The sequence below is a fragment of the Heterodontus francisci genome, chromosome 4 (assembly GCF_036365525.1).
Source record: "Heterodontus francisci isolate sHetFra1 chromosome 4, sHetFra1.hap1, whole genome shotgun sequence".
Classification (NCBI taxonomy): Eukaryota; Metazoa; Chordata; class Chondrichthyes; order Heterodontiformes; family Heterodontidae; genus Heterodontus; species Heterodontus francisci.
In genome coordinates this window covers 30,589,173-30,877,530 of record NC_090374.1, presented here as the reverse complement: position 1 = coordinate 30,877,530, position 288,358 = coordinate 30,589,173, and the positions used below count along the sequence as shown (strand labels likewise).

The 288,358-nt window shown below is 43.3% G+C and overlaps 1 protein-coding gene and 1 pseudogene across 1 annotated transcript; one reads left to right on the top strand and one right to left on the bottom strand.

Annotated features, from left to right (window-relative positions):
- The first annotated feature begins 59,352 nt into the window (after window positions 1–59,352).
- vegfc (vascular endothelial growth factor c) lies at window positions 59,353–280,839 on the top strand. The gene is made up of 7 exons (XM_068029324.1): window positions 59,353–60,023; window positions 188,892–189,099; window positions 210,972–211,162; window positions 231,494–231,645; window positions 255,004–255,116; window positions 262,099–262,432; window positions 280,268–280,839. Exons 1-7 carry the CDS (start codon window positions 59,886–59,888, stop codon window positions 280,386–280,388), a joined length of 1,257 nt encoding a protein of 418 aa, XP_067885425.1. The 5' UTR covers window positions 59,353–59,885; the 3' UTR covers window positions 280,389–280,839.
- LOC137369500 (U6 spliceosomal RNA) lies at window positions 125,055–125,154 on the bottom strand (annotated as a pseudogene).
- Window positions 280,840–288,358: the final 7,519 nt, after the last annotated feature.

The window sequence follows — 288,358 nt, the reverse complement described above, 5'->3', positions numbered from 1 at the left end:
TACAGGAATTTCACACAAACACTTTTTATTATTAATATGGTGCATTATCAACCTATACATCTCTCCAGTGCTTAACATAGGAAACTCATATTCACAGCAGGAATCTTGCTTTCTTTGCCAGAACAAATTTCTGCAGAATAATTCATGCAATGTACAAAATAAGCTAATTTTCTATCTTAAAAATGGTGTTTTTGGGCGATGCGGTCAACATTTTCTGTCCTCTCTTGGTAATGAAGCCCACTATAAAAATGAAAGCTTTATTTCACATACACTAACTTGGATTATCTGATCAGCGTTGTTTTAAACACATTGGTAACCCAATTGCCTTACCGCCTAATGTTACAATAACTCCAAACAAGCCACTAGCCTCAAAATTCCCAGGCAGTAGTGAGCCTCTGGAATACATTACCAGCTGGTGAGGTGGGTGCTGGCAAGAGCTAGGCCGATTCTTGACTGGGATAGGGATTGCATCATATAGAAGGTAAGTGTTTTTACAGATAATATTTGGTCCATGTGATCTGCTGGAGTGGTTGCAATCACCTGAAGTGAACGTGGAGAGGAATTTTCACTGTTTTGTTTCTCTTATTGACCAGCTCTGGGTTTTTTCTCTTTTTTTGCCTCTTCCAGGAGATTCCATGTCCATCAGTTTCATGTATTCATAAATGAATTTAAGCACTGCAAAATGAAATGTGCTACATTACAGACAAGTTGATAATTAGGTCTCTCACTATCATCTATTACGTTTGCTAACAGTATGTGCAGTATGTTGAAGTGCAAATTCAGAACACTACAGTTCACCATATAGCATGCCAGTGATACCTGCGGTGGAGGACCCCATGCCAGAAGTTCTAAAGAGAGTATAAGCGATATCTATGGATGATCAAAAAGAAAATTACCTGGTTCTTTGAAGACTTAAGCAAATTCATGCCTTTTTCAGATTACAGATCCCCAACACCAGTTTTACACTCTGGTGGCAAATTGAAAATCTATTCCATTAAGTTCCTTCTCCAACCTGTCGGACAAACAGTCAAACAGCACTGTTAACATCTCAACAACTCTCTGTCCCCTTTTTTAACAGGTAGCAATCCAGTTTTGTGGCACTGTTGTATACTATATACAACCAATTCACAATGAAGTCAGCAGTGGAGCACCCAACAATAACTGGTTCACCTTGTCCAGGTGGAACAGTGGAAATTCCCTTATTTCTACAACTATCAGTTCTTTCAAGATCTCTTTCTGTTACTGCCCTGGCTTACCAGTTAAACACAGTATTCTCCTCGCTGCTTGCCTTTGTGTCGTTTTTCTCACCTCTTGGCTTTACTGAGATGTCAAACCAAGGCACAAATTTTTAACTAAACAATAATTTAAGTCACAGGAGATGTTCACCTTACAATGGTTAATTTCAGGTGGATGTTAAGTATCCTATGGCATTATTCCACCAAGAAGTTTCACAGTGTCTAGGTCAACATTTAGATCTCAATGAACATCACTAAAGTATCCTAGGAAAAGCAGACTGCTTGATCGCAACCCATCAACCAACTTAAATGGTCACTTCATCCATCACCAGCGTTCTATCGTTGCAGTGTGTCCTCTATGCAGATGCACAGCACCAAGTCATCAAGGCTTCTTTGTCCAGTTCACGGCAGGCTCTCCCTCTCCCTCTGCAGGCCCAGAGTAGCACAAAGAAGAAGCACACAAACACTTTATGAGCACACTGTCCACCAGCACAGATACTCTCACCTCAGTGAGTCCTTGTGTCCTTGTGCACATGTAGATATGGTGGCACAGGGTGACGATCACGGCACTAGTGTGCAGGTGGTGGTGCCGGAGGCACAGGGGGCTCTAGTTAGTTCCCCTTGGAAAAGAGAGTGGACAGACACAGCCCTGCTCAACTGGTCACAGGTGCAGGGCCTCAAAAGTCACTGGAAAGAAGGCTCTACCTTGAACAGCAGCAGGAGATGTCCTCCTGCATGTCAGAGTTCCCTGAGGCTGTGTAGGTTCTTGGGCAGAGGATGGAGGAGTCCATGCAGCATATGTGCATCACAATGGCTGAGGGCTACGTGCACATAAGCTCCTCCATACAAAGAGTGGCCAACCTCTTGGAAAGCCATATGTGGCAGGACCTGCGCACTGACGTCCACAGGATGCGTGAGACCAATCAATGGCGTGGTGGTGCAGAGATCTTCGGCGGGGAGGCCAGCTGTGCCTCAGCTGGTGTCCTCTGCTAGGTATCTGGAACACCCAGCAAGGGCTGAGGATGTCACGGAGGAGGATGAAGGTTCCACCCCTCATAGGGTGCCCTCACCATCCTCGGCCACCTTGGCCCTTTTGACTGAGGACCAGCTGTGCAGGAGGACCAATTGACGGAGGCAGCCCCTGCAATGATACAGGTGCAGCACCCTCTGAAGACATCCCCACAGGCACCTCCACAATGAGGACGACCGCCACATGCATCTCAGCTGCAAGCCAAGGCAAGTGAGCAGGCTGGCTCCACCTCTTTGGAGGCCATGAGGGGAACACCACATAGAAGTAGCTGAGCACAGTGCTCACCATGTTATGTAGAGCACTAGGTCACTGGTGTATCTTCTTACTGTCTCTGTCAACTGTTTTCCTCTCTTTGCACTGTATAAGTGATGACACTTTAAGGCACATGTCTGTGACTCCTTTTATTGCTAACATGAAAGGAAAAGTGGTATAAGGTGGTGAAGGAGATAGCAGGATCTCCCATGGTGAGGGAAAAGTCTCTGGGCAGATGCGCTTCCTCATTTGACGGTAAGTTCCAGGCTGTGTTTTCCATGCATGTGTCAGCACAGGTATCTCAGGCTCCCTTCCATGCCGTGCCCCTCAGTCTGGGTTAGAGATGCTCACCTGAAACTTTCTGGAATCAGGAGACCCCTGACATTCTTTCCATCATGAGCTCTTTGCGCCCCAAGTCATGCCCGGCGACCTGTTTGTGCAGGCTGTTCAGCGTCATCTCTCTCTGCCTCCAATTCCTCCTCCCCTTTCACACCCTGCTACTGCTCCTCCCCCAATGAGCTGTCTCCTTCCAGGCCCTCACTATCCTCAAAGTTCACACCTCTCTGGAGACTCTTGTTATGGAGAGTGCAGCAGACCACCACAATGACTGAGACCCTTGCAGGAGGGTATTGGAGGGTGCCACCTGACAAGTTTAGGTACTGACTGCCTGCTCAATGGTGGTCTTAGTGAGTAGGTGGCTTTGGTTGTATTACCTCTGTGCCTTCGTCTGGGGCCCCCATTGAGGGGTGAGTAGCCATCTCTTCAAGGGATATCGCTTTTCCCCTAGGATTCATCCACAGAGTTTGGGGGTTGGAGTGAAGCTCTGAGGCAGCGTGAGCCGGGGGAGGATGAAGAGGTCATGGCAGCTCCCAGGAAAAGCGAGCACACACATGGAGGAAGCTCTTGTTGTGGTCTTAGACCAGCTGAACATTGAGGGAGTGGAATCCCTTCCTGTTGTTGAACTTGATTGGGGGTTTGCTGGATGCCTTGATGGCCGCATGTGTACAATCGATAATATCCTGAATATGGGGGTTTCCTGGGGTGGCATATGTCGTGAAATGAATTTACAGCCCAGATCTGAGGGCATCTGTAACCTGTGAGACTCAGTGGTGTGCTGCCATCTGCGAGATGCCACCAAGGTCCACAGCTGATCTTTGGACAGTGCCAGAAGCAAAGTTCAAGGCCACAATGACTTTGACAGCTACTGGCAGGACATGGCGAGCAGTGCTGTGAGGTGTGAGCAATGAAGCCACAGATGTCTGTGACCATCTTCCTGGAGAGTTACAGTCTCCTGCGGCACTAGGTCTTGGTCATCTCCAGGTAGCTCTGTCTTTGGCTATAGATTCTGTGTTGCCTTCCTGCCCCTCTTTCCCATGCCCTCCTGCTGCTCAGAATTCCATCCTTCTTGTGAAGGGTGTTGCCCTTCATCAACACTGAGTCCAAAATCTGACAGTCGTGGCCCCAATGCCAGCTTCAGCCTTCCTTTTGGATAGGTGGCTGCCCTATTGTGACTGGTAGCCTTGGCCTCCACAATGCCAGGGGGGTGACGATGCTTGAGTGCTGAGTGCCCACTCTCCCCGTCACCTGCGCAATGCCAAAGGCCCCTCCTTTGCAAATGCTGAGACCCCTTTGCCCCGCTGACCCTCTTATGGGGCTGGAGTGATCCCCTGAGGCAGCTGTGCCTGGCTCCCCACTCTGTACCCACCTCCTTTCTGCTGGTCATCAATGAACAGTGCGTGAAACCTGTGCACCCCCTGCAAAATTCGAACCACCTCCTCTAACAAGCTCTTAATGAAATGTTTAAGTACTGTAATTGGCTCAATCAGGAGGCGGATGGGATCACTGTCCTGCTCTCTCCCTGCACTGGTGAACATTGCAGGCACTGGGAACAGCATCTCAAAAGTGACATTTGCAAGCCTCACCCACCTCTGTTCCGGACCTTGGGGTGGCCTGCAAAATCAACACATATCTCTGGATTATTAATCCAGATTTCTGAAATACTAGTCCAGTAACGTAATCACTATGCTACCATATCCCTGGTTTTTATTATTCCTTCAGATGGCATTCAACCTCCCAGTTTTCTTTCCTGGTATTGTGTTCAGGGAACGTAGGATGCTTCTGAAAACTATTGTCTTCCTAGGCGATGTCTTCTGCACAAAGACACCTCCTGCTCCGTGAAACAAATGTTACAGCTCCCCTCAACATTCTGAATATATTCTATTGGAACCAATGTGTAACTGCTGTCCACCAACTTATGGGGTCAAGTGTCTCATTTACTGCTCAACTATGATTATTGCCAGTGTCAGCTGACTGTGCATCTTAAATTAACACCGCTGGCAAGTTCTAAAGTTATGTCTTTTGCATTGTACAGCATTGTTGCCTGACAGGAAAGCATGTACTGCTGGAAACGGCCTAATTACCCCATTCAGGATATGACCCATTTTGCACTCACGTGAATGTGCTGTTAACAAAATATGCAACTGGATTTCTTTTTACTGTAAAATGTGAAATTTTTCATGTTATGAAACTATTGAATTGTCTCTAATTATTTTGTTGATTGGGTTTCCCCTCAGAAATAAAAGGTAGGATTTTGACATGGGCTTCAGGACCCCGACATCCAAACCAAAAAGATGTCCCGAGCCCACACTTGCCAGGAGCCAGTCTGGCATTGCAATGTTCCTGGAGGCGGCCTCCTAATTGGCAGCCTCTGACTCACCGTCCAGTTAAGGATGGTGGGTGGGTTACTGATGCCACTGCTGGCCAAGCAGAGGGCCGGCAGCTCTGGAGCCTTGGCAGCCCCTCAACATGGAGGCATTCACGTAAATAAAAAATGCAGAGAGGCGAAGTCATTAGGCCCCACAGAGCAGAGGGGAAACCCGTCCAGCTGCACTGTTTGGGCCGCGGGTGTGGCCTTTATTGCGCCCGGCCGTCATTGGGTCATGGAGCCACCAGCTCTGATGGCACCCCCCCAACCTGCCTCCATTGAGTTGGGTGACCTCCGCACGTGGCAGCCGGACGGGGGGTGAGGGGGTGGAGACGGGACTGGAGGGTCGTTCCGCCGGGGATGCCACAAAATCACTCTAATTGGGACCTTAACAATGTTAATTGACTTCCCGCCTCCATGGACTGGGCAACTGATCTGCTTCCCAGGCCACCTCTGGGAAACTTCCCCGTAGGCCGGAATGCATCGGGGAGTTCTCCTGAAGCGGCTCCCTGCTATTTTCTCGGCCCCCTTGCCTCCAAGCCCTCCACCACGCGGTCAGGAAAATTCAGACCAAAGATTTGTAGTAAACACTTAAATTGCCCGTGTATGCAGATACAAAAACACTGATTGTTACAAGTTAAATCAGCAACTCCTTTTTTTTGGAAATGTGCCAAGTTATAGCTTTTTAAAGTGAGCCAATGTTGATAAATTAAATGCTACACCTTTCCTGTCGGCACTTTGCTGATTATGGAGCCGAAAGTTGGCCAGCACCAGTTTGTTACTTGCTGTTACACAGATATTAAAACAGAAGAGAACTGTTAAGCCTTTATTTTAAACTGACAGCAAGTTCATCTCAAGAAACGTCATTGATGGCATAGTAATCATTTGAACACTATCAAACACTGACTGTAAACAACAATGTAATAATAACAGCATAATAAACACAGTCGACGCTGCATTTAATTGTGAATAGTAAGCTGTGGATCATGTGGTTTCAATAAAAACTTTGCAGGAGAGATTCAAGCTATTATCTGCATGGTGGTTTATGAAGAACGAAAGGATCCCCACCTCATAGATCACACAGCATTCTTTCTGAGAAATAACAATTGTGTCATCGTCCCGTGGGTCGCTGTTGCAACCCGGTGAGAAAAGGGTCTAGGGTTCCCTCTGAGCCTTCACCTGGTTTTACCGTAACAGGGTTTAATTTTAACCACACTGTTTTTTTAGCTCACCCTTAGTGAATCCTTGTTCACTGCTTTCCAATTGTAAGGCAAAGAAACCAACCAAACAGGTTTTCTTAGGTTTAAAGAAGAAAGGTTGTACTTTGTTAAACTTAAACTCCAATTCGGTTAACACCTATGGATACATAATACTCCCATGCTAGCATACATATGCGATACATACATACAGATAGAAACAGAAAAGAGCTGAAGAAATAAAGCGGAAAAGTTTGAGGCAATATCTGAAGCTGGCTTTGGCTAATGTTCTTCGAGCTCGCTGTAGAGTCCTTGATTGTAGGTAGGTCTTGCTTTCTGTTGGGGCCCAGTATTCTTCTTAAATCTCGTTCAATGTAGGAGACTTTTCTCTCTTGAGGTTCATGTGTTCTCAGTGGATTTGGAGTTCCAAGAGAAAGGAATGGGAGCAGACAGGAGAGAGGTCTTCTCAGTCCAGGAGAAAACATTCTTTCTCAGTTCAAACTTTTAGTACAATTCAGAAAAACCCAGGTTGCTAAGCAGGTTAGTCATGTGACTAGCTGGTTTAACCAGCCCTAGCTTTTGTGGTTTGTATCACCTTAGCAGTCTCTGGAATGTTCTTCCTTACACCTTTAATGCCTGGTGATCAAAATCCATTGTGGGTGAAGTGGACCAGGAAATAGCCCTTTGTCTCCACAAGCACTGTCTGTTCGTATGCAAATGTCCTTCCAGCCAAGTGTCTGGTGACTTTTTAACAAGTCCTTTCTTCATTTCAGCAGCAGTTTAAAATCAATGTTCATCGGCCAAAAATAATATGCCTCATTCTTGGCAGGTGGTGGCCTGCATGACAGTCACTAATAAAATATTATAACTTCTATTGTCTCATCTTCACATTGGTGGAACTTCCCATCCACACCTGCCAGTATAGCTTAGTTTTTGACTCAAACATGTTTAAAAAGCACAGGTAATCTAGTCATTTATGTCATTGCTGTTTGTGGAATGTTTAGTTTAGTTTAGAAATACAGCACTGAAACAGGCTCTTCGGCCCACCGAGTCTGTGCCGACCATCAACCACCCATTTATACTAATCCTACACTAATCCCATATTCCTACCACATCCCCACCTGTCCCTATATTTCCCTACCACCTACCTATACTAGGGGAAATTTATAATGGCCAATTAACCTATCAACCTGCAAGTCTTTGGCATGTGGGAGGAAACCGGAGCACCCGGAGGAAACCCACGCAGACACAGGGAGAACTTGCAAACTCCACACAGGCAGTACCCAGAATTGAACCCGGGTCACTGGAACTGTGAGGCTGCGGTGCTAACCACTGCGCCACTGTGCCGAATCTTTTTATGGGCTAGTTGGCTGCCGCATTTCCTACATCACAATAGTGACTACACTTCAAAAGTACTTCATTAGCTGTAAAATGCTTTTGGATGTCCTGAGGTCATAAAAGGCACTATATAAATGCAAGTCCTTTCCTTTCCTAAAATCAATCCAGTTGTTCTGTATTCCACACAAGCAGCACTTCTCAGTCCATAACGTATCTCAAAGCTGCTTCGTATCCACAGCATCGAGCTGCAGTATGCTGACCACACTTGTGTACGCACACACTCAAAGGCTGTGTTTCAAACCCCTGTCGATGTGTTCATGGAGGCGTGTGAAAGAATGGGCCTTAAGCTAAACATCCAGAAGACAAAAGTCCTCAACCAGCCTGCTCCCGCAGTGCAACACTGCTACACGACTATAAAGATCCATGGCGAACTAGTGGACAATGTGGATCACTTCTCATACCTTGCTGAGCAAGGGCAGACATCAACGATGAAACTCAGCATCGCCTTCAGGCTGCCAGTGCAGTCTTTGTGCATCTGAGGAAAAGAGTGTTTGATGACAAAGACCTCAAACCTTGCACCAAGCTCATGGTCTACTGTGCCGCAGTGTTACCTGCCCTCCTGAATGTGGCAGGAACATGGACACTGTACAGCAGACATCTCAAAGCCCTGGAGAGGTATTACCAGATCCTGCAAATTCAGTGGCAGGACAGGTGCTCCAATATCAGTGTCCTCTCTCAGGCCAACATCCCACTGGCCATGGCTAATCAGTTACACTGGGAAGGCCACATCATCTACATACATGACACAAGACTCCTAAAACAGGCTTTCTACTCTGATCTCAGGAGGATAGAGGAAATGCTACAAGGATGTCCTTAAAGCCTCTCTGAAAAAATGCGATATCTCCATGACTCGTGAGAATCTCTTGCCCGAGACCACCCAAAATGGAGAAGAAGCATCCGCGAAGGTGCCAGCCAGTTCGAACAATGTCGACATGCCCAGGCGGTGACCAAGCGCAAACAGCGGAAGGAGCGTTCGGAAATTCAAACATCCCAATCTCTCACCTCACCAAACACTACCTGCCCAACCTGTGGCAGAGTATGTCGATACAGAATTGGACTATTCAGTCACCTAAAGACCCACAACCCTGGAGCGGACGAAGGTCATCCTCATTCCCGAGGGACTGCCGAAGGAGACTGTTACCCTTATATCAAACTAGAAAGAGTATTATTGAAACTACTAAAGCTGTAAGATAGTGGATTGGAACTGCACTGACTGGCATTTTGTTAGAACAAAAAAGAGGCATCCTTTACCCATGCCTGAAGCAGGCATTAGGCCTTTTGCATTTAATTAAGTTTTTTAGGATATTCCATTTACCACATACTGGACTATCCCTATTATTTCATTCAACAGCTAACAACTTTAATGATCTCATCATCGAAATTGATGGCAGGGAGTTGTTGGATAATTTTTCTTCCAGTCAATAAACTCAAATACCATATGAATAATGCATTTTCAAATGAAATTTAATGCTGGCTCCACTGGGTTCATTATTACATTAAACTAGTCACTGCTGGGTTTCTGAAATAAAAACAGAAAGTGCTGGAAATACTCAGCAGGTCTGGCAGCATCTGTGGAGAGAGAGACAGAGTTAATGGGGTGGATTCTATAGAGGACTCGACATCGGGATCTGTGGCAGAGGGTGGGGGGCATGAAGATTGCCCCGGATGAGGCCCACCACGGACCTTGACACCGGCAGGGCCCAGCCCGATATTGCTGGCAGCAGCGAGGCCTAGTGGCAGCACCCCCTGCCGCTCGGGTGTGCCATTTAAATATTTAAATAAATTAAATCACCCAAATTAATGAGTCTCCCGTCGCATCCTGAAAAGTGATGATTACTTATCGACATTAAATTTTGCTGGTGTCCGCACTTATTTCACAGATAAATAAATTTCTTTCCAGTTGAGACAGTTTCTTCTATAGCAGCCGGGTATAAAATAAAAAAAATGCAGAACCATGGAATTTCTGGAACAGTATCTGACAGAAAGTTGGTCAAGTAAAAAATGATTGATTTGATGACATGCTTAGATAAGTTAGACAAAGAAAAGCTGTTCCCATTAACTGTTGGTACAAAGACTAGGAGAAACCGATTGAAGGTTTTGGGTGAGAGTTACAGGGAAATGTGAGGAGGAAATTTTTTACCCAGCGAGTGGTAATGACCTGGAACTCGCTGCCCATGAGGGTGGCAGAAGCGGAGACGCTTAATGATTTTAAAAGGAAATTGGATGGGCGCTGGATGGAAATAAACTTGTAAAGCTAGGGGATCAAATGGAGGAATGGGACTGACTGGATTGCTCCACGCAGAGCTGGCATGGAATGGATGGGCAAAATGGCCTCCTCCTATGCTGTAAATGATTCTATGATAATAAAGACTTTATGATAATGAAGTACCGCCCTGATCTTCACCCTGGTGGACGGCACTGCTGCACCTTAGGATCCTCATCCGAGGAAATGAGGGGCAACACTGATGAGGGGGAGGGGGAAGGAGGTAAGTTTATCAGTGGGGGGGAGGGGTGGGGGACGGGTCAAATGAAAGTCATGCGTGTAGGGGATGGTGGGAAGAGTTGTGGTTTAAAGTTTGTGCAGTTTTGCGGGGGGTAGGTCAGATTGTGAAGGTAAGTGTATTGGGGGAAAAGGGCAAAATAATTAATTTAATTGATATGGGGGGGGGAGAGGGGCAAAAGATATGTATTTATTTACTTTAATTCAATTTTACTTTAAACATTTAAATGTCCCGGTAGGGCTGACAGTCCTTTAAAAATAAAAACAAGAAATGCTGGAACCACTCAGCAGGTCTGGCAGCATCTATGGAAAGAGAAGCAGAGTTAACGTTTCGGGTCAGTGACCCTTCTTCGGAACTAGCAAATATTAGAAATGTCAAAGGTTCTAAGCAAGTGAGCCAGGGGTGGGGCAAGCGATACCAAAGGAGAAGGTGTAGATTGGACAAGGTCACATAGCTGACCAAGAGGTCATGGAGCAAAGGCAAACAATATGTTAATGGTGTGCTGAAAGACAAAGCATTAGTACAGATAGGGTGTTAACGAACTGAAGATTAAGCAGCAGCAAGTACAAACATGAAAAAAAAAACCGTGGGTAAGCTAACTGAACAAACTACAATGAAATGAAATAAACAAAAGAAAAAAAATTGTAAAAAAATATAAAGAGGAAAAAGAAAAAATAAAAGTAAAATGGGGGGCCCGTCATGCTCTGAAATTATTGAACTCAATGTTCAGTCCGGCAGGCTGTAGTGTGCCTATTCGGCAAATGAGATGCTGTTCCTCGAGCTTGCGTTGATGTTCAGTGGAACACTGCAGCAAGCCCAGGATAGAGATGTGAGCATGAGAGCAGGGGGGAGTGTTAAAGTGGCAAGCAACCGGAAGCTCAGGGTCCTTTAAAAATGGTGTCAACCGCTGCGCACAGGCAGCTGACGCCATTGCCGGGGACGGACAGCCCACCCCCTCCACTTGATCAGGGGAGCAACCCGCCCAGCTATTTAAATGAGCAGCCACGTTTGGAATCACGTTGGCTCTCTGGCATATGGCCCGCATGATGTGCCGTCATTTTTTCAGCAGTGGGCTTATAGGATTCAGCCCAATGTTTCAGGTCTGTGGCCTGTCATCAGAACTGGCAAAGGTTAGAAATGAAATAAGTTTTAAGCAAGTGAAAGATGTGGGCAAGAGAACAAAAGCAAAGGTGTGTGATAGGACAGAGGGCAAGAGGGATTGAATGACAAAGATGTCATGGGACAAAGGCAAAGACAATGGTTGTGGTGAAAGACACAACATTAGTCCAGAGAGAGTGTTAATGGCCGAATAATGAACAGCTCTGTCCAAAATCACAAACACGAAAAAACAGGCACACGGGGAACCCTGTTGCGGTTTTGGGAGGGTGGGGAAGGGCTGAGGGCAGAAGTGCGGGAAATGGGTCGGACACGGTTCAGAGCCCTGTCAACCACAGTGAGGGGGAATCCTCAGTTGAGGAAAAAGAATACATATCAGAAGCATTGTTGTGGAAGGTTGCATCATCAGAACAGATGTGTCAGAGAAGGAGAAACAGGGAGAATGGAATGGGTGTGAGGAAGTTTAGTCAAGGCAGCCATGGGAGTCGTTGGGCTTATAATGAATATTAGTGGACAGCCTAACCCCAGAGATGGAGACAGAGAAGTCGAGAAAGGGAAGGGAAGTGTTGGAGATAAACCTTGTAAAGGTGAGAGAACCGCAACAGCGTTACCCTTGCCCTCACTTTCCATCCCACCAGCCTACACATCCAAATGATCATCCTCTGCCATTTCCACCACCTCCAGCGTGATGCCACCAAACATATCTCCCCCTCCCCTCCCCTGTCAGAATTCTGAAGGGATCGTTCCCTCCGTGACACCTTGGTCCACTCCTCCATTATCCCTGACACCTCGTCCACTTCCCACGGCACCTTCCCATGCAATTGGAGGTGTAATATCTGCTCTTTTACCTCCTCTCTCCTCACCATCCAAGGCCCCAAACACTCCTTCCAGGTGAAGCAGCAATATGCTTGTACGTCCTTCAATTTAGGAAACTATATTCGCTGCTCACAATGCAGTTGCCTCTACATTGAGGAGACAAAACATAGATTGAGTGATCGCTTTGCAGAACACCTTCTCTCAGTCCACAAACATGACCCTGAGCTTCTGGTTGCTTGCCATTTCAATTCACCATCCTGTTCCCATGCCCATATTTCTGTCCTTGGTCTGCTGCAGTGTTCCAGTGAACATCAGCTCAAACTCGAGGAACAGTTCTTCATCTTTCGATTAGGCACTCTACAGCCTTTTGGACTCAACATTGAGTTCAACAATTTCAGAGCCCTTTTTTATTATTATTTTATTTTATTTTATATTTTAACCATGTGTCTGCCTAAACTTGTTTTCTCATGTTTGTGCATTTGGACAGAGCTGTTCATAATTCTGCCATTGACACTCTTTTTGGACTCAGGTTTTTCTTTCACTACAAGCATTAGCACTCCTTTTGCCTTTGTCCTATGACATCTTTGTTATTTAATCTCTCCTGTCCTCTGCCCAATCACACACCTTGCCTTTAGTTCTCCTTCTACTGCGCCCCCCACCCCTGTCTTCACTTACTTAAAACCTATTACATTTCTAACCTTTGCCAGTTCTGCTGAAAGGTCACAGACCTGAAACGTTAACTCTGCTTCTCTTTCGATAGATGCTGCCTGACCTGCTGAGTATTTCCAGCATTTTTTTTTTTATTTCCGATTTCCAGCATCTGTAGTATTTTGCTTTTATTTTATTGCTGGGTTTCTGATTGATTTCTGATGAATATTCTGGTGCTACAAATAATTTAAAATCTAGGATATACTAATTTACCAGCAAAATGGATTGAAAGATGAAGAGGAGATTAAGCACCAGAAAAGAAAGTAGACCTTGAATTTACATAGCACCTTTCATGAGCTCAGGACATTAAAAAGTGCTTTACCATCACTGTTGTGTAGGGAATACGACAGACAATTTGCACTGCAATGTGATAATGAACAGATATGTTGTCATTGAGTCATTATGGCACAGAAGGAGGCCATTTGGCCCATCAAGTTCATGACGGCTCTTTGTAGAGCAATCCAATCAGTCCCATTCCCCCGGTCTATCTTTGTAGCTCTGCAAATCTATTTCTCTCAAGTGCTCATCCAGTTTCCTTTCAGAATCAAAAACAAGAAATGCTGGATTCACTCAGCAGGTCTGGCAGCATCTGTGGAAAGAGAAGCAGAGTTAACGTTTCGGGTCAGTGACCCTTCTTCGGAAGGGTTCCGAAGAAGGGTCACTGACCCGAAACGTTAACTCTGCTTCTCTTTCCACAGATGCTGCCAGACCTGCTGAGTGAATCCAGCATTTCTTGTTTTTGTTTCAGATTTCCAGCATCCGCAGTATTTTGCTTTCCTTTCAGAATCATTGATCGGCTCTGCTTCCACCACCCTCATAGGCAGTGAGTTCCAGGTCAATACCACTCGTTGCGTAAAAAAGATCTTCCTCAAATTGCATGCATTTCTTGCCCAAAATCTTAAAATCTGTGTCTTCTAGTCCAGATCCAATCAGCTAATGGGAACAGCATTTTTGTTCTAAACCTGTCATAATCTTATACACCTCTATCAAAGCTCTCCTCGATCTCCTTTGCTTCAAGGAGAACAACCCCAGCTTCTCCAACCAAACTGTGAAGCTAAAATCCTTCATTCCTGGAACCATTCTGATTAATTTCCTCAGCAACTGTAGTTGCCATCTAACCAGAGTGTTTTATAAAGGTTTAGCATAGCTTCCCTACTTTTGTACTCAATACTTCTATTTATGAAGCCCAAGAATGCCATATGCTTTGCTCATCACTTTCTCAATATGTCCAGCCACCTTCACAGATCGATGCACATGCATCTCCAGGTCCCTCTGTTCCTGCACGGTCTTTAGAACTGTGCCATTACGTTTAGATTGCCTTTCCCTATCCCATTTGTCAAAATGTATCACCACACTTATCTGTATTCAATTCCATCTGCCACTTCTCTGCTCATTCTGCAAGCCTATGTTTTGTGTAGTCAATTGATATCATCCTCACTGTTTACCACATCTCCAAGTTTAATATAAAAGCAAAATACTGCAGAAGCTGGAAATCTGAAATAAAAACAAGAAATGCTGGAAATACCCAGCAGGTCTGGCAGCATCTGTGGAGAGAGAAGCAGAGTTAACGTATCAGGCCAGTGACCCTTCGTCAGAACTGGCAAATATTAGAAATGTAAAAGGTTGTAAGCAAGTAAAGCGGGGGTGGGACAAGAGATAACAAAGGGGAAGGTGTAGATAGGACAAGGTCACAGAATAGCTGACCAGAAGGTCGTGGAGCAAAGGCAAACAATATGTTAATGGTGTGTTGAAAGACAAAGCATTAGTACAGATAAGGTGTTAATGGACTATCCTCACTACCCTCACTATCCCAGGCCCCAAACACTCCTTTCAGTGAAGCAGCGATTTGCTTGTACTTCTTTTAATGTAGTATGCTGTATTCGCTGCTCACAAAGTGGTCTCCTCTACACTGGGGAGACCAAACGCAGACTGGGTGACCGCATTGTGGAACACCTCCGCTCAGTCCGCAAGCAGGACCCCGAGCTTCCGGTTGCTTGTCATTTCAACACTCCCCCCTGCTCTCATGCTCACGTCTCTGTTCTGGGATTGCTGCAGTGTTCCAGTGAACATCAACGCAAGCTCGAGGAACAGCATCTCATTTACCGATTAGGCACACTACAGCATGCCAGACTGAACATTGAGTTCAATAATTTCAGAGCATGACTGGCCCTCATTTTACTTTTACTTTTAGTTATTTTTTCTTTTCTTTTTTTAATATTTTTTTGTATTTATTTTATTTTATTTCATCTTAGTTTGTTCAGTTTGCTTACCCACTGTTTTTTTTCATGTTTGTACTTACGGCAGTTCAATTTTCAGGCCGTTAACACCCTATTTGTATTAATGCTTTGTCTTTCAACACACCATTAACATATTGTTTGCCTTTGCTCCATGACCTTCTGGTCGATTATTCTCTGTGACTTTATCCTATCTACACCTTCTTCTTTGTTATCTCTTGCTCCACCCCCGCTTTACTTGCTTATCACCTTTTACATTTCTAATATTTGCCAGTTCTGAAGAAGGGTCACTGAACTGAAACGTTAACTCTGCTTCTCTCTCCACAGATGCTGCCAGACCTGCTGAGTATTTCCAGCATTTCTTGTTTTTGTTCCAAGTTTAATATCATTGGCAAATTTTGAAATGTTACTCCATATTGCAATATCCAAGTGTTCTGAGCACTCTACCTTGTGACATAATTGTGTCTTAAAGATTGTGATTTTTTAAAAGTTCAAGATGGAGTCCAGAAGGTCAGCTGACCTCACCTCCACTCTGAAAAATGTTACCAGAACAACAGAGAACAGGTCAAAGACTGTCTTTTGAAGTACAGAGACACCAACACTAACACCTGAAGAACAAAGGGTTTCACCCTCCCAGACTTTTGGATCGTAAAACAAGGAGTCAGCCATTGAGAAAATGCAAAAGAACCAGGCAGGTGATAACACCTGGAGACAATGGAAAGGCTGAGTAGCTTTGTGGAACTCACATTACTGGTCTCTGCATTTTGGTGCAGAACAATAAACTACAAATTCTAAGTCCAGATAAATTTCACAGACTTTCTGAAGAAAACAGGCTGTAAGGAAGGAACCATCAGGCTGTGACCTCAAAACAGGCTGTAGGAAGAGAAACATCAGGTTGTGGCCTTAGGGCAAGCTGTAAAAGAAGACACCCAGCAGTGGCAGCTGGAAGGAAGCGGTTGGTGGAGGGAAACGGCTGCTCTCTGAGGGTACACAGCGAAAGGCTATGGGAACTTGAAGCTAGTATTGAGAGTCAAAGCTTGCGGAGGAGTAAATGATCCACAGGATCACCAAAATCACATTATCCACGGATGTCCAGGTTGGAAGTGCTCAGAGAAGGGAGTGAATTTTGAAAAGTCTGGGAGATCCAATCCATTGCAACTGGGAGGAGTTTGGGACTTTTAACTACAAACGATTTCATCATCAAAAAGGGCTGTGTATCGTATAAGTGTGATGCAAGTTTTTAAGTGCTGAATAAGTAAAGAAAACACCTTTGTTTGTAATTTGGGGTATCAGCTACTTACTAAGTACTATTTAATTAATTGTGGATTTCTTTTACTTTAGTTACTGTAATAAAAGTCTTCAACTGTGAAATCTTGTGTAATTCGTTAAATTAGTCTGGGGGTTCATATTTCATATTTTTCATGTTAACAAACTCTGAAGTCATGACACAAGCCATTTATAGATGTCAGAAAAAACTGTGGTCCACTTTGGGAACATCATGCTATGCTTCAGAAAGCTTGTTATTGAAGGATTATGCTGGAGGCAATCTTTACTCAGTCTTATATTTACTTTACAAAGTAAAAAGATTACAAACATGCAGCTCCTCACACAACCTCAAGAGTCTCCTATATCCTAGGTAAGACCCTAATTAATGCCATCCACTTGCATATGATTAAACACAATTAACAGATCCCCTTCTTTTTCTTTCAATAAAACTATAAAACTTAGCGTTTAACATGTACAAACATTTCAAAACAAATCAAAATAAATTCCATATTCAGTACAAAGCATTACATTGTGAGACAGCCCTCCTCAAGGGCCCTAGCAATTTCTTTGTACAAGCATTTCTTTTCATAAAACAATCAGATAGTTGATGACTTGCATGTACCCATTTAATTTTGGAGATTTCCATTCCCCCCAGCGTTTGCTCAATCCAGCAAGGTCACACTTTTTGTAGAGTGTATATTATCCCACAAGGAACGATTATCTACATAACATTCAATGGGTATCCTATCTTCAGTATGCTCCTTGTACAGAATCTCACCTAAAATATTTGGCAAGTAGATCCATATTGACTGCCTTTCCAAGAGCCAGTGTTGCTGCAGCTAAAGTACTTTTAACAACCCTTTTTATTTTCTTAGCTTCCCAAGCGATAGGACAGCATTTCTCATTTTGACCCATCAAAAATATTATGAAATCACCTGCATTTAAATACCCATTATCAAGATTAGCATGTGAAGCATCACTAAAAGTCGCTAGTTTTATATTCTTTCGGCCACCTAAGGATGGGAACTTAAGTATTCATTTCTCCAGATTTATTTTCTTTAAAGTTTTATCTGCCTTTAAAACATTCTCAACATTTGGGTGCTTCATCATTGTACTTAAGTCCTCTTCTTCTTTGGCCTCCTTGTCTCGAGAGACAATGGGTAAGCACCTAGAGGTGGTCAGTGGTTTGTGAAGCAGCGCCTGGAGTGGCTATAAAGGCCAATTCTAGAGTGACAGATTCTTCCATAGGCGCTGCAGATAAAATTGGTTGCTGGGACTGTTACACAGTTGGCTCTCTCCTTGCGCTTCTGTCTTTTATCCTGCCAACTGCTAAGTCTCTTCGACTCGCACTCTTTAGCCCCGCCTTTATGGCTGACCACCAACTCAGTGATCACTGGCAACTGACTCCCAGGACTTGTGGCCAATGTCAGAGGACTTCATGTCGCGTTTGCAGAAGTCTTTAAAGCGGGGACATGGAATGCCGGTGGGTCTGATACCAGTGACGAGCTCTCTGTACAATGTGTCCTTAGGGATCCTGCCATCTTCCATGCAGCTCACATGGCCAAGCCATCTCAAGCGCCCGCTGGCTCAGTAGTGTGTATATGCTGGGGATGTTGGCTGCCTCGAGGACTTCTGCGTTGGAGGTACGGTCCTGCCACCTGATGCCAAGGATTCTCCGGAGTCAGTGAAGATGGAATGAATTGAGACGTCGCTCTTGACTGACATACGTTGTCCAGGCCTCGCTGCCGTAGAGCTAGGTACTGAGGACACAGGCTTGATACACTCAGGCATTTGTGTTCTGTGTCAGTGTGCCATTTTCCCACACTAACTTAGCCAGTCTGAACATAGCAGCGGACGCCTTTCCCATGCGCTTGTTGATTTCTGCATTGAGAGACAGGTTACTGGTGATAGTTGAGTCTAGGTAGGTGAACTCTTGAATCACTTCCAGAGCGTGGACGCCGATTTTGATGGATGGAGCATTTCTGGCGTCCTGTCCCATGATGTTCGTTTTCTTGAGGCTGATGGTTAGGCCAAATACGTTGCAGGCAGCCGCAATCCTGTCGATGAGTCTCTGCCGACACTCTTCTGTGTGGGATGTTAATGCAGCATCGTCAGCAAAGAGGAGTTCCCTGATGAGGACTTTCCATACTTTGGTTTTCACTCTAAGACGGGCAAGCTTGAACAACCTGCCATCTGATCTTGTGTGGAGGAAAATTCCTTCTTCTGAAGACTCCAACACATCAAAAACTATCATCAGATGTAGTCTGATTGGACAACCAGTTTAATTGATTAATCAAGCTTCGCCACTGCTCTATATCTTCTTTAGATAAAACATTATCTTTCTGTGATGACCTAGCACGATAAGGTGGGATGGGAGTAACACCCTAAATAGGATTGTTGATTTAAGGTTATTCCAGATCTGCTCTGCTTAATATCTAAACCAACACATTTAAAAGACTACGAGCCTGACTCCCAATCTTAAATTTTACTCTAATTTTATTGATAAGACATTTCCCACGTTCTGCAGTACCACCCCATAAGAAATCACCAACATGCATCATGAAGATGCCGGAAAGTTCCCTTTATGATACCAATAAAGCATTGTGGGATCTGCTTTTAGTTGAACACAGCCAATTTTCAGAAAACATATTTCACTGAGAAAAGCCACATGCAAGGAGAGATAGTGGCATAGTGGTTATATCACTGGACTGGTAATCTACAGACTCAGACTAATACTTTAAGAACATAGGTTCAAATCTCACCATGGCAGCTGGTGGAATTTCAATACAATTAATTAATAAAAACCTCAAACTGAAAGCTAGTCTTTGTAATGGTGACCATGAAACTACCATTAATTATCATAAAAACCTATAAGGTTCACTAATGTCCGTTCGGGAAGGAAATCTGCCTTCCTTGCCTGGTCTGGCCTACATGCAACTCCAGAATCACAGCAATGTGGTTGACTCTTGCCTGCCTCTGAAGTGGCCTAGCAGGCCTTTAAGTTATACAAAATTGCTACCCCAACGTTCAAGAGATGGACAACAAATGCTGGCAATGCCCATATCCCATGAAATGAATAATTTTAAAAAGTCATTAAGGCCATGGATACATTTGTTTAGTTTTCATATTTTTCTTTCTGCATCTGCTGCCTCTTTAGATGGTTTCAGAAACACTTCTCTCTGAAAAGTATCACCATGCAGAAACATAGCTTTTGTGTCAATTGATCTGCACTCCCATGATTATCTGGCCAGAAGAGCCAAAAAGATTTCAAGATTACTTTTACGGCTGTGGGAGAGTCCACTCTAACATCTGTATCACTCAGTCACTCTTCAAAGCCCCTCACAACTAGCTTCGCTTTAGCCTTATAAGTTCCAACTGCATGGACTTTTTCATTACAATTCCATCTATGTGACAAGGCTGGCTGTTCCTTATCTGGTACCTCAGAATAAACGCCAAACTCTCCAACTCTGTAACTCCTTTTGTTTTGCCTCTCTTATTAGTTTATCCTCACCATGGAGGACTTCTGCTTCTAGTTCTATTGCGAGACTGTTCTTCAGCCTTCATTCCATTGTGTAACCTTTTCAAACTATGACCTCTACTAGCACTTTGATTTCTTTCTTGACTACTACTGTAAGATCTCCTTCTCGCACTATCAGAGGCTCTTTTTCCAGTATGTGATCATTTCCTGATGCAAGAGTCACTTCCAGACCTACTATTAGAACTTGCACTGTGCTTCCTTTCTCTCCACTCTTTCACCCCATGGTGCCAATCCATGGACCTCACTTCTTGGACATTACCCTGAACATTCAACTAATATTTAAACTTGCCAGTAGATTTTCCTGCACATCCCACAATTGCTGCACCTCTCCACTCACTGGACCCCCTCTGGAATATCTGTCACCCGAATACCTACTCGGGGCAACTGTCCTTTGGATATGATAGCTCTGTCCTGCACATCATGATCGCTCACATTATCACGATCCAACACTTAATCTACTATATTCTGTTCCTCAGGACATTCATTACAAAACACATGAGCAGTTGAGGTACAAGGTGCCTTGGTTCCTTCTATCAGCTGTTCAGATTCTGAGATTTTGTCATCAACTCCGATGAATTATGAGGAATGAACCGTAACTGTTTGATTTCCATGTTTGAGGAGTACTGTCTTACCATCACAACCTATTATCTTAGCAGGGCCTTTCCACTCCCTATGACACTCTCTTTTATAATACACCAAGTATCCTGAATTAAATTCTGCCTCAGATGGCCTTATATGATGCCTCGTAGCTCTCTGAGTTTTCTCAGAGACTTCAGCCTTGATGAAAGCCCTGCATGTAAAACATTCAAATGAGCAGAAAAAATTGAACTAATTATAGTACCTTCTAGAGCAGGAGGAATGTTGCACAGCACTGAAGGCAATTTGGGATTTCACCCATCGTGCAATTGATAGGGACTATACCCTCCAACTATCTGAAGTGAATTCTTTGCATGAACCACCCAAGCAAGAATGGTAGTTAACATGCAGTTCGATTGGCCAGCTAAGATTTTATGCAGCATTTCATTGCGTGATTCCTTTCACAGAGCCCATTGCTGAAAGGACTTTTAACTGCAGTATTCATTATTTTTTTACACATGTATCTGAACTCATCATTGGCAAATTCCCCCGTATTATCAGTCAGAAATTTAGCTGGTGCCCCAAATCCAATCTCTATTCTTACAACCACACGAGAAGGGGTCCAGGGGTTCCCGCTCAGCCTTTGCCTGGTTTAACCGTAACAGGGTTTAATTTTTAAAACACCGTGTTTTCAGTGAATCCCTGCTCTAATTGTAAGGCAAAGAAATCAGACAGGTTTCCTTAGATTTAAACAAGAAAGGTAGAAGTTTATTAATCTTAAACTCTAATCCAGTTAACGACTACAAATATGTGACGTGACCACGCTAGCATGTATACGCGATAAACACACATGCAGATAGAGACGCAGTGGTTAGCACTGCAGCCTCACAGCTCCAGGGACCCGGGTTCGATTCCGGGTACTGCCTGTGTGGAGTTTGCAAGTTCTCCCTGTGTCTGCGTGGGTTTTCTCCGGGTGCTCCGGTTTCCTCCCACAAGCCAAAAGACTTGCAGGTTGATAGGTAAATTGGCCATTATAAATTGTCACCAGTATAGGTAGGTGGTAGGGAAATATAGGGACAGGTGGGGATGTTTGTTGGGAATATGGGATTAGTGTAGGATTAGTATAAATGGGTGGTTGATGTTCGGCACAGACTCGGTGGGCCGAAGGGCCTGTTTCAGTGCTGTATCCTCTAATCTAAAAAAAAAGTAGAAAGAATAAAGGGGAAAGGTTTGAGGCAATCTCGGGATTATGATTACAGTCCTTTAAGATCAATGTGGAGTCTTTGGTTGCCGGTAAGTCCTGCTGTTTGTTGGGGCCCAGTTCACACTTCGACTTGTTTCGATGCCAGTGTTTTCTCTCTTGAGGTTTACGTGTCTTCCATGGGTCCAGTGGCTTGGGAGAAAGTGAGAGAGAGACAGCCAGGAGAGAAGCTTGCTTGTTCCAGCTTCAGTTGCAAACTGCCTTCTGTTCCTTTCTGTGTGGCACAATTTAAAAAACAAACCAAGGTTGCCCAGCAGGTTAGTCATGTGACTAGCTCCTTATTTGGAACAGTCCCTCCTGCAAGGTTTTTGGATTGTATTATCTTAGCAGTCCCTGGAATGTGCTTCCTTATACCTTCATTGTCTGGTGATCAAAATCCATTTGGGTTAATTGGAGCAGGGAATAGTCCTTTGGCTCCATAAGAAGCGTCTCTTGGTATGCAAATGTCCTTCCAGCCCAAATGTCTGGTGATCTCTCTAACAAGTCATTTCGTCACTCCAGCGACAGTTTAAAAATTAATGTTCATATGGCAAAATTAATATGCCTCATTCTTGACAGGTGGAGGTCTGCATGACACTATCCATTTCTCCATGATTTTACCTATAATCACCCTTTTGTCCTTGCTATGGATTATTGCAGAAAGTCTGGTTGCCAGGTCTATAAAATGTAGAATGAAAATACTTCTATCTTTGTCACATACATTTAAATCCATGGCAACCACCTCATTAAAGTCATGTGTCAATGGAAGGCTTACAATAGGATGTGACAGCGTCCTCCGACACTTTTTACAGATTTCACTCTCTGCACTAATCTCCATTATCCTCGTATACTCTTCATCAATCTCACCTGCATCCTTTAGCAGGGTTTTTAATCTTTGACAAGAAGGGTGAGCAAATTGTCTGTGTAACTTTAAGACAATTTGCTTTTTTCTTTCTGATTCACAACACATGTGCCATTAATATATCTCGAATATTCTGACTAGAAATATCAGGTTTTGTAAAAGGGATACAATAATGCCCTGACTGGGTAAACTGAAAATCCACTAACTTCTCAAAAACAATTGCCTTATTATACTCCATATCAAGTTTCATTTGTGCCCTTTCCTAGAAGGTTTACTCAACAGTAAGGGTATCTCACTAGAGATTATATCAGTAGCTTACTTCAGCTACTTTACATGGAATTACAACTCTCATTAGTTACTTGAATGTGTTATCAGAAAACCTAAAGTAAGTAGTACTTTTATACTCCTTAACCTTGCATCAATCCAGTGTATCCAGATAACATTTTAACCAATCTACTCTACATACTGTTGACACGCAAGCACTATCTAACACAGCACAGCTGAATCAATGCACAACTAACGCATTCATCACAGGACTAAAATGCCTTGTGACTAGTACAATTCATTCAGATTCATCATTATCTTCCTCTTCTCCCTCAGAATTCTCTGTCATTTCGAGGAAGCTGCCTCTTTGCTTTGGGCAGTTCATTGCCTAATGAAACTTCAAGTCTCACCTGAAGCACCTATTAACTGTTCTTGAGCATTCCTGAGATCCAGTCGCCTATTCTTGCTTGTACAATTCTGTCTTCTGTTGTAATAGCCAGACCTGCTAAAGGGGTTTTCATCCTCATTCCTCCTGTCTTTAACTTTTCCATTGCACTGAAGTCTGCATCCAGTATCTGGATCATTTTGAAATCCACAATCATTAAGTCCTCCATTCTTTGTGTCATTGCAGGATGTCCCATTTGTTTTACCAAGGCTGCAGGAAACGATTGTTTCTCCCCAAATTTTGATGGCAACAGACATCTGATCCAACAGGGAGTCTTTTTTCCAAGAACAGAACCCTAGTTAGAACCAGGAGCCTGTCCATATGCAACACCCTAGCACAAATTAGCAATTTAAATACTAGCACTAAACCAGGGATCTCCAAGTTGAATTTCCTCAATCTTCAATGCAGTCTGTTAAAGTCCATGATAGATTCCTCCATTGAATAATCATCTGTTTTCTGAAATCTATCAAAGTCTGACTATGCCTCATAGGCACTTAATAGATCATCTTTCTTGTAAATCTCATCCAAGAATTCTAACAGAAAATCCAAATCTACATCAGTATCCAACTGACGATCATCCAGTTCACAAAATACTTTACTTCTGACTTTACTTTCAGTGGGGAGTATTATGAAGTTGCTTCCATTATGAATAATTTTTGAGGACTTATGTTTAAAAGACTGTGAGGTGATGCCGGACTTGGATTTTTTTAAAGGGTCACTGGAAGGACACTTGGGACTTTGTTTAAAAACAAACACTTACTGGAAGAGGCAATGAAGGTAAAGCAATCTAAGGAGCCTTGCTGGCTATTGGAGTTGATTACAGAGAAGTCACATGTCTGGCTTTTTGTTTTTGGATATTGTTTGAGTTCAGTTGGGGTGCAATCCTGCTCAGAGAAAGAGGCAACTAGCTCAACCTTTTCTACCTCTATGAGAAACCCTGAGAATCCAATGTGACAACTGAAGAAATTGATGCAGAATTTCTCCAGAAAAACCTGCCAAACTAATCATGAGTGTTGTTGGAGTTGCATTCATCCGGGCAAGTGGAGAGTATTCCATCACACTCCTGACTTGTGCCTTATAGATGGTAGACAGGCTTTGGGGAGTGAGGAGGTCAGTTACTTGCCACAGAATTCCAAGCCTCTGATCTGCTCTTGTAGCCACTGTATTTAGATGACTGGTCCCATTAGGTTTCTGGTCAATGGTAACCCCCAGGATGTTAATGTTGGGGGATGCAATGATGGTAATGCCATTGAATGTCATTGTTGGAGATGGTCATTGCCTAGAACTTGTGACAAACAAGAGTGCCACATTTGCCACTCTCCATCTTGTGGCACATCTCCTCATATCTAGGGAATATTGGCTGATTATGGCAAGCCCTTCCACTACCTTCACTCCAACATCCTTTAGCAAGCTAGGATGCAAGGCATCTGGACCAGGCAACTTATCCGCTCTGAGACTAGCCAGCGTTTCCAGTACATCCTGCCTATCAATTTTCACCCCTTCCATGACCTTTACCTTCCCCACTTCTGCAGATATTTTGTTAGCATCCTGTTCCTTAGTAAACACCGATACAAAGTACTCACTAAATGTTCTAGCTTTGCCCTGCGCCTCTAAGCATATATCACCCTCTTTGTCCCTAATAGGACTCACCCTACCTCTTACTATCTGCTACCTATTTACATGTTGGTAGAAGATTTTTGGGTTCCCTTATATGTTAACTGCCATTCTATTCTCATATTCTCTCCTTGTCAGTCATATTTTCCTTTTCACTTCCCCTCTCAACTTATTAAATTGGCATGGTTCTCGGTTGAATAAATCACCTAACACACAAGAACACAAGAAATAGGAGCAGAAGTAGACCATATGGTCCATCAAGCCTGCTCCGCCATTTGATACGATCATGGCTGATCTTGGGCTTAATTCCATGTTCCTGCCCACTCCCCATATCCCTTGATTACCTGCAAGACTAAAAATCTATCCCGGCCTTAAATGTATTCAATGATGGAGCATCCACAACCATCTGGGGTGCAGAATTCCAAAGATTCACAATGCTTTGAGTGTCGTAATTTCTCCTCATTTCAGTCCTGAATGATTGGCCCCTTATCCTGAGATTGTGTCCCTGTGTTCTAGATTCCCTGACCAGTGGGAACAATCTCTCAGCTTCTACCCTATCAAGCACTTTCATAAGCTTGTATGTCTCTATTACATCGTCTCTCATTCTTCTAAACTCCAGAGAATATAGGTCCAATTTACTCAGCCTCTCATCATAGGACAACCCCCTCATCTTAGGACCAATTTAGTGAATCTCAGCTGCACCGCTTCTAGTGCAAGAATATCCTTTCTAAAATGTGGAGACCAAAACTGCACACTGTTTTCTAGGTGGGGTCTCACTAAAGCCCTGTACAATTTTAGTAACACTTCTTTATTCTTGTACTCTAATCCCCTTGCAATAAAGGCCAACATGTCATTTGCTTTCCTAATAGCCTGCTACATCTGCATGTTAACTTTGTGCGTTCCCTGTACGAGTACCTCCAAGTCTCTCTGAACATCAACACTTACCAGTTTCACACCTTTTAAAAAATATTCTGCTTTTCTATTTTTACGACCAAAGTGAGCAACTTCACATTTCCCTACATTATACTCCATTTGCCATCTTGCTGCCTACTCGCTTAACCTGTCTATATCTCTTTACAGCCTCTCTACATCCTCCCCACAGCTTACCTAGCAGCACCCCATTTATTCCCACTCTCTGTTTCCTGTCTGTTAACCAATCCTCTATCCAAGCTAATATATTACCCCCAACACCATAAGCCCTAATCTTGCCTATTAATATTTTATGTGGCAGCTTATCGAATGCCTTTTGAAAATCCAGGTACACGACATCTACTGGTTCCCCTTTATCTACCCTACTAGTTACATCCTCAAAAAACTCTAATAAATTTGTCAAACAGGATCTCTCTTTAGTAAAACTATGCTTTTCCAAGTGCAATGTTAAGATTTCTTTAGAAATATTTTCCAGCATCTTCCAATGACTAATGTTAGGCTAACTGGCCTGTAGTACCTGTTTTCTCTTTACCTCCTTTCTTGAAAGGCGTAACATTTGCCAACTTCCAATCTGATGGGACCATTCTTGAATCTAAGGAATTCTGTAAATCATGGCTAGCGCATCCACTATCTCTTCAGCTATCTCTTTTAGAACCCTAGGATGTAGGCCATCTGGTCCGGGGGTTTGTCAGATTTTAGTCCCTCAAGTTTCTCCAATAATTTTTCTCAGCTGATATCAATATCCTTAATTTCATCACTCTTTTTAGCCCCTAGGTTAGTGCCTATTTCTGGTATGGAACTTGTGTCTTCCACTGTGAAGACAGACACAAAAAATTTGCTCAATGCCTCTGCCATTTTCTCATTCCCCATGATGATTTTTCCTGTCTTTGCCTCCAAGGGACCAATATCTACTTTAGCTACTCTCTTCCTTTTTATGTACTTATAAAAGCTCTTACAATCTGTTTTAATTTTGCTGACTTGTTTAGTCTCATGTTCTATTTTTTCCTTTTTTATCAACTTTTTGGTGGTCCTTTGCTGGTTTCTAAAACATTCCCAATCCTCAGATTTGCTTCTATTTTTTTGCAACATTGTAAGCCTCTTCTTTTAGTTCAATACTCTCCTTAACCTCCTGAGTGAAGCACGGATGGGTCTTTCTTGATGACTTTTTGTTTTTGAATGAAAGTACTTTTGTTGAACTCTTTGAATTGTTTCTTTAAATGTTTCCCACTGTTCATTTACTGCCATACCTTCCAGTCTATTTACCCAATCAACCTTAGCCAGTTCTCCCCTCATACCTTTGTAATTGGTTTTGTTTAAGTTTAAGATTCTTGTTTGTGATTGAAATGTGCCATTTTCAAACTTAATATGAAATTCAATGGTATTATGATCACTATTTCCCAGTGGATCTTTTACTATGACATTGCTTATTAACCCTGCTTCATTACACAATACGAGATCTAAGATAGCTTTATCCCTAGTCGGTTCTACAATGTATTTCTCCAAGAAACTATCACAAAAGTATTCTACAAATTCATCTTTTAGACCACAGTTGCCAATTTGATTGTCCCGGTATATGCAGATTAAAGTTCCCCACAATTAATACATTACCTTCTTTACATGCTCCAATAATTTCCTGTTTAATGTTCTGTCCAATAATATAACTACTGTTAGAGACCTGTAAACTACTCCCACCAGTGTTTTTTGACTCCTGCTATTCCTAATTTCCACCCAAACTGATTCTACTTCATGATCTTCTGAGGCCAGATCCCTTCTTATTAATGTCCTTATGCCATCCTTTACTATCAGGGCTACCCCTCCTCCTTTGCTATTCTATCTGTCTCTCCGAAATATTGTGTACCCTGGAATGTTAATTTCCCAACATTAATCTCCTTGTAACCATGTCTCGGTAATGGCAATTAGATCATATACCTCTATTCGTGCCACTAGCTCATCTATCTTATTACATCTTGCATTCTTGCATTCATATAAAGGAACTTTAATTTCATTTTTTTACCTATATTCACTGCAATGACCTTATTTGCCATTGTACAATTTTTGTTTAACTCTCTGTCTCTTCCGTCCCATTCTGTTTGGAGTTACCCACACCACGATCCTGCTCTCTCTTTGGATTTCTAAATTTCCCTTAACACAAACCCTCCCCCCATCACACCCCCGTTAGTTTAAAGCCCAGTCCACAGCCCTAGTTATGCGATTGGCCAGGACACTGGTTCCAGCCCGGTTCAAGTGAAACCCATCCCAACGGAATAGCTCCCTCTTCCCTGAGTACTGATGCCAGTGTCTGAAGAATCGAAACCCCTCTTTGAGCGTTTAGTTCTCTAATCTGCTTGACACTGTACCAATTTGCACATGGCTCAGGTAACAATCCGGAGATGATTACCTTTGATGTTCTGCATTTTAGTTTGGACCCTAACTCCTCAAATTCTCGAAGGAGGACATCATTGCTGGTTCTACCTACATCAAACACCCTCTTTTTTGTTTCATCATATTCTCTATCTCACTCATCATCCAAGGAGGCCTGGCTTTGGCTCCCCTATCTTCTCCCCTTGTTGAAATATACCAAGCCTGAGACATCGCTGCCTTAAAGTTTACCCATTGTTCCGTTAACAGTTTTTCCTGTCAGTCTTTGGTTCCATTTTATCTAGGCTAGATCCTCTCTCATCCCACTCAAATTAGCCCTCTTCCAATTTAGAAGTTCTACTTTTGATTGTTCCTAGCTCTTCTCCATTACTAATCTAAACCTTATGATGTTGGTCAAGGGATAAGTATTGGCCAGGCCTATAAAGTGGAAAGCTTTTACTTTTTAACTGTAAAAACAATCTTAATATTTAAAATAGTTGACTTTTGGGACAATGATCTTTTTATAAATTCATTAGTCGGAAAAATATAAAAGCAATAGCATATCTTGTGTACAGTTTAAATGACCTGACCCATTTTTTACAAGGACACTTCTATCTCTTAGTCCATTTCAATCTTCAGAGAAGCTTACTACAAAGAAATTGGATCAGACCGAGCAAACAAACACATCACAGTCAAAGCAGGACTTTACCTCTCTTGTAGGGGAGATCAGTAATTCGTTGTCTGGCTTTGCTCGGGTTTCTGAGCTTTCAGTGTTAGAAAACACTTGTTGACATGAAGGAAGTCTTTGAAGGCAAATAAATACGGATGTGGTATGGTCCCTCAAGCCTACATTTAAGATAGCTTGTCAGAAATGCTTTTTACCTTCAAAATATGAAATTGCACTTGCAAACATATCTAATTCTGTATATTTTATCTCAGATCTCATAACTATATTGAAAATATATTGCACAGCATTCAGAGATCAGTTTAAAAATTCAAGTACTCAATTTGACAGACATTCAAAATAGGATGAGATGCCAGTCGAAAGGGGTCTTGTTCTTCTTGTTCCTGATAAAGTGATATAAATAGATTGTTTAACTTAATCTATAGTCACAGGACTGAAGGACACAGTACAAAGTTAGTAAGTCTCAAGTGAAACTGGAGAGAAAAAAGATCCTTTTTTCCCACAGTCTGGTACTTATGTTGAATCAAGTGTAACAATTGCTATGCTAACTAAATATTTTAAAATAAAGTTGGATGGCATTGAGGTTTCTAAGGATAAATATGAACACTGATGATCAATTAACCTACCAACACTATGACTTCTATTGACCTGTGAAAAGCAACAGTTCAGAGTTGGATACAATAATGTTGTTATGATAATGGAACATAGGAAAATAGGAAAAGGAGAAGGCCATTCAGCCTTTCAGCCTTTTCTACCATTCAGTTAGATCATTACTGATCTGTATGTTAGATATCGTAATTTACTCAATTGCCTTGGGAAGCAAGGAGGAGCGTCACATTTACTGTTTTCAGAACTTTTCCTTCTTGTTACTTGCCTTATTTTTAAGAGATGAAACTAACTAGTTAGAGGTTCAATCAGAAACAGCTAACCTATCTTTCTCTCTTGAGTCTTGGCTGATCTGCATACATTTCCAGAAATTTTCTAGGGTGGATTTTATACCTTAAGCATTTAGGCGTAACACAATGAGAGGATCTCTTGCCAGTATTGGAGCCCAACTAATTTTCCTTCCATTCATGTAAATGTAATGAAAATTGGAGAAGCTCTGTTATCAATGTGCAATATTCACCACTGATTCTGCTCCCTGCACTCTGCCCAGGCGATGCTTTATAAAAGTCTGTCCCTCTGATTTATCTTTCAGTTATGACATTTCTTTTTTTTATTTTCTTCTCCAACAACTTGAACATGCTCAGAAAGAAAGAAAGTGAGCGAAGTCGCTGATATGAATCACGTTTAATGTACAGCCTTTTCTTCTTCCATATTCCCCATGTTGGGGGTCGGTTAGCTTAGATGGCTAGATTGTGATGCAGAAAGATGTCAACAGTGTGGGTTTAATCCCAGTAGTGGCTGTGGTAGTTCATAGAGGTCTGCCTCATGTTTGAAGAGTGGTGCCCCTCAAGCTATACATTACCAATGGTCTCTCTGTAATGCAGAGAGTCCTTTGGGACTATGGCTAGAACAACAACAATACCCCATGTGGTTATAGTCTGTGTGTGTGTGTGTCTGTGTGTGTGTGTGTCTGTGTGCAGGCAATCTACTCATGCCAAGCACTTGCAGATCAGATAGAATCAGGTTCATAGCAAAGACTCTTTACCTTGTCTCAATAATGTGCCTGAGCCAACAGCCCCAAAATTACATACCTACCGAGTTTGTCCAGCTATTGTTGTGACCTTGCTGAAGGAAATTGACAATTTAATCCCATATTGGACCAACCTGGGATAGTTTTGTGCTGTCGTCATACACCCACTGGGATCCAGGTTGTTCCAATTTACTTCAATATTAACACTATTAAAGCTAACAAAGATAGGAGAGTTCCTTCTGCTCTGTAAGGGCTGGAGCCAAGCCTCGGTCCCAGTGAAGAAAGTAATGCTCAGTAAAATAGATTAGAGAGCTATAAAAGTGTAAGAAGGCAGGAATGAGAACAAAAAACATTCAGCTGATCCAACTTAATCCATCATGCAGGTCCACATTATGGGTCTTCATGGATTATGTTTGGGGTAGGTTTACAACTTGCCACCCAGGTTTAAAACTGTCATTGTGGATTGGCTGCTGGTTACAGAAACTGTTTGATTTTCCTTTCCAAAAAGGAAAGTTGAAAATCTTCCTGGCTTGGGACCAAGCCTGAGGTATTCTACTTCCTGTTCAATTGGAATTTCGAAGATTCCAAATAAACATTCACATTGATAAATGACTGCCTATTTATAATTATACAGATGGAAACAGCTCATTTCTCAAGATGGGGCTTAAATGCCCCCAAGTATCTGCTGATCCCTCACTAAAACTATGGAGGCAGACCAGTGAACCACTCCCCACCACCCCACTACCCCACCATCGCCCACACCCTCCCCCTCCCCCAACCAAGAAACGGCCACGCTATAGTTGCCCCAGGTCTTGGGGTTCTCTGGCTTGCCCTTGTGATGTGTAGAATCTTTGCCTTTACCAAAGCAAATGTCAGCAAGGTAAGTGATTCCTGATGGCGGGAGTTCTCTCTAGCCTGGTTCAGTCGCAACAATAGCAACTTAAATTTATATCGCGTTTTGAGTAAGACGTCCCAAGGTGCTGAATCAGACAAAATTTGACCATGAACCATGTAAGGACATATTAGGACAGACCGTCATAGAGGTAGGTTTTAAGAAGTGTCCTAAAGGAGGAAAAAGGGCTAGAGAGGTAAAAAGGTTTAGGGAGGATATTCCCAAGCTTAGGGCCTAGGTAGGCACAGCCACCAATGGTGGGTAAATTGAGGGGAAATCAACATCTGACATGTGGGAGTCTTTCAAACGTCAGCTGATTAGAATCCAGGACCAGCATGTTCCTATGAGGAAGAAAGACAAGTTTGGCAAGTTTCGGGAAGCTTGGATAACGCGGGATATTGCGAGCCTAGTCAAAAAGAAAAAGGAAGCATTTGTAAGGGCTGGAAGGCTAGGAACAGACGAAGCACTTGAGGAATATAAAGACAGTAGGAAGGAACTTAAGCAAGGAGTTAGGAGGGCTAAAAGGGGTCATGAAAAGTCATTGGCAAACAGGATTAAGGAAAATCCCAAGGCTTTTTATACGTATATAAAGAGCAAGAGGGTAACCAGGGAAAGGGTTGGCCCACTCAAGGACAGAGATGGGAATCTATGTGTGGAGCCAGAGGAAATGGGCAAGGTGATAAATGAGTACTTTGCATCAGTATTCACCAAAGAGAAGGACTTGGTGGATGATGAGCCTAGGGAAGGGAGTGCAGATAGTCTCAGTCATCTCATTATCAAAAAGGAGGAGGTGTTGGGTGTCTTGCAAAGCATTAAGGTAGATAAGTCCCCAGGGTCTGATGGGATCTACCCGAGAATACTGAGGGAGGCAAGGGAGGAAATTGCTGGGGCCTTGACAGAAATCTTTGCATCCTCATTGGCTACAGGTGAGGTCCCAGAGGACTAGAGAATAGCCAATGTTGTTCCTTTGTTTAAGAAGGGTGGCAAGGATAATCCAGGAAATTATAGGCCGGTGAGCCTTACGTCAGTGGTAGGGAAACTATTAGAGAGGATTATTTGAGACAGGATTTACTCCTATTTGGAAACAAACGAACTTATTAGCGAGAGACAGCATGGTTTTGTGAAGGGAGGTCGTGTCTTACTAAGTTGATTGAGTTTTTTGAGGAAGTGACGAAGATGATTGATGAAGGAAGGGCAGTGGATGTTATCTATATAGACTTTAGTAAAGCCTTTGACAAGGTCCCGCATGGCAGACTGGTACAAAAGGTGAAGTCACACGGGATCAGAGGTGAGCTGGCAAGATGGATACAGAACTGGCTCGGTCATAGAAGACAGAGGGTATCAGTGGATGGGTGTTTTTCTGAATGGAGGGATGTGACTAGTGGTGTTCCGCAGGGATCAGTGCTGGGGCCTTTGCTGTTTGTAGTATATATAAAGAATTTTGAGGAAAATGTAGCTGGTCTGATTAGTAAGTTTGCGGACGACACAAAGGTTGGTGGAGTTGCGGATAATGATGAGGATTGTCAGAGAATACAGCAGGATATAGATCGGTTGGAGACTTGGGCGGAGAAATGGCAGATGGTGTTTAATCCGCACAAATGTGAGGTAATGCATTTTGGAAGGTCTAATGCAGGTGGGAGGTATACAGTAAATGGCAGAACCCTTAGGAGTATTGACAGGCACAGAGATCTGGGCGTACAGGTCCACAGGTCACTGAAAGTGGCAACGCAGGTGGATAAGGTAGTCAAGAAGGCATACGGCATGCTTGCCTTCATCGGTCGGGGCATAGAGTATAAAAATTGGCAAGTCATGCTGCAGCTGTACAGAACCTTAGTTAGGCCACACTTCGAATATTGCATGAAATTCTGGTCGCCACACTACCAGAAGGATGTGGAGGCTTTGGAGAGGGTACAGAGGAGGTTTACCAGGATGTTGCCTTGTCTGGAGGGCATTAGCTATGAGGAGAGCTTGGAAAAACTTGGATTGTTTTCACTGGAACGACGGAGGTGGAGGGGCGACATGATAGAAGTTTACAAAGTTATGAGCGGCATGGACAGAGTGGATAGTCAGAAGCTTTTTCCCAGGGTGGAAGAGTCAGTTACTAGGGGACATAGGTTTAAGGTGCGAGGGGCAAAGTTTAGAGGGGATGTGCGAGGCAAGTTGTTTACACAGAGGGTGGTGAGTGCCTGGAACTTGCTGTCAGGGAAGGTGGTGGAAGTAGATACGATAGCGACGTTTAAGAGACATCTTGATAAATACATGAATAGGAAGGGAATAGAGGGATATGGGCCCTGGAAGTGCAGAAGGTGTTAGTTTAGGCAGGCATCAAGATCGGCGCAGGCTTGGAGGGTGAATGGCCTGTTCCTGTGCTGTACTGTTCTTTGTTCTTTGTTTGGAGCAATGAAAATCGGGAATGTGCAAAAGGCCCGAATTGGAGGAGTGCAGATAACTCAGAGAGTTGTAGGGTTACAGGAGGAGGTTACAGAGATAGGGAAGGGAAAGGCCAGCGAGGGATTTGAAATAAAGGATGAGAATTTTAAAAGTGAGTCGTTGCCAGACTGGGAGCCAATGTAGTTCAGTGAGCACAAGAGTGATGAGTGAATGGGACTTGGTGCAAGTTAAAATATGGATAGCAGAGTTTTGGATTAGATCAAATTTATAGAGGGTGGAAAATGGGAAGCAAGCTAGCAAAGAATTGGAATAGTCAAGTCTAGAGGTAACAAGGGCATGGGTGGAGGTTTCAGCAACAGATGAACTAATGCAGGGTGGGAGATGGGCAATGTTATGGAGGTGGAAGTAGATGGTTTTGGGGATAGAGCAGATCTGTGGTTTTTCACAAGTTCAAATAGTATTCCAAGGTTGTGAATGGTCTGGTTCAGCCTCCAACAGTGGCCAGGGAGAGTGATGGAGTTAGTGGCTGTGATGGGGACTGAAGACAATGACTTATTTAGAGGGAATTTCTGCTCATCTAGTACTGGATGTTGGACAATCTGTTTGACAAAACAGAGACAGTGAAGGGGTCGAGAGAGATGGTATAAAGTAGAGCTGGGTGTCATCAGCATACATGTGGAGCCTGATATGTTTTTGGACGATGTCGCCGAGGGACAGCATGGAGATGAGAAATAGTCTGAATTCTAGTCAGAATATAAGTAGAAAATGTGTCTTATTCTAGTCAGACTGTGATCATTTTTCACAAGGGTTATATTTATATTAGTTTTTGGGAAGAACATACTGTGCAGATGCTGTCTCCTGATACTACAGTAATGGAAGATAAATGAAAATGTGGTATGAATTATTTGCAACCTGTTGGCTGAGTGCTGCACATTTTTTTTTCAATTTTTCAGTCTTCAAATTTCTGTGCAACCATTTTCAGCAAAAATGAATTCTGAAAAATGTGAATTATATTTCACAAAATCCCTTGATCTGCATTTCTATTCCTATGCAAAACCAGAATGTAAGAAATTTCTTACTAACCTGTTACTGAGATAAAGACTGGAGCTTTCAGTGCAATTCCACTTCAGCAATCTGATCTATTCTTGTTGAAAAAAGTGTAATTCCTGTTTAAATGGCATATTGGAGGAAATAATGTGCCTTTTTTCTGATAATTAACAACCTATTGATGAAAGTGCATTCTCAGGAATCACAAGCTACAAAGCCATGCACTTCCAACGTGTTATCATTAGGTCATTAAAACAAAAACATACACCTTTTCTCACAAGAACAAGCATTTCCCTTAGTGAGCATTAAATATGTTTGGGGAAATCATATATTCCGAAATAATAATTAGTGATAATCATGTAGCTATTCTTCAGAGCACCTTTTGGCCTAGGAATTCCCTTAGGCTATCTTTAAACTGTCAAATGGGCACAGAAAAAATCCCAGCACCTGAAAACTGGGTTCCGAGAATTTGAATTTGTTCCTCAGATATCATCTAACTATGCAGGATGAGATACTGTCACACCTCCATAGACAGCTCGTACAAGGTGAGACTGCATTTCAGGCTGCCTGCCTCATCAACAGTGGTCCTCAAGTAAATCCTGGGATGGGAGGGGGAGGACAGTGGGGTAGAGGGAGCAGGGAGAGAATGGAGCTATCACGACTGGTGACAGTAATGTGAAGTCAGGAGGAGCACTCCAGCTCCTGTTGCCTCCACAGAAATTAAAAGGATCTTTCACTTGTCTTTTCAGTGGCGACCAATGAGTAGGACACATCCATGTCACAAAAGCAGAACTGAACTAATTAGTCCAGTTTCTGGTTAAGGTCTTAAAACAGGCATTAGGCCTCTCATTAGCCTATGGAAGGGGCTTAATGCCTATTTTAGGTGGCCACCTGAAAAATGGCTTTACCAAATATCAACAAAAAAGTGAAATACTGCGGATGTTGAAAATCTGAAACAACAACCGAAAATGCTGGAAATACTCAGCAGGTCAGGCAGAGAGAAACAAAGTTAATGGGTTTGGAGGTGGGGGGACCATAGAATTGTGTGGGAGGCTGGGGAGGCAGAGGGCCGTAGCCTCACTGTCGCAACGCAATTTTTTCGGGGGTGGGATAGGCCAATGACGGCCTTCCTACCCAGAGACCAATTGAAGCCCTTAAGTGGCCTATTAACGACCTGCCGCCACTGGTCGCCCAATAAAACGAGGTGACCTCCCTGGGGTTTGGGGCAATGGGGGCCTCCTCTGTGGGCAATTTGTGGCCCACGGAGGGACCACACCAGCAAACAAAACACTTTCCTGAACGCCCCTTCCCCCTATTCTAAATGCCCACTCTCCACCTCCCCCTCGTCAGGGCCTGCTGGTCTAGCCCCAGTGACCCCACTTCACTTACCTCGGGTTCAAGGGTTCTGGCGCTTGGCCTGGGTCCTCTAAGACCTCTGCAGTACCGGCAGTGGGCGCCACTCCAGGTGGAGCTGCCAAAACTGCTGAACTGCTGGCCTTCTGATTGGCTGGCAGCTCTTGGAGGCAGGATCCTGGTCTTTAAAGGGACAGGGATCCCAGCGCAACAGCCTCGTTCTGTTTAATCGCTCTGGGGGTTGGGCTCCAGCTGACAGAGGCGGGATTACCCTTGCCTTTTCGGCCTGCTGCTAGGAGCCCCACTATGGGCACAAAATCCAGCCCAATATTTCAGGTCTGTGACCTTTCTTCATTAGTTCTGATGAAAGGTCACAGACCTGAAATGTAGTTTGCGTTTCTCTCTCCACAGATGCTGCCTGACCTGCTGCGTATTGCCAGCAGTTTCTGTTTTTACTACCAAATTTTGATTCAGTTGTTTTTTTTTAGGCATCCTTGAGGCACAGAACATTACTTCCCAGAATTTACCCCTTTTTCTTCTATCGGGCAACTGTAAAATGGATGCAATGAGAGCTAATTTCTACCTTTTTGTTCCTGGGGCCAGATTCTTGATATTCATCTCTACAGTCTATATCACAGGCTTTCTGATTTCCAATAGAGCCTGATATAGCATTCTATATTTTAGTTCAAACTATTGAAGCTTTTGAATAACCTCACTGGCATTGCAGCTCCATCAAATTAGACAATGGACTGATGTTCAAAGCTGACTCGGGTGATATATTTCACAGAATCACAGAACCACAGAATAATACAGTGCAGAAGAGGCCCTTTGGCCCATCGAGTCTGCACCAATGCATTAAAACACCTGACCTCTCTACCTAATCCCATTTGCCAGCACTTGGCCCATAGCCTTGAATGTTATGACGTGCCAAGTGCTCATCCAGGTACTTTTTAAAGGATGTGAGGCAACCTGCCTCTACCACCCTCCCAGGCAGGGCATTCCAGACCGTCACCACCCTCTGGGTAAAAACGTTCTTCCTCAAATCCCCCTTAAACCTCCTGCCCCTCACCTTAAACTTGTGACCCCGCGTAACTGACCCTTCAACTAAGGGGAACAGCTGCTCCCTATCCACTCTGTCCATGCCCCTCATAATCTTGTACACCTCGATCAGGTCACCCCTCAGTCTTCTCTGCTCCAGCGAAAACAACCCAAGCCTATCCAACCTCTCTTCATAACTTAAATGTTCCATCCCGGACAACATCCTGGTGAATCGCCTCTGCACCCCCTCAAATGCAATCACATCCTTCCTATAATGTAGTGACCAGAATTGCACACAATACTCCAGCTGTGGCCTTACCAAAGTTCTGTATAACTCCAACATGACCTCCCTGCTTTTGTAATCTATGCCTCAATTGATAAAGGCAAGTGCCCATATGCCTTTTTCACCACCCTATTAACCTACCCTTCTGCCTTCAGAGATCTATGGACAAACACGCCAAGCTCCCTTTGTTCCTCGTAACTTCCCAGCGTCAGGTCATTCATTGAATACTTCCGTGTCACATTACTCCTTCCAAAGTGTATCACCTCACACCTTTTAGTGTTAAATTCCATCTGCCACTTTTCTGCCCATTTGACCATCCTGTCTATATCTTCCTGTAACCTAAGACACTCCACCTCACTGTTAACCACTCGGCCAATCTTTGTGTCATCCGTGAACTTACTGATCCTACCCCCCACATAGTCATCTATGTCGTTTATATAAATGACAAACAATAGGGGACCCAGCACAGATCCCTGTGGTACGCCACTGGACACTGGCTTCCAGTCACTAAAACAGCCGTCTGTCATCACTCTCTGTCTCCTACAGCTAAGCCAATTTTGAATCCACCTTATCAAGTTACCTTGTATCCCATGTGCATTTGCTTTCTTCATAAATCTCCCATGTGGGACCTTGTCAAAGGCTTTGCTGAAATCCATGTAAACTACATCAACTGCACTACCCTCATCAACACATCTGGTCACATGCTCAAAAAATGCAATCAAATTTGTTAGGCATGACCTCCCTCTGACAAAGCCATGCTGACTATTCCTAATCAAATTGTGCCTCTCCAAGTGGAGATAGATTCTCTCCTTCCGAATTTTCTCCAATAGTTTCCCTACCACTGATGTGAGACTCACTGGTCTGTAGTTCCCTGGCTTATCTCTACAACGTTTCTTAAATAGTGGGACCACATTAGCTGTTCTACAGTCCTCCGGCACCACCCCCGTGGCCAGAGAGGAATTAAAAATTAGGGTCAGAGCCCCTGCAATCTCCACCCTTGCCTCCCACAGCATCCTGGGACACAAGTCGTCCAGACCTGGAGATTTGTCCACTTTTAAGCCTTCCAAAACCTCCAATATCTTGTCACTCCCTATGACAATTTGCTCAAGAACCTCACAGTCTCTCTCTCTAAGTTCCATATCTACATCCTCATTCTCTTGTGTGAAGACAGATGTGAAGTATTCATTCAACACCCTACCAATGTCCTCTGGCTCCACCCACAAATTTCCCCCTTGGTCCCTAATGGGTCCTACTCTTTCCCTGGTTATCCTCTTCCCATTGATATACTTATAGAATATCTTGGGATTTTCCCTACTTTTACCAGCCAGAGCTTTCTCATATCCCCTCTTTGCTCTCCTAATTGCTTTCTTAAGCTCCATCCTACACTTTCTGTACACCACTAATGCTTCCATTGATTTGCTCTCCTTGTATTTGCTAAAAGCCTCTCTTTTCCTTCTCATCATACCCTGAATGTTTCTGTTCATCCATGGTTGTCTGGGCTTGTTGCTCCTACCTATTACCCTAGAGGGAACATGTTGGGCCTGGACCCTCTCCATTTCCTTTTTGAATGCCCCCCACTGCTCTTCTGTAGATTTCCCGACAAGTAACTCTTTCCAGTCTACCTTGGCCAGATCCTGCCTTATTTGACTAAAATTCGCTCTTCCCCAATCCAAAACCTTTTTTTGCAACTTGTCTATTTCTTTCTCCATAACAAGCTTAAATTGTACCATGTTGTGGTCGCTATCACCAAAATGCTCCCTCACCAACACATCAACCACCTGTCCGACTTCATTCCCCAGAATTAGGTCCAGCACTGCACCCTCCCTTGTTGGATCCTCTACATATTGAGCTAAAAAGTTCTCCTGTATACATTTTAAGAACTCCACTCCATCTAAGCCCTTAACACGATGACTATCCCAATTAATGTTGGGAAAGTTGAAATCACCTAATATAATTACCCTATTATTTTTACACACCTCTGCAAATTGTGCACATATTTGCTCCTCAATTTCTCGTTGTCTATCTGGGGGTCTTTAATAAACACCTAGCAATGTGGCTGTCCCTTTTTTATTCCTAAACTCTACCCATAAAGCTTCATTTGATGCCCCCTCCAAGATATCATCTCTCCTTACTGCAGTAACTGACTCCTTAACTAATATTGCAACGCCCCCTCCTCTTTTACCCCCTCCTCTGTCTCGCCTGAAGATTCTATATCCCGGGATATTGAGCTGCCAATCCTGCCCCTCCCTCAACCATGTCTCCGTGATGGCTACTATATCACAATTCCACGTGTCAATCATTGCCCTTAACTCATCCGTTTTACCTGCAATACTCCTGACATTAAAGTAGAGGCCTTCCATCCTGGTCTTACTTCCTTAAAACTTACTTCCACTGTATTCCCTCTGACTTGTTTGCTTTCCTGTGCTTAGCTGTGTCCCTATTCTGCTAGGCATCTGTGACCCCTCCCCCTGCCAAATTAGTTTAAACTTCTCCCAACAGCACTAGCAAATCCGCCAGCAAGGATGTTAGTCCCCCTCTGGTTCAGATGTAGACCGTCCCGCTTGTACAGGTCCCACCTTCCCCAGAAACGGTCCCAGTGGTCCAGGAATCTAAAACCCTCCCTCCTGCACCAACTCTTAAGCCACGCATTCATCTGTGCTATTCTCCTATTTCTATACTCGCTAGCACGTGGCACTGGGAGTAATCCAGAGATTACAACCCAAGAGGTCCTGCTTTTTAGTCTACTGCCTAAGTCCCTGGATTCTTGATGTAAGACCTCATCCCTCTTTCTAACTATGTCATTGGTACCAACATGTACCATGACCTCTGCCTTATCACCCTCCCCATTCAGGATGCCCTGCAGTCGTTTTGAAGCTAAAGCAATGTAAAAGTAATGGTGCAATTCCTTTCGTCACAATCAGGGTGGAAGGTATGCATTTATTAACTCAGAGTTGATCAAATCTGACCCACCATCTCAGGCAACTATTCCTGGATAAATATGATAGTGGCCCTCCCTGCTTTTTTTGGCAGCCTCACAATTAATAACATATTTTGATGACTGACACTCATATCCACAGTCATAATTTCCACGTCCTTCTCAATCTCTTGCTTCCTTTACAAAAGAACCCACCTTTCTGCCTTCTTCTCTTGAAGATGGTGACCTCAGTTTAAGTACAGTTCAAAAGCCTTTGGTCGCCCTCTGGTACCTTGCCCAAGTCACCATTGTTCATGTGTAATTCAACCATTGGCCATCACTGTTAAACATCAACTGACTTCCCCACTAGCACGCCTCCTAGATTGGATTACTGAACAGAAATCAGGAACAGCTGATTTTTTTTTTGCCTTCCTTAGCTCAGGCCACTGATGCCAACTGTAATTTACTTATTCAGAAGCAATGAAAGTACTCCTCTAAATTATCAGGAGAGGTTGAATAGGCTGGGGCTCTTTGCTCTAGCAAAGTGAAGGCTGAGGGGTGTCCTGATAGAAGACTTTAAAATTATGAAGGGCTTTAATAGTATAGAGGAAGAAAAGATGTTTCCACTTGTCGGGGATTCATAAAATAAGATAGTCACTCATAAATCTAATAAAGAACTCAGGAGCAACATCTTTACACAGAGTGGTTACTACCATATAGAATGGTTGCGTCGAATGGCATTGATGCATTTAATGGGAATCTAGTTATGTACAAGAGGGAGAAAGTAATTGAAGGACATGCTGAAAGGGTTAGATGACGTAGGGTAGGAGGCTCACTTGGAGCATAAACAACGACATCTACCTGCTGGGCCGAATGGCCTGCTTTTGTGCTGTAAATCTATGTAATTCTTTGTAAATACTCTCACTTCTGATGCCTAACACCACAACAGACCCCCTAGTCTCACTTTATCTCAGCTGGGTCACGCCAAACAGATTACTCACCCAGTGCACAAACTCGGGTTTTTATAATCTATTTGGCTTAGTTCCAAACCACGTAGTGAGTTACAAGTAGGGTTGCCAGCTCTGCTTGGACATTGCCGGGATGGTTCCAGGGATGAGAGATTTTATTTGTGGGTTTAAGTTGGAAAGGCTGGGGTTGTTCTTCCCGGAGTAAAGGAGATTGAGGGGATATTTGATAGAGTTGTACAAGATTATGACAGGCTTAGATAAGTGAGACAATGAAATACTGTCCCCATTAACTGATGTCGCAAGGACTAGGGGACACAGATTGAAGGTTTTGCGTAAGAGATGCAGGGGGAATGTGAGGAAGAACATTTTTACACAGCAAGTGTTAATGACCTGGAACTCGCTGCCCACGAGGGTGGTGGAAGAGGAGATGATCAATGATTTCAAAAGGAAATTGGATGGGCACTTGAAGGAAATAAGATTGCAGGACTATGGGGATCGAATGGGGGAGTGGGACTGACTGGATTGCCCCATGGAGAGCTGGCATGGACTCGATGGGCCGAATGTCCTCCTTCTATGCTGTAAATGACTCTATGGGCTGGATTTTAAAAGCCCGCCGCCGACCTTGGCAGCAAATTCAAAAAATGGCAGCACTCCTGCACGCCAAAGAGCCGCCACAATCTCAAGCGCGGTGGCTCATTTAAATAGCTGGGGGCGACCCGCATCCCCCATTCCCATGGAGGGGGTGGGCTGTCCGTCCCTGGCAATGGCATCAGCTGCCTGCGCACAGGGGCTGGTGACATTTTTAAACAGCAGCCAGCCCTGCCACACAATTTAAATTTTCTAAGTCCTCACCCCAAAATTAAATAAATACATTTCTAACGCCCCTTTCCCACCCCTCATAACAATTACAATAACTACTTGCCCTTTCCACTCCAAAAAAAACTTACCTTTTACATCTGACCTTACCCCCCAAAACTACACAAAGTTTAAGGTTCAGCCTTTCCCACCATCCTCTACACCTATTATGTATATTTGACCCTGCACTGACAAACTGACCTGCTCCCCCTCCCCACCTGTGTGGCGCTGCATTTCCCCGGACAGGGATCTGAAGGCACAGGAGTGCTGTAGGCCGCTCTGAGGATGGCAGTGGGCCCTCAGATCACAGGTAAGTCTATGTAAATTTATTAATTTTATTAATTTGAATATTTAAATGTGGTCCCATCGCCCAGCAATAGGGGGCCGCCATGGAGCCTTGCTGTCACCAGAAGGATCGGGTTGGGCCCTCCTGGCGTTGAGGTCCATGGCAAGCCTCATCCAGAGCTATCTTCAGGCCCCCCGCCGCAGCCTGGGGGAGAACAAAATCCAGCCCTATGACTCTGTGTTGCCAGACGTTTCATCACATGACCTCCCATTTCCAACTTATCAACTATAACTAATAAACGAAGGTGTTCAAAGAGCCCTATGCTTTCCTGGGTTGCCTTGAAAGGGTGGCAACCCTAGCTAAACCTGATAGCTAGCAGGTCTTTAGCTCAACCTCCCTAGCCCAATTTACATCTATGTTCCAAATATGCCTTTCAAAGTTGTTATCTATGGCTGACATGCTATTTTCTGCTATTTATATCTTCACCATGTGGAACAGTGTCATCTTGCTCCTCCCGGTCTGGTAAATGACCTGCAGAGGAATTTTGATTCGGAATTTATCCTCCATGACGCAGATTTTTGTCATCACGGTTTATGTTGTTGCATAACAGCCATCCTTTGTTAAGGCTGGAAAAGTATTACATATGAACACTATTTTAAAAAGAAGAATGGGAGGAAAAAAACACACAGGAAAAGAAATAGAGTGATCTGTAAAGTCCTTAAGATTTTCAGACGTCGTGGCTTAAGAAACTAGAGGAAAAATTGGAAGTCGTTATTATGCAAAAGTAGAAACAACAGAATAAGCAGATCTGAGCCTCTTCTGCAAATTCCAATTGGAAATTTGGCGGTGTGTGATTTTTACCTCCAAACCTAATCACCCAGTAAAAAAGTTATACAACTCCCAATCTCTTATTATCTGGCAAATAAAATCCATGGCCAGAATCTCTTAGGTTGTGCTTTAGCAGCAATGGGATTGGATAGCAATGCTATCAAGGTAGCAATGTAGGTGGGCTTTCCTATTAATCCCCTCCAGTACCTGCACATGTATGGTCGAAATGACAGAGAGCCAGGCTAACTATGCAATAGCCTAAGAGTTGTTACAGGCTGCAGACAGCCCATATCAAAGCTCAGTTACTGTGAGATTCATTCCCAGGAGGGTCCGATTGTAACACAGCAGCCAGGGTCTTCACAAATCTAGCTATTGAGAAACCAAGACCAGGGCTATGAGGACATTGCACCAAGAGGCAACACAGTGGTAAGAAGCTCAGTAGGAGTTTGCCTTAAAACTAAAGTTGTGCATGCACAGATTTTTCTTGGAAAGGTTTGCAAGTTGCTTCCATCAAGTCATACAAATCATCCCCGCAGAAACGTCTTCACTTCTGTGTGCAAATGCAGGTGTACGGGTATGAGCACAGAGCATCGCTCATGCAGTCTGAGCCACTTAGCATACCTTTACAGTCCTCTTTTTCTTCTTCCAAATAACTTAGCTTAATGCCCTTTGGGGAGCCCATTGGTACCAGTAATGATACTTGAGCAAAATAAAATTAACGTTCAACAGTTAGCACAAAGGTTCAAAGGAACTGATAGGGGAAAAATGAAGGTAAACCGATAAGAAATGGCTGAAATACAATTATTTCAACAATGTTGTGCCCTTTCTGTCAGCTTCTGTGTACTTACTGATGTCTAGCAACCATGCTTACCATTGTGACAGGGATGTAATTTACAGAATTGCAGAACTGTGGGAAATGGAATATTCAGGATCTTCCCATGTGAGTGAGATAGGTCCTTCCCACAGCCATCAGAACTAATGGTGGAAAATGTAGAGGCACTACAAGGGGTGGTGATCTTCTGCAATAAATCTCCAGCCCAGTTCCCACTGCTGTTTGCCCAATTAGTGTCCCAAAATTGGATGAATGTAGGCAAAAAATCTAGGCTATGTTCTCAAAATTTGTAAACAAAGGACAGGATGATAACTCAAACCAAGTGGCATGTCATAGAGAGATACAGCACTGATACAGATACAGCCCTTTGGCCCATCAAGTCTGTGCCACCCATTTGTACTAATCGTACATTAATCCCATATTCCCTACCACATCCCCACCTATCCTCAATTCTCCTACCACCTACCTACACTCGGGGCAATTTACCATGGCCAATTTACCTATCAACCTGCAATTCTTTGGCTGTGGGAGGAAACCAGAGCACCTGGTGGAAACCCACGCGGTCATAGGGAGAACTTGCAAACTTTGCACAGACAGTACCAAGAACTGAACCGGGGTCACTGGAGCTGTGAGGCTGCGGTGCTAACCGCTGTGCCACTGTGCTGCCCTGTAAATGGAATAAACGTCTATGGAATAAATTTTTGCCTTTTAGATTAAATGCCGAAAATCACTCATTAAGAAAGTTTGATAGACTTTTGACTGATTAAAACAGGATAGAACCATAGATCTCTGATATAATAAGCATAGCCAAAGACTACTAATACTGAAAAGGACTTAAATGGTAAAATGAAAATACCTTGAACTATGTGTAGTTGTCTATATCCTGTATTTAATTTTTAGGATAAAATGCAACACGTTAGGTGGCAAAAGGAGGCATTCTGATTTCAGAACTGATGAAAGGTCACAGACCTGAAATGTTAACAGTGCTTCTCTCTCCACAGATACTGCCTGACCTGAATTCATATTATAATAATAGGCAACCATATTTAATCACAGATTTAAATGAACCATTTATTTGGTAATCACTACCAAGTTTAGTGGATATTAAGAATATTGGTGAAAAATAGTTTTTGACAATTCAAATCTCTCAGTTTAATTTTATGGAGATCTCCACCAAGATTATTAATAGAGTTTAATAGCCCAGCAGCAGCTAACTTCAGATATTGTAAAGGAAGAGCATCTTTTCAGCCTTTCTGCCAAATCTGGAGGCTTTTTCAGTGTTCTATAGAAGTTTTAATGGTGTTGAGGATTGATAGTAGTGTGTGATGAGTTCTGTTCTATTAAATATTCTTCATATTTTGTGGAGCCCTCACATTCTTACTGTTTGAACTATTTTTGCTTTGAAAATCCATTGGAGGAGGATATCCAAAATATTAGACTTTCAATGATGTTGTCACTCACACCATTTACAACTGTCCAAGTAGCATTGGCAAAGGGACATAATATGGCATGGATTACAATTTATTTTTCACTCATGGTACCAACTATAATATTGCCCTCCTTTGAAATAGCAACACAGGATCTTTTATGTCCACCTGAGAGAGCTGATAGGACTTTGTTTAATGTCTATCCTGAAAAGCTGCATCTTCGACAGTGCAGCTCTTCCTCAGTACTGAAGTGGAGTATTAGCCTAGATTTTGGAGTTCAATTCTCTAGAGCGGGACTATAAACCCACAACCATCTGATTCAGAGTTGGGAATGCTACCACTGAGCCATGGCTGACTGTAGCTTGTTAGCTAGATGGAGGCAATTGTGCAAAAGTGCGGGAGACTCAGTTTTAAAAAATGGAATGTATTTACATTGCAGGTTCAGCATTTTGTTAGCCTTTCACAGGATGTGGGCATCGCTGGCAAGGCCAGCATTTATTTCCTATCCCTAATTACCCGTAGTTGAGTTTCTTTCTCATCCATTTTTGAGGGTAATTAAGTATCAACCACAATGCTGTGGATCTGGAGATACAAATGGGCCAGACTGGGTAGGGATGGCAGATTTCCTTCCTGTATCACCTGAAGACTTGAACTCCCTGTGGTTGCTGTATTAGTAACCTACTTAGACTATGATCCCTCAGGAGGCCAAACACAACTATGCATAACCTCTGTAGGCCAGTTCTAGCACAAGAACATTTTGTCAGTGGTTATCGAGATTAAAGCAGCATTTAATTTTTAGAAGGCAGGATCTCTTCAAGCAAATGCAGGAGAACTGCCAAAACCTCCAACTTTCAGTGCAAATTGCATCAAGCAGGTCACTGGAGTATTGTTTGCCAAGGCCAATAATTTTATCCGTTTTCCTGTGGGAAGTACTGAGTAGCAGAATGAGCCCGTCAGTTCTACAATATGGTAGGATTCCCACAAGTGCTGGGGCATATATAGAATCATACAACAGTTAGAGCACAGAAGGCCATTCAACCATATTTGTCCCCAACTGCATGCAATAACATTATTCATGAAAAGTGACCATTACATAAATGTGTAAGTGATCAGTAACCATAGAATAGAATCATGCATGGTAACGTTTGGTACCCTGGCAGCTTCCGTGATTCCTTACTTCTGCAGTGTCAGTATTGTTTGTAGGGCAAACACATCTCCTGGAGACCAAGGAAACAAGCTGCGACCATAGCTCCTTGATTCACTGTATCGCCCAGGGAGAAGTGTTGAGGAGAGATACTATGTACACTATGCTTTACCTGGCTCATACTCAGTTTCAACGTTCTCCAACAAAGATTAGATTACTTGTGCAGAGTGTGGGAGCGCTATAGCGTAGCCCAGTTGAGGCCTCAAAAATTAATACTAACTCTTGCGTCCAGTACAACTTCTCTATGCAAAGGAGCCTCCATTGGAGTTGTTTTGAGACTTGTCTCTGTCACCCACTTGTCATCGAAACTAAACTTGCAATACAAATCCAGAGTGAGGACCTGAGCTGATTCTGGCACAAAGATGAGTAAACGTCCATTGGGCCTCATGGGTGTGTTATAGTGCATTTTAAATCCTTACCTCAAGCTGCATGTATAGAGCACCTGTGATTCTTCCCTTGCAGTTTTCTAAATGTTTGCTTTTCGAATTACAAGGAGCCAGCTCTGCGCTAATACATGTATTCAGGCCAATGCTAAATTCTCCTCTTAGCAAGACATTTAAAGTTCCAGCCAGGTATGAGCTAAGAAATGTTGCCAGGATTCTGCCTAGCAGGAAATCAAGAGGCAATTACCAGTCGCAAACCAGTAGCTGCAGTGTAAAATGCACTGCAGAAGAGTATCACCGATTTCATCAGATCTTAAAAATAATAGATTAGCGATTTGGTCCCTATAATGTGTGGGTTTTGGAAAGGGTAAGATGACAAAAGACAATGTGGTGAAACATATAAAGGTTACCAATACAGCCAGATCAGGGGAGGTCAAGTCTTCAGGGGCTATGGTAAGATTTTAATTTGTACTGTTCTGACCACTTTGGAGTATATTTGTACTGGGGGATAAAAAGCACAAGAGCATTTAATGGAATTCTATCAATGCTCACCTATGTGCAGAAGCAATAAAGATCAGGAAACAAAGTTTTAGCAGCAATGGGTCATGCCTCACAAATCTGGTGAAATTCTTGTGGAGGTAATTAAACTTTCTGATAAGGGCATTGCACAGTATCGAATTTATGTGCTCTTCTGGAAGCAAGACTTTTAAGGGAGATTAATACTGATGGAATGAATGGAACATTAGCTTACTAGTTTCAAAACTGGCTTGGCAATAGAAATTAGAAGGTGTGATACATGCAAAATGCTTCAGTGCTGCTCCATAGATGATCTGTTCTGCTATCCACACCCCTTGTCATAACTTGGAAGAGGGTCGTTCCAATATAATTATTGAAATTTTGCTGATGACATCAAAGTTATATGGCCACGTGACAAGTTCTATGCGAAATTAAAAGAAACATCATGACACAAAACTTGGAAGTATTGTGAACTCTGAGGAGGATAGAGATAAACTTCTAAAGGACATAGACAGGCTGGTGGAATGGACGGACATGTGGCAGATGAAATTTAATGCAGAAAAGTGATACTTTTGGGTCGAAAGAATGAGGCCAGGCAATATAAAATAAAGGATGCAATTCTAAAGGGGTTGCAGGAGCAGAGACTTGGGGTGCATGTGTACAAATCATTGAACTTGCCAGGGCGGGTTGATAAAGTGTGTGGGATCCTTTATAAATAGAAGTATAGAGTACAAAAACAAGGGGGTTATCATGAATCTTTGTAAAACTCCATTTGTCCTCAGCTGGAGTTCTGTGTCCAATTCTGGGCACCACTTTAGGAAGGATGTAAAGGCATTAGAGAAGGTGCAGAAAAGATTTATTAGAATGGTTCCAGGGATGAGGGACTTCAGGTACATGGAGAGATTGGAGAAGCTATGGTTGTTCTCCTTTGAGAAGAAAAGTTTGAGAGGAGATTTGATAGAGGTGTTCAAAATCATGAGGAGTCTGGTCAGGGATAAACCATTGGTGGAAGGGTCAAGAACCAGAGGACACTGATTTAAGGCAATGGCCAAAAGAACCAAAGGCAACGTAAGGAAAAACTTCTTTTACACAGCGAGTGGTTGGAATCTGGAATGCACTGCCTGAGTCTGTGCTGGAGGTAGATTCTATCATGGCCTTCAAAAGGGTTTTGGACAATTATCTGAAAGAAAGATTTGCAGGGGAAAATTGGCACCAGCTGAGTTGCTCTTGCACAGAGACGACACAGACATGACAGCGAATGGCCTTTTTCTGTGCTGAAACCATTATATGATTCTATAAATTAAACAGATTGACTAAGTAATGAATATGGATGTATATATAAAGTAGTGAACACAGGAGCAGCAAAAATGAAATGTGTACAAAACAAATACGGACAATTTGAAATTGGACAGTTGAGCCACACGGATAGGTTTAGCCTAGTCTAACAAAGCAAATAGCTGCCTATTCGAAAAAGTTAGCATGCAGGTACAGCAAGTAATTAGGAATGCAAATGGAATGCTAGCACTTATTGCAAGGGAGATGGAGTATAAAAGTAGGGAAGTCTTACTACAATTGTAAAGGGCATTTATGAGACCACACCTAGACTACTGCGTACAGTTTTGGTCTCTTTACTTAAGGAGGGATGTACTTGCATTGGAAACAGTTCAGGGAAGGTTCACTAGGCTGATTCCTGGGATGAAGGAGTTGCTTTATGAGGAAAGGTTGAACAGGTTGGGCCTATGCTCATTGGAGTTTAGAAGAATGAAAAGTAATCTTATTGAAACATATAAGATTCTGAGGGGGCTTGACAGGGTAGATGCTGAGAGGATGTTTGCCCTCAGGGGTAATCTAGAACTAGGGGGCACTGTTTCAAAATAAGGGGTCTCCTTTTTAAGATGGAGAAGAAGAGGAGTTTCTTCTCTCAGAGGGTCATTAATCTTTGGAATTCTTTCTTCCCCAGAGAGCAGTGGAGGATGAGTCATTGAGTATGTTCAAGGCTGAGTTAGACAGATTTTTGATGTAGAAGGGAGTCAAAGGTTATTGCGGGGGAGCGGGGGAGGTGGGGGTGGGGGGAAGGCAGGGAAGTGGAGTTAAGGCCACAATCAGAACTGCCTTGATCATATTGAATGCTGGAGCAGGCTCAAGGGGTTGAATGGCCTACTTCTGCTCCTATTTATTATGTTCTTATTAACTCTTCTCCCTGGGTGTTGCATTAGGTCGTAGCCATCGTCGCAGTGTGGTGCTTGTTCTCCAAAAGTCATTTTAGGAGATATCATAGCCCTGCAAACAATGCTGACACTGCAGAAGGCAGGAAACATGGAAATTGCCAGGGTGCCAAGCATTGTCAGGCATGATTCTATTTTTATGGTCACTGATCACTTACACATTCATGGAACTATTCATGAATGTCATTGCACACAGTTAGGGACAAATATGACCACTTGAGTGCAATGAATTATGTAGCACTTGTGGGAATCCTATCATATGATAGAACTGACGGACACATTCTTGTTACTCGGTACTTCCCACAGGAAAATGGATAAAATTATTGGCCATGGCAAACAATACCCCAATGACCTGCTTGATGCAATTTGCACTGAAGGTTGGAAGTTTTGACAGACCTCTTGCAATTGCCTGAAGAGATCCTGCCTTATAAAAATTAAATACTGCTTTAATTTCGACAGCCACTGACAAAATGTATCTGTGCTAGAACTGGCTTCCAGAGGTTATGCATAGTTCTGTTATGGTCTCCGTGAGGGATCATAGTCTACATAGGCAGGTGTCTTTAGGCAGGTTCTGATGTAAAGGTCTCATCCTATGCACAGAAATGGTGGTGCAATTGCATATTAAAATGGAAGGCAAATTTTGCAATGCATCTGTCTGGTATACCTCCTCTGGTACTCTTCAACAATCTGCAAATAAAGAGTTGGGGATACCCATAACTGCATGGAAATACGCTCTTAAGAATTTCAACTAAAAAAATCAGTACATATTTAAGGATTTGTCAGAAGACGCCAAGATGTTTCCCTAAGGTTTTTTATTTGTCCAGTAAAGAAATAGTGTTACTAAAAGATACAGGAAGTATAACAAGGGTCCAAATGAAAGGGGCAGGACACTCACAGTTTTTTCCATATAGGTGCTTATTCCATCAAGCACTGCTCTACCTTACAGATTGCTTTATGGGGAGGATGTCTCATTTAAATAAAATATGGCCATTTAATGAGTCTTGTTTATGGGCTGTCTGCAGGATTCACATTGCATTGGCATGTGCAGAGTGCATCACATGTGGAGTTAGTGATTCCCTGTGTCAGGAGATCACAGTCGCCTGGTTCAGTCATAACAACAAAAACTTGCATTTATATAGGACCTTTAATGTAATAAAATATCCAAGGTGCTTCACAGGAGCATTATCAAGGCAATTTTGACACCGAGTCACGTAAGGAGATATTGAGACAGGCAACCAAAATCTTGGTTAAAGAGGTAGGTTTCAAGGAGCAACTGAAGGACAAGAGAGGCAGAGAAGCAGAGAGGTTTGAAAAAGGAATTAGGGCCTTGGCTACAAATGGTGGGATGCACAAGAGGCAAGAATTGGAACAGCGCAGAGAGCTCAGAGGGTTGTATGGCTGAAGGAGGTTACAGAGATTGGTGGGGGGAGGAGTGGTGGGTGAGGCCATCGAAAGATTTGGAAGCAAGGATGGGAATTTTAAAATTAAGGTTTTGTTGGTTCATTCTTCATTCATCCATACATTAAATAAGTTATTAAGCCTACTGCACAGAGCTTCAAATTACTTCTGTCCATCATATTGCAGTGAAATGGAATCTCTTTTTGACAGCGTCTGTGACTTTCCCCATTGAGGCTCATGTAAGAATTGCCATATCATTGAAGTGCTGGAAATCTGCCATTATTTGAGTAGCTATATTCAGCATGAGTTACAGCCTTGAAAAAAGGAGTGGGGAATTAAGGAGAACATGTACACATTTCCAGTTACATATTGCTTTGAATGTTGTAAGTATAGACACACAAATTATGCTGCAGCTGCAGCTGTCTGAGAAAATAAAACTTAGCCTTTATTCATTCACCCACTCATCCATCCAAAAATGTAATTGGTTATTTCCTACTTTTGTTATTCATTAATCCTATTGCACAAAGCCAAAAATTATTTCTATCCAGTCACACCGCAAGAAAATAAAAACTCCGCTACACAGCCTCTGTAATTTTCTCCGCCTAGGTTTCAGATGCAGAGGAAAGTTTGCCACTGAACATCAAGCTACTGTCTATAGGACTGTCACTGACCTCATCTCCTCTGGAGATCTTTCCTCTACAACTTCCAAGCTCATAGTCCTGCATCCCTGGACAGCCCGCTTCTACCTCCTTCCCAAAATCCACACACAGGACTGTCCCAGCAGACCCATTGTTTCAACCTGTTCCTGCCCCACTGAACTTATTTCTTCCTATCATGACTCTATCTTTTCTCCCCTGGTCCAGTCTCTTCCCAACTACATCTGTGACTCTTCTGACGCCCGACTTCATTTTGACAATTTCCAGTTTTCTGGCCCTAACCGCCTCCTCTTCACTGTGGACGTCCAATCTCTCCACCTCCACCCCCCATCATGACGGTTTGAGGGCTCTCCGCTTCTTCCTTGAATAGAGGTACAACCAGTCCCCACCCGCCACCACCCTCCTCCGCCTGGCTGAACTTGTTCTCACATTGAACAACTTCTCCTTCAACTCCACTCACTTCCTTCAAGTAAAAGGTGTTGCTATGGGTACCCACATGGGCCCTAGTTATGCCTGTCTTTTTGTGGGATATGTTGAACATTCCTTGTTCCAGTTCTACTCAGGCCTCTTCCCCTAACTCTTTTTCTGGTACATTGATGACTGTATCGGTGCCGTTTCTTGCTCCTGCCTGGAACTAGACAACTTTATCAACTTTGCTTCTAATTTCCACCCTTCTCTCACCTTTACATGGCCCATCTCCAACACTTCCCTTCCCTTCCTCAACTTCTCTGTCTCCATCTCTGGGGATAGGCTGTCTACAAATATTCATTATAAACCCACCAACTCCCACAACTACCTCAACTATACTTCTTCACACTCTGCCTCCTGTAAGGACTCCATTCTATTCTCCCAGTTTCTCCATCTCCGACGCATCTGCTCTGATGATGCTACTTTCCACGACAGTGCTTCTGATATGTCTTCCTTTTTCCTCAACCAAGGATTCCCCCCCACTGTGGTTGACAGGGCCCTCAACCGTGTCCAGCCCATTTCCTGCACCTCTACCCTCACCCCTTCCCCTCCCTCCCAGAACCGGGACAGGGTTCCCCTTGTCCTCACTTTCCACCCCACCAGCCTCCAGATCCAAAAGATCATCCTTCACCACTTCCGCCACATCCAGTGTGATGCCACTACCAAATGCATCTTCCCCTCCCTTCCCCTGTCAGCATTCCGAAGGGATCATTCCCTCCGCGACACCCTGGTCCACTCCTCCATTACCCCACCACCTTGTGCCCTTCCCACAGCACCTTCCCCTGCAATCGCAGGAGGTGTAATACCTGCCCTTTTACCTCCTTTCTCCTCACTATCCAAGGCCCCAAACAGTCCTTTCAGGTGAAGCAGTGAGTTACTTGTACTTCTTTCAATTTAGTATACTGTATTCGCTGCTCACAATGTGGTCTCCTCTACACTGGGGAGACAAAACGCAGACTGGGTGACTGCTTTGCGGAACACCCCTGTTCAGTCCGTAAGCATGACCCCGAGCTTCCAGTTGCTGGCTATTTCAACACCCCCACCACCCCCCACCCCATCGCCCCCCTGCTCACATTTCTGTCCTGGGATTGTTGCAGTGTTCCAGCGAACATTAATGCAAGCTCGAGGAATAGCACCTCATTTACCGATTAGGCACACTGCAGCTTGCCGGAATGAACATTGAGTTCAATAATTTCAGAGCATGACAGACCCCCCTTTTTATGTTTAGTTATTTTTTCATTTTTTCTTTGTCCTTTTTTATTTGGTTATTTTGTTTTAGTTATTTTTTAGTTTGTTTCTACTGTGCCTTCCCACTGTTCTGGTTTTTTAATGTTTGTGCTTGGAGTGCTTTGTGCTTTGCAGTCAATTCACATCCTCTCTGTACTAACGCTTTGTCTTTCAGCACACTATTAACATACTGTTTATCTTTGTTTCATGACCTTCTGGTCAGTTATTCTCTGTGACCCTGTCCTATCAACACCTTCTCCTTTGTTATCTCTTGCCCCACCTCCACTTTACTGGCTTAAAACCTTTTACATTTCTAATATTCGTCAGTTCTGATGAAGGGCCACTGACCTGAAATGTTAACTCTGTTTCTCTCTCCACAGATGCTGCCAGACCTGCTGAGTATTTCCAGAATTTCTTGTTTTTATTTTAAATTTCCATCATCTGCAGTATTTTGCTTTTATTTTATTGTCATATTATAGCTGCTTTGTGGACCCCCTAATTTTCATTGCTGCACAAATGGGTGGCTGTGCCTTCAGTTGCTTAGGCCCTACGTTCTGGAATTCCTTCCCTCAAACTCTCTCCTCCTTTAAGATACTCCTTAAAACCTATCTTTTTGACCAAGCTTTTGGTTACCTGTCCTAATATCTTCTTATGTGACTCGGTGTTATACTTTGCTTGACAACGCTCTTGTGAATGGCCTTGGGATATTTTACAATATTAAAGGTGCTATATAAATACAGGTTGTTGTTGTCATTATTTAAAGGTTATCAATTCTGAGGTGAGTGCATAATTAGAAGCCCTTGCAAGTAAAATGGCAGAGATTATCTGGGCAAACCTGCAACTCTAGTTACAATGTACTGGTATAGAGATGCCCATCATGTGCTTGTAACTTGATTTAGGGCATCTGCGCCCTGCACCAGACTACTGCCACACCTGTCTGCACTCCAAATCCCCAAACCTGCTTGTTCTCCACTCCCAGACCTGATCCTATTTCACCCCTACACCCTTCCTCATACCCTTCCCATGTATGCCCATCCTGAGTGCTCCAACCTCAGTCCTTCCACACTAAGGCTACAGATCACATTCCCTCCCTGCTTGAATCCCAGAGGTTCCACACACTACGCTCAACTATGGTCCCATTAGATTAGACACATAGGGCAGAATTTTCCCAGGCCATTGGACGTGGGTTCAGGGGCGAGCGAGGTTGGAAAGTCCCAGAAAATTACGTCAGGTGGGGATCCCAACACGATCCCATCCTCTTCCACCTTTTCCTGAGGCAACATTGAAGACAAGCAGAGAACCTCTGTGGATCTGTGGGGTAAGTAATTTAGAAGTTGGTCCTCAAGAAGCCAATTATGAGCTGCTTTAGCCCTGAATTCTGGACTCCCCAATCATGAGAACTGTTTCCGGACTTGGCAGGAACTCATAAGGGTGACTGAGGTGACTGCACAGCTGGGAAAGCTTTGATCAGTTACACTGAAGATCTCCAGCCATGGCCAGATCAGAGGCTGCTGTTCAAAACACTTCTTCTCTCAGGGAATGCTTTCACTGCTTGACAGGTGATTGCCATTTTACTTCACCTGTCTAGCACTTCACTCACCTGCAGCAACCCTTCCCTGCTGCCAGCCTTCAGCACGGTATGGGAGCAGCTCATGAAGTTCCACCTTCCACCTCTGCTGAGGGTCAAGGGTTAAGACCATACCATGGCCAACTGCTTCAGCAGCAGCACCAGCTGCCTTCTCCTCAGCTGCATGCCCCTCCACTGGGCAGAGGGGATGGACACTGAGATTCAGCTGGAAGGAGCTGAGACCCCCAATACAGGATCAGCTCTCTCAACTTGTCTGAGCATCAGTGCCTCAGGAAGCTCAGGCTCTCACAGCAGGTTACTGCTGACATCTGCAGCCTCCTGGAACTAGACTTCCTTCCTAATGGACACCAGGTGGACGTGCATTGCCAGTGGCCAATGATGTGCCTGTCACTGGAGACCTACCCCTTACCCCAGATCTCTGCCTCTCGCCAAGCTGTGTGCTCTCTTCTCCTGCAAGGAAAGAAAGGAGAGAGGTGTGAGTATTTGTAACGACTTGTTTGGAGAGGCCAGAAGGACACCGTTTGTGTAAGGTGACTGTGAGACATGGGTGTGAGAGGTCAATAGGCTGAGTGAGTGATGGCTGGAGACAGGAATGAGTAGAGCTGCAGTGTGTGTTGTCCTGAGGAGTGCTGTGCAGGAGAATACGGGGCAAGTCAGAATATGGGGCTTGGCACCTGAAAGTGTTTTTCCTCTCACTTGTCCTGCACTTCTGAGGTCCTGGATCCTCTTGATGCACTGTCTTCAGGTTGGAGGGAGCACATTCCTGCTGACTTCCTCGGTCACTTCCATCTATGACTGCTTAGTTGGAGAGGTTGTACTTTTCCACCTGACCTTGGGAAAGCTTACATCACTGCAGCCCCTCACCTCCCTCAGTAGGACCTCCATGTCTCCTCACCATTCCTGTGATTGCTGCAGCCTGAAAAATCCAAGTGCTTTTCTGAAACATGTCATGGTCTAGGCAGTGACTAGTGGGGTACTACAGAGATCGGTGCTAGGACCCCAGCTATTCACAATATACATTAATGATTTAGATGAGGGAACTAAATATAATACTTCAAATTTGCAGATGACACAAAACTGGGTGGGAGGGTGAGTTGTGAGGAGGATGCAGAGAGGCTTCAGGGTGTTTTGGACAAGTTGAGTGAGTGGGCTAGTGCATGGCAGATGCAGTATAATGTGGATAAATGTGAGGTTATCCACTTTGGTAGCAAAAACAGGAAGGCAGATTATTATCTGAATGGCTATAAACTGAGAGAGGGGAATATGCAGCGAGACCTGGGTGTTCTCGTACACCAGTCACTGAAGGTAAGCATGCAGGTGCAACAGGCGGTAAAAAAGGCAAATGGTTTGTTGGTCTTCATAGCGAGAGAATTCGAGTACAGGAGCAGGGATGTCTTGCTGCAATCTTGCTGCCTTGGTGAGGACACACCTGGAATATTGTGTGCAGTTTTGGTCTCCTTATCTGAGGAAGGCTGTTCTTGCTATAGAGGGGGTGCAGCAAAGGTTTACCAGACTGATTCCTGGGATGGCAGGTCTGACGTATGAGGAGAGATTGAGTCGGTTAGGATTATATTCGCTGAAGTTCAGAAGAGTGAGAGGGGATCTCATAGAAACCTATAAAACTCTAACAGGACTTGACAGGGTAGATGCAGGAAACATGTTCCCGATGGCAGGGGAGTCCAGAACTGGGGGTCATAGTCTAAGGATACGGGGTAAACCTTTCAGGACTGAGATGAGGAGAAATTTCTTCACCTAGAGAGTGGTGAGCCTGTGGAATTCGCTAACACAGAAGGCAGTTGAGGCCAAAACATTGTATGTTTTCAAGAAGTTAGATATAACTCTTGTGTCTAAAGGGATCAAAGGGTATGTGGCGAAAGCAGGAACAGGTTACAGAGTTGGATGATCAGCCATGATCATAATGAATGGCGGAGCAAGCTTGAAGGGCCGAATAGCCTACTCCTGCTCCTATTTTCTATGTTTCTATGTCCCTTTAATTAGAAATCCTTCATTTGGCAGTCATCCAGTCTGCCTTCCATAATTGGTCAGGGAGCCCGAAGGCAGGCTGTTAATTGGTTTGATCTGATAAAGAGCAACTGTCAGCTGTGCTGTGAAAGGGGTTGGGTTCCAAACCCGAAAATGGTCCTGCCGTTGGTAAGATTCCACCCATAGTCCCACCTTGTCCTCATTCTGTGAGTATTGCTGTAGGACATCTTCCAATAGTAAATAATAACATGATGATAAATAAATCTAAGGCATATAAGAGCATAAAGTACTCTTGTCAGTGGCATCGAATGAATATTTTCTAATTGAATGAATACTCTAGTATTTTGACAGGAGTGTCAGCTTATTGAAACAATTAACAATTTCATTCAAAAAATGAATGCAGAAATGTTATCAACTATGTTAATGAAGCATGTTAATCAATATGTGCAGGGTAGTTTCTATCTTTAGGATAGCCCATAGTTTGGCTTCTTCTGAACTCAATTGAAATATGCTTGAGGAATGTGTCTACCTAACAGATCTCAGGCTAGCCCAAATTCAATTCAATGGTAACTTTCAAAAGGGAATTGGATGCATATTTAACAACGAAATGTTCACAGGTCTCTGATGAAAGAGCAAGGGCTGGACTTTAATTGGAAGGTTCTTTCAGAGAGCTGCCAAAGGCTTGATGGCCTTCTGCACGCTGTGATTCAATGAAATGCAACACAAAGTCAGAACATCTTCAGCCAAGGGATGACATCATCAAAAGGCATGAAACATACTGCAGGGCATTCTGCATTCAGAATGCAATGATGAAAATTGCATGTCATTATTCAATACATCATAATAGGACATTTAGAGGACATTTGACAGGAAGATTAAAAGTCATTTAATATCTACATTTTAAAGGGTCAATTTAGAAATATGTGCTTTCACCTGTTTCCAAAGATTAGTCACAATTTTTAAAAAGCTGGAAATAAAAATCTGGTGTCATTAAAAGTGACCAATGAAGCTGTTGAAGTGTTATAAAAACCCAATTAATGTCCTTTAGAAATCTGTCATCCATACCCAGTCTTGTCTATATGTGATTTCAATCCCATACCAGCATGGTTGATTTAACTGCCCTCTGAAGTGCAATATTGAACTGCTATCAGTGCATCTCGGGGATGGGCAACAAATGCTGAGCTCTCCCAGTGACACCCACATCCAAAGAATAATTTTTTTTAAATGATTGCACATTAATGTCTATGCCAGCTTAGTTTAATATATTCAGTCAGATCATTCTTGCTAACTGGTTTAAGTATTTTGTCACTCTATTTTGCAGACTTTTACTCAAACAGAAACACGTAATCTGGGCCAGCACTTCACTGCCAGACTGATGGAGTGCTTCACTGTTGGAGGTGCTGTCCTTCAGATGAAAGGCCCCATCTGCCATTTGAGGTGGGCGTAAAAGATCCCAGGGCACTCTTTTGAGGAAGAGCAATGATGTTCTCCCTGCAACCACCATTACTCATTGGATGACCCCTGTTCTCGTCACTTGTCACAAACTGCTGCTTGTGGGAGCTTGCTGTGCACAAATTGGCTGCCCCCTTTTCTACATCACCCGACAGTGACTCCACTTCACAAAGTGATTCATTGCGCTTTGGAAGGTCCTGAGTTGGTGAAAGTTAGGTGCTTGATGGCCGGCACAGACACGATGGGCCGAATGGCCTGTTTCCGTGCTCTATGACTCTATGAATGTAAGTTTTTTTTCCTTTTATGTTCGATGCTTTAGAGAGCAGCAGAGTAATTCTGGCAATGCTCGGGGTGTATTAGCCGGACTGATAACTTCAAGTAGCCGCAACCAGTGAAAATAAAACACCCCCGTGCAACCTGGAGGGACCTGTCAGAACTTCAGACTGTGGAAGAAGATACAAGCCAGAACTTGACATGTGCATTTTATATTATTTTTGTAGCCACGTGGGGATTGTCAGACCCCGTTTCCTGGTTGTGTACAGCTAAAATGTGCACGTGTCTCCCTCCCTCTCTCTCTCTCTCTCTAGTATTCCTTGCCAAACTCCTTATATAAATAGTGTAGCTGAAGATCAAATCCAACCTCGCCAGTGTGGGGATAGGGCTGCAGTTAAAGGTTGAGGGGGGACTCTGAGTTGACTGCACATTAAACATGCCATACCTCCCTCCTTGGCTCTCTTATACCCAGCAGCCAGAAGTGCTTTTTGACCGGATCGCCAATGTCCTCTCAGTGAAAGCTCCGCTTATTCAGGCAGCACGTGGATAAACTTTATTTTCTACAAAGAAGTGTCACTTTCCGCTGAAATTAACGATCCATCTAGCGCCACCGTCTCAGAGAACATCCGTTTCGTGCGATTTTAAAACCTGTGAAACCTCAAGTGCCTCTTTTTTTTTGAATTCTCACCACCCACCACCACCCCCCCCCCCCCCCTTTCCTTCCACCTTGATCCGTAAAGAAAAGGCGAGAGATCCGAGGATTATTATTATTGCACCGCTTGTAACACCGCCTTATGTTGTATCCCAGCACAAAGATGCTCATTCCGGAGATCGCTCTCTTTCTGATTTACACAGCCTTGTTGCAAAGGGACTCCGCTTACGAATCTAGCCAAGACGATTACGATGATTATCAGGACCTGGGAGAAGCGAAGGTAAGGGGTTTTTTTTTTGCGTGTTGTTACTGTCTCGCTACTGCTCAACAAGGGATCACCTTCACTTTCTAACAGGCGCTGCAGGAGTTTGCGAGCGGTTAGAGAATTGACTGCAACGGCTGTTGCAGGCACGGAATCTGGGGGTAGAGGGAGCTGGGGGCAGTTTACTGAGCTTTCTCTAATATATGTAACTTTTTAATACATAATTATGCATACATATCACGTTTTAATATCTTGTAACACATATATGTAACTTTTAATAAATGTGTAACTTTTTAATACACTTTTATGTAACATTTTAATACATATATGTATTATTTGTATTAAAATTACATATATGTAACTTCTTATATCTGTAACTTTTTAATACACTATGTAATTTTTCAGTACATGTTTGCAACTTTTTAATGCCTATATAACTTTTGATTACATTATACATATATTTACACACTGCATTGACAGAATTTTAGGATTTGCGGAACCGGTCTCTTTTCAGCAGAGAGTGAGAGAGGACAGAGTAGCAAACTGTTTGCAGGCGATGGGGTCTGGAAGCTTTGCTTTGGGTGTTAACACTGAAATCTGCCGCGGGTTTCTGGCAGAGAAGGCGAGTGTTGTCTGTATGGGTGTCCGAGAGAGAGCAGAGACTTCCCTCCTGTCGCTTCACACAGACTGGCAAAGGTTTCAGTTTAAAAAAAAACCCAGACTGCGAACAGACGGGGGCGTGGATCCCGCTTTCACATCGCTTTCGACATTACCATTAGTTCCCGGAGAAATTTATGAAGTGGCAGATCAAATATGTATGGAGAACTCCCTCTTCTTCCCGGCTGAAGTAAGATGATCTGTCACTTAGTTTCGTTTTTACAATGAATTCCCATATTTACAACAATATGCAATATTCAGGAGTGAGGGAAACAAATGTGAAGTATTTATAATTCAGAGCCGGATCAGAAAGGCTTCTCCCATACCCCAGGAGAGGACAGAAGTGGGAGGACCATTTTTTTGTTTCTAAAAAAAAAGAGGGATATTGTGTGTGTCTATGTCGAGAACTGCAGGAGGGCCAGAGGACAGCAACAGAGAAGGAGGAGTTGGGAATCGAGGGACCGAGTGGCCTATTCCTGCTCCTACTTTGTATGTTTGTAATGCACTGAGGAAAAACTCCTCGAGAGATTTACAAATATGAAATCCATTCAGAAAGAATGATGGTTCTGGAGCGAGAAATAACTAAGAAAACCTATGAGTTGGAGAAAAACTGAGGAAATCTGATGGTTCTTGATTGAGAGTTGTATCGGTGTCACTGTCAGGGCAGTGAGTTTGAGATAGAGGGAAGGGGAGTGAGGACAGATACAGAGAGGACACAGATACATAGGGAGCTGGCAGATACAGAGGGGAAGAGAGAAGACAGAGAGGGACGTATAGTGTGAGAGAGAGAATCTGCATGATGTGTAGAGAGGGAGGGAGAATGAACACAGGAAGAGAGGGCACAGATACAAGAGAGAGAAAGAGGGCACAAAGACAGAGCAAGAGGGAGGAAAAAACATAGATATACAGAAACAAATTCCATAGACAGTTTACAAACAGATAGCAGATACATACGCAGATGCAGATCTCACACAGGGAAATCTCGTAAACACACCAAAATACAATGCAGAGACCTCACAGAGAGAGAGAGAGATAGAAAGATAAGTCGGTGAGTGACAAATACACCTCAGTCAAATTCAAACAGCCAAGCAGATGAAGAATGAGAGATGGAATAAAGAGAAAAGGGCACAGAGATCATAATTGCCCACTCAGAGACAGAGAGACAGACACAGAGCCAGACCAAAGGAGACAAACTTGTCAAAACCACATAAACATACGGCCCTGTTAAATTAGTGTGGTACTGTCAATAGCAGGAGACTGCTACTTCTCTGGAATAGTACGCTATATAAAGGAGGTGAACTCTTTCTGTTAACTCTCCATCAGAGATAGATTCACAGTAAAAATGTGAGAGAAATGTTTTGAGGTAGTGCTTCTCTGCTTGAGCACTCGACTGAAGACTGACCAGGAATATCAAAGATCCAAAAGGAGATACACAGAGACAGTCCTGCAACAGACACATACTCACAGGAACAGACAGAGAAAGAAAGTGAGATGCCACAGATACACCATGGCACACAGAAGCAGACAGACAGAGAAATCAGTTGAGCGGAGTAAGTGACAGACAGTAAATGTATAAAAAGTGGGTACAGGATGGCAGGTTTAAACAGCCTAATTACACATTTAGAAAAAGTAGGAGGAGCTGAAGATGTGGTTTTGTACTTTTAAAAGATAGAGTTCTCTCTCTGCTGTCATAGCTGGGGGGCGCTATCACTCACTGAATGGGGCTACTGTAACTCAGTCAAATCTTCTGTGTAGCTGATTAAAACATTATGTTCAGTTTTAAAAACAATTGTGGACTACAGATGTAGTGTTTATGGCATTTTGTAGAATGTGTTACTGCTGAAAACATTTGTCAACACTTCTGTGAAAGCCTTAACCCCTCCCTGCTGATGCTGTTAGCTGACAGCTACGTACTTTTTTCCCCCCATAATTGCCATTCCTCCTCCTGGCTTTTTTCTTGCCAGTCTCAATTTATCCATCTCTCAGTCTCACTTCTCTTATCTTTTCATCCTCCTTTGCTCTCTATTCAATTGTCATTCACAAAACTCTATATTCCACAGTCCAAAAGTTGAGAGGAGTGTTGACTTCATGAAAAGGGTTTGTCAAGCCATTTTTCTTTAAAAGAGGAGGCACAGAAGAATCACATGACATTTTTGCCATGTTAATGTCAGGGGCGAGTGATGTGGTAAATTAATTTGATGTCATTCACACCTTTCGGTTAAACAAATAAGAAAAAGGTTTGCCAAACGATAATTGCACCCCTGGTCAAAAAATTGTAAATGCGCCATAAAAGATCAACAAATTTGGTCATATGTTATGGAACCTAGAATGTAGTGTTCAATCTGAATGTTTTTAAGTACCTGCACAGAGCCTGCAGCACTGAAAGGGTGCGAACATTTGTCCCTCAACCATTCCCATCAAAATAGATTAACTGTCAATTTTTATTTCATTTCTTTTGAGGGACCTTGCTGTGTACAATTTGGCTGCCATGTTTCCTTATATTGCAGCAGTGCCTACATTCAAAATAACTAAATTATTGACTGTGAAGTACTTTGGGATGTCACAATGGCATGAAATGCACTATATGAATGCAAGTACTTTCTTTCTTGCCTTCCTTCTATCTTTTTTAAAGTGCAACAGAATCACGTTGCTGTCTTGTGGCCCATAGAACCAGTGACAGTATCGCATTGCAGCCTCACCATGGGATGCTATACATTTTGACTGCAGCTTGACGTTTGAAACAGGCCGGAAAGTGCAGCACATTATCTTCCCCAGCCATTGTGAAAAATAATGGGAAAAGATGCCACAGTGCTGTATGAAGTTAGGTGCATGTGGATCCAGTGCTGCAAAAATCCTGGCTGAGTATTATAACAGTTTCTGCCACACAGGAATACCTGCAGCCATCTTTGCAAAAACACTTAAGAATTGTGCACCACGAGAGCAGCCAAAGAAGAGAATTACTGACCTTTCAAAGTGGATGATGTTTGCCAAGTTGATGGAAAGCCATTTTTACAAATCTATGATACACTATCCTAGGCAGTTGTGACTATCATGACAATAGCTGCTGTGGGCTTAGTTGCTTCTCGATCATTGGTGATAGCAGGCACTAACATTATCTTGTCGCATGCTGCAATGTGTAAACCTATCTTTTAACTTCAATGAAAAATCAATTTCCTTATTTTTTTTTAAAATGAGGAGTTATAGAAAACATCAATATTTTTGCTGGTGGTGTATATAAACTTTCTTAACTTCATGACAGAAAAAGATAATATGTTCCCCTGACTAAATTTAATAGCTCAGAAATTGCCAGAAAGATAATGGGGAGTAAACAGTACCTGCCATTATTAGTGTGTAAAAAACACCCCAGCAATTTGTGTTTAGGACAAGATAGACCATGAGTTCCTGGCTGATTTTGCTATTAGTCTCACCATAACCACAATAATTACCATCTAGCTGTGAGCCTCCTCATTGTGTGTTCTAGAATTGCTGGATCTGCACTGTTAATATGTATGAATCTCACTGCAGTCATTTAGAGCTGGTATTTCATGTCGTAATGACATGATTAATGGTCCTGACATTAGGAGCAAGAGGATAACTAAGGAAAGGGTACAGCCTATGAGAGATGTGCAAGGGAACTTAGGCGTAGATGCAGAAGATGTGGGCAGGGTTCTTAATGAGTTTTTTGTCTCTGTCTTCAGAAAAGAGAGGGTTGATGTAGACATTATAGTTAAAGAGGAGGAGTGTGAAATATTAGATACAATAAGCATAATGAGAGAGGAAGTACTAGAGGATCTGACATCCTTGAAAGTGGATAAATCGCCAGGGCCGGATGGATTGCATCCCAGGTTGTTAAAGGAAGACAGGGAGGAAATAACGGATGCTCTGAGGATCATCTTCAAATCCTCACTAAATACAGGAGAGGGACCAGACGATTGGAGGTCTGCGAACATTGTACCATTGTTTAAAAAGGGTGTGAGGGATATGCCAAATAATTATAGGCCGGTCAGTCTGACCTCGGTGGTGGGTAAATTGTTAGAATCTATTCTGAGGGACAGGATAAACTGCCACGTAGAAAGGCACAGATTAATCAGGGATAGTCAACATGAATTTTTTAAGAGAAGGTCATATCTTGCTAACTTAATTGAGTTTTTTGAGGAAGTAACAAGAAGGATTGATGAAGGTAGTGCAGTGGACGTGGTCTACATGGACTTTAGTAAGGCATTTGACAAGGTTCGACATGGCAGACAGGTCAGTAAAATGATAACCTATGGGATACAGGGGAATGTGGCAGGTTGGATCCAGAATCAGGGCCAGGAAACAAAGGGTAGTAGTCGACAGATGTTTTTGTGAATGGAAAGCTGTTTCCAGTGGCATTCCGCAGGGTTCAGTGTTGGGTCCCTTGCTGTTTGTGGTATATATTAATGATTTGGTCTTAAATGTGGGAGGCATGATTGGGAAATTTGCTGAAATAGTGAAGAGGATAGTCGTAGACTCCAGAAATATATCAATGGTTTGGTTGACTGGGTGGAGAAGTGGCAAATGGAATTCAATCCAGAAAAGTGGGAGGTAATGCATTTGGGGAGGGCAAATAAAGCGAGGGAATACATACTAAATTTGAGGATATTGAGAGGGGTAGAAGAAGTGAGAGACCTTGGCGTGCATGTCCACAGGTCCCTGAACATAGCAGGACAGGTAGATAAAGTGGTGAAGAAGACATCTAGAATGCTTTCCTTTATTGGCCGAGGTATAGAATTCAAAAGCAGGGATGCAATGCTGGAATTGCATAAAACGCTGGTTAGGCCACAGTTGGAGTAATGCATGCAGTTCTGGTCACCACATTACAGAAAGGACATAATTACTGTGGAGAGAGTACAGAGGAGATTTACAATTATGTTGCCAGGGCTCAGAAAGTTGCAGCTATGAGGAAAGATTGGATAGGCTAGGGTTGTTTTCCTCAGAACAGAGGAGGCTGAGCGGTTACTTAATCTTCTTCTTCTTCTTTGGCCTCCTTGTCTCGAGAGACAATGGGTAAGCGCCGAAAGGTGGTGGTTTGTGGAGCAGCGCCTGGAGTGGCTACAAAGGCCAATCCTAGAGTGACAGATTCTTCCACAGATGCTGCAGATAAAATTGGTTGTCGGGGCTGTTACACAGTTGGCTCTCTCCTACATTTCTGTCTTTTTTCCTGCCAATTGCTAAGTCTCTTTGACTCGCCACTCTTTAGCCCCGCCTTTATGGCTGCCCGCCAGCTCTGGCGATCACTGGCAACTGACTCCCAAACTTGTGGTCAATGTCACAGGACTTCATGTCGCGTTTACAGATGTCTTTAAAGCGGAGACATAGACTGCTGGTGAGTCTGATACCAGTGATGAGTTCACTGTACAATGTGTCCTTGACTTAATAGAGGTGTACAAAATTATGAGAGGCCTAGATAGACAGGAAGGATCTGTTTCCCCTAGCAGAGAGGTCAATTACTGGGGGCACTGATTTAGGTGATTGATAGACGGATTAGAGAGGACATGAGGAAAAACTTTTTCACACAGGAGGTGTCTGGTATTTACTGCCAGGAATGGTTGTGGAGGCAGAAACCCTCAATTCTTTTAAATAAAGGTACCTGGACTTGCACCTTAAGTGCTGTAACCGGCAAGGCTACGGACCAGGTGCTGGAAGGTGGGATTAGATTGGACGGATCGTTTTTTTTTTTGCAGCCAGCACGGACATGACGGGCTGATTGGCCTCCTTCTGTGCTGTAATTTTTCTGTGGTTCTATGGTTCGATGGCATGAAACTGAACCATGGAGGCCCAGAAAAAGATGAAAGGCTCACTCCCACAAGTAGTAAGTTGTACCTAGAGATTTTTAATTTTATGATTTTTTTTTCTCACTTTTCCATTCTGTCTCCTTTCTCTCTCTGTTTATCCTCCCTTCTCTCTTAATTGCTCTTTCTGTATCTAATTTGACATTAATTCACCCTATTTCCTTCTACATTGCCCACTCTGTTTCTTTCTCAATCCTTTTGTTTCATTGGTTAAGGCGATAAACCATGGGATGTGATGTTGAGGAGGTCTCTGATGCCATGATGACCTCCGTGTCAGCTCACTCTTCCACCAATTTGTGCGCAAAAATTATACGATCTGACAGGTGCTTTAAAAATATCCAATTCACTGTGCTGGGTGCAAGATGCCCTGCACTAGTGACGCTGAGACAAAAACACGACAGCATTTGTTTCAGTATGAATGTGCTGTGAATACATCATGGGTGCAGTGAAGGCACTTCTTGGAAATGGATGTATCATCAAAACTACTTTTGTATAAAGTGGTTTGCGGATAAGATTATTTTGATAGTCTATGAGCTTCTTCAATGGACATGGACAATGGACAGTGACACACCTTGCTGTTAAATAGTTGTACTGTTATGCGAGGGACGATTAATGAATGATAAGTTGTATGTTGTAGCCATTTACTTGTAATAGTTCCTACTTTTTTCCCAATCTTTATGTGTTAATAAAGCTGTTTTTTTGCAGTTGATTAATTGCTTTATGACAATGTTAAAATGCATGATGCGGGCAATGTAGTAATTGAATATTTATAGTATCTTCTGGAATAGATGCAATCCTTTCAAAATTAATTTTCAAAAAGGATAAACGTTAAGTAGTCCTAGTATTGCAGAGATCAGTGCAACTTTCCCTGCCAGCAGCAAGAAGATGAAGTGATGAAGTGATATCAATATGTGGATTAAGTATCTTTGGGATATGTGTCAGTCAAATTGATGTAGACCAGCCCATCTAAGGTTAGAAAATACCAAACAGTTTGGACTCCTTGTGCAAGACGCCTTTCTCCTATGGGTACCACTATAGAAGAAACAGCAGGAGACTGGGAGAACAAAATAGGAAATTTAAAGTACAACTCTACCTGCTTGAGTCACGTCAAGAATAAGGACCCAAGTAAATGAGGCTCCAGACATAGCAGGCCAGTCCCCTGTTTGTTACTCCATAGCCATTGTCCCTCTCCACACAGCCAACATCCACAAAACACCCTGATCCAAAAGTAGGCAATAGCCTCATCTTTTCAACATCTGTCCTGCAAATACTGTGGAACTAAAATGTTGTCCAAATACCTAAACCTGTGCAAATTAATGGGATCAAAATGTAATATCCGAGAAGAATTTCAAACACCCTCTGACTCAGAAGTTAGCTCTAACTCTGAAACATTGGGGATAATTTTAACGCAACTTGCCGGGCAGAAATCCCATAGGATCTGATGGAATGCCAGCTTCACACCTCGTCTAATATTACCTCCCATCCATTGGAGAGTAAAACTGGACAGGGTGAATAACCAATGTTCCACCCAATCAGTTTCCCGACGGGTGGGTTAAGTTAAAATTGGGTGCTTAAAGATTATCAAACACTGACAAGAATAATGTAGTTCTGCTGAGTAGTCCAGTTCTGATGAAAGGTCATCGACCTGAAAGATTAGTTAACTTTGTTTCTCTCTCCACAAGTGCTACCTGCTGAGCATTTCCAACATTTTCTGTTTTTATTTCAGATTTCTAGTATTTTGTTTTTGAAAGAATAATGTAATTCTTTTCATCAGACCTGGAAACACTGTGCTGTATTGAGTCAGGTTCTGAGGATAAGGTTTTCTTATAAAATAAGTGGTGCATGGCACTCAATCAACACTATGCTAATGATATTGCATCTATATCTACTAATCTAATTCTGCCATTGCAGCTAAGGTTAAAAAAAATTCATGACGTTTGTCCCATAATTGCTATAACAGCACAAAGAGACACATAAAGCCTCCATTGAATTTTGGGAACACATGGATGCTTTCAATGAAATAAATATTAATAACTCAATAGAAAGAACATTGAGTCACACTAAGAACTTCTGAATCATTGCAACTGGGTGATGAAGTGATTGATAAGCAACTGAGTTAAAGATATTGCCTACATTGACAGACAAATGATTAGGGGCAACTTGATAATATGTACACCAAAATCATTCTATGCATAAATTTGAAGTAGATATTGTAAAACTAAATGGAGAAACACTGGTGCTTTTTAATTGAAGTATTCTTCAAACAAAGGAATATTAGCAAGGAAAGTACTTTTTAAGAATTTGTCTGATCTTTCATTTGCAATTGTAGTACTTGCAGACCTGCCTTTAACAGCCTAGTAAAATTGATCAACATTTCAGTATTTCATGATATTTTAACAGGTTCTCTCTTTTAATTTAGCCACTATATTGGAGTACCTTCCCTAACATAGGCTAACAGTGTTGACCCATGCAGTAAACAAATTTCTACAAATCAATGGCTATTGGGTTGCATGCTCATTTTTTGGGGACAGGCTGCTGTTGTTTATGGCTCTTACAGAGTAGCAGGAGCCTAAAAGCTATAGTTCAGCAAATTCTAGGGCTGTATAACATCTTCTCGTTTGTAGCCATTGACCCTAATTAGTGCATGACCTATGACCGCAGTTAGTATAGGAGATAATGTTTGGTTTACATAATCTGGAGTATGTGTCGTGATTATGTGCCGGCCTCGTTATAGTATCCATGTCCCTGAGTTAATATGCTTGCCCACGTTAACTCATTAGTGTTGGTGAAGTCTCTAAGGATACATTCACATTACTAAATTAGCAGCAGTGCAAAGCTGGAACCATTTTGTACCATTTTGAAACAATATTTAGTCCTCACTAGAACAGATTATGTGTTTATTATCACAATGCTGTTTGCTGTGAGCAAATTGGATGCTGCATTTCCTACATCAGTGACTAAATTTCAAAAGTAGTTAAATGGCTGCAAAGTGCTTTGGGATGTCCTGAGGTCATGAAAGGTGTTACATAAATGCAAGTTTTTTTTTCTCTTTTTCCAACCAGTTTGCTTCCCCACCTCAGCAACTCGAGTCAACACTGAGCAGTAATGGGAAATAAAAATCAGAAACCTTGTCTTATGCCTATCCATCCAACGGGCGGATTAGTTTATCTAAAGTACTGGCAGTCCCAATTACTGCCAGTGAGAAATCATATCATAGGCATTTTGTTATGTTTGATATATATATAATTTTAAATCTGTTAAATGAAAAATGTGTGCATGCATTTACCTAAATTGCTCCACTTCACTGTCAAGCAAGCTATAAAATAAATCTGGTTAAAAAGTCTATATTGACAATAATGTTCCTTTTTTGAGAATGTAATAATTGAGAGAGCCGTTTATAACCAAAAATTACTATTTAGGTTGTGCAATGCTATTTCTTTGGATTGCAGTCTCAACATGCATGCATTAAAGCTTCATATTTACTTGTACAGGAAATTATTTAAAGCAGGTTCTTGCAGAACTATCACAGGCTGTAGGAACGTAGGAACAGGTGTAGGCCACTTAGCCCCTCGAGCCAGTTCTGTCATTCCATTAGATCATGGCTAATCTGTATCTTAACTCCAACTACTCACCTTGGTACCTTAATCCTTAATACCCTTGCCTAACAAAAATCTATCAACCTGCATTTTGAAATTTTCAATTGAACTTGCCTTAACAGCTTGTTGCGCGAGAGAGTTCCTGATTTCCACTACTCTAGCGGACCATAGCGGATGCAGCCAGACTGTCTTGGGGGTGATTGTGAGTTGGTATGTCACCAGGGAATTGAAGGAGGGTGTTACTTTGCTGTCTTTTGTTTGGGCGTCAGCCACGGTTCACCATTATCTATGGAGACAGAAGTTGTGGGTTCAAGGAGACTTCAGCACAAATTCTTGTCTGTCTCTCTAATGCAGTACAGAGGGAGTACTGCACTGCTGTCTTTTGGATGAGATGTTGAAACCTGTCTGCCCAAATACTGGACAAAAAAGATCCCATGGCATTATTTTGAAGAAGAGCAGGGGGACTTGCCCCTGTGTCCTAGCCAATAATTATCACTCAACCAACATCATGAAAACTCATTATTGTTCATTGCTCTTGCTGTGTGCAAATGAGCTGAATATTTCCTACATTACAACAATGGCTACATTTGAGAAGTACTCAATGGCTTTAAAGCACTTTAGGATGTCCTCAAAAGCACTTTATAATTGAAAGTGTTATGCCAGTGTGCTTTGTTGAATGGTAATTGTCTTCAATCCACAGACTGGAGATCTGAATTAATTTTTTTTTTTAAAAGACATTTTTAAATGACCAGTTAAAAGGATGATTTTGCTGGCAGTTTATGTTGGCTACCTAATTTGCTACAGTATATCCTGCACTGCAATGCTTGTGAGGAGGGAGACAAAATGTCTGCTAATTGCCCAGCAAGAACCAAGACCCAGGAAATTTAAAGGAATGACCTGTTCTTTTCAGCAAGCAGAGAAATACTGCTAATTGCTTTGTTTTGAATCACCGAGTGACTGTCATGTGACAATCCCTCCCCATCTGTAGTTTTAAGCTGGTGTTTTCTCTGCAGCAGACTCTATGTGGGGGTCTCTCTCTCTCCCTCTCTCCATTCCAGCTTGAAAGCTTTCAAATCCTGCCTGTTGACTAACCTCCTTTGCATGCTCCAGCTCCAGTCAGAAACCCCATTGGAGGAAATCATCCACATCGCTGTCTCCAAGAGACTCACTGAACCAGTCATCTACCTCTTCAAACTAAAAGTCTCTTTAATTCAGCCAGAAGCCAGTCGAATCACCAAACTCCACAGACTGTATACCCTTTTTTATGGACTCTAACTCAACCAATCTACCTTTCCACACTCTGTAACCTATTTGTGTGTGTGTAAAATTCTAGTGTGTGTGAGAGTGAAAGTTGGTGTGTTGTTTATTATTTTATAGTTGGTTTAGGTATAATAAAGTTATTCTCTTTCCTTGTTAACTCAAGAAAACCTGTCTGATTGGTTCTTGTTATCATCAAAGCAAGTAAGTAATCAAATGCCTACTGAATTGGCCAGTACATCCACTTTAAGAAAGAATTAAACTTGTTGTGGTCTAAGAAGGAGAGGAAAAAGAGGGAAGCCCTTCAACCCCTCCTCACTTGAACATAACAGGAAGTTCTTTCTTTCTAATTTTTATATTGCAATAGTTTTATGGCTACACACATAGACCTAGTTTGTTACATCAATAAGTATACATCACACAAGGTTCAGTCCATGTTGTACACTGTACTAATGTTAGTCTTTCAATATGTCTTGGCATGTGAGTAGCCTTGGGGACTGACTCTTAAATAATTAAAAAGGCATTCTGGCAGGTTAATTGATATTCATAGAAAGTGCACTTGTAGGCGAATTGACACCTGGTGATATCATATCCTGCTGTTTGCAACACAGAACTGTGTTTATGTATGTCATCCGAAGTTCAAAAAGCTCTTTACCTCAGCAGTTTTTAAATAGTTTTAGAATGACAAATCATCTAATTTTTCAGGATCAAGCATTACTTCAGAAAGCCAATTTCAATAGGGCCAATAACGTTGAAAGCACATCGCAGTTTTTGCCAAATCCTGCTTCCCTTGTGGGAAAAATAGCACACTTTGAAAAAGCATAGCTTATTGATGGTTATCCCATCCCTGCATATCATAGTTATACAGTTCAGTAAAAGTCATCATCCCATTTATATAAATTCTTGACCTTCGAAATCTCAGGGCTTTGTCTCTGGAAATAAATTAATTTTCAGAGCAGTGCTGCACATTAATAGGATAAGACTAAAAAATGTGATCAACCTTTCCAGTAGCTCTATTTTGGCAAACTATAAATTCTTTCTATTCTCTTGAGGATCACAGTAGGAGTTTGCCTCCTAAATTGTGAAGAATTTGTATTTCTTTTAGTTTATTAAAAATTACTGTTATCAATGAGGTATTTTGTGATTGTACACATTGTACACAACTGTACTTCAAAAACTTAATGTTGGAATACTTGGATGAAGTGTTAAAAAATATGGGAAAAGGGCTGTGAAATGGGATTACAATTAATAGCTCTGGTCGGAGAGCCAGTATCCATGTGAGCATGATGGATAAAAAGGTCTCCTATGTGCTGAAATTTCAATGATTCTATGTAATGCAACAATACAGTCTACTGTTAATTCACAGTCAACCATTGCACAACAAAGTTTGAATCATCCAGTATTTCAACTAAAGCAATTTATTTAAAACAGCATTTTGCAGGTCTTTTATGCTTGGAAAAATGTAATTAATGGATAATTTGAATGAAATGACTTTCAATTAAAAGGGGTATGTTGTATGGTTAAGATGTTACATTTTAGGAAAAGAGTAACCATATGCTGTAGCAACATCAGCAGAATTGGAGAGCCGCGAGGTGTAGGCAAAGTACAGGAACTACACCTGAAATGAAGGCAGGACATCTGACGAAACTAATTTTTTTGTGAGATAATCTTAAGAGTTAAAGATAATTCTACTTCTCTGATGTACTGCTGCAAAACATTCTGGTGTTGGCCATGAATTTACTTCTGCATCATGGAAACCCCTTAGGATTTCCATAGATCTTGTGCCAAAATTCTGGCAGGTGAGTGGGAGAATCTCTGCAGAAATTCACCCCCTATGATTCCTCTGTCTGTAGGTCTCAAATGCACGAGCCCAAAATCAAGCAATTTGACAATAATTAGCAGTAAATTGGCAATCCCACTCCAGAGACCCCAATGAGCACTGTTGTGTGGGAGATGGAAATGTCACAGAAAAAAAGAAAGACTTCAATTTATAGTCATATCCTTCGAAAATTAAGTACTTTTTTCACTGTTATGATGTGGGGACCAATTTGAGCACGGCAAGGTCCCACAAACAGCAATGAGATTGTTTTTATTCTTTTATGGGATGTGGGCATCACTGGCAGGGCCAGCATTTGTTGCCCATCCCTAATTGCTCTTGATGGATGAGTGACTTGCTGGTCCATTTCAGGGGGCAGTTAAGAGTCAACCACATTGCTGTGGGTCTGGAGTCACATGTAAGCCAGACCAGGTAAGAACAGCAGACTTCCTTCCCTAAAGAGCATTAGTGAACCAGATGGATTTTTACAACAATTGATGATAGTTTCATGGCACAATTACTGAGACTAGTTTTCAATTCCAGATTTTTATTGATTAATTGAACGTATTAATTAATTGAATTTAAATTCCACGAGTTGCCGTGGTCAGATTTGAAGGCATGTCCTGAGGCCAGTAGCCTGGGCCTCTTGATTATTAGTTCAGTGACATTACCACTGCACTGCCATTACTCTAGATAATGACTAGATAATTTGTTTTTAGGTATTGGTTGAGGGATAAATATGGGTCCGATGCAAAAGGTTTGGAAATAAGAGGCACTTTGACTCTGCATATAGCCATGGTACATGGTACCTAGGATTGCATGAAGTGGGATAGCCTCCCATTCTCCTGCATTAACAAACTTCACTCTCAAACACAAATTTTCATCAATACCATATACAAGGTGGAGGTACAAAGAGTTATAGATTATTATTTATATTAAAGCGATATATGATGTATGTTAAAAATCAAGGTTTAACTTTGAAGCAATCATTATCGATAATTGTTGCCTTTAGTCACAATGAAAATGTGAATAAAGCTGTTTAAAGACCATTTAAATTAGAATTAGAATTTAACATGGTATGTGAATGCTGGAGCTATTATTAGCAAGTGTGCATTCATGACTTAAATACAGTGGCAGAATTACAGACACAATTACTGTATCAAACTGTTCTGCCTTGCTTAGAATCGGCTGACTTTTTCCTATTTTCCCACGTTGAATAGCAAGACTGCTTCTGAAGATTTATCCATACATGGATCGGTTTTTAAACACGCAGCCCAATGTGAAACACCAGAAACATGACAGGTTGGATTCCCGAGTGTGGTAGGGCATGAAGAGAGCTGGAATTAGTTTCAGCGCTGCGAGCTAAGGAATGGGAAAAATCAGCCGGGGTTTCCAGGCCCAAAATCTAACCAGTGACCCCTGGATGCCAGGTATGAACAGGATCTGAATATGCTGTGAGGCCCCAATACCCCCAATAATCAAATGACAAAACCCACTGGGGATGGAAGATTTCTAAGTGCATGGCTTTGGTGGGGAACCTTGGCTTTTGGCTGCATTAATTGAGAAATCGCTGGCACACGATCCATGATTTCCCGATAAGATCGGCCACCAGCCAAGGCTCCGTTCTGGGAGTGCAGAACATCGACTCATGACCTGGCAATGAGTGGGAGGCAGCATCTTTCAATCCATATGCCAGCAAGCATCAGCAACGTCTGGATCCAGAATCCAAACTGGATTATATATGACTCTTTTTGCCTTAAAAGTGCACATTACCATATCTCTTAGCAACATCTTATAGCACTTTGCAGATAATGTAGTGCTTTGAAGGGCAGTGACTGTTGTTATGTCGCACAATTTCTAGGTTGCAGAGCGGGAATGGGGAAACCTGACTCCGTTAAAGTTAAAAACCATTGTCAGTGGTATGTCTTCAACTCATGGCCCTCATTTTACTTATAGCAGACTGTCAACACCATAAAAAGGACTGCTACAGTGTGTTGTTGATACAGGCATCAGAATGTAAGATGTCATTGGCAATTGACTTCAGAATGACACTTTAAGTAACGGTTTTACATCAATCAACCTGGCACAAGGTCATTTAGGACATTTTTTCAACCCCTCCGTACACCCAAGTATTTACTTTGTGAACTGATTGACGTGCAGGATTGGTAAATGGGTGGAAGAGACTGATGTATTTTGGAATCTAGTGATAGTAGTCTCAAGGGCTATTTCCGGTATCTAGCATTAAATAATATGGATTGAAACAAATGGGGACTTCAACCTCAACCTCAACCACATGTGCTATATAATGGCTTGAGTTATTATGACTAATTAAAAACGTAACCAGCTATTATTTCAGGACAGATTCGGCGCTCCACAATTGCTACACAATCACTAATTGTTTCCAAGGGAGGATTGAAAGAAGCCGAGGTGACATTTTCCCTGTGCTATTCCCTGCTGCTATGTTGGGAAGCCAATCAATCAAATGGTTAATCCTTTAGCTGTTAGCAGTTTTTCATTCCGTTGTTATGCACTGTGACAATATTGAGGTCAGTTTTTGATTTGTGTGGCTTATAGCCCTTGCATTCTAGCTCTGTACCAGTCAGGATCTGAGGGACAAGGAGCAGAGCTCAGCAGCACATGCATGTTAAAATTAGCATTTGCTCAGTATGTAGCATTCTCATCTCTAAGTCATACAGGTTGGGGGTTCAAGTCCCACTCCAAAGGAATGAGAACAAAAATCAAAGTTGACACTCACAGTGCAGTACTAAGGATGTGTTGCGCTGTCAAACATACCATCTTTTGTTTAAGATGTTTGGGGGAGATGCTGCTGTAGTAGTGTCACTGAACTAGTAACCCAGAGGCCCAGGCTAATGTCCTTGGGATTCCACCATGACAGCTGGTGGAATTTAAATTCAATTAATTAATAAATCAATTCAATTAATTATTAAAAATATGGGATTGAAAGCAAGTCTCAGTAATAGTGCCATGAAGCTATCATTGATTGTCTTAAAAAAAAACAATCTGGTTCACTAATGTTCTTTAGGGAAGAAAATCTGCTATCCTTACCTAGTCTGACCTACATGTGACTTCAGACCCACAGCAACATGATTGATTCTTAACTGCCCTCTGAAATGACCTAGCAAGCCACTCAGCTGTCAAAGGCAATTAGGGATGGGCAGCAAATGTTAGCCTTGCCAGTGACTCTCACATCCCATGAAAGAATTAGAACTGAGGTCCAGTCTCCTCTCCCAGGTGAGAGTAAAAGATCCCATGGTGCTATTTTGAAGAAGAGCATGGGGATTTCTCCCAAGTGTCCTGGCCAATATTTGACCCTGATCCAACATCTCAAAAACAAATTATGTGGTGATTATCAAATTGCTGTTTGTGGGATTTTGCTTTTTGCAAATCAGCTTCTGTATTTTCTACATTACAACAGTGACTACATTTCAAAAAAGTAAACTTGGCTGTTAAGTGCTCTGGAATATTTTGTGGTCAAGTCTTTTTTTCTATAATGCCATGAATGATATAAAATTCTTCAATTCTGACCAGAGTCCTTTTTTGGATAGAAGTAACTATACTGTGGCTTAAAAGTGGCAAAACAGCCCTTCAGAACAGACACCTGTTATGTTGAACAACTTTCACTGATCTTCATACACTTTAAGCACAATTGAGGTTCACTTTCTTGATCAATGTCTTCTTTGGAAGAAAAGTAAAGTTGTTATTGCTGTGAAGATGTTGTCTGAACAGTTGCACACTTTGAAAAGACTACAGGGAAGAACTTTCAATAATTGTAATTTCAGAATCCAAATGATTTTCACAGAGTAGAATATTTAGGATCAGGAAAAGGCCATGAGGTCCAATAACCCTGTCCAATAAATAAACTAACCCCACCTTTAGCCATTGCCCTTAACCCATTCTCACTCCAAAAATGTTTCTAGTTGTCCTATGAATCCATTTGTGCCAGGCACTTCAATAACCTCTTATCGCTCAGTCCACAAGTTGGGTTGCTAACCGTCCAGGATTGTCCTGCTGTCTACAGGAATTAAAGATTAATCTAACTTCCAAATATTAAACTTGTTTCTTTTAATATTTTAACACTTTGCCAGAGTGAGTGACCTGTCTGAATTGACTTTGTTACTTCCCTCGATTATCTTGAATACTTTCAGTTGTGTAGTGCCTGGATGCTGATTGTAGATGTAAGATGAAGGCAAGTTTGGATGAGTTTATTGTGAACTTGTGCTTCTCCCTTGCTGTAATTGTTTGGAAAGTAACAGAGGGAGAGTGTAGATGAATAGTTTGATTTTAAAAGATGAATCATAAGTTGTGAAAACATATTTTTAGGAAAGTTATTTGATGCTTGCTTCCTTCCCTCACTTCAGGAAGCATATGAGGAGGAGTTTGATTTTTCCCCTTTTATCTTCCCCTCTCCCCCTGCGAGGAAGCACCAGGCCCCTGAACATGAATGATGCTTGGAATGGTAGGCAATTCCATAGCAGGTTGTGTTCTCATCATCAGATGCACACAGCACTGCTTATTAAATCAACCATGGGGACACACCATACTGTTTTTTGAGAAAATTGAACTATGATATTTTCAGTAATGCAACATCTCCTCATTGGCATTTTTCCAACCTCTAACTGTACCAATGATGAATTAGACCAAAATCATACTGACAGCGATTTCTTTCACTGGCGGGACCCCCATGATGGCATTGAGTGGGGTCAACCACTACAGCTTGTGCAACTGTAAAGAAATACAGTGGAGTTTTTAACTTATTTTTGTGTTCTCTTCAAATCGGTTAAAATTAGCCTATTAAAAATTTGAGTTTATGAGTATATGTAGCCTCTCTTTCTGCACAGCTCAATTAGGTAATTCTGCTCCTCACCTATCCCAGTATCAGATATGAAATGTTATTTCTATACATTTTAGGAGACCCTCTGATGGCTTAGTGAGGGGTTGAGCCATAAAAAAATAAATACTTGTATTTCTATAGCACCTTTCATGAACTCCCGATGCCCCAAAGTGATTCACAGTCAGTTAGATACTTTTGAAGTATCATCATTGTTGTAATGTAGGAAACATGACAGCCAATCTGCATATAGCAAGTTCCGACAAGCACCCTTGAGATATTCACCAGATCACAAAAATCTATGTTGATACTGTGGTTGAATCTTCCTGGTCCCGCGGGGTCTTGAGGCAAATTAGCAAATCTTGCGTGAGTCAACCACCTGGCATGTTCCTGCCTCTGAGCGATCTTGCTGGAGGGAGGGTCTGACCGGCAGTGGCGGGTAGCCAATTAGTAGCAATTAAGTTCCCACTTGGAGGAAAATTGGTGACACCGCTGGGATCTTCCTAATGGCAGACGGTCCCCGCCCCCTGCTGAGGCCACAGCCTGTCCGTTGCTTGGAGGCGGCCTTCCAGCGGAAGACTGGGGGGGGGGGGGTTCCATCGACGCCTCCTTTAAATAGCCCCCCATCCTGGAGCTGCGGATACCAGAGAGCCTCTGCTGCAGCCCTAGGCCATCCAGTGGAGGGGCTCCTCCTCCACAATGATGGCCTGCTAGCTGTGGCCAAGTTTAATTTATAAACTTGGAGAAACGTTCAGGGGCGGTTCCATCTTGAGGCACCCACATGGGCTACTACCACCTCTCCTGGTGGCGCTGCAATTGGCGCAGTCCGCTGGCCATGCTTAGTTGGATGGCTAACATGGAGGTGGACTATTAATTGACCGCCTCCAGAAAGATCGTACAGCAGTGTGACCTCTAACGCCATCGGGGTTGGGACCCGGAAATGGTCTCAATGTCTGAGAGTCTTCTAAGTCCAGGAGGTTCAACCCTGTGGTGCGTACTGAGGGATGTGCTGCGTTGTTGGAGGTGCTGTCTTTCCAATGATGTCCTGTCTGCCCTCTTGGGTGGATGTAAAAGATTCTTTGGCACTGTTTTGAAGAAAAGCAGGGGAGTTATCTTTATGTCCATTTGAGAAGACTGATGGGGTCTCGGTTTAAAGTCTTATCTGAAAGAAGGTACATCTGACAGTGCAGCACTCCCTCAGGACTGCACTGGAGTATCAGCCTAGATTATGTGCTCAAGTCACTGGAGTGGAACTCGAACCCACGACCTTCAGGTGACAGACCAGGAATAACCCCAATTGTTGAATAAGCTAATCTCAGCCAGAACAACAATAATAACTTGCATTTATATCGCATCTTTAATGTAATAAAACATCCCAACATGCTTCACAGAGGCATTATAAAACAAAATATGGCACCAAGCCACATATGAAGATATTAGGTCACATGACCAAAAGCTTGGTCAAAGAGGTAGGTTTTAAGAAGTGTTTTAAAGTAGGAAAGCAAGACAGAGGTGGAGAGGTTTAGGGAGGAAATTCCAGAGCTTAGGGCCTAGGCAGTTGAAGGTACGGCCACCAATGGTGGAGTGATTAAATTGGGGATTCTCGAGAGGCTGAAATTAGATCAGTGCAGATACCTTGGAGGATTATGGGACTGGAAATGCCAGGATATGGAGGAATTTGAAAACAAGGAAGAGAATTTTAAATTTGAGGTGTTGTTTCACCTGGTGCCAGTGTAGGCCAGTGAGCACAGGGGTGATTGGTGAATGGCATTTGGTGCAAGTTAGGACATGAGCAGCAGAGTTTTGGATGACCTCAAGTTTAGGGAGTGTAGAATGTGGGAGGGGAGTGCATTAGAATTTCAAGTCGGGAGGTAGCAAAGGCATAGATGAGGGTTACAGCAGCAGAAGAGCTGAGGTGGGGCGGAAACGGGCAATGTTATGAAGGTGGAAATAGGCGGTCTTAGTGACGGCACGGGTATGTGTTTGAAAGTTCATCTCCTGTTCAAATATGACACCAATGGTGCAAACAGCCTTAGGAAGTTGCCAGGGACAGGAATGGATTCAGTGGCAAGGGAGCAGAATTATTGGAAGGAACCAAAGAAAATGGCTTGTCTTCCCAACTTCTCCCAAATTTCTGATTGTGTCCAGTACTGGCTATCATAAGCAGTCTGACAAGTTAGAGGTAGGGGAGGGCTCAAGAGAGGTGGTAGTGAGGTTGGGTTGGGTGTTGTCAGCGTACATATGGAAACTGACATTGTTTTTCGGACGATGTCGCCGAGGGGCACCATGTACATAAGAAATAGGAGGAGACCAAGGATAGATCCTTGGGGGACACCAGAGGTAAGAAGGACAGAGTGGTGGTACAGGCTCTGCATTACACCTCAGCGCCACTGGATTAGGGAAGAGAAAAGCAATTGGTGCTGCTCCTGATCACTATCCTGTAACCTCTGCTAGATGTGAGCATCTACTGACTTATGTGTGAAGGCAAGATTTGGCTCTATGGTCGAGTGCCATTGTCAAGTCTCATGTAAAAGGTGATGAGAAAGGTGCTGGCGATGGACTGGCACTTATGGACCACAAGCCTACAATGAATCAATACGTTCAGGAGAAGATGGGAGAAAAGTGGCGAGGAGCAAACTTTTACTTTAATTTTTCAATTCCAATGTTAATATTTATACTTATTAATATTTATACTCTGCACAAGTAAAGGACAGCGTTTGGAAGACACCATCATGTTTGGTGCTTGATCCACTCCATAGCCAAAATGACTAGCTTTGAATCATGAACTTAATTTGTACAACAAAACTGGAGCGTTTTCCGAGGTCTTTGGAAAGTAGACTTGGTGCACGAAAGGTTGCAGTGACCCACAGCGCTCTTGAATCTCTGGCACCACTTCAGTCTGATGGTCGTCTGCCAGAATATCAGTTTCACCACATGAACTGTAAAAATGATTCGGAAACGCTTGGATTCATTGAATCTGACAGCAGCGAGGGAGGGAATTCAGCCCATCATGTCTGTGCCTGCTCTTTGAAAGAGCTATTCATCTAAGTCCAATCCCCCCCACCCCAACATTGCCTTGCAATCTTTTTCTTTTCAAGTGCAGTATTGATCCAATTCTCTTTTGAAAATTAATATTGAATCTCCTTCCATCACCCTTTCAGGCAATGCATTCGTGATTGCAGTCTCCTTTAACTCAATATATACAATTCAACTATTTCCTCTGGTGGGGGAGTCCAGAACAAGGGGATGTAAAATATAAAATTAGTTTTTGGCCGTTCAATGGGTGATGTCAGGAAGCAATTCTTCATACAAAGGGTAGTGGAAATCTAGAACTCTCCCTCCCAAAATCTATTGCAAATGTAAAAGCCGAAATTGATAAATTTGAAGGGGTGTGAAACCAAACTGGGCAGATGGAGTTAAGATACAGATCAGCCATGATCCTATTAAATGGCAGGAGAGGCTCGAGGGGCTGAATGGCCGACACCTGTTTCTGTGTTCCTAATTACCCAAATAGACTGATCTCCAGTGATAGTTATCACCATGCCTAGTACTTAAAGCAATAGCATACAAATGTTTATCTAATTTACCTTTTACATTTAATTGCTGGAATTGTTCAAAGTTGGAACTGTTACAAATAGTGGTTCTTTATTCATTGTAACACCTTTTTGCCTGACCCCCTGTTACTTGAATCCGTGTGTTATACTCTTAAGAAGGTAGGAACAGGAAGGCCATTCAGCACCTCGAGCTCTCTTGGTGCCTGCCAAGTCGGGAAGATGCTTTCTGGTGTTGTGTTTTCCGTTATATGTGCAACTTCATTCAGTTTTATAAAATGGCAACGCAGTGGCAAAACCATGTGGATCGACAGCAGCAACAGAATAACAGTCAGCTCAATAGGGCATAGAACTATAGAATGATACTGCTCAGAAGGAGGCCATTTGGCCCATCATGCCTGTGCTATCTCTTTGAAAGAGCTTTCCAATTAGCCCACTCCCTGCTCTTTTTCCGTAGCCCTGCAATTTTTATTTTCCATTCAAGCATTCATCTAACTCCCCTTTGAAAGCTATCATTGAATCTGCTTCCATGACCCTTTCAGGTAGGCTATTCCAGATCATAGCAACTCGTTGCATAAAATAATTTCTCCTCATCGATCCTCCTTTTTTGCCAATGATCCACTAGAAAAATGCAGTCAAAATTATTTAATTCATTTCCTTGGCACTGTGTCAAATAAAGACCAGAGAGACCTGCATCCACTGAGAACCTCCGAACATATTCTTATTATATTGTTGATAGGAAGTGAAGGTTTGAAGCACTACCCAAATATCTAGATAATATGATGTGGAGATTTTCAGGAACTGTGGAGAGCTTCTAAAACAATGCTATCCAGGATGAGCATGTTTAATTGGAACCCCGTGTGTGTCTGTGTGTGTGTGTCTGTGTGTGTGTCTGTGTGTATTCTGAATCTAGCAGCAATTTGTAATCAGAGAAGGAATCTCAACTTGACAGAATGAATAATAGCTGCATTTAACATTTTGAAAAGTGTTTAACTGGTTGCCTTCTATTCACCACTTCTAACAGTCACTGCACTACCAAATAACTAATTGTGTGACTCATCTTAAGACATTTCAACAAAATAAGGTGCTCTAAATACAGTGCTCAGATTGTGTATTGGCCCCCACCTGCCAAGCACGAGGCAAATTAATTTCATCACATGGACATTAAATTTCAAACTGTTGTTGAAGTGAAGAAAGGACTTGCTTTAAAAAAAATTGCCAGATCTTGGCTGGAAAGATATTTGCATGTTAACAGACAGTGTTTGGAAGGACAAAGCAGCCATTCCCTGACACATTCAACCCACAATGGACCCTTGGCTGGAAAGCTATTTTCACATTAACAGACAATGCTTGGGAAGGACAAAGGACCATTCCCTGACACATTCAACCCACAATGGACTTTTGATCACCAGACGTTGAAGGTGGAGGAGTTTGCATTCCAGGTTGACTACTAAGATGGCCGAATACGCAAACGGACATAGGAACATAGGAGGATAGGAACAAGAGTAGGCCATTCAGCCCCTCGAGCCTGTCCCATCATTCAATGAGATTTTGGCTGATCCGCGGCCTAACTCCATATACCTGCCTTTGGCCCATATCCCTTAATATCTTTGCTTTACAAAAATCTATCTATCTCAGATTAAAAATTAACAACTGTTCTAACTTCAACTGCTATGTGTGTGTGTATGTGTTGAGGGATTGTGGGGGTTGATTTGTGTCTGGTGGTCTGTATGTTTAGAGTGGGTATTTGTGGAGTCACGCATGTGTTTGTGTGTCTGTGCGTGCGTGCGTGCGTGCGTGTGTGTGATGATTTTTAAATTCTGCTGTGGCCTGTCTGACCAATAGACGCTGAACAAACTGCAGGAAGATAATTTAGTGCAATCTGCGGACAGGCATGTTTTCTTGGTGCAAAAAAAATAGAAATCTCTTCCCTTCCCCTGACTTGAGTAATGTTTTGAGGTTTCACCTGGAAAGAAGTATAATCTCTTTTGGATTGGCCTGTGGCCTTGGCATTCTGTAAAAGTTAATATTTACATTTTTAATGTGCTTTAACATTTCTGGAGTCCGGTTTCTGACAAATGTCTGTGTAGCATAGCCAGTACAAATTTTTGATTTGTAGCACTGTAGTCTTTTCCTTTTCCAAACAGTTGAATTGTTAACCTGTTCCAAAATCTCACTCTCTTTTCAAACAAACCATGTGAAAATATTGAGCCTTTGTAATTATTCCTGGGACCAAAGCATACCTTCCTTGCAAACCATATCTTTTGTCAATTAGCTCGACTTTGTCCTAGTTCCTGGTGACATTACAGTCGTATAGCTGTTTTACGAGATCTCACAGATTCATTTAACATCAGTTTTCATCTCTTGCAATGGCCAAAAGTGACATGTCATCCTCTAAGATGAAGCTGTCATGACATGAATGCAGACAAGAACAGTGACCTCAACAATTAAAATTAGTGCCCAATGTAGGCCGGACCCTCTTCCTACATTTCACTCAATAAAGCCTAAGTAGCTTGGGCTTAACCAATTATGCAAGCCTTAAACATGTATTATCCCAGTGTGCACACAGCTCGCCCAATAATCTTCTGCAGCTGCTATCCACCCTTACTACTGCCACGCCATGTGAGCTTGCACACATGCATGCACAAACATCATGGAATCAAAAAGCACTAATGCTTCTTGGTGTTGGCTGTGGCTCAGCTGCTATTACTCTTGTATCTGAGTCAAAAGATCAGGCGTTCAAGTCTGTCTTCAGAAACTTGCATGCATATTTAGGCTGACAATCCAGTGCCCGACTGAGGGTGTGCTGCTGTTAGTGATGTTGCATCTGGGAGGAACAGTTAAACAAGGCCCTATCTGTACTCTCAGGTGGATGTAAAACATCCCATAGCACTACTTTGAAGAAGTGCAGGAGAATCAGCACTGGAGTCTTGGACAATATTTATCCCCCATCCAACATTACCAAAACAGATTACCTGATCATTATCACTTTGCTGTCTGTGGGAGCTTGCTGTGCACAAATTGGCTGCTGCATTTTTTTTTCTCTTCATTCATGGGATGTGGGTGTCGGTGGCTAGGCCACCATTTATTGCCCATCCCTAATTGCCCTTGAGAAGGTGGTGGTGAGCTGCCTTCTTGAACTGCTGCAGTCCATGTGGGGTAGGTACACCCACAGTGCTGTTAGGAAGGGAGTTCCAGTATTTTGACCCAGCGACAGTGAAGGAACGGTGATATAGTTCCAAGTCAGGATGGTGTGTGACTTGGAGGGGTACTTGCAGGTGGTGGTGTTCCCATGCATTTGCTGCCCTTGTCCTTCTAGTTGGTAGAGGTCGCGGGTTTGGAAGGTGCTGGCTAAGGAGCCTTGGTGTGTTGCTGCAGTGCACACTGCTGCCACTGTGCGTCGGTGGTGGAGGAAGTGAATGTTGAAGGTGGTGGATGGGGTGCCAATCAAGCGGGCCGCTTTGTCCTGGATGGTGTCGAGCTTCTTGAGTGTTGTTGGAGCTGCACCCATCCAGGCAAGTGGAGAGTGCTTTGTAGATGGTGGACAGGCTTTCGGGAGTCAGGAGGTGAGTTACTCGCCACAGGATTCCTAGTCTCTGACCTGCTCTTGTAGCCATGGTATTTATATGGCTACTGCAGTTCAGTTTCTGGTCAATGGTAGCCCCTAGGATGTTGATAGTGGGGGATTGAGCGATGGTAAAGCCATTGAATGTCAAGGGGAGATGGCTCGATGCATTTTCTACACTACAACAGTACGTACACTTTAAAAATGCTTCATTGGCTGTAAAGCGCTTTGGGATATGCTGAGGCTATGAAAGGCTCAGGAAGTATTTACTTTCGTCGATATCCATGTAGTACTTAGAGTGAAACAGATTGGAAGGGAAATGCCTGTCAGGTCACTGTCATAATTTTTTATTTTTAGTTCCAAAGTTTGCAGCACTCTGGTGGGGAGGGAGGAGGAGGGTGGTAGAGGGTGGGGTTGGGCATGTCTGAAACTTGGCCTTTCCAAAATCCAAAGTGATGCCATATTCATAGGCTATTCACAGTGTTTGCATGCATAGTAATTTTAATGAGGTTTACAAAGGCACCGAGGAAAACAATACTTTATATACAGTTGAACATTTACGGGAGTTATGTATGCACTGTTTTTCACTAAAATCGATGTTCTGGCATAAAAGTGATTGAAGGGAATAACATAGAATTTACAGCACAGAAACAGGCCATTCGGCCCAATTGGTCTGTGCCATTGTTCGTGCTCCAAGTGATCTTCATCTCATTCTAATTCATCTAACCCTATCTGCATGACCTTCTCTTCCTTTCCCCTCCAGTGCTTTGCTAGCTTCCCCCTAATACATAAGCAGCATTCATGTTTTAAATGGTGCAGTACTGCGCTGTACTGAAGGTCCCAGGCTCGATGGCTGATTTAAGCTTTTGTCTGCTTCCCAACAGGACAGCAGAGGGAGGTGTTATGATTGCCTCGGCCCCTCTGGATTAGGAGGAAGAAAGACCAACAGAGTTCCCAATTCTGATCATTGTCCGGTGACTGATGTTGGACAGTGAAGTGAGTGGAGGCCGGATGATGATCAGACTGGGCTCATGCAATGCTGCTCCAATTATTCTGCTTTCAGACACGTAGAGTGGCCAACAATTGAGTTTTAAGACCACAAAGACGAGAATAGTCCGCTGATTGAGGGAGGCAACCCTTCCAATCTCCGCCACCCTTAATTAGAAGAATTATAACCTCATGTATTCACCTGATCCTCTGTCCTACAGTGTGCTTACACCTAACAGGTTTAGTGCCCATTCGAAACTACTCCCAACATGGCTGAACTTGTGTGTGTAAATTGGGCATTGAGGTCTAAGCTGACTTCAAAGCAAAGTGGAGTGAGACATCCTCTTCCAGCAGGACTCACTCAATTTCAATAGGGTGACAGCTTGGGGCCTGACTCCTGACTTGAGCTGCATTTAAACTACAACTGACTCACAGGAAGAGTCCAATTGCAGTGTAAGTGCATCGACCAGTAAGTAACCCTATATCCCGCTGTGGTTGAAACCCGTTCCAACTCTCAGCTGCTTAATCTGGCACTGCAGGCCGCTGGTAGCCTGGGGAACAGTACCCAGCTTGAATAGGTGTCTTCAATAGAGCAGAGAAAACAAAAGTGAAAGTAGAACCCAAATTGTGTTATACAGTGCAAAATGCAGCCTGAGAGTGGTAAGTTACAAAGCAACTCCTCGATATGCACATTCGTGTCAAATTGCCAACTGCTTTTAAAATTGCAAATTAAAATTGCACGTTCTTAAAACAAAAGGAGGTAGAACACTGACATTCTTTCACCTAATCTGTACTTTAAAGTGCCCTAACGTTCTTTTCATGTCTAATGGCTTAATGGCAGTCATAAATAGAAATGCTCTTTATTAGAAAGGAATGCAGAATGTAGGGGAAAAGAGTAGCATGTCAGGAATTCACAGTTTTCACTGCAAGGCCAGATGTGGAAGCAATAAAACTAAGTGGAAAAAAAAGAATGATGCATGCCTTCAGCAGGTTTATTAAACGGAGAGTGTTGCTTACCATTCATTTACTGTGTTCTGACAGCTGAAATAAAACGAATGTTCTTTCTATCACATCTTGTGATGTGGGAATTAATTAGAAGCGCAGTAACTGTGAAGGAGGCAAATATTTTGTTATTCTGTACACAGTATCCCACACATGGAAATGAATCGATTGACCAGTTAAATTGGCCAAGTCACTGGGAGAACACCCTGCTCTTTTTCAGGTAGTGCCTTTGGATCTTAATGGGAAGGTGGGTCACTGAAAGGGCAGCACTTCCAACTAAGTAGCACACCCTCGGTCTGCTCAAGTCTTGGGAGTCAGGCGTAAATCCACAGTCTTCTGAATTAGAAGACACAAGCACTGTAAATTGAGCAGACATCAATGCACATATTCTCAAAGTTTACTTTAGGATGTTATTTTTTCACATGGCACTCCATTAAAGAGTCCAGTCAACCTATTCTTTCTACTGTCAAAGCAAAACACTGCAGGTGCTGGAAATCTGAAATAAAAACAGAAAATGATGGAACTACTCATGTCTGAAATATTAACCACGTTTCTCTCTCCACAGCTGCTGTCTCGCCTACTGAGAATTTACTGTTTTCATTATTTCTAATATATCATGCACTGACAATTTGCATCATTATGAGGCTATAAATGTCATTTTAGCGGCACAATATGGATTTGCACGTGAATAGTTCAATACTTTTGATATGTGCTTCTTTCAAGGAGATGCTATTATGGTGGTGAAGGTGCAGGCAGGAATGAGGGTTCGTTGCATTTTTGCATTTAGAATTTGTTCCCTTAGCTCAGATGCTGTAGAGAAGTTTCGCTAATTTTGCGGACAAAGTCCTGACATTATTTCTCTTTGGGATGTGAAATATGGAGATGGCCCGTCAGCACTAACATGATCTCCTCTCTAAGCTCCTCCTATGGTCTCTACTCAATCCTGGACTGCTTGGTGGTCATTGGCATGTTACTATCACACAGTGAGTGATTTTCCTGTTGCTAACTATCCATGCTGGAATAAGTCTTCAACCATCATTGGACTCAGGGTATGGCTAATAACATGTCACTGCGTTTATCAGTGTGCATTAAATCAGACGTGTTTTTGTACACTACTGCATTATTTTCATCTCGGTTATAACAATAACCACAGCTTGCATTTATATGGCGCCTTTAACATGGTAATTCCACGTTAGAGTGCAGGAGCATTGTCAGATAAAGTTTGACCCTGCTGTGACCCACATAAGGAGACATTAGGACAGCTGACCAAAAACTTGATCAAAGAGATAAGTTTTAAGCCACATCTTAAAGGAGGGGAGAGAGAGAGGGAGAGAGACGGTGAGGGTTAGGGAAGGAGTTCCAGAACTCGGGGCCTAGGTGGCTGAAGGCACAACTGCCAATAGTGGAGCAAAGGAAATCAGAGATATACAGCACAGATTTCCAAAATAGGGTCTACAGACCCTGAGGTTACCTGTTGGCTGCCTGAAAGCAGCATTTGCCCTATTTAAGTCTGCAGTGTTTCAGGGCCCATCTGGTACATTTGTGACCTTGTGGAGCATTTGTGACCTTGTGCAGCATTTGTGACTAACTAGGCAGAACATGCGCCTGCATGCTCAGACTAGTTTTCTAGTTTCCCAGTTCGACAACGACCTAACCAGCAGTCCCTTTATTTAGTTGACTGCAAGAGGCTGTGGGAATATAAAAAGTTGGCTTCTATTTTTAACTTAACCTTTATGTGGAGCCAGGAGAAGTAGGAGTGCCAACTGCAGCCACAATGATTTGTTGTGGAGCCAGGAGAACCTTACCTGGCAGGGGCGAGACTAGGGTGAGTGAGAGTTGTGGTTCTTTGGGTTTTGTTTTACTTTTGGGGGGGTTTCAGCACTGGCTTCGGCCTTTCACCCTGCTGGTGTTGGAGTTCTCCGTTGGTTGGCGCTTCGTGCTGGCTTGGGCCTTGGTGATGTCTTTAAGCAAAGGCTACAATCAAGACCAGAGCTCCTGAAGGTGTCCTAGGAGAAAGGAAACCAGGCGCCATTGTCGATCCTCACAGCGGAGCCTCTGTTTACACTGCTGTTGCAATGGAACCTCGTTGTGACCATCCATCTCTACACCCCCAATATTCCTGTTGTGAATGTGCTCACTTTCCTCGCCAGGTACGTCAAGATGGCTGGGAACAGCTCTGAGGTCAAGGAGCCAAGGACCAGTAAATGGCAGGTCAAGGTGACCTTGAAGGTGGACGCTAATGAAGTCATCCTCCACCCTCCCTCCAGCTTTGCTATTGGGGGAAATGGGGCTTACTTAGTCCATACAGGGCAGCCCAGAGTTTGTTGCGGGGGAGAGACCATGATCAGTGGCCTTTGATCCAGTCCCAGGTATTTTTTGAGCAAAATGGCTGTAACCAATTCTAGAGCTTCAGGCCAGGGAGTGCGTAACACCGTGCGGCTGGTGGTGAAGGATAAGGAAGGAGGCGCACCAGTTGACCGTACCTTCTTCATCATGAGAATCCTCATTGAATGCCTTGGATTCCAAGCTACGGACATCTTCTGCCTGCAGGACATCCCCAGCAGTGGATATTTCGCTGTGACTTTCAAGAATGTGGTGCGATAGAACAAAGAACAATGAACAAAGAACAATACAGCACAGGAACAGGCCATTCGGCCCTCCAAGCCTGCGCCGATCTTGATGCCTGCCTAAACTAACACCTTCTGCACTTCCGGGGCCCATATCCCTCTATTCCCTTCCTATTCATATATTTGTCAAGATGTCTCTTAAACGTCGCTATCGTATCTGCTTCCACCACCTCCCCTGGCAGCAAGTTCCAGGCACTCACCACCCTCTGTGTAAAAAACTTGCCTCGTACATCCCCTCTAAACTTTGCCCCTGTACCTTAAACCTATGTCCCCTAGTAACTGACTCTTCCACCCTGGGAAAAAGCTTCTGACTATCTACTCTGACCATGCCGCTCATAAATTTGTAAACATCTATCATGTCGCCCCTCCACCTCCGTCATTCCAGTGAAAACAATCCGAGTTTTTCCAACCTCTCCTCATAGCTAATGGTGTGGGAAGCAACCACTAACTTAAAAATGGGTATAAGGATTGCTTCAATTAACGTGCGTAGCATTAAATCCACTACGCGAAATGTTTCAACCTTGGACTACCTCGCCAAGGTCAAAGCCAACATACTGTTTCTGCAGGAGTGTGGAATACCACACCTCAGCACCGACAGGCAATGGTTGTGATGGCGGTCCCACGGGCCATCAATCTGGTCAGGGGGTAATGATTGCCGTTCCTCCGGCCTGGGTATTCTGCTGGGTGAGGTAACTTCACCATCTCTGAAGTTAAGGAGGTGGTGGGCGGTCCAGTTGATCAACGTGTACGCCCCGGTTTAATGCAGCGAGTGGCTGACCGTCTTCCAGCAGCTCCCACTGCTGCTGACGATATCCAGGCCGGTCATCCTAGGCGGTGACTTCAACTGCATCATCGATGCAGCTGGACAATTCAGCAGTGACAACAGCAAACTGGACACTACGTCCAGATTCCTAATAGAAACAGTAAAAGATGCCAAGCTGCACGACGTCTTCAGCAAACCTGCAGACGGAGTGCAGCGTAGATACACCTGGCCAAGATCGGACGGGTCTGCCCATTCCAGGATTGACTTCCTGTTTGTGTCCCGTGCTGTCATGGTCAGATCTGCCAACGTTCTTCTCCGACCATTGCCTCTTACTGGCTGACTATCACTTACAGGATGACCAGCAGTTTGGCAGGGGGACATGGAATCTCCATGCTACACTGCTAACCTCAGACAACGTTGAGGAACTCAAAAGGGATTACAAAGGTTGGAGAACCATGAAACCCTTCTTTAAGTCTCTAGTTCACTGGTGGGAGACGATCAAGGAGAACATCAAGAGGTTCTTTATCTTCAAAGGTGTTCAGAGGGTGAGAGAGAGACAGAGGGAAATGTCCTGACTCCAGAAAAGTATGCAAAATCTGCTCCGTCTGCAGTCGATGGGGATCGAGGTCAAGGATGACCTCCATGAGGTGAAGAGCCAGCAGGTCTCGCTCTTTGCCACGGAGGCCTCCAAGATCATCTTCCGGTCCAGAGTCCGCTCCATTGAGCAGGATGAGACGTGCTCGCATCACTTCTTCCAAAAGGTACACAGAGAGAGCTCTGATCAACAGCCTGATGGAAGAGGATGGCTCGGTAACGTCTTTGCAGTCCGACATACTAAGGATCAGCAAATCCTTTTATGCTGGGCTGTACGACCTGAAGCCCACAGACAGCAGAGCCTCCCAGTCCTTCCTGTCATCTATCACAGAGGTCTTAGATGACAGCAGGAGGGAGAGACTGGACGAGCTGACAAAGGCCGTTCAGTCCTTCGAGATGAGTAAAACTCCCGGAAGCGATGGCTTACCGGTTGAGTTGTATTCAGCCCTGTGGGACTGGGTCAGCCCGGACCTGCTGAAAGTTTACAAGAGTATACTTCTGGCCGGCCGCATGTCAGAATCCATGAGGAAAGGCATCATCACCCTCATCTACAAGCGGAAGGGAGAGAGGGCAGAAATCAGAAATTGGCAACCCATCTCACTGCTCAATGTTGACTACAAGATTCTGTCCAAAGTCGTAGCCAGTCGAGTCATGTCTGCTCTGGAGTTGGTGATTCACCCCGATCAGACCTGTACTGTACCCGGCAGGAAGATCTCTGATAGTCTTGCGCTACTCAGGGATACAATTGCCTATGTATGGGACAGGAGGGCGGACACCTGCCTCATCAGCTTGGACTAGGAGGCTTTTCACAGGATATTGCACACATACACGATGGACGTGCTTTCCAAAATGGGGTCTGGGGAGGGAATCTGCAATTGGCTCAAACTGCTCTACACAAATATAAAAGCAAAATACTGCGGATACTGGAAATCTGAATTAAAAACAAGAAATGCTGGAAATACTCAGCAGGTCTGGCAGCATCTGTGGAGAGAGAAGCAGAGTTAACGTTTCAGGTCAGTGACCCTTCTTCAGAACTCCTCTACACAAACGCCAGTAGCGCAGTCTCAATCAATGGGTGGGAATCGGAATGTTTCCCGATCCAATCTTGAGTCAGACAGGGCTGTCCTCTCTCCCCTGTCTTGGTTGTTTGCTGTATTGAACCCTTTGTTGAGTCTATTAGGAAGGATGCGAGCATAAGAGGGGTGACAATCCCAGGCAGTGGAGGCACTCAGGTTAAAACCTTCCTGTACATGGATGACGTCGCCGTCTTCTGCTCGGATCCGCTGTCCGTTCGCAGACTGATGGGCATCTGCAACCAGTTCGAGCTGGCCTCAGGAGCCAAAGTTAACCACGGCAAGAGCGAGGCCATGTTCTTTGGGAACTGGGCTGACCAATCCTTTGTCCCCTTCATCGCCAGGTCAGACTATCTGAAGGTGCTGGGGATATGGTTCGGAAGGGCCGGGGCGTGCACCAAAACCTGGAAGGAGCGAGTAACCAGGGTACACCATAAGCTGAGCATGTGGGAGCAGTGATCTCTCTCCATTGTGGGTAAGAACCTGGTCATCAGGTGCGAGGCGCTCACGTTGTTGCTGTGCGTGGTGCAGGTCTGGCCCATACCCCACTCCTGCGCCGTCAGATCCTTCGAGAGTAGTGAAACTCCCGGAAGCGACAGCTTACTGGTTGAGTTGTATTCGACTCTGTGGGACTGGATCAGCCCAGACCTGCCGGAAGTGTACGAGAGTATGCATCTTTCTGGCAATATGTTAGAATCCATGAGGAAAGGCATCATCACCCTCATCTACAAGTGAAAGGGGGAGAGGGAGGAAATCAGAAATTGGTGGCTCATTTCATTGCTTAATGTGGCCTACAAAATTCCATCCAAGGCCATTGCCAATCAGGTCAAGTCTGCTTTGGAGATGGTGATTCACCCAAGCAGCCCTATGCTGTACTCGGCAGGAAGATTTCTGATAGCCTTGTGCTACCCAGGGATACAGTCACCTATGTGTGGGACAGGGAGGTGGAAACCTGCCTCATCAACTGGGACCAGGAGAAGGCCTTTGACAGGATATCACACACGTACATGATGGACGTGCTTTCCAAAATGGGGTTTGGGGAGGGAATCTGCAATTGGATCAAACCGTTTCACACTAACATCAGTAGCACAGTTTCAATCAACGGTTGGGAATTGGAAAGTTTTCTCATCTAATCTGGAGTCAAGCAGGGCTGTCCTCTTTCCCCTGTCTTGTTTGTTTGCTATATTGAACCTTTTGCTGAGTCCATTAGGAAGGCTGCAGGCATAAGAGGGTTGACAATCCCAGACAGCGGAGGCACTCAGGCCAAAGCCTGCTTGTATATGGATGATGTCACTGTCTTCTGCTCGGATACACTGTCCGTTCGCAGACTGATGAACATCTGCAACCATTTCGAACTGGCCTCGGGAATCAAAGTAAATCACCGCAAGAGTGAGGCTATGTTTTTTGGGAACTGGGCTGATCGATCCTTTGTCCCCTTCACCATCAGGTCAGATTACCTGAAGGTGCTGGGGATATGGTTCAGAGGGGCTGGGACATGTGCCAGAAACTTGAAGGAATGTATAACGAAGGTGAAACAGAAACTGGGTGCATGGGAGCGATGCTCCCTCTCCATTGCGGGTAAGAACCTGGGCATCAGGTGCAAGGTGCTTTCGGTGTTGCTGTACGTGGTGCATGTCTGGCCCATACCCCGTTCCTGTGCCATGGTGGTCACCCAGGCCATCTTCTGCTTTATCTGGAGATCAAAAATGGATCGTGTCCACAATGTTCAAACCTCTAGATAAAGGGAGAAAAAAGTATCCAACATCGCCCTCATCCTGCTAGCCACCTTTGTAGCTGCAGCAAGCTATGCATAGACCCCGATATCCAAATACCAAGTGTCATTACGTGCTCAGGTCTATCTGTCCCCGGTGTTGCAAAGGAAAAATCTAGCCACATTGCCGCAGAATGCTCCATTCGCTTGGACGGTGCCATATCACCTGATCCTTGTGGAATAGTTTGTGCAGAAAAACACCTTTGATCACAAGTCCATTAGGCAGTGGTCCACACGCCATGTCCTTGAGGCCCTGTGAGAAAAGGAGATGGTGGATCCTGTCAGTTGGTTCCCTGAGAAGACTGTCAAACTCATTTGGCAGAATGCCTTATTGCTAGAACTTTCAAACAAGCTTGGCTGGTGGTGAGAAGGGCCTTCCCCGTCAGATCCTTCCTGCATGCCTGGAGTCTCACCGCCTCTGCGTGCTACGTTCGAGGTGGCTGTGGATGGGAAGAGACCATTGCTCACTTTCTTCAGGAATGTATCTTTTCAAGCAGGCCTGGAAAGCGATCCAGTGGTTTTGTGTCAAGGTTCATCCCGAGCAACTCCGTAACGCAGAACTCCGTGCTTTATGGGCTGTTCCTAAGGACCCACACTGAGATAAACATCAACTGCTGTTGGAGGACCATCGACTCAGTGAAAGATGTTCTTTGGTCTGCCCAAAACTTGTTGGTCTTCCAGTGCAAAGAGCTGTCGACGACCGAGTGTTGCAGACTGGCACATTCCAGAGGTGCTAAGGGACGCACTAAAGATTGGGGCAGCCGCTGCAAAGGCTCAATAGGGAAAGGCCATCATGAAAGGCGCCCCCGAGGAGCTGGAACCTGTGTCACACCCCTCAGGCTGTATGCATCAGGGAATCTTTGACATGGAATGTAAAATGTACATTGTAAATATAATCTATAATGGCAAATGTAGCGAGGTACCTCATGTACTGCATTGGAAAAAACTGATCTGTATTGCACATTATGTAATGCCAAATTTAAGCTGTTATGTAATCTACTTTAAAACATTTTATTGAAAAATTATATTTTTGGAAAACAAAACGTTCCAGTCGCCTTTGACTCACGCTGTTCAGATCTTGTCCATCTTGGCCCCTCTGGAATGAAGACTCGGAGCGTCAAACTACTTGGAGGGTGCCCGCAAATGGCTGCTATTATTACATGTAAGCCCAAGGGCTAGTTTCCTGTGGTCCTGAGGTGCAGGAATCCTCTCCTACGTGCATTCGGTGCCCAAACTGGGCTAAACTAAATCCTACTCTCTTGTATTTATATAGTACATCATCTTGTATTCAGTTTATTTTACAGAGCTTGACTTGCATTTATATAGCACCTTTCATGACCACAGGACATTGAAAAGTGCTTTACAGCCAATGAAGTACTTTTGAAGTGAGTCACTGTCATAATGTAGGAAACATGGCAGGCAGATTTATGCTTAGCAAACTCACATCAGCAATGCAATAATGACCAAATAATCTGTCTTTGTGATGTTGATTGAGGGCTAAACATTGGCCAGGAAACTGGGAATAACTCCCCTGCTCTTCTTCAAAATAGTGCCATGGGATCTTTTACATCCAGCTAAGTGGGCAGGCAGGGCCTCAGTTTACTGTCATTCAAAAGACAGCACCTCTGACAGTGCAGCACACCCTCAGTGCTGCACTATCAGCCATGATTTTTGTGCTGCTAGCCTAGAGTAGCATTTTGAACCTACACTCTCGACCACACAAGCATTACCAACCAAGCCATAACAGATACTTGTCATTGCTGTCACTTTAGTTTTAGATTAGGTTTATATTTCCTTCAGTATAGCTGATTAAAAGGTGATCTAATTGAGGTGTTTAAGATGATTTAAGGAGTTAATAGGGTAGAGAAGAGAAGCTATTTCCTCTGGTGGCGGGGGAGTCCAGAACAAAGGGGCATAACCTTAAAACTAGAGCTAGGCCGTTCAGCGGTGATGTCTGGAAGCAGTACCTCACACAAAGGGTAGTGGAAATCTGGAGCTCTCTCCTGCAACAAGCTATTGAGGCTGCATTAACTGAAAACTTCAAAAACTGAGATGGATAGATTTTTGTTAAGCAAATTATTAAGTATTATGGCACCAAAATGGAGTTCAGACACAGATCAGCCATAATCTAATTGTATGGTAGAACAGGCTCGAGGGATTGACTGGCCTACACCTGTTCCTATGTTCCTATGTTTACAGCCAATGGATTAATTAAATTGCAGTCATTTCTTGTTATGTAGACAAATCTATCCAGCGTACTAAAATATTGTACAATCTAACTCATTTTGCACTTGGTTTCAAGAGATCTTGTTTTGCTGAACCTGCAAAAAACATTTAAAAAAGACATATAACAATTGTTACTGTCCTTGTTTAATCCTGCATTCATTTATTTAAACTTTGAATGATTATCCTTAATTGCAATGTTTAGCTATTACTTTAAATGCTGCAGTCTTTCCATTCGAAGTAAATTTGCTGAGCATCGATGTTTTCTAAGTGGAAGTTTGAGAAGCTAAAACCAGCTCCTTTTATTCCCCCCAGGGCCTTGAAGTTTGTATTAACAAGCATAGTCTTTCCTGGAGCAGCAGTATTAAAAAAACAAATCCCACTAAAAGATGATATATAATAAACTTTAAAAGCCAAATACTCTTACCCAATGTCATGAGAGTATAACATAATGTGCACAAGGTCATAAGACTCACAACCAAGAAGCAAACACTTAGACAGGATAGAACATGACCAGCTACAGTGCGCTGACAAATATCACAGTGCTGAGTAAACAAAAGTTGCATTCAGCCACTAATGAAGCAACTAATGAGCAGAACTGAAGTGTTGACATGAGGTAGGCTGTGCAAAGCTGACTAAAGGATAAGTGGTTCAGCTGGCCAGCGCACTTACAGAAAATATGAAGAATTGAGGCTGGAACCCTTACCGCAAAGGGCGGGCTCATCGGTAAGGCATACACTCATAGAGTGTATACTTTTCTCGAAGATAAAACATTTTGAAACTGATGGAAAAATATATTTCATTTCTGAGGCTGCACAAGAAAACCAAGCTCAATTAATGACCTCTCTGCCAGCTTTGAAAAGTGCAAGCGCCAAAGCCTTCTACAATGCCAAACTCAATACAATGGGGTAGAATCTTGCTGTGGGTGCTATCAGATGTGCTGACTGTTGTTCTTCCCACCTGATTAAAATTTACACAGGATGAACAAGGTACAGTTTAGGAAGCAAAATACTGTGGATGCTGGAAATCTTGAAATAAAAATAGAAAATGCGGAAATGCTCAGCAGTTCAGGCAGCATCTGTGAAGAGAGAAACAGAGTTAACATTTCAGATGAGGGAGGGATTGCCATTGAAGGTAGTGAGCCAAGACCGAAGAGAGGAAATGCGGGGAGTTTCTCTTGGTTAATTTTGGGAATTTGAGAATATTTATTCAGTGTTATTCAGTGATAAGTTAGATGGTACATGAAAGGTCCAGATTTGATCGGCTGAGTGGACGTTCCCCAAATTAATGCTTTGTTTTGTGTCCTTATGGAAAAAATACAGGGAATGTTTGTTTTTGTTGAAGGAGATTGTTGTGGAATGGGAGGTCAATTTAATTACTTGTCAAGAACAATGATGCTGACATGATACCTATCAGCTTTTTCATATAAAAATAAAGGGGATTATTTTGGTGAAAGGGTGAATACAGATGCTAAGTGGGTGCTGTGCTAAAAAGACACGCTGGGCCAAATTTTCTCGATGACAGTGATGTCTTGGGTGGTATATTGCCGGCGGTGGCCAATTAAAAGGCTATCATCCAATTTAGGATGCACCCAACAGCTGCTGGCCCAATCAGAGGGCCAGCAGCATGGCAGCCTCAGCAGCATCTACACTAGTGGCGGCCAGTGCTGAGGCTGCATCACCAGGGAGCGGGTGAGGTGCCCTCAGAGAGAGCTAAGTTAGGTTGGGGGAAGCCACGGCCAGCCAGGCAGGCCCAGCGAGTGGGTGTGAAGGTCAAGGTGCACTGGCGGCGCCGCTGCTCGAGGGGCAGCCATTGCCATGGGGGGCAATCGCTGGGAGGCTGCCAGGATTTACTTGGCAAACACCCCACGCAGCGGCGTGCCCTCCCGACATGGGCAAAATGCCTTTGGGGGCTTGAAGTGGGCCTTAATTGGCCACTAAAATGGCTCTATTGCCAGCCCAACGGGCGGGCGCGCCACCTAGGTTCCCTGGCAATTTGGGGCTCCCCCCCCACACCCCCGACACCTCCTCCCCCGCCATATTGCCAGCCCTGCTGTCTCCCAGCCGGCCTCCAATGGACCAGGAAAATTCAGCCCACTGTTTCAATGTCTGGTTTTAGCCCACAATTTTGGGCCTGATAGATTTAAACATGCCTGCAGCTGCAAAAACAGATAACTGCAGGTATAGTACTCAAGCGCTGTTTAGAAGCAATTTTTGTGGAGTGGCTTATGTAGCCTCCACGTACCCACTTCCACTGAAGGTGTGGAGTGCACTGGTTGATACACAGCGGTAGGTATCAAGATAGCTCAGGGAGAAAGGAAGAGGGCGCACAGGTTCTCGGAAATGGCACTGAAGGTCCTGCTGCAGGAGGTCCAGAGGGAGGAGGGATGTCTTGTACCCACTTTGGGAAAGGAGCCCACCTCGCCCTCCTGTCCCTCTCTCCTGCAGCAGATGGTGTTGCTTGGCCTGGCCTCATCTCCTGTTCCATCTTCCTCCTCCACACCAAGGGGAACCTTTAGCAAGCTGCCCTTGACCAAGCACTCCCTTTCTCTTGGTGACTCCTGTAAGGTCCCCAATAAGGTAGAGTTGCACGACACTCATATAGGTGAAGTCCTCAGAGAACTTCCAGGTAAAATGTTGCTCTAGTGTTGGTGACGCCTTGACAAAGTCTCCCAGAAAATCTTTCAATGCGTCTCAATGGTCATCTTCAAACACAGTCTATCTCCAGCAGCAAGTGAATAGTGAAAGCTGAACTTGGCTTTAAGTAGCTCTCACAATGCTCAGAAATGACATGTTTACTGTTCAGCTAGTTGCTGTTAGGAAAGATTGTTGATTGAAGCATTAGCCACCAAAATGGCATGCAGCCTCTTTAATGAGCATGAGCAGGTGATCTGATTGTCAGTCACGGCTTTAACGATCCTTTAGGGTAGCCATTCCTAGTATGCATCGATTCCTTTGCCAAAATGGTGTCATGTGTGAAAAGCAGGCTAAACTGACACAGCAGCTCAAGACCCCTACCGAGCCACCTCAGAGGCTCTTTATTGACCCAAAAAGTTTGATTCTGCAGTTTTGTGAACCAAAAATATTCCTTAACTAAAGGTAGTCAGGAGATAAATGGACAGCATGGGGTGGTATGAACCGACCATTAAGCACCAGGTTTGACACCATGCTCACAGTGGAAGCCACCCTATTTGGCCTTGCCATGTGCTTGGTGAGGAGAATTCCTCATTGGTCTCGGTGACCCTCTGCTGAAACATGCATAACATAGGATGAGGACAGGGTTTGGGCTCGGCTGTGAGGTACACCATGGTCAAACATCTCATCAACGCTCAAAGGTGATTTTGACTCTACTCACCTAGCGGGTGGGCAGCTAAAATTAGCTGAGTGACTTAATGGCCAACGCCCTGCCTGGATCTCACCATCTTCAATTTTAACTTTCTCTTGTGAGCAGGCTGCCCACCTGCTTTAAATTGGAGCTCAGGGTCCAATGACATCATTGAGCCTTGACTCCAATTTTAACTCTGACCTGACTGAGGAAGCCATTGTGGCTTTCCTGACAGGTATAGACATGGGAACAGAATTGGGGATTAGAAGAGGTCATTTAGGGTCAGAGTTTTTTTTTTAGAACAATTGCTGCAGATTGGAAGGTAGCAAATGTCACCTCACTATTTAAGAAGGGAGGGAGAGAGAAAACAGGGAACTACAGACCTGTTAGCCTTACACCAGTAGTAGGGAAAATGCTAGAATCTATTCTAAAGGGTGTGATAAATGGACACTTAGACAATAATGATCAGATTGGGTATAGTCAACATGGATTTAAGAATGGGAAATCATGTTTGATGACCCTGTTGGAGTTTTTTGAGGATGTTAAGAACAGAATTGATAAAGGGGAGTTGGTGGACATAGTATACTTGGATTTTCAGAAGCCTTTTGATAAAGTCCCCCACAGGAGGTTGGTCTGCAAAATTAAAGCACATGGGATAGGAGGTGCTGTACTGGCATAGATTAAGGATTGATTAACAGGCAGAAAATAAAGAGTAGGAATAAATGGGTCATTCTCACATTGGCAGGCTGTGACTAATGGGGTACTGCAAGGATCAGTACTTGGGCCCCAGCTGTTCACAATATACATCAATGATTTGGACGTGGGGACTAAATGTAATATTTCCAAGTTTGCGGAAGACACAAAACAGGGTGGTAATGTGTGTTGTGAGGAAGATGCAAAGCGGCTTCAAGGGAATTTGGACAGACTTAGTGAGTGGGCAAGAACCTGGCAGATGGAATATAATGTGGAAAAATGTGAGGTTATCCACTTTGGTAGGAAGAATAGATGTGCATAGTATTTCTTAAATGGTAAGAGATTAGAAAGTGTAGGTGTATAGTTGTATAAAGGGACCTGAGTGCCCTCGTCAATAAAATCTAACATGCAGGTACAGCAAGCAATTAGAAATGCTAATGGTATGTTAGCCTTTATCACAAGAGGATTTGAGTACAGGAGTAGTGAAGTCTTGCTTCAATTGTATAGAACCTTGGTTAGACCGCACCTGGAGTACTGTGTGCAGTTTTGGTCCTCTTACCTTAGGAAGGATATTATTGCTATAGAGGGAGTGCAACGAAGGTTCACCAGACTTGTTCCCGGGATGGCGGGACTGTCCTATGAAAAGCGATTGGGGAAACTGGGCCTGTATTCTCTAGAGTTTCAAAGAATGAGAGGTGATCTCATTAAAACCTACAAAATACTTAAAGGGATAGACAAGGTAGATACTGGTAAGATGTTTCCTCTGGTTGCGGAGTCTAGAACCAGGGGACACAATTTCAGATTAAGGGGGAAGCCCCTTAGGACCGAGATGAGGAGAAATTTCTTTACTCTGAGGGTTGTGAATCTTTGGAATTCTCTACCCTAGAGGGCTGTGGAAGTTTAGTAACTAAGTATGTTTAAAGCATGTTTCTGGATGGGGAATAAATGCTGGCCCAGCCAGAGATGCCCACATCCCATGAATAAATTAAAATAAAGCATAGATTAACAGATTTCTAAATACCAATGACATTAATGCATATGGGGATAATGAGCGAAAAAGGCATTGAAGTGGATGATCAGTCATGATCGTACTGAATGGCGGAGTAGGCTTGATGCGCTGAATGGCCTACTCCTGCTCCTATGTTCTTATGTTTACTTTTCCAAATGGAACAGCAGTACTCCTCCAGGCCCATAAGAAAAGTTTAGGCCTCTCCTGCCTTAAATTCTTTACCCTTCAATCTTCATAGAAATCATAGAAAATTTACCACACAGAAGGAGGCCATTTGGCCCATCATGTCTGTGGAGGAAGAGCTACCCAGCCTAATCCCACCATCCTGCACTAGGTCTGTAGCCCTTCAGGTTACAGCTCTTCAAATAGACCTCCAAGTACATTTTAAATGTGGAGAGAGTTTCTGCCTTTTACCACCCTTTCAGGCATCAAAGGCCGCCCCTCTGCAAACACCGCCCACCCCCCCCCCCCACCCCCGTCCTCAATGACCACCATCGCCACCTTCCTCACCAGGGCCTGCCAGACTGGCCCTGGTGAGCCCGCCATTAGTACCTCAGGTCAGGGGCCCCAACGTTGGTCCTGGTCTTGGGCCTCTTGCAGTAGCAGCAGTGGCCACTGCTCCCAGTGGTGCTGCTGGTAGTACAGAGCTGCTGGTTCTCTGATTGGCCGACAGATCTAGGAGGCGAGATCCCCATCCTTAAAGGGACAAGGACCCCAATGACAGGCAGTTAACTGGTTGCCCGCTGTGGAATTCTGCCAAGGTCCGAAACAGGGCCAAGGCGAGTCCGCTCCCTGCCTTCCGCCCTGTCACCGGGACCCCCACCACCGGGGTAAAATTCAGCCCATAATTTTATACACCTCAATTAAGTCATCCCTAAGCCTCCTCTGTTCCAACAAAGACAACCCCAGCCTACCCAATCTTTCCTCATAGCTAAAACTTTCCAATCCTGGCAATATCCTTGTAAATCTTCTCTGCAGCCTCTCTAGTATAATCACATCTTTCCTGTAATGTAGTGATCAGAACTGTACACAGTAGTCAAGCTGTGGTCTAACTAGTGTTGTGTACAGTTCTGCTCTTATATTCTGTGCTTTGGCTAATGAAGGAAAGCATGCCATATGTCTTCTTAACCACCTTATCAACCTGTCCTGCTGTCTTTAAGGATCTGTGGACATACATTCCAAGGTCCCTTTGTTCCTCCACACTATTCAGTATCTATTGTGTATACCTTTGACTAGGTGCACCTCCCAAAATGCATTACCTCAAACACTTCTCCAGATTGAATTCCATTTTCCACTTTTTTGCACAACTCACCACACCAGCTATATCTTCCTGCAGTCTAAAGCTTTTCTCCTCACTTTCAACTACAAGATCAATTTTTGTATCATCTGCAAATGTCTTCATCATACCCCTACATTTGAGTCTAAAACATTGATGTAAACTACAAAAAGCAAGGGACGGAATACTGAGCCCTTCAGAACTCCACCGGTAACAGCCTTTCAGTCGCAAAAACACTCATGAACCCTTTGCTTCCTACCACTAAGCCATTTTTGGATTCAATTTGCTACTCTCCCTTGGATTCTAAGGGCTTTTACTTCTTTGGCCAGCCTGCCATTTGGGACCTTATACCAACATGAAACAGCCAGAGAAAGAAAGCTGAAATAAAACTGTAAACCATTGATGGCACTTTCATGTCACATCCTTGGAAAGATTGCTTGGCTGCCACCACTTTACAATATCAAATTGCATTCTCTTTTCAGCCAATGCAAACAGCAAAAATAACATTTAGGCCATAAAGACCCAATTGTTTATGAGCTTACCTGTTGCCTGAACTCTTCAGTAGATACTGCCAACATTCAGTTACAGAAGCAGAGGTTAGCCAGCAGAAGTTCAAGTCTGCTTGAAGGATGGCTGGTGAGGGATCTGCGTTATTTTGAATCGCACTGCCTGCAACAGGAAGCAATCCTGCAGGATTTATTGTTCTGCTTGTAACATATGTGACCCAGTTGTGACATCTGGATTCTCTTGGGTGTGTACTGAGAGAGATAAGGATGTGCTTGAATGGTCGGCTTTGTCTGGTCAGTATCTTTTCTCAAGATCCAGCAGTGGTTAATAATGATAGCATTTCTGTTTTTCATTAATTATGAGGAGTGCAATTTTATTCCTTATCTCCAGACAGTGATTGACCTTCTGGCAGTCCTCGTTCATTCTGGCTATTTTGCCAATTACTCTTCGATTGGCAGTTTCTATCTCCTAACTTACAGCTGTGGTCTACAGGTTTTGACCTGTGCTTCATTTTCCTCTTTGTATAAAAGCAAAGAGAATCAGAATCTTTACATCAATACCAGGTTCTCAGTGCAGTTTGACTGTGATCCTGAAAATGATGGGAGTTAAATTGGACATGGATAGGGATGGAAAACAAGCAGAGTTGCATTGGTCACTCGTCATACACCCTTTCCAATATTCAATATTCAATTCCATTAACTTTGATAAAGGTGGTCTTGTGGTTCAGTTAGTATCACACCTCCCTCTGAGACAGAAGGCTCTGGGTTCAAGTCCCACTCTAGGACTTGATAGCTATGGAAGGAGCATTCATGACACAGTCTGAATGGTTGTTAATCAGCCTGCCAATCCTTCCAATATTCCATACTGTTCTCCATGGGAAAGAATGCGAAGATAGAAAACAAACTTCAATTAAACTGAATATGCCCCATGATGGGCTAAAAGGTGGGACATCCCTCTCATGTCCAGTTTCACCTCTGATCTGTACAGTAATACTTTGTACTCTTCAATTGATACCCACAAGGTATATTTTAAAGCCTATACCAGCACGTTGAAGGGAAAAAAATGAACTTGCATCTTTCATACTAATTAATTTCTTTTGACATGTGCTCATTTTGTTATTGAGGCCAAAAAAGCAGTAGATTGGCATACAGCAAGTTCCTACAATGACCAAAGAGTTAGATAACCAGTTAATCTGTTTTGGCGATATTCCTCAAGGAATAAGTGTTGGTCAGCACATCTCCCTCACTTTCCTTTCAATAATGAGTTCTTACAACAGGTAGATTGGGCCTCATATCTCTTTCAAAAGGTAGCATCTCCAACAGGTAGTGATCCTTCAGTACTACATTGCAGTATGAACTTAAAATGCAGTAAGGTTTGAACCCACAGCCCTTTAACTGCTGGTAGCTGATTAGATTTGTATTCCTAACTTAAACTTCTTGCAGCTTGCACAGTTCAAAATCCAGGTCAGGTTCTCTGAGTGTATACAGATTTGGCGAATAAGTACACCACAGGCTTGATTAGATGGAAATGTAGATCTTCTAATATTACTACTTTGTAATGGCATCTCGTGAAAGAGCTTAACATGATTATCTAAGTGTATACACTTTTATTACTGACTACATAAGGTGTTGATGGAGGGAGGTATTTTTATCTTGCAGGAGTAGAGTGGACAATTCGCCCGGAAACATAAAGAAACAAATTGGCAACAACTGACAGCTCCATAGATGTCAAGAAAGATAAGACCAATCAATCTATTGTCAGATTAAGTGCCTCCCATTATGGCAAGATAAACGCACAAATCCAACTACGTGCATCAATGCAGTTTTGTCATGATGAGTAATAGCATCACAGCATAAGGGCAGATGCACAGATAGCAGCACTCCATTGAGCTCCAGGCCCTGTTAAGTCAAATAATTCCTAATAAAAATCTTTTGTAACAAGTTGATATACTACTTTAGCCTGACACAGTCAAATTATTGTGTTTGCAACTGTGGTATTGCCTCATTTATTTAAGCATGACTATTAAAAGGATAGGCATGTGGTAAGCCTCAATCCAAGGCAAAAAATCTGCAGGTGCTCACTAGGAACAGTGCCACGTAGCATGGCAAACAGCAATTCACAGAGGCCACATCATTTGGGTCAGTATTACTATTCGAGGACACCAGCCGATAATAAGATAGCTCTTGTGTTCTTTGTTTAATTTCTTGAATTTGTATCAACTAATTAGAATGCAGGTTAACTTTTACTCATCAGCAACTTGGTTGGTGCTTAGACAATTAAAATACTGATTTGAGATCTTTGTCCATGGTATTAATTGTGAAAACAGTTAAATTCTGTAATGCTCCTCAGGTGCAGAGTAACACCTTAAAGTGCTTCAGGCAAGGTTAGGGATCATGAATGGACACCCAGGCAGAGGCCAAAAGATAAAAAGAAGGCCAGAGGGCCTGACCAGACCTGCATTGTACCCGGCAGGAAGATCTCTGATAGTCTTGCGCTACTCAGGGATACAATTGCCTGTGTACGGGACAGGAGGGCGGACACCTGCCTCATCAGCTTGGACCAGGAGAAGCTATTGACAGGATGTCGCACACCTACATGATGGACGTGCTCTCCAAAATGGGGTTTGGGGAATGAATCTGCAATTGGATCAAACTGCTTGACACAAATATCAGTAGCGCAGTCTCAATCAATGGGTGGAAATTAGAAAGTTTCCCGATCCAATCTGGAGTCAGACAGGGCTGTCCTCTCTCCCCTGTCTTGTTTGTTTGATGTATTGAACCTTTTGCTGAATCCATTGGGAAGGATGCGGGCATAAGAGGGGTGACAATCCCAGGCAGCGGAGACACTCAGGCAAAAAGCCTCCCTATACATGCACGATGTCGCTGTCTTCTGCTCGGATCTGCTGTCCATTCGCAGACTGATGAGCATCTGCGACCAGTTCGAACTGGCCTCGGGAGCCAAATTTAATCACGGCAAGAGTGAGGACATGTTCTTTGGGAATTGGTTTGATCGATCCTTTGTCCCCTTCACCATCAGGTCGGACTACCTGAAGGTGCTGGGGATATGGTTCGGAAGGGCCGGGGCATGCGCCAAAACCTGGAAGGAGCGAGCCGCCAGGGTACACAATAAACTGAGCATGTGGGAGCAGTGATCTCTCTCCATTATGGGTAAGAACCTAGTCATCAGGTGCGAGGCGCTCACGTTGTTGCTGTATGTGGCGCAGGTCTGGCCCATACCCCACTCCTGCGCCGTGGCGGTCACCCGAGCCATTTTCCGCTTTATCTGGAGATCCAAAATGGACCGGGTCTGGAGGGACAAGAAGTTCAAACCTCTGGATAAGCGTGGGAAAAATGTACCCAACATCGCCCTCATCCTGATGACCACCTTTGTGTGCAGCTGCACCAAGCTGTGCGTAGAGCCCCAGTACTCAAACACCAAGTGTCATTACGTGCTGAGGTTCTATCTGTCCCCGGTGTTGTGAAGGATGTTTCTGGTCACATTGCCGCAGAACGCTCCATCCAGTTGGACTGTGCCGTACCACCTATCCTTTATGGGAAAGTTGCTGCGGGAAAACACCTTTGACCACCATCAGGCAGTGGTCTGCATGGAATGTCCTCAAAGGCCCTACGGGAAAAGGAGATGGTGGATCCAGTCGGATGGTTCCCCGAGCAGACTGCCAAAGTCATTTGGCAGAATGCCTAATCACTAGAACTTTCAAACAAGCACCAAGATGTAGCTTGGCTGGTGGTGAGAAAGGCCATCCCCCGTCAGATCCTTCCTGTATGCCCGGAGTCTCGCCCCCTCCACACGCTGCCCTCGAGGTGGCTGTGGTGGGAAAGAGACAGTTGTCCACCTCCTTCTGAAATGTGTCTTTGCAAAGCAGGTGTGGAAAGAGATGCTGTGGTTTTTGTCGAAGTTCATCCCAATCAGCTCAATAACACAGGAGTCTGTGCTCTACGGGCTGTTCCCAGGGATGCACACAGAGACAAACATCAACTGCTGCTGGAAGACCATCAATTCGGTGAAAGATGCTCTTTGGTCTGCCCAAAACTTGCTGGTCTTCCAGCGCAAAAAGTTGTCCATGACCAAGTGTTGCAGACTGGCACATTCCAAGGTCCAGGACTACGTGCTGAGGGACGCACTAAAGTTTGGGGCAGCCGCCGCAAAGGCTCACTGGGGAAAGACCACTGTGTAAGGTCCTCCCACCAGAGTGAACTGAGGGGCTGGATCCATGGAAAACCCCTCAGCCTGTATACACAGAATTTTGTTTTGCTGTGAAATGAACATGGCATATAAAATGGAATGGAAGGGTTGTGAGGCAACTCACTCCTATATTGAAGAAAACCGATTTCCTTTGCACTTTTTGGAATGTCAACTTGGTGCTGTTTTGAAATGTTTTGTAATGTATTTTTTTTTACAGATTTTTATGAATAAAGGATATTTTGGGGAAAAAGAAGTAAGGAGAAGGGAGTTGACAGGGCTTTTGATGGCCTTGGAGATGATAATGCAGATGTGCTGGGGGAAGGCAGTCTAGCGTCCAGAGGCATAGCATCTAAAGGCGGAGCCACTGATGGCGGAACGGAAGGCGTGATGGGCCACTCAGTTCCTGACCTCATTACAGCCTTTGTCCAATCATGGACAAAAGAGCTGAACTCCAGAGGCGAGGTGAGAGTGACTGCCCTTTACATCAAGGCAGCATTTGACCGAGTATGGCATCAAGGAACCCTAGTGAAACTGGATTCAATGGGAATCAGGGGAAAACTCTCCGCTGGTTGGAGTCTTACCTAGCACAAAGCCAGATGGTTGTGGTTATTGGAGGTCAATCAGCGTAGGCTGCCTTCGAAAAATGTGTCCAAGAACTTACAGTTAGAGGAAATCAGTGCCCAAGGACTGGATTCTGTGAGTTGAATTGTAGCTTTTTTAAAAAAATAAAACCTCTTTTGAAGTAACAATGTGGAATTTTTGAGGAGTTTTTTGCTGCCAAAATACTGTCAGGCAACAGGTGGATTCTGTCACGCTCCGTGATGAATGGTGACTTTATTTTGTTAATGACACAGACTTCCTTCCTTCTCTGTCAAAGCTCTGGGGAATAATGATTTGCAGTAGTACATTTAATAGTGCTATTGGGCATAAATTTAGATTTAAAATGCTGCAGAGTGTGCAAGCGCAAAGCCTCATAATATAGAGCAGCTTTAGCTACATCACCAAAATCAGAAGTCCTTCACTTAGTTAGAGCATGAGAAATGGAACCAGAAGGGGAGTCAGACCCCGTGTTCAGTGCTCACAACTTCAATTCCTACAGAGACCAGAAGAGTTGCTGCCAAGCATTACAGTGAATACAGGCTTGGCTAAAGCATTTGATTCAACAAGAAGTAGAGGCATATGGATTTGGTGCAAAGAACGAAAGTTAATGACAAAGAAGCTTAATGAATTTTGGTATGTTTTCCATAATAGCCTCTGCTCTTTTTCTAAGTCATCCATCTTTCATTGTCCAGAATTAGAGGAATAGGTTTTGACTTTGTGTGAGCATGTAAAAGGGGTATTAGCAAATCAGGCGAGGTGTAAAACAGGCTGCCAATTCCCTCTCACCCATTCTGCATTGTCACACAAAGTCAAGGGGCTCTTATAGATGCCAAAATTAAACAATGCCCAATTTTAATAGTGTGATAATGCCCTTTGTGTTATTGCTATAGGAGCACTTAAACGTGTTCATATAAAATTGCCCTGGCTGCAGTTTTAATGGAGGCATAAGCCCATTTATAGCTGTCTACATGTTACGTTGTTCTTTATTTACCATTTGCTTTCTATAGTATAACATTACCATGGTCCAAGTAGGTCTCATGTCATAATTTTCCCCATACTGTTTGATCAATGCCATCTGTACTTAACCATTTCATCTATTCCTAAACCAGTCCTTACGCAACTATAAGTCACATCCAGAAGTCAATTCCACACTAATCAATTGGGAAAAGATTTTATTCTTCCCATCTTTGGTCATGCTTGTGGCTTGTATAATTTATGTTCATGTCATAGAGTGATACAGCATTGAAACAGGCCCTTCGGCCCACCGAGTCTGTGCTGACCAACAACCACCCATTTATACTAATCCTACATTAATCCCATATTCCCTACCACATCCCTACCATTCTCCTACCACCTACCTACACTAGAGGCAATTTACAATGGCCAATGTACCTACTAACCTGCAAATCTTTGGCTGTGGGAGGAAACCCACACGATCACAGGGAGAACTTTCAAACTCCACACAGGCAGTACCCAGAACCGAACCCGGGTCGCTGGAGCTGTGGTGCTAACCACTGTGCTGCCCCCCGTGTCCTTTAATTAAGTGCTCACAATACAATTTAAAAGTCCGGTTTACACCTCAAAGTTTGATGGATTTTGATTGTATTTCCTTGCAGTTTGTTCAGAGAAAACAGGTTACCCTCTGTGACTTTCGAGCTTCGTAGATTAGAGCCCAAGAACCTGGAATCATCTTTGCAATGCTTTCTAAATCTATCTCCAGTGCCTCACTTTCCATTTGAATGTAAGATCACACAAAGTTACATGTAGTGCGGTAGGAATTTCCTGATGCTACATTGCCTGTCTCCATCCCTGCCTCAGTTTATTTGTTGCTGAAGCCCTCATCCATGCTTTTGTTAATGCTAGCCCTGACTATTACAGTGCTCTCCTGACTGTTCTCCCATCTTCCACCCTCCATAATCTTGAGCTCATCAAAAGCTCTGCTACCCACATTCTAACTCACACCGTTCCATTCACACTGACCTTCATTGGATCACAGTTCAATAACACCTTAATTTTAAACTCTTCATTCTTGTTTTCAAATCCTTCCGTGGCCTCACCCTTCTCTTTCTCAGTAACCTCCTCCAGCCTTACAACCCTCTGAAATCTTTGCGTTCCTCCAATTCTGGCCTCTTGCGCATCCTGATTTTCTTCGCTCCTCCATTGCTGCCATGTATTAGCTGCTAGATCCTAAGCTCTGGAATTCTCTTCTTAAACCTCTCCAATTCTCTACCCCTCTCTCGTCCTATAACATGCTCCTCAAAACCTACCCCTTTGAGAAAGCTTTTGCTCACCTGTCCTAATATATCCTTAAGTGGCTTGGTGTCAAATTTTGTTTGATAATGCTCTTTGGGACGTTTTACGATGTTAAAGGTACTATATAAGTGCAAGTTGTTGTTGTTGTTCTGCTGAGTTTAGAAAGTTGTGAGTTCAAACCCCACAAGAGGACTTGAGTCCTTAAGAAGAGCAGGGAGTTCTTCAGGTGTGCTGAAAAACATTCTTCCCTCACGCATGACCACCAAACAGATTAACTGATTCAATTCTCCCTCAACCATCAGCACCAAAGAGGCTAATTGATCAGCCAAAACCATGATGTTTGTGGAATCTTGCTGTGTGTAAATGGCCACTGAGTATCCTACATACAACAGTCATTACATTTCAAAATAATTGCTTGTACGCCAAGTGTTTTGCGATGCTTCTGAGACATGAAAAAGTTCTACATAAATGTAAATCTTTTTAATTTAATTCAGTTCCACCAGCTGATTTGCTGTCAATTTCATGATCCTTAACCTTCTTTGAAAGGCTCACTTCAGAAATATTATCAAATGTCTTCTGAAAATCCATGTCTACTGGATAGTCCTCACACACAGATTTAGTTTCTTTAAAGAATATCCATAGGTTTGTGAGACAAACATATTGCTAACTCCACGCTGGCTGCTCCTAAAGGCCGTTAAGCTCTCTAGGTGAACTTTGATAACATGAGATAGAACCATCTGAAGCAATTTCCTCATAACAGATATCAGAATGCCTTGCACAGAACTCCTGTTTAATGTCTCACTCACTTTCTGAATATTGGGATAGCATGCTATGCTCTCCAGTTCTTGGTACAAATTCCTGTACTTTTAGGTGCCAGACAGAAAACAGCGTTTGCAGATAGGAAATATTAGGAAACAGTAGAGTGACTGATGGAATACAGCCCCTATCACTTATCCCGTCTCTGGTTACTGCGACTGTTTAACTAACGTTGGCCATTTTCCTATAGACAAAGGCACCGCTTATAAAGTATTAAATGTTGCACCTATTTCAGGAAGACTCAGCCGTTCAATCAGCAGTGCTCACCTCATTAAGGTGCGATTACCTTGGTTACTTAATCCCCAGGCATTAGTGTGGGGTTACAGTTTGCAGCAACAGTCCAGACGGCAGTGGGATGATCCTCAGTGCGACAGTTGACCTCCGAAACCAGACAGATGAATTGCCGAAGATGTGCCAATGTGAACAGGGTGATTTGGTGGCATTTTGAATGCCAGGTTAATGGTGCGGAAACGCTATTTGTTTCACCTTTCACTTTATATAGCCCGCATTCACACCAATGTATGGGGCCAGGATTGAATAGGGATGGATTCTCCCAATACTAAGACTGGTGGTGCAGGAGTAAAACAAGCACTCGAGCACCAGAAATCCTGGCTAAGATCATTATAACCAGATCCATAACACTTTCATACCAAGCACAATTTACTGGCAGACCTTTTAGAGCAGCTGTCTCTGAAAATGAGCCACTTAAATATTCTGGTGCTGTTAATTGAAGTCTTCTGCCATTTTCCACCTGCTCCGGTCAGAATTGGTTTGAGAGTTTATTCTCTCATTTAGAAATTCTGAGCAAAATCGCCATCAACAATGAAGCTATTAAAGCAGCTAAGAGCTTTTAGATTTTTTCTCTGCTTAGCAGTATGTTTTTATACAGACTTCTGCTCTTGATTTTTGCATAATGTTCATAAAAATGAAAAAAAATAGAACTTTTTTTGCTTTCTGCTAAAAGTGTGTTTATATGGGCTTGCCAGATATTGTCTGTTAACGGTTGAAAATCCAACCCTAATTGAAGCATTTCGAAGACTTCAGCAGAACAGGGAGAACTGAAAGGGGAGCAAACATGAAAAAAAAGAGTTCTACAAGACAAGCTCTCACAGGCGCCCAGGTGTTACAAGGAATCAAAGTGATGTGTCTCTGATGGTTATTGAGTTAAGTCCAACTTAGTGATGGGTGTTGAGTTTTGAAGGATCGCAACTGCAGTGTTTCATGGTGAAAATAGGTAAAGATCAAAGAAAGGACATGGTTTCCAGTAGGGTAGATAGTGTGACACACATTTATGATGGGCTGGATGGATCAAAGAACAAAGAAAATTACAGCACAGGAACAGGCCCTTCGGCCCTCCAAGCCTACGCCGATCCAAATCCTCTATCTAAACCTGTCGCCTATTTTCTAAGGGTCTGTATCTCTTTACTTCCTGCCCATTCATGTATCTGTCTAGATACATCTTAAAAGACGCTATCGTGCCCGCGTCTACCACCTCCGCTGGCAATGCGTTCCATGCACCCACCACCCTCTGCGTAAAGAACCTTCCACGCATATCCCACCTAAAATTTTCCCCTTTCACTTTGAACTCGTGTCCCCTTGTAAAGCTTCTTGCTATCCACCCTGTCTATACCTCTCATGATTTTGTACACCTCAATCAGGTCCCCCCTCAACCTCTGTCTTTCTAATGAAAATAATCCTAATCTACTCAACCTTTCTTCATAGCTAGCGCCCTCCATACCAGGCAACATCCTGGTGAACCTCCTCTGCACCCTCTCCAAAGCATCCACATCCTTTTGGTAATGTGGCGACCAGAACTGCACGCAGTATTCCAAATGTGGCCGAACCAAAGTCCTATACAACTGTAAGATGACCTGCCAACCCTTGTACTCAATACCTCGTCCGATGAAGGAAAGCATGCCGTATGCCTTCTTGACCACTCTATTGACCTGCGTTGCCATCTTCAGGGAACAATGGACCTGAACACCCAAATCTCTCTGTACATCAATTTTCCCCAGGACTTTTCCATTTACTGTATAGTTCACTCTTGAATTGGATCTTCCAAAATGCATCACCTCGCATTTGCCCTGATTGAACTCCATCTGCCATTTCTCTGCCCAACTCTCCAATCTATCTATATTCTGCTGTATTCTCTGACAGTCCCCTTCACTATCTGCTACTCCACCAATCTTAGTGTCGTCTGCAAACTTGCTAATCAGACCACCTATACTTGGTCTTTTCATGTCCGTCATTGTACGTTTGTCAGGTAGACCAGCAGGCACAAGAACTGGTCTCCTACCAGCTGTCTCTATACCAGACACAGGAGCACCTTCCCAATGATTAACATTTGGAACTCCCTGTGCACAGGGAGGCCATTTGCAATTCTGTGCTATCTACTGCAAAGGCATCAAAAAGCCAAGGTGCTTGTAGGCACATAACTAATAAAAAAAAACCCCGAACAAACCTGTAAATGCTGGAAATCTGAAACCAAAAACAGAAAATGCATTCCACAAAGTAAGTTAACATCTGCGGAGAAGGCAGATGAGTTAAAATTTCAGGCAACGACCCCATCATCAGAACTGTCGCGATCCCTTCCTCCCTCATTTTTTCACAGCCACTGCCTGCCAGCCATTTTGGAGCATGGTTCCCTAAGTCAGGTGCAGATTCCACCAACCTCCTCCTGGTAGAACATCTCCACATCGGCCATCTAATGGGGTTTCAATGCTGGGCCACTCCATCACTAACTCAGGGATTCGGATTCCTGCCTCTACAGTTATTACTCCAGTCGCTGTGTTTTGCCCCTTGCAGTCTTTCGAAAGACTGAAATACCCATTTGCAATATTTACAACTTTTTGAGAGACTAACAACATTTTTAACCTCTTAACCTTTAAGCAGCCAATAGGCTGGAACCTATTAGCCTGGTATTTAATTAGGGCTGATTCCGGGAGAAATGCTTCATCCATCAATATCGGCGACCACGCTCTGGAAGTGGTTCAAGAGTTCACCTACCTAGGCTCAACTATCACCAGTAAGCTGTCTCTCGATGCAGAAATCAACAAGCTCATGGGAAAGGCTTCCACTGCTATGTCCAGACTGGCCAAGAGAATGTGGAAAATAGCGCACTGGCCAAGAGAATGTGGAAAATGGCGCACTGACACGGAATACAAAAGTCCGAGTGTATCAAGCCTGTGTCCTCAGTACCTTGCTCTAAAGCAGCGAGGCCTGGACAACGTATGTCAGCCAAGAGCGATGTCTCAATTCATTCCATCTTCGCTGCCTCCGGAGAATCCTTGGCATCAGGTGGCAGGACCATATCTCCAACACAGAAGTCCTCGAGGCAGCCAACATCCCCAGCATATACACCCTGCTGAGCCAGCGGCGCTTGAGATGGCTTGGCCATGTGAGCCACATGGAAGATGGCAGGATCCTCAAGGACATATTGACAGCGAATCAGACCCACCGGCCGGCCATGTCTCCGCTTTAAAGACGTCTGCAAACGCGACATGAAGTCCTGTGACATTGACCATAAGTCGTGGGAGTCAGTTGCCAGTGATTGCCAGAGCTGGCGGGCAGTGTAAAGGCAGGGCTAAAGTGTGGCGAGGCGAAGAGACTTAGCAGTTGGCAGGAAAAAAGACAGAAGCGCAAGGGGAGAGCCAATTGTGTAACAGGCCCGACAACCAATTTTATCTGCAGCACCTGTGGGAGAGTCTGTCACTCTAGAATTGGCCTTTATAGCCACTCCAGGCGCTGCTTCACAAACCACTGACCACCTCCAGGCGCTTACCCATTGTCTCTCGAGAAAAGGAGGCCAAAGAAGAAGAAGATTCCGGGAAACATCAGGAGATCCACACAGCTGGGGAGCACGAAGCTCCCCATTCTGTCACACTGTGGATAATTTTTAAATCCACAGAAAATCTATCCAGAGCAGGGTTGTCCAATACCAATCACTGACTAGCTGCAGGTGCAGCTACAGCAACACTGGTTTAACCACTTGCGCTAGCTTTAGTCGAAAATGATTTGTGAACACTCACGCGGCACAGTGGATATTTACTTAATAAACATCTACCATTGTTCAACGTGAACAATTTGCAGTCCTATTCTTTCACCAAAGTTTGGAATTCTGCTATTCTGCTATGGATTATCAGACATGCACATCTTATTGCAGCTTCTAGGTTTTCTGTCCAGGAAAGGTGATGTGAGAATGACTGCCCTTGACATCAAGGCAGCATTTGACCAAGTATGGCATCAAGGAGCCCTAGCAAAACTGGAGTCAATGGGAATCAGGGGGAAAATGTCCGCTGGTTGGAGTCATACCTGGCGCAAAGGAAGATGGTTGTGGTTGTTGCAGGTCAATTACCACAGCCCCGGGATATCACTGCAGGAGTTCCTCAGGATAGTGTCCGAGGCCCAACCATCTTCAGCTGCTTCATCAATGACCTTCCTTCAATCATAAGGTCAGAAGTGGGGATGTTCGCTGATGATTGCACGATGTTCAGCACATTTCGCGATTCCTCAGATACTGAAGCAGTACGTGTAGAAATGCATCAAGACCTGGACAATATCCAGGCTTGGGCTGATAAGTAGCAAGTATCATTCATGCCACACAAGTGCCAGGCAATGACCATCTCCAACAAGAGAGAATCTAACCATCTCCCCTTGACATTCAATAGCATTATGATAGTTGATTTTTTAAATTCATGCATGGGTTGTGGGCGTTGCTGGCAAGGCCAGCATTTATTTCCCACCCCTAATTTCCCTTCAACTGAGTGGCTCTCTAGGCCATTTCAGAGGGCATTTAACGGTCAACCACATTGCTGTGGGTCTGGAATCCCATGTAGGCCAGACCAGGTAAGGACAGCAGATTTCCTTCCTTAAAGGGCATGAGTGAACCAGATGGGTTTTTACAACAATCGACAATGGTTTCATGGTTACCATTAGACTAACATTTTTAAAAATTCCATATTTATTAACTGAATTCAAATATCACCATCTGTCATGGTGGGATTCCAACCCACGTCCCCAGAGGACCACACTATCAACATCCTGGGGGTTACCATAGACCAGAAACTGAACTGGAGTCGCTATATAAATACCGTGGCTACAAGAGCAGGTCAGAGGCGAGGAATCCTGCGGTGAGTAACTCACTTCCTGACTCCCCAAAACCTGTCCACCATCTACAAGACACAAGTCAGGGGTGTGATGGGATACTCTCCAACAACATTCAAGAGGCTTGACACCATCCAGGACAAAGCAGCCTGCTTGATAGGCACCCCATCTACAAAGATTCACTCTGTCCACCATCAATGCACAGTGACAGCAGTGTGTACCATCTACAAGATGCACTGCAGCAACACACCAAGGGCTCCTTCGACAAGCACCTTCTAAACCCGCAACCTGTACCACCTAGAAGGACAAGGGCAGCAGATGCATGGGAACACCACCACCTGCAAGTTCCCCTCCAAGTCACACACCATCCTGACTTGGAACTGTATCACCATTCCTTCACTGTTGCTGGGTCAAAATCCTGGAACTCCCTTTTTAACAGCACTGTGGGTGTACCTACCTCACATGGACTGCAGCGGTTCAAGAAGACAGCTCATTAGCACCTTCGCAAAGGCAATTAGGGATGGACAATAAATGCTGGTCGAGCCAGCGACACCCACATTCCATGAACGAATAAAATAAACATTTGCAAGTGGTGCTTTGACTTCATCAGGGTGATTGAAAATGACTTGCATTTATTTCGCACCTTTCATGACTTCAGGATGTCTCAAAGAACTTTACAGCCAATGAAGCATAGTCACTGTTGTAAGTTAGGAATTTCTGAGAGTGTTGACTCGCATATTTCCGTTTTACCAACAAATGCACAAAAAAGTTGCCAATACGAGTATTGTTTTCGCATGCCCAACGAGGGTATAAATTACTCATTTTTTATTTACTAATCGGAAGTGCAACTCACCACATCTGGATTCCCAATTCAGCCCATGTGGCTAGTGGGTTACACCTTGGACAATGCTGCTTTAATACCCCACAGAGGTTGTACATCAGAAAGTATTTTGAAGAACATGACCAGTGACTTTACATAGGATTACATGGAATTTCTTCTTCTTCTTACTGCACAGAAAAAGGCCATTCAACCCAAATGGTCTATGCTGGTTGCAGCTTATGGTCCACAGGAGCCTCGTCCCACCCCTATGCATTTCATTATAGCCTTGTACTTCTTTCTTCCTCTTATACTTATCTAGAATCCCCTAAAATGCATCTTTGCTATTTGCCTCAACTACCCCCATGGTAGAGTTTCATATTCTAATTACTCTCCGGGTAAAGAGTTTCTCCTCAATTTCCCATTGGATTTATTAGTGACTATTGTATATGTATGACTCCTGGTTTTGGATGCCTCCACAGTCCTGGACTTTGTTGTGTAACCATTTCTTAACCCCTGCCTTGACAAGATCTTCAGACATAAAAGCAAATTGCACTTCACTACAGCCAGTTTGTGCTGCACAGTACTTTTCCCGAGCTGCCAACATGATGTTGGAACATTTTGTGGAGCAGGCACTCAGCCAGATGAACAGCTCCTCAAGATGGTGACAACACCCCTCGTGACCATAGAAGATATTCAGCCTGTATACAATTGACCTGTGGCATCAGCTTAAAATACTACACATTCCTGACCTGCATGAACTATATAATGACTGGTTGACTGGAGTGCACCCTACCTATTATACTAACAATAGTTTAGTTTATTCCATTTATATTAGTTTATATATAAAAAAGATATGGGGTAAATTTCAAGCGTATCTTGTGGCATTCAGTCCAGTATTAAATTTAACTTGCTTCATGTGGCTCCTTTTGAAATGTTCATTGTCTATCTGGATTGAACGACCAGACAGTGAAAAGACCAATCTAAATTTAGGAGGGCTGCTCTTTAGCAAAGCAAATGTGCATGCTGATTCCATTTTCATCTTTTGGTGCTGTCCTAACTGGTGCCCTCAGTGAGAGCAAGCAACTGATAAATGCTGGTTAATTATATAGAGACCCTGTCAAAACATGTGGGTGGTCCTACATGGTCCTATATCCTATGCACTGATACAGCTTTCCATTTAGATTTTCAGTAGCTGTTTCTTGGCCACTGAAAATGGTAGAGCCAAAGAATAATCCAGTGCACAGGGAGGCCATTTGGCCTATCATGTCTGTGCTGGCTTTTTAGTAGAGCTATTCAATTAATCCCACTCCCATCGTCCTGTATTATTTTCCCCATCAAGTATTTATCCAATTCTGTTTTGAAAGTGATTATTGAATCTGCTTCCACCACCCTTTCAAGCTGCGCATTTCAGATTACGACAACTCGTTGCGTAAATTGTTTTCCCTCAAGTTGCCTCTGATTCTTTTGCCAGTCACCTTAAATCTGTGTCCTCTGTTAACAATTCTTCTGCCAGTGGGAGCGGTTTCTCCTTATTTACTCTAGCAAAAACCTTCATCATTTTGAACATCTCAAGAAATCTCCTCTTAACCTTCTCTGCTCTAAGGAGATTAGCTCTAGCTTCCCCAATCTCTCCACATAACTGAAGTCCCTCATTTCCGCTCTCATTCTAGGATGTTTCTTCTGCACCATGTCTAAGGCCTTGACATCCTTCCTAAAGTGTGCTGCCCATAATTGGACACAATACTCCAGCAGAGGCCAATCCAGTGTTTTATAAAGGCTTTGGGCCCTAGGTAGGTCCTGGTTGTTGGAAAAAGAAGGCACTTGCTGAAATACACGTTTATATCTCGCTTTGCTGTTGAAGATGTGTGCCTTTTGAATATTTGCATGAAATTGGCAAAAGGTTCTTTTGCGATGAAGTGATAGACCTTTTTGGTTTTGCTCTTTTTGACAATGTCACCGAAGCTCCCCTTTGTGCTCCTTGGCTGAATGAATCACGAGTGAGGATGTTTCCCTGGTCATTACCGGGTACATTATGTCTTCAGCAACAGAAGGTAATCTGACAGAGCAGATCACCCACCCACTATAGAATTCACCCAATTACATTCCATTGATAAAGGACACACAACAATCAAAAACAACTTACATGCTCTGATCTTCATTTTACTATTTTACCAACGAATGAAAGGCTAAAGTAAACATGCGTTCAGCTTATCCAATCAAGAAAGCACTTAGCCACATCTGGATTGGATTCCTGATTAGCCACATGTAGCTAGTGGCTAACATATTGAACAATTCTAAATAAGTCGTTGGGATCCATTTTGGGTGCTTTTGCCTGGAAAGTACCTCACAATGGGGTTGGTAGCCCGACTGGCAACTCCCTCACCACCTCCCCCCACCCCACCCCCCAATCCCAGTAACACAGACGATATGGCCAATTAAATTATAAAAGAGGCCTACTGTTGGGTCTTTTTTTGCTTTGGGCAATAGGCCCTTTTGACGTGAAAATCAGAGTCCTGTGGCATAGTCATGAATTGCCATTTTAGGTTGGTACTGATGACAGCCTGCTCCAGGTGATGGAGCGAAGAGGCCGACCAAAAGCAAGCGTTGAATTTTTTTTTCTGGGTTCTGGCGGAGCAGAAGTGATCATTTGGGGCCTACAAGAATAAGCTGGGCTTCTTCCGACCGGGATTCCCACACTCTGCATCACAAATCGTCTGCAAATTATTTGCTGGCTGCCATTCTGTCTGGACCTTGAGGCCTCGAGCAGCTTTGCGATGCTTGTTTGGCACCCTGCAGTTCACCTGCTAGATTTAATTGAGGCCAGGGTCTCAAAGTGGTGAGGGGGCTTTGCCTTTGGAATAGTCAATCGGTCAGGTCTCTATGCTGGTCGATCATCCAGAAGAAAGAAAAGAAAGACTTGCATTTATGTAGCACCTTTCATGCACTCATGTCCCAAATTGCTTTACAGCCAGTGAAGTGCTTTTGAAGTGTCGTCACTGTTGTAATGTTGGAAGCGTGGTGGCCAATTTGCCCACAGCAAATTCTCATGAACAGCAATGTGGTAATGACCAGATGATTTGCTTTTGTGATGTTGATTGAGGGAAAAATATTAGCTAGGGCAGTAGGGAAAACTCCGCTGCTCTTCAAAACAGTGCTGCGGGATCTTTTATGCCCTCTTGAGAGGGCAGAAGGGCCTCAGTTCAACGTCTCATTCACAAGACAGTGTAGCACTCCCTCGGTCCTGTACTGGAGTGTCAGCCCAGGCATTTGTGCTCAGTTCTCTGGAGTTGGAAGTAAACCTTCTGACTCAGAGGTGATAAAGTTACCAACTGATCCACAGCCGGCAAACACTGGTCAAAATTGATCAGGTTGACTCTTCATAAATAAAGACTTGCATTTCTATAGTGCCTTTCATGACCTCTGGATATCTCATTGCACTACAGAGCCAATGAAATACTTCTGAAATGTATGATGGAGGATGTTGTGATGGAGGAAATGCAGCAGCCAACTTGTGCACAGCAAGATCTCACATACCATTGGAAGTGGCCTGCAGATTGTTCAGTTAGAGTTCAGGAATGGGCAAAACACATCTTTTACCAGTGTTGCCTCCGTCTCAAGAACATATTATTGAATGTGTTTGCTTGATAGGTGTCTGCTGTTGCTGTGACAACAAATAAAGAGCTTGGAGACAGCCTAAATCATAAGAGTCTGCATGAATCAAAATGGGCTCAAGAACCTGCAATCCTATTGCTATACCCCAATCGATCGGGGTGGGGGTTGGGGGGGGGGGTGGAGGCGGGGTGGGTCTGACATGCCGGTCATTACCAAGCGGCTGAACCAATGTCCCTGGGTCAGGCATTTTGCACAAAGCTGTTGGCTGTCTGCTGCAATGTCAACATAACCTGGGTACCAGCGAGATGACACAGGGGTTACTATAATGTGGTGCTGGTCAGCTGCCTATGGGTAAAGTTGGCAGGTTAGGATTGCCAGCCATAAAGATTAATCTCCAGGCACCGCTTCCAGCCACCCAGGAGGAAAATTATCGGTGCATTAAAACAAAGTTCTTCAGAGGCGACATGCGGAAAAAGAAAATGCGCAGCGAACTGTTATGATGTGGAATGCACTTCCTGAAAGGGTGTTGGAAGCAGATTCAATAGTAACTTTCAAAAGGGAATACTTGAAGGGCAAAAATTTGCAGAACTATGGGAAAGGAGCAGGATGGTGGGATTAATTGGATAACACTTTCATTGAGCTGGCACAGGCACGATGGGCTGAATGGCCTCCTTCTCTGCTGCCTCCTTCTAAGATTCTAATCTATTCTTTGCTTTGAACACTTTTCTTTAGTTGTGATAAAAGTGCTGTAGATGGGCCAATTGGCTATTTGACTGACAGTTAAGTATCATACGATCTGGTAGTGATCAGTCAGTTCACTTTCCAATTTATTTAGTGCATTGTGAGGATAGACATGTCAGGCAACCAATGGTGGGAGTATGTGTTTGAGGCCGGTGGGGGTGAGGTGGTCAGGGGCAGGAGGGTCATGTGGTGATACCTCCAGGAATATATCAAATCAGAGTTGGCAATCCTAGGGCGCTCTGGCTGAAGAAGTTGATAAATATAAGAAATCATTCCTTTTTTCGTCAGAAAGACTGTGTACGTTCTTGGAAAATGTTTTCTCCTGGTCTTTACAGGTCTTAAACCTAGCCTGGAATCCACTAATGTTTCCCACTTCCATTGCAGATATATATCAACACCTTACCTCCAAAACTCTCCATCTTCTTTCAGAAGAGTCCCGAGTTCACTGTTGAGTATGTGGATTTTCAGGGCCAATGTTTTGGATGTGAAATCTTACATAATATAGAGGGAAGATTTTCCAAGTGTTTGCAATGCCATAAACAGAGCTAGTTGATTTACTCTGATTGCTACTTCTGGCAAAGTTATAATTACATTCTTTAAAAATGTCAGAAATGAACAATAACGGCAATCTTCCTACTACATTTGCAATGTCATTAACACATAAGCCACGAGAGGAAATAACCTCCTGTATTCCTTACAATCTGTAGATTAAACCCATGCGTAACATGATAATGACTAAAGGGTGTCAAGTTTCAGTGTTGGACTTTTTTGGCCGTCACTAACACCTAATGAAAAATCCCAATAGGTGACTTGGAATGGTATTTTCAGGCCAAGACTAAAGTGTTGAATGTTTTATTCCTGATGATCAGAGAATGAAAAGCATATGTTAACTTTAAAGTTAAAAACTCCAAAAATGCATTCAGATCCACACTGTGGGACTATCAATCACTCCATAACTGCATTGATGGGACTGCTGGAAGTCTATGATCACAGAATGTCAGGCCACTGTGTGAGATTTTTCCAAAGCTGAAGGTGTGGCATCTAACTATAAACAGCCTATATCACCAAACAAACAGAACAAATTGCTAGAAACATTTAAATATTACACAGAACTTAGGTGGGTTTAATTTCATCTGTGTTGCTATTTCTAGCCCAGTTGTCCTCAAACATTTTTGGTTAAAGGACCGCTTTTCAAATGGATTAGTAATCACGGGCGCACCGCTCCACCCCCCCCCCCCCCACCCCCGCCGTCCAATTTAAATTATAATACTGTATCAATGAAAATATTTGTTAGATGCAGTAACTGGGAAATTTAATAACCTACCTACTTACTGGCAGTTTAAACCCGTTCAGTCAATTCTGTTCAACATAAAATCAGCAGAAATCAGGAGACAACCAGATGGTTATTTGTATTGTAAATCATTGTCCCGTTCATAGTGTTCCTCCATGTGTGCTCCCTTCCTCACATGTGGTGGACGCACTGTGCTCCCACCTCGCACCTCCTCCGGCCTCCGCCCATTCACGTACTCTGGGCCACTTCTTATGGTCATTCATTATAGATAAAAGCAGGTAAACTGATTGCCATGATACACCCCAGTCATCTTATTCTTCAGATTATTTCGCCCCAGAGGTCCCCGGACCCCAGTTTGAGAACCACTATTCCAGCACACTAGATCATATGGTTCTATTAAAACAATTGGGCCCAGGACTGCATTAATGTGATGCATGCAAAAACATAGAGGGGTTGTATTGCCCTGCGCTACAATTAATACCCAGAGGAAATTCAATCCATTTATTACCAAAATTATTGTTTATCTAGTCAACGAGCCTTTTCTTTAGTTGCCTTTATATATCTCTTGCCTTATCCCTTAAGTATAATGGAACATCTGTTTACTGGTGCTAGGATAGGATTTGCATCTGGTAGCCAGTTATAACTATAGTTACATTATCGCAAGTCACAGGAGCTGCGAACCTGCCCTATATTGGGTGCTGGCCAGTCCTGAGCAACCAAAAGCAGGTCTTATGAGATAACATAAGTCAGTTCACTTAAATCATTTCTGTGCATTGTCAGCTCTTGGGCATAATGCACAAGATGGCAGTGCACCATGCCTGGCAGGAGACGCCGCCTCGATGGATCACTGTGCAAGATCCAGGAAGAGATGAGTGAAAAAATGTTGTAGAATGAATGACTACCACCACCTCCAGGCTCCCCTCTAAAAGAAAGAAGTTTTATCATGCCTTTCATGACTTAAGGACAACCCTTTACAGATAATGAAGCATTTTTGAATTGTAGTTAGTATTGCAATATAGAAAACATTGCAGCTAATTAAGTCACACATCATCCTGACTTGATCAGATGTTAGTGTATAATCATTGACACTGAGTCAAATTTCTGTAATTCCCTGTTTAACATCATTTTGGGAGCACTAGCGCCGCAATGAGTAAGGCCCATTACCACTATCTTAGGGCTATTTGGCCTGAGCAATTAATGCAGCCCTGACATTGTTGCCCATATCCCAAGAACAAATTTAAGAAAACTGACTAGAAACACTATACCTGACAATGTTTTATAAATGTTTCTGTCTGACATATCATTTATAAGAAAAATAAAGCTGTGAAATAAATAGTATAGCACAGATTTCTCATATGGAATCAGAAAACTCTTTATGGAGAACTTACTCTCATGTTCAGACTTGTTTTTTGACTGCTTTTCCTGGGAAGAGGGCAGGTCTCTTCAAAAGGAAATTGCTTAAGGTGTATTGTCAGCTATTTCTGTGCCTGATAGAATGAACTTTGGCTGCTCTCAGGTATTTAAGCAGACCTAGGCTGTCTCGTTTACAGTGTGTCTTTAAAGAGCAGAGTGAATATTCAAACTACATCCTCTGGTGACTGTGCCAGCCAGCAACTTCCATTAGGGCACAGGTAGGTGAGTCAACATTGAATGGCTGGGTGGGAAGCAACAGCAAAGCACTGTCAATGAATGAAAAATAAGGGAAACTTTACTGAACCAAAATCTCAGAAAAGGATAACAGCCCCAAAAATCCTTCAGACCTATTCTGTAATTCTGCCAGAGACTGTTGGAAAATGGAAGGAATCCGATCTGCTGTTTCTGGGATTTTTCCAGCTTGCCGTCCTAGAGGTCGAATCTCCTTCCACCCCACATCACGGAGGTCAGGGACTTCTTTATCTAGGACCTGGCAAAAGAACATCAGAAATAGGAATAGGAGAAGCACATGCAGCCTCTCGGGCCTGCGCTCCCAATGAATAAGATCATGACTGATCTTCTTCATCAGCTCCACCTTCCTGCCCTATACCACTATTGCTGATGCCCAAAAATCTATCAATCCTAGTCTTGAATATACTCATCGTCTGAGCATCCACCGCTCTCTGGGATAGAGACTTCCAAGGATTCACAACTCTCTGACTGAAGAAATTTCTCATAATCACAGTGCTAAATGCCCGACCCCTTAGCCCATGACCCCTAGTTCTAGACTCTTCAGTCAGTGGAAACAGCCTCTCAGCATCTATCCTGTCAAGCTTTCTAAGAATTTTATATGTACTACTGGAGGCTCTTCTACCCCGTGACATAAGAGTAACAACATAAGTGTTACTTAGAACAGTGGTAGGGCCCAGATCCCACAACCTAAAGATTATGCAACTTAAAAAAAAAAATCTTGCTTGTTTCCCCAAAGATATAGGTCCATGGAGACCATGTCTGGTGGAGGGCATGAGGCAAGCGGGCACCATTGTGGTCTTGCAAATAAGGACCCTTCCCCACTAGCTTACAAGCTCAGTCAGTGCTGGAAGTGACTGGCAAGCGCAATACCTATTGCCAGGCACAAGTCCAGTGGATTTTAACGCCCAGTATCTCTGGCTGCATCAACTCTGTGATTAACAGTTTACATTTTATTCAAAAGGAAAATGAGCACGACTAGTCGAACGAAAGTGGAATATTGAACAAATTTGTCAGGGGAATTTGTCATCTTTGCACAGGGGAGATGCTAATCTCGGAACCATTCTAATTTTAGTATCTGCTGCCGAAGCAAGCACTTTGAGGATGCATGCGCATGAAAGCTGCCTGACCTTCTGAGTATTTCCAACAATTTCTGTTTACAATACAACTAATCTATTGTTGGCATTGGCTCAAGGTTTACGCAGTAAAGTTCTCACTCACTGATTAGATATTTTGGTTAATATTTAGACGCATTCTTTATTTATATGGCACCTTACCCTTGAAAATAGAATCAGTTACACATTGAACTTGGGGTTTGTGTTGTGTTACATTTGGCATTACTTGCTCTGCCGTGGGTGTAATCTTGCCTCCTACCACCAGATGGCATTTACTCTCACTTTGTATGAAAATAACATGTTTTGGCTCTGTTTGTAATTGGATGAAAAGAGGGAAAAGTTGGGCTGGAGGTGAAAAGACAGAATTTAAATGGAGACATACAAGGCGGAAAGGGCAGCAGAGACTGTGAAAAATGTGAGGAGCGAACACATGGGGCTGAGCTGGTAGAGCTAAAATCTTGTGGGTAACGATTTGAGCGCCGTGTTAACTTTAAATTCTGAGCCTGAACGAAAGGAAAACAATCATAGGAACAAATAATTAATTCCTGCGTAGGCCAAATTAAGAGATAGAAAGATTTGCACTTAAACATATTGCTCAGTGATTTACACACAATGAAATACTTTCAAGTATTGTTGTTCAAGGCTAGCAAACAGCTAGATCTCACAAAGTACAGTGAGATGATTTACTAGTTAGTTTGTTTCTCTTCATACCCAGTAAACTGAGTACTGCTGTACTTTAAATAGCACCAAGGAAGCTTTAAGACCCACCTAAGCCACAGGAACAGTCAGCCGGGACCTTGGGATGTTAGCCTTTATTACTAAGGGTTTGAAGTATAAGAATAAAGAAGTCTTACTGCAATTGTAGAAGGCCTTGGTGATTCCACAACTGGAGTACTGAGTATAGTTTTGGTCTCCTTACCTAAGCAATGATTTACTTGCCTTAGAGGGTGTGCAACAAAGATTCATCAGACTGATTCCTGGGATGGAGTGATTGTTGTATGAAAGAAAGACTTGCATGTTTTACAGCACTTTTCATGACTTCCAGACATCTCAAAGCACTTCACAGCCAATGAAGTACTTTTTTTTTTGATGTGTAGTCACTACTGAAATGTAGGAAATGCAACAGACAATTTGCACCCGGAAAACTCCTACGAACAGCAATGTAATAATGACCAGATAATTTGATTTTGTGATGTTGATTGAGGGATAAATGTGGGCCAGGACGCCAGGATAACACCACTACTCTTCTTCAAAATAGTGACAAGGGATCTTTAACGTCCACCTGAAAGGGCAGACATGGCCTTGGTTTAATGTCTCATCAAAAAGATGGCACCTCCAACAGCACAACCCTCAGTGGAAAGTCAATGTTGATTTTTATGTCCAGATTCTGGACTGGCACTTGAACCCAGGACCTTATAACTCAAAGACAAGAGTGCTGCTAATTGAGCCACAGTTGACACTACAAGGAGTAGTTGAGTAGACTAGGCCCATATTGCTTAGAGTTTAGAAGAATGAGTGGTGATCTCATTGAAACATGTAAAATTCTTAAGGGGCTTGACAGGGTAGTTACTGGGAGGATGTTGCCACTGGCTGGGGAGTCTAGAACTAGGGGCCATTGTCTCAAAATAAGGGGTCAGCCATTTATTATTGACATGAAGAGAAATTTCTTCACTCAAAGAGTTGTGAACCTTTGGAATTCTCTACCCCACAGAGCTGTGGATGCTCAGCCATTGAGTATGTTCGAGTCAGAGATTGTAGATTTTTGGATACTAAAGGATCAAGAGATATGGGAATAGTGTAGGAACATAAGAAATAGGAGCAGGAGTAGACCATACGACCCATTGAGCCTACTCTGCAATTCAATATGATCATGGCTGATCTTCTGCCTCAATTCCACTTTCCCGCCCACTCCTCATAGTCTTTAATTCACTGAGAGATCAATAATCTATCTCATCCTGGAATACACTCAATGATGGAACATCCACAACCTACTGGGGTAGAGAGTTCCAAAAATTCACAATCCTGAGTGAAGAAATTTCTCCTCATCTTAGTCCTAAACTGATTGATCCCTTATCTTGAGAATGTGGTCCCATTTCTAGATTCCCAGCAAGGGGAAGCAACAACTCAGTGTCTACCCTGTCAAGTCCTTGCAGAATCTTGGAATGTTTCAATGAGAATGCCTTTCATTCTTTGGAACCCCAGAGAGTATAGTCTCAATTTACTCATTCTTACATCATAGGACAACCCTCTCACCCCAAGAACCAATCTAGTGAATCTTCGCTTTACCGTCTCCAAGGCAAGTATATCCTTTCTTAGATATGAAGACCAAAACTGTGCACAGTACTCCAAGTGTGATCTCACCAAAGCTCTATACAATTGTAGCAAGATATCCTTATTCTTGTACTTCAATCCCCCTGCAATAAAGGACAACATGCCATTTGCCTTCCTAATTGCTTTCTGTACCTACATGCTAACTTTGCGTTCCTTGTATGAGTACACCCAAGTCTCACTGAACATCAACAATGAAAAGTTTCACACTTTAAAAAAAAAATTCTGCTTTTTGATTCTTATTACCAAAGTGAATAACTCCCACATTATTTGTTTAGAGATACAGCACTGAAACAGGCCCTTCGGCCCACCGAGTCTGTGCCGACCAAGAACCACCCATTTATACTAACCCTACAGTAATCCCATATTCCCTACCACCTACCTACACTAGGAGCAATTTACAATGGCCAATTTACCTATCACCTGCAAGTCTTTGGCGGTGGGAGGAAACCGGAGCACCCGGCGAAAACCCACACAGTCACAGGGAGAACTTGTAAACTCCGCACAGGCAGGACCCAGAATTGAACCCAGGTCCCTGGAGCTGTGAGGCTGCGGTGCTAACCACTGCGCCACTGTGCCGCCCTAATACTCCATCTACCACCTTGTTGCCCACTCACTTGATCTCTCTATATCTCTTTGCAGCCTCTTTGTATCTCCTCACAGCTTACATTCCCACTCAGCTTTGTATCATCAGCAAACTTGAATACATTACGCTCAGTCTCTTCATCAAAGTCATTAACATGGATTGTAAATAGCTGAGGCCCAGCACTGACCTTTGTGGCACTCCACTAGTTACAGCCTGCCAACTTGAAAATGCCCCATTTATCTCTACTATCTGTCCATTAACTAATCCTCCATCCTTGTTAATATATTACCCCAATGCCATGGGCCCTTTTCTTGCGTTGTGTGGCACCTTATTGAATGCCTTTTGGAAATCCAAGTATACAACATCTATTGGCTCCCCCTTACCTACCCTACTGGTTATATCCTCAAAAAACTCTAATAAATTTTTCAAATACAATTTCCCTTTCGTAAAACCATGTTGACTCTGTCTGATTATACTATGATTTTCTAAGTGCATTGTTAAGAGTTCCTTAATAATAGATTCCAACATTTTCCCGATGACTATGTCAGGTTAACTGGCCTGTAGTTCTGTTTCCTCTCTCCCTCATTTCTTGAGCAGTTGTGTTATATTTGCTAACTTCCAATCTGCTGGAACTATTCTAGAATCTAGGAAATTTTGAAAAATCATAACGAGCGCATCCACTATCTCTGTGACTACCTCTTTTAGAACCCAAGATGTAGGCCATCATTTTTAGTCCCTTAAGTTTCTCTAATTCATTTCCTCTGCTGATAATAATTACTTTAAGTTCCTTACTCTTATTAGCCCCTTAGTTGTCCTCCATTTCTGGTATGTAATTTGTGACTTCTACTATGAAGACAGACACAAAATATTTGTTCAACATTTCTGCCATTTCCTCATTCTCCTTGATACTTTCTCCCATCTCTGCCTCTAAAGGGCCAACACTTACTTCAGTTACTCTCCTTTTTATAAGTTCTCGCAATCTTACCATGTGTTTTTGTACTCCTGGCTAATTTATTCTCATATTCTATTTGCTCTGTTTTTATCAACCTTTTGGTCGCCCTTTGCTGGTTTCGAAAAGTCTCCAATCCTCAGTTTTCCTATCATTCTTTGCAACATGATAAGCCTCTACTTTTAATCTAATGCTATCCTTAACTTCCTTAGTAAGCCACGGATGGAACTATCTCACTGAGTTTTTTTTAAACAGAATATATTTTTGTTGAACATTTTGAATTATTTCTTTAAATGTTTCCCAATTTTTATTATCTGCCATATCTTTTAGTCTATTTACCCAACAAATCTTAGCCAGCTCTCTCCTCATACCTATATAATTGGTTTTGTTTAAGGTTGAGATTCTTGTTTGGGACTGGAGTATGCCACTCTCAAACTTAATATGGAATTCAATTATGATCACTTTTTCCCAGAGGACCTTTCATTATGAAATTACTACATTACCCTGCCTCATGACACAACACTAGGTCTTAAGTAGCTTTATCCCTAGGTGGTTCAACAACATATTATTCCAGGAAATTGTCACAAAAGCATTCCACAAATTCATCTTCCAGATTACCTTTGCCTATTTGAAGGTGTAGAAAGGAAGGTGTAGCTGCAGTAGAAGATTAGCCATGATGTTATTGAATGGTGGTGCAGGCTGGAGTAGCTGAATGGCCTATTCCAGCTCCTGTTTTTTAGGTTCTTATGAGGTAGCGTCTCCTGATCAGTATGACATTGGAGTGCCGATCTAGAATAGGACCAGACTTATACAATGAGGTTTGAACTATAATCTTCTGATGTAGAGACAAGAGCCCTACCGAATGAACCAAGCTAGAGCCACTGAGCTGTAAGAATATTGAGAATCACAGAATCACAGAATAATACAGTGCAGAAGAGGCCCTTCGGCCCAACGAGTTTACCATTACTGAGTCATGGAGGACCAGAGCTCAATAATAGAAAGCATACTTTTGAATAAGTGCAAGCCTGTCCTTGGACATAAGCAGCATCTGTACTCAATGGGGTAGAGTTTTGTCTTTAACTCTCTCTGTAGACCTTAGAGTCATCTGGAGGGAGTGCAGAATGGAAAATCTGGCAGGTAGGAGGCTCGCACAACTTCCCAGAGAATCAGCCAGGAATTTTCTTTAATTGAATCACAGGCAGGAGGGAGTTACGATTCCGCGCCCCACCCCCCCAACCCACCCGATTCCCAGCAGAATGTCTATCCTAGGCATAGAGTCTGGGTGGAAAATTTGAAAATCTCCCCCTAACCTTTGCTGCAACATGAGCCGTCCCTTGTTCCTGAAGCTCCCCTGTTTCACAGGCACTCTTGTTGCAGGCCTTTTGCTGCAAGGCTAAGCTCATTTTAGAGCTCTCTCGGGATCCAAGCAGCTATGTTTCAGGTCTGTGGTCGCAGTGGCGGTTTCCTTTCATATTCACATAACCAACTGAAACGATTGCTTTCCTCCAGGAGGCTGTGGCCAGCTTTGCCAGGGAGCAGTAGCTCATGTTAATCTCTGGCTCCTCATATAATGAATTCCAGGTGACCCCCGTGGTACTGTTTCACCACCAGATATATATAGTGCAGAATTTTTTTTTGTTGTTGAAAATTTATAATAACTTTCACAAGATAACTGCTTGGAGCAAAAATAAGATTTTAATCCTTTTCCCCAGCCGTCTGTGATTGTGGTAATCGCTATGGTACCCTAAGTAAATTTGCAAATAAAGGAAATGCTTAAAATACACCACATACCACCCGACCAATGTGTCCAGTAAGAAATAAGGGGAAAAGTGCAAAAGAGGAGATTATCATCGTACAGGAAACAAGTACACTGGAATTGTCATTACTAAATACTGTAGCCATAAATTGCTCATTAAGGGAAGAGGGGAATGTCACATTGCCAGTTTATTAGACCAGAATTTTTTAAAGCAGATAACATGAACAAATATGGTGTTTTGAAGAGAATTATTGCTTATCAACGGTGTGTGTGTCTTTAGCTATAAATTTTTAAAGAAGCTATATCTTACCCTTGAGTGTAATTTATGTTACATTTATTGGTGTAGGTCAACATTAAGATGGATTTTGTTGTCCCACAGGAGTAAGGGATATGGGATTCACACTCCCTTGTGAAGCTGTTAATGCCTCTGTCAGTTAACTACCTTCAAATAAACAAAATCCAAAACCCAAATACTGCAGATGCTGGAAATCTGAAATAAAGATAGAAGATGCTGGGAATGCTCAGCCAGTCAGGCAGCATCTGCAGCGGGAGAGAAAAACAGAAGTTAATAGGCTGGATTTTCCCGGTTGGGTCACAATCCCGACGTCCGTCTTGATTCCAGCTCAGGAACCCGGAAGCGGCCATGGTAGTTGTGATCCTCCCGGAAACAGCCAATTAAAAAGCCGCCTCCGGGAGCCCTATCCAGTTAATGGCGGGCAGACCAGGGAACTGGCGGGCCCAATTGGAGGGCTAGCAGCAATGTTGGAAGAGCCACTGGGAGAGGTGGGCGCTGTTGAGGCAGGCAGGCGAGGGTGAGGGTGCCTGAAGATGGAGGCACCCACTAAACAGTTGTGAGATTGTAAAAAATAAGTGTAACCATAGCTGTCAGACCAGCACTGTGGAAGGGAAACCCCTTTACAGAATGGCCTATGGCTGCGGCTCTGGAGGAGGGGATTTAAAGGAGGCGTTGATACCCCTCAACCTGCCAGCAGTAGGCTGCCTCCGGCAACAGCCAGGCTTCAGTCTTAGCAGGCGGGGCTTGCCCGCCATCAGAAGATCCTGGCAGTGCCTCTGGCAAGATCATTCGGAGGCAGGGATGTATCGAGAAGGCAAGGATGTATCGGGAAGCCATGCCGATACAAGAATCTGTAATTTTGCTCCCGGTCCTGCCTCCAAACCCACCTCTGCGGGACCGGGAAAATTCAACTCAACGTTTCAGATCAATGACCTATCGGCAGAAATTTCTGACAAAAGGTCATTAACCTGAAACCTTAATTTGGTTTCTGTCTCCACAGTTGCTGCCAGACCGTCTGAGTATTTTCCAGCATTTTCTGTTTTATATTGAAAGGAAACATAACTGGGTGAATATTATATAGAATTACATAGAACATAGAAGAGAAACAAGCCCTTCAGTCCAACTAGGCCATGCTGGTGTTTATGCTCCACTCGAACCTCCTTTCATCCTTCCTAATCTAACTCTTATCAGGTTAGCCCACTATTCCCTTCTCCCCCGTGTGCTTTTATGTGTGATTGAAGCTTTTGGTCGTTAGTTTTCAAACTGGAGGTCAGCGAGGAGATCCTGCTTGGACCGAGGAAGCAAGCTATCCAGCAAGTAATGGAATCCAACTGACTGGGAAGGCCTTTGGTTTAATCATGATAATCCATAATCTGATTTGTAACATCTTAATATCACGCAGAATAGCGGTGACTGAAAAGACATAAAGCTGACTTGGAAGAAGATTTTCATAGAAAGGATTTGGGTCTGTTCACAGTGAAATGTGATTAACAGTCAAGTGTTCAGTCACCTTCCTTCATAGATCAAGGACTTGATTTGGACTTATTGCATTGTGACTCTGCGATGTTTGTAATGATTACTCATACAAATATGCAAACAATTGAAACTACTCAATCAAAAAACAAACAGTGATGAGTAAGATACTTGAGAAGTTAAAACACCAAAACAATAGTACAATAAAGAAAACAATTAGATGACCTTTGGCTCAAGAGGTCAACGATATGGGTCTCAAAATCAATGTCCTTGTTGCTAAACAGGATGCTGCACCATTTCCCATTGTGGGCTTTGTATCACTCAGAGAAAAAAGAAATAGTTTAAATTTATTGTTATCCATGGGAACTATGTGCAAAGGGCATCTTACTAATTTGTGTCACGTCATGTAATTCATCGTCATATTAGTCATGTGGAATTTGTGGGAAGTGGTTCTGGTGCCTGGAAGTCCTGAGAAGAGAATGCAACAAGGTGGGAATGCTGATCAAACGTACAGCAACAATTTCCATTCACAAATAGCGGAAACTTGAAATCACGGCAGAATAAATTGGGAATGCACAGCAGATCAGTCAGTAACATAAAATTTTTTTTAGAAAGGTTACTGTTTTGGCAGCTGCCTCATCAAACACAGCAGTATGCAGCGGTTTATCTGCCTTTTCTTCCTCCTTTAATATGGTTTATGCCAATTGGTGCCAGTTGGAGTTTTGCCGCTGTTGTTAGAGGTAACACTGCTAAAAGTTACCTGTTCTAAGTGATCCCGAGTAACACTTCTGAAAGAAAAGGCAACCATTTAGTCTAGGATTATAGTTAACTCACTCGGGGGAGGAATTCAACTCGCGTCCGCCTGATTTGCACCTGAAAAACGGGTGTTCAGGAGATGAATACGGCAGGGGGGTGGGGGGGGGGGGGGTGGTGCCCAAGTCTTACCTAATGCCATATTAGCCAGCAGCCCATGGGCCTGAAACAATGTTATCTCCATTCACCCTTCCCAGGACCTGCCGAAGGGCTGCCTTGGCATTGGAGTCAACCTGAAATTGTCAGGCCCTGACCATTCAATTGTATCGGGATGCCCACTTGGCACCACTTTGGTTCAAATGAGGCCTGATGCCAACTTGGGCTCAAGGCTCAGGGACAGCACACATTGGCACCCACGGATTCATCGTACCTTTGGGGCACAAGTCGAATTTCTTCCTCATTGATTCCACTCATTTAACTGCCGGGCCAGATTCACCTATAGTCCAGCTGTCTGCTGCTGTAACCTAATTCACACAAAGCCCAATTCACCCATCAACTCTGTGCTCACTAACCTAAATTGGCTCCCAGTCCAACTGGTTGGCTGGCATCCTTCCATCTATGATGGACATGCAGCAAACAATCCATTAAGGTGGGTGTCTTGGTGCACCTTTGCTAATGACTGTGAAGGCCAATCCTTGAGAGGCAGGTTCTGCCATAAGTGCTGCATGTGAAGCTGCCAAGTGACGCTGTGAGTTATTGTTTTTGACATTGGCACCTGTTGCCAATCTGCTGTCGCAATTGGTTATCGTGATAGTGCGCACCAGTCCACAGGATGTGTCACCATTTCCCTCTTTCGCCAGCTAGTAATTCCCAGGTACGATAGTCAACATTTGGGAACTTCATGTCATGCTTTCAAGCATCCTTGAAGTGGAGCTTTGGGCACCCTACTGGTTGTCTGGCTCTGGCTACCTCACTGTACAGAAGGTCCTTAGGTATGCGATCATCTCCCATACTGTGGGCATGTCCAATCCACGGAAGCCACCTCTGTTTGATTAGTGTCAACACACTTGGGAGCTCTGCCTTTGAGAGGACTGCTGCATTTGTGATTCTGTCCTGCCAGGAGATACCAATAATGTGCCGCAAACAGTGAAGATGGTAACTATTCAGCTTCTTTTCCTGGTAGCTGTAAGTCGCCCATGTTTCACAACCATACAGCAAGGTGCTGAGAACAAAGGCCTTATAAACCGTCAATTTGGTCCCAAGGGTCAGCTTGGTGAGTCGGCCAAAGGTAATCAGCTGTCGAGCTCCTAAGCTCTGGAATTCTCTGCTTAAACCTCTCTACACGCCTTTAGAACCTACCTCCATCTGTCCTAATTACATCGGGGGGCGTGGCGGGGGGCTCATAAAATACTTGCGGGAGTGGCTCACCCCCGATGCCAAGAAGGCCCCGCCTCATTTTACCGGTGGCAGCAAGGCTTCGGTGCAGGTCCCCCACCGCCAAGCGGCAGGGTCTTCATTAGCATATTGTAATGAATGCAAATACAAGGTAAATAACTTACCTAGACCGGGCGGCCGTCCCGCAGCGATATTCTGGATTGTGGCCAGAATTCTCGTGCCTTCCGATCCATGTTGGAGGATTCAAGACGAGACACTGGTGTTGGGGTTGGACGCGGGGTGGTGTTTAATTTTCCGGTTGGGGGAGGGAGCGGGAATAAACACTCTTTATTGGCTCTGAGGATAGTGGGAAAGAGTTGAAGGGCAAAAGTGACAAGGTTGGGGGGGAAAGTTTAGGCCGGTAATAAAGTTAATCGTCTACATATTTGCCAACAATAAAAAAATTGGTAGGGTGGGGATTGGGAAAGGGCCTCCAGCTTTTAATTAATTTTTAAATGATATTGCACGATAATATGTCTTTAAAATTTTAATTTGTTCCTAAGGGCTTGAAGCCCTTTAAAAACAGCACCTGTGGAATTTCCTTTTCCATCAAGTTAGTACAGCACAATAATTCAGCCTCTCTGTACAACAATCCAGCCAGAAAGATGGCACCTTCAACAGCACCCCACTATTGCAGTGGAGTGTCAGCCTAGATTTTATACTCAAGTCTCTAGAGTGGGACCCAAACCTATGATCTGCTAACTCAGAAGCAAGAGTCCTACCACTGAGCCAGGGTTGACATGCGTGCTTGATAGCTTGCAACTTTGTGCTGTTCTCCTTTAACTTTCTCTACAAATTTTACTGTTCTTATAGCTGAAAAGAAGGATGCCTTACAGGGCAGGTAAAGCCTGCTGATTACTCTACTTTATTTAACACTGACCCAGTAAATGAGCTGTGTAAATGCAGGTTGTTATTTTCAATGGAGTTAAAAGCCAAATAGAATGGAAAAGATTTTCACCTTTACTGTCCAGGCAGTAATCTAGCAGAGGGGATCTCCCGCCCATTTCAGAGTTTCCCCAGTGTACATTCTATTGATTTCAATTGAATGATAATGGGGTGGGTTCAACAGTGGGTGGATGTAACCCCCAGACATTGAAGACAAAAGTCAAACCTGAATGTTTAACTTTCCCTGTTCAATATCCGTCATATCTTCTGATAAAAAATAGGAGGCACATGAAACTACTTTTAATAACCACACAATACTATACATGAAAGTACAAGTGTGTATCGATTCAGCCATCCATTGGATCTGGTAGATATTTGCAATCATTATTATAGTGCGTAGTTCTCTGTGTAATGCCAGGTTACTCTGAGGGTGCTCCTACAATTCATTGATTGTAGGTATCTCAAAAATTATTAAAGAGCTTATCAGCACCTTTCATAATGTTGGTAATAGTTTCTAATAGGCATGAAATCTGTCATTTACTTGTAACAATGAGGTCAAGGGTTGATCAAAATGTACCTTCTAAGCCTTAACCATGTAAGATTGACAAAGAGTATTGTCATTTCTGGATCAACTGTGTGAAATAGGAACACGAAGGACCTGTACTACGCTGTAATGTTCTATGTTCTATGTTCTATGACTGGCTGACTGGTTCTACTTATTTGACTGTCAGGCTAAGTTCACCTATTAGGACCAGGTGAGAAAGGGGTCTAGGATTCCCTCTCAGCCTTCACCTGATCTTACCGTAACAGGGTTTAATTTTTAGAACACCGTGTTTTTAGTTCCCCCTTGGTGAATCCTTGTTCACTGCTTTCCAATTATAAGGCAAAGAAATCAGCACAAACAGGCTTTCTTAGGTTTAAAGAAGAAAAGTTGAAATTTATCAAACTTGAACTTAAACTCTAATTTGGTTGACACCTACAGATACACGACATGCCCACGCTAGCGTGCATACGTGATACACATATGCAAATAGGGACAGAAAAGAGCAGAAGAAAAAAATAAAGTGGAAAAGTTTGGGGCAATGTCTGAAGAGTTTTTGTTATGGTTCTTAGAGCTCACTGTAGAGTCCTCGATTTTAGGTAGATCTTGCTTTTCGTTGGGGTCCAGTATTCTTCTTAAACCACGTTTGCTGTAGGAGATTTTTCTCTCTTGGTGTTCATGTGTGGATTCAGAGGCTTGTGAGAAAGAGATGGGAGCAGACAGGAGAGATCTTCTCACTCCAGGAGCAAACAGTCTTTCTCAGTTCAAACGCTCTGTGGCTAGTTCAAAAGACGCTGGAACAGCCAGTTAGTCATGTGACCAGCTCGTCCAACCAGTCCTGGCCCCTGTGGATTGCATCACCCCAGCAGACCCTGGAATGCGCTTTCCCACCCCCTCATTGTACGGTGATCAATATCCATTGTGGGTTGAATGTGTCAGGGAATGGTCCTTTGTCTACACAAGCATCGTCTGTTAGCATGCAAATGTTTTCCATCCAAGTCTGGCAACTCTTGTAACAGGCCTTCTCTTCTTCCCATTTAATGTCTATATGGCGAAATTAATATGCCTCATTCTTGGCAGGTGGGGGCCCAGCATGACATCACCTATAATCCAAACATATCCATATGTCAGTAATGCAGATGAAGCTAACAATCTGTACCTTTGCCAGCAAGCCTGGAGTCATGGCTTATATCATGGGATGTAATAGAAAGCTTTCACTATACCTTTACAATTGCCATCTGTTTGTGGGCTTATTTTAACTTTGCAATATTATTCTGGTAGTCAAAACAATTATAAGAGTCTATTCTTTGTAGTACTTATTAGACTTAGAGAGCAGTATCATCTGCAAGGTGGCTGACACCATGAATCTATCAGTATACTAACATGCTGAATCATAGATTGATAGAAGTAAAACTAAGATTTTACACACACGCGCATTAATAGAGGGAGAGAGCTGCCTATTATTGGATCACGGAATCATAGAATCATAGAATGGTTACAACACAGGAGGAGGCCATTTGGCCTGTTGTGTCCATGCCGGGTCTCTGCAAGAGCAACTCAGCTCATCCCACTTCCCTGCCTTTTCCCTGTAGCCCTGCAAATCTTCTCTCTTCAGGTGTGTATCCAATTCCCTTTTGAAAGCCATGATTGAATTTGCCTCCACCACACTCTCAGGCAGTGCGTTCCAGATCCTAACCACTCACTGCATAAAAAGGTTTTTCATCATGTTGCCATTGTTTTTTTTTGCCAATCACCTTAAATTGGTGTCCTCTGGTTCTCCACCCTTCCACCAACAGGAACAGTTTCTCACTATCTGCTCGAGACCCCTCATGATTTTGAACACCTCTGCTAAATCTCCTCTAAGGAAAACAACCCCAACTTCTCCAATATAACGTAACTGAAGTCTCTCATCCCTGGAACCATTCTCATAAACCTTTTCTGCACCCTCTCTAAAGCCTTCACATCCTTCCTAAAGTGTGATTTCCAGGATTGAACACAATACTCCAGTTGACCAGTTTTATAAAGGATCACCGTAACTTCCTTGCCTTTGTATTCTATGCCTCTATTTATAAAGCCCAGGATCCCAAATGCCTTTTTAACCACTTTCTCAACCTGCCACCTTTAATGATTTGTGCATGTATACCCCCATGTCTCTCTGTTCCTGCATGCCCTTTGGAATTGTACACTTTATTTTATCTTGCCTCTCCTTGTTCTTTCGACCAAAATGGTCACATGGTGCTCACTATATGCCATCAACACAGGCATCAATTACAAAGGCATTGCTTAAACTGTATAAAGTGGGCTGGTTATTTTAGATAATTCCATCAGCTCTTCAGAAATCACCTTCTATCTGCCCCTGTCCACTGCCGTTCACCTTGCAGCATTGTTATAATGGGGGGGGGGGGGGGGGGGGGAGCGGTTTCAACCTAACTGACAGGATCAGTTGCAACCCTGCCCCATTACACTCTCCATTGACATCGATGGCTTGTAATATTGGGCGGGGTGTAAAGGCAGTGCTTCTCCCGATCCTGTGTGTTTCCCACCCAGCAAGGTAGGCTAAAGTGACCCCATCCCCTCCGCCCCCAGTGTATTTTGATTCACCCCCTTACTAACTGTTCATTTCAGAAAGATATTCACAAATGTAGAGGCAGCGGTTCAGGAATTTTGTATTAGGTCAGGGCAGGGAAGTTTTATTTTTATGATTTAAAGTGGCTCCACTGAGTGGAATTAAGACCGGATAGTTTGCTCTGGCACAAACACAGAGTGACTTAGAGATATATTAGGATGAGCAAACAGCAGCACATCAACCTTTACTGTTCAGACAGGACTTTTGAACAATGTGATTTGTAATTTTATCAATGTTACTACATCATAGCGGCTGTCATGAGGAGCAGGAAAATTGCATTCACATGAACATGCCTGCTATAAATTTTAATTTGTGTTATGTAAATATACTGTTTGGTGCATTTTAGAATGAGAAAAATTGAATAATGATCCAGGTGTGGGTAGGGAAGAGAGAAGGACGCTTCTGATGTCTTCTTCCTCATGGGCATCTTGCTGTGACTCAGCCAAAGGGAAACAGGGGAGATGATTTGAGACTTTTAAGTAGATTACTGGATATCTCATCAGTTGTCGCACAAAGAGGGTGACAAAGTGGCTTGCATGGGTTTTCGTGTGCCTGAGCCACATGTCTGGCAAGCTCCTGATGGTCCTGCCACAAGTGCAGTTGCCACTGTCCCTCCAATGTCTCCTTCCCCAATGGAATCTGCTATCAACCTCTCCATAGTCTTTGTTTCTTCCTCTTCCTGTAGCCTTGATGGTCTAATATCAGGAAGGGTGGGGGGAGGAGGAGGGAGGGAGGATCCTCCACCTGTAGCTTGGAACTCTGTGCTGTTACGGGCAATGTTCTCCTGGGATGAAGTGTAAAATTGAAGAGGCCGCACTACAGGAAAGATGTGATTAAGCTAGAGAGGGTGCAGAAAAAATTCACAAGGTTGTTGCCTGGTTTGGAGGGCTTGAGTTATAAAGAGAGATTGGATAGGCTGGGTCTGTTTTCCCTGGAGCAAAGGAGGCTGATTGAGGTATATAAAATTATGAGAGGCATAGATAGGGTAGATAGCCAGAGTCTGTTTGCCATGGTAGGGGTAACTAAAACTAGAGGGCATAGATTTAAGGTGAGAGGGAGGAGGTTTAAAGGGGATCAAAGGGGTAAATTTTTCACACAAAGAATAGTGGGTATCTGGAATGAGCTGCCAGAGGTGGTAGTGGAGGCAGGAACAGTAGCAACATTTAAGAGGCATCTGGGCAGGTACTTGAATGAGCAAGGCATAAAGGGTCATGGAATTAACGCAGGCAGGTGGGATTAGTATAGATAGGCATTATGGTTGGCATGGACACGGTGGGCCGAAGGGCCTGTTTCTATGCTGTACGACTCTATGACTCTATGATTTCAGTTCCACAGTAACAGTAGGGCAGTGTCCCTTGTTCTGACAGCCCTGCATGGTTTGCATATTGGTACTTGGGGAGACAAGCTCATACATGGCACTTTGAGAAAAGATTCATCATTATTTTGCATCAGATTGAGGGTCACTAACAAGGGGCTGACAAACATTTAAATAAAGTGGGTGACAAATGGAGGGTAAGGAAGGATTTTGGGTAATAGATACCTTACTTTGGCTGCTTTAGCACGTTCATTCATCTTTTTCCTGTGTTATAACTGACTGCCACTGCTGGATCCTTCCACGTCACTTTCACTTCCTGCTTTAGCGGTCACCTGCTTTGATTCCAGTCCCTCCTGCTTTGGATCTCATTCAACAGGACATTGTGTAAGTTGAAGGCTCTTCCTTTTGGACATTGCTGCTGATCTCAGGTGTGTTCCCTCCTCCATTGCTCCTTTAAGTAGCAATCAGAAGGTTTTAAATCTTGCTGCTGCACCAATTCTCTGCCTTTCATTTAGAAGTTTCCTTATCCTTCCCTCTCCCACCTGCTTTGGCTAATTCTGCCTCCTCACATGATTCCATTTCCCCATTCCCTCATCCCATGTTATTATAACATTGCAGAGTGAAGTATCTATAGCTGGCATACATCTGATTATCAAAATGGTCACGCAATTTCAATTGGAGTCAGTGCCAAAGCAAAATTGCAACTAGAGGTTCTGCCTCACCACATGCGAGCCAATGACCATTCCCACTTGATGTTCAATGGTATTACCATTACTGAATCTCGCACCATCAATATCCCGTGTGTAACCATTGAGCAGAAACTTAACTGGATAGCCACATAAATATTGTGGATACAAGAGCAAGTCAGAGGCTGGGTATTCTGTGGCAAGTAACTCACCACCTGACTCCCCAAAGCCTGTCCACCATCTGCAACGCACAAGTCAGGAGTGTGATGGAATATACCCCGCTTGCCTGGATGGGTGCAGCTCCAACAACACTCAAGAAGCTCAACACCATCCAGGACAAAGCAGCCCGCTTGATCGGCACATCATCCACCACCTTCAACACTAACTCCCTTCACCACTGATGCACAGTGGCAGCAGTGTATACCATCTACGAGATGGAATGTAGCAACTTGCCAGGCCTCTTCAACAGCACCTTCCAAACCCATAACCTCTACCATCTAGAAGGACAAGGCAGCAAGTCCATGCGAACCTCATCGCCTGCAAGCTCCCCTCCAAGTCACGCACCATCCTGACTTAGAACTATATCGCCTTCCTTCATTGATACTGGATCAAAATCCTGGAACTCCCTACCTAACAGCACTGTAGGTGTACTTACACCACGTGGACTGTAGCGGTTCAAGAAGGTGGCTAACCACCACCTTTTCAAGGGCAATAAGGGATGGGCAATAAATGCTGGCATTGCCAATAATGCCCCACATCATACAAATGAGTAAAAATTTCCAGCAGTGCTGGAATTTCTAGGCTGCTGTTTTTAAAATCCGTGCTGATTTAATCATAGAATCAGAGAATGATACACCACAGAAGAAGGCTATTTGACCCATCTTGCTAGCTTTGTGGTAGAGCTATTCAATTAATCCCAACTCCCTGCTCTTTCCCCATAGTCCTGTGAATTTTTTCCCAGCAAGTATATATCCAATTGCTTTTTGAAACTTAGTGGCGAATCTGCTTCCATCATCCTTCAGGCAATTCATTCCAGATCACAACTACTCAATAAAACGTGAGAACATAAGAAATAGGAGCAGGAGTAGACCATATGGCCCATCAAGCCTGCTTCGCTATTCAATGTGATCATGGCTGATCTTAGGCTTCAACTCCACTTTCCCGCCCGCTCCCCATATCCCTGATTCCCTGAGAGACCAAAAATCTGTCTATCTCAGCCTTAAATGCATTCAACAATGAATCATCCACAACCCTCTGGGGCAGGGAATTCCAAAGATTCACAGCTCTTTGAGTGAAGAAATTTCTCCTCATCACAGTGCTAAATGATTGGCCCCTCATCTTGAGAGTGTGCGACTGTGTTCTAGATTTCCCCAGACAGGGGAAGCAACTTCTCAGTGTCTACCCAGTTATGCCCCTTCAGAATTTTGTATGTTTCAACTTGCTGTGCTACATCACTAAGACCATGTATTTCCACCTCCATCATATTGCCCAATTCCGTCCCTACTTCAGCTCATTTGCTGCTGAAACCCTCATCAGTGCCTTTGTTATTTTTGAATTTGACGATTCCAATGCACTCTTGACTGGCCTCCCATTTTCTACCCATAATTGAGGTCATCCAAAACTCTGCTGCCTATCTCCTAACTCGCAAGTCCTGCTCACCCATCACGCCTGTGCTCGCTAATCTACATTGGCTCCTGATTAATCATCACCCTGATTTTAAAATTCTCATCCTTGTTTTCAAATCCATCCATGGCCTTAGGAACATCAGAGCAGGAGTAGGTCATTCAGTTCCAGCCTGCTCCGTCATTCAGTTAGATCACGGCTGATCATCTACCTCAACGCCATTTTCCTGGGCTATCCCATATCCCTTGATGTCATTAGTATCCAGCCTTGCCTCTCCCTATCTCTATTATCTCCTCCAGCTATGTAACCCTCCGAGATATATGCACTGCTCTATTTCGGGTCTCTTCAACAATCGCACCCCCCCATTTTAATCACTCCACCATTGATGGCTAGGCCTGCAGCTGCCAAGACCCTAAGCTCTGCAATTCCTCCCTAAGTCTCTCCATCTTTCAACATCTTTTTCATCCTTTAAGACACTCTTTAAAATCTACCTCTTGGCCCAAGTTTTTGGTCATCTGCCCTGAATATCTCCTTATGTGGCTTGGTGGAAAATTTTGCTTTATAGTGTTCTTGTGAAGCACTTGGAATATTTTATTACGTTAAAAGTGCTATATAAATACAAGCCGCTGTTGTTTCCTCATGTCACCGCTGGTTCTTTTGCCAATCACCTTAAATTTGGTTACAATCCTTTCTGCCACTGGAAAAATAATGAATGTGTTCGTTTATCTTCAATCTCAAGTATGACTTCGTAATTGCTGATTCACAATTATTTTTCTGGCATGTTTGTAGTCATCCCACTTTTCCATTTAATAAATCCTATCAAAATCATATTGATGTAATGTAAAAGAATAAAATGTTTCTGTACTACTTGATGTTGCCATGTTCTTTTGTTAAATATTCTACTGTACTGGAAAATTATGATGATTATTTTTAATTCAGGGAAATCAAATGTTTGCTTTTTGTTTCCTGGCATCATTACATGGCAAATAGAATTGTGATTATTATTTTCCTATAAATTGAGATCTTGATCATGGCAGTTTTCAGATATCAGCAGCCTCAAGATTGCTTCTTGTGTTCTCTAAATTTAGAAGATTAAATTTTAAAGTCTATGACATGATTACTCACATTAAATGATCCAGTGGCCATCACCAAGCTCGTTTATTGTACTTATATCAACTTAATAACTCAGTGAGAGAGATACTTGAGAGTTAGGGAACAGTACTGCATGCTGAATCGACCAGCATTGGGTAATGGTGTAGTTTTCCTTGATCTGTCCATTGCTATGGACAAGTGAGAAAGGGGTCTAGGGGTTCCCTCTCAGCCTTTGCCTGGTCTAACCGTAACAGGGTTTAATTTTAAAAATACTGTGTTTTTGGCTCCCCCTTAGTGAATCCTTGTAAGGCAAAGAAATCAGACAGTTTTCTGAGATTTAAACAAGAAAGGTGGAAGTTTATTAATCTTAAATTCTAATTCGGTTAACGACTACGAATACACAGCATGACCATGCTAGCATGCATACGCGATAAACGCACACGCAGATAGAGACAGAAAAAGTAGAAGGAATAAAGGGTAAAAGTTTGAGGCAATACCTGGCAGTTATTTACGGTCCTTTGAGTTCAATGTGGAGTCTTTAGTTGCCGGTAAGTCTTGCTGTTCGTTGGGGCCTAGTGTATGCTTTAACTTGTTTCGATGTAGGATTCTTTTCTCTCTTGAGGTTTACGTGTCTTCAGTGGGTCCGGAGGCTTGTGAGAAAGCAAGAGAGAGCCAGCCAGGAGAGAAGCTGTCGTGTTCCAGGTTCAGTTGCAATCTCAGTCTGACCAAACTGTCCTGTGTGCACAATTCAAAACACCAAGTTGGCCAGCAGGTTAGTCATGTGACTAACTGTTTAAACAAGCTCCTGTGTTTGTGAATTCCAAAGTTCTTGGCGGTGGGGGGGAGGGGAGGTGTTGGGGGGAGGGATTGTAGTGCTGTCTCTCACCCCAACAAGATGTGGATCACCATGCCTAGCCCAATCTCTATCAGTGAGCAATTCTTTTGTCTCTCCTCGCACTGTCTCTTAGTATACAAATGTCCTCCAGCTAAGGGTCTGGTGATCTCTTGTAAAACAAGTCATTGCTTCACTCCAGCAACAGTTTAAAATTGATGCTCATATGACAAAATTAATATGCCTCATCCTTGGCAGGGGGGGGTTCTTCATTACACCATATATTTTCAACTTCTGACAAGAGGTTTTCCTCCTGTTTCCTTCATTTGCTGATTTTAAAAAAAATCACCCCAAATCCTCACCAGGTGCTTCTCTTGCATGAGATCTATTTCCTGGTTCCCATGATCGCCTTCCTGACTCAGCTCCTAAACCCTCAACCTGATTCTCATGGATATTAGTCTTATCAAATAGTTCTCTCCTTTGGCACATCTTTCAAAATTGCTGTAGTCAGCCCAGTTTTGAAAGGCTACAGTTGTTTGCTCCATACTCGCAACTTGCTGCCCCATCTCCAGCCTCGGTCTCCATTGTGACTGTGACCATGGTATATTTGCCCTCCTCAGCTTTTCTGCACCCTTTGGCATGGTTGACCCTATCAACACCTCACAAACTCTGATTTACCATCCATTACCCCTCCCTGCCTCTGCTGATCCTGACACATCCCCGAACCTCCTTCCGAGTCCTGCTCAGCTCTGACCCATGACATTGAAGCATCTCGGGAGGTTTTGTTTCAGTACAAACGTTAGCGGTGGCTCAGAGGTAGCATTCTTGCTTTTGAGTCAGGAGGATTATGGGTTCCCACTATGGAAGCTTAAGCATGTAATTAGGCTGACATTCTGGTGCTGCACTGTTGGAGGTGTTGTCTTTCAGATGAGATGTTAAACCAAGGCCCTGTCTTCTCTCTCAGATGCATGTAAAAGATCCCTTGACTGTTTTGAAGGGGACTTGTTCTTGGTATCCGCGGCAACATTAATCCCTCAACCAACATCATTAAAACAGATTATCTGGTCATTATCACATTACTGTTTGTGGGACCTTGCTGTACACAAATTGGCTGCTGAATTTCTTGCATTATAACAGTGACTGCACTTCAAAAGTACTTTGATGGCTATAAAATGCTTTGGGACGACCTGAGGTGCTATATAAATGCCAAGTCTTTCTTTTAGTTACTGCTGTTAATTGTTTTTCCTGCTTTATTTTTCCCCAACAATATTCTAATTTTACCTCATCCTTATAATTTAGGGGGAAATATAATCTCTTGTTGCTACTCTTGTGTTTCTGAACACTTTCTCTCATTTGCTCACATTAATCCTTTGATTCTGCATAAATATTTGTGCATTTCTTCAGTTTCCCTTTTTTCATTCAGTTTTGATTCTCGTTCAGTTTCTTTCTGTTGCCCTCTCGCTTTCCCTTCAGGCTACCTCCCCACAATCAGGCTAGAAGATTTATTTCTGTATCAGTGGGAATGGAACCCATTCCCAGCATGACTTTAAAAGCTTTATGAAAAGAAACAAATCGCTTCCAAAAATCTGCATCTGGTTAAAGCGTTAGAAAACGTGTAGATTTTTTCCAGTCATTCATCTCACGTTCTGCGTCTTAGGTTTTTTTTCACACGTAGCTGTTCAAATCATACCACAAGCCTATGTTTCTTTTCTTATCCATTTAACATTTCCCTATTTTGTTAACAACTAACAAATACAGCAAACTTATTTATGAACAAACGAAAATCCCAGAAATATATAGCCGACATCTCTAAAGAGAAGCGATAAGTATAAAACCCTTCCTCAGATGTGGCTGTGGATAGAAAAGCCACTTAGAAGAATCTCCTGTTGTGAGTATGTAACATAATGATATTATTGCAATATAATGATGTCACTGCATCGTATTTAAGTTTATTTGGACATAAAACAGCCCCAACAAACAAATTTCTCTGCAGCACCTGTGGAAGAGCCTGTCACTCCAGAATTGGCCTTTATAGCCACTCCAGGCGCTGCTTCACAAACCACTGACCACCTCCAGGCGCGTATCCATTGTCTCTCGAGATAAGGAGGCCCAAAAGAAAGAAGAAAGCAGGGACATAAAGAAGGTGCAGCGGAGAGCAACAAGGTGGATTCTTGGTGTCAGGAGATAAGCTATGAGGAATGAATTGACCTTGGCATTAAAAAGGTGCCTTAGAGGGAATTTTATTGAGGTGTATCATATTCTTACTATATTATACCTATATTATGATGATGTAAGTAGTACTTAATTGGCTGTAAACTGCTTTAGCACATCCCGAGATCATGAAAGGCACAAATCTTTTTTAACAGATTAGAAAACTTAAACCCAAAACAGTGGAGGTAATTCTGACTTTGGGCGATAGTGCAAACTGTGCAATATTGAATCAGCCACCAATGGAAATGAAAATACGGAGAGGTCTATAACGGATGGCTGATTTGATAACATCTAAAGTTAAAATCATATCCCCCAATATTTGCAGATATCCCAGGCCGGCAGAACACGAAAGTTTAATTAAGGGTTCAGAAGGGCACATATCTGACATTTGTCCAGGGTGTGGCCAATAGTTGCAACAGGTTCTCAGGAGGAATGGTTGAGAGCTGTTTATGTTCGAAACAACTCAATGCTGTAATGAGAAGATAGTTGGCGTGTTGGAAAGATAAGATCAAGATGGCAAAAAAAGTGGCCTCTTCGGCTGAACCTATTTTGTGATCTTGTAATCAATCTAGCAGCAGGGGTGTGAGCTGTGGCTCAGTTGGTTGCACTGTTGTATCAGAGTCAAACGATTATGGCTTCAAACCCCACTCTAGAGACTTGAGCCCTTAATCTAGGCTCCCAGTCCAGTGCCATGCTGAGAGGAAGTTAAAAGTTTCGGGTGTCTTTTAGCTGAAATGCTAGAATGAGTTCCCATCTCAGGGAAATGTAAAAGGTACCATTCCAAAGAACAGCAGCATTTTTGATGGTGTCCTGAACACTAATTGTATTAATTATCCCTCAACCAACATCACTAAAATGGAATACCTGGTGATCTATCACTTTTTTATATTTGTTCATGGGATGTGGGCATCGCTGGCAAGGTCAGCATTTTTAGCCATTCCTTGAGACCTCAGGGGGTGGACGTCTCTGCCCTTTTGCAAGTCATCCCAGGCCCTGGTAAGGGTCCCATGATCAGAGTTACGAGTCATGGTCAATGGTGGGGCCAATGAATTTTTGGTGGTGATGGCAGCAGAGCTGGAACCTCGAGGAACAATCAATTGCTTCAGGTGGAGGATCCTTCGGGAAGAGAACTTGTGTTTTCCTTTAAAGCACACATGAAGAAGGAAACCACCTCATGTACTTTTTCCCTAGTCATATTGTTCATTCCTCATGGAAGTTAATAAATGTGAGGCTCTTACATGCACCTGAAGTGCTGTAACCTGCAAGGCCATGGACCAGGTACTGGAAGGTGGGATTAGATTGAGCGACTAGCTTTTTTTGGCTGTCGCAGACATGATGGGCTGAATGGCCTCCTTCTGTGCCATAACTTTTATATGGTTCTATGGTTCTAAGACGAAAGCGCAGGATTGTGAGGCATGGAAAAATGAGCAGAGGAGCTGCCTTTTGGCAGATCACCACTACTACTAATTGCCCTTGAGAAGGTTGTGGGAACTACCTTCTTGGACCATGGCAGTCCATGTGGTGTAGGTACATCCACAGTGCTGTTAGGGTGGGAGTTCTAGGACTTTGACCTGGCAACAGTGAGAAGTAACAGCCATATAGTTTCAAGTCAGGCTGGTGTATGATTTGGAGAGGAACTTGCAGGTGGTGTTTCTATATGCCTGCTGCCCTTGTTCTTCTAGGCAGTAGAGGTTGCAGGTTTGGAAGGTGCTATTGAAGAAGCCTTGGCGAGTTGTTGCATCTTGTAGACGGTATACACTACTGCCACTGTGCACTGATGGGGGAGGCAGTGAATGTTGAAAGTGCTGGATGGGGTGCCAATCCAGTGGGCTGTTTTGTCCTGGATGGTGTTGAGCTTCTTGAGTTTTAATGGAGCTGCACCCATCCAGGCAAGTGGAAAGTATTCCATCACACTCCTGACTTATGCCTTGTAGAACAGGCATTGGGGAGACAGAAGGTGAGTTACTCGCTGCAGAATTCCCAGCCTCTGACCTGCTCTTGTAGCCACTGCACTTATATGGCAGGTCCAGTTCAGTTTCTGGACAATGGTGACCCCCAGGATGTTGATAGTGGGGTATTCAGTGATGGTAATGCCGTTGGATATCAAGGGGAGTGGTTAGACTCTCTCTTGTTAGAGATAATCATTGCCTAGAACTTGCGTGTTGCAAATGTTACTTGCCACTTACCAAGCTAAGCCTGAATTTTGTCCAGGTCTTGCTGCTTGCAGGCACAGACTGCTTCATTATTTGAGGAGTTGCGAATGTATCTGAACATTGTGCAATCATCAGCAAACATCCCCACTTCTGACCTCATGATGGAGGGAAGGTCATTGATGAAGCAACTGAGGATGATTGGGCCTAGGACACTGCCCTGAGGAACTCCTGCAGCAATGTTAAGTTGCCTGGCCTCCAACAACCACAACCATCCTCCTTTGTTCTAGGCATGACTCCATTGCTGTTTGTGGGAGCTTGCTGTGTGCAAATTGGCTGCTGCATTTCCTATATTTCAACAGCGACTACTCTTGAAAAACGTATTTCATTGGGTGTAAAGTGCTTTTGGACATCCTGATATTGTGAAAGGAGCTCTATAAATTCAAGTTCTTTCTTTACATGTTCCAATAATTTCACATGGGTGATAATGAATTGTATATAGCAAGAAAAGGAAAATAAAACAGAGGAGCTGCAGGTCACTTTAATACATACAATTGCTGTGCAGAAGAAGAAGGTTTTTAATACCTTTAATTTACTACCTTTTAGTTAATTATGCTTCGTTCTTGGATATAAAAGCTACATAAAAGGGCGGCACAGTGGCGCAGTGGTTAGCACCGCAGCCTCACAGCTCCAGGGACCCGGGTTCGATTCCGGGTACTGCCTGTGTGGAGTTTGCAAGTTCTCCCTGTGTCTGCGTGGGTTTTCTCCGGGTGCTCCGGTTTCCTCCCACAAGCCAAAAGACTTGCAGGTTGATAGGTAAATTGGCCATTATAAATTGTCACTAGTATAGGTAGGTGGTAGGGAAATATAGGGACAGGTGGGGATGTTTGGTAGGAATATGGGATTAGTGTAGGATTAGTATAAATGGGTGGTTGATGTTCGGCACAGACTCGGTGGGCCGAAGGGCCTGTTTCAGTGCTGTATCTCTAATCTAAAAAAAAAATCTAATCAGAACCTAATTGAGCAATTACAAAAAATTATCCAGTGATAGTCTGGCCTCTGAGGATGCTTGGCCTCATATATTTGTTGCTAACTGTGACAAAACTCTGTTGTAAGATTAGGTCATTGTACTTATAAAGAGACTGTTTTCACAATTTGTTAACCCAGTTCAGAATAACATTAGCGGGTAACATCGGGAGTTAAAGTGCAAGGGGTTACATAGGGCCAGAGATGCAACAGACATCATTGAGAACTTTCAGCATCTTGATATTTAAATTTGAAACTGGTATTCCAGGCGCTGCTTCACAAACCACTGACCACCTCCAGGCGCGTATCCATTGTCTCTCGAGATAAGGAGGCCCAAAAGAAAAGAAAAGAAAAAAAGATTCCAAACCAGCATGCACTTTGATCAGTGTCCAGTAATCCTCCGTCCAAAATACCTCAGCTAAAGAAAAAAACTTTGATTTAGATTTCGCAGTCCTACTGCAGCAGAAATAAATATACTGCATATTACATCAAGTTCTACAGAGTGGTTTGAACCAGGGCTAGAAGGAACAAGTGCATTTATCTCACTATTGGCAGTGAAACAATAATATTCAGATCAAAAAGGAAAATTCCACTCATAATTGCCAAGACAACTTTCTTGAAAACAATTCAGCAGCCGACCAGGAATGAGAAAGTTGTTGTAGGGTGAATCATATAAATTAAAAAAAGGATACCTTTGGCGCCACGATGATCAGCAATCTGGATATTGGTGAATGTTGCAGGTTTTGTGTTTACACAGCCTAATTTTTAATTTTGTGGGTTGGCTTTATTTTCCCCCAGTAATACTGTACAATATCAAGTTTTGTTAAATGTTCCTTTGAAAACAGCAGTTTTGCAGACCTGCTGCCCCAATGATTGTCACAGTTGAGTTTACAGAATCACAGAATCACAGAATAATACAGTGTAGAAGAGGCCCTTTGGCCCATCGAGTCTGCATTGATGCATTAAAACACCTGACCTGTCTACCTAATCCCATTTGCCAGCACTTGGCCCATAGCCTTGAATGTTATGAAGTGCCAAGTGCTCATCCAGGTACTTTTTAAAGGATGTGACGCAACCAGCCTCTACCACCCTCCCAGGCAGGGCATTCCAGACCGTCACCGCCCTCTGGGTAAAACTGTTCTTCCTCAAATCCCCCTTAAACCTCCCACCCCTCACCTTAAACTTGTGACCCCTCGTAACTGACCCTTCAACTAAGGGGAACAGCTTCTCCCTATCCACCCTGTCCATGCCCCTCATAATCTTGTACACCTCGATCAAGTCACCCCTCAGTCTTCTCTGCTCCAGCGAAAACAACCCAAGCCTATCCAACCTCTCTTCATAGCTTAAATGTTCCATCCCAGGCAACATCCTGGTGAATCGCCCTTGCACCCCCTCCAATGCAATCCAATCCTTCCTATCATGTGGCGACCAGAATTGCACACAGTACTCCAGCTGTGGCCTGACCAAAGTTCTGTACAACTCCAACATGACCTCCCTGCTTTTGTAATCTATGCCTCGATTGATAAAGGCAAGTGTCCCATATGCCTTGTTCACCACTCTATTAACCTGCCCTTCTGCCTTCAGAGATCTAGGGACAAACACGCCAAGGTCCCTTTGTTCCTCGGAACTTCCCAGTATCAGGCCATTCATTGAATACTTCCGTGTCACATTACTCCTTCCAAAGTGTATCACCTCACACTTTTCAGCGTTAAATTCCATCTGCCACTTTTCTGCCCATTTGACCATCCCGTCTATATCTTCCTGTAACCTAAGACACTCCACCTCACTGTTAACCACTCGGCCAATCTTTGTGTCATCCGCGCATTTACTGATCCTACCCCCAACATAGTTATCTATGTCGTTTATATAAATGACAAACAATAGGGGACCCAGCACAGATCCCTGTGGTACGCCACTGGACACTGGCTTCCAGTCACTAAAACAGCTCTCTGTCATCACTCTCTGTCTCCTACAGCTAAGCCAATTTTGAATCCACCTTATCAAATTACCTTGTATCCCATGTGCATTTGCTTTCTTGATAAGTCTCCCATGTGGGACCTTGTCAAAGGCTTTGCTGAAACCCATGTAAACTACATCAACTGCACTATCCTCATCTACACATCTGGTCACATGCTCAAAAAATTCAATCAAATTTGTTAGGCATGACCTCCCTCTGACAAAGCCATGCTGACTATTCCTAATCAAATTTTGCCTCTCCAAGTGGTGATAGATTCTCTCCTTCAGAATTTTCTCCAATAATTTCCCTACCACTGACGTGAGACTCACTGGTCTGTAGTTCCCTGGCTTATCTCTACAACGTTTCTTAAATAGTGGGACCACATTAGCTGTTCTCCAGTCCTCTGGCACCTCCCCCGTGGCCAGAGAGGAATTAAAAATTAGGGTCAGAGCCCCTGCAATCTCCACCCTCGCCTCCCACAGCATCCTGGGACACAAATTGTCCGGACCTGGAGATTTGTCCACTTTTAAGTCATCCAAAACCTCCAATACCTTGTCACTCCCTATGATAATTTGCTCAAGAACCTCACAGTCTCTCTCTCTAAGTTCCATATCTACATCCTCTTTCTCTTGGGTGAAGACAGATGTGAAGTATTTATGTGAAGTTTAATCCTGCCCTCGGTTGACATTCCAATTTTTGCACCACCAGGGCTTGCTGAATAAACATCAGTAATGGTAGAGAAAGACTTGCATTTATCTAGCACCTTTCACAACTTCCGAATGTGCCAAAGCACTTTACAGGCAATGAAGTGTTGTCACTGTTTTGATGTAGGAAACAAAGCTGTCAACTTGAACACAGCAAGGTCTCCCACACCGCTACTGTTTTTTCAATGGCTTTGACCAGGACACAGGGAGAACCCCCACCCCCCACCCTGCTCTTCTTAAATATACTTTGTGGGGGGTTTTCTTTGCACCCACCTAAAAGGGCTGCTGTGGCCTCAGGTTAGTATCTCTTCCAAATGACTACACTACATTCCCTCAGTATTGCACTGAAGTGGCAAATGTTATGCTCAAATATCTGAAAGCAGGACTTAAACCCACAACGTACGAACCAAAGGCAAACTTTGGCTACTGTTGAGCCAAACTAGCACCTACAAGCATAGCTCAACTGTAATGTAGTTGTAGTAACCTCAGCCACAATCAACTAACTCAGCAAGATCTCTGTGGTCTGTATGAATATCTATTTATATGGGATGCTTTGTGAAATAAGAGAATACATGAAGATTGTCATGGTATATGATTTATATCATAAGAATTGCTTCTGCCAAAAGCAATATTTTTCAGTCGATGATCTTTTGGTTTGTATGCTTAATGCAGGTGGTTATTATGTCATCATAGGTAGGGAGGGAAATTTTTCAGGTGACTCAACCTGTTAACACAGGACACATTCCTGAATGTGAGATTTTCCAGTGGGAGTCAGCCACATATCTGAACTGCCACTTCATGGCATAAAAGTGGCAAACTGTGTCTCTCTCAGGGCCTCAACTGAAGGCATGACCATGTCTTAAACCGAGATCAGTACCCTGCTACTTCACCCACTCTGGAAAACTGACATTATTTAGTGTAAACCAAAAGCAAGATACTGATAATCTTAACCAAAAAAAACAAAATTGTTGCAAAGCTGGCCAGTCAGTATCTGTGGAAAAAACAGCTGGGAATATAAGAACAGTGATAGGCCAATCACCCCCTTGAGCCTGTACCTCAAATTCTCTTACCCCCTTCCACCCTCCCACCATTGATCCATATTCCTCAAGACCCTTGCATAACAAAATCTATCTACCTGAAATATTAGTCTTCTGTTCTTTCTACAGATGCTTCCTGTTCTTCCAAGTGTTTCCTACATTACCTATGATTGGAGTCAGCCTGAGTTATTTTTTGTTCAAGACCATTTAACCATCCCTACTTAGCTTGAGAAGGTGGCAGTGGACCTCCTGCTTGTACTGTTGGCCCTCCCACCATGGTCTTGTTTCACGCTGAATGACTAGAAATGTCCAAGTCAGGATGAGGTGTGACTTGGAGGGGAACTTGTAGGTGATGGACGTTTTCATCGCTTTGCTGTCATTGTCATTCTCAATGGTAGAGTTCACAGGTCTGGGAGTTGCTATCAAAGTAAGCTTAATGATTTGCTACAGTGCACCCTGTAGATAGCAGTCACAGTGCAATGGTGGTAGAAGGGATGGATAACGAATTCAGGGGCATTAATCAAGCATATTGCTGCGTTCTGAATGGTGTCCAGCTTCATAATTTTTGATGGGGCTGACCCATTCCAGTGAGAATTCCGTCACTCTTCTGACTTGAGCCTTATGCATTGTGGAGAGGCTTTGAGGGGGTCAGTGATTGAGTCACTCAGCACAGACCATCCGGTGTCTGCCCCACTCTTATAGCCACAGTGTCTGATCTAGCTAAGTTTCTGGTCAGGTCATTTCGAAGAAGAGCAGAGGGGGTTCTCTTCAGTATCCTGGCCAATTTTTATCTCTCAACCCCTATCATTAAAACAGATTATTTGGTTACCATTATATTGCTGCTTGTGGGAGCTTGCTGTGCACACATTAGCTGCTGTGTTTCCTACATAACAACAAGACTCATACTTCAAAAGTACGTCATTGGCTGTAAAGCACTTCGGGATGTCCTGAGGTTGTGAAAAACGCTATATAAATGCAAGGCTTCCTTTTCTTTCAAACAAACAGTTTTCCCTCTGTGAAGGAAAAACAGTATGCTTGCCTAATGCAGACATTTTTACTGGAGTAGTTTATGAGCTTTTAGTTCTGTTGGCAGAGAGCAGTGTTTAAAATGGCGCATTTGTTAAGATTTTTGAGAACAGCAGGATGTAGGTGGTCCTCAAATTAGACTTCTCATCAGTTGCAGTGAATTATAAACCATGCGTGACTTGTTTAACCGTCCATGATTCACAGCACTTCCCTCCAGACGTTTGTTTATGAAAGAGTAGGTGCACTGTCCAGAAATATAATTATTAGAATGGAATTGACTTGAAAACATGTCCATTAAAAAAAGAGGGAACTGAACTCCTCCTCACATAATTTTTTTTTAAAGAATTGATTATGCTCTTATTTTCTTAAGTAGCCTGATATAGGCAAGAATTATGGTGGCTGTATGCTATGAATTTGTAAACATATTCTGTTTGCTACACACTTAGAACAGGTCTTCCCACACATTGCCCCCCCCCCCTCCCCCACCCACCATCCCCGCCTCGCTCCCCACTACCATTGATACCTGCAGTGTCAGGTTGCTTGGCTAGAATAAAGCAGCACAGAAGATGTAGCTGATGGCTCAGTCCAGTAGCAAATGCCATTGAACTGAATGATTATCAGAGCCCTTTGCAGAGCTGGATGCTGTTACATCACTTAAAGTTTGCAATGAACTGAGATTTTGCAGCCCAGCATATCGTGTGGTAACTTGCCCACGATTTTCCACATAGTGAGTTCCCATTCTCAACTGTATTATCTGAGCCAGGTGTGGAGTGGGCCTGCTCTCTTGTGCCTTCTAGTATTTTATTACAAAAAGGTATCGATCTGTGACTGACCCACCCTCTTAGTACGGTGCAGGTGGAAACAGAAAGAAAAGACTGTATTTATACTATAGCTTATTCACATTATCTGAAAGTACTGGACAAGCGATAAATTCCTTTTTCAAATGCAGTCTCACTGTTGTGATATCAGCAAAAACAGCATCCAATTTACGCACAGCAAGGAGTCATAAACAGCACATGAATGAACAGCTGGTAAATATGTTCTTTAATGATGTTGCTCAAGGAATAAATATTGGCCAGGAAATGGAGAACTCCCTGCTCTTCTTCCAATAATGCTATATGATCTCTCATATTCACCCTTTGCTCTAGCAGACAGTGAGCTCAGACAAAGCGTACTGTAAACTGTTTTGATTTTATGGCAAGTGGATCTTGGTTGCACATTTTATCCAAATGGCAATGGATTGTGAATTTGCTTTGCACTCCGCCATATACCAAAATTGGGCATGATGTGAAACAAGCAGTTGATTCGCCATATCCTGTTTCGTATTTTTTTTTATTATTCGTTAATTCGTGGGATGTGGATGTCGCTGGCTAAGCCAGCATTTATTGTCCATCCCTAATTGCCCTTGAGAAGGTGGTGGTGAGTTGCCTTCTTGAACTGATGCAGTCCATGTGGGGTAGGTATACCCACAGTGCCGTTAAGAAGGGAGTTCCAGGATTTTGACCCAGCGACAGTGAAGGAACGGCGATATAGTTCCAAGTCAGAATGGTGTGTAGCTTGGAGGGGAACTTGCAGGTGGTGGTGTTCCCATGCATCTATCTGCTGCCCTTGTCCTTCTAGGTGATAGAGGTCGCGGGTTTGGAAGATGTTGTCGAAGGAGCCTTGGTGAGTTGCTGCAGTGCTTCTTGCAGATGGTACACACTGCTGCCCCTGTGCGTCGCTGAAGGGTGTGAATGTTGAAGGTGCCAATCAAGTGGGCTGCTTTGTCCTGGATGGTGTCGAGCTTCTTGAGTGTTTATGTGGCTGGTCCAGTTCAGTATCTGAAGACAAATATTTATTGCTGAAGACAAATCTTACCCTGATATCTCCAATACTGCAGCATTTCCTCTCTGAAGTGCTGCTGTCTCAGAGTGGGATGTGAACTCAACAACAACAACTTGCATTTATCTGGCACCTTTAACGTAACAGTGTTGGCTCAGTTAATATTAACCTGAGTTGGAAAAAAATTAGCAACACTAACCTACAGTGTTTTTGAATATCATTAATAAAAGTCTCCAGTTTTACAACCTTGGTTGAGATTAGATAGAGAATCATGACTAGTTGGCAGAGATTTCAAGAGAGTAGTTTAATCAGGGTTATTCTCCAAAATTACTCCCTTTGAGTATAGCTCCCTGCTAGGAGTGCAGGATCAGCAAATTCACCTTATATTAAAAATCAACTACTCTGCAGAGCACTGTGCCACTTCTTTTTAAAAAAGAAAATAAGATGGGCGAAAATGCTTATTTTTAAGACAGAAATAAAAACAAAGAAAACATCAATGCTTCTGTACATTCTACACCAACGTTAAACACTTGTGGTAATTCTAACCTAATCCAGCTGGCAGGAAATTGTTGGGATCATGTCCAATGCTGACTTTGTACCCTATTCGATTTTATGCTCCATTTTATGCTCCATGGTTCATACAACCTAAACTGTCAGTGTACAGATGGAATATATTAATGAGCCTCAATCAAAATGCAATAAGGGTGTTTTCTCCCCTCTGCACACAACTGTGGATGAGTCTGACACGGCTTTCAAATGAAAAGGAGAATTCCTAGCCTCTGACCTGCTCTTGTAGCCCCGGTATTTAGATGGCTGCTCCAGTTCAGTTTCTCTTCAATGGTAACCCCCAGGATGTTGATAGTGGGGGATTCAGAAATGGTAATGCCATTGAATGTCAAGGGGAGATGGTTAGATTCTATCTTGTTGGAAATGGTCATTGTCTGGCACTTGTGTGGCCCGAATGTTACTTGCCACTTATCAGCCCAAGCCTGGATATTGTCCAGGTCTTGCTGCATTTCTACACAGATTGCTTCAGGACCTGAGGAGTCGCAAATGGTGCTGAACATTGTGCAACCATCAGCGGACATCCCCACTTCTGACCTTATGATTGAAGGAAGATCATTGATGAAGCAGCTGAAGATGGAACTCCCGCAGTGATGTCCTGGAGTTCACATGATTGACCTCCACAACCACACGCATCTTCCTTTGTGCCAGGTATGACTCCAACCAGCGGGGAGTTTTCCTCCTGATTCCCATTGACTTCAGTTTTGCTAGGGCTGCTTGATGCCATACTCGGTCAAATGCTGCCTTGATGTCAAGGGCAGTCACTCTCACCTCACCTCTTGAGTTCAGCTCAACCAAGGCTGTAATGAGGTCAGGAGCTGAGTGGCCCTGGTGGAATCCAAACTGAGCACCACTGAGCAGGTTATTGCTTGGCAAGTGCTGCTTGATAGCATTGTTGAGGACACCTTCCATCACTTTACTGATGATTGAGAGTTGACTGATGGGGCGGTAATTGGCCGGGTTGGACTTGTCCGGCTTTTTGTATACAAGACATACCTAGGTAATTTTCCACATTGCCAGTCAGATGCCAGTGTTGTATCTGTACTGGAGTAGCTTGGCTAGGGGCGCGGCAGGTCCTTGAGCATAGGTCTTCAGTACTATTGCTGGAATATTGTTAGGGCCCATAGCCTTTGCAGTATCCAGTGCCTTCAGTGGTTGTTTGACATCACACAGAATGAATCGAATTGGCTGAAGTCTGGCATCTGTGATGCTGGGGACTTCAGGAGGAGACTGAGATGGATCATCAATTCGGCAGTTCTGGCTAAAGATTGTTGCAAATGTTTCAGCCTTATCTTTCGGACTGATGTGCTGGGCTCCCTCATCATTGAGGATGGGGATACTTGTTGAGCCCCCTCCTCCAGTTAGTTGATTAATTGTCCACCACCATTCACGGCTGGATGTGGCAGGACTGCAGAGCTTAGATCTAATCTGTTGGTTATGGGATTGCTTATCTCTGTCTATTGCATGCTGCTTATGCAGTTTGGCACGTAAGTAGTCCTGTGTTTTAGCTTCACCAGGTTGATACCTCATTTTTAGGTATGCCTGGTGCTGCCCCTGGCATGCCCTCCTACAGTCTTCATTGAACCAGAGTTGGTCTTCTGGCTTGATTGTAACGGTAAAGTGGGGAATATGCTGGGCCATGAAGTTCCAGATTGTGATTGAGTACAATTCTGTTGCTGCTGATGGCCCACAGTGCCTCATGGATGCCCAGTTTTGCATTGCTAGATCTGTTCAAAGTATATCCCATTTAGCATGGTGGTAGTGCCACAGAATATGATGAAGGGTATCCTCAATGTGAAGGTGGGACTTCATCTCCACAAGGACTCTGCAGTTCTACCAATACTGTCATGGACAGATGCATCTGCGGCAGGCAGATTGGTGAGGACGAGGTCAAGTATGTTTTTCCCTCTTGGTGGTTCCCCCACCACCTGCCGCATACTGGGCATTGTGTAATGAGAAAGGATTAGTTAACAATAATATAAAAGCAAAATACTGCGGATGCTGGAAATCTGAAACAAAAACAAGAAATGCTGGAATCACTCAGCAGGTCTGGCAGCATCTGTGGAAAGAGAAGCAGAGTTAACGTTTCGGGTCAGTGACCCTTCTTCGGAACTGACAAATATTAGAAAAGTCACAGATTATAAACAAGTGAGGTGGGGGTGGGGCAAGAGATAACAAAGGAGAAGGTGCAAATTGGACCAGGCCACATAGCTGACCAAAAGGTCACGGAGAAAAGGCAAACAATATGTTAATGGTGTGTTGAAAGACAAAGCATTAGTACAGATTAGGTGTGAATACACTGAATATTGAACAGCAGCAAGTGCAAACCTGAAGAAAAATAAGCTGAAAAAAACAGTGGGTAAGCAAACTGAACAAACTAAGATGAAATGAAATAAATGCAAAAAAAGATTGTAAAAAATGTAAAAAGGAATGTAAAAAAAAAGGAAGAAAAAAATAACTAAAAATGAAAGTAAAATGGGGGGCTGTCATGCTCTGAAATTATTGAACTCAATGTTCAGTCCGGCAGGCTGTAGTGTGCCTAATCGGTAGATGAGATGCTGTTCCTCGAGCTTGCGTTGATGTTCACTGGAACACTGCAGCAATCCCAGGACAGAGATGTGAGCATGAGAGCAGGGGGGAGTGTTGAAATGGCAAGCAACCGGAAGCTCAGGGTCCTGCTTGCGGACTGAGCGGAGATGTTCCGCAAAGCGGTCACCCAATCTGCGCTTGGTCTCCCCAATGTAGAGGAGACCACACTGTGAGCAGCGAATACAGTATACTACATTGAAAGAAGTACAAGTAAATCGCTGCTTCACCTGAAAGGAGTGTTTGGGGCCATTGGATAGTGAGGAGAGAGGAGGTAAATGGGCAGGTATTACACCTCCTGCGATTGCAGGGGAAGGTGCCCTGGGACGGGGACGAGGTGGTGGGGGTAATGGAAGAGTGGACCAGGGTGTCGCGGAGGGAACGATCCCTTCGGAATGCTGACAGGGGAAGGGAGGGGAAGATGCGACTGGTAGTGGCATCACGCTGGAGGTGGCGAAAATGGCGGAGGATGATCCTTTGGATATGGAGGCTGGTGGGATGAAAAGTGAGGACAAGGGGAACCCTGTCACGGTTCTGGGAGGGAGGGGAAGGGGTGAGGGTAGAGGTGCGGGGAATGGGTCGGACACGGTTGAGGGCCCTGTCAACCACAGTGGGGGGAATCCTCGGTTGAGGAAAAAGGAGGTCATATCAGAAGCACCGTCATGGAAGGTAGCATCATCAGAGCAGATGCGTCGGAGACGGAGAAACTGGGAGAATGGAATGGAGTTAACAATCTTATTGCGTGGGTTCCCTTGGGGAACAGCAACCATAACATGATAGGATTCTTCATTAAGATGGACAGTGAGAGAGTTGATTCTGAGACTAGGGTCCTGAATCTAAATAAACAAAACTATAAAGGTATGAGGCGCGAGTTGGCTATGATTGATTGGGGAATGTTACTTAAAGGGTTGACAGTGGATAGACAATGGCTAGCATTTAAAGAGCACATGGATGAATTATAACAATTTTTCATGCCCGTCTGGCGCAAAAATAAAACAGGAAGGGTGGCTCAACCATGGCTTACTAAAGAAATTAGGGATAGTATTAGATCCAAGGAGGAGAAATATAAAATGGCCAGAACAAGCAGCAAACCTGAGGATTGGGAGCAGTTTAGAATTCAGCAAAGGAGGACAAAGGGATTGATTAAGAAGGGGAACATGGAGTATGAGAGTAAGCTTGCGGAGAACATAAAAACTGACTGCAAAAGCTTCTATAGATATGTGAAGAGAAAAAGATTAGTGAAGACAAATGTGGGTCCTTACAATCAGAAATGGGGAAATTTATAATGGGGAGCAAAGAAATGGCAGACCAATTAAATACATATTTTGGTTCTCTCTTCACAAAGGAGGACATAAATAACCTCCCAGAAATGTTGGGGAACATAGGGTCTAGTGAGAAGGAGGAACTGCATGAAATCAGTATTAATGGGAAATGGTGTTCGGGAAATTGATGGGATTGAAGGCCGATAAATCCCCAGGGCCTGATAATCTACATCCCAGAGTACTTAAGGAAGTGGCCCTAGAAATAGTAGATGCATTGTTGGTAATTTTTCAAAATTCTCGATGTCTCAATTCATTCCATCTTCGCTGCCTCCGGAGAATCCTTGGCATCAGGTGGCAGGACCATATCTCCAACACTGAAGTCCTCGAGGCGGCCAACATCCCCAGCATATACACCCGACTAAGCCAGTGGCGCTTGAGATGGCTTGGCCATGTGAGCCGCATGGAAGATAGCAGGATCCCCAAGGACACATTGTACAGCGAGCTTGTCCCTGCTTTCAGACCCACCGACCGTCCTTGTCTCCGCTTTTAAGACGTCTGCAAACGCGACATGAAGTCCTGTGACATTGATCACAAGTCGTGGGAGTCAGTTGCCAGCGATCGCCAGAGCGGGTGGGCAACCATAAAGGCGGGGCTAAAGTGTGGCGAGTCGAAGAGGCTTAGCAATTGGCAGGAAAAAAGACAGAAGCGCAAGGAGATAGCCAACTGTGTAACAGCCCCGACAACCAATTTTATCTGCAGCACCTGTGGAAGAGTCTGTCACTCTAGAATTGGCCTTTATAGCCACTCCAGGCGCTGCTTCACAAACCATTGACCACCTCCAGGCGCTTACCCATTGTCTCGAGACAAGGAGGCCAAAGATAAGATAAGGAAAGATAATAGACTCTGGAACAGTTCCAACGGATTGGAGGGTAGCTAATGTAACCACACTATTTTAAATAGGATGTGGAGAGAAAACAGGGAATTATAGACCGGTTAGCCTGACATCAGTAGTGGAAAAAAAGCTAGAGTCCATTATAAAAGATGTAATAGCAGAGCACTTGGAAAACAGTGACAGGATCGGACAAAGTCAACATGGATTTATGAAAGGGAAATCATGCTTGACAAATCTACTGGAACAGGTTGATGTTAAGAAGGACGATGTGCTGGAAATTTTGAAAGACATGAGGATAGATAAGTCCCCGGGGCCAGACGGGATATACGCAAGGATATTACGGGAAGCGAGGGAAGAGATTGCCGCGCCTTTGGCGATGATCTTTGCGTCCTCACTGTCCACTGGAGTAGTACCAGATGATTGGAGGGTGGCAAATGTTATTCCCTTGTTCAAGAAAGGGAAAAGGGATAACCCTGGGAATTACAGAACAGTCAGTCTTATGTCGGTGGTGGGCAAATTATTGGAGAGGATTCTGAGAGACAGTATTTATGATTATTTGGAAAAGCATAGTTTGATTGGAGATAGTCAGCATGGCTTTGTGAGGGGTAGGTCATGCCTCACAAGCCTTATTGAATTCTTTGAGGATGTGACAAAACACATTGATGAAGGAAGAGCAGTGGATGTGGTGTACATGGATTTTAGCAAGGCGTTTGATAAGGTTCCCCATGGTAGGCTCATTCAGAAAGTAAGGAGGCATGGGATACAGGGAAATTTGGCTGTCTGGATACAGAATTGGCTGGCCCATAGAAGACAGAGGGTGGTAGTAGATGGAAAGTATTCAGCATGGAGCTCGGTGACCAGTGGTGTTCCGCAGGGATCTGTTCTGGGACCTCTGTTCTTTGTGATTTTTATAAATGACTTGGATGAGGAAGTGGAAGGCTGGGTTTAGTAAGTTTGCCGATGACACAAAGGTTGCTGGAGTTGTGGATGGTGTGGAGGGCTGTTGTAGGTTGCAACGGGACATTGACAGGATGCAGAGCTGGGCTGAGAAGTGGCAGATGGAGTTCAACCTGGAAAAGTGTGAAGTGATTCATTTTGGAAGGTCGAATTTGAATGCAGAATACAGGCTTACAGACAGGATTCTTGGCAGTGTGGAGGAACAGAGGGATCTTAGGGTCCACATCCATAGATCCCTCAAAGTTGCCACCCAAGTTGATAGGGTTGTTGGCTTTCATTAACAGGGGGATTGAGTTTAAGAGCCGCGAGGTTATGCTGCAGCTCTATAAAGCCCTGGTTAGACCACACTTGGAATATTGTGTTCAATTCTGGTCGCCTCATTATAGGAAGGATGTGGAAGCTTTAGAGAGGGTGCAGAGGAGATTTACCAGGATGCTGCCTGGACTGGAGGGCATGTCTTATGAAGAAAGGTTGATGGAGCTAGGGCTTTTCTCATTGGAGCGAAGAAGGATGAGAGGTGACTTGATAGAGGTGTACAAGATGATGAGAGGCATAGATAGAGTGGATAGCCAGAGACTTTTTCCCAGGGCGGAAAGGGCTATCACCAGGGGGCATAATTTTAAGGTGATTGGAGAAAGGTTTCAGGGAGATGTCAGAGGTAGGTTCTTTACACAGAGAGTGGTGGGTGCGTGGAATGCACTGCCAGCGGTGGTAGTAGAAGCAGATACATTAGGGACATTTAAGCGACTCTTGGATAGGTACATGGATGATAGTAGAATGAAGGGTAGGTAGGTAGGTAGTTTGATCTTAGAGTAGGTTAAAGGGTCGGCACAACATCGTGGGCTGAAGGGCCTGTACTGTGCTGTACTGTTCTATGTTCTATGTTCTATGTCACTAGTAGAATAGATAAGGGAGAACCAGTGTATTTGGAGTGTCAGAAGGCTTTCGATAAGGTCCCACCTAAGAGATTAGCATGCAAAACTAAAGTACATGGGATTGTGGGTAAGGTACTGACATGGAAAGAGAACTGGCTGGCAGACAGGACACAAACAGTAGGAATAAACGGGTCTTTTTCTGAGTGGCAGGCAGTGACTAGTGAGGTACTGCACGGATCAGTGCTAGGACCCCAGCTATTCACAATATATATTAATGATATAGATGAGGGAGTTAAATGTAATATATACACGTTTGAGGATGACACAAAGCTGGGTGGGAGTGTGAGCTGTGAGGAGGATGCAGAGAAACTCCAGTATGATTTGGACAGGTTGAGTGAGTGGGCAAATACATGGCAGATGCAGTATTACATGGATAAATGTGAGGTTATCCACTTTGGCGGCAAAAACAGGAAGGCAGATTATTATCTGAACGGCAATAGATTGGGAAAGGGGGAGGTGCAGTGAGACCTGGGTGTCCTTGTGCACCAGTCGCTGAAAGTAAGCATGCAGGTGCAGCAGGCAGTTAAGAAGGCAAATGGTATGTTGGCCTTCATAGCGAGAGGATTCGAGTACAGGAGCAAGGATTTCTTACTGCAATTATACAAGCCTTGGTGAGACCACAGCTTTAGTATTGTGTGCAGTTTTGGTATCCTTATCTGAGGAAGGATGTTCTTGCTATGGAGGGAGTGCAGCGAAGGTTCACCAGACTGATTCCTGGGATGGCAGGACTGACGTATGAAGAGAGATTGGGTCGATTAGGCTTGTATTTGCTAAGGTTTAGAAGAATGAGAGGGGATCTCATAGAAACCTACAAAATTCTAACAGGACTGGACAGACTAGAAATCTGTCATCCTTATCTGGTCTGGCCTACATGTGGCTCCAGACCCACAGCAATGTGGTTGACTCTTAAATACCCTCTGAAATGCCCTCGGTCAGTAGTGGTGCTACCGAGTCACTCTTGGTGATGGACATTGAAGTCCCCCACCCAGAGTACATTCTGCGCATTTGCCACCATCAGTGCTTCCACCAAGTGATGCTCAACATGGAGGAGTACTGATTCATCAGCTGAGGGAGGGCAGTAGGTGGTAATAAGCAGGAGGTTTCCTTGCCCATGCCATGTGACTTCATGGGGTCCAGAGTCAATGTTGAAGACTCCCAGGGCACCTCACTCCCAACTGTATACCACTGTCCCGCTACCTCTGCTGCGTCTGTCTTGCTGGTGGGACAGGACATACCCGGGATGGTGATGACGGTGTCTGGGACATTGTCTGTTAGGTATGATTCCATGAGTATGACTATGTCAGGCTGTTGCTTGACTAGTCTGTGGGACAGCTCTCCCAACTTTGGGTCAAGCCCCCAGATGTTAGTAAGGAGAACTTTGCAGGGTCGACAGGGCTGGGTTTCCAATGGTCATTTCCAGTGCCTAGGTTGATGCCGGGTGGTTCGTCCACCTAGAAAGCCACTCAGTTAAAAGGCAGTGCACCACCATGTTTTCAAGGGCAATTTGGAATGGGTAATAAATGCTGGCCTTGCCAGCAAAACCCATATCCCATGAATGAATAAAAAAAACACTTCACTCGTTACATTACAGTTCATGATCTATTGAGATCATGAAAATATCATCCATAGAATGTTAAAGAAGTATAAGAACGTAAAAATAGGAGCAGGAGTCAGCCAGTCAGCCCAATGAACCTGCTCCACCATTCAATAATATCATGGCTGATCTGATCTTAGCCTCAACTCCACTTTCCTGTGTGTTCCCCTAACCCTTGACTTCCTTATAGTTCAAAAATCTGTTTAACTCTGCCCTTTTATATATTTAATGACTCAGCCTCCACAGCTCTCTGGAGTAGAGAATTCCAAAGATTCATGACCCTCTGAGAGAAGAAATTCCTCCTCATCTTTGTCTTAAGAGGGAGACCCCTTACTTTGAAACTATACTCCCTAGTCTAGATTTCCCAACGAGGGGAAATCTCCTCTCAGCATCTATCCTGTCAAGCCCCCTCAGATCCTTATACATTTCAGTAAATCACCTCTCATTCTTCTAAACTCCAATGAGTATAGGCTCAACCTGCTCAACCTTCCCTCATAAGACAATCTCTTCATCCAGCGATCAACCTACTGAGTCGTCTCTGTACTGCCTCCAATGCAAGTATATCCATCCTTAAATAAGGAGACCAAAACTGTATGCAGTACTCTAGGTGTAGTCTCACCAATACCCTGTACAATTGTAACAAGACTTCCCTACTTTTATACGCAATACCCCTTGCAGTAAAGGCCACCATTCCATTTGCCTTCCCAATTACTTGCTGCACCTGCATGCTGACTTTTGTGCTTGGTTGTCTCTCTCCATTTAAGTAATATTCTGCTTTTCTATTCTTTCTACCAAAGTGGATAACCTCACATTTTCTCACATTATATTCCATCTGCCAAACTTGTGCCCACACACTTAACCTATCTATATCTCTGCAGACTCTGGCCAAAATTTTCTCAAGTCCAGGGTTGTTCTGCCACTGGGACGGAAAGCGGGATCCAACCCCGCACGGGTGGGCAGCAGGACTCTGAGTGGCATTTTACCTGCGGCAGCCAATTGAGGATGGCTGACCCAATCAGAGGGCCTGCAGCTCTTCAGCCTCGGCAGCGGCACCGATAGAGGTGGCCACTGCTGCAGCTGCAGGAAGAAGGAGAGGGCACCTCCATACCTTGAAGGCCAGGTAAGTTTTTTTATTTTCCATGCTGGGGCCAGGCAGTCAGGCCCCAGTGATCGGAGGGGTGCACCCTTCAGTGGCAGCACCGTAGCTGCTGGGGTGGCCATAGCTGCCAAGGGGACCCCTCCGTGGGCTATGGAGTGGCCACAAAGGAGGGCCCCCATCCCCCTTGCCCGCCACCCCGGGAACCCACTAAGACGCCCGCCAGGGTTTACCTGGCAGTCTCCCCTTGTGGCTGTGACCCCTCCCACCATTGGTAAGATGCTGGTGGGGGTGGGAAGTGGACGTTAATTAGGAACTTTATTGGTTTAATTGGCTGCCCAGCTCCAGTCAGCGGGTAGCCACACTGCTGAGGTTCCCATCACTGGTAATATCCCGAGGCGGCAGGAATACACCAGGCTCCCCGTTTGGCACCTTCTGCCACCATTTTCTGAGGCCTCCCCTGTTTCCAGTGTGCTGGTAAAATCCAGCCCTTTGTGTCCCCCTGACGACTTGCTTTCCCACCTTCTATCAGCAGCAAATTTGGTTACTATACACTGGATTCCTTCATCCAAGTCATTAATATAGATTGTAAATAGTTGAGGCCCCAGCATTGGTCCCTGTGGCATGCCACTAGTTAACAGCTTACCAACCTGAAAATGACCTATTTATCCCGACTCTAAGTTTCCTGTTTGTTAGCCAATCCTCTATCCATGTGAATATATTACCCCCAACAGCATGAGCTGTTATTATGTGTCGTAACTTTTTCTGTGGCACCTTATTAAATGCCTTTTGGAAATCCAAATATACTGGCTCCCCTTTACCCACCCTGCTTGTTACATCCTCAGAAAATTCTAATAAATTTGTCAAGCACAATTTCCTTTTCATAAAACCATCTTGACTCTGTCTGATTGTATTATGATTTTTTCAATGTCCTGCTTCTTTCTTTTGGGCCTCCTTATCTCGAGAGACAATGGATACGCGCCTGGAGGTGGTCAGTGGTTTGTGAAGCAGCGCCTGGAGTGGCAACAAAGGCCAATTCTGGAGTGACAGGCTCTTCCACAGGTGCTGCAGAGAAATTTGTTTGTTGGGGCTGTTGCACAGTTGGCTCTCCCCTTGCGCCTCTGTCTTTTTTCCTGCCAACTACTAAGTCTCTTCGACTCGTCCTGCTACTGTTTCCTTAATAATAGGTTCCTGCATTTTCCCAATGACAGATGTTAAGCTAACTGGCCAATAGTTTCTTGCTTTCTGTCTCCCTCCTTTCTTGAATAGGAGTGTTACATTTGCAGTTTTCCCATCCACTGGGACCTTTCCAGAATCCCGGGAATCCAGGGAAGTATGTTGCAGATTCCAATTTTTTCTGATGTTCTGGAATTTGCATATAAATACAACAACCTGGAGTTATAAAAAGAAAATCTTGCATTTATATAGCACCTTTCACAACCACTGGCTGTCCTAAAGCATTTTAGAATCAATGAAGTACTTTTGAAGTGTACTCATTGTTTTAATGCAGAAATGGCAGCAGCCAATTTGCACACAGCAAGCCTCCACAAAGAGGTTATGTGATAATGACCAGATAATCTGTTTTTGTGATGTTGATTGAGGGTTGATTATTGGTCAGGACACCAGGGCTAACTCCCATGCTTTCTTTAAAATAGTGGGACCTTTTACATCCAATTGAGAGGGCATATGGGGCCTCAGTTTAACATCTCATCCAAAAGACAGCACCTCTGCCAATGCAGCATTCTCACAGCACTGCACTGGAGCGTCAGTCTTGATTTGTGTGCTCGAGTCCTGGAGTGGGACTTGAACCCACAGCCTTCTGACTTAGAGCCACAGCTGACAGCAACTTTATAGTAACTTTAACATAGTGAAATGTCCCAAGGCACTCCAAAGGAACATAATCAAACACCATTTGGTATCGAGTCACGAAAGGAGACATTAGGACATACTGTCCTTAGGGCATACTTAAGGGGTCAGCCATGGCTCAGTAGGTAGCATTCATGCCTCTGAGCAGAAGGTGGTGGCTTCAAGTTCCACTCCAGAAACTTGAGTACAACATCTAGACTGACACTTCAGTGCAGTAGTGAGGAAGTGCTGCACCATCAGAGGTGCTGTCTTTTAGATGCAATGTTAAACTGAGGGCCCCGTCTGCCCTCTCAAGTGGATGCAAAGGATTCCATGGCAATATTCAAAGAAGAGCAGGGAATTCAATTTGGTGTCCTAGCCAATGTTTATTCCCTAATCAACATTACAAACACAGATTATGTGATCATTATCACATTTTTGTTGCTGTTCTCAATCTTGGCTGCTATGTTTCCTACGATACAACAGCGACTGCACTTCAGTGGTTGCAAAGTGTTTTGGGATGTCCTGAAGTCATGCGAGGCGCTATATAACTGCAAGTCTTTCTTTCTTTCAGACTGTGGGGTAATGCCATAATGCAGTCCGAAACAATTTCCTCAGTGTTTGTTGAAGTTGCAATTTGGTGTGTATAGTCGTTCAGCAGAACAGAGCACAGTGAAATTTGATAACTGATTGCTTTGAGGTTTATGTCTATTATAATCATTGGTTGAAAGAAGGAAATATTTACATTTATATAGTGCCTTTCACATCCTAAAGTGCTTTACAGCCAATGAATTGCTTTTGAAGTGTAGTCATTATTGTAATGGATGGCAGCATTGTGAGAATTATATCTCACAATAGGGCAAACATTTTCTGTCAGTTTTCCTTCTCTCTTTTCTCTCTTTTCTCCCAAAGGACTTCTTGCTGGAATATGGTCTTGCAGCCACCTACAGGTTACTTAATTTTTTTTTTATTTGTTCCTGGGATGTGGATGTCACTGGCTAGGCCAGCAATTATTGCCCATACCTAATTGCCCTTGAGAAGGTGGTGGTGAGTTGCCTTCTTGAACCGCTGCAATCCATGTGGGGTAGGTACACCCACAGTGCTGTTGGGAAGGGAGTTCCAGGATTTTGACCCAGCGACAGTGAAGAAATGGCAATATAGTTCCAAGTCAGATTGGTGTGTGGCTTGGAGGGGAACCTGCAGGTGATGATGTTCCCATGCATTTGCTGCCCTTGTCCTTCTAGGTGGTAGAGGTCATGGGTTTGGAAGGTACTGCTTAAGGAGCCTTGCTGCAGTGTATCTCGTGCATCAGTGGTGGAGGGAGTGAATGTTTGTGGATGGGGTGGCGATCAAGCGGGCTGCTTTGTCCTGGATGGTGTCGAGCTTCTTGAGTGTTGTTGGAGCTGCACCCATCCAGGCAAGTGGAGAGTATTCCATCACTTCCCTGACTTGTGCCTTGTAGATGATGGACAGGCTTTGGGGAGTCAGGAGGTGAGTTATCGCTGCAGGATTCCTAGCCTCTGACCTGCTGTTATAGCCAGGGTATTTATATGGCTACTCCAGTTCAGTTTCTGTTCAATGGTAACCCCTGGGATGTTGATAGTGGGGGATTCAGCGATGGTAATGCCATTGAATGTCAAAGGGAGATGGTTAGATTCTGTCTTGTTGGAGATGGTCATTCTCTGGCACTTGTGTTGCACGAATGTTATTTACCACTTAACAACCCAAGCCTGGATATTGTCCAGGTCTTGCTGCATTTCTTCAGGGACTGCTTCAGTATTTGAGGAGTTGCAAATGGTGCTGAACATTGTGAAATCATCAGCGAACATCCCCACTTCTGACCTTATGATTGAAGGAAGGTCATTGATGAAGCAGCTGAAGATGGTTGGGCCTAGGACATTACCCTGAGGAACTCCTGCAGTGATGTCTTAGAGCTGAGATGATTGACCTCCAACAACCTCAACCATCTTCCTTTGTGCTAGGTATGACTCCAACCAGTGGAGAGTTTTCCCTCTGATTCCCATTGACTCCAGTTTTGCTAAGGTTCCTTGATACCATACTCGGTCAAATGCTGCCTTGATGTCAAGGGCAGTCACTGTCATCTCACCTCTTGAGTTCAGCTCTTTTGACCATGCTTGGACCAAAGCTGTAATGAGGATTGCTGAATTCATCTGAATTGCTATTATTTCTGTAAATGTCAACAGCTCTTTGACCCTTTCTAACTGAACTGATGTCCAAGTGCGAGCTAGCTGGAAAGCAATCAGCAGGAGCAACCATGGCCATGGCCCTTCCCTAATCCAGGAGTGCTAATTATTGCATTAGCACTGATCAGCTGCCTCACCATGGATTGGGATGTTCCTGATCCATGAGGCTCAGATGCTCATTGTAGAAGCTCACCATACCACCAGTGGAATCCAACTGACATGTTTCTGGTGAGCCTGTTGCATTTAGTAGCCTTACGCATCTTTGAGAGATTTTTAAATCCAGCAGAGAAGAAAGTTCTGCTGCTTGCTTACTCGTGGGCACTATAAACCACCAAGTCTGGAGGCCACACGTATTGTAGAAAGTACTAAAAATAGAGTTAGACAGCTGCTCAAATCCTGAAAGTAGTGATTAGAAATAATGTCTGTTAGAGCAAAATTTTTAAAGTTATTATTAAATGTGTAAATAAAATCCCAAAATTGTAGTGAGGATAATATGATGCTTACTTCCTTTCTCCTTTTCTGCACAAAGCAACCATTTATTTTAAAATGGCTCACAGTAAACCAGCTACACATTTGGTTCAGATCAGACTGTGTTTTTTTTATGTCTGAAGCATATAACAGGGTTGGCAACTTTGAGTGCTTACTGTCAAAATGCCTTTCAGTAGAACACAAACTGGCAGGATTAAAAACCATTTATCCATCACATTCTCCCAACAATTCTATTGGCTCCTGTGATGCAACCATGATTCTATAATGACTTACCCTGTACAGCTCTAGTTGCAAACCTGCTTTGAGATAATATCTCTCTGTTGTACTTTACAAGGAGATAGTGCTCTTTGGTAAGGCTTTGGAACCCACTGCACTACTTTTATGATGTGCTTTGGCCTTTCTCTGTACAAAATCTTTGATGCACATATTGGCCCAGATTTTGCCGAAGTACTCCATTAGACTTGTTCTCGCATGTTTAGGTTTTACTAAGTTGCTGGAAATGCAAGCTAATAATGTTGCAGCAAGGACAACATGGCATCGGGGACCTTGATGAACAATGAGATAAAGAGGGATTTCCTTAACTGATGAGATTTAAGGATTGAGAAGAAGTTAAACAGAGGGAGGATTAAGGTGGCAAATGAATTAGAGTGGGTGAATTCCATGTGAAATCATGCACAGAAAGAGAAATAGAGAGAGAGAAAGAAAGATAAATAAAAACAAGAAGTGCTGGAAATACTCAGCAGGTCTGGCAGCATCTGTGGAGAGAGAAGCAGAATTAACATTTCAGGTCAGTGACCTTTCATCAGAACAGAAAAAAAGAGTGGATTAAGCGAGACATATAAAAAGACAGAAAGGAAAAGTAAGGAAAAAAATAAAATTGGATCTTTTTTAAAATCTCCAACAATCATTCACAACCTGAAAGAATGAAACTTCACACCAATAATTGTTCACTTTCTGAGGAGGTGAGGTTAATTGGCAAACATTACCAATTATCATATCAATTAAAACGTGTGTACATTTTAATTACTAGACTTAACATTCTGTGGTGAGTTAATTGTGCAATTAATATGCAAATGCAGCAAATTCATGAAACTCACAGGGAGATTAGGGTGAGATGCCATTTTCATGAAGCTAATTGTGGACTTGGGCAAATTGGCCAGAAAATTATGGTGATTCCTAATTCACAGGCTATCTCTTCCTCACCACAGAAAAATTCCAAGGGAGGACCTGCTATGGGTGGTTAACTAAAAATGTTAAAGATAGTATCAAACTTAAAGAAAAAAACATGTAATTGCGCAAAGATAGGTGGCAGGTCAGAAGATTGTACATAATATAAAAAAAGCAAAGAATGACTAAAAGATTGATAAGGAGTGAAGAATTAGAGTATGAGAGAAAGTGAGCTAGAAATATAAAAACAAATAGTAAAAGTTTCCATAGATATTTGAAAAAGAAGAGTTAACAAAGTGAGTATTGGTCCTTTAGAAAGTGAGTCTGAGGAATTAGTAAGGGAAAATAAGGAGATGGCAGATGAATTGAGCAGGTATTTTGTATTGGTCTTCAAGATAGAGCAAATAGCTGTAAATCAGAAAATGGAACTCCAGAAAATTGCAATCACCAGGGTAGTGGTCCTGTGTAAATTGTTGAAGCTGCAGGCTAACAGTCCCCGGGTCCTGATGGACTTCATCCTCGGGTCCTAAAAGAAGTGGCTAGTGAGATAGTTGATGCTTTGGTTTTAATATTCCAAAATTCCCGAGATTCGGGGAAGGGTCCATTAGATTGGAAAGTAACGAATGTAATTCCTTTATTCAAAAAGGGAGGGAGATAGAAAGCAGGAAACTACAGGCGAGTTAGCTTAACATCTGTTAGGTAAAATGTTAGAAGTTATTATTAAAGACATTATAGCAGGGCATTTAGAAAAATTCAAGGTAATCAGGCAGAGACAACATGGTTTTGTGAAAGGGAAATCATATTTAACCAATTTATTAGAGTTCTTTGAGGAGTTACATGTGCTGTGGATAAAGGGGAACCAGTGGATGTATTGTACTTAGATTTCCAGAAGGCATTTGATAAGGTGCCACATCAAAGGTTATTGCAGAAAATAAAAGCTCATGGTGTAGGGGGTAACATATTGGCATGGATAGAAGATTGGTTAGCTAACAGGAAACAGAATAGGCATAAATGGATAATTTTCTGGTTGGCAAGATGTAACGAGTGGTGTGCCACAGGGATCAGTGCTGGGGCCTCAACTTTTTATAATTTATATAAATGACTTGGATGAAGGAACTGAAGGTATGGTTACTAAATTTGCTGATGACACAAAGATAGGTAGGAAAGTATCTTGTGAAGAGGACATAAGGAGGCTACAAAGGGATATAGAAAGGTTAAGTGAGTGGGCAAAGACCTGGCAAATGGAGTATAATATGGGAAACTGGGAAATTGTCCACTTTGGCAGGAAGAATAAAAAGGAAGCATATTATCTAAATGGTGAGAGATTGCAGAGCTCTGAGATGCAGAGGGATCTGGGTGTCCTAGTGCATGAAACACAAAAGGTTAGTATGCAGGTACAGCACGTAATTAGGAAAGCTAATAGAATGTTATTGTTTATTGCAAGGGGAATTGAACACAAAAGTAGGGAGGTAATGCTTCAGTTTTATAGTGCATTGGTGAGACCACATCTGTAGTATTGTGTACAGTATTGGTCTCCTTATTTAAGGAAGTATGTAAATGCATTGGAAGTAGTTCAGAGAATGTTTACATAGCAATATAGAAAATAGGAGCAGGAGTAGGCCATTCAGCCCTTCGAGCCTGCACCGCCATTCGTTATGATCATGGCTGATCATCTAACTCAGTAACCTGTTCCCGCTGTCGCCCCATACCCTTTGACCCCTTTTGACCCAAGAGCTATATCTAACTCCTTCTTGAAAACAAACAATGTTTTGGCCTCAACTGCTTTCTGTGGTAACGAATTCTACAGGCTCACCACTATCTGGGTGAAGAAATTTCTCCTCATCTCAGTCCTGAAAGGTTTACCCCGTATCCTGAGACTATGACCTGGACTCCCCCACCAAAGGGAACATCCTTCCTGCATCTACCCTGTCAAGTCTGTTAGAATTTTATAAGTTTCTATGAGATCCCCCTCACTCTTCTGAACTCCAGCGAACATAATCCTAACCAGCTCAATCTCTCCTCATACGACAGTCCTGCCATCCAGGAATCAGTCTGGTAAACCTTCGCTGCACTCCCTCTATAGCAAGAATACCATTCCTCAGACAAGGAGACCAAAGCTGCACACAATGTTCCAGTTGTGACCTCACCAAGGCCCTGTATAATTACAGCAAGACATCCCTGCTCCTGTACTCGAATCTTCTCGCTATGAAGACTGACATACCATTTGCCTTTTTTACCACCTGTCACGGCTGCATCTTCAGCAAGTGGTGTACAAGAACACCCAGGTCTCACTGCATATTTATTTTTATATTTAGAAATACAGCACTAAAACAGGCCCTTCAGCCCACCGAGTCTGTGCTGACCAACAACCACCCATTTATACTAATCCTACATTAATCCCATATTCCCTACCACATCCCCTCCATTCTCCTACCACCTACCTACACTAGGGGCAATTTACAATGGCCAATTTACCTAACAACCTGCAAGTCTTTGGCTGTGGGAGGAAACCCACACATTCACAGGGAGAACTTGCAAACTCCACACAGGCAATACCCAGAACTGAACCCAGGTCGCTGGAGCTGTGAGGCTGCGGTGCTAACCACTGCGCCACTGTGCCGCCCTCTCTCAGTTTATAGCTATTCAGATAATAATCTGCCTTCCTGTTTTTGCTACCAAAGTGGATAACCTCACATTTATCCACATTATACTGCATCTGCCATGCATTAGCCACTCACTCAACTTGTCCAAATCACCCTGAAGCCTCTCTGCATCCTCCTCACAACTCACCCTCCCACCCAGTTTTGTGTCATCTGCAAATTTGGAGATATTACATTTAAGTCCCTCATCTAAATCATTAATATATGTTGTGAATAGCTGGGGTCCCCCACTAGTCTGCCATTCAGAAAAAGACCCATTTATCCCTACTCTTTGTTTCCTGTCTGCCAACCAATTTTCTATCCATCGCAATACACTACCCCCAATCCCATGCACTTTAATTTTACACGCTAATCTCTCATGTGGAACTTTGTCGAAAGCCTTCTGAAAATCCAAATAAACCACATCCACTGGGTCCCCCTCATCAACTCTACTAGTTACATCCTCGAAGAATTCTAGTAGATTTGTCAAGCATGATTTCCCTTTCATAAATCCATGCTGACTCTGCCCGATTCTACCACTGTTCTCTAAGTGCTCTGCTTTAAAATCTTTGATAATGGACTCTAGAATTTTCCCCATTACCGACGTCAGGCTGACTGGTCTATAATTCTCTGCTTTCTCTCTATCTCCCTTTTTAAATAGTGGGGTTACGTTAGCTACCCTCCAATCTGTAGGAACTGTTCCAGAGTCTATAGAATCTTGGAAGATGACCACCAATGCATCCACTATTTCTAGGGCCACTTCCTTAAGTACTCTGGGATGCATACCATCAGGTCCTGGGGATTTATTGGCCTTCAATCCCATCAATTTCCCCAACGCCATTTCTCTACTAATACTGATTTCTTTCAGTTCCTCTCTCTCACTAAGCCCTGTGTTCCCCAACATTTCTGGTATGATATTTGTGCCCTCCTTTATGAAGACAGAACCAAAGTATGCATTTAGTTGGTCAGCCATTTCTTTATTCCCCATAATAGACTAATACCTGGAATGGGCAAGTTGTCTTATGAGGAAAGGTTGGACAGGCTAGGCTTGTATCCACTGGAGTTTAGAGAAGTAAGAGGCAACTTGATTGAAACATATAAGATTCTGAGGGTACTTGAAGGGTGATTGTGGAAAGGATCTTTTCCCCTTGTTGGAGAATCTAGAACTAGGGGTCACTGTTTAAAAATAAGAAGTCGCCCATTTAAGACAGAGATGAGGAGAATTTTTTTCTCTCAGAGGGTCTTGAGTCTTTGGAATTCTCTTCCTCAAAAGGCAGTAGAAGCAGAGTCTAAATTTTTTAAGGCAGAAGTAGAGAGATTCTTGATAAACAAGGGGGTGAAAGGTTATTGGGGCTAAGCAGGATGTGGAGTTGAGCTTCCAATCAGATCAGCCATGATCTTATTGAATGGCGGAGCAGGCTTGAGGGACTGAGTGGTCTACTCCTGTTCCTGATTCTTACGTTCGTATGTTTGTAAGCACATTAATAAGCACATTCGTCATTTAGACGCCATGCTTTTTTCAACAAGATCTGGGCCACTGACTTCTGGTTTTGGCCATCATAATGTCAGGTTGAGTGTAAGTGCAGAAGTAGCATTATACCATTTGAAGCCATATCTGGAAAGTTAAATTCCAACCATTCCAGAATTTGGCTTTCGCAAAATTGACATTACCCAAAAAATGCCACCTTGTCTCCCATGCATTCCCTACCACCGCATAATCTTTATTACTGGTTCAGTTTACATGAAAATACCAAAACAGAATGTCTCTGTTTGATTCCCTAGGCATGTTACTAACTTACTGGGTAAGTGGAAACACTCTCTGGAACATAGGGAGATATGCTCAGTGAGCAGCCCTGAACTCATAGACTCATACAGCAGACAAGGAGACCATTCAACCCATCATGCCCGTGCCAGCTCTTTGAAAGAGCTATCCAATTAGTTCCACTCCCCTTTTCTTTCCCTATAGCTCTGCAAGTGTTTCCTTTTCAAGCATATATCCAAATCCTTTTTGAAAGTTGCTAATATATCTACTTCCACCAACGCTTTCAGTGTATTCTAGATCATAACAACTCACTGCATTAAAAAACCTAACTGAGTGAGTAAAAGCATTCTCTAGAACATAGAAAAAGAAAGCTCAGTTATGCGCATGGTCTGAGACGTTGAATTTAAAATTCTCTGGAGCAAATGAGTTTTTAAAAAAGTCAACGCTTAACAGGGAGGTAGAAAGCTTTTTTTTAATGGAGTTACATAAAAGCTACAGCACATAAACAGATCATTCAGCCCAACTGGTCTATGCTGGTTTTTTACTCCACATGAGCAAACTGCTGCTCTGATTACCTCTTTCCGCCCAATTCCTGTATCCCTCTATTCCCTACTCCCTCATGTAAGCATCAAGCCTCTCCTTAACTGCCTCAATCCTATCTGCTTCAACGCTGACATGTGGTCGCAAGTTCCACATTCCCACCTGTCTCTGTGTAAAGAAATTCCTCCAAAATCCTTTTTCTGATCTGTTAGTGGCTTTCTTTTATTTATGCCATCCTGTTCTGGACTGACAAGTGGAAACAGTTCCTTCACATCCATCTGATCAAACCCCTTTTTAGTTTGAAAGACTTCTATCAGCTGTCTTTTAGTTGTCTCTTTTCCAGCCCCTGCCTCCTCAGCAGACACATCCTCTCAATTGTGGTAACATATTTGTAAACATTTTCTTAACTTTCTCCAGTGCTTCAAATCCCCTTTTTATGGTATGGAGACCAGAACTGCGCATAGTACTCCAAGCATGGTCTAATCAAGGTTCTACATTAACTTACATTAACTGCTTTTGTATTCTGTTGCTCTAGAAATAACCCTCAGTCTTTTGTTTGTATTTCCAGATCTCTTTGCTCCTCCACCCCACTTAGTTTCTTACCTTCCTACTACCAAAAGAAACCACCTCATTATGTTGAATTTATTTTTTTTCTTTATTCATCCCCTTCGCAAGTCTATTTATGTCTTCCTGCATTTTGGTGCAATTCTTCACCACTTTACTTCCTCCCCCCAATTTGGTATCATTTGAAAATTTTGGCACCGTTCCACTAACTTCTGAGTCCAAATCATGTATGTAACTGGTTCTGAGTGATGCAATTTGACCTACCACCCAGCTTTCAGTCCGTCGTTGCTGGGAGTTCATCATATCAGCTCTCAGTGACATCTGGAAGTCACCATATGGGATGTTAGGGAAGTCCAAACCTTCATGCAAACGGGGATGAATTATAGATAGCTAAACCACTGGGTCATTCTAAAAGAAAGTCTGCCCCTCACCCCTCCTCATCACCCCAATTTGCTCCCTTCCTCTTCAGAAGGCTGAGGTACCGTTCCACATAAATTGGTAGTGGCCATTCTTCCCATGTGAGCATAGACACTGGCCAGTGAAAACGATAACCTATCCCAGTGAGTATTTGCTCTTGGAGCTCATCATAGGCTAGTCTCTCTCCCACCTGACATCCACACACATGGACTATGCAGCAAGAGTCATGAGATAGTGATGAGGAGTGGGAAGCCTGGCTGATTTTTATCCCTTCCAAAAGCCTAGCGGTGTTGTAGGGCAATCAGGAACGAGGGGACATCATCTTAAAATTAGAGCCAGGCCATTTTGGAGGGAAATCAAGGGAGCAGTTTTTCACACAAATGTTAGTAGAAATCTGGAATTCTCCTCCCCCTGCATCCTCTGCCCATACAGAAAAAAGGCTGTGTATGCTGAGACAATTGGAGCTTTCAAGACTGAGATCAATAGATTTTTGTGCGGCAAGGATATCAAGGCATATGGCGATCATGGTCCAGCTAAACCAAATGGAGTTGAGGTAAAGTTGAGCCATGATCTAACTGAGTGGTGGAGCAGGCTCAAGGGGATGAATGGCCTACTGTTCCTGTGTTCTTAATTGTAAAGTTCCAGCTATTACCACAAACAAGATAACTAACTCACTGCAGACTGGAATACTAGGATGTTTGGTGCATATGACTCAATATCGCACTGGATGGTGCCTTTTGCAATTAAAGGAACTCTTGGGAAAAATGTATTAATTTTGACTTTTTGATTTACTGGGCGGCACAGTGGCGCAGTGGTTAGCACCGCAGCCTCACAGCCCCAGCGACCCGGGTTTAGTTCTGGGTACTGCCTGTGCGGAGTTTGCAAGTTCTCCCTGTGACCGCATGGGTTTCCGCCGGGTGCTCCGGTTTCCTCCCACAGGCAAAGACTTGCAGGTTGATAGGTAAATTGGCCTTTGTAAATTGCCCATAGTATAGGTAGGTGGTAGGCGAATGGTGGGGATGTGGTAGAGAATATGGGATTAACGTAGGATTGGTATAAATGGGTGGTTGTTGGTCAGCACAGACTCGGTGGGCTGAAGGGCCTGTTTCAGCGCTGTATCTCTAAATAAATCAAATAAATAAATAAATAAAAATATAATGCCTTAAGCTGTTTTCATTATCTAAATGATAACTGGAACAAAACAATGATCCCCATTGGTGTTATGTATGTAACACTTAATTTCTGTAAGCAAAGTGACCTGAATACAGAATGTGGATTAAATGGAGGTTTGGTCGCTGCAATATCTCGCTGGAAAATAAGACCCAAAAGAGCCAACAAGAAGATATTATTGGCGTGTGTTCCTCCACGTGCCGGGAGTCTTATTGCAGTAAATGTTGATTAGAAACAGGCTGCTGGTTATGCAGCCCTCATGTAATTGTGGTTTCATCAAACCTTTGTTAATTAAATCCACTACATGCTACAAAATCCTTGCATTGAACATTTGACAGACATTGAGTGCTTCTAACATTGCAGTTACCACCATGATACAACATCGAGAGGGCATTCAGATTACAGGGAGAGATTTCTCAAGCTCTCTGAGGACATAAGCAGTTTGCGCGCTTTGAAGATCGTGTTTTCAGAGGTCGGCACCGGGTCTCGCCACCTTTGGATCGCAAAGCCACTTTGAAAGGGACGCCAGGAGGGAGGGAACGGCAACCCCACACGCCTCCAATTAATTGCCTGTTGAGCTCATTGTGGAGCTCATTAACAGGCTTGTCAGCAGCAGTTTGGGATTTTCAAAGGAAGGGCATGGGAGGGAACACTATGTCTGAACTATGGCCAGTATTAGAAGATATGAACTAGGCAGGGGAGGAGGGGGGGCTGTGAGGGCTATGAGAAGGGCTGATTAACATAATGCAGAAGTCCAAAGTAAAGCTCAGCTGCTCTAAAAGTGCAACGGAGTTGCCATTTCTGGAGCTGTAAGACTTGCTTTTCTCAGTGGTGAGTGGCAGGAATCTGGAGAGGGATGTGTGGTCACTGGCATCACTGGTACCGGGGTTGGGAGGGGAAGGCCTGGTGGGCGCATAAAGTCCGGCTGAGGGAGTTGAGATGGGAACAGGCTACTTTGATATTGGACAGAGCAGCCAGGATGAGCTTCAGCAGATGCAGCATCCTGGACAGCAAGGCAACAGAGGAGCACAGCGGGGCGGGGGGGTGGGTGGGGTGGTTGCTGGGGGAAGAAGGTGCTACCCATCAGGTCTACTGCCCAAGAGTCAGTTACCTGCAAAGGACAGAATGCCAGTGCCATAGGACACTGTGCCTTTCCAGGCAGATGGTTATGGACATTTGTGCTCTGATCCGCAATGACCTGAGGCCTCGCGGCCCCCATGGCAGTCCCTTACCTGCAGCCGTCAAGGTGACTGTCGCCCTGAAATTCATTGCAACCAGGTGATTGCAGCTGCAGACCTTGATGGCATCTTGCAGCTGGCAGCTCATCAGGCCATCAGGCAGGTCACGCATGCCAAATTCAGGAGGACAGGGACTACACTCACTTTGATGCAGATGGGCTGCGCTGGCACAGAGGGCATTGATTCAACAACTGACCTCTCCAAGGGAGCCCAGTCAGAGTCACAGTAACAAAACAACCAATGCCACCTGCTCAGCAGGGCAACCATTGAGCAGGCCATCGTGCTTCTGAAGAAGCGATTCTGGTGCCTGGATTGGTCAAGTGGCACCCTCCTACAAGGGTCTCCGTAATTGTGGTAGTCTCTCCATAACATGGCCCTCCAGAGAGGTGTGGACCTTGAGGACCTGGAGGAGACAGTTTATTGGGGGAGGAAGAGAGGGCAGAGGGGGATAACACTGAAGAGAGAGGTGCCCCTGCTGCACGACAAGGTGGCCTCCTCCTGCCACACCTCAGGAAAAAGGACCTTCCTCCTCTCCCTCACGGCCTCCAACATTATATCCAGGTCAGCATCAATGAAGCAAGGAGCAGCCCTGTGCTGAGTTTCAGTCCTCTGGCTCTCATGTGACATTGTGACATCTCACTTCCTTCTGGTGCAGTGGGAATGCACAGAATGCAGATGTCTCCCTCAGGACAACCAGCAGCCTCAGTGATGGCTGACATGGGGTGTCTACGTGAGCTCCAGAGTTGATCTGACCCAACTCCATTCCCGAAACCCATCTCCATACCCATTACTCATTTGAAAATCAGAACCTGAATCAGCTTCCAACCGGAAGCAGGTTTTTGACCCAAAAGCAGACTTGGCTCCTGTTTCCCACCTCCATAATGAAAATCCAGCCCATTAATGTTAAGCTGCTGTGGAGTGGGTTTTCTGCGTACCATTAGGAGAAGGATGAGAGCCAGTTTATTAATCTTCCAAGAAGACTTTCTGTCAATTGGCATTTCTTGCTCCAGCCATTCAATTTGAAATCTAAAACTGTGCAACCAATGTATTACTTAGCCAGTGGCAAAACAGAAACCCAAGGTTTAATTGGCTAATTACAGGAGAGGAGCTATCCAAAAATCCTTTCTATAGAAATATAATAGATCTTCTATCAAAAGTTGAGGTCTATAGCACATGCTTTTTTTCGGTTGAGCCTAAATTGCACTTAAATACTGTGATTTACATGCAGTTTAAATGACTTTGGTATCCAGGAATGAAAAATCTGATTTTATGAAATTTAAGACATACTAAGACAGTAACTATTGGAAATGCCTGAATCCCATCTCTTGACCTTTGAGGTTACTTAAGAGCCTGTATTAGGACATGCTGCCATTGGTAGGGTGTATTTTAAGTTAGCTTTTGCCCATTATTTAACTATAATTCTTAAATGAATGTGTAATGGCTACACTGGGACTGCTTCACCCAGTTCTTCAAATTTGCTCACATTGCAGGCTCCTTCTGATTGCAGTTAAAAAAGAGTCACGTAGTGCAGGCCCATAACAACACTGCTCTGCGGTCATTTTTTCAAATCTCTAAGTAAGATTACACAAATGAAAGAGTTAAAGTCTAGAACCCAATTAGTGGTTTGGAGAAAAGTGGAACAGCAAGGTATGAAGATTTGTTCCAGCCCTAGGAAGGAATACAGAATATTCAGCTGAAATCTTCCATCCTATCATTTTAGCACACAGAAAACATTGATAATCTGAAATGCAGATTCATAAGCTTAGTCCTGAAAGGAATATTATTTCATTCAACTATGAAATATTATGTTAGATTATAGGACGATCGAGGACAAGTTCAGGATTAATTGAAAAAATAACTCCACCGAGTACAGAATTGCTTATGACAAATTCATAGAGGTCATTTTGGTTGATGTTTAACTCAGCTTTTAGCTCCGCTTCCCAATATCCAACAGCTGGAAATTATAAACCTTTTACCAGTTATATCCAAAGTAGATTTGCTAGTCTGATAAAGAAGAAAACAATGTCAGTTAAGTAAAACAGATTAAACACGCAGATATGTTTATATATGAGTTTGACAGGCATATCATTACATTCCAGCACAATTCTTTAAAACAAATTGATTCATTATTTAATAATTGACTAAGATAAATAGACATATGCTTGATTTTTTTCCTGCAAATATGCAGCCTAATCTTTAATGGAAAAGAAGATGTATGTGATGCATCTGACCTAGCAATCGGAAAACTTTGTGACAATAGAGTTTCTGAGGCTATGAGAAGGTGGTCAGAATCGTTTTGTTAAGTTCCCTTAGTGCACTTTATCTATGCAAGACAGTCAGGTATGTAACATACACAGAATGTTATTTTTTAACTTCTTTAAAGGTGATAGTCATAAAGTAGAAGTGGGAAATATTTGTCTTTATTTTTACACTTCGTCACATGATTTTTTTCATCGTCATTCCTGCACACACAAAGAGAGCAATTTGCTTCATATTGCAGTTCTTTACTTATTTTTTGACAAAGATTCACGGAAAGAAGTCATAATGCATTACTATATAGGAGCACAATAAGGTAGCATCTAGGAACATAGGAATATGAACAGGCCATTCAGTCTCTCAAGCCTATTCCTCCAGGCAGTTAGATCATGGCTGATCTGTACCTTAACTTCATCCACCTACCTTGGTTCCATAACCCTTAATGCCCTTGCCTAACAAAAATCTATCAATCTCAGTTTTGACATTTTCAATTAACCTAGCTTCAACAGCGTTTTGAGGGGGAGAGTTCCAAGTTTCCATTACCTTTTGTGTAGGGAAGTGCTTCCCAACATCACCCCTAAGTGGCCCAGCTCTAATTTTAAGGTTATGCTGCCTTCTTCTGTACTTCCTCACCAGAGGAAATAATTTCACTCTATCTACCCTATCAATTCCTTTAATTGCCTTAAACATCTCATTTAGATCACCCTTAATCTTTTATACTCAAAGGAATATAAGCCTAGTGCCACAGTGGCGCAGTGGTTAGCACCGCAGCCTCACAGCTCCAGGGACCCGGGTTCGATTCTGGGTACTGCCTGTGCGGAGTTTGCAAGTTCTCCCTGTGTCTGCGTGGGTTTTCTCCGGGTGCTCTGGTTTCCTCCCACAAGCCAAAAGACTTGCAGGTTGGTAGGTAAATTGGCCATTATAAATTGTCACTAGTATAGGTAGGTGGTAGGGAAATACAGGGGCAGGTGGGGATGTTTGGTAGGAATATAGGATTAGTATAAATGGGTGGTTGATGTTCGGCACAGAGTCGGTGGGCCGAAGGGCCTGTTTCAGTGCTGTATCTCTAATCTAATCTAAAACCTGTCTTCACAATTTAACCCAGGTATCATTCCGATGAATCTGTGCTGCACCCCCTCCAAAGCCAATATATTCTTCCTGAGTTGCGGTGCCCAGAACTAATCACAGTTGTCTAAATGGGATCTAACCAGACCTTTACATAACTGTAACATAATTTCCACCCTTTTGCATTCCAGCCATATTGAGATAAATGCCACATCCTATTAGCCTTTTTGGGTGCTTTTGTACCTGTCCACTAGCTTTTGATGATTTATATATTTGGGCCTCTTGGGCTCCACAGTTTGTAGCTTCTTACAATCTATAAAATACTCTGATCTATCTTCCTTAGGTTTGAAGTCAATGACCTTACACTTTCCCATATTGAACTCCATCTGCCACAGTTTTGCCCACTTACTCAATCTATCAATATTCTTTGTAAAATGCTGCTCCCATCTACACTAATGACTGTGCCGTCAAACTTGGTGTCATCAACAGACTTGGACATACGTCTCCCTATTCCTTCATCAAGTTAACTTATAAATATAGTGAAATGCTAAGGCCCCACTACAGGTCCCCGATGATACCATTAGTCACATCCTGCCAATATGAGTACGTAGCCCATTCATCCCTGCTGTCTTTCTCCTACTTCCTAACCAATTCCTTACCCATGATAATAGGTTGCCTTCAATTCCATGTGCTTTCATTTTTGTTAACAATCTCTTATAGGGAAGATTATCAAATGCCTTCTGCAAGTTCATATAAATAACCTCTATAAACACTCCCTTATCAACCACGTTAATTGAATTTTCAAAAAATTCAACTAGATTTGTTAGACATGACTTACCCATTACAAATCCATGCCAGCTGTCTCAGACAAGTTCACATTTGTACAAGTGCTCAGTCGCACTGTTCATAAGAACAGATTTTAGTAGCATCCGAACAACAGAAGTTAGACTAAAAGGCCTATAGTTCCTTTATTTGTCTCTCCTTAAATCTTCTTAAATAATGGAGTTATAGTGGCAAATTTCCAATTCAAGGGGACAATTCCTGAATCTAGAGTTTTGAAGATTATGACTTAAGCAGCTACAATTTCCTCACCTACTTCTTTTAATAACCTCGGGTGGAAACCATCATGTCCTGGACATTTCTCGATCTTTAGTCTCTTTATTTTCCCCACTACCTTTTTTGTAACTTATATGAAATCTAGTAAGTTCCACTCCTTAATTTATTTTCAGCTTTCCTCATATCTCTGGCACTTTAGTGTCGCCCTGTCCTGTACAGACTGATACAAAGTAAGTATTTAGCAAGTCGGTCAGCAATCAAAATATTTCTATCCAAGCTGAGTAAATATGCATTCCAGTGGGTTAACTCAGTAATTTTAGTGGTGCTGAAGTGGAGTGAAATCCATTCAGAGGTCAACATTGACTGATATTCAACTCATTCTCCCTTCTATATGAAGGAGGGATTTAGGCCTGATGACTCCATCTCAAAGTGGAAGAAACAATCAGTAAAAACATCTGTGTAATTCTTGACAATACACTTTCTGTTGATTGATATGCATTAGCATTTATAACTGGTAAAGAGTTTAACTCAGGCATTCCTGTTTAATTAGGTAAAGGAGGAAACATGTAAGTTGAGAGGATATAACTAGGATTTTGCCATCAGTAGCAAAGCATCAGTACTCCGCACTGACCTCAAAGACAGCTGCCCACAAAGATCTAGTGATCTTTGTGCTGTGGACTTGCCCTTTCCCGCTGACAGTTTAAATCTGCTGCCAAGTCCAGGGGATCGCCAGGCGTGCAGTAGCAGGGATGTCAGTAAGCAGGGTAAGTAGCCAATCACATTTAAGTATTCTCACAGACAGCAAACCAGAAAGTTAAAAGCAATATATCCTTCACTTTTAATTTAAATTTTTAGATCGTGAAATAAATGATTATGAATGGATTAACATAGATGCTAAAATATCAATATAGCAAGCTTTAAAAATATATTATTTCAAAAATATGTGAATGTTTTATCATAATAGAGAAATTTGGCATTCCACAAAGGCCAGTGAGGGTGTTTGGCAGTAATTATGAAGTTAGTACACCATTAAAAACCCAGTTACACCTTATAACTTTTTTCAAGGGTTTTACAGGGAGACTAACAGTGTAAGAGTGGAAGTTCTCATCAATTCAGTTGATTTCCTATTGATTGCAGTCTGGGGGAGCTTCAACAGCGCACCCTCCAGAGTAATGTAGATTCACTGACAGCAGCTGCTGGATTTCCACGTTATTCTGCGCATGTGCAGACTTCTGAAGTTGCTGCCAGTTTCAGTGGGGTAATGACAGCAAACTCTGACAATTTCACCATCTTTACCACCACAAAATCCATGCCATTTTATAATAGTGTTTGTGCAATGTGTTATACAAAGTGCAAATCTGTAATTGTCTGATCCTGTGACATGTGTATTACAATGCCCTAAGTCAATTACATTACAATGCCTTAGGACACAGAAATTACAATATCCTAGGCCATGTACACTACAGTGTACCAGGACAAATATGTTACTCTGCTTTATGAATATCATGTTACAATGCCTTAGGACACCTAAATTACAATGCCAAGGAATATTACGCTACTTTAAGGAAGGATATACTAGCATTGGAGGCAGTTCAGAAAAGGTTCACTTGGCTGATTCCTGGGATGAAGGGATTGTCTTATCAAGAACGGCTAAACAGGTTAGGCCTTTACTAATTGGAGTTTCGAAGAATGAGAGGTGATCTTATTGGAACATATAGGATTCTAAGGGGGCTTGACAGGATAGATGGTGAGAATATGTTTCCATTGGTGGGGGAATCTCGAACTAGGAGACATGGTTACAGAATAAGGGGCACACATTTAAAACTGAGATGCGAAGGAATTTCTTCTCTCAGAGGGTGGTGAATCTCTGGAATTCTCTACCTCAGAGAGTTGTGGAGGCTAGATCACTAAATGTATTCAAGGAGGAGGTAGATTGATCTTTGAAATCTCGGGGCGTCGAGAGTTATGCGGAGCAGGCCTGAAAGAGGAGTTGAGGCCTGGGACAGATCAGCCATGATCTTATTGAATGGCGGGGCAGGCTTGAGGGGCTGAATGGCCCACTCCTGCTGCTATTTCATATGTTCATGTTCTTATGTTTGCCTTAGGAGAAGTATATTATAATGCCTTTGGACAAATATGTTACAATGCCCTAAGGCAGGCAAATTACAATACCCTACTTTACAATATCTTAGGATAATATGTTACAATGTCTTAGGCCAAGTCCATTATAGTGTGTTCTTGAAAGTAAATAGCACATCCTAGGACTAGTAGAATTATCATTCTAGCCATTTGAAGAGAATCTACGACCATATATCCAGACTCGCTAAATAAATCAATGATGTGACCAATGACACATGTATACTTGGAACGTGTACAGGAATAGCAAAGGGATCTGCATTCCATATTTCCATGGGGTTCAGAAGAGGTTATGTCGCTAATTTCTTTGCAGGTTTTGGTGGAGCAAGACGATGAGGCTTGGAGGCCTCCCCCTGCACACCAGACTGTTTTATCTTTGGACTTCTGAGGTTCTCATGTAGGCATATCTGAATTTTGTACAGGCTGATTCTGATCCAGTTAAATCCAAAGTTCTGTTCCGACAAAGGATTATGGAATATCTCGGTGAATAAAATGTTGTGTTGTATTTCCTACTTAATTTTAAACTCTTGTCACTTACTGCTCCATCCAGCCACCTAGCTGATCAAGATATGCCTTTTTCTTGGATTGCCTTCTGAAATCCAGCGCTCGAACCATTCACTTTCTTGAATGATAGCATGTGTTAAGACAAACAAGGTCTTTAAATATTACTTTACTAATATGACATAAAAACACAATTGCTTCAAATGTCTGTTATAAAATAATTTTAAAACACTTACCTGTAAAATACTCAATGAAAGAAATAAAGTAATATAGGGGTACAGCTTCCTCTGTTTTATATTTCACAGGTAAAATCAATATGAGCATAAAATGCAGAACACTACTTAATGCCTTTTTACTAGAAGACAAAAAATATCTTTAAGTGTGTGCGGATTCACCTAATACATAAAATGATTAAATTACTTTATCCCCCTCCATTTTCTACAATAATTGTTTCTCTTGAGTATGAATTTTATTTATTAACTGGATTTGAATTTGCAAACTGCCTAGGTGGGAGTTGAATTACCATTTTCTGGAATATTGGTCTAAGCCTCAAGGATTGTTAGTCCAGTAACATAATCACTATCTACCCCTCGGGCTGGATTTTACCAGCCCTGCAACATCAGGGGTTGTGGCAGGGGGGCCAGGAAAATACCTCCGGGAGAGGCTTGCCATGGGTCTCGACGCCAGGAAGGCCCCGCCCCATATTACCAGCAGCGGCGAGATCTCGTGGCAGCCCCCCCCCCCCCCCGCTTGGCGACAGCAACTTAATTTAAATATTTCAATAATTTTTAATAAATGCATAATTACTTACCTCGTCACGACGGCCGTCCCACGGCGATATTCCGGCCCGTTGCCATTTGGAGATCTGAGGCGGCACACTGGTGGGGAGTGGGGAGGAGTGAAGTTTTCAGGGTGGTCAGGGGGAGCGGGGAAAGCTCTTGCTATTGGATGAGGGGTTGGTGGGAAGGTGTTGAAGGTCAAAATTACTAAAGTTCAGGGGGGGGGGGGGAGCTCTGGGATCGGAACAAAGGTTTTTTGGGGGGAGGAGGGCAATTAATAAACTGGGGGGGGTGGTGTGGGAGAAGGGATTGGAACTTTGAATAAAATTTTAATTTTTAAAAACTGTCCCTTAAAAAATGTAAATGCCTCAGAAGGGCCTGAAACCCTTTTAAAATGGAAGCCATTGCCGGGGACGGAGCACCCCCCCCCACTACATCATCGGGGGCGGGCGTTCTGCCACCCCCATATAAGTGAGCTGTCACGCTAAATAATGTGGCAACTCAGCGGTGCACATCTCATGCGTGCGGCGCAAGGTTTTTGAAGCCGAGATCGATGACGAGCTGGAAAAATTCAGCCCATAGTGTCCACTATTGAAGTGCACACATTGCTTGTCTTTATGAAGTTTGTACCTTATCAAGTGTATCAACAAACTTCTTACTTAGATTCCTTCATTACAATACTAAGATATCATATACGCTTCTTCATAATTCAGGACCATTTACCTTACAATGTATCAGAAATGGCACTTCACAGTTCCAGTAACTGATGGCCTCTGTAGTGGTCAAATATTTGTAATGTGTGTGCCAGGTCAATCTGCTGCCCTAATTTCAAGCATCACCACACCTGAATTATTGCTAATGCACTGTTTAACTGACACTCTGTGTGTTCTTTATCAGGGCCATATGAACAGTGAACTGGAACATCAGTTGCGGTCTGTCTCCAGTGTGGACGAACTCATGACGATATTTTACCCAGAGCACTGGAAAATGTTGAAATGTCAGTCGATGAAAGGACAACCACACTACAGGGAAACTGGGTTCGAAACAGCATCAGAGGAACCTGTGGCATTTGCAGCAACATTTTACAACCCTGAGATTCTAAAAAGTAAGTCGCAACCTTGAAGGTGAAAATTTTCGTGAGTGGCATGTCAAACTTTAGAATGAGATAGTTTTCAATAATCTAAACATGTCAAATTTATCCATGTTCTAAAAGTCAGATCTACAAATACATATATTTTTAACTGAACAAAATACTAAAGTAATTATTGAGGCTCTTTAACTCTGAAAGGGGTACCCTGCCAGGGTGTGCAGACTGCCATTGAAGGTATCTGCTCTATTTGGAATGTGACTGGGGTTGTCACCATGTGGACAGCTTGCTGAAGTTCCTGGTCATTTCAGTTTTGCTTCAGGATTTTCAAAGGATTATATATGTAGGTAGCCACCCCCACCCGCCACACCCCCAACACCCCCCACCCCCCCCCCAACACCTCCCCCCCCCCCCCAACTCCAACCCCCAACTCGCCAGCCTTTTAAAATCAAAATTGTAGGAGGCAGGATTCCTTTAAAGTTCCTATCAGGATGCTGGCAGCTCAGCAGTATCGGCAAAGCCACTGATCGGTGGCCACTGCTGGTACTGCAGAGGCCTCAGACTCAGGCCCAGTGGTGGAACGGCAGAACAGAGGCGGGTGAGACAGGGTCACTGGGGCTAGTCAGAAGGCCCCAGCAAGAGGAGTCTGGGGGGTAGTCTTGCAGTCCAAGGGAAGGAGGGTCCTGGGGTGGTAAACTGGTTCTTGGTGGGGGTCCTCCGTCAGCCACAAATTGCCCAGGGAGGAGGGACGCCCACCCAAGCCCACAAGGGAGGGCGCCTCGTGTTACAAGGTGATCTCCCCACATGTCGGAGGCCCCCCTCTGCCCCCCGCCACTGGTAAGATCACAGCAGCAGCTGGAAGAGGCTCTTAATTGGTTCTTAATGGCCACTTAAGGGCCTCAATTGTCCTCTGGGCGGGAAGACCGTCATCGGCCCATCCCACCCCGGGAAGGTCACTTGGTGACGGAGAGGTGATGGGTCCTCCACCCTGCTGCCCCCTGCCACTCGTCATGATACACCATGCCCCACCGCCTCTCCCCCCATCGCCTTCGACCCCACCTCAAGGGGCCACACAAAATCCAGCCCATAGTGTTCAATAAAGTCAGGAAGGAATCGAAGAACCTTGTAAGACACAGCAGGCTGAATTACATTCGGCGCAGTGAGGAACCCTTTGACAGTTGTGCAGCAGGTGCTGGGGCCCTATTTTAAGCACCCCAGCACCTGTTTCCTGACAGCTGTCAAAGAATACTTACCTGACACTGAAGAGTGGGGCTGCTGTCAATCTGGCAGTAAAGCAGAAAGTGCTGCAGAAATCCAGCAGGTCGGGCAGCATCTGTGGAGCGAGAAACAGTTAACTTGTCCAAGTTCACTGACCTGAAAGTTAACTCTGCTTCTCTCTCCACAGATGCTGCCTGACCTGCTGAGTGACCCCAGCACTTTCCACTTTGCTGCCACATGCTTACCCGGCTGTGTCCCAGTGTCCTGTGAAGTTGCGATCCTCTTCACTCAAGTGTAACATTCCTTCTTGTAGGCATGTTGCACCTGGGTGAATAATCATAAATTTGCACATTCCAGGATGTGAGACTTAAATAGACCATAAAAGGTATTACAGAGGTTTACAGCGGTTTACAGAGAACACATTGACACAAATGGGAATGCACGGGTATCACAGCAATGTAAATATGTCTTTCATTAAATGTTTCTCACCAACATGTGTCCTTTTCTCTGTGCCAGCATGTAGCACCAATGTCACATCCCTTTGCACTATTGGCGCTTCAGAAGAGCCAAATGCAATAACATCATTGCTATGCCACCATTACACACGAGCATCTCCATGGATGCAGTGACATGGACATTGGCTTAGTCAGCTGCTGCCTCTAATGGTTTACACAGGGAAGCTGCAGATGTGGACTAGTGCACAGCAGGTGAGTGAGGGTGATGTGTGGCTTGCAGAGCTCATATTGGTTCCTATGGAGCAGATAGCCTTTGTCTGATAAGCCACTTCCATACATCCCTACCTCACTGCTAGCCCTGCGTGAAGAGCCTGGGTGCCATCTGCCCTCCCATGCGTCTTTCATGTTGTAGGTCCTCAGCGTCCTCATAGTCCGAGGAGGAATCCTGTTGACGTCTCTCCTCATCATGCCAGGCCTGGCCCCTTTTGGGTGCATAGTTGTGCAGAGCAGCAAAGAAAGGAGCTGGCCTTTTTGGCTCATAGTACAGGGCATCACCCTATACATACAGGCATTGGAGGTGCTCTTTCAGCATGCCGATCTCCTGCTCAATGGTGGCTCATGTAGCTCAGTGGCTGGTGTTGTATCTCTCCTCTGCAGCAGTGGTGGAGTCTCTCACCGGTGTCGGGAGCCATGTCTGCAAAGGATAGCCCTTATCGCCAAGAAGCCACCCGTCCATCTGAGCCAGTTCAGTGAACAGCAGTGGCAGCCGGGACTGGCGCAAGACCCAGGTGTCATGGCAGCTGCCTGAGAAGCGGTCACACATTCGCTGCGAGTATCTGCGGTGATCACATATCAGTTTCACCTAGATTGAGAGGGCTCCTTTAATAGTGACGTCTGCAGGTGGTAGCCTGGCAGTCGGCCTGAGGGCCACATGAGTGCAGTCTATGAACATTACAACCTATGGTTCTCCGGCAATGGTGCCAGAACCAATGGCCCTCTGGGCCTGGCTTGAGAGTCTGTCCCGAAGCAGGCATACTCACTGGCCCTCTGGTGCAGGGTATTGGTGACCTCCCTGATGCAGCACTGCACTGCTGACTGTGTGACCCCACAAAGGTCTCTGTTGGGCCCCTAAAAGGCTGCAGAGGTGTCAGGCTTGAGAACCGCTGCCACTGTGAGGAACAAAGGGACGTCCACCGGAGCCCATGGGCTGCAGGTCATCCTTGAGCAGGGCACAGAGACGTGTCACCACCCTCTCTATATGCGCAATCTCCTCTGACACTGGTGCTCTGACATCCGATGGCATGTCATGTGGGGCCTGTAGATGCACTGCAGCCATAATGGCGAGCTCCCCTTGGGGGCTGATGCTCACGACCGGGGGCCTCTACATGGATCACACCTGCCTGTTGATATTGCCTCTGGCGCATATGGATCCTCACGTGCAGAGGATTACACAATGTAGGATGAGCCATACCTATTTCCATGTGATAAATAAAGTTGAACCCTGCATGTATTCGAAGATTCCTATCAGGGCATGGATTGGTTACATCAGCTGCTTTCCTGGATCAACTATGTGGCGTGGCATGGCATTGCCCATCTTGGCCAACACTCAGAGTGGCACAGCATGACCACATCAAGATCCTACCAGCTGAATCGATTGCCCCCACAATCCATAAAACCTTAATGCTTCTGCCCTTTCTGGCACCCTCCCCACACACAGGGTGCCTAGTGTGCCATTGCCCCCTCACAAACACAGAACGTGCACTGTTAACGGAGGGATGGTACACGGTACCTCCCTTCATGCCAGCACAGCTTTCCCTGCAGTAAGCCCAGACCTCCTCCCTGTAAGAATGCAGAATTAGACCCCTGTGTATCCCCCCTCCCTCCTCCCTTCCGTAATGCAGAGTGAGGACCCGCCTGCTTTTCAGATCGTGAACGGCACGGCACGTGACGGCCACCCGTTCAATGAAAAATCCGGCAGTGTCAGTGGAGAGGCGGCAGACTGTATAATCAGCATAGATAAGTAATCATTACCAGATGTTGATTGTGGTGCTGCCGTCTTGCAGCGGCGAGTGGGGGGGGGGGGTGCCTCACCGGGGTCCCGCCGCCGCCAGTAATATGCGGCGAGTCCTTCTCGATGTCGCGGGTTGAGGCAGGCCTCTCCTCACAACATTTTACCGGCCCCCGCACCGCAACCCACGGCATCAAGGGGCCGGGAAAATTCAAACCAGCGTGTGAGCATTCCAGAGCAAGGCGGTGGTATCAAACAACAGCTGTGCATTCTTCTGAAAATGTATTCATACCTGTGTCTGCTTTTTTGATAAGTTAGCGAAAGCCTTGAAGATGTAATGATATATATCTACATAAATCCCTTTGTATTGGATTCAATATTTGATTGTTTGAAATTTGTATTTTTGTCAAAACGTTTTGATTTCTAATTTTTACTTAAAGTTACATTTGAGGCCCTGCAGGTTTGACTTTGCCTCTTTCGAGCTCACAGCAGCTCATCCAAATGAACTGAGGTGGGCTAATATTTCTATCTTTGCTGCAGGATATATTAATCAAACAATTTCATTAACGAACCCAATTGCTATTTTGTGCCAATGCTGGGACTGATTTTTGTTAAAGCAAGGGTATTAAAGGCAACAGAAACAAAGCGGGTAGACAAGAACATAAGAAATAGGAGCAGGAGTAGGTCAGGTGGCCCCTCAAACCTGCTGCACCACTCAATTAAATCATGGCTGAATTTCTACATCAACTTCACTATCTGCCCTGTCCCCATATCGCTTGGTTCCTATAGTGCCCAAGAATCTCAGTTTTGTAGATACTCAATGATTGAACATCCACTGCTGTCGCGGGTAGAGAATTCCAAAGATTCACAACCCTCTGAGCGAAGGAACTTCTTCTCATCTTGGTGCTAGGTGGCTGACCTTGAGACGATGATCCCGAGTTCTCGACTCCTCAGCACCTACCCTGTCAAGCCTCTTAGAATTTTATGTGTTTCCGTGAGATCACCTCTCATTTTTCCAAATGCCAGAAAATATAGGCTCATTCTACTCAATCGCTCTTCATAGAACAGCCCTGTCATCCCAGGAATCACACTAGGTGGATTTAAGATGAAGATCCCCCATGATCTAATTGAATGGTGGATCAGGCTCGAGGGGCTGAATAGCCTACTCTTGTTCCTATGACCATTTCAATCATCTAATAACAGAGCTGCTAGATAAATAAAGTGCAATAAGGTGCTCTTGAAATGGTTTAAACACCCCTTTAATCATTTTGAAGCTAGTAATGCAGTGAAGATTTGCTGTTTGGAGGGTCACTCTGACCGCTACATAGCTGAGTGTAGCATTTGAAACAAGTGCATTACAAGTGGCTGGCTCTACCTGCAACTCATAGTTTTCAATAAAGTGATTAACTTCATCAAAAATAGGTTTAATGACTGCTTTTGGTTGTTAAATTTGACCCATGAATAAAATGTCAGGATTTGGTGGCTTTGAGGCACGCACTCCCAGAGTAGCTGGAGTGAGGAAAAAAAGGCCAATGAGAACACAAGAGTAATGATGACCCCCTTTAACACTTCTGGACTAGTCAACAGGCCAGTTAGCCAATATACATGTCAAAACATCTGTTAATGCAATTGTGGAATGCTAGTCTTTTTTACCAGTAATTATATGATCAGATTTAGTGAGTGGGCGCTGGATTTGCTTGTGAACTGTGTAATAGGGAAACACAATACTATTACTGCAGGAGAACAAACTCAAAATATAGGGAAGGGATAAATAAGACGCAGTGTCACAAACAGTATTATCTGCCAGTCAATTGTTCTGAAGACCTCTCAGGATGTCCTGAGAGGTTGTATACTTAAAAAAGAACATAAGCATAGCCAACAATATTAATGAGCACAGGACTTAAATGGACATGAGCAAATGTTATAATTGTTAAATAGCCAAATTTGATAAAACGCTAGCAAAGGACTTAGCAAATAAGGTAATAGAGATCAAAGTATAAATGCCAAAGTAAATGCCAAAATTGACAAAAGTACTGTAGAAAGGTATTTTCATAGGCTAAGTCACTCTGTTGCGATCTATAAAGAAAGGGAAAAGACAGCCTCAGGATGTCATAAAGCATTTTACAGCCAATGAAGTATTTGTAAAATGTAGTCACTGGTGTAATGTAGGGAAATGTAGCAGCCAATATGAGCACAGTAACATTCCATAAACAGCAATGTAATTTTTTTTTATTCTTTCATGGGATGTGGGCATTGCTGGCAAGGCCAGCATTTGTTGCCCATCCCTAATTGCTCTTGACAACTGATAGGCCATTTCGGAAGCAGTTAAGAGTCAATCACATTGCTGTGGGTCACACAGAGGCCAGAATGGGTAAAGATGGCAGATTTCCTTCCCTAAATGGTATTAATGAACCAGATGGGTTTTTATGAGAATCGACAATGGTCATAATGCCACGACACTGAAACTAGCTTTCATTCCAGAATGTTATTGATCAATTCAATTTATTAATTAGTTGAATTTAAATTCCACCAGCTGCCCTGGTGGGATTTGAACCCATGTTCCCAGGACATTAGCCTGAGCCTCAAGATTACTAATTCAGTGACATTACCACTATACCACTGCCTTCCCTGTACATGATGCAATAATGACCATATAATCTTTATTTAGAGATGTTGGCTAGGGGATAAATATTGGCCAGAACTCCAGGGAAAGCCCCCCTGCTCTTCTTTACAAACAGTGCCATGAAATCAGTTTAACTTTGGGTAAAGTTGTAAATAGAACAATATTGAATTGGTCATTATACAACAGCTCACAGGCATGGTGTGTAATGGACGACCGGTTCGATAATGCTAGACAAGCTTTTCATGATTACCCGGATACTCCAGTGGGACTGGATACACATCCAGAAAAGGATTTGTTTATATCATTGAGTCTGTCCAAAACCACATTTCTATCAACTAGTTCTTTTACTGAATCTAGTGTTACGCACAGAATTGAGAGAGAATTGTCATCCCAGTTCTTTTCCCTTTACTGTCCGTAATCAGTGTGTTTTTCCCAAGGAAGATGTGTGTGTTTCTTAACCCCTGAGTGTAGGACCAATTTGAATAACCAGCAGCACGCTTTTTGTAGATTTAAATAAAAAGGATTATTTTTATTCACACGTTCGAACCGAACGTTCTCACTCACCACTCACACACACACTCAAGAAAGAAAGCCTTTAAAAGAATAGTGCATTTTTACAAGTTGTAAGCAAAGGAATTGTTCATAAGTCACGTGATTTGGCTCAGCTTGGGGAAAAGGCATGCATTGCAGGCCTGGTGAAGAAGGTGTTTTCATAGAGTCATGGAGAGATACAGCACCGAAACAGCCCTTTGGCCCACCGAGTCTGTGCCAACCATCAACCACCCATTTATACTAATCCTACATTAATCCCATTTTCCTTCTCACATCCCCACCTTCCCTCAATTCTCCTACCACCTACCTACACTAGGGACAATTTTTTTTTACAATGGCCAATTTACCTATCAACCTGCAAGTTTTTGGTAGGTGGGAGGAAACCAGAGCACCCAAAGGGTACCCACGTAGTCACAGGGAGAACTTACAAACTCTGCACAGGCAGTACCAAACCCAGGTTGCTGGAGCTGTGAGGCTGCAGTGCTAACCACTGCGCCACTGTGCCAGCCTACTTTTCATTCCCGAAGTGTAGTTAAGTGGATTCGATAGCCAGAGTCGTTTTTCAAAGTCATTGCAGGATTCTCTCGAAGAGTTGGATTTTCAGCAAGTCCTGATGTCAGTAGCTTATAGTCACATTACTGGGAGGTTGGTTTTCTGTCCAGGTGGACTTGAAAAGGAACTGGCTAAAGACCTTAAGATGTTACAGCCTCCAGTTTTTTTAAGACACGATGTTACTGCCTGGTCTGCTTGCTAATTTTTTCTGCAGTCTCTATTTTAAAAGATTTTTAAAAGGAGACAAACATGGCTGCCCCACCATGTGACTTCTCACATTTCCTTTTCCAAATATGCTGGGGATCTAGGTTGATTAGCCCCATCTTGGTTTATTGTCGTAAGACATTCGGCCTGAGGAGGGTTAAGACAATCACCTGCTTTGTTTTAGGAGAGACCCATTCAATTCAGGAATGTCTCCTGATGGTTTCAGGATGGGCTTTGATGACACCTCTTAGTCTGGAAGGTATTCTTCTGTCCTTTTGAGACAGTGGGCTGGATTTTAACAAGCCCTCAACGTCGTGACCCATGGCGGGGAGTCCCGAAGATGGCTCCGGATGAGGCCCGTCATGGACCTCGGCGCCACCATGGTCTGGCCTGATCCTCCCGGCATTTAAATATGCAAATCAATAAAATTAATAAATGTTGAGGGCCCACCTCAATCTTCGGCGTGGCGGCCAGCACTGCCATGCCTTCGAATCCCCGTCCAGGGAAACGCAGCGCCACACTGGTGGGGAGGAGAAGGAGGTAAGTTGATCAGTGCTGGGGGTGGGGACGGGGTCAAAAACACGTAATGAGTTTAGGGGATGGTGGGAAGGGTTGAACCTTCAACTATGTGCAGTTTGTGGAGGGAAAGATCAGGTGTAAAAGTGAAGTGTTTTGGAGGGAAAGGGCAAATTATTATTTTAATTGTTATTGGGGGGGAAGGAACATCAGAAATGTATTGATTTGATTTTGGGGATTCTTTCTTTAAAAATTTAAATATGCCGGCAGGGCTGGCTGTCCTTTAAAAATAGCACCAGCACTCGGGCAGCTGACGCCATTGCCAGGGACGGACAGCCCACCTCCTTCACGTGATTGGAGGCGGGGGCGGCAGGCCACCCCGGCTATTTAAATGAATCCCAGCGCTTAAGATCGCAGCAGCTCTTTGGCGTGCGGCCCGCACGGGCGGGCTGCCATTTTTTGAGCTGCAGAGGGTTCGTAAAATCCAGCCCAGTGAGTCAGTTTTTGAATACACAAGTCAGGTCAGCTGACATTCGGCTGCCATCTTTACAGCCCACGTCCACTTTTAATGTCCATTGTGGTTCATTTAAAACAAAAGGAAAATTCAGTTCCAGAAGATTCTATGCTGGATACTGTCAATGTTTAAAGTTATGAATGGGACATGTCTTTGCTGGGCATGACACTAGGCAGACAAAAATCAAAATTAAAATCATGAGTAGCTGGATAGATATCGCCTAATTCATACTAATAATTGCCCACTTTGCCCTCTGACCTTGGATCCAGGTCAGAAAGGTCATTTTTTTCTCAGTTTCTCTCTGGCAAAAGGGCTTTCGCAGAATGTTGCTTTGTTGCCATTGACTAAACATTAGTTCTGTGGAAAAGCAATATTAAAGTCACCAGCCACCAAGATGAACTATGAGAGTGACCATGCTTAGCCTCTCTAGGAAATCACGAACTTACCACTTGACAAGTGTCAACCAAAATGGCAGCATAGACCGTCAAGCAAACAACTCCACCATGCTCCTTATTTATACCTAAACTGGAACCCCAAAATTTCTGGGTGAGAGGGGAGAGAAACCCTGATTTCTGCTAGGGTGGGGGCCAGGAATTTAGGATATAATGCTGCAACCGTGGGATTCCATCAATTTTCATTGGTCTATCAAATTACAGTGTAGGGGGCCCATGGACAGATCTTCCACCTGCTGAGTTCCCCCCATTAAATGGAAGAAATGTGGGGCTTCTCCATGAATCCTGCCCAATATCCCTCTGGTAGATCTCAGCAGAACTCATGACAGCCCAGATTTTGTTGAAGCCTTTAAGAAAGCCCCAGACATTGCCAAAAGATATTTTCTTGAGTGCTATAAGGCTCTCTTCAGAGCTGAAGACATTTTCACCTGTTCAGCCTTGGGGTTATGCCAAATGAGTTTGCGTCGCACCACATTTTAGCAGACAGATTGGGGTTTGGGGGGAATACTCTACTGAAATGTCCTTGCAGATACATATTGCAGTCATGTAAATATTGCTGGGATCTGAGACAGGCTATCCAGCTTTGGGTTATGGCAGTTCGGGGTTCTGTCCCATCACACTTGCATAGAAAGATCAGACCACAGGAATTTTAGAAGCAGAACGAATGAATGCGGGGCTCAGTGCTTGAATGCACACAGCTGGATTTAGTGGAGCTTCTGAATTGCATTGCTTCCCTTCAGCAAATCCATGCCACAGCTGTAATTTCTCTTGCTTAAGTTTTTCTTACATCTGTGCGCTTATGAAGGGCAGAGACCAAGATTACTGCCTTTTCAGCTGCAGAAAACGGGCTGTAAAAATCCAAGGAAGAGGTGTCATCCACTTTTTGGTTGATGACTGGAAAACCTTGCGCTTTGTTTTTGTTGGATATAGAAACCATCACACAACATTTCGTTGACAAAAGTAAAGGAAGAGCAAATTGCTAACCCATCAAATTTCACAGCCTTGAATTGAACTGGACCAGCCATATAAATACTGTGGCTCCAAGAGCGGATCAGAGGCTGAGAATTCTGCGGTGAGTAACTCACCACCTGACTCCCCAAAGCCTGTCCACCATCTACAAGGAACAAGTCGGGAGAATAATGGAATATGCCCATTTGTGTGGATGGGTGCCAATCCAACAACACTCAAGAAGCTCGACACTATCCAGGACAAAGCAGCCCGCTTGATTGGCACCCCATCTACATACATTCACTCCCTCCACTGCTGACACACAGTGGCAGCAGTGTGTACCATCTATAAGATGCACTGCCGCAACGCACCAAGGTTCCTTAGATAGCACCTTCCAAACCCGCGACCTCTACCACCTAGAAGGACAAAGGCAGCAGATGCATGGGAACACTACCACCTGCAAGTTCTCCTGTAAGCCACACACCATCCTGACTTGGAACGAGATCGCCGTTCCTTCAGTGTCGCTGGGTCAAGATCCTGGAACTCCCTTCCTAACAGCATTGTAGGTGTACCTACATCCCAAGGACTGCAGCAGTTCAAGAAGGCTCCTTCTCAAAGGCAATTAGGAATGGGCAACAAATACTGGCTTAGCCAACCCACATCCCATGAATGAATAAAAAACAAAAATTGAGCCAGGATTCCTTGCTGAGAATAATTGGTTGTCTTTCAACTGAAGCAAATCTGTAGCTCCCTGTCATGGCAGTCTGTCATGTCCAGTCCAGCAATTAAAAATGCAAGCAGAACAATGTCATGAGGGCATCGTGCTGAAGCTGTGAACTGGTTTGATCGAGCCATATCCTGCTGAGTACAGTAGTGGTTATCAAGGCAGAAGAGGAACCTTCAAATCCTGGAAGCAATGCAGAAAGGGCCACGAGACCCATTCCCAAATCGAGAACCAAGAAGGCAGGGAAGGATATAAAAAGGTGGCTTCCTCAGCCTCGAATAGAAGTAAATGGGAGGAGGACCTTAAAGGGATATGTAAGATACTGGGTGTAATTTTGACTTTGGAGGCAGCTTTGACAGTTGGACCAGGAGGAATGTACGACAGGAGGGCAGCTGGTTGGTGGGCCAACGGGTTCCTTCCTCCAACCGCTCTCACGAAGGCAGACTGGAAATATCAAGGGTTACCCGCCTGGCAGCAGGCAGTTGTCACTTTGCATTAGTAATTGCCCAATTGTGCTGAGGCCAAAACCTGGCAAGTACCTGAAGGCAACTTGCTGGCGGCTGGATGGAGAGTCTTCAAGGCCTCTGTTAGTTACAAACATATGAATTAGGAGCAGGAGTAGGCCACTCGGCCCCTTGGGCCTGCTCTGCCATCCAATAAGTTCATAGCTGAACAGATTACTCCACATTTCCACCTACCTCCCGATAACCTTTCACCCCCTTGCTTATCAAGAATCTGTCTACCTCTGCCTTAAAAATATTAAAAGACTCTGCTTCCATCGCCCTTTGAGGAAGAGAATTCCAAAGACTCACGACCCTATGAGAGAAAAAATGTCTCCTCATCTCTGTCTTAAATGGGCGACCCCTTATTTTTAAACAGTGACCCCTAGTTCTAGATTCTCCCACAAAGGGAAACATCCTTTCCACATCCACCCTGTCAAGACCCCTCAGGATCTTATATGTTTCAATCAAGTCACCTCTTACTCTTCTCAATTCCAGCGCCTACAAGCCTAGCCTGTCCAATCTTTCCTCATACGACAGCTCGCCCATTCCAGGTATTAGTCTAGTCAACCTTCTCTGTCCTGTCTCAACACATTTACATCCTTCCTTAAACAAGGAGACCAGTACTGTACAGAGTACTCCAGATGTGGTCTCACCAATGCCCTGTATAACCTCCCTACTTTTGTATTCAATTCCCCTCGTTATAAATGATAACATTCTATTAGCTTTCCTAATTACTTGCTGTACCTGCATACTAACCTTTTGCGATTCATGCACTAGGACACCCAGATCCCTCTGCATCTCAGAGCTCTGCAATCTCTCACTATTTAGATGATATGCTTTTTCATTCTTCCTGCCAAAGTGGACAATTTCATACTTTCCCACATTATACTCCATTTGCCAGGTCTTTGCCCCACTCACTTAACCTATCTATATCCCTTTGTAGCTTCCTTATGTCCTCTTCACAAGTTACTTTCCTACCCATCTTCGTGTCATCAGCAAATTTAGCAACCATATCTTGAGTTCCTTCATCTAAGTCATTTGTTTAAATTGTAAAAAGTTGAGGCCCCAGCACAGATCCCTGTGGCACACCACTCGTTACATCTTGCCAACCAGAAAATGGCCCATTTATACCTACTCTCTGTTTCCTGTTAGCTAGCCAATCTTCTATTCCTGCCAATATGTTACCCCCTACACCATGAGCTATTATTTTCTGCAATAACCTTATCAAATGCCTTCTGGAAATCTAAGTACAATACATCCACCAGTTCCCCTTTATCCACAACACATGTAACTCCCTTAAAGAACTCCAATAAATTGGTTAAACATGATTTCCCTTTTACAAAACCATGTTGACTCTGCCCGATTACCTTGAATTTTTCTAAATGCCCTGCTGTACCGTCTTTCATAATAGCTTCTAACATTTTCCCGAAGACAGATGTTAAGCTAACTGGCCTGTAGTTTCCTGCTTTCTGTCTCCCTCCTTCTTTGAATAAAGGAGTTACAGTCACTATTTTCCAATCTAACGGAACCTTCCCCAAATCTATGGAATTTTGGAAAATTAAAACTAACGCATCAACTATCTCACTAGCCACTTCTTTTAACACCCTAGGATGAAGTCCATCAGGACCCAGGGACTTGTCAGCCCGCAGATCCAACAATTTGTTCAGTACTACTTCCCTGGTGATTGCAATTTTATTGAGCTCCTCCCTCCCTTCCATTTCCTGACCTACACCTAGACTGGGATATTACTTGTATCCTCAATAATGAAGACAGATGCAAATTATCTGTTCAATTCATCTGCTATCTCCTTATTATCCATTATTAATTCCCTAGACTCACTTTCTAAAGGACCAACGCTCACTTTGTTAACTTTTCTTTTTTAAATATCTATAGAAACTCTTACTATCTGTCTTTATATTTCTAGCTAGCTTTCTCTTGAACTCTTATTTTACCTTCCTTATCAATCTTTCAGTCATTCTTTGCTGTTTTTATATTCTGTCCAATCTTCTGACCTGCCTCCCATCTTTGCGCAATTATAGGCTTTTTCTTTAAGCTTGATACTATCTTTAACGGATGGCGGATCCCATCCTTGGAATTTTTCTTTCTCGTTGAAATGTATCTATTTTGTGTATTCTGAAATATCCCCTTAAATGTCTGCCACTGCATCTCTATTAACCTATCCCTTAACCTGATTTGCCAGTTCACTTTAGCTAGCTCTGCTTTCATGCCCTCATAATTGCCCTTATTTAAGTTAAAATACAAGTCTTTGACCCACTCTTCTCTCCCTCAAATTGAATGTAAAATGTAATCATATTATGATCGCTGCTACCTAGGGGCGCCTAACTATGAGGTCATTAATTAATCCAATCTCGTTGCACAATACCAGGTCTGGTATAGCCTGCTCTCTGATTGGCTTGAGAATGTATTGTTCCAAGAAATTATCCTGAAAACATTCTATGTACTCCTCATCTAGACTACCCCTGCCATCTGATTTTTCCAGTTTATATGTAGGTTAAAATCCCCCATAATTATCGCTGTACCTTGTTGTCAACCTGCCATTATTTCTTCCTTGATATCCCATCCTACAGTGTGGTTAATGTTAGGTGGCCTATACACCACTCCTACAAGTGACTTCTTGCCTTTATGATTTCTCATCTCTACCCAAACTGCTTCTACATCGTGGTTTCCTGAACTTAGGACATCCTCCCTCTCTGTTGTGCTAATACCATCATTCATTAACAGAGCTACCCCTCCACCATTTCCTAGCTTCCTGTCCTTCCTAAATGCCATGTACCCTTCAATATTCAGATCCCAATCTGTCATCCTGCAGCCATGTCTCTGTAATGGCTATCAAGATCATACTTATTTATTTCTATTTGCACTCTCAGTTCATCAGTTTTGTTTTGAATTCTATGTGCATTCATAGTCTTTAGTTTTGTCATAGAACAGTACAGCACAGTACAGGCCCTTCGGCCCACGATGTTGTGCCGAACCTTTAACCGACTCGAAGATCAAACTAACTACCTACCCTTCATTCTACTATCATCCATGTACCTATCCAAGAGTCGCTTAAATGCCCCTAATGTATCTGCTTCTACTACCACCGCTGGCAGCGCATTCCATGCACCCACCACTCTCTGTGTAAAGAACCTACCTCTGACATCTCCCCGAAACCTTCCTCCAATCACCTTAAAATTATGCCCCCTGGTGATAGCCCTTTCCACCCTGGGAAAAAGTCTCTGACTATCCACTCTATCTATGCCTCTCATCATCTTGTACCCCTCTATCAAGTCACCTCTCATCCTTCTTCGCTCCAATGAGAAAAGCCCTAGCTCCCTCAACCTTTCTTCATAAGACATGCCCTCCAGTCCAGGCAGCATCCTGGTAAATCTCCTCTGCACCCTCTCTAAAGCTTCCACATCCTTCCTATAATGAGGCAACCAGAACTGAACACAATATTCCAAGTGTGGTCGAACCAGGGCCTTATAGAGCTGCAGCATAACCTCGCGGCTCTTAAACTCAATCCCCCTGTTAATGAAAGCCAACACACCATACGCCTTCTTAACAACCTTATCAACTTGGGTGGCAACTTTGAGCGATCTATGGACATGGACCCCAAGATCCCTCTGTTCCTCCACACTACCAATAATCCTGTCTTTAAGCCTGTATTCCCCATTCAAATTCGACCTTCCAAAATGAATCACTTCACACTTTTCCAGGTTGAACTCAATCTGCCACTTCTCAGCCCAGCTCTGCATCCTGTCAATGTCCCATTGCAACCTACAACAGCCTTCCACACTATCCACAACTCCAGCAACCTTCGTGTCATCGGCAAACTTGCTAACCCAGCCTTCCACTTCCTCATCCAAGTCATTTATAAAAATCACAAAGAGCAGAGTCCCAGAACAGATCCTTGTGGAACACCACTGGTCACCGAGCTCCATGCTGAATACTTTCCATCTACTACCACCCTCTGACTTCTATGGGCCAGCCAATTTTGTATCCAGACAGCCAACTTTCCCTGAATCCCATGCCTCCTTACTTTCTGAATGAGCCTACCATGGGGAACCTTATCAAACGCCTTGCTAAAATCCATATACACCACATCCACTGCTCTTCCTTCATCAATGTGTTTTGTCATATCTTCAAAGAATTCAATAAGGCTTGTGAGGCATGACCTGCCCCTCACAAAGCCATGCTGACTGTCTCTAATCAAACTATGCTTTTCCAAATAATCATAAATCCTGTCTCTCAGAATCCTCTCCAATAATTTGCCCACTACCGACGTAAGACTGACTGGTCTATAATTCCCAGGGTTATCCCTATTCCCTTTCTTGAACAAGGGAACAACATTTGCCACCCTCCAATCATCTGGTACTACTCCAGTGGACAGTGAAGACACAAAGATCATCGCCAAAGGCGCAGCAATCTCTTCCCTCGCTTCCCGTAATATCCTTGCGTATATCCCGTCTGGCCCCGGGGACTTATCTGTCCTCATATCATTCAAAATTTCCAGCACATCCTCCCTCTTAACCTCAACCTGTTCGAGCATATCAGCCTGTTCCACGCTGTCCTCACAAACGACCAGGTCCCTCTCACTAGTGAATACTGAAGCAAAGTATTCATTTAGGACCTCCCCTACCTCCTCCGACTCCAGGCACAAGTTCCCTCCACTATCCCTGATTGGCCCTACCCTCACTCTGGCCATCCTCTTGTTCCTCACATAAGTGTACTTTTATTTTTGTAACCTCTAGCCTTATCTGTTGATTTACTCTTAGATTTATATGCTCTGTTCCTTCCTTTCACAGTCTGTTTATCATTTTCCATATTAATACCTTTCTTTCTTGTCTTGTCTCTACTCATTGATTTATCATATCTTCCCAAATTTGATCCCTTGCTCCTAATATTCAGTTGCACCGGCACCGGAGCTGAATGGATCAGCGGGCCACAGCTGCGGCCACAGGCCGTCCTACGGAGGGGTTTCCTTTCCACAGGGGTGGTCTGGCGCCTATGACTGCTCTTTTAAAAGTTACAAAGCTCTTCAGAGGGTGCCTCATGATGGAGGCACCCCTGCGGTTCCCCTCCTATAGCGGCAATGCCCAGCTCTGCTGGTGGGGCTACCATCCTTCCAAGGCAGTAGGCCCCCTGATTGGGCCTACAGCCTCAAGAACCCACCTCCCATCCTTAATTGGACTGTAGACGCTGAGGTGGCCAATTAGGAGGCGTCTCCCAGCAGATCATGTCAGTAGGGCAAGTGTGGGGTAGGGACCTGGAAATAGTCGCACCCTGTCATCATACTTAAAGGGGACAAGATTCCGCCCTGGTGATAGTGTAAAGCAGCTAATACTGGATCAACCACCTGTTATACATCTCTTCTGATTTTCATTTTCATAGGTTTCACAGTGGTGTAGTGGTAATGTCACTCGACTAATAATCTAGAGGCCCAGTCTAATTTCCTAAAGACATGGGTTCAAATCTCACCATGCTACCTGGTGGAATTTCAATTCAATTAATCAATAAAAACCAGGTAGTGAAAGCTAATCTCAGTAATGGTGCCTTAAAACTATCATCAAAAAACTCATCAGGTTCACAAATGTCCTTTAGGGAAGGAAATCTACTGTCCTTACCTGGTCTGGCCTACACGTTACTGCAGACCCACAGCAATGTGGTTGATTCTTAACTGCCCTCTGAAATGACTCTGCAAGCCACTCTGTTCAAGGGCAATTAGAGATGGGCAACAAATGCTGGCCTGCCAGTGACACCCGCATCTCATGAAAGAATAAAAAAAAGGGATTAATAATAAGCACTATTTCAAGTTAAAGTAAGGGGGTGAATTTCCATGGGGTTGTCACCTGCTCATCTACTTATTTTATCTGATTTCTACCTCTCTCCCATCCAAATGACAGTGGACGAACAGGAGAACCTCTGTGGAGACTCACCATTCTCCATAACACTTTTGGGTCTAAAATGGATACCTTCTTAGGCTTAGTCATAAATGGTCTGGGCATCTTACATTTTATTGAAGCTGATCCACACTGCTCTTTATCTGCTTGTATTGTAGTGGAGGCCAGGGATGTAACAATAATGCCCCCTTGTGACCTCAACAAGGTACTCATGCTTTTCACTTGTGCATGGCTTCATTCTCGCCGAAGGCAAACTGAGCTAGAACTTGATAAGATGGGCTGGTCATGCAAAGAATGGCCAAAACCTGGATGGTCTGCTGGGTAGATGAATGGAGGAAAAATTCAAGAGTCACTCAAGAGGAAGTTCGATGCTATGATGGGCAATGAAAAGTGAATCAAATGGCCTCGCTCATCTGTATTTATTCTTGCACGGTAATAAAGTAGATGAGCTAGCATTCAGAAATCCTTGTCCTCCCTACAAAAGCTTTTTCTCCAGCTCTGATGTGAAATAAATAATGAGGGATTAAGCAAATGTCTACCCATATGCAGGATTAACCATTTGTTAATGAACACTCTGACTAAACTACCAGTTGCACTGTGTGGAGAGCAACAGCTCCCCTACTGGAAGGAATGTGGAAATGCAATCCCTTGCTGCAAAATTGCATTATTTCAATGGAAAGGAATATTGTGCAAGACGTATAACTGGATAAACAAATGCATTACTTCTCTTTTTGCATTCCCTGCCCAAATCGAATTTCACACTTTAAAGCTTTCAACGAGTAAGCACTGTCAGTCTGAAGTGAAAAGAGCAGGTATCCTATGAAAAACTAAACAGAAACCATTTCAGAGACACAACAAAGGCCTAAAGGTATATTTTTGCGGTCTTTATTTTGAAGCCAATGTAGGTGTCATACGGAAGGTGACACTGGGTTGGATGCAACAGCCTGCTCTGAAATGCGTGGCAGAACAGGGGATGCAATATAAACTCTACTTCTTCCAGATTGGTTCTGAAATGAAACCTATTGCGCAGTTAGTGGGTTTATTTAAGGCTAAGATCAATTCACAGTAGTGGATTTATGGCATTTATCCTGGCAATAAGAGGCTGATTTTCACTGGGTTTAAAGATGTAAACCAACCTCCAACTTGCCAATACAAACAGGATGCTGGACATCAAGCAAATCAAAAGACCAAATCAACATTGGGTACTTGAGGTTCACTGCCCACTTGAAAAAGCAAAAGGAGAACATAAGCTTAAGATTCCTTTCTGTGAGTTATGTGCAATGTATCATAAAATCAGGTCTTTCAAGATTGGACAATGATTTCATTCACACTGGAGAATTTTTTTTACTGAAATGTACATGTTCAGTCATTGTATGGTAGTGAAGGAATGATTCTCGAAATGACATCAAAGTCTACCTGAATATTAATAGTCAGTAACCATTTCTCACTGTAAAATTGCCCTAATTCTGAGCGATTTTGATTATTTATTTATTCTTTCATGGGATGTTAGCATCACTGGGAAGGCCAGCATTTATTGCCCATCCTTAATTGCCCTTGAGAAGGTGGTGGTGAGCTGCCTTCTTGAACCGCTGCAGTCCATGTGGTGTAGGTACACCCGCAGTGCTGTTAGGAAGGGAGTTCCAGGAACTTTGTTCTAAAAGGTCTCCTTCTTCTGAAGATTTGGTTTGTTGTTGTTGCATCCCAGGAAATTTGTAAAGCCTATTTTTTGCACTCACTAAAATTCAAGGAAACCAGATATAATGGCTTATGCTGACAGCAGTATCAGTCACCTGAGACTGAGTCACCACAATAGGACACCTTCCAAGAAAGATGCCAGTTGTATCCTTTTTAACCTCTGTGGATGTCATCACCTGGTATATGCAGGAAATAGCAGAGAAATTGATTCACGTAATGCCACTTTTATCAATGAGATCAATGAGGAATGCAACGCAGGCTGCATAAGTAGTGGCTCATGGCACTGTCTGCTCCCAGGGATTTGATGCTCAGCACTGCTACACACACAATTTTCTCCCCCGGTAAGTATAATGCTGGGATGCTGGTCGATCTCGCTCCTTCCCCATAACTGGTGAGCTGCCTCTGGGGCTGTGACTGGTGCCTGATGCTTGCCAGATCATACAAATGGGGCCAATGGGACTATTGCCTATACTCCTGCCTCTTTAGGTACTTTCTGCCCTTGTTCAAGTGCAATCCAATTTCTAGGCCAAAATACTGTGTTGAAATGGTCGACTAATAATCTGCGTTTCTACGCCATGTGGACATATACATAACTTTAAAATTAGGAAGCCTGTTTGGAGGAGGCTGGTTTAAAGAACAGGCAGCATGAAACATATTAGGTATCACATCATATTTACATCAAAACTGATGACAAGCAGAACTTATTTAGGAAATGATCGCGAGTGTCAGCAATACAGTGGTAAACTCGATATTAATTTTGGTGCCTGCAATGTTGACTCAACAAAACTGGTTGCATTTCTTGTTTTAATTTTCTTTCTGGGAAACTGGCGAATGAAACTTAGAAACATGGCTTGATATTGTGGTAATGATCCCCTTTTCTCAATGCACAGTCTGTGACTGCATCCTCAGAAAAATGTGTAGTTCAGAAACAATCCATTATTTGGAGCTGTACCTGGCAACACGAGTCCTCATACATGAGAAATGTTAGAATCGATTGAAGAAGCAAAACATATGGCATTATGAAGTCTGCCATAAAATGATTAGCAGAGGCTATATTACTGCACTTGTGGCCTTGGGCAGTTTGCTTTATTTGAACAGAAAGTGCTGGAAAAATACACAGCAGGTCTGGCAGCATCTGTGGAGAGAGAAACAGAGTTAACGTTTCAGGTCTGTGACCTTTCATCAGAGCTGGCAAAGGGTAGAAAAGTAATAGGCTTTGAGCAAGTGGGAGGGGGGGGAAGAAGAACAAAAGGGAAGTCTGATAGGGCAGAGGGCAGGAGAGATTAAATGACAGTTATGGAACAAAAGGCAAAGGGAGTAGTAATAGCCTTAGTAAAAGACAAAACATTTGCCAGAGAGAGTGTGAATGGCAGAATAATGAACAGTTCTGTCAGAAAGCAAAAACATGAAAAACAAGTTTAAGGCTGGCACATGGGAAAAGACAATCAAAATGGCAGTGATGGTCTGAAGTTGTTGAACTCAGCATTGAGTCCAGATAGTTGTAGAGTGCCTAATCGGAAGATAAGGTGCTGTTCATCGAGCTTGCATTGAGCTTCACTGGAACTAGAATTATTACATGGTTTGTAAATAAAATTGAGTATATGCTGGTGATGATCCTTGACACGTTGTATGTATGGGTTGTGCTTCAGAATAAAGTTCTTTCTACCATTCCTGATAATGCAGTTGTCCCAGCTTTGTTACTGCATTCCTTCATGTTCAGTAGCAGCAATCCAGCTTGTTCCTTGAATTAGTGGCCAATTTTGGTCCTAAATTCTGGGCAGTCTTTGGCAATGCTCATGACACTATCCTAGATTCTTTCATGTTACCAAAATTGGTGGTATAGTAGACAGTGAAGAAGGTTGTCTAAGGTTACAATAGGATATAGATAAACTGGGAAAGTGGGCAAGGGATTGGCAAATGGAATTTAACGCAGATAGATGTGAAGTGATGCATTTTGGGAAGTTAAACCAGGGCAGGATATATACAATGAATGGCAGGGCCCTGGGGAGTGTTGTTGAGCAGAGAGACCTTGGGGTGCAAGTACATAGTTCCCTGAAAGTGGCAACACAGGTAGACAGGGTAGTGAAGGAGGCGTATGGCATGCTTGCCTTCATCGGCCGAGGCATTGAGTACAAGAGTTGGGACATTCCTGTTACAGTTGTACATAACGTTGGTTAGGCCGCATTTGGAATACTGTGTGCAGTTCTGGTCGCTACACTACAGGAAGTTGTGAGTAACCTGGAGAGGGTGCAGAAAAGATTCACAAGGATGTTGCCTGGTTTGGAAGGCTTGAGTTATAAAGAGAAATTGGATAGACTGGGTCTGTTTTCCCTGGAGCGAAGGAGGCTGAGAGGGGACATGATAGAGGTATATAAAATTATGAGAGGCATAGATAGGGTAGACAGCCAGAGTCTGTTTCCCATGGTAGGGGTGACTAAAATAGAGGGCATAGATTTAAGGTGAGAGGGAAGAGGTTTAAAGGGGATCAAAGGAGTACATTTTTCACACAAAGAATAGTGGGTATCTGGAATGAGCTGCCAGAGGAGGTGGTGGAGGCAGGAACAGTAGCAAAATTTAAGAGGCATTTGGACAGGTACTTGAATGAGCAAAACATGGAGGGATATGGAATTAATGCAGGCAGGTGGGATTAGTATAGATCGGCATTATGGTTGGCATGGATGCGGTCGGCCGAAGGGCCTGCTTCTATGCTGTACGACTCTATGACTGTATGACTCTATGTCAGAATTCTACACCCTCAGAGAGACCAGAGTCTCCTCCTATCCAAATTACAAGGAGAAAAGAGCAATGTCCTAAATCTCTGTGTTGTCCAATTTCCTAAAAGTGTTCTTGTAACAGGGTTTCTCAATTAGTGAGCAGGAAACAAATGGCAACTTTTCTCTATCTCCTTATAAATGTCATTACGATCAGTTTATTTAAAGGAGCTTTACTGTATTGGATTTTCATCCATCTAACCCAAGTAGGTTTTGATTATTGTTCTGTGATATTTGAATCTGCCCAATCAGGTATTGATTCTGAGTGGAAAAAGACTCAGTGCATGCCCAGGGAGGTGTCCTTGGACGTGGGGAAAGAATTTGGGTCAGCAACAAACATCATCTTTAAACCGTCCTGCGTGTCTGTCTACAGATGTGGTGGCTGCTGCAACAGCGAGGGAGTAACATGTGTGAACACCAGCACCTCCTATGTCAGCAAGACAGTAAGTACTGAGAATTTTTGTTGCTTACTTTTAAAAGACAATGAAAACTTTTCACAGGAATATTAATTTTTATCTTGCCATTCCATGTCATTTAACAACTACTATAATAAGAAAATAAGAAATAGGAGTAGGACTAGGCCATACAGCCCCTCTAGCCTGCTTCGCCATTCAATAAGACCATGGCTGATCTTTTACCTAAACTCCACTATCCTGTCCTATTCTCACATCCCTTGGTTCACTTATAATAACAGTTTCATTCCGTATTTTACAGGAAGCCACTTTTTACCTGCTTAGTTGCATCTCTGTGGGGTGGAGACTGTTGACCATTCCACATGAAGACAGAAAAAAGATTTGCATTTATATCACTCCTTTCATGACCCCAGGATATTCCAAAGTGCTTTACATCCAATTAAGTACTTTGGTGTAATGTATGAAACACAGCAACCAATTTGAATACAGCAAGTTCTCACAAACAACATGGAGATCAATGGCCAGATAATGTGTTTTAGTGATGTTGATTGAGGGTAAAGTACTGGCCGAGAACACCTGGGAAAACTCCCTTGTCCTTCTTAGGATCCTTTCCATCCACCTGAGAGGGCAGAGAGGGCCTCAGTTTTAACATTTCATCCAAAAGACAGCACATCCCACAGTGTCGCATCCCCTAAGTACAGCACCAGAGTGTCAGCCATGATTTAGTGTTCAAGTCTCTGGAGTGGGACTCGAACCCTTTCTGAATTAGAGGTAAAAGTGCAGCCACGAAGCCAAGCTGACATTGCCAATAAGATTATTGTACCTTCCTATACTCACACACTATAAGTAGCAAAACGAAGGTAATAATCCCCCACCCCTACCTCAGGCCATTAACTTCAATAGAATCAGGTCAGTAAAGTATCTGTATGAGAACCCTCAGGATAAAAAAAAGTAACACACCACTAGTACTTTCCAGTACTTGCTGGCTGCATGAGTTGAGGCCTTGGTTGCCTTAGTAATATAATTAACAAAGAATTTAGGAGGTGTTGAAATCTGTAACTCGCCATTGGGGAATTGTGGAAGTGAAGCTCTGGCCTACTGCTGCATAATTCAACAAGACTGAATAAATATTTTGCTTGTTACTATTTTTTTTGGATGTGTGAATGGCTCTTTGTCCAGGCTAGAATCAATGACTGAAAGTCTACAGTAATACTAATTAAATAATCTTGGTGCTACCTTTGGCCTACCCCACAACCCCTTACCTGTAACCCTTAGAAAACTTGGGCCTAGATGTTGGATCGCGCCTAAATCCAGGAGTGATCCGAATGCAGATGTTGCTGCTCACCCCCAAGGAGTCCCACAGAATGACCGCAGGAAATTGGTCCTCTGACTTTATTTGTATATTACCAGTGACTGCTGGTGCCAGTCGCAACCCAGAGATAGTTCACTGGTCCGGGGTGGGCGTGCGGGCACAGAATGACGCGATTAAGCAGCTAGGACACCCATCGGGAGCAGCAGCTAAGTCTGGGAGAGGCAATTGGAGGAGGATGGAGGTGTGGCAGGGGTTGGCACAGGCCAGCAGCAACCCATAGTTTAAATACTGAAAGCATGCATGACAGAATGAACCCTTCAGTGTCCATTTCTTGCCTGAAAGATGCATAATTGTTCGAAGGCCTGGTTCCTCGTTTTCCCGCATGCCTCCCTTCATACTTGCCAGCACTGAGGTAAATAGCTAAACCAAAAACACAGATACCCCCAGGAAAAAGTAACTGAAAGTCCATTTTCTATGAGGTTGGTGTTTATGTACTATTTAAAATGTACACATTTAAAAAAAAATCTTTTTCATTTTTTTCCTTCTTCTGCTTTTATCTTATAACATATATGTTGTATTAGTATAATATGTTTTGCCTTACATAGCAGATTATTATAGCAGATGCATTTTATAAAGTGGTTGTGTAGGCTATGTGCGGTGGGACTTCGTAAAAAGTAGCAGAATCCTCTGGCTTTTAAAGAAGGGTTTTTGCAAGGTCACCGTTTCACAATAGAAAGAAGAAAACTGTTAGAGGCCTGGTGCCTTAGCTAATTACAGTTAGATTCAAACCAACCTAAGCTCATCAAACTCAAAGCTGCAGCGATATGTGGAAAGTTCCAATTTACAAGCTCCTACCTATATCCTTGCAAACTTCAAGCCCCTGCGATTAATTTCAGTGCTACAAATCAAGGCCCTTTGCCTAGACTTCAGGCCTAAACATTTGCCTTCCAAGAGAAACTTACAGTACTGCCACTCTCTATTTAGGACTGAAATGAGAAGAAATGTCTTCATTCCTAGAGTTTTGAACCTTCGGAATTCTCTATCACAGAGGGCTGTGGATGCTCAGTCACTGAGTATACTCACAACTGAGATCGATAGATTTTTGGACACTATGGGAATCAAGGGTTACAGACATAGGGCAGGAAGCTGTTGAGGTAGAGGGACATCCATAATCTCCAGTAGGAGGCAGTGGTCAGAGAAGAACACTTGGTTGACATTGGTGGATCTGACCATGAATGCACTAGACACAAACAGCAAGTCAATCCTGGAATGGACAAACCTGTCTGGCCTTGACCAGGTGTATCTACGCTGCGCTCCGTCTGCAGGGTTGCTGAAGATATCGTGCAGCTTGGCATCTTTTACTGTTTCCATCAGGAGTCTGGACATGGCATCCAGTTTGCTGACATCACTGCCGGATCATCCAGCTGCATCAATGATGCAGCTGAAGTCACCGCCTAAAATGACCGGCCTGGATGTCACCAGCAGCAGTGGGAGCTGCTGGAGGACGGTCAGCCATTCACTGCATTGAACCGAGGCATACACGCTGATTAAACGGAGCGGAGCATTTTGTACATTACGTCTGCTACAAGGAGGCAACCGCCCACCACCTCCTTAACTTTGGAGATGGTGAAGTTGCCTCCACGCAGCAGAATACCCAGGCCAGAGGAACAGGAATCATTTCCCCCTGACCAGAGCAATGGCCTGTGGGACCACCATTGCGACCATTGCCTTCGGTGCTGAGGTGCGGAATTCAACACTCCTGCAGAAACAGCGGGTTGGCTTTGACCTTGCCAAGGTACCCCAAGGTCAAAACACATCATGTAGTAGATTTAACACTGTGCACGTTAATGGAAGCAACTTTAAACCCATTAAAATTGTATGCTGCTTACCACACCAAGTGTCATTACTAGTCCCAGTCCTTGGGTATGTTCCTACATACCCATAGCTTTCCCAAACAGTTGCACAGTTGTTGGGCTCAGAAAACTGTCCTGGTCACTCACAGGGGGTTTGTTCCACTGGGGTGACATTGTTGGGGGTCTTGTAGGCTACAAGGTTTGGACTGTCCTCTGCTCATGGTCTCTTTCCCCTTAGTTCCTCCTCGAGGATATTGCTTCCCAGAGCTGGGGTGCACCGGGCACTTCACTGCTCCCGGTCTCCCAGAGCTGGGGTGCACTGGGCACTTCACTGCTCCCGGTCTCCCAGAGCTGGGGTGCACTGGGCGTCTAGCTGCATTCGGTGTTTTGGGGTTGGGGTGCACTGGGCCCTTTGCTACATCCAGTGTTTTGGAGCTGCAGGGTCTTCTCTTCCAGCTCCTTTGCGTTCTGCTGCTTCTTTCGCTGGTGTCGTCTTTCCTGCCCTTCCTAATCCGATGAGGAGCAGCCACTGTCGTCTGTCTCAGACATTAGCCTCCTCTTGCCACTGGTTTGGGTGATGGCCTATTGCCTTTTTTGGGCCGCCTTCTTTGTGGTTTTCCTCTTGACCACTTTCCACTCACCCAGTTATCCCTCTGCTGGCTCCTCTTCTATTGATTCTGTCTGCTGAGGAGGAGGCTCAAGGCACAGGCTTGGTGTTTGGCAGCTTGCTGCAGCTTCTTCTCCTTTCCTCTCCTTGTCTTTCTTAGACAGATTTTCCTTGCTGGGGGTCTTGGTGGGGGTGTGGTTGCTCCTTTGCAACACTAGCCATGTTCACCGTCCCTTCCTCCTGCCTCTCCTTGATTCTCGCTACCTGTGCGTAACTGAGGCAGCGTTTCGGGCAGGCCTTGTAGTGGTGACCTGCCCCATCACACATGTTGCAGCACTTACTCTGCTTGCAGTCCTTTGTCTGATGGCCTTCCTGCTTGCAGTTCCTGCAGACGACTGTGCTGCAGTTGGCCGTCACATCACCAGATTTGCCACAGGTACGACAAACCCTGGGTTTCCCCGTGTCGACCAAGAAGCCTCGACTTCCCCGATAGTGAAGCTGGAGGGAGGGTGGAGGATGGCTCCATTGGCGTCCACCTTCAAGGTCACCTTGACCTGCCACTTGCTGGTCCAAATCCCAAACGGGACCTTGACCTCGGTGCTGCTCCCGGCCACCTCGACGTACCTGGTGAGGAAAGTGAGCACATTCAGGGCAGGAATATGGGGGTTGTGGAGTGGATGTTCACCACTCAATTCCATTGTGACGGCAGCGTAAAGAGCAGCTCCGCCGTGAGGATCAACAGCGGCACGTGATTTCTTCTCTCCTTGAACACCTTCAGGAACTTCATGCATCCCGCCACATTCTTGAACGTCAGTCACATCAAAGTAGCCACTGCTGGGGAAGTCCTGCAGGCAGAAATCTCAGCAGTTTCAAATCCATAGCATTCAAAAAGGACTTAATGAAGAAGGTGAAGGCTGAGAGGAACCCCTAGACACCTTTCTCACTGGGTCATAACAGGAAATAGAAAGGTACGTCAGGTTTGTGAATTATTTAAACAGGAGATGGAGAGAGTACAAATTAAATACATTGCAGTGAAAAAATTAGGGAATTTACTGAAGGCTGAGGGTCTCTGGAGAAATAAGGAGATTTGTTCAAATCTGAAATTAAAGGAAAGCATTTACTGCCTATGGGGTGGGGGGTAAAAATGACAAATATAAAGTTGATATTTGATAAAGTACCACGTAACAGGTTTATTCAGAAAATAGAAGTACGTGGTATTAAAGGAATAGTGATAACTTGGGTATGCAACTGGCTAAGGGTTAAGGAGGCACAGAATAGTGAAGAACAGATGTTTTTTTCTACTGGAGAGAAGTATGCAGCAGGGTCTCCCAGTGGTCGGTATCAGGACCATTGCTTTTCTTGTTTTATGTACATGACCTGTACTTGCGTAGAGAGAGTACAATTTCAAACCTTGCAGATGGTACAGCAACTGGTATCATAGCAAATAGTGAAGGTATAGTAACAGACTTCAGGAGGACATAGACATACTTGTGAAATGAGCAGACAAATGGTAGGTGCAATTTAATATGGATAAATGATACACTTTGAGAGAAAGAACATTGAGAGGCAATATAATCTAAATGATACTATTTTGAGGGGAGTGGAAGAGTCAGGGGACCCGGGGTGCATATTCACAAATTTGTGAAGGTGGCAGGCAAGTTGATAAAGCAATTAAGAAAGCATATGGGATTGGCTTTGTAAATAGGAGCATTGAATACAATAACAAGGACGTTATGCTAAACCTTTAAAATCACTGGTTAGGCCTCAGCTGGAGTATTGTGTACAATTCTGGGTACCATATTTTAGGATGGAGAGAGCAAGAAGAGGTTAACCAGGATGACACCAGGGTTGAGGAACCTCAATTATGTGGAGAGATTGGAGAAGCTGGGAATGTACTCCTTAGAGCAGAGAAGGTGAAAGAGAGATTTAATAGAGGCATTCACAATTAAAAGAGGTTTTGATGGAGCAAGTAGGGAGAAGTTCTTTACTCTGACAAGTGGGTCAATAACCAGAGGTCACAGATCTAAAATAATTGGCATAAGAACGAGAGGAGAAATGAGAAATTATTTCACACAGAGTTGTTATGATCTGGAACACACTGGGGTGAATTTTTCAGACCCTCCCCCGACGTCGGAGTCATGGCGTTGAGGCCAGAAAATGCCTCCGGCAGAGGCCCTTCAAAGGTCTCGATGGCAGGAAGGCCCGGCCCCATATTGCCAGCGGCAGCGAGGCTTTGTGCCGGCCCCCCTGCTGCTTGGCGATGGGAGTCAAAATTAAATATGTAAAATAATATGTAAATAAATGAATTAATTACCGTCATGCCCCTGCTGTCCGACCTGGAGCGATATTGGTGCCAGTGGCTGGTACTTCCGCGCCTTTGGATCCCCATCTGGTGATCCAAGGTGGACCACTGGTGGGGAGAGGGGAGCAGGTAAGTTTTTCAGTGGTGGGGTGGGGAGAGCAGGGTCAAACTCATCACATTGGTATGGGGGATGGTGGGAAGGGTTACAGTGCACAGGTTATGAACTTTGGAAGGGAAGGTCAGGTGCACAAGGTAAGCATTTTTTGTGGGGGAGAGGGCAAGGAATTAATTCTATGGTTATTGTGGGGTTGGGAGAGGGATAAGATCAAATTATTTAACCTTTTAAAATCAATCCAGCTTTAAATATTAAAATTGAAATGTAAGGTTTGAAGCCCTTTAAAAATGGCATCAGCACCTGCACAAAGGCAGCTGACATCATTGCCGGGGACGGACTGCCCACCCCCTCCATGTTATTAGGGTGGGCGGATCGCCCCAGTTATTTAAATGAGCTGCTGCATTTAATATCACGGCGGCTCCGCGACGTGCGGCCTGCGCAGGCGGACCGCCATTGTTTGCGTCTGCCACCAATTGCAAATTTCAGCCCACTATCTAAAAGGGTGGTGGAATTTGATTCCACAGGAACTTTCAAAAGGCAATTGGATATGTACTTGAAGAGGACTAATTTGCAGGGTTACGGGGAGTAAGATGGGGTGTGGGACTTGTCACGCTCACAAGAGGAACGGTTATGAACTGAAGTGAACTGGAGTAATTATGAAATGTAAAAATGAACTGATCAATTAAAGTAAAAAAAATGGGCACAATTTTGCTGCAGACAAGATGAAGTAAGAGATCAGGTGACCCCTCCTCTGCTGCAAATATGCATCGTGACTGTTGGAGACCAAACCCAGCATCATGTCTGGACTCGTTCTGGGGAATGCACATTAAAATGCTAAACAGGCCATTCAATGATAAATGGCTCCTATCTTCAAGAATTGGGTTGATAAAGGCCTTCACAGACAGAGAGACTCTGTATTCAAAGCCAAGATGAGGTGAGAAATCATACCGCTCTATCAAGATATGCCACATTCAAACCCCACCGTGTAACAATGACCACATGTTCAAAGACATTGTATGAATGCACCAGGGGAGACCATCCATGGTCACCTGACCTAAACTAAGCCTGCTAAGGATTTTTTCTTAAAAAAAAGAACTCTCTGCTAGACAGTGAGAGAGAGAAAGCCAGCAACTGAGAGATCCATTCCAGCCAAGAATAAGACCCTGCCTGTAATATTTTAAACCACTGAAGCAGGGATTCCAAAGGTGATATTGAAATCTCCCCATCTGATAAATTTTAACAAGATTGTCCACCAGCTTTGACTGAGTTTTAAACAAATAATCTGCAATATGTCATTGAACCAAGAAAAGGAACATCAGGCCTGTTAAATATTCCTCCCAGAAAACCAAGGAGGTTTCGCAGTGAACTCTTTTTATAAGCATCGGACTTAAATGCATGCGATCCTCTAATCTCTATCTCTTGTGTGTGTGCATGTGTGTGCCTGTGTGAGTGGATGAGGTTGCCAACATTTTCAGGTGTTGTTTAATAAATAGTTATCTTTCTTTTTAAACTTACAAAAAAACCTGTCCTTTGTCTGTTTATTTGACCTTTAAAACACTCAGGGACTAAAACACTATTTTTAATTTAAAAAGCTATCTGCGGTCATTTGAGCTGAGAAAAATGAAAGTCACCCACACTATCTCCCACCTGTCTAAATTGGGCAGCTCTTTCAAATAGCTGGCATTGGCATGATGGGTTGAATGGTCCCCTCCTGTGCTGTAAGATTCTATGGTTCTAATCCATGACAGACGATGTAGGAAAACAAAAAGAAAATGGGAATTAAGAGAAAATTAATAAAAAGCATGAAGGGATCAAATGGCTTTCTACGAGCATCTTAGCAATAAAAGGAAATTATGATAAGAGTAGGCCGTTTCCACATTTCAGGATGTTTGATCTGTTCTTCATGCCCAGGATTTGGGATTGAGTTGTGCTGAGTTTTTGGTGAGCTCAAGTTTATGAAGGGTGGAAAATCAGAGTTTGGCCAGGAGACCATTGGAATAGTCAAGTACAGAGGTAACAAAAGCATGGGCGAGGGTTTCAACAGCAGTTGAGCTGAGGCAGGGCAAAGATGGATGATGAAGGAAGCAATGTAATGGAGAGTGACAGAATGTCAGAGATAAAAAGTGAAGTACTTTGGAGATGAGTTTCCATGTAAAGTAAATGGGGAGAGGGATGGAAGACAGACCCTGCATATACACTTGATTAAGCAAGTAATGGTGTGTGTGACACAGCCAAGACCTGTGTGACCTAACTGAATAGAAAAAGAAGATTGACATGGATGGGCCACTGTCTCCAAACAGCAACACAGAATTACGTACTGTGAGAACTCAGCAAATTAAAATTGTCAAAAGATCTTCCTTTTTTGCTGCAACGCAAGATTCTGTGCAAAAATAAATCAAAATCATTACTCCGCTACAGAAACCGATCCTGTCAGGAACAGGAAACTCTCTGTTGAGGCAGCGAAACCCTGAAAGTTAAAAGCAAACAATGATTTTGAGAAATCCAATCGTATGTAGATGCTTGAAAATTGCGGTTAGTTCTCTTAATCGCACAGTTTTGGTTTCAAAAGAACAAACTGGTGAGATTTATTCATTATTAACTGATTGGAGTGAAACAGAATGAAACATGAACCATTTCCTCTGCAATATAATTTTCCCACGTGAAAGTAGAATGAGGCAGTCAAATGTGTCCAGTGAAAGCTGTCAGTTCTCAAGACTTTCAAGCTTGTATACATTTAATCACTGTCTGGAAGGAAGCTTGTATCACACTTAAAATTACAATAGACTCTATTTATCAAAACCATCATATCCTGGATATTAAAATCGTCTGCGTGAAGCATAAAAGGCCAGCAGCAACAGCAGTGTGTTAGTTACGTAAGCACAGGTTGTACAATGGAATTCCAGACTTGTCAGCAGAACGTATTTTAGAGAACCCACTTCATATCTATAACCTATTTATGATACCTTCCCATTTCATTTTTGTGATGTATGTAATGATATTTTGTTGTGAAATTTTAAACTTGTGGGGGATTGTTCAAAATTATGGGTCATATATATGATATATATGACAGGGAGGTGGTGGCGTTATGGTATTGTCACTGGACTAGTAACCCAGATACCCAGGGTATTGCTCTGGGGACATTCGTTCAAATCCCACCAGAGCAGAAGGTGGAATTTGAATTTAATTAATAAATCTGGAATTTAAAAAAAAAGCTAGTCTAATGATGGCCATGAAACCATTGTCGATTGTTGTAAAAACCCATCTGGTTCACTAATGTCTTTAGAGAAGGAAATCTGTTGTCCTTACCTGGTCTGGCCTACACGTGACTCCAGACTCACAGCAATGTGGTTGACTCTTACATGCCCTCTGAAATGGCCGAGCAAGCCACTCAGAGGTATCTAACCGCTACAAAGTCAATAAAAAGGAATGAAACCAGACGGACCACCCGGCATCGACCTAGGCACCGGAAACGACCACTGCAAACCCAGCCCTGTCGACCCTGCAAAGTCCTCCTTACTAACATCTGGGGACTTGTGCCAAAGTTGGGAGAGCTGTCCCACAGACTAGTCAAGCAACAGCTTGACATAGTCATGCTCACGGAATCATACCAGACAGACAATGTCCCAGACAATGCCATCACTATCCCTGGGTATGTCCTGTCCCACTGGCAGGACAGACCCAGCAGAGGTACAAAGAACAAAGAACAAAGAAAATTACAGCACAGGAACAGGCCCTTCGGCCCTCCAAGCCTGCGCCGATCCAGATCCTCTATCTAAACATGTCGCCTATTTTCTAAGGGTCTATATCTCTTTGCTTCCTGCCCATTCATGTATCTGTCTAGATACATCTTAAAAGACACTATCGTGCCCGCGTCTACCACCTCCGCTGGCAACGCGTTCCAGGCAACCACCACCCTCTGTGTAAAGAACTTTCCACGCATATCCCCCCTAAACTTTTCCCCTCTCACTTTGAACTCGTGACCCCTAGTAATTGAATCCCCCACTCTTGGAAAAAGCTTCTTGCTATCCACCCTGTCTGTACCTCTCATGATTTTGTACACCTCAATCAGGTCCCCCCTCAACCTCTATCTTCTTAATGAAAATAATCCTAATCTACTCAACCTCTCTTCATAGCTAGCACCCTCCATACCAGGCAACATCCTGGTGAACCTCCTCTGCACCCTCTCCAAAGCATCTACATCCTTTTGGTAATGTGGCGACCAGAACTGCACGCAGTATTCCAAATGTGGCCGAACCAAAGTCTTATACAACTGTAACATGACCTGCCAACCCTTGTACTCAATACCCCGTCCGATGAAGGAAAGCATGCCGTATGCCTTCTTGACCACTCTATTGACCTGCGTTGCCACCTTCAGGGAACAATGGACCTGAACACCCAAATCTCTCTGTACATCAATTTTCCCCAGGACTTTTCCATTTACTGTATAGTTCACTCTTGAATTGGATCTTCCAAAATGCATCACCTCGCATTTGCCCTGATTGAACTCCATCTGCCATTTCTCTGCCCAACTCTCCAATCTATCTATATTCTGCTGTATTCTCTGACAGTCCCCTTCACTATCTGCTACTCCACCAATCTTAGTGTCGTCTGCAAACTTGCTAATCAGACCACCTATACTTTCCTCCAAATCATTTATGTATATCACAAACAACAGTGGTCCCAGCACGGATCCCTGTGGAACACCACTGGTCACACGTCTCCAATTTGAGAAACTCCCTTCCACTGCTACTCTCTGTCTCCTGTTGCCCAGCCAGTTCTTAATCCATCTAGCGGTAACAGCACAGTGATATACAGAAGGGAGGGAGTTTCCCTGGGAGTCCTCAGCATCGTCTCCGGACCCCATTAAGTCTCATAGCATCAGGCCAAACATGGACAAGGAAACCTCCTGCTGATTACCACCTACCACCCTCCCTCAGCTGATGACTCAGTACTCCTCCATGTTGAACAGTACTTAGAGGAAGCACTGAGAGTGGCAAGGGCACAGATTGTACTCTGGGTGTGAAACTTCAATGTCCATCACCAAGAGTGGCTCGGTAGCACCACTACTGACCGAGCTGGTCGAGTCCTAAAGAACATATCTGCTAGACTGGGTATGCGGCAGGTGGTGAGGGAACCAACAAGAGGGAAAAACATACTTGACCTCGTCCTCACCAATCTGCCTGCCGCAGGTGCATCCGTCCATGACAGTATTGGTAGGAGTGACCACCGCACAGTTATTGTGGAGACGAAGTCCCGCCTTCAAATTGAGGATGCCCTCCTTCATGTTGTGTGGCACTACCACCGTGCTAAATGGATAGATTTCGAACAGATCAAGCAATGCAAAAATATTCAACCACAATGTGTAACCTCATGGCCCAGCATATCCCCCACTCTACCATTACCATCAAGCCAGGAGACCAATCCTGGTTCAATGAAGAGTGCAGGAGGGCATGCCAGGAGCAGCACCAGGCATGCCTCAAAATGAGGTGTCAACCTGATGAAGCTACAACACAGGACTATCTGCGTGCCAAACTGCATAAGCAGCATGCGATAGACAGAGCTAAGCAATCCCATAACCAACGGATCAGATCTAAGCTCTGCAGTCCTGCCACATCCAGCCGTGAATGGTGGTGGACAATTAAACAACTAACTGGAGGAGGTGGTCCACAAATATTCCCATCCTCAATGATGGGGGAGCCCAGCACATCAGTGCGAAAGATAAGGCTGAAGCATTTGTAACAATCTTCAGCCAGAAGTGTCAAGTTGATGATCCATCACGGCCTCCTCCTGAAGTCCCCATCATCACAGATGCCAGGCTTCAGCCAATTCGATTCACTCCGTGTGATATCAAGAAACGACTGAAGGCACTGGATACTGCAAAAGCTATGGACCCTGACAATATTCCGGCAACAGTACTGAAGACCTGTGCTCCAGAACTTGCCGCGCCCCTAGCCAAGCTGTTCCAGTACAGCTACAACACTGGCATCTACCCTGCAACATGGAAAATCGCCCAGGTATGTACTGTACACAAAATGCAAGACAAATCCAACCTGGCCAATTACCGCCCCATCAGCCTACTCTCAATTATCAGTAAAGTGATGGAAGCTGTCTTCAACAGTGCCATCAAGCTGCACTTGCTTAGCAATAACCTGCTCAGTGATGTTCAGTTTGGGTTCCGCCAGGGCCACTCAGCTCCTGACCTCATTACAGCCTTGATTCAAACATGGACAGAAGAGCTGAACTCAAGAGGTGAGGTGAGAGTGACTGCCCTTGACATCAAGACAGCATTTGACCGAGTACGGCATCAAGGAGCCCTAGCAAAACTGAGGTCAATGGGAATCAGGGGGAAAACCCTCCGCTGGCTGGAGTCATACCTCGCACAAAGGAGGATGGTTGTGGTTGTTGGAGGTCAATCATCTGAGCTTCAGAACATCACTGCAGGAGTTCCTCAGGGTAGTGTCCTGGACCCAACCATCTTCAGCTGCTTCATCAATGACCTTCCTTCAATCATAAGGTCAGAAGTGAGGATGTTCGCTGATGATTGCACAATGTTCAGCACCATTCTTGACTCCTCAGATACTGAAGCAGTCCGTGTAGAAATGCATCAAGACTTGGACAATATCCAGGCTTGGGCTGATAAGTGGCAAGTAACATTCGCGCAACACAAGTGCCAGGCAATGACCATCTCCAACAAGAGAGAATCTAACCATCTCCTCTTGACATTCAATGGCATTACCATCGCTGAATCCCCCAATATCAACATCCTAGGGGCTGCCATTGACCAGAAACTGAACTGGAGTAGCCATATAAATACCGTGGCTACAAGAGCAGGTCAGAGGCTGGGAATCCTGTGGCAAGTAACTCACTTCCTGACTCCCCAAAACCTGTCCACCATCTACAAGGCACAAGTCACGAGTGTGATGGAATACTCTCCACTTGCCTGGATGGGTGCAGCTCCAACAACACTCAAGAAGCTCGACACCATCCAGGACAAAGCAGACCGCTTGATTGGCACCCCATCTACAAGCATTCAGTGCCTCCACCACTGATGCACAGTGGCAACAGTGTGTACCATCTACAAGATGCACTGCAGCAACGCACCAAGGCTCCTTAGACAGCACCTTCCAAACCCGTGACCTCTACCAACTAGAAGGACAAGGGCAGCAAATGCATGGGAACATCAGCATGTTCCCCTCCAAACCACACACCATCCTGACTTGGAACTATATCGCTGTTCCTTCACTGTCGCTGGGTCAAAATCCTGGAACTCCCTTCCTAACAGCACTGTGGGCATACCTACCCCACATGGACTGCAGTGGTTCAAGTAGGCAGCTCACCACCACCTTCTCAAGGGCAATTAGGGATGGGCAATAAATGCTGGCCTGGCCAGTGATGCCCACATCCCATGAATGAATAAAAAAAAATCAAAAAAGGAATTCAAGAATGTGGAACTCGCTACCACTTGGAGTGGTTGAGGTGACTAGCAAAGCTGTATTTAAGGGCAAGTTAGATAATCACATGACGAGGAAAGCAATGGAAGGTTACATTGATAGAATGGGATAAAGCAGTGTAGGAGGAGGCTCGTGTGTTACAAAAACACTCGTATCGTTGAGCCAAATGGCCAGTTTCTGTGCTGTAATTTCTATGTAATTATGTTCTTTGTAACTTAGGCTGAAAATATCTCTACAATATTGTACTTTTGGAAAACTGTGTTGTTGAAATTTATTACCTGTGAACAATTGGAAAGGAAATTAAAAGCAACAAAATTCGACTTCAGCCCTCAGATGTCCTCAAAATAAATTCCTTATGACATCCTCAGAAATGTAAACAGCAGATTAGTTGAGCACAAAAGAACTGTGGGCATTGCCTTCTACTGAGATGGTAGCAGGAAGACCCCACCCTCGACTTTTCAATGCAGGTCAAAGCATTGTGTGTCAAAATAAAATCAGGCATGCACAGGCTGCATCAAGAGGAATTTTCCAAAATCCAGTGCCCCGTTCTTGGATTAATGGATCTCTGGCACCTTGGCCGCCTTTCCTTTTGAAAGCGGTACTGAATTTTAAAACTGTGAGTGAAAGTATTATTCGTGCAATAAGGTGGTAGACTTTAAAAGCCAACTCTTTAATGATAACTGAGTCAGCATTAGCCAACAGTTGCAATATTGTTGATTGAGTTTCTAATTGTTTAGTGCACAAAACTAGCTAAGATGCAGGGAGAGAAAATGGTTTTCTCCTTCGAGCCCCATGAATCAGTCAATCATTAACAAAAGTGGTAAGGTAGCAACACAGATGAATGGAGCAATTACATTACAGTGCAAATACTGCCCCAGCACTCATATTTTTTCTTTAAAGCATCCCTCAGTGCTGCATGCATTGAATGTGCTGAAAATTAGAAGCTAAATAACGAATTATGTTACCAAAGATCATCTTAAGCAGTGAACTTGCCAAATCTATCACTTTATATTATTAAAAAAGGAGTATTCATCTGATTTTCTTCCTCTCTTTTCAGCCATCTGATTTGTCATTGGGGTCCTTGTGACTGTCAAATCCCATCATTAGTCCCATTAACTTCTTTTCATTGGTCACTGGTCTCTTCCTTCTCATAGATCATTGCTAACAGGGTGCTTGTAATCTACCAGCCGTGTTTGATCCCACATTTAGTGGCGTCTGCTCCCAGACCAGCTTTCCTGGTTCCCGCACAACCAGTGCTCCCCCTCCTACATGCACCCCACCGCCCCCCCCCCCCCCCCCGCGCCGCTGCTGTCCCTCATCTCCCAACACCACCAGACATGGATCTGCAGCTCAGCTTCAGCCTGAGCTGCGACCTTTCTTTGTACTTCAACTTGCTTCAACCACATCTCAACCCTGACCAAGGGCATAGCCTTAGGTTTGTGGCAGGGCTGTGCCATAGCCTCCCACCTCCCACCTGCTCCCCCCCCCCCATCTATTACATCCATCCTCAACCTTACCTGTTCCTGTACCCAACCTCTGAATGGAATATCGAATAATGCATAGTAGAATGTCTGCAATTCTGTGTACAGTTAAATGGAATATATAAATATTAAATCAGCTATAGTACAAAATAAGCTCTTTTACAATAATCGGACATCTAGGACAGATTAATGAGGAAGGGTATTCTATACAGAAGTAATTATAATGTAAGAAGTCTTTGAACCTTTTGCTAGGTTGAAGGAATGTCAATGTTGTGGAAGTGAACGCTTTTCCTATTCTTGTTAATCAGTGTTCGCATCAAGCATTCCCAAATCAGTAAACCATGGCCAGAGCATAGAATAATGAAGCACAGAGGAAGGCCATTCAGCCCATCATGATTTTGCTGGCTTGCTGAAAGAGCTACAAATTAATTTCACTCCCCTGCTTTTTCCCCATGGCCCTGCAAATCTTTTCTTTTCAAGCATATATCCGTGTTGGACAAAACATTGTCTCAGCCTCGAAAGAGTACCTGAAGGCACAGTGGCGCAGCGGTTAGCACTGCAGCCTCATAGTTCCAGCAACCTGGGTTCAGTTCTGGGTACTGCCTGTGCAGAGTTTGCAAGTTCTCCCTGTGAGCGTGTGGGTTTCTGCCGGGTGCTCTGGTTTCCTCCCACAGCCAAAGACCTGCAGGTTGGTAGGTAAGTTGGCCATTGTAAATTTCCCCTAGTGTAGGTGGGTGCTCGGGGTTGTGGTAGGGAATATGGGATTGATGTAGGATTTGTATAAATGGGTGGTTGTTGGTTGGCACAGACTCGGCGGGCCAAAGGGCCTGTTTCAGTGCTGTATCTCTAAATAAAAAGGTACCTGTCCACTTTTTCCATTCTCACATCAGCCAATCTTGTAGCTTATCTCAGTGACATTATGAGCTTATGGCTGATCTTGTACTATGGAAATATAGGGACAGGTGGGGATGTGGTAGGAATATGGAATTAGTGTAGGATTAGTATAAATGGGTGGTTGATGGTCGGTACAGACTCGGTGGGCCGAAGGGCCTGTTTCAGTGCTGTATCTCTAAATAAAAATCAATAAATATGGACCTGCACCAGTTAAGCACTGTGTGGGACGTATTTCATTTAGATTGCTTATAACTTGTAGACAGAAGGGGCTTTCAAAATACATACAGGCTAGATTTCAACACAGGGCCCAAGTGTAAAAGAACTGTGCCCTTAACTCCTGAGCATCTCTGTGAAAGATTTTTCAATTTCCAAAGATAATAAAATGTACACAGAGAACATACTATCCAAGTGTTTTCCTCAGAATAACCTTACCTTTAAAGACCTCAACATGTTCTATTTTAAGCTGACTCGATTGAAATGCATGGCAATATTTACAATGGTGAAAATTAAGATAAAAGCACCAGAACTGCAGGCCAAAGATATAATACCCTTAACAAGACAGGATCCCTTATTTGAGCATGTTAAAATCAGAACAACCATACTGTCAGAAGGGATGCAGTAGACTGTTTATCAGAATCAGATTACGTTATCTTCTCCCTGGAGACTTTATACTCAATAAAACTACTAGTGAATCTAACAAAAATAAACTTTGAAATGGAAAGTCATCACAGCAAGGCTTTCTGCGATACCAAGTCAAGTGCAAACCTGTAAGATTGATCTTTAGCTTAATGGCAAATCACCACTATAGCTGGGAGAAAAAAAAAGTCTCTGAGACACAATATAGCAATGCAATGTTTTGGTTTAATAAATATCAAACTGCCCAAGTTTGGATGGGCCTCGACATGGTGCCTGAGTTCATATTCATTTACTCATTCCTTTGTACTGTTTGATGATTTTTAATCTTGTATCTTACAAATTGACATATATTTGACTCAAACTAATAAATCATTTTTGGTTAACTTGTCTTAACCAAGCTTTAGAAAAATGTGCTGTCTATGCTTGCTTTCTGATTGTTAAATAGCTGAATATTTAGTGGATAGAAAATGTTAATACTACAGCAGGAATGGGTGAGTTATCTGCTAATTAAAATCATAAGTTACGTTTTGGCACAACATGAAACGAAAAGCTAGCTCTGATTTACAGTTATAAAACCCACTGCAAATATATACACAGTATTGTTTTTCTTGTTTTTTCAGGAGTGGGGACTGATGCCAGAATGTTAATTAACCAGATAGGAATTTTCACTGAAATTTACTCAGTGTTTTTCAGTTTTGTTCTAGAAAAGGCTTGTTTTGTCTTCCAAGGTTTCAAATTCTTTTCTCCAACAATAAAGTTATATAATGCAAACTCATCTGGGGTGGGGAAGGCCGAGGACTGCCTTCCCACCTGAGGCCAATTAAGGCTTTTAAGTGGGCTCCGCTCCCATTAGCTGAAGTCGGAGGGACTTGCCGTTATGTAGAGACACTGCCAGGTGTGACCTGGTGGCCTCCTAGCCAGTTCGGAGCTGATTCCTCCTCTGCGAACAATCCATGGCCCACAGAGTGCACCCCCAGCGGTAATGTTCACCCCCATGGCAAGACCCAACCCTGCCCTTACCAAACCCCCACCCCCACCACCCCCTCGCCAGGTTCTGCCTCCAATGGCCCCAACCCCACTTACCTGCGTCCTCGGGTCTCCTTCATTTTTGCCACTGCAGGTCTTCTGCGGTACCAGCAGTGGCCATTGCTCCTAGTGGCACTAACAATACTGTGCAGCTGTGGCCCTCCGATTGGCAAAAGCTTGTTCCTTAAAGGGACGGCGTCTTCGATGGCAGGCAGTTAATTGGAATTCCACCAGCGGTCTGACAGTGGACCGAGACAGGGTCTTCCCCCGTCTTCTGGCCCGTCATCGGGAAAAAAATTCAGCCTCAAATGTAGTCTTAAGGTGAAATGTGGGGATAATTGGAGCAGAGCTCACAGATTTTTAATACAATGTATAGGTGGACAAATTGCTAATCATGACTTGTAAAATATTGTCTTTGCTTTTGTTTTCAATTCCTTGTACATATGTCCTGTTACAACAAGAACAACTTGTATTTATATAGTGCCTTTTACATTATAAAATGTCCCAAGACGTATTGCAGGAGCATAATGAAGCAAAATTAAAACATCGAACCACATAAGGAGATATTAAGGCAGGTGGCCAAAGCTTAGTCACAGAGGTAGATTTTAAGGAACATCTTAAAGGAGGAATGAGAGGTAGATGAGCAGAACCCAGGTTCAATAACTTTTAAATTTCATCATAGGTGTAGATTTTCAGCATGTATTTCTTAAACAATTAAATATCTCCATCCATGCCCATGCAAGATTCACATCCATTCAGCCAAACTTAACTTGCCAAAAATATCGCCAATTATACAGAGCATCACAGTGAGGAAGTTTATTCATTACTAACCTTGCATGTTTTTAAACCATCTCAGTCAGTTACACCTTCCCTTCCCCCATTGACTACTGACATATTCCATTCCATGCTCTATCTCCTCAACCATACACTGAATACATCTATTTATTTATTTATTTTATTCATTTATGGGATCTGAGTGTCGCTGGTAAGGCCAGCATTTATTGCTAACTGTCATTGAGAAGGTGGTGGTGAGCCACCTTCTTAAACCACTGCAGTTCATGAGGAGTAGGTATACCCCACAGTGCTGTTAGGAAGGGAGTTCCAGGTGTTTGATACAGTGACAGCGAAGGAATGGCAGAATATTGGTGTGTGACTTGCAGGAGAACTTGCTGGTGTTTATGTTTCCATGCGTCAGCTGCCCTTGTTCTTTTAGGTGGGACAGAACGTGGGTTTGGAAGGTGGTGTCGAAGGAAGCTTGGCGAGATGCATCTTTTAGATAGTAAACACTGCTGCCACAGTGCGCTGGTGGTGGAGTGAGTGAGTGTTTAAGATGGTGGATGGGATGCTAATCAAGTAGGCTGCTTTATCTTGGATAGTGTTGAGCTTTTTGACTGTTGTTGGAGCTGCACTCATCCAGGCAAGTGGAGAGTATTCCATCATTCCTGACTCGTGCCTTGTAGATGGTGAACAGGCTTTGGGGAGACAGGACGTGAGTTACTCGGTGCAGAATTCCCAGCCTCTGACCTGCTCTTGTAGCCATAGCATTTATGTGGCAGGTCCAGTTCAGTTTCTGGTCAATGGTAACCCCCAGTATGGGAGATTCAGCAATGGTAATGCCGTTGAACATTGAGGATAAATGGATAGATTCTCTCTTATTGGAGACGGTCATTGCCTGGCATTTGTGTGGTGAGAATGTTACTTTTCACTTATCAGCCTGAACCTGGATGTTGTCCTGCATGCATCATCCTGATGGTCTTGCTGCATGTGGGCATGATCTGCTTCAGTATCTGAGGAGTTGCGATAGGTTACCTATCCAAACCTAAAACTGGCCGCAATTATGAAAAATGATTGTGCACTGCTCTATAAGCTGCAGATAAAATAGTGAGACTAAAAAATAGCAACTTGCATTTATGTATCACCTTTAGTGGAGTAAAATGCCCTAAAGGGCTTCACAGAAGGGTAATCAAATAAAAAATTGACACCGGGTCAAAGAAAGAGTCATTAGAACAGGTGACCAAAAGCTTGGTAAAAGATGTAAGTTGTAAGGAAGGTGTCAAAGGAGGAGAAAGAGGTGGAGAGGAGGAGAGGTTTAGAGAGTGAATTCCACTGCTTAAGACCTATACAGCTGAAGGGCCAACCAGCAATAGTGGGGGGAGGAAATGGGGAATGTACAAGAGACCAGAGTTGGAGGAGCACAGAAATCTTGAAGTTTGCAGAAATATGGAGGGGCGAGATCATAGAGCGATTTGAGAAAGGATAGGAATTTTAAAATCAGGGCATTTCCAGACTAGAAACAAATGTAGGTCAGCGAGCACAGGAGTAATGGGTGAACAGGACTTAGTGGTTGCTAGGATATAGGTAGCAAAATTTTGGATGAGCTTAAGTTTATGGAGATATTAATACATTTTATTGTGAAATATTAGCCTTGGAGATTTCAGTTTTCTTATTGTGGGCTCTATTCTTTCACTTGCATATTCAATATGTGCATGTAACAGAATCAGAAGGAAATAATTATTGAGTTAATTGTACATATTGCTAGCCATGGCCTATTTACTGACTTCAGTGATAGCGTTTGTAGTGTACAGGTTGGGAGGGTAAATGGAAATGATAGTCAACATGTTTTATTTTCTTGTTTGTTTTCTCGTTTATTTATTCATTCTTAATTTCGTTCTTTTGTTTCCTAGCTGTTTGAGATTACAGTGCCAATTTCCCAAGGACCAAAACCCATAACAATCAGCGTTGCAAATCACACGGGCTGCAGATGTATGTCAAAGCTGGATTTCTTCAGGCAGGTCCACTCCATCATCAGACGCTCTATATCTACGTCCCAGTCAGAGTAAGTGCAACTGAATGTAACTCGGAATACATTTTCCAATTTGACAGTGCAGCACACTCCCTTGCTTATGGCTAGCGCATATTGGAAAATTGTGGGCACATTGCTTACAATTTTTTAACATGTGTTACTGTCCAGCTCTCTGGGATTTGGAAAATTAGGCTGTTATGTTTAAGCCTGAAGTGAATCTAACCTGGGTACTGGAGATGACAGTACTTTTTCAGCATAAAACAGCCTTACTATTTAAAGCAGTTCACAATAATAAGGTCTTCATATTAATTGTGAAGTCAACATTCATGTAATTAAAAGACTTGCTTTGAGGAAATGACTGTCCCATCGCCACATATGAAAGTGTGACCTCAAAAGCACCACAGCACATGGCATCACACCATCAAAATACTGGGCAAAAGAATTGTGATTGGCGCAAATTACCATTTACCTGTCAGGTTACTAATTATCCAATTGACTAATGGAATAAATCAAAAACTGTAGAAACCCAAACAATCAAATCTCTCAATTATTTTTCAAAGCTACCATTCATTAATCAGTAATCACTGCATAACCGATCAATCAGTTTGCTCAGGTAATTTTTTCATTCTTCATGGTTCAGCACCTTAAAGCCTCCTTAAGGCCTACTTTCCATCATCTCACCTTTCCTATTCATGCTTGGGTCCAATCCTGAACTGCAAAGAGCTGTAGGCATTTTTTTTTAAACAGTATTAAGTTGGCTATATAATTAGCTATATATAGGTTATTGTCTTGTTATTGTTATTAGTTTTGAGCCTGCTGCTGTGACACTACAATACCCAGAGTGCACCATGCAAATCAACCACAGACGGCGGAGGAAACAGATAACTATTTTACATTTAATAACTGAGAGTAAGAGGTTTAAGAGTGGGAAGAACAAATAAAAGCTTTTTGCAACTTAACTAAGAATTGTAAAGCGATGATACAAGTGAGGCTTGCATTTTCAGTGTCAGTAAGGAAAATGTTTTTTACCTCCAGTAATAGTGGTTATTTGTTAGGTTTCTCCAACATCTTCATGAATTGCACCATGCAAAAATGTAGAACTGTAATTAATTTATTCTGCAATTTTATTCATATAACAGTAAGGTTATTACAAAGACTATTCAATACTTCTGAAATGTTTGACCAATATTTGTGACACACAAATATCTTGGTTGGTACTTACCGAGACAAACATATTTACATCAGCTATTTTGTACAATTATCAAATGTATTTTTTGTTTGCCTTTTCTAAGCTTTCACATAGAGAGTACTGTAATGTGGAATAAAACCAAATAAATGAACCCTTTATTCATCAAAAGAGTTACTTGCAGGCAAAGCATTGCACTTGTTATAGGGGAGAAACAAAGGGGAAATGGGGGGGGGTGAAATCTCACTGTGTGATATTAGCATATGAATTTGTAACATTTTCAAACAAACTTCCTTTGTGCACAAATTTAAAGGAGATGTTGCCCTATTTATTGTTAACGAGGTTACTGTTTTTGTTAAAAGATTGGAAGAGAAATTTCATAATTTCGTAATGCATTCATATGCTAAAAGCACAGAACAGAATTTGCGTAGAAATTACAACATGGAAACAGGCTCTTCATCCCATCCTGTCTGTGTTGTTTAACCTCCACGTGTGCAGTAATCCTTATCAAATGGGCCAACTCTGTTTCCAACTCCCTTTTATCACATTTCCTTCAAACAACTATCTAATCTATTCTTACATGTTGCCAAGGTCAATGCTTCAATCATTATCTCTGGTAGTGCATTCCATAGCCTCAAAGCCTCTGTGTAAAATTGGATCTCCTGATCTGTGTCCTAAGTTTCTTGCATTTAATCTTATATCAATGTTCCCTTGTTCTAAACTCTTCAATAACATCTTTTTCTGTTTATTCAGCCCCATCCCTTCTTAATTTTAAACACCTCGATCAAATCAACCTAGAATCTTCTCTGTTCTAAAAAAAAGTTCCATGCTTCTTCATATTTATATTTCCTCTTATTCTAGTGAATCTACAATACACCCTCTGTATTACCTCAAGATTCTTCCTGATTAGTGGAACCCAAAAATGTACATTCTACTTCAATTGTATTCGTAATAAAGCTTAATATAAATTCACCATTGCATCTCATTTTTATAAAACTCATTATTCAATCTCTTTATGGTCTTATCCATTTCAAGTGCTGCTTTGAATATCTTGTGAACCTGAACCCCCAAAGCCCTCTCCCCTTTGACATCTGAAATGTGAGAGGCTGTTTCTCACGGCCAGTGAGTCTAGAACTAAGCATCATAGTCTCAGGATAAGGGGTCAGCCATTTAGGACTGAGATGAAGAGAAATTTCTTTCCTCAGAGGGTTGAGAACCTTTGGAGTTCCCCATTCTGGAGGGCTGTGGATGTTCAGTCTTTGAAATCAAGGGATATGGGAATAGGGCAGGAAAGTGAAGTTAATGTAGAAGATCAGCCAGGATCTTATTAAATGGCAGAGCAGGCTGTATGGCCTACTCTTGCTCCTACTTAATATGTTCTTATCGCTCAGCTTTGTACCCATTCTCTTTTTGCCCCTGTCCTCAAGAACAGCTCCATCCTGCATATTTGACAATTCTGGACAGTACCTTCACCGCAGTCTAATCCACTCACTCTTTCTCCTGTTACTTTTGATTCACCTTGTACCAATGATTCAGTTTCTTTGGATTTTGGCACAACAGTATGTGTGAGCAATATAAAAGTACACAATTTTTTACTACTTTTTTCACTAAATGGCAACTTTACCCTCTGAAATCTCCACCACCAATGTTGTGTGGGCATCGGTGGATGTGCCAGAGGATTGGAGAGTGGCAAATGCGATGGATGATGTTTGCATGGATTTGAAGAAACCACATAAAAGACTGGTTAACAAAATTGAGGCTCTTGAAATAGGAGTGTCATTGTCCAATTGGATAAAAGAAATCGGCTTAAGGACAGAAAACAGCGAGTCGTAGTAAATGGTTGCTTTTCAGACTGGAGGATGGCAGACGGTGGTGTTCCCAAATTTCAGTGCTGGGATCACTAATTTTTTGAAAAATATAAATGACTTAGATCTTGGAATACAGAGTAGGATGTCAAAATTTGCTGACGATACCAAACTTGGAGGTGTGGCAAACAGTGAGGATGATATGAACCACCCACAACAGGACGTAGATAGGCTAGCAGAATGGGCAGACAGGTGGCAGATGAAATTTAATACTGACAAGTGTGAGGTGATGCATTTTGGCAAAAGGAATAGGGAGAGGCAATATAGACTTAATGGCACAGTTCTAAAGAGGGACCTGGGGTTGCATGCGCATAGATCTTTGAAGGTGACAGGACATATTGAGAGAATGCTTAGTAAAGCATATGGGATCTTGGACTTCATAAATACAGGCATTGAGTACAAAAGCAGGGAAGTTATACTGCACCTTTATAAAGCTCTGGTTAGGTCCCAACTGGAGTATTGTGTCCAGTTCTGGTCTCTACACTTCAGGAAGGATGTGAGGTCCTTGAGAGGGTGCAGAGGGGATTTACCAGAATAGTTCTAGGGATGGAGGAATTTAGTGACAAGGTTAGGTTGGAAAAGCTGGGGTTGTTCTCCTTAGAACAAAGGAGATTGAGGGGAGAATTAATAGAGGTGTACAAGATTATGACAGGCTTAGACAAGTTAGACAAGGAAAAACTGTTCCCATTATCTAATTGTACAAGGACTTGGGGACACAGATTGAAAGTTTTGGGAAAAAGATGCAGGGGGAAATATGAGGAAGCACTTTTATCTCAGCGGCTGGTGATGACTTGTAACTCACCGCCCACAAGGGTGATGGAAGTGAAGACGATCAATGATTTCAAGAGGAGGTTGAATGGCCCCCTAAGAGAAATAAATAGACTTGCAGGACTACAAGGACTGAGCTGAGAAGTGGGGCTGACTGTGCAGCTCCGTGGAGAGTTGGCATGGTCTCCAAGGGCCGAATGGCCTCTTGTGCCATAAATGACTCTATGACTCTATGACCTTTCCAGCATAAGCACGCATACCCATCCCCCAAAAAGTTTAATCACTTGCTCCCCAAGATTAGGTAGGTCTACTCTATTGTGTAGAATGGGCATATATTCTCCAGAGTTTAGATGAATGAGAGCTGATTTCTTTAAACCATACAAAATTCTTAAGGGGATTGAGAGGGCAGATCCTGAGAGGCTGATTTCCTCTGCCTGGAGAGTCTAGTCTCAGGATATGTTAAGATAAGGGGTCTGCCATCTAATGTTGAGATGAGGAGAAATTACTTTACTCAGAGGATTGTGAATCTTTGGAATTGTCTACCCCAGGGAACTGTGGGAGCTCAGTCATTGAGTATATTCAAGACTGAGATTCATACATTTTGGATGCTGAGGGAATCAAGAGATATGTGGATAGGGAAGTGGAGTTGTGGCAGAAGATCAGCCATGATGTTATTGAATGGCGGAGAAGGCTTTGGACCTTCCCCCAGAAAAGTGTATTAAAGGCACATGTCCTAAAATCAGATCAACCTATGTCAAAAATGTAAAAGCTCAAACCCCTCTGATGCACTGTGATGGTGGACATATAGACCAGGAAAGAGCCCGATTTGAGAATTTGTCCACGCTGAATTAGCTAGACTAGTCTGCTTTAATTGGCTTCAGCGCCCTGGACTAGGGTTGATCAGTGGCACCAGCTGGCAAATGCACATGTGGAATAGGGTCTGACTCAGCTGTGCACCATCACAGTTGAATAGCCCCCGGTCATAAATGAAAAATGCCCCTTTGAAAATGAGTGTTAGGAGAGTGATGGCACCTGTGAAAGTGTAAGCCTTTATGAGTTAATGCCTTCAAACATGGATGACATGGAGATTGGGAGAGAAAAACAAAACTCATGTGACAAATATATTTAGAGTTAGCCATTATGCTAATATAAAAATATCAATGTTATTAATAATTATTTACAGCAACATTAGTGCAGTCATTAAACTACTGCTATTGTTTGGGAATTTGAAATATCAGTTTTATGTACTCATGGATGTTTAAAATGAAGTAATGCCAGCTTTCCTCTGTTTCTTCAAGTCGAACCCAAAACCCATGCTATTTTGTTTGTGTTGGACAGAAAGCTCCAGTTGTGTGTGGGATACTTGTCAGCATCCTGCTGAGTTACCAGTGGCCTTTCGTTTATCCAATAAAGTTGATGTTAACAGAGTACAACTCAAGTTTAAACCTCAGCGTTAAAATATAATAGACAAAGCTGCCTGCCAGGAAATTGGAACATGATTAGCAAATCTGAGTAGCCCGTAATATGACATCATGCTCTGTGAATAGTGTAAAGGAATATTGAGGCCAGGGTCACAGCAGTGCAACTAATCTTCATAGCTGGTGCAAATTTAAAATTCTCCTGAGTTTCTTAAGTATGCTTTTACGGCTCATTTAGTTGCTAATACTGAAATGCACATCTTGGTTGAAACTTTAAAACAACAACCCTAATAATGGACAGAGATTTACTGAAATGAACATTTAAGTGTACTCATGCTTTCGACAGCATTCCTGTAAGCGCCAAAACAAATTGTAAGGAAGTAAGAATAGGAAAGCAGAATATATTTTAAAAAGCATGAAACTTCTAAATGTTGATGTTCAGAGAGACTTGGGTGTACTCGTACCAGGAACACTGAAAGTTAGCATGCAGGTACAGCAAGCATTTAGGAAGGCAAAAGGGAAATTGGCCTTTATTGCAAGGGAATTGGAGTGCAAGAATAAGAAAGTCTTGCTACATTGTCTCGAGCTTTGGTGAGATCACACCTGGAGTACTGTGCACAGTTTTGGTCTCCATGTCTTAGGAAGGATATACTTGCCTTGGAGGCCGTACAGCAAAGGTTCACTAGGTTGGTTCCTGAGACTAGAGGGTTGTCCTATGATAAGAGGCTGATGTAATTGGACCTATACTCTCTGACGTTTAGAAGAATGAGAGGTGATCCCATTGAAATATAGAAGATTCTAAAGGGGCTTGACATGGTGGACACTGAGAGGTTGTTTTCCCTGGCTGGGAACACAGGGGCACAGGTCAGAATAAGGGCTCAATAATTTAGGACTGAGATGAGGAGAAATTTCTTCCCTCAGAGGCTTGTGAATCTTTGGAATTCCCTCCATCAGAGTGTTGTGGATGCTCCATTGTTGAGTATATTCAAGCCTGGGATAGATTTTTGATCCCTCAGGGAATCAAGGGATATTAAGAGCAGGCAGGAAAGTAGAGTTGATGCAGAAGATCAGCCATGATCGTATTGAATAGTGGAGCAGGCTCAAGGGCCATATGATCTGCTAACCAGAAACAGAGAGTAGGCATAAAAGGTCATTTTCTGGTTGGCAAGATGTGACAAGAGGTGTGCCACAGGGATCAGTGCTGGGGCCTCAACGTTTTACAATTTATATAAATAACTTGGATGAAGGGACCGAAGGTATGGTTGCTAAATTTACTCATGACACAAAGATAGGTAGGAAAGTAAGTTGTGAAGATGACATAAGGAGGCTCCAAAGGGATATCGATAGGTTCAGTGAGTGGGCAAAGATGTGGCAAATAGAGTACAAGAAGCATATTATCTAAATGGTGGGAGATTGCAGAGGTCTGAGGTGCAGAGGGATCTGGGTGTCCTAGTGCATGAATCACAAAAGATTAGTAGGTAGGTTCAGCAAGTAATTAGAAAAGCTATTAAGAATGTTATTGTTTATTGCGATACAAAAGTAGGGAGGTAATTCTTCAGTTATACAGGGCATTTGTGAGACCACATCTGGAGTACTGTGTACAGTATTGGTCTCCTTATTTAAGGAAGAATGTAAATGTGTTAGAAGTGGTTCAGAGAAGGTTTACTAGACTAATACCTGGAATGGGCAGATTGTCTTATGAGGAAAGGTGGGATAGGCGAGGTTTCTTTCTGCCGGAGTTTAGAAGAGTATAAGGTGACTTGATTGAAACATATAAGATCCTGAGAGGTGTTGACTGGGTGGATGTGGAAAGGATGTTTTCCCCTTGTGGGAGAATCTAGAACTAGGGGTCACTGTTTAAAAATAAGGGGTCGCCCACTTAAGACAGAGATGAGGAAATTTTTTTTCTCTGAGGGTCGGGAACTCTATTCCTCAAAAGGCAGTAGAATAATTTTTTGAATATTTTTAATAAGAGGGTGAGAGGTATCGGGTCGGCGGGAATGAGGAATCGAGGTTACAATCAGATCAGCCATAATCTTATCGAATGGCGGAGCAGGCTCGAGGGGATGAGTGGCCTACTCCTCCTCCTAATTTGTATGTTCTTATGGTCGTATCTATATAGTCTGCTCCTATTTCTTATGTCATTCTTTATTATGTTCTGGAGCTCCTAATTTCTGCTTGACGTTACAATGGGAAATCACGAGAACCCTCGCAGAAATTCAGGTCCATTGGGAAAGTTTTGAGTTTGGCTGATTGTGTATGACAGGTGATAGTGGCTTGGCCTCCCATTAAATACCTCTCCCAATTTTCATTTCATTGGATACAAAAATCAGGCAGCGTCAAAGAGCAGTTTCAGCCATGTTTCACTTTCGGCTAAATTCAAAATGATCCCCAGCCTTGTGTTTTATGAAAGTTGCAGCTATGAGGAAAGATTGGATCGGCTAGGGTTGTTTTCCTTAGAACAGAGGAGGCTGAGGGGTGACTTAATTGAGATGTACAAAATTATGAGGGGCCTGGATAGAATAGACAGGAAGGACCTGTTTCCCCTAGCAGAGAGGTCAATTACCAGGGGGCACAAATTTAAGGTGATTGGTAGAAGGATTAGAGGGGACAGGAGGAAAAACTTTTTCACCCAGCGGGTGATGGATGTGTGGAATTCACTGCCAGTAATGGTGGTGGAGGCAGAAACCCTCAGCTTATTTAAAAGGTACCTGGATATGCACCTGAAGTGCTGTAACCTGCAAGGCTATGGATCAGGTGCTGGAAGATGGGATTAGATTGGGCGTCTAGTTTTTTTGGCTGGCACAGACACGATGGTCTGAGTGGCCTCTTTCTGTACTGTAATTTTTCTATGGTTCTATGGTGACTATTCCAATGTCCTCCTTGTTGGCACCCAACTTCCAATCTCCATCAACTTCACCTCATTCAACAATTTGCTGTCTGTATCCCAACTCACACCAAGTTTCATTCACCAATTACCCCTATGCTCACAGACCTACATTAAATCCCGGACTGACAATATCTCGATTTTAAAATTCTCATCCTTTTTTCCATATCGTCCATGGCCTCACCCCTCCCTATCTCTGCAATCTCCTCCAGCCCTACAACCCACTGAGATTACTGCAATTCAGCCTCTTGCACGTACCTGATTTTCATTGCTCCACCATTGGTGGCAATACCTTCAGCTGCCTAGACCTTAAGCTTTACCTAAACTTCTCCACTTCTCTACCTCTCTCTCCTCCTTTAAGATGCTCCTTAAAACATACCTCTTTGACCAAGCTTTTGGTCACCTGCCCTAATACCTCCTTATGTACCTTGCTGCCAAATTTTGCCTGATATTGTGAATGTGTAGTATCTTGGCACATTGTACTACATTAAAGGTGCTTTATAAATGCAAGTTGCTATTGAGTGCACCCTAACTTACATTAGTATCTGAAATGGGTATAACAGTTTGTAAATGAGTGAGGTAAAAAGCTCCAGCGCTACAAGACTCATCTCTAATAGACACAAAAGTGGCAAAAAGATGCAGGTGAAACCAGTCTATGTTCCAGAGCTGGGCCAAAGGCCTGATTTTCTTTGCTCCATCCCACATCATGGCAATTGGATCAAAATGCAGCTTGGGCTTTTGCTGGGGAGTTTGAGGTAATACAGCAGCTTCGAAAGGAGCAGGTCATTCTTCAGCGCGAGTTCATCACAGCCCTGACCGGATGAGATTTATGACTTTGGTTTCTACCAGAGGAAAGAATATTAAGTGCAGGCAACATTGGGATTTTCATTAGCCGGCTTCCTGCGAAATGTTTGCGATATAAAACTACAAGCACTTAGAAAGGAGCAACTTAAATAGTTTCCTGCCAAAGACATCATACAGTTAAGTGTTAATGTGTTGGTGTCATGTTGGACAGCATAATTGCTCTTGCCAACTTATTTTGTTGGGGGAAAAATGCCAAAGAGTCTGGAGACCTAAGGAAGTGCAGCTTATTGAAGAAAAACAAACAAGAAAATTGTTTCCTTATTGTTTTCTGGATTTTCGCAACAACATTTCTTTTGTGGTTCGAGTCAGGATTTTGTGCACAAGCTCCCAGTAGACCATAACCGAACTGAATCAGCCTCTCTAGTTTCCTTTTAGGGGTCATCAAAATACAGTAGCCAGTTGTATACTTCACTGTCAACACATTAACACTTCAAGCAGCATTTATAATGGTGCAACTACAGTCCCTTTATCCATAATATGTACTTCACTTCTCCAAAATTGATATTTTTCTTCAGGTGTTTTATTATCTTATTCATTCTTACGATATGGGCATCGCTAACATTTATTGCCCATCCCTAGTTGCCCCTGAGAAGGTGGTGTAGAGCTGCCTTCTTGAACCGCTGCAGTCTGTGTGATGAAGGTGCTCACACTGTGTTGTTAGGGAGGGAGTGCAGCATTTTGACCCAGCAACAGTGAAGGAATGGTGATATATTTCCAAGTCAGGATAGTGTGTGACTTGAAAGGGAATTTGAAGGCGGTGGTGTTTCCATGTATCTGCTGTCCTTGTTCTTCTAGATGAGGGAGGTCACAGGTTTGGGACGTACAAGGCTAAGAGTTGTTTTACAAAGCACCCAGCTCCTCAGCAAGTTATCTAGTATCTATGCTGTACAGACCAGCGATGCACCAGGTTTGCACCCTGGTCTGTGCTAAGTTGACTGATTTCAATGTAGCAAACCTGGAATTTTTCTCAGCACTCCAATGTTACAGAAAGGAATGAAATGGTCAGGGTTCCTGCTTACGAATGTTGCCCAGTAACCCTAGCTGGAAACTTATGCTTGTGTACACATTGAGTGAGGAAAGGATGAAACTCAGCCCTGAAGACCCCATGCAGTCAAATATCACGCTGACTCTCTCACACAGAATAATGGCCCCATAGGCAAAAAGCAGGGAACAATCAGCGCCTTTGAAATTATTCAATAATCTCACATCATTGGTGGTAGGGAGACTTACTCACTGCCTATACTTTTCCGGAGATTAATTTCAGTATGAAGTCCCAGAATTCCCAATATGCATACCCAGGGCTGAATTTTGTCAGGGCGGCGGGAGCCCCAAGGACAGGCTCAAAAGCCGGGTCACCCCGCCTCGGCCGTTTCTGGGACCTGTGGCCACATTTTGAGCATTTTAGTTGCTGCCGGGATGCCCATCCCTTTAAGCCAGGAGCCCATCTCCAAGAGCTGCCAATCAATCAGAGGACCGGCAGCTCTTCAGACTCAGCAGCTCCACCGGGAGCAGTGGCTGCCTTGGGACTGCACCCAGCTGAGAGGATGCAGCAATAGACGCCACCCTCGCAATGAAGCAAGTGAGGTCGGAGTCGTTGGGGCCAGTCAGATCGGTAGGTGGGGGTGTTGCCACGAGGGTGGCCATTGCTGCCTGGGGCCCCTCTATGGGCCACAGGGCGCCCAGTTTGAAGGCAGCCCCCACCCCGAGCCTGTAAACAGACTGCCAGGGTTCACCAGACTTTTTCCCCACATGCCGGAGGGCCCACCTGCCACTGGTGAAATGCCGGTGGCGGCAGGAAGAGGCCCTTGATTGGCTACTTAAGTGGCATTATTGGCCTCTGGACGGGAGGGCTGTCTTCCATCTTCCTTGCCACTGGTAATATACCATGACAACGGGAAGGTCACGGGCACTCCACCCTTCACCTGCCCTTGCCACTTTACGAGACCCCTGCCTCCCAGCCCATCCCTAGAGCACTGGTAAAATCCAGCCCCCAGTGAGTGAGATACCCCACCAGTAACACTGAGAAAATGATTCCCAACATACCAGCAAGAGGTCAGCAAGAGGGAAGAACATTGCTGTGGAATGCAACAGTGATTCTAACATTGAAATGTATTTGTACAGGATGTGCATCTTTTAATGGTATCAGAAATTAATCTGACTGGGGGTGGCACAGTGGTGCAGTGGTTAGCACCGCAGCCTCACAGCTCCAGCGACCTGGGTTCGGTTCTGGGTACTGCTTGTGTGGAGTTTGCAAGTTCTCCCTGTGACCGTGTGGGTTTCTGCCGGGTGCTCCGGTTTCCTCCCACAGCCAAAGACTTGCAGGTTGATAGGTAAATTGGCCATTGTAAATTGCCCCTAGTAGGTAGATGGTAGGAGAATGGTGGGGATGTGGTAGGGAATATGGGATTAATGTAGGTTTAGCACAAAATGGGTGGTTGTTGGTCAGCGTAGACTCAGTGGGCTGAAGGGCCTGTTTCAGTGCTGTATCTCTCTTTGACTCTATGTATTATAAGTAAAAGGTTCCCACCATGGCAAATTAGGAAATTGAATTAATTAAATCTGTAATTTGTGGACTGGCACCAGATGAATTAAACATGAAAGTGCTAGACTGCCATAAAAGCGCAACTGGTTCACCCACATAATTCCAGTCCCACACTACATGATTGATTCTTTTGTCCTTCAGGGCAACTGGAGATGATCAATCAATATGGCCATGCCAACTTCACCCACATCCTGAGGAGAAATATTAAAACTATTGATGGCAATGTTCACTAACACATTTTCCTGCACTATTTCATTTGCAGTGCAGGATTATTCTTTTCTATTGCTTCACTCTTTTCCTTACAAATACAATATCAGTGAGACACATGATGGAAACTGCATTTTGATGATTAATTTTTCTTAGTAATCTGAGACTAAGTGTGTTACTTCTGCACCAAATCACAGGGGAAGTGGTTCATTGCAAACGCAAAAGACAGAGGCGACTGTGTACCTAAAGTAATGGAGTGTAAATAAATCACCCGCTGGTAGGGCAGGTAAATAAAGCCTTCTAGATTAGACAAACTCTTCCTTTTGTTAATTGTAAATAATGTGCCTTAAAATGAATTGGCAAGAAACTTTCATGGTTCACTGCTTTCCCCTAATTTTTAGGTCTGTTTTACACCTGTCCCACAGTATTATAAAAAAGGTTGTGATCTGCAATGGACTGCCACTGTGGTGCTAACATGTGTTATTGAGGTCAATTTGCAGGATCTGCTTCCTTCCACTCCCTGAACAAGGTTGTTCACGAAAAGCATTTCTAGATAAAACATAATGGCCCAAGGCTTCTGCTGTGTGCAATCCTTCAGGAGGATCTTCAAATTAAGCTGGGGTTTTTTAGGCGCAAGGACACTAATAGGCATGTTTTAAAAGTCATTAAATATTTAATTTATTGAGAAACTGACTAGTGTACACCAATGAAACTAGTAAATTGTTCGGTATAGTTTCTTTAAAGTCATTTTCAGTTAGTTAAAATCAGGTGACTCACAGGTAGTGGATTAGACACTTATTAAGATGCTTATTTTTTGTGATAGACCCATTTTCAGCTGTAACACATTAACACCATAGTCTGGTGCAGCTTACCACTCAAATATATCAAGAAATACTTCTTAATGCAAGGTAAATCATAAACAGTTTCTTTCTGCTTTGCGGCTCAATTGCACTGGCTCATGGAAGAGTTTGCCTTCGGTGACATGCAATTGAGCTTCAGCTAAAAGTTGAGTAAAATATTCACTTCGGAAAACTAGTGCAATTTCAAGTGCAAGTGGCACTGGGATTGCTGATTGGGGCCAAATCAGAATCTCTACCCCAAAGTGAAATGAAATGAGATCCTGACAATGGTGTTTGAAGCCTTGGAGAGGTGTCCCAATCCGTCACAATGGAGAGAGTTAATCTCCCGGAGGTTTATAGCTTGCTTTTTTTGTACCTCAACAAACTCCAAAAAAAGTTATACAATGGGAAATGCAGAAAACATGAAAATATGTAAATTTCTGAAGAATATTACTTTACTAACCTTTCTGCCTATTAATCTGTAAAGGCATAAATTGTAACATTATTGTGACCAGTAAGAATTGTTTTTGAAATAGTGCACTCTTTAAGCAGTTATTAGCTGTTTGGTGTGCATCGTCGAATATGATTCTTAACCTGATGAGTTTCCCACATGGGGGAGGTTCAGATCCAAAATGTCAGGCTTCCTTTCTTTCATGGGGCCCCATTAAAAAACAATTAAATGATGTCTTCTAGTACCAGATCCTCTTCCAGCTGTCTTCACCCGGCAGAAAAGCCATAGTGGTTTCACCCCTTCAGGCCGGAGTTAAAATTATAATTGGGGCCCTGCTCAGATTCTTCAACTATTGGGAAGTCAAGAGTTATGGAGAACAGGCAGGAAAGTGAAGTTGAGGCTAAAATCTTATCAGCCATGATCTGACTCAATTTCTGAATAAATACCATTGGGTTATGAGGGAGAAATCATCTAGGTTGCCTCCTTTAAACTGCAATCTCTGACCTTTTTGTACATACAAACATATGAATTAGGAGCAAGAGTCGGTCACTCAGCCCCTTGACCCAGTTCTATCATTCAACAAGATCATGGCTGATCTGATTGTGACCTCAACTCCACATTCACACCTACCACTGACAACCTTTCATCCCCTTGCTTACCAAGAATCTATCTACCTCTGCCTTAAAAATATTCAAAAATTCTGCTTCCACCGCCTTTTGAGGAAGAGAGTTCCAAAGACACACAATCCTCTGAGAGAAAATATTTCTCCTCATCTCTGTCTTAAATGGGTCCCTTATTTTTAAACAGTGACCCCTAGTTCTAGATTCTCCCACAGGAGGAAACATCCTTTCCACATCCACCTTGTCAAGACCCCTCAGGATCTTAGATGTTTCAATCAAGTCACCTCACACTCTTCTAAACCCCAGCAGATACAAGCCTAGCCTGTTCAACCTTTCCTCATAAGACAACCTACCCATTCCAGGTATTAGCCTAGTAAAGCTTCTCTGAACTTTCAATGCATTTACATCCTTCCTTAAATAAGTAGACCAATACTGTACATAATACTCTAGATGTGGTCTCACCAATGCCCTGTATAACTGAAGCATAAGCACCCTACTTTTATATTCAATTCCCCTCGCAATAAACAATAACATTCTATTAGCTTTCCTAATTACTTGCTGATCCTGCATGCAAATCTTTTGTGATTCATGTACTAGGACACCCAGATCCCTCTGCATCTCAGAGCTCTGCAATCTCTCACCATTTAGATAATATGCTTCTTTTTTATTCTTCCTGCCAAAATGGACAATTTCACATTTTCCCACATTATACTCCATTTGCCAGATCTTTGCCAACTCACTTAACCTATCTATATCCCTTTGTAGCCTCCTTATGTCATCTTCACAACTTACTTTCCTGCCCAATTTTGTGTCACCAGCAAATTTATCAACCGTACCTTCAGTCCCTTCATCCAAGTCATTTATATAAATTGTAAAAAGTTGAGGTCCCAGCACAGATCCCTGTGGCACTCCACTCGTTACATTTTGCCAACCAGAAAATGACCCATTTGTGCCTACTCTCTGTTTCCTGTTAGTTAGCCAATCTTCTATCTATGCCAATATGTTACCCCCTACACCATGAGCTTTTATTTTCTGCAATAACCTTTGATGTGGCACCTTATTAAATGCCTTCTGGAAATCTAAGTACCGTACATCCACTGGTTCTCCTTTATCCACAGCACATGTTATGTCTTCAAAGAACTCCAATAAATTGGTTAAACATGATTTCCCTTTCACAAACCATGTTGACTCTGCCTGATTACCTTGAATTTTTCTAAGTGCCCTGCTATAACATCATGAAAACAGCTTCGAACATTTTCCCTATGACAGATGTTAAGTATTTTCCTGCTTTCTGTCTCCCTCCCTTTTTGAATAAAGGATTTACATTTGCTATTTTCCAATGTAATGAAACCTTCCCTGAATTTGGGAAAGTAAAAATGCATGTTATCTCACTAGCCACCTTTTTTAGGACCCTAGGATGAAGTCCATCAGGACCCAAGGACATGTCCGCCTGCAGCTCCAAAAAATTGTTCAGTACCACTTCCCTGGTGATTATAATTTTCTTGTGTTCCTGCCTCCCTTTCATTTCCTGATTTACAGCTTTTTCTGGGACATTACTTGTATCCTCTATAGTGAAGACTGATGCAAAATACCTGTTCAATTCATCTGCCATCTCCTTATTTTCCATTATTAATTCCCCAGACTCACATTCTATAGGACCAATGCTCACTTTGTTAACACTTTAAAAAAAAATCTATAGAAACTCTTAATATCTGGTTTTATATTTCTCACCAGTTTTCTCTCATACTCTAATTTTCCCTCCATATTAAGCTTTTAGTCATTCTTTGCTGTTTTTTATATTCTGTCCAATCTTCTGACCTGCCCCCGTCTTTGTGCAATTATATGATTTTTCTTTAAGTTGATACTACCTTTAATTTTTTTTAGTTAATCACAGATGGTGGATCTTCCCCTTGGAATTTTTCTTTCTCCTTGGAATGTATCTATTCTGTGTATTCTGAAATATCCCCTTAAATGTCTGCCACTGCATCTCTATTGACCTATCCTTAACCTGATTTGCTTTTTCCTTTAGCCAGCTCTGCTTTCATGCCTTCATAATTGCCCTTATTTAAGTTTAAAATACTAGTCTCAGACCCACTCTTCTCTCCCTCAAACTGAATGTAAAATTCAATCATATTATGATTGCTGCTACCAAGGGGCACCTTCACTGCTACCTAGGGTCATTAATTAATCCTATCTCATTGCACAATACCAGATCTGGTATAGCCTGCTCTCTGGTTGGCTCCAGAACGTGCTGGTCTAAGAAACGATCTCAAAAACATTCTATGAACTCCTCATCTAGGCTACCTTTACCCATATGATTTTTCCAGTCTATATATAATTAAAATCCCCCATGATTATCGCCGTACCTTTCTGACAAGCTCCCATTATTTTGTCCTTTATACCTCATTCTACTGTGTGGTTACTGTTAGGAGGCCTGTACACCACTCGCACAAGTGATTTCTTGCCTTTATCATTTCTCACCTCCAGCCAAACTGCTTCTACATCCTGGTTTCCTGAACTTAGGTCATCCCTCTCTGTTGTGTTAATACCATCATTTATTAACAGAGCCACCACTCCACCTTTTCCTAGCTTCCTGTCCTTCCTAAATTTCATGTACTCTTCAATATTCATGTCCCAATATATGTCATCCTGCACCATGTCTCTGTAATGGCTATCAGATTATACTTACTTATTTCTATTTGTGCTATCATTTTATCTGTTTTTTTTTCGAATGCTATGTGGATTCAGACACAGAGCCTTTAATTTTGTCCTTTTATTATGTAATCTCTAGCCTTATCTGCTGATTTACTCTTAGATTTGTACTCTCTGTCCCTTCCTGTCACAGTCTGTTTATCTTTTCCCAAAGTACTACCTTTCTCTCGTGCCTTGTCTCTACTCTTTGATTGACCACAGCTTCCAAAATCTGATGCTTTGCCCCCACAAAATATGCACGTGTGGATATCGGGTGAATATAAAAGGAGGCTCAGTGGGATAGTTTGCTGACATTCAGTGTGGGTTCATACATGAAGATTGACATGTGACTGAGATACCAGAGAGCGATTGGCACCAATGGACCTTTAACCGAGCATGGGTGAGTTAAGCGGGGGTGGGGGTGGGGGCAGTGGAGCGGGGGGCTTGCTGGGGAAGAATTAATGTACATACAATGCATACATTTGATTTTTTCATAATGTTTGTATTGGTCACAAAGAAGTAGAGTTACAGCAGAAAGTTCTTCTTCTAGAATGTGGCGCAGTGGTTAGCACCACAGCCTCACAGCTCCAGCGACCCGGGTTCAGTTCTGGGAACTGCTTGTGTGGAATTTGCAAGTTCTCCCTGTGACCGTGTGGGTTTCTGCCGGGTGCTCTGGTTTCCTCCCACCGCCAAAGACTTGCAGGTTGATAGGTAAATTGGCCATTGTAAATTGTCCCTGGTGTAGGGAATGTGGAATTAATATAGGAGGGGATGTGGTAGGGAATATGGGATTAATGTAGGGTTAGTATAAATGGGTGGTTGATGGTTGGCACAGACTCGGTGGGCTGAAGGGCCTGTTTCAGTGCTGTATCTCTCTATGACTAGACCTAAGATGAATGGAAAGATATGCATACTTTAAACCTTCATGTTCCCAAAGAGTCAGATCTTGAATAACAGACCCCACTTGGTTTAATTGAAGAGCTTTTCTCTAAATTTATCTTCAGTCTTACAAGTTGTGTGAAAAACTTTGTGGGAAGGCTAAGTGTAGATAGTTATGAAGATTGATGAAGATAAGGCTGAATATAGTCCACTTTCCATTCAAAGAAACCAGAGTCAGTGTGGCTGGCCAGTAATCTGTAGAAGTCTGATAACAAGCTGCATTGCAGCATGCCTGTAGAAAAATATCTACCATTAAAATGTCAACTTTCCTGAGCGAATTGGTTCACAATGTCTTGCCATATGCAAATTTTAGAAAGAGTCTCGAAAGAACTTTTGAAAGTCTTTAAACTGCATATTCCCTTGTGGTTAATTAACTGTTTACTGTGAAATTTTCAAGGGATTAAAGAACTGCCAGGAAAGAAAAGAAGAGATGGTGACTTATATTGGCTTGCTTTATTTTTGGTTAGCTATAATATCCAGAACAGTGATCCCTGTTATTTTGGAATGGATCAGCCTAGCTGCAGATACTCGGAAATCAGGAGAGATTATTTTTGCCAATTTGGCTCTTTGACCTATAAAATCACTGATTTTTACCTCCATAAGAATTCAGTATTGCTAATAGTAGTTTATCGTAATAGTGTTACCCTGGATATGATATTATGCAACACTTAATCATATTTCCACAGTGTAGTCATAAAGGGCAAAAGCAATCCATAAGCAAGCTGCATGTTGGAACATATCGGAGGTTTATATGGTAATATTCGTTAAGAGTGATCTTTCTTCCTTTCACTCCTACTTTGGATGTGCTCCCTTTTGCCTCCTGTGATCTCATCGGCTTGTGTGGGACAGAATGACTGGCTCATGTGAAGGAGTCACTGGCCTAGGCATTCTCTCCCTCTTTACTGAAAGAAGCCAACATGGAGACAAACCAGTTAAATGTGGAGCTACAAAAAGGGCGATTGTAAATGATATTGCTAAAAACATTAAAAATACGTAGTGAGTGGACATGCATCATATTTTAGATATCACACCTCAGATGTCACTCTTCAAAGTTTCAATTTTTTTTAACGAGAATGAGCCATACTATCACGTTTTTTTTCTCCTGATCCTGATAGTCTGACCTTTCACTACAGGCAGGAGCCAAGAATTTACTGGAAACAAGATGTTCGTCTGATTGTCCTCAGGATGTTCCCATTTAGAACATAACAGCTGAGCCGAGGTGGCCAAATTAAACACAACTTGATTTTAGCACTAAGTGAAGCAGCTATGGAAACAGTCTTTAAAAGTGAGAGGACAAATTGATAAAGCTCTAAAAACATATGAGATCCTTAGTTTTACAAATAATTACTTACAGTACAAAAGAAAAGAATTAATGCTAAGCCTATCAACATCATTGACTATGCCGCAGTTAGAATACTCAGGAGAAACCCTATTAATGCATGCATGTGAGGTTTCCACCAATCTTCTGCCAATCATGCAAACCCTCAAGGACTATCCCAGTGATCGTGTCCTGTTTGGTTGTCCTATTTTAGAAGGACTACCAAGAATCACCAAGAGGGTGCAGAAGTGATTCACCAATATGTGAATGATAAACGGTGGCGTAATGGTAATGTCACTGAACTAGTGATCTCGCCACCCAAGCTAATACCTGGTGACATGGGTTCAACTCCCACCATGGCAGCTGGAGGAATTTAAATTCAATCAATAAATCTGGAATAAGCTGTTAATCCTATTAATAATGATTATAAAACTACCCCATCATTGTAAAGACCCATCTGATTCAGTGATGCCCTTACCTGGTCTGGCCTACATATGACTCCGGACCCACAGTAATGTATTGAATCTTAGCTGCCCTCTGAAATGGCCTAGCCTCAGTTCAAGGGCAATTAAGGGTGGGCAGCAAATGCTGGCCTTGCCAGTGACACCCACATCCCATGAAAGAATAAAAAAAGAAATTCATTCTATTTTCATGAAAAGAAAGTTAAAAGGTCTGATAGAGCTGTCCAAAATGAGGAAATGTTTTTGATAAGTTGAATAGAAAGAATTATTTCCACTGGTCAGTGATTCAATTGAGGGCATAAATTTAAAATGATCATGAAAAGGATGAAGGGAGAAGCTAGGACACATCTTGTTTGTAGAGTTTATTGTAGCATGCCAAAAAGGGTGATGAAGCAAAAATGATCCATAAAAGCTTTTAAAAGAGAAAAAGATAAATATTTTTGAAATAATATTTTTAAAGAGTATCTTGTTAGCCTAAGTGCATAGCTCCTATTAGAAGGCTGGCACGGATATGATGAGCTGCATGGTGTTCTTCTGTGTTATAAATTCTATGACAACTATGCTCCAGGTCCCAAACTACCGATGAGAAATGAAGGGATCATCCATTAAGAAAATAAAACACTTGCCAAGATATCGCTAAGGAGCAATGTGGTTTACGTTTTTAAAAGTTTCTTTCGAATTATAATTCTAACAGTGAGCCTCATGATTTAACAAGTCAGGGACATAATGCTGAAAATAAATCCATTATTTACACTTTTCGTACTTTGTAGCATAAGATATAACTATCCACTGCAGTGTAAATGCTCTGGGGATATGTAATGCATATTCGGGAATACGTAGATAGGTAGCAATCTAATGTGATTAAGTGAGAGATTACACATTTTGAGAGGAAAAGTAAGGAATATAGGAATAGCAGTAGGCCATTTAGTCCCTCGAGCCTATTCCAACATTCAATGAGATCTTGGCTGATAATGTGACCTAACTCCATAAGCCCTCTTTTACTCCATAGAAGCGCAAGGGGAGAGCCAACTGCGAAACAGTCCTGACAACCAATTTTATCTGCAGCACCTGTGGAAGAGTCTGTCACTCTAGTATTGGCCTTTATGGCCACTCCAGGCGCTGCTCCACAAACCACTGACCACCTCCAGGCACTTACCCATTGTCTCCCGAGACAAGGAGGCCAAAGAAGAAGTGAGATGAAGCACAATTGTGAACCAACAAACTGGTTTACTTTTACATGAGATTTAAAAATGAACAGAACCTTATGTCCCAATGAGATTCAATCACTACCTTACTGTTCCTTGTAATATCAAACTATTAAGTTTCAGAACTCTGCCCTTCTGTTACAGGTTCAACTAACTTTACAAGCTAGTAATCCTTGGAGTAGCTGGGGCTAACCTTTTTCTTACAGGTCATATGTGTTTATATCTCAACTAGTAGACTCTCAAGTCCCGATATTGACTGGGGCAGGTTCCATGCGTTGAGGAAGGCGGCTCGTTTGCAAAACCTAGAAGTCCACATTTTCATGGATACTACGGAGTTTTGACTTTTCTTTTCTAGCAGGATCCCTGCCCAGAAGTCAGCCTGATTGACAGGCTTGGTTCCCTGTCAGGCTGGAAACACTACAGCTGCATTAGTTGGTCGGGGGGAGTGGTCACTGATCTCTCAGGGGAAGAGCTCAGAGACCAGGGAGGGAGGGAGGGTGGGGGGGGGTTAATCGGAGGCCAATGTAGGTCAGTGAGCACAGGAGTGATAGTTGAACAGGACTAGTTGTGAGTAAGGACTTGGGCAGCAGAGTTTTGGATGACCTCAAATTTACGAAGGATGGTCTCAGATAGGAAGTGTCTATTTGCATTCTGGGGTGGCTGCCTGGAAGTGGAAAGGGCTGCAGCTTCACTTCTGCTTGAAAGCTGATTCAAAACCAACTCTGACCAGAAAAATATACCAGCTGGAGATTCCGGGCAGCATGGTTTTCTGAGATTGGGTGGATTTTTCTATTAAAATGGAGAATTCTTTGAACAAAAATTACCTCCTTGGACTTGTATCCTCTTTTAAGAAATAAATTTTTTTTTTTGATTATTAGTCATGTAGGGAGTGAAATTGATGTACAACCATAGAATAATGCTAAATGAGTGAAACTATCTATTAACTGTTAGTGAGTGCCCATAGCAAGTATTAATTTTCATAGTCTATTCTCAATAGAAATCCTTGAAAGTTGCTCAAGTTCTCAAATGGAATGAAATATTGATTAACCTGGAAGGTTCCTTTTGGGTTGATGGCCATTCATGGCTACTAAAGGTAAACTCTATGAAGACAACTTAAAAGCTTATCATTGAAACTTACCTGGACTTTTTTGGCCACATTAGTTATAAAATAAGTCAGTGAATCTTTTTCTTCAATGCCCCTCTCAAGACTACACTTTGTTCCATCTTGGAACCTGCCACATTGTGAGTAGTTAGTATGCTGGATGCCGTCGCTTAACCTGACTAGATGCATTTCCTCCCTCCCTTACACACAAAGGGCTGAATTTTACCGGCCCCTCGATGCTGTGGGTCGCGGCGCGGGGGCCGGTAAAGTTCTGTTGGGAGAGGCCCGCCTCGACCCGCGATGTCGAGAAGAGCCTGCCGCATATTAAAGGCAGCAGGGGAACCTTGGTGCAGTCCCCCCACTGCCGCCTGGCAACGGGCCCTTCATTGGCATATGCAAATTAACACTAAAGAGATGCAAATAAACTCACCTGCAGGCGGCGGCTATCTCACGCCAATTTTACCACCACCGTTCGTACTCCGCACGCCTTCGGAACTCCATACAGAGTTCCGAGGCGAGAACCTGGTGGGGAGGGGGGAAGAATAAAATTTTAAGGTGGGAAGGGGTGGAGGAGCTGGGAAAACATTTTTGATTGGATGTGGGGATGATAGGAAGGGGTTGAAGGGCAAAGGATTGAAGGTTGGGGGGGAAGTTCGGGTATGGAAAAAAGCCAATTGTTGGTCATTTTGAGCAATGAAATGGCTGTTGGGGGGGGGTGTTGGGGAAGGGCCTCCACATCTTTATTATTTCTTAATAGATAATTACACTTATGGACCTTTAAAGATTGGAATTAATTCTAAGGGCTTACAACCCTTTAAAAATAGCACCGGTGCCTGCGCGGTAGCGCCAGACGCCGTTGTCGGGGACGCGGCAGCCGCCCCCTCTACGTCATTGGGGGCGGCTGCTCCACCCCCTCTATTTAAATGAGCCCCCGCACATCATATTGCGGGGGCTCCTTGGCGGCACTTGGCCGCATTGGCAGCACGCGATTAAAATTCAAACCAAAGTGTTGTTTTGCAAAACCATTCATTTTAACCTCCCTTCCCTCATGCAATAAAAATAGCTCAGCTTGTCCTTGTGCTAAATATGCTGAGAGAAACCATTTTAAAGTACAATTACTTCAATAATATCTCTGGGGACCTCTTGGACTGTGTGGAATATATAAAAAAAACTTTTAGTTTTAAAAAAACAAACTGATTGTTTTGTTGGTTCTGTTGACTTGGCAAAAATGAAGCATCCTTTGAATGTGGTGAGTGAAGCTCTGTATGTACATATGGACAGAATTCTGCTTGCTTGATCAGAAAAACAGAGGAGCAGTTTTAACTCTACATCACTCGAAATCATTTATTGGTCTCAAATTAGTATCTGCAATATCATCAAGAGTAAGATCATCGCAAGTGAATGGTTCCACTGGATGATGAATCAGTTCAGTCCACACTGAGTCGTGGTCTTGTCAGTCACACATTTAAGTGTTTGGGATAGATCTTGGCTTTATGCAATAGTGTGAAACGGGTAACTGAGAATGGGCGCATCTGTTCCGATTTCTATTTCCATTGACTTTGGTGAAAATGGAAGAGATATAAAGAGGGCTGTCACTATTGCACAAAGTCAATTTCTATCCATTTGAGTTAGAACCGTCACTGAGACTTGGGCCAGTGTCTTATGGTTACTCGGAGTTGGGTCGGGTCGATGCGGTCATTGTGAATTGGGTTGGCTTGGACTGAGGATCTGCAAAATATTTTTCACTAAACTTTACACGTTAAAGGGCTAGACCAAAAAAAATTACAAGTTTGTGTGAACTTAGGTGCTCGTGAAGCAGTTTTGTCTGCTACAAATGCACATTGATGAATTTGCTAATGTCTTTCTCCTGTTTTCTACTTTCGTTGATAATGAAAGGTCAAAATTGTTTTGCTGTTTCTCTAATAGCCTAACAATTCCATCATATGGATATCTGATGAGCAAAGTGGTCACAATATTGTCTGTAGTCACTGCCTACTTTCAACAAAAACATCTTCACTTCCTTCACAGCTGTCTGATGCCAAACAAAACCTGTCCCAAGAATCACATCTGGAATAGTTTTTTATGCAGATGCGTGATGCAGCATAATTTCAGCAGCTTTCTGCCCCCAAAAAGTGGCTCAGGTTAGTGGGTTTATTTTATGTTTTGATTCATTTATTTATTTGCTGCTCGGGTACCTACTACAGAGTATGTTGTACATGATGCAACCTGACTTAGCACCAGTCCTTTGTTTACAGTGAGACCTGCGCTTATGTATGAAACAAATTAAAGTATATACAATAAATGCACACACTAGACATAAAAACACAACAAGCTGGATGAGCTCCAGTCCATACTGTGTCCTGGTTTAAATGTCTGGGTTCAGTTTTGTCCCCCTCATGATCTGCACTCAATATGACAAATTTCGATCCTTTTCGGTGCCTTTAGTTATTGCTTCCTCGGTGATTGGAGGCAATCTTGAATACTCATCAGGGTGAATGTAACTTGGTAGTTAGGAGATGACACTGCATTCTTGCATTACATTAAAAATTCACCAGCTTTGTGTCTACAAATAAGTGCACTTGCAAAGAGACTCTTCGTAAAACACAGCTGGCCGTATACCTTACATCTGCTGGATGAGCATCTCACTCTACAGATACCAGTGCATCACCAGTATCTGTAATAGGGCAACATACTTGCTCTGTCCCACCTTTATCATTACTTGCCTTCAACCTTCAGTTTGTCTTACATTTTTTGTCGTAACTAATGCTTTCACATCTCTTCTCATTTTCTTCTTTCACTGCTTTGTTCTCATCTTTTCAGTTTCCTCTTTATTTTGTTCTTATTTTTTCTACCTTCCTTTAATCTTCAGCTGCAGCATTTAACTCCATGGTGCCTTTTCTTCAGTTATACCCACCAATCTGATGTGTTGTTTCTTTTTTTCATTCCGTCTGGCACCTTATCATTGACCTGCCCAACTCCCACTACCACCCCCTCTCTCAAATAACCATTTAGCCTTATGATTTGCCACTACCTTTTTCTCAGCCTTTGGTTCTAACCTCTTGATATTTTGCTTCTCTCGGATATAAATCTTTCCCCATTCCTTCCCCCAACGGTTGTTACTGCTGCAACAGGAACATTTCACATAGATTTTAATCTTCATTCTTTATTTTAAGTGGGCTGGAGATTGCCATGCTTTGCCAAAACCAATATTAAAATGTTATTTCTCCTTACTTATACCAAGATTAGCTGTCAAGCCAATTCATTAATTCATCTGCAGGTACTTGCAACTGTTCAAGACACAGTGCCACACAGATATGTTATCAGGCAGTTTAGTAAGGAGCAAAATAATACAAAATATCCCAAGCCTCCATTTACAGTAGGAACCATTTGTCAGCTGGGAAATGTTAATGGGTAAAATGTTGATTCACGTATTTTGCTAAGTCAGATTCAATTTATTCAGATGCTTTGACTGGCTTGGAGACAGTTCCGGTACTTCAGAGCTATATCGATCATGCTGGGGCTGACAGTGAGGCATAAGAGCAGCAGCTGTTACAACAGCCCCACTGCCAACTTTTGCTTTATCCTCTCTCTTTACTTCTGGCCATAGAGTACTACATTTTAATAACAGAGTTACTCGGAGCCGATCACTATAACCAAAGCAAGATACTGCGGGTTCTGGGAACCTGGCCGATCAGTATGTTGCCACATTAGACAGACAGCTCACTCTGGCGGAGACTCAGGCCCTGTAATAACAAATGGTGCCTGAACTCACTGGGACACAACACCAGACCCTCTAAAGATAACAGATAGTGATAATCGGACCACATAGCCCTTCAAGCAGACACCCAGTAGTCTGGCTGCATTGGACATTAATAGTGTCCAGCACAGTCAGTTGAATGGATATTTCCATTGCGATAAAAAGCTCTTGCTGCTTTATTGGGATTTATTTACACTCAACTCCTGAAGTATTTCCTGCACTGCACCCTGACTAATAGGATGCGGAGGAAATCACGTCATGATCACTACATCACTCTGGAATTGGTCACTTGCGAAGCATGTCTGTATTGCTTGTTGTTTCCCCAGAAGTTCAGGATGAGATTGGGACCATGTATCACAAGGGATTCATGATGCACCTGCCATCCTGATTCTCAGTGATTCAAAATCCTGAAGGGTTTTGATAGACTAAGTAAGGATAAACTGTTTCCAATGGCAGAAGGGTTGATAACCGGAGGACACAGATTTAAGGCAAAAGAACCAGAGGTGATATGATGTCCTTTTTTTAAACACTGTGATCTGGAATGCACTGCCTAAAAGGGTGGGAGAAGCAGATCAATTAGTAATTTTCAATAGGGAATTGGATAAATACTTGAAGAGAAAAAATACAGGGCTATGGGGAAAGAGCAGGGGAAAAGGACTAGTTGGATAGCTCTACCAAAGAGCAGGCACAGGCACGATCAGCACAGGTTTTCACCACATTATTCGCAACAGTTGAAAGTAGCTGCATCAGAGGTAGGGGTGGAGTCCCTTATAGAACATTGCCTCTAGATGAAATGCGCTGATTTGACCAAAAAAGCCTTTGATCACTTTGATGCTGTATTTCCCATGTCCTTATGACTGTGTTGTGGCAATTTTTTTTTTCTCATTCAGGCTCAGCTCAAGTTCAGTTCTCATTTCTCCTTTACCTAAACACAACAAGGAATAATATTGACCTTGTGTGGTAGAGTAAAAAAAGAGGTGAGGGTGCTGCCAACTGAGTCACAGCTGACACACATGCCCATAAATTGACAGCAAAGTGTTAAGTGGGTGATGAAAAATCAGCAGTGTCAAGCAAACTTGACAACACTCCTGATTTTTATTTCCGTTGCTGGGATCAGCAGCCGACCATCTACTACCCTATCTTAACAGCCAGTCCTCAATAGCATGCCACTCGCAGACTTCCCAATGGAAATAGGTGGCAAGAGGCCTCTGCTGGTGGAGAGCCAAAGGTACAAGCCTCAGCACAAGTTAAATGATGCTTATTGGGGGAAACCGCCAGGGACCAAATTTCCTTATGGCACCCAGAAGAGCAGAATCTTCTATCAAGAGAAGGTAAGTCAATCGTTCAAGTATGGCCCTACCTCTTGAATTCTGATTCAGAGACGAGAGCTACGCCACAGCTGACACCCCGAAGGTTCATTGCATAACAGATTGCATTTGACGTTGCAAATAAACCATTTTCATTTAAGTTTTAATAAGCTCTAAGAAAAATAAATATGAGAAGTATGGACTAAAGTAAATAGTGCATCTCACTGCAGCAGATGAAACAGTAGCTTCTCTGTCGGAGCAGATTTTTTTCTTGAACTTAGCTTGCACGAGAAAAAGAAACCTTAGTGATGTGACAACATCCTTCACCAGAATAAAAGCCAGCAACAGAAGTAAACTTGCCAACAACTATTTGTCTTAAGACAGTCGGGACCCAAAAAAGAAGCAGTGTTTCAGCTACTCTGTTTTCTTACATAATGTGGCAATATCCCAATCAAAGGAGGGGTGGGGGGGGCTGCATAAACAAGTGAGCTACAAAGTACTTTGGCAGAAGAATATGGGACTTTTGAACGTTCCTTCCAAATAATGTAGTCTTTCTTCATTGAACACCGAGAACCCTGTCCTAACCTGGGGGGGAACCAACAGAAACACAGTAAGTGCAGCCAAAAACAATGGGCAGCCAGATCCTGAACAATAGATTTCAGAGATTCCATCCATTACTCTGCGGAGATGTGTGTCAGAAGTGACAAATACATTATAATGAGAGTTTGCTGCCATTTGCATGGCAGCCCAGGCCTGTGCCACAGTAGACACATAAAATGTCAATCTTTAGCACAATCTCAGTGTGCAAAGTCTGGAGACCATGGAGGCTCACAAGCAACAAAACTGTTCTTAACATACCTTGGCCGCGAATTTGGTGGAAGTCCAACAGAGCTGATCCAAATTATGAATTGAACACACAAAAACTTAAAAATAAAATTCAATTTGACTTTGAAAGTCTCTTTTTTTTATTTTGATCTTTATGCAGTTTGGCAGCTATGAGGGATGTTAGGTTCTGCTTTATTTGTTCCTACCATTTGATCCCTGAAGAAGCAGAAACCAATTTTTGAGCTGTGAAGAACATGTGCTTTGAATTTAAGAGGTACTTAATGGTATTATGACTAAAATCATGAACTAGTGTTATTTTGGTTCAATCATTTGCAAGTGGAATTTCAATGTTGCCATTGAGTCCAAATACAGAGAGCACGAAGGTAATAGTGTAGCAAGTGGAGTATAAGAGTCCAGGGCCCCAGCTATTCACAATATATCTTAATGATTTAAATGAGGGAACTAAATGTAATATCTCCAAATTTGCAGATGACACAAAACTGGTTGGGAGGGTGAGTTGTGAGGAGGATGCAGAGAGGCTTTAGGGTGATTTGGACAAGTTGAATGAGTGGCTAATGCATGGCAGATGCAGTATAATGTGGATAAATGTGAGGTTATCCACTTTGGTAGCAAAAACAGGAAGGCAGATTATTATCTAAATGGCTATAAACTGAGAGAGGGGAATATGCAGCGAGACCTGGGTGTTCTCATACACCAGTCGCTGAAGGTAAGCATGCAGGTCCAACAGGCGATAAAGAAGGCAAATGGTATGTTGGCCTTCATAGCAAGAGGATTCGAGTACAGGAGCAGGGATGTCTTGCTGCAATTATACATCATGAGCTGCTCTGGGCAGGTTCTTCCAAACCCCTGAAGACAGATCTGTGTCATAAAGCTCAGGAGGAAACTGAGACATGGATTAGGACTTTGGGAAGGTGTTCTGGTGAATTGGAGTGCTTGCCTTGCTGCTGAAGAGAAGCTCCTGGTACCTGAGTGGGTTTAAACTATGCCTTTGTTGGTTGTCTAATGCCCAAGTAGTAACTGTCTTTCTTTGGAAAGATTAGACACCTGGAGGTGGAAGATAGAATCCAGGTCAATCTATGTTGCAGCACTGAGAATACAATACCTGAACAAGACAGGTCTATGGTCCCCTGGGGTACAACTCATACTTGACTAACCTACCTGGCTCAGTAATGGAAACTAGAGGGTTAATCCTATTTCTAGAGTATGCAATTCTTGCAACTGAGTCCTACATAACCTTGCACATTAATGCCCATATGTAGTACAGGTCGGATAAACAGTGGGAAGTTTATACTGCACTGGAAGGCTGTGCAGCTTTAGTTGATTGAACTGCAGTGGGACAACTGCACATTTTTGGGTGTCCCTAATCCTTGACTCTGCAAAATATGTGCCTAAACTGTTTGGATTTAAATAAATGGTGTTTTTACCATTTCTGCTCTTTAACTTCTTGATGGAAGTGTAGATTATGCTCATTCATCCTCTGATATCCTCTGATTTTTTCTTCAGAGTAAGAAGAAAACAAAAGAAAGACCTGCATTTAGATAGCACCTTTTACAACCTCAGGTCATCCCAAATCACTGTACAACCGATGAAGTACTTTTGAAGTATAATTACAGCTTTCTCTCATTCTTTCATGGGATGTGAGCATTGCTGGGAAGGCCAGCATTTGTTGCCCATCCTAATTCCACTTGAGAAAGTGTTGGTGAACCACCTTCTTGAACTGTTGCCATCCATCTGGTACACCCACAGTGCTATTAGGAAGGGAGTTCCAGTTTATTGACCCAGTTGTAATAAGAAAATACAATGCTTTATGTGCAAGTACTAAAGAGGAAAATTTCCCTCCATTCTCTTGTCTGGCACTTTACCAAGCATTTTATGAAAGCTGACATTCTCATGCATGTGAGGAGGTGACCAAGAGGATTGACGAGGGCAGGGTGGTGGACGTTGTCTACATGGACTTTAGCAAGGCCTTTGATAAGGTCCCACATGGTAGGCTGGTCCGGAAGGTTCGAACACATGGGATCCAGGGTGAGCTAGCCAAATGGATACAAAATTGGCTTGGTGATAAGAGGCAGACGTGGTAGTGGAGGGTTGTTTTTCAGATTGGAGGCCGGTGACCAGTGGTGTGCCGCAGGGATCGGTGCTGGGCCCTCTGTTGTTTGTCATATATGTTAATGACTTGGATGTGAATGTAGGGGGCATGATTAGTAAGTTTGCAGATGACAGCAAAATTGGTGGGATAGTGGACAATGAAGAAGGTTGTCTAAGGTTACAACAGGATATAGATAAACTGGGAAAGTGGGCAAGGGATTGGCAAATGGAATCTAATGCAGACAAGTGTGAAGTGATGCATTTTGGGAAGTTAAACCAGGGCAGGACATATACAGTGAATGGCAGGGCCCTGAGGAGTGTTGTTGAGCAGAGAGATCTTGGGGTGCAAGTACATAGTTCCCTGAAAGTGGCAACACAGGTAGACAGGGTGGGGAAGATGGCGTATGGCATGCTTGCCTTCATCGGCCAAGGCATTGAGTACAAGAGTTGAGACGTCATGTTATAGTTGTACATAACATTGGTTAGGCCGCATTTGGAGTACTGTGTGCAGTTCTGGTCACCGCACTACAGAAAAGATGTGATTAAGCTAGAGAGGGTGCAGAAAAGATTCACAAGGATGTTGCCTGGTTTGGAGGGCTTGAGTTATAAAGAGAGATTGGATAGGCTGAGTCTGTTTTCCCTGGGGTGAAGGAGGCTGAGAGGGGACATGATAGAGGTATATAAAATTATGAGAGGCACAGCTAGGGTAGATAGACAGAGTCTGTTTCCCATGGTAGGGATGACTAAAACTAGAGGGCATAGATTTAAGGTGAGAGAGAGGAGGTTTAAAGGGGATCAAAGGGGTAAATTTTTCACACAAAGAATAGTGGGTATCTGGAATGAGCTGCCAGAGGAGGTGGTGGAGGTAGGAACAGTAGCAACATCTAAGAGGCATCTGGACAGGTACTTGAATGAGCAAGGCATAGAGGGTTATGGAATTAATGCAGGCAGGTGGGATTAGTATTGATAGGCATTATGGTCGGCATGGATGCGGTGGGCCGAAGGGCCTGTTTCTATGCTGCACGACTCGATGACTCTATGACTCTAATCTTATATTGTATTTTACAATTTATTGAGCCCCAATTCCTTTCAGAATGTATCTGATTAATTTTATTTCTTTCATAGATGGAGACGCCAGCTTCTACAGTGTCTGCGGGCCTAATAAAGAACTGGATGAAGGTACCTGTCAGTGTGTCTGTAAAGGAGGCCTACACCACTCTAGTTGTGGACGTCACAGAGAGCTGGATAAGGACTCATGCCAGTGCGTGTGCAGAAATGGACTGTATCCTGCCATATGTGGTCCCCACAAGCAGTTTGATGCAGATTCTTGCGAGTGTATTTGCAAAAGAAGCTGTCCAAGAAATCAGCCTTTAAACCCAGTAAAATGTGCCTGTGAATGTACAGAGTCTCCAAACAAATGCTTTCTGAAAGGAACGAGGTTTCACCCTCACAGCTGCAGGTGAGTGTTGTGCCAGTTCACATCCTTGCGAAAGGCTTGTCCTGGTCCACAGTGATACTAAAAGCAAGTTGTAATTGAATTCTTTGAGACATTTTGATAGTGTGATGAAGCACTACATAAATGCTTTTCTTTCTTCATGCTCTTTTAAAAGTTCATTGACAGGATATGGGCACCACTGGCAAGACCAGCATTTATTGTCCAACCCTAATTGCCCTTCAGAAGGTGGTGGTGGTTTGCCTTCTTGAACCAACTACAGTCCATGTGGTGAAGCTACTCCCACAATGCTGTTAAGTAGCATTCCAGGATTTTGACCCAGTGATAGTGACAGAAAAATTCCAAGTCAGAAAGGTGTGTGACTTGGAGGGGATGATGTTCCCATGCATCTGCTGTCCTCCTCCTTCTAGGTAGTGGAGGTCGCAGGTTTGGGAGGTGCTGTATTGGTGAGTTGCTATGGTGCATCCTGTAGATAGTACACAATGTAGCAACAGCATGTCAATAGTGGAGGGAGTAGATGTTTAAACCAGTGAATGGGGGTAGCGATTAAACAGACTTTGCCCTGGATAGCGTCAAGCTTCTTGAATATTGTTGAAACTGCCCCCATCCAGGCAAGCGGAAATTATTCCATCACATTCCTGAATTGTGCTGTGCAGGTGGTAGAGATGCTTTGAGGAGTCAGGAGATGAACCATTCACCACAGAATGCCCAGACTCTGGCCTGGTCTTGTACATGTGGCTTTTAAGTAGTTGGTCCAAATACGTTTCTGGTTAATGGTGATTCTCAGGATGTAATGGTGTGGGACTCAGTCATGGGAATGCCATTTACTTCATGGGTTGGTCATCAGGTTTGAAGGTAATAGTAGAGCGAGGGATATGCCAGACCATGAGGTTACTTCTGATGGCTCACAGTGCTTCATGGAGTCCCATTTTTAAGTTGCTAGATCTGTTGTGAATCTATCCCATTCAGTACAGTTGCAGTGCCACACAACACGATAGGGGGTGTTGTCAGTGTAGAGAGGGACTTTGTCTCCCAAGAGGACTGTATGGTGGTCATTCCTACCAATTCTGTCATCTTGGGCAGGTAGACAGGCTAAGCATATATTAAATTAACAAAGATTCTTGCAATAAAATTAGAAATAAACTATTATGCAAAGTATTTAGGAGCTATATTAAAAGAAATTGGTTTTGCATTGTGCCTTTCACAATATCAGGACATTCCAAAATGCTTCACAGCCAATGAAGTACTTTTGAAGTGTAGTCACTGTTGCAATAGGATAATAATCTCCCAGTTTAAGCAAAAAAAGGGAAAGAAAAGAATCTAGCAGATAGACATGGTCTGTGCAACCTCCTTAATACGAATCCATGTCTCTCACTTTGAGTTTGAATGCATGGTTGAAGTCTTGTCCCAGTAAGTACAGGGCTTGAATCACACCTGAGAGGAAAAGCCTTCTTTTTAAATTATAACTTTGTGTTTCAGAAATAAAATCAGCTTTGTCAGTCCTTGCCTCACTCGGTAGTTTAGAATCGCTGTCTGCCCCAATTACTCGATCCAAACCCACTGCTGCGATGTAAAACCAACAGGAGGATTATTTTACCTGGAAGTAGCTGCTAATGCCAAGTACAAAAAACTGTTAGAAGCCAAAGCAGTAAACCTAACAGCACAAGGAGTATAGACCCTAAACATCAAGTCCAATCAAGTCATGACAAGGGAAGTTGACAGAAATGACTCCCAACTATACCATTGTCAGATTGTGAAAATGGCAGATGTGGTTTGTCCAATCCTTAATTTTAACTAGGCAGAAGCAGTTTTACCAAACCAAATGCTTTTGAGGATGGTTTAAACTAATTTGGCAGGATAATGGGAACCAGAATGTAATACTAGAAAGAAGAACAAGGTGCACAAAGGATTGGAAGAGACAGATGACACTAGAATAAGAAATAGTAAGGTATTAGGTGTTATTTTAGTTATTTTTTCTTCCTTTTTTTTTACATTCCTTTTTACATTTTTTACAATCTTTTTTTGCATTTATTTCATTTCATCTTAGTTTGTTCAGTTTGCTTACCCACTGTTTTTTTCAGGTTGTTTTTCTTCAGGTTTGCACTTGCTGATGTTCTATATTCAGTATATTCACACCTAATCTGTACTAATGCTTTGTCTTTCAAAACACCATTAACATATTGTTTGCCTTTGCTCCGTGACCTTTTGGTCAGCTATGTGGCCTGGTCCAATCTGCACCTTCTCCTTTGTTATCTCTTGCCCAACCCCCACCTCACTTGTTTATAATCTGTGACTTTTCTAATATTTGTCAGTTCCGAAGAAGGGTCACTGACCCGAAACGTTAACTCTGCTTCTCTTTCCACAGATGCTGCCAGACCTGCTGAGTGAATCCAGCATTTCTTGTTTTTGTTTCAGATTTCCAGCATCCGCAGTATTTTGCTTTTATTAAGGTATTAGGTGGGTTCAGAGTGAGAGGGAATGTAAGGTCTAAATTAGGTTTACTGTGCATGTATGTGAACGCACTGAGCCTGGTAAATAAGTTTGGAGAGCTGCAGGCACAGATAGCCATGTGGGGATATGATATCATGGTGATATTGGAGACCTAGCTCAAAAAAGGGCGGGACTAGGTACTAAATACTCCTGGATACAAGGTGTTCAGGAAAGTTAGGGAAGGAAAGAAAGGAGGAGGGCTGGCAGTATTGATTAAGCTGAATGTTACAGTGCTAGAGAGAGAGGATGTCCTAAAGGGATCAAGGACAGATACTATTTAATTACGCTAAGAAACAATAGGGATGCCATTATACTAATGGGTGTATTCTATAATCTACCAGCTAGTGAGAAGGATATAGAGGAATACATTTTCAAGGAAATTACAGATAGGTGCAAAAACTAGAGTGAACTATAGAGAATATAGTTATAATGGGGGTCTTTTAATCATCCTAACACAGACTGGAATAGTAATAGTGTAAAGGGCAAAAAGGGGGAAGAGTTTCTGAAGTGTGTTCAGGAGAATTTTCTTGATCAGTATGCTTTCAACTCAAAGAGGAAGAAGGCACTGCTGGATCTAATTCACGGGAATGAGGTGGGACAAGTGGCTCAAGTGTCAGTAGGGGAACATTTGGAGCACCGTGATCATGGTATCATAAGGTTTAGGTTGGCTATGGAGCAGGAAAATGAGGAATCCAGAGTAAAGATAATTAATTGGGGGACGGCCAACTTCAGTGTCATGAGAGTGGATCTGATGCAGGTAAATTGGAATCAAAGGTTGACAGGCAAAACTGTAATAGAACAATGAGTTCCTTTAAAGAGGAGATAGTTCAGGTACAGTCGAGGTACCTGCCCACAAAAGGGAAAGGTAGGACAAACAAAGCCAGAGCTCCCTGGATGACAAAAGAGATAGAGAGTAAGATGAAGCATTAAAAGGTTGTAAATGACAGATGTCAGGTTGATAATACAAGTGTGAACCAGGCTGAACATAGAAAGTTCAGAGGGGAAGTGAAAAAATAAATAAGGGAAGCAAAGAGAAACTATGAGAAGAGACTGGAAGCTAACAGAAAAGGGAATCCAAACGTCTTCTATAGGCATATAAATAGTAAAAGGGTAGTAAGAGGACGGGTATGGCCAATTTGGGATCAAGAAAGGGATTGATGCATGGAGGCAGAGGGCATGGCTGCCATTTTAAATGTACTTTGCATCTGTCTTTACCCGAGGAAGAAGATGCTGCCAAAGTCATAGTGGTAGAGGAGGTAGTTCAGACACTGGATAGACTAACAATTGATAAAGAAGATGTATTAGAAAGGCTGGCTATACTTAAAACTTGATAAATCACTGGGATTGGCAGAGATGCATCTGATAATACCGAGGGAAGGAAAGGTGGAAATGGCAGAAGCACTGGTCATAATCTTCCAATCTTCCTTAGATAGATGGGTGATGCCAGAGGACTGCAGAATTGTAAATGTTACACTGTTGTTCAAATAAAGGTGTAAAGATAAGCCCAGCAACTACAGGCCAGTCAACGTAACTTCAGTATGGGAAAGCTTTGTGAAATGATAATCTGGGACAAAATTAGCTAATACTTGGGCAAGTGTGGAATAATTAGGGAAAGCCAACATGGATTTGTTAAAGGAAAACTGTGTTTAACTGACTTGATAGAGCTTTTTTTTAATTCTTCATGGGATGTGGGCTTCGCTGGCTAGGCCAGCATTTATTGCCGATCCTTAATTGCCCTTGAGAAGGTGGTGGTGAGCTGCCTTCTTGAACCACTGCAGTCCTTGGGGTGTAGGTACACCCACAGTGCTGTTAGAAAGGGAGTTCCATGATTTTGACCCAGTGACAGTGAAGGAATGGCAATATAGTTCCAAGTCAGGATGGTGTGTGACTTGGAGGGGAACTTGCAGGTGGTGGTATTCCCATAGATCTGCTGCCCTTGACCTTCTGGGAGGTAGAGGTCGCAGGTTTGGAAGGTGCTGTTGAAGGATCCTTGGTGAATTGCTGCAGTGCACCTTGTAGATGGTACACACTGCTGCCACTGTGCATCAGTGGTGAAGGTAGTGAATGTTGAGGAATGTGGAATGTTGATGAGGTAACAGAGACAGTTGATGAGGGTACTGCAGTTGATGTGGTGTACATAGACGTCCAAAAGTGAAAATTGCTAAAGTACCATATAATAGGCCTGTCAGCAAAGTCAAAACTCATGGAAAAAAAGGGACAGTGGTGGCATGGAAGTTGGTTGAGTGACAGGAAACAGAGTAGTGGTGAACAGTTATTTTTTGGACTACAGGAAGGCATACAGTGGGGTTCCACAGAGGTCGGTATGAGGACCACTGCTTTCCTTGATCTATATTAATGACCTAAACTTGGGTGTGCGAGGCACAATTTCAAAATTTTCAGATGGCACAAAACTTGGAAGTATTGTGAACTGTGGAAAGGATAGTGATATACTTCAAGAGGACATGGATAGGCTGAAGGAATGGCGGACACAAGGTCGATGAAATTTAGTACAGAGAATGGATACATATTGGTAGGAAGAACAAGGAGAGACAATATCAAATAAAGGATGCAATTCTAAAGGGGGTGCGTAAATAGACCTGGGGTATATGTAAACAAATCGTTGAAGATGGCAGGTCAGGTTGAGAAAGCAGGTAATAAGGTATATGAATCCTAGGCTTTATAAATAGTGGCATTTAGTCTAAAAGCAAGGAAGTTATGATGAACTTTTATAAAACACTGGTTTGGCCTCAACTGGAGTATTAATGCATAATTCTGGGTACCACACTTTCGCATTGGAGAGGGTGCGGAAAAGATTTACGAGAATGGTCTAAAGATGAGGGGCTTCAGTTATGTGGATAGATTAGAGAAACTGGGGTTGTTCTCCTTAGAGAAGAGAAGCTTCAGAGGAGATTTGATAGACATGTTCAAAATCATGTGGAGTCTGGATAGAGTAGATAGGGAGAAACTGGTCCCATTGACGGTAGGTTCAAGAACCAGAGGACATCAATTTAAGGTGAATGGCAAAAGAAGGAGTAACGACACAAGGAAAAACTTTATTATGCAGCAAGTGGTTTGGATCTGAAATGCACTGCCTGCAAGTGTGCTAGAGGCAGAGTCAATCATGACTTAATTGTAGGTAATTATCTGAAGAGAAAAAATTTGCAGGGCTACGGGGAAAAGGGCAGGGGAGTTGGGTTAAATGAGTTGATCTTGCAGAGAGCCAGCACAGACACCGCTGGCTGAGTGGCCTCCTTCTGTGCTGTAACTAGTCTGTGATTCTATGAAATGCAGTAGGAGTAGTTGGTATTTTTTCAATTATAGTGGACAGGAATATCAGTTTGTAGATGCAGCAAATATAGATGAATTAACCATATTTGGACTGAAATGGCAATCATTTTGTGTTCAGTTGGCGTTAACAATATTAAAGCTATAGAGATGAAAAGAAAGCAGTAAAAGGAGACTTATGATAAATATCAGGCTCATTAAAAAGTAGAAAAGCAAGCTGAATACAGAAAGTATGGGGGAGAATTGAAAAAGGAATTAAGAGGCGAAAAGAGAGTGTATGAGAATAGGTTAGCAGTTAACATAAAATGTCTTTTGTAAACATATAAATAGTAAAAAGGTCATCCAAAGGAAGGGTGGTGTCGATTAGGAACAAAAAGATCTTCTAGTTGAGGCAGAGCACAGGGCTGTGGTACTAAATGAGTACTTTGCATTTGTCTTCACTAAAGAAGAGGATGGTAGCAATACCACAGTAAAACTGGTGGAGAAATTGGATAGGATATAAATAGAAAGACAGGCTGGGATTTTGTCAGGGCAGTGGAGGGCCCAATGACAACCTGCCTCGGCCATTTATGGGAGCCAGGCCAGATTTTACGTCCATCAGGCAGCTAATGAGCTGTCGTTGGGGCTCCTGTCCCTTTTAGGATTGAGATACTGTCTCCAAGCTGCCAGCCAACCAGAGGGCTGGCAGCTCTTCAATCCCAGCTGTGCCATTGGGAAAGGTGGCTATTGCTGAGACTGCACCCAGCCGGGAGCAGCAACATGGACGTCAGCCTCGCAGCAAGGTAAGTGGGGTCGGGGTTGCCGGGGCCAGTTAGGCGGGCCAAGAGGCCCAGGTGAGAAATGGGAGGGGGGGGGTGGTGGGCGGGGGACAGATGGCGATGGTTGGTGAGGGCAAGCAGGGGGTGTTGCCGCGGGGATGGCCTTTGGCGTCAGGGGACTCCTCCGTGAGCCAGAGTGCCTGATCAGGAGGTCCCCCCACTCCCCACCCTGAGCCCACAGAGAGGCCACCAAAGTTTACCTGGCAGTCTGCCCACGTGGCAGAGGGCCCACCTACCACTGGTAAAATGCCAATGGCAGCAGGAAGAGGCCCTTAATTAGTCACTTAAGAGCCTCAACTGTCCTCTTGGTGGGAGGGCCATCTGCCACCTTACCTGCCACTGGCAAAATGCCATGGTGGTGGGAAGACGACGGGGATACAACTCCCCCGCCCTCTCTCCCGGTTCTCCCCCCCCCCACCCCTGCCTCCCAACCAGCTCCTTGAGGCCCTGTAAAATCCCAACCATAGGCTCAAAGTAGAAAAGTTCCAGTCCAGATGGGATGCATTCTAACTTGCTGAGTAAGTGAAGGTGGAGATAGTGGAGACACTGGCCACAATCTTCTAATCCTCCTTAGATATGGGAGTGGTGTTGGAGACTGGAGGATTGCAAATGTTACACCCATGTTCAAAAAAGGGGAGAGCAATAAGCTTGGCAACTAGAGGACAGTAATCCTAACGTCTGTACACCACACTTTAGGAATGATGTCATGGATTTGGAGAGGGTTCAGACGAGATTTACTAGAATGGTACTAGGGATGAAGGACTTCAGTTATGTGGAGAGACTACAGAAACTGGGATTGTTCTCCTAAGCGCAGAGATTAAAAGGAGATTTCATTGAGGTGTTCAGAAGTATGAAGAATTTTGACAGCGTGGATAGGGAGAAATTGTTTCCACTGGCAGGAGGCTTGGTAACCAGAGGACACAGATTTAAGATATTTGATTAAAAAAAGCCAGGGGAGAAATTAAGAGAATTTTTTTACACAGTGAGTTGCTATGGTCTTGAATGCACTATCTGAAAAGGTGATGAAAGCAGATTCAGTAGGAACTTTCAAAAGGGAATTAAGTAAATACATGAAAGAAAAAATATTACAGGGCTACGGGGCAAAAGCAGGAGAGTGGGAATAATTCAATAGCTCTATCAAACAGCCAGCACAGGTACAAGGGGCCAAAAGGCCTCCTTTTGTGCTGTATCATTCTTTAATGCTGTGTGTCTAGAAATGGGCATTTTAACAACGATTTTAAACCTACAGACAGCTGTTATTAATGGGTGTGTGTCCTTGTGCTTCTGTTTCTGTGCCTGGCTGTGTGCATGTCTGAATATTGTATGTGTGTGTGTTCCTGTGTTTTTGTCTGCAGGCATAGGTTTGTGTGTCTTGAAACTGAAATGTGCAGCATTAAGCTTCTGATCTTGATACCCATATTTTGTGATGTAAGAGCCTTCTTGGATCCATACCTGAGAGGTGTTTTAAATTCCCAATAAGCTGTACCAAAGGTCACATTCCAGCTGGTTCTGTAAGCATTACTGATACAATTTTGTTTTCATGATTGCAGACAATGTTCATAGGAACATTTGGAAAAGGTTAGGCATTTTAGCCTGATCCAGCATGCCAATATATAATGGCTGATCTGAGCCTCAACTCCATCTCCCCATCTTTGCTCCATATCTTGAGACCCTTACCTAATCTGTCTTGAACGCTCCAATTGTTCCAGCATCCACAGCTTTTTGGGGAGAGAGTTCCAGATTTTTACCAACATTTGTGTGCAAAAGTGCTTCTGCATTTCAGTCTTGAATGGACTGGCTCTAATTATAATAGAATGTCCCTTTGTTCTTGTTTTTTCCAGCAGAGCAAATAGGTTCTGTGCATCAACTATCAAAGGTAATCAGGCAGAGTCAACATGGTTTTGTGAAAGGGAAATTGTGTTGAACCAATTTATTAGAGTTCTTTGAAGAAGTAACATGTGCCGTGGATAAATGGGAATCGGTGGATATACTGTCCTTAGATTTCCAGAAGACATTTGACAAGGTGCCATATCAAAGGTTATTGCGGAAAATAAAAGCTCATGGTGTAGGGGGTAATATGTTGGCATGGATAGAAGATTGGCTAGCTAACAGGAAACAGAAAGTAGGAATAAATGGGTCATTTTCTGGTTGACAAGATGTGATCAGTGCTGAGGCCTCAACTTTTTACAATTTATATAAATGACTCAGATGAAGGAACTGAAGATATGGTTGCTAAATTTGCTGATGACATAGAGATAAATAGGAAAGTAAGTTGTGAAGAGGACATTAGGAGGCTACAAAGGGATATAGATAGGTTAAGTGAGTGGGCAAAGATCTGGCAAATGGAGTATAATGTGGGAAAATGTGAAATTGTCCATTTTGGCAGGAAGAATAAAAATGAAGCATATTATCTAAATGTGAAAGATTGCACAGCTCTAAGATGCAGAGGTATCTGGGTGTCCTAGTGCATAAATCGCAAAACGTTAGTATGCAGGATCGGCAAGTAATTAGGAAAGCTAATAGAATGTTATCATTTATTGCAAGGGGAATTGAATACAAAAGGTTATGCTTCAGTTATACAGGGCATTGGTGAGACCACATCTGGAGTACTGTGTACAGTATTGGTCTCCTTATTTAAGGAAGGATGGAAATGCATTGGAAGCAGTTCAGAGAAGGTTTACAAGACTAATACCTGGAATGAGCGGGTTGTCTTATGAGGAAAGGTTGGACAGGCTTGGCTTGTATCCGCTGGAGATTAAAAAAGTAAGAGCTGACTTGATTGAAACATATAAGATTCTGAGGGGTCTTGATCGGGTGGATGTGGAAAGGATGTTTCCCCTTGTTGGAGAATCTAGAACTCGGGGTCACTATTTAAAGATAAGGGGTCGCCCATTTAAAACAGAGATGAGAATTTTTTTCTCTCAGAGGGTTGTGAGTCTTTGGAATTCTCTTCCACAAAAGGCAGTGGAAGCAGAGTATTTAAATATTTTTAAGGCAGAGGTAGATCTTTCTTTCTTTTTCTTTTGGGCCTCCTTATCTCGAGAGACAATGGATACGCGCCTGGAGGTGGTCAGTGGTTTGTGAAGCAGCGCCTGGAGTGGCTATAAAGGCCAATTCTGGAGTGACAGGCTCTTCCACAGGTGCTGCAGAGAAATTTGTTTGTTGGGGCTGTTGCACAGTTGGCTCTCCCCTTGCGCCTCTGTCTTTTTTCCTGCCAACTACTAAGTCTCTTCGACTCGCCACAATTTAGCCCTGTCTTTATGGCTGCCCGCCAGCTCTGGCGAATGCTGGCAACTGACTCCCACGACTTGTGATCAATGTCACACGATTTCATGTCGCGTTTGCAGACGTCTTTATAACGGAGACATGGACGGCCGGTGGGTCTGATACCAGTGGCGAGCTCGCTGTACAATGTGTCTTTGGGGATCCTGCCATCTTCCATGCGGCTCACATGGCCAAGCCATCTCAAGCGCCGCTGACTCAGTAGTGTGTATAAGCTGGGGATGTTGGCCGCTTCAAGGACTTCTGTGTTGGAGATATAGTCCTGCCACCTGATGCCAAGTATTCTCCGGAGGCAGCGAAGATGGAATGAATTGAGACGTCGCTCTTGGCTGGCATACGTTGTCCAGGCCTCGCTGCCGTAGAGCAAGGTACTGAGGACACAGGCCTGATACACTCGGACTTTTGTGTTCCGTGTCAGTGCGCCATTTTCCCACACTCTCTTGGCCAGTCTGGACATAGCGGTGGAAGCCTTACCCATGCGCTTGTTGATTTCTGCATCTAGAGACAGGTTACTGGTGATAGTTGAGCCTAGGTAGGTGAACTCTTGAACCACTTCCAGAGCGTGGTCGCCAATATTGATGGATGGAGCATTTCTGACATCCTGCCCCATGATGTTCGTTTTCTTGAGGCTGATGGTTAGGCCAAATTCATTGCAGGCAGACGCAAACCTGTCGATGAGACTCTGCAGGCATTCTTCAGTGTGAGATGTTAAAGCAGCATCGTCAGCAAAGAGGAGTTCTCTGATGAGGACTTTCCGTACTTTGGACTTCGCTCTTAGACGGGCAAGGTTGAACAACCTGCCCCCTGATCTTGTGTGGAGGAAAATTCCTTCTTCAGAGGATTTGAACGCATGTGAAAGCAGCAGGGAGAAGAAAATCCCAAAAAGTGTGGGTGCGAGAACACAGCCCTGTTTCACACCACTCAGGATAGGAAAGGGCTCTGATGAGGAGCCACCATGTTGAATTGTGCCTTTCATATTGTCATGGAATGAGGTGATGATACTTAGTAGCTTTGGTGGACATCCGATCTTTTCTAGTAGTCTGAAGAGACCACGTCTGCTGATGAGGTCAAAGGCTTTGGTGAGATCAATGAAAGCAATGTAGAGGGGCATCTGTTGTTCACGGCATTTCTCCTGTATCTGACGAAGGGAGAACAGCATGTCAATAGTCGATCTCTCTGCACGAAAGCCACACTATGCCTCAGGGTAGACGCGCTCGGCCAGCTTCTGGAGCCTGTTCAGAGCGACTCGAGCAAAGACTTTCCCCACTATGCTGAGCAGGGAGATTCCACGGTAGTTGTTGCAGTCACCGCGGTCACCTTTGTTTTTATAGAGGGTGATGATGTTGGCATCGCGCATGTCCTGGGGTACTGCTCCCTTGTCCCAGCATAGGCATAGCAGTTCATGTAGTGCTGAGAGTATAGCAGGCTTGGCACTCTTGATTATTTCAGGGGTAATGCTGTCCTTCCCAGGGGCTTTTCCGCTGGCTAGGGAATCAATGGCATCACTGAGTTCCGATTTGGTTGGCTGTATGTCCAGCTCATCCATGACTGGTAGAGGCTGGGCTGCATTGAGGGCAGTCTCAGTGACAGCATTCTCCCTGGAGTACAGTTCTAGGTAGTGCTCAACCCAGCGGTCCATCTGTTTGCGTTGGTCAGTGATTATGTCCCCCGATTTAGATTTGAGGGGGGTGATCTTCTTGATGGTTGGCCCAAGAGCTCTCTTCATGCCATCATACATTCCTCTGATGTTTCCGGTGTCTGAGGCCAGCTGAATATGACTGCATAGGTGTTGCCAGTAGTCGTTTGCGCAACGCCTAGCTGTTCTTTGTGCAGTACTTCTGGCTGCTTTAAGTGCTGCGGATGTTAAATCGCTGGGGGCTTTCTTGTAGTTCAAAAGTGCAATGCGCTTAGCGGCTATGACAGGTTCCAGCTCTTCATTATGAGATTGAAACCAGTCTGCATTTCTCTTCGCACTTTTGCCGTAGGTGGTCAGAGCTGACTCATAGATGGCGTCTCTGATGTGGGCCCACTTGGTCTCAGCATCCCCTGTGGGAGTGTTTTGAAGGGCTGTTACAAGTGAATTTAGAAATTTTTGTAACAGCTGTGGGTGAGAAATTCTGCTCGTGTTGATGCGCGGGTGGCCCTTCTGCTTGGAATGATGCAACTTCTTTGGTCTGAGTCTAACCTTGCTGCACACCAGGGAGTGGTCGGTGTCGCAGTCCGCACTGTGGAAGCTGCGTGTGATTTGAACACTGTTTAAGGCGGCTCGCCTTGTGACAATGAGGTCTAGCTGGTGCCAACGACGTGATCTTGGGTGCCTCCATGAAACCTGGTGACAGGGTTTAGTGTGAAAGAACGAGTTGGTGATGCAGAGGTTATGATAGGTACACAACTCAAGCAGTCTCTGCCCGTTCTCATTCATCCTTCCAACGCCATAGCGCCCAAGGCAGGAGGGCCATGAGTCATGGTCGGCCCCAACCCTGGCATTAAAGTCCCCCAGCAGGAATAGGTGTTCGGTGTTGGGGATGCTGCTAATGATGTTATGGAGTTGTTCATAGAACTGGTCTTTAGCTTCAGGTGCGGAGCAGAGTGTTGGAGCATAGAGTATTTAAATATTTTTAAGGCAGAGGTAGATAGATTCTTGATAAGCAAGGGGGTGAAAGGTTATTGGGGGTAGGTGGGAATGTGGCGTCGAGGTTACAATCAGATCAGCCATGATCTTATTGAATGGCAAAGCAGGCTCGAGGGGCTGAGTGGCCTACTCTTGCTCCTAATTTGTATGTTCGTACGTTCATATGTAAATCCTTTTTCAACCTCGTGCATAGATTTTTTTTTTTTGCGTTCCAGGGATGTGGGCGTCATTTATTTGCCCATCCCTAATATGTGCACAGGTCTCTAAAATATGTCTGTGGGCAGAATCTATTGCTGGCCTTGTGCTCATTGTGCACCAGAAAGAAAGCAATTTCAACTTTAAGGTCTGACCTTACTGAAGCATGTCTACAAACATACGAACATAAGAATTTGGAGCAGGAGTAGGCCACTCGGCCCTTCGAGTGGATAATGGATAATCTCACACTTGAAATCCATCTGCCACAGTTTTGCCCACTCACCTAGTCTGTCAATATCTCTTTGCAATTTTATGTTATCATCTAGACTGTCTACAATGCCGCCTAACTTTGTATCATCAGCATAATTGGATATATGACTTACTATGCCATCATCCAAGTCATTAATGAATAATGTGAACAATTGAGGCCCCAACACAGATCCCTGCGGGACACCACTAGTCACATCCTGCCAATCGGAGTACTTATCCATTATCCTCACTCTCTGTCGCCTACCACTCAACCAACTTCCTAACCATGTCAATAATTTGCCCTCAACTCCATGGGCTTCTACCTTGGTTAACAGTCTCTTATGTGGGACTTTATCAAATGCCTCTGGAAGTCCAGATAAATAACATCCATAGACACTCCCCTGTCCACTACATTAGTCACCTCTTCAAAAAATTCAATGAGATTTGTCAAGCATGACCTTCCCGTCATGAATCCATGCTGGCTGTCCCTGATTAACTGAAATTTTTCCAGGTGTTCAGTCACTCTATCCTTGATTATAGACTCCAGCAACTTGCCCAGCAAAGATATCAGGCTAACTGGTCTGTAATTTCCTTGGTTCCCCCTTTCACCCTTCTTAAAAAGTGAAGTGACATGTGCAACATTCCAATCCAGAGGGACCACTCCTGAATCTAGGGAACTCTGAAAGACTATAGTTAGGGCATCTACAATGTGCTCCCCTACTTCCTGTAACACCCTCAGATGGAAACCATCAGGTCCTGGGGATTTCTCACTCTTTAGTTCCATTAATTTCCTTGTTACTAATGTTTTACTTACGTTAATTGTATTAAGTCCCTGTCCCCTATCGGTTATTAATTTTTTCGGGACATCCGGCAAGTTATCCTCCTTTTCAACTGTAAATACTGAGGCAAAGTAATTGTTCAACATGTCTGCCATTTCCCCATTATCAATGACAATATCTCCATTTTCAGCTTTTAGTGGGCCTACATTGCTTTTGACCACCCGTTTTCCCTTTATGTAACTATAAAATTTCTTCTTATTGATTTTGATGTCTCTTGCAAGTTTCCTTTCATAATCTCTTCTGGTAGCTCTTATAAGCTGCTTTGTGACCCTTTGCTGGTCTTTGTATCGATCCCATTCGACCGGATCTGTGCTGTGTTTTGCATTTTTGTAAGCCCTTTCTTTTTGTTTTATGCTATCCTTAATCTCTTTAGTTGTTCATGGCTGTTTTTTCTGTGAAGTGGAGCTTTTTCCTCTCAGGGGTATATACTCGCTCTGAATTTCATTAAATGTTTCTTTAAATATTCTCCACTGTTCTTCAGTCGTTTGACCCATTAACAGATCTACCCATTTGTGTGAAGAAGTTCTTCCTGACATCACCCCTGAATGGTCTAGCTCTAATTTTACAGCTATGTCCCTTGTTCTAGACTCTTCCAACAGAGGAACTAGTGGGATGGATTTTACCAAGCCCTCGACATCGAGCTGCCTGGCATGGGGGGGCTGAAGATGAGTTCAGAAGAAGCCCGCCACAGACCTTGATGCCATGAGGGCCAGGCCCGATCCTCCCGATGGTGGCGAGGCTCTGTGACGGACCCCCCGCTGCTGGGCAACAGGACCTGAATTTGAATATATAAATTACTGACATGCATAAATTTAAATCAACTTAGCTCAAACTTTCCGGGCCCGCCGCAATCTTTGATGTGGCGACTGGCACTCCCGCCCCTTCTATTCCCTGTCTTGGGAAAGGCGGCGTGACACTGGTGGAGAGGGGGGAGGAGTTAATATTTTCTGTGGGGGTGGGGGGGGGAGACAGGGGTCAAATAAACATAACGGGTGTGGGAGATGGTGGGAAGGGGTGAACTCTAAACTTTGTGCAGTCTGGGAGTGTGGGGAAGGGCAAATAATTAATGGAATTGTCATCGCGGGGTGGAAAAGGCACGATTAAAATTTATTGGATACATTTTGGGGAGATACTTCTTTAAAAATTTAAATGTGCCAGCAGGGCTGGCTGCCCTTTAAAAACGGCACCAGCGCCTGCGCACAGGCAGCTGATACCATTGCCGGGGACGGGCAGCCCGCCCCCTCCACGTGATTGGAGGGGTGGGCCACCCCGGCTATTTAAATGAGCTTCCACACAGGTGAATGTGGCAGCTCTTCGGTGTGCGGCCCGCACAGGAAGGCCACCATTTTTTGAGCTTGCTGCCGAGTTCAGCAGCGGACACTTAAAATCCAGCCCAGTTTTTGTCTCTCTCTACCCAATCAACTCCTTTGATCATCTTAAACAATTCAATTAGATCACCCCTTATTATTCTGAATTTAAGTAAATACAAGCATAATCTTTGCAGCCTGACCTCATAATTTAAGGCTTTTAGCGCATGTATAATTTTGGTAAATCTACACTGTACCCATTCCAAGGCCAATATGTGCTTCCTGCGGTGCTGTGCCCAGAAGTGAATGCAGTACTTTAGAGGGAGTCTAACCAGAGCTTTGCATAACTGTAACATAACTTCCACTCCTTTATATTCCAGTGCTTTTGAGATAAAGGCCAAAATTGCATTACCGTTATTCATTATTTTTTGTACATGGCCACTAGCTTTTAGTGATTTCTCCACTTGGATCTCTAAATTTCTCTGCTGATCCACAGTTCCTAGCTTCTTGCCATTTAAAAAAGTACTCTGATCTATCTTTTTGAGGTGCAAACTGGACTATCTCACCCTTTCCCACATTGAACTCCATCTGCCACAGTTTTGGCCACTCACTTAATCTATCAGTGACCCGCTGCTCCAGTTTGCACGACTTACTATGCAAATGGAAAATAATTACAGTATTTTCAGTTTTTATTTCAGATTTTCCAGCATGAATGCTTCCCTCCATAGCCCCCACAAACCCCACTTCAAACACACATTCCATTTTGACTACACCTCTTAACCTCTTACTACTATCACACAACGCAAAGTCACACAGCAAAACCTGGGAAGTTTAAATATCAGAGGTTCGAGAGACTGTCCCACAAACATGAACCAGTACAGTTAATTAGTGAAGATTAGAACAGAAGTGTACATATTAGAAAATAAAATGTCCTGTGTCTCTATGATAGGTATTATTACAGATAAGTAAAACCAACCCTTGCAACAACAACCAATTGTCTTACACCCTGAGAATGCTCTCCAACCAGTTTTATTACTCTCCATGTGATTAGTGGATAATAAAGCAATGCTTTTGGAAGGAGACATGTATTTCGAGATTAATTAACACGGGAGCTCATCAGTGCCAGCCAGAATCTACCTCTAACCTTTTGCTGCTAATTTATATAACCCTAATTTGTATTTTTTCACATAATGAATGTCTGTTAGCATAAACGGATCTCTCTGTACAAACAGGCAATCATGACAAGAGAACTGTCTCAACAGTAACTATTTCTAGAACAAACACCAATGTATGAAAGTGGAGTGTTTAAATCAGGCCAAGTACTACATCACGAATAAAGACAGCATGAAACTTCCTTTAACAAATGTCATATTTCCCCATTGTTCACATCCTATTGCAGTGCAGCACTGTTGTCAGTTATCTAACCCACGGGAACATTTGGGAAAATCTATGGGTATTGTTCTTATTTAATTACAAATATTGTCATGTCCGCCTCTGAAGAAATGGAGACATTGTTTATGGAAAATTAAACTATTTGCAGTATTTGGATCTGAAGCAAGCTTGCCTATTGTGCCTCTAAACATGTTCACTATGTAAGCAGCTTTGGCAATGAAACACCAATTATCAGCTGTCCATGAGCAAATAAATAGACTATCAGTGTTATTGGTCTGGAAATGTCACTGTAAAGGTTACTGTGGTATAGCAATAACGATAGATAAAGACGTCAGTAAAAAAAAATGACAAATGGATTAAGTGTTCGTAACTATTGCCCGACAGCATAATTTCAAAGGCCATTTATTCATTATTTTCTTCACATGATTTCATTTTAGTGAAAGTGAGGCCAGTTTTCTGCTTATCCCATTCTTTTGAAAGCAGTGCATCCAAACCATTTTCTTTTCCTTTAAATATAGAATGGCAATGGGATCATCGCTGTAACAATAATGATTTGTTAACTGATAGATGGGAACACGATGAGTGTTTTGGCTACATCTCTGTGATAGACCATTCCTAACCACGAACTAGTCAGCTCAATAGTTTAAAGCCATTTCCTTAAATAAAGGGAACAAAGGTGGAGATATTCAGTAGAATAGGGACGTTCAAATTGTAATCCATGAAGTTCCATTGCTCAGCCATCATAAGTAGCTGAGTCCTATTTATGCACTATGTCTCATATTTGTTGGTTTGTCCTATTGGAATTTTGTGAAGGTTAGGACTCCATGTATTCTAATCCTTGCTTTCAAATCCCGACATGACCTCACTCTTCCCTATCTCTGTAAAAGGTATCTGCGCTCCTCCAATTCCGGCCTCTAGCACCTCCTGATTTCCATAGCTCACTATTAGCTGCTTCGACCCTAACCACTAGAATTCCCTCTCGAAACATCTTTGGCTCTCTCTCTCCTCCTTAGCATGCTCCTTAAAACCTTCATCTTTAACCAAGCTGTTCTAATATCTCCTTAAGTGGCTCAGTGTCAAATTGTGTTTGATAATGCTCCTGTGAAGTGTCTTGCAATGATTTACTACATTATAGGTGTTATATATATGCGATTGGCTGTTGTGATGCAGCCTGCAAGGTCAAAGGGCCTGAATGCCCTGTGACAAAATTGATGTATTCAGTCCTAAAACTGCTGGTCTGGTCGTCATGTTTCATTTAAAATCTCCCTTTATGGGAATGGAGCAGCATGATTAACTGTTCATTATGCGTAGCTTGTTTAAGACAATAATTTTCATTCATTTACATCCCACAGTTGCTACAGGCGACCCTGTGCAGTCCGGACAAGGCGCTGCAGCCAGGGCTATTACTTTAGCAAGGAGGTTTGTCGCTGTGTCCCCACATACTGGAGAAGACCGCACACTGACTATTATTGATGGTGACTGTCATTTGGCGAAAAGAACCATTGTCAGACTTTCACATGGATGCGACTACCAAGAGGAAGAACATTGTATAAAAAAAAGATGCATAGTATCTACATCTTGGATTCAGCAGTGCACCAGAGACCCAGGAGGGCCCAAGCAACCCTGACACTGCGTGTTTCAAAAGAAATGCAGACATACAATGTAGAAACTTACCTGGAGGCTACGAGTCAGGCAAGGAACTCGCCCAGGTTTCATGTGACACGCCGATGACCAAACGGTCTAGATCTTTTCAAGCTATTTTTTGTTCTTAAGATAATGAATCTATATCTAATTTATTGCCACCAAAATGTTGTGCAACATTCCTGTTCATAGCAGTTAACAACTGTAAGAGCTCACTGTGATCAGTATTTTTATATCATGTAAAATATCTTTAAAATAAATGGCAAAAGTGTATTGTACATCATGTACCCATTGCAGGAGTTACCCAATGTTGCGTGTTTAGTTTGCCTCTTGAGGTTACCAGTTATTCCAATGAAACAATGTAAAGAGATAGAAAATATGGAAAAGCAGGGACAAGACTGCAAATGGACAGGAATACAATAAACTGTTTCAGTAAAGGGCTTGGCAGGCTAGATGCTGAGAGGCTGTTTCTCTGGGCTGGAGAATGTAGAACAGGGATCATAGTCTCAGGATAAGGGGTCAGCCATTTCAGTCTGAGCCGAGGAAAAATTTCTTTACTCAAAAGTTGCGAATCTTTGAAATTCTCTACCTCAGAGGGAAGTGGATGCTCAATCATTGAGGATATTCAAGACTGAGATCGATAGATTTTTGGGCACTAAAGGTTATGGGGAGAGGACAGGAAAGTCCTATTGATGTAGAAATTCAGCCATGATCTTATTGAATAGTGGAGCAGGCTCACGGGGCCGTATGCCCTACTACCACAGCACTGGGTCTCCCATTATGTTGCTCACAGTTAGTCTGCAGCAGAGCTATGTTTGAGGATGGGTTGCGATTTTTGGGTGATCGATCTCATCAGGTGGGAGGCAGGCGGTGCAAGCCCGCTGCTTGCATGATGGGATCAGTTCGAGGCCTGACCAAATTTCCTGGTCGGGCCTCATTTCCATAAAGTCATGGATAGCTCATCAATCCGGGAGGGACAGGAAATGAGGTTGCTTCTCTGTGAAGAAATAGTTAAAGGGATAGTCTCGGGGGCCATTGTGTGTGTGTGTGTGTGTGTGTGTGTGTGTGGGAGCAGGGTGGGCATGGATGGGCTAACAGAGGGTCGGAATATTTTTGTGTAGCCAGGAGCAGCTCCAACTCTCAAAGAGCAGGAAATGACCAGCAGCATTGAATAGCTGGTGGCCTTGGTGGCAGCTGAAACATTTTGTTAAATGTTAGAAGTTGGGGCATTTTGAATGAAACGATCACCCAGCAATCCCTTGGAGCACCACAACATAGCAGTGGCAAACACACAAAAACGAGGGACAGGAGAAAACCAGCTGGTCCTCCACTCACAATAGCTGACTTGACACTTCCTACTCCACCTGACCTCTGAAGCCATTCAATCTCCGAGGAAAGGCAACAAAACAGAGAAAAACCCAGGGGGTTCACAGGAATGGGAAAAGTACTCTGGAACTAATCCTTTCCAACCCCCTCAAGCAATTGAAACTAGTCAAGAAGGTTGGAAACATTTATCATTCCTAAAGTCTAGCATTGTTAAGCTGCAAATGCTGTATTATCATTTGCATCTAATTATAATATGCCCAGTGATACTTGGGCAAACATTGGTAATTCTTCATGTCTTCGCCCCTCTCTATCTCTGTAACTTCCTCTAGCTCTAGAACCACTCCCACACCTTCTATTCCTCTAACTCTGGCCTTTTGTGCATCCTCCCCCTTTTGCCGCACTATTGACATCCATGTCTGGAAATCTCTCCCTGAAATTATCTGCTCCTCTGTTTTTCCGTCTCTTCTTTTAAGAGCTTCCCTAAAACCTGCCTGCTCTTGATCAAACTTTTCATGACCCCCTCCTAATGCCTCCTTCTTTGATTTAGGGCCCCTATTTTCCTTAAGCCTCTGTGAACCAACTTGGGATGATTTTCTCTTCTACATGAATGGCATTATATAAATCCAATTGGTTGTTCAGTTTCATTATAAAGAAAGACAGGAGGCTACTGTACCTTACAATATATGAAGATTTCCATTTGAAGTTTAAAGTTAATTTTACCATACAAGTTAAATGCTGTTAAGAACCCTTCAATATGAATGACAGTTTTGAGGGAGGATAAATTACCTCAGAAATATTTGGAGAGAAGATGCTTTGCTTTGTCTTTCAAGTTGTATTCGGGGGAAAAAAATGAAATCCAATGAATTTCACTTACCTATTAGCAGTTTTTGCTGTTTGTTTCTTGTTGCTAATTTTGCATTGAACAAACCGGGACTTGCAAACAGCAATTCTTCTGTGAATGGCCTGTCTCGCTGTCATTGATTAACTTTTTCTAGAAATTGTGCATACAGATGTATGGAATAAGTATAGCGTCATTCCCCTCAGATAAAAGTGACAGGCCTGGGAACTGGCATGAACTCAAGGCTCAGGCTTCTCCTATAGGCTGAAGCCTGTAATGAAAAATATTGCCAGAGGTACTTCAAACACAGAAAACACTCTTCTGTAAGTCAGCTTAATTACTTGCTTGTAAATATGATGTAATTTTGATGTCCCTACAATGTTACAAGCACTACTTCTAGTATTACTCCCTCTGCTGAGGGCAAAAAGGCAGATGCAACACAAAAAACTTTTAAAAATTTGCAAGGATCCAATTGGTTCACATTTGTATTTTTGTATAGAATGCACAGCCATTCGGCAGTTAGCCCATTCAAAATTCTCAGGCCATTACTATGCTTGGAGATTTACCAGACCTACGACCTCACCTCAAAACATTGAAATGTAAGATATTTTGATGCAAATTGTGGTGGCCATTTTAGTTGCTAGCAGTTCCCTTTTTCTCCTTTTTAAAAAAAGTTTAATTCAAGATTCCAACTGACGGATTAAAAAATCATCATTTGGCATAGCACGTATTCATAACACTGTGCTTTCTCTTTGAAAGAGCTATCCAATTAGCCCCACTCTCCCACTTTTTTCCCGACAGCACTGTAAATGTTTCCTTTATAAGTATTGATCCAATTCCATTTAGAAAGTCACTGGTATATCAGCTTCCACTGCCCTTTCATCAGGTGGCAGGACCGTATCTCCAACACAGAAGTCCTCGAGGCGGCCAACATCCCCAGCTTATACACCCTACTGAGCCAGCGGCGCTTGAGATGGCTTGGCCATGTGAGCCGCATGGAAGATGGCAGGATCCCCAAGGACACATTGTACAGAGAGCTCGCCACTGGTATCAGACCCACCGGCCGTCCATGTCTCTACTTTAAAGACGTCTGCAAACGAGACATGAAGTCCTGTGACATTGATCACAAGTCGTGGGAGTCAGTTGCCAGTGATCGCCAGAGCTGGCGGGCAGCCATAAAGGCGGGGCTAAAGTGTGGCGAGTCGAAGAGACTTAGCAGTTGGCAGGAAAAAAGACAGAAGCACCAAGGGGAGAGCCAACTGCATAACAGCCCTGACAACCAATTTTATCTGCAGCACCTGTGGAAGAGTCTGTCACTCTAGAATTGGCCTTTATAGCCACTCCAGGCGCTGCTCCACAAAGCACTGACCACCTCCAGGCGCTTACCCATTGTCTCTCGTGACAAGGAGGCCGAAAAAGGAGAAGGACTGCCCTTTCAGACAATGCATTCCAGCTCATAACAACTTGCTGCATAAAAAATGTTTTTTTCTTGTGTTGCCTCTGATTCTTTTGATATTTACCTTTGCAATGTATGCAAGTGGCACTAACAGAGAAAATGGACACCAAGCATGGCCAGATCAAGGAAGCGTTTATTTATGTCATTATATCATCATATCATTACATCATTAGCATGATATACAACGCATTACACTGCTTCCCCTTTCAAAAGAAAAGCAATCTTCATTTTGTTTCTCCGCAATGAACTATATTGACAAATCAAGTTTAATAACTGGTGTACTAAGCCTTTCTGATCTCCTTACAGCTTTTGGTGTAGAGTCCGATTTTGGACTGCTTGGTTTTGGTTCAGTACTTGAAGAAGATTTCTTTCTCAGAAAATGGTACCTCTGACACTGAAGGCTGCTCTGGTGCAAACTCTGGCATGAGCTCATGATCAAGCAGATCGTGCTGGGGTTTTGGTTCATCCCTTTCCAGGATCCTGCGATCTACACGGTCATTTCTCACTTTTCTGTCAATTTCAACAAAGTATTTTTTGGTTCCACGCACTTCTACTACATTTCCCACATTCCACTTATGCGCCTTGTGAGGGGGACTCAAAACACGAACACTCTCACTCTGCTTGAAACTGTATTCTCGTTTGCATCATACTGACATTTCTGACTGGAATTTAGCAGTCAGGTTTGGTAGGACCAACTCAAATTTGTCCTTAACCGTCTCTTCATCAAAAACTCAACAGGTGTATACCCTGCAGCGGAGTGTGGGGTTATTCTATATTTCAGCAAGAAATTAGCCAACTGCTGTTTCAGACTGAAATTTGAACCCATGCAGCACATGTTTCTTGAGTGCTTCTTTAACTATCCTAATGGATCTTTCAGTTGCTCCATTTGATGCTAGTTGGTAAGGAGAAGTGAGGGTATGTTTGATACCATTTTGCTTCATGAAATTTTGAAACTGAGTAAAATGAAATTGAGGACCACTCTCTGAGACAAGCTCCTCTGGTAAACCATGACAAGATATAACGGATCATAACTCATCTATTGTTCATTTAGCATTGGTGTTTTGACCCATGTTCTTGACTTAGATCCACTTAGAGTGGCTATCAATGAGTATGAAGAAATTGTAATTTTCCTTCTCACAAAAGTGAGAACTCTTTGAAGTGGCCGAGTTGGCCATGACCACAATTGCAAAGACTGCTCATAGACTCTTTCAACACTGAGTCTTTCTGAGTTTCAGTTGTAATTTCATTTGCAGTGATTGGAAAGTCATCATCAGCTACACCTATTGTGAAGCTTGCACCTTCACAGCCTACTTTTGAGTCCTCATGCAGCAAACGTGACAGTGCGTCAGCAATAGCATTCTCTTTCAAACTGTGATAATCAGTGTTGTAGTCATATTGTGACAGAAGTGCAGCCCACCATTGCATCCTTGAAGCTGCCATCGTCGATATTGCAGACCTTGGTGCCAGAATTAGTGTTTATGATATGCTACTGGTGTGAAGTTTCTACCAACAAAAACCAGTGAAACTTTTTCATTCCGAAGATGGTACCAAGCACTTCCTTTACATCTGTGCTTCCTTGTATTCTCTCTTGGTCAGGGTACATGACACAAATGCCATGGGCTTCTCTTGACCATAATCCATGACATAACTGATCCCTGCTCCAACACCAGGAATAGAATATAAAAGTAGGGAAGTGTTGCTGCAATAGTACAAGGCATTAGTGAGACCGCACCTGGAGTATTGCGTATAGTTTTAGTCCCCTTACTTGAGGAGGGATGTAGTTGCATTGGAGGCAATTCAGAGGAGGTTCACGAGATTGATTCCAGAGATGAGGGGTTTGTCTTATGAAGAGAGATTGAGCAGTTTAGGCCTTTACTCTCTGGAGTTTAGAAGAATGAGAGGAAATCAAATTGAGGTATATAAGATGATTAAGGGGATTGACAAAGTAGACGTAGAGAGAATGTTTCCTCTGGTGGGGCAATCTAGGTCATAGTTTCAGGATAAGGGGTAGCAGATTTAAAACAGAAATGAGGAGAAATTACTTCTCTCAAAGGGTCATGAGTCTGTGGAATTCACTACCCCAGAGTGCGGTGGATGCCGGGACATTGAGTAAATTTAAGGAGGAGATGGCATATTTTTAATTAGTCAAGGGTTGAAGGGTTAAGGAGAACAGGCAGGAAAGTGGAGTTGAGGCCAAGATGAGATCAGCCATGATTGTATTGAATGGCAGAGCAGGCTCGAGGGGCTGAATTGCCGACTCCTGCTCCTAGTTCTTATCACCATAGTTTGAAGCAACACAGGCTACCTTCAGGTTACAATTTGTGTCACTGGTCAAGCTTCTCTTACATACATCATAAGCATCTTGTTTTTTTTTTGACCATTCACATATCACATCTTTCTTCAACAACTCATATAATGGAATTAACACCATTGCAAGCTCAAGGAGTATTCGCAAGTCGTATTGGACCATGCTTAGAAAAGATCTAAGTTCAAGCACAACTTTTGACTTTGGGGCATTAACTATTACCTGTGTCTTCTCTTTCACTGGCTGCAGTTCTTTTTCATTGATTTTCAGGCCAAGGTACACTACCTCAGATTACACAAAAGCACAGTTGCTCTTTTTCAACTCCACATTGTGATCATTGAGTCTTTTTAACACTCCATCCAACACTTGAAGATTTTCTTCCTCTGTTGTGGTTGAAATCAGCACATCATCCTGATTGCAGAAGCAATGTGGCACTCCTTGCAAAATCTTATCCATTGTAGCTTCAGAGATTTTTGGAGAAGGCCTCACACCATAGGGCAGCTTTGTGTAGGAGTATAACTCCATGTGTATGTTAATCGTGAGCTACTGCTGACCCTCTCGATCCACATTGAGCTGTGCATAAGCATGTTACAAATCCAACTTCATGAATATCTTGGATCCCGCTAACTCCACATAGAAATCTTGAGAGGTCAGTCATGAATACTGCTCATTATTGATTGGTTGATTTTGGTTGGTGACTTTGTAGTCCCCGCATAGTCTTACAGTTTAGTCTGACTTCGGCACTACTACCATTGGGGGTTGTCCAATCACTGTGATCAGTTTTCACCAGCACACCATTCCTCTCTTCTTTAGCTCTTCTTCAACTTGGGCTTTGAGAACACAAGAAACAGGCCTAGTCTTTCAATATACTGGCTTTGCATCAGGCCTGATTAAGATGTGGGCTTTCACACTGATTATGACTTCGTAGCTGTCCTCCAAAATGTGGCTGTAGCTATTCAATAGCTGATCAAGTTCTTGGTCATCTCAACTTGGAAAACATGACTCCAGTCTAACTTCAGCTTACAAAGCCATTCTTTGCCAGTCTAGCATTGACATATCTCACTACAACAATGGGTAGCTTGAAGGACTTTCCCTTATATTGGACATTGCACTCCATTTGTTCGCACTGAACTGTGCTCTCAGTTTTGAGGTACATCACTGAATTTGCTCTTGTATGCAACTCTACTCACAATAGAATAATCGGCAGCAGTATCGATGCACAAATTGATGCAGTGTTGATTTACCCACACCTTTGTACAAAAGTCTCTGTCATTTGAGTGATTGCTAGTGACATAAATGCTGTACAGCCCTAGCTCCTCTTTGCTTAGGCACTCTGGATTCATTTCAAGATTGTGAACACCACCCTGGTGACGTCACTGTTTCTCATTCCTACTGAAATTAGTTCTCTTTCCTGCTTTGGCCTTCGCTTGGCAAGCAGTTGCAATATGGCCTTTCTTTTGGCATTTAAAACATTTGGCATTTCTGTACTGACATGCTTGTGCCATGTGGTTGCCCTTACAGCGATAACAAGACACTAAACAACTATCACCAGCACTCTTCTGACTGGGTTTCTGACTACTTTAGGCTTGGCAGAAGCCTTCTGACAGAGGACAGAAGCTGTACTAGTTGCTGGCATAGGAAGAGATTCCCAAGCATTCTTTGATGCCATCTCCACAGGAAGAGCAATCTCACATTTAGATCAAATGTAAGATTTTGTGTGTTGGATTCTTTTGTCCACCATTCTACACACAAATCTGTCTCATAATGCACAGTCTAATATGCCAAAGTTGCAATGTAGTGGTAAATTCTTCAGTTCCACAACGTACTCACCAACTGTTTCACTACTTGTCCGATTTCTGGTCTCAAATTTGTAGATT

Bases quoted from the DNA above. Each gene is read 5' to 3' on its own strand.
- vegfc (XM_068029324.1), top strand. From the start codon at position 59,886: ATGTTGTATCCCAGCACAAAGATGCTCATTCCGGAGATCGCTCTCTTT. The intron at 60,024-188,891 runs GTAAGGGGTTTT...GTTCTTTATCAG, and splicing joins AGGACCTGGGAGAAGCGAAG to GGCCATATGAACAGTGAACT. The intron at 255,117-262,098 runs GTTAGTGGGTTT...TTTCTTTCATAG, and splicing joins GCCCCCAAAAAGTGGCTCAG to ATGGAGACGCCAGCTTCTAC.